The 288,358-nt window shown below is 49.0% G+C and overlaps 2 protein-coding genes and 1 pseudogene across 8 annotated transcripts; 1 reads left to right on the forward strand and 2 right to left on the reverse strand.

Moving 5' to 3' along the window:
* The first annotated feature begins 23,342 nt into the window (after window positions 1–23,342).
* RHOG (ras homolog family member G) lies at window positions 23,343–169,086 on the forward strand. 7 transcript variants are annotated; one of them, XM_073661107.1, is made up of 2 exons: window positions 23,343–23,361; window positions 166,851–169,086. In XM_073661107.1, exon 2 carries the CDS (start codon window positions 166,879–166,881, stop codon window positions 167,452–167,454), a length of 576 nt encoding a protein of 191 aa, XP_073517208.1. In that variant the 5' UTR covers window positions 23,343–23,361; window positions 166,851–166,878; the 3' UTR covers window positions 167,455–169,086. The 7 variants fall into 7 exon arrangements, with proteins under 7 accessions (XP_073517208.1, XP_073517202.1, XP_073517205.1 ...); XM_073661101.1 differs by having other exon boundaries at window positions 23,353–23,372; XM_073661104.1 differs by lacking the exon at window positions 23,343–23,361 and adding an exon at window positions 23,917–24,001.
* A 73,220-nt stretch (window positions 169,087–242,306) lies between these two features.
* On the reverse strand, window positions 242,307–266,581 carry LOC141243537 (uncharacterized; annotated as a pseudogene).
* Window positions 266,582–284,241: 17,660 nt separating this feature from the next.
* LOC141243553 (uncharacterized) lies at window positions 284,242–287,159 on the reverse strand. Its single transcript, XM_073668933.1, has 2 exons — window positions 285,855–287,159; window positions 284,242–284,247 (listed from the first exon to the last, which is right to left on the reverse strand). Exons 1-2 carry the CDS (start codon window positions 287,157–287,159, stop codon window positions 284,242–284,244), a joined length of 1,311 nt encoding a protein of 436 aa, XP_073525034.1.
* Between the last annotated feature and the right edge of the window lie 1,199 nt (window positions 287,160–288,358).

The following is a 288,358-nucleotide window of genomic DNA, read 5'->3' on the forward strand; positions in this document are numbered from 1 at the left end:
ACACCTTGTGCTTCTGTGTCTTGCTCAGTGGTGGTCGGGCTCAGCCTCCTCACCTCAGCCGTGTCTCTGAGCACTGATCACCTTGTACTTCTGTGTCTTGCTCAGTGGTGGTCGGGCTCAGCCTCCTCACCTCAGCCGTGTCTCTGAGCACTGAACACCTTGAGCTTCTGTGTCTTGCTCAGTGGTGGTCGGGCTCAGCCTCCTCACCTCAGCCGTGTCTCTGAGCACTGATCACCTTGTGCTTCTGTGTCTTGCTCAGTGGTGGTCGGGCTCGGCCTCCTCACCTCGGCCATGTCTCTGAGCACTGAACACCTTGTACTTCTGTGTCTTGCTCAGTGGTGGTCGGGCTCAGCCTCCTCACCTCGGCCATGTCTCTGAGCACTGAACACCTTGTATTTCTGTGTCTTGCTCAGTGGTGGTCGGGCTCAGCCTCCTCACCTCGGCCATGTCTTGAGCACTGAACACCTTGTACTTCTGTGTCTTGCTCAGTGGTGGTCGGGCTCAGCCCCCTCACCTCGGCCATGTCTTTGAGCACTGAGCACCTTGTTCTTCTGTGTCTTGCTCAGTGGTGGTCGGGCTCAGCCACCTCACCTCGGCCATGTCTTTGAGCACTGAGCACCTTGTCCTTCTGTGTCTTGCTCAGTGGTGGTCGGGCTCAGCCTCCTCACCTCGGCCATGTCTCTGAGCACTGAACACCTTGTATTTCTGTTTCTTGCTCAGTGGTGGTCGGGCTCAGCCTCCTCACCTCGGCCATGTCTTGAGCACTAAACACCTTGTATTTCTGTGTCTTGCTCAGTGGTGGTCGGGCTCAGCCTCCTCACCTCGGCCATGTCTTGAGCACTGAACACCTTGTACTTCTGTGTCTTGCTCAGTGGTGGTCGGGCTCAGCCTCCTCACCTCGGCCGTGTCTCTGAGCACTGAACACCTTGTACTTCTGTGTCTTGCTCAGTGGTGGTCGGGCTCAGCCTCCTCACCTCGGCCATGTCTCTGAGCACTGAACACCTTGTATTTCTGTGTCTTGCTCAGTGGTGGTCGGGCTCAGCCTCCTCACCTCGGCCGTGTCTTTGAGCACTGAACAACTTGTACTTCTGTGTCTTGCTCAGTGGTGGTCGGGCTCAGCCTCCTCACCTCGGCCGTGTCTCTGAGCACTGAACACCTTGTACTTCTGTGTCTTGCTCAGTGGTGGTCGGGCTCAGCCTCCTCACCTCGGACGTGTCTCTGAGCACTGAGCACCTTGTGCTTCTGTGTCTTGCTCAGTGGTGGTCGGGCTCAGCCTCCTCACCTCGGACGTGTCTCTGAGCACTGAGCACCTTGTACTTCTGTGTCTTGCTCAGTGGTGGTCGGGCTCAGCCTCCTCACCTCGGCCGTGTCTCTGAGCACTGATCACCTTGTGCTTCTGTGTCTTGCTCAGTGGTGGTCGGGCTCAGCCTCCACACCTCGGCCGTGTCTCTGAGCACTGAACACCTTGTACTTCTGTGTCTTGCTCAGTGGTGGTCGGGCTCAGCCTCCTCACCTCGGACGAGTCTCTGAGCACTGAACACCTTGTACTTCTGTGTCTTGCTCAGTGGTGGTCGGGCTCAGCCTCCTCACCTCGGACGTGTCTCTGAGCACTGAGCACCTTGTCCTTCTGTGTCTTGCTCAGTGGTGGTCGGGCTCAGCCTCCACACCTCGGCCGTGTCTCTGAGCACTGAACACCTTGTACTTCTGTGTCTTGCTCAGTGGTGGTCGGGCTCAGCCACCTCACCTCGGCCATGTCTTTGAGCACTGAGCACCTTGTCCTTCTGTGTCTTGCTCAGTGGTGGTCGGGCTCAGCCTCCTCACCTCGGCCGTGTCTCTGAGCACTGAACACCTTGTACTTCTGTGTCTTGCTCAGTGGTGGTCGGGCTCATCCTCCTCACCTCGACCGTGTCTCTGAGCACTGAACACCTTGTGCTTCTGTGTCTTGCTCAGTGGTGGTCGGGCTCAGCCTCCTCACCTCAGCCGTGTCTCTGAGCACTGATCACCTTTTGCTTCTGTGTCTTGCTCAGTGGTGGTCGGGCTCGGCCTCCTCATCTCGGCCATGTCTCTGAGCACTGAACACCTTGTATTTCTGTGTCTTGCTCAGTGGTGGTCGGGCTCAGCCTCCTCACCTCGGCCATGTCTTGAGCACTGAACACCTTGTATTTCTGTGTCTTGCTCAGTGGTGGTCGGGCTCAGCCTCCTCACCTCGGCCATGTCTTGAGCACTGAACACCTTGTACTTCTGTGTCTTGCTCAGTGGTGGTCGGGCTCAGGCTCCTCACCTCGGCTGTGTCTGAGCACTGAACACCTTGTACTTCTGTGTCTTGCTCAGTGTGGGTCGGGCTAAGCCTCCTCACCTCGGCCATGTCTCTGAGCACTGAACACCTTGTACTTCTGTGTCTTGCTCAGTGGTGGTCGGGCTCAGCCTCCTCACCTCGGCTGTGTCTCTGAACACCTTGTACTTCTGTGTCTTGCTCAGTGGTGGTCGGGCTCAGCCTCCTCACCTCGGCCGTGTCTCTGAGCACTGATCACCTTGTGCTTCTGTGTCTTTCTCAGTGGTGGTCGGGCTCAGCCTCCTCACCTCGGCCGTGTCTCTGAGCACTGAACACTTTAGAGTCCTAGAAGGCTATAGTTGGAGGGGACCTCCAGGGTCCTCGTGTCCACCCCCTGCTGAATTCAGGATCCTCTAAACCATCTCGGACATTTGTCTGTCCAGCCTCTGAAGACGTCCATTGAAAGAGAACTCACCACTAGTGGTGATCGAGTATGCCTCATTAACTCTTTCAGCTAGCATGCTCGGGTGCTCGCCGAGTATTTTGGCGTGCTCGGGGTTTCATTCATTGTCGCTGCGCCTGCTATTTGACAGCTGTGACACATGTGTGCTCGCCGAAAGAGTCCATGAGGCATACTCGCTCATCAGTACTCACCACCTCTCGTGGCAGCCTGTTCCACTCATTAATCACCCTAACTGTCAAAAAGTTTTTTCTAATATCTAATCTGTGTCTCCTCCCATTTAGTTTCATCCCATTGCTTCTAGTCTTTCCTTGTGCAAATGAGAATAAAGATGATCCTTCTACAATGTGACAGCCCTTGACATATTTGTAGACAGCTATTAAGTCTCCTCTCAGTCTTATTTTTTGGAAGCTAAACATTCCCAGATCCTCTAAGGCTCAGTGCCCACGATGCAGAAATGCTGCAGATTTTTTCCGCATCTCCCTGATAGGAAAAACACATGCGGATTGTGCGTGCGGATTGTGCGTGCGGATTGTACGTGCGGATTGTGCGTGTGGATTGTACGTGCGGATTGTACGTGTGGATTGTACGTGCGGATTGTACGTGCGGATTGTGCGTGCGGATTGTGCGTGTGGATTGTACGTGCGGATTGTACATGCGGATTGTGCGTGCGGATTGTACGTGCGGATTGTACGTGTGGATTGTACGTGCGGATTGTACGCGCGGATTGTGCGTGCGGATTGTGCGTGCGGATTGTACGTGCGGATTGTGCGTGCGGATTGTACGTGCGGATTGTGCGTGCGGATTGTACGTGCGGATTGTGCGTGCGGATTGTGCGTGCGGATTGTACGTGCGGATTGTACGTGCGGATTGTACGCGCGGATTGTGCGTGCGGATTGTACGTGCGGATTGTGCGTGCGGATTGTACGTGTGGATTGTGCGTGCGGATTGTGCGTGCGGATTGTGCGTGCGGATTGTGCGTGCGGATTGTACGTGCGGATTGTGCGTGCGGATTGTACGTGCGGATTGTGCGTGCGGATTGTACGTGCGGATTGTGCGTGCGGATTGTGCGTGCGGATTGTGCGTGCGGATTGTACGTGCGGATTGTGCGTGCGGATTGTGCGTGCGGATTGTACGTGCGGATTGTACGTGCGGATTGTACGTGCGGATTGTACGTGCGGATTGTGCGTGCGAATTGTGCGTGCGGATTGTGCGTGCGGATTGTACGTGCGGATTGTACGTGCGGATTGTACGTGCGGATTGTACGTGTGGATTGTACGTGCGGATTGTACGTGTGGATTGTACGTGCGGATTGTACGTGTGGATTGTGTGTGCGGATTGTACGTGTGGATTGTACGTGCGGATTGTACGTGCGGATTGTACGTGTGGATTGTGCGTGCGGATTGTGCGTGCGGATTGTACGTGCGGATTGTGCGTGCGGATTGTGCGTGCGGATTGTACATGCGGATTGTACATGCGTTTATCCTGCCAGGGACATGGGGATGTGACGCGGTCTTCACTTGCATTTCCGCATGCGGGTTGTGATTTTAGCATCACCTGGAAAGTGCTTGTCAACTTGGTCTCACTATATAAATCCATGCAACCGGCAACCGGCATATACAGTGTGACCAAGTTAATCTAATATATATAGACTAGATGGTGGCCCGATTCTAATGCATCGGGTATTCTAGAATATGTATGCGGCCGACCGGGCGCAATCAGCAAAACGGTGTTTAAATTTGGCGGCAATATCAGTGATTGGTCACGGGTGGCGGCCGCGACCAATCAGCGAACTGTGTTAGTGAGGACCGGAGAGCTTGTTTAAATTTGGCGATAAAATCGACCAATCAGCAGAGCGTTGTTTAAATTTGGCGCCAAAATCGCTGATTGGTAGCGGTCGCTGGCGGCCGCGACTAATCAGCACAGCGGTGTTTACATTTGGCGCCAATCTCACTGATTGGTCGCTGTCGGCCGGCGGCCGCGACCAATGAGCAGAGCGGCGTTTAAATTTGCAGTCTATATCGCTGATTGGTTGCGGCCGGCCACCGTGACCAATCAGCAGAGCGGCGTTTAAATTTGCAGTCTATATCGCTGATTGGTTGCGGCCGGCCACCGTGACCAATCAGCAGAGCGGCGTTTAAATTTGCAGTCTATATCGCTGATTGGTTGCGGCCGGCCACCGTGACCAATCAGCAGAGCGGCGTTTAAATTTGCAGTCTATATCGCTGATTGGTCGTGGTAGCCAGCCGCGACCAATCAGCAGAGCGGCATTTAAATTTGCCGCCCATCTCGTTCATTGGTCGCGGCCGGCCACCGCGACCAATCAGCAGAGCGTTGTTTAAATTTGGCGCCAATCTCGCAGATTGGACACGTCTGGCGTCCGCGACCAATCAGCAGAGCGTTGTTTAAATTTGGCGCCAAGCTCGCTGATTGGTCGCGGCTGGCGTCCGCGACCAATTAGCACAGCAGTGTTTAAATGTGGCGTCAAAATTGGTGATTGGTCGCGGCCGCTATTTAAATGTGGCGCCCAAATCAGTGATTGGTCGCGGGCAGCGGCCGCAACCAATCAGCAGAGCGGTGTTTAACTTTAGCGCCAAGATCACTGATTGGTCGGGTGTGGAGAGCGCGACCAATCAGCGAATCGTATTGGTGAGGAGCGGGGAGCGGAATCGTATTAGTGAGGACCGGGGAGCGGCACTGCCTGTGCGGATACTTCCGCTGCGAGAAGCCGGGACATGAGCGACTGCTCGCAGCAGAAGTATCCCGACCCGCAGCGCCGCTCCCCGGTCCTCCCTTCACACCCTAGCCGCTGATGTCCCCACAGTAGCCGCACGGTGTTACTAAGGTCCGGACATTTGTGTTAAAAATCGCTGATTAGTCGCTGGCGCTGCCCGGGACCAATCACCGATTTGGGCACCAAATTTAAATATCGGCCGCGACCAATCACCGATCTTGGCTCCACATTTAAACACCGCTGTGCTGATTGGTCGCGGCCGATATTTAAATGTGGCGCCAAAATCGGTGATTGGTCGCGGGCAGCGTCGGCGACCAATCAGCACAGCGGTGTTTAACTTTTGCGCTAAGATCAGTGATTGGTCGGGTCCGAAGACTGCGACCAATCATCTAATCGTCTTGGTGAGCACCGGGGAGCGGCGCTGCCTGTGCGGGTACTTCCGCTGCGAGAACCCGAGACATGAGTGGGCACTCGCTGCAGAAGTATCCCGACCGGCAGCGGCGCTCCCCGGTCCTCTCTTCCGCATGGAGGTCAGCGACGCCGGCGGTCCTTCCGCTGCTACCAGCCGGGAGATGAGCGCCTCGCAGCGCTCATCTCCCGGCTGCATCTCCGTCCGGCAGATGGGTTCGGCGGTCGAGGTCCTTCTGCTGGTACCGGCCGGGAGATGAGTGCCTCACGGCGCTCATCTCCCGGCTGCATCGTTGCTGAGCTCCGTCCCGCAGATGAGCCGCCATCTTTTTTCAGAAATCCCGCGGCGCTGATTGGAAGCTGCCGGACCAATCAGCGACGCGGGATTTCCTGGACAGACAGACAGACAGACGGGATAAGACGATTATATAGATAGATGTCTGTCTGTCTGTCCAGGAAATCCCACGTCGCTGATTGGTCAGGCCGCGGCCAATCAGCGACACGGGATTTCAGAACAAGATGGCGGCCGTTAGCAGCTCACCCTCACCCGCTCACCCGCACACGCTCACCCTCAGACGCTCACTCGCACACGCTCACCCTCAGACGCTCACGCTCTGACGCTCACGCTCGGACGCTCACGCTCACGCACTGATGCTCACGCTCTGACGCTCACGCTCGGACGCTCACGCTCTGACGCTCACGCTCGGACGCTCACGCTCTGACACTCACGCTCTGACACTCACCCTCAGACGCTCACGCTCTGACGCTCAGGCTCACGCTCTGACGCTCACGCTAAGACGCTGACACTCACGCTCTGACGCTCACGCTCTGACTCTCACGCTCTGACTCTCACGCTCGGACGCTCACGCTCGGACGCTCACGCTCGGACACTCACCCTCAGACGCTCACGCTTTGACGCTAACGCTCGGACGCTCACGCTCACGCTTTGACGCTCACGCTCAGACGCTCACGCTCAGACGCTCACGCTCTCGCTCACACGCTCACACTCACGCTCTGACGCTCACGCTCGGACGCTCACGCTCTGACGCTCACGCTCTGACGCTCACGCTCGGACGCTCACGCTCTCGCTCACACGCTCACACTCACACGCTCACACTCACACGCTCACATTCTCACACTCTGACGCTCACGCTCGGACGTTCTGACGCTCACCCTCAGACGCTCACGCTCGGACGCTCTCGCTCACACTCACGCTCTGACGCTCACGCTCGGACGCTCACGCTCACGCTTTGACGCTCACGCTCAGACGCTCACGCTCGGACGCTCACGATCTCGCTCACATGCTCACATTCACGCTCTGACGCTCACCCTCAGACGCTCACGCTCGGACGCTCACGCTTTGACGCTCACGCTCTCGCTCACACGCTCACACTCACGCTCGGACGCTCTGTTGCTCACGCACTGACGCTCACGCACTGACGCTCACGCTCACGCACTGACGCTCACGCTCTGACGCTCATGCTCGGACGCTCATGCTCGGACGCTCACGCTCAGCAGCTCACGCTCAGCAGCTCACGCTCTGACACTCACCCTCAGACGCTCACGCTCTGACGCTCGCGCTCTGACGCTCAGGCTCACACTCTGACGCTCACGCTAAGACGCTGACACTCACGCTCTGATGCTCACGCTCACGCTCTGACTCTCACGCTCGGACGCTCACGCTCTGATGCTCACGCTCGGACGCGCACGCTCGGACGCTCACGCTCACGCTCTGACGCTCTGACGCTCACACTCTGACGCTCACGCTCTGACGCTCACACTCTGACGCTCACGCTCTGACGCTCACGCTCACGCACTGACGCTCACGCTGACGCTCACGCACTGACACTCACCCTCAGACGCTCACACATTCAGACGCTCACGCTCAGACGCTCACGCTCTGACGCTCACCCTCTGACGCTCACACATTCAGACGCTCACCCTCAGACGCTCAACCTCAGACGCTCACCCTCAGACGCTCACCCTCAGATGCTCATGCTCAGACGCTCACGCTCTGACGCTCAGGCTCACGCTCTGACGCTGACACTCACGCTCTGACGCTCACGCTCTGACTCTCACGCTCTGACTCTCACGCTCTGACTCTCACGCTCGGACGCTCACCCTCGGACGCTCACGCTCTGACGCTCACGCTCACGCACTGACGCTCACGCTCTGACGCTCACGCACTGACGCTCACGCTCACACTCTGACGCTCACACTCTGACGCTCACGCTCTGACGCTCAGGCTCACGCTCTGACGCTGACACTCACGCTCTGACGCTCACGCTCTGACTCTCACGCTCTGACTCTCACGCTCTGACTCTCACGCTCGGACGCTCACGCTCAGACGCTCACGCTCTGACGCTCACGCTCACGCACTGACGCTCACGCTCTGACACTCACGCTCACGCACTGACGCTCACGCTAAGACGCTGACACTCACGCTCTGACGCTCACGCTCTGACTCTCAAGCTCGGACGCTCATGCTCTGACGCTCATGCTCGGACGCTCACACTCACGCTCTGATGCTCACGCTCGGACGCTCACGCTCTGACGCTCACGCTCTGAAGCTCACGCTCACGCACTGACGCTCACGCTCGGACGCTCACGCTCTGACGCTCACGCTCTCGCTCACACGCTCACACTCACACGCTCACACTCACGCTCTGACGCGCACACTCGGACGCTGACACTCACGCTCTGACGCTCACGCTCTGACTCTCACGCTCGGACGCTCATGCTCTGACGCTCACGCTCTGACGCTCACACTCAGACACTCACGCTCTGACGCTCACGCTCTGACGCTCACACTCAGACGCTCACTCAGACGCTCACACTCAGACGCTCACACTCAGACGCTCACACTCAGACGCTCACACTCACGCTCTGACGTTCACGCTCTGACGCTCACGCTCATGCTCGGACGCTCACGCTCAGACGCTCTGACACTCACCCTCAGATGCTCACGCTCTGACGCTCATGCTCGGACGCTCACGCTCACGCTTTGACGCTCGCGCTCTGACGCTCGGACGCTCACGCTCTGACGCTCACGCTCGCACGCTCACGCTCTGACGCTCACGCTCAGACGCTCACTCACACGCTCACACTCACGCTCTGACGCTCATGCTCTTACGCTCTCGCTCACACGCTCACACTCACGCTCTGACGCTCACGCTCGGACGCTCACGCTCACGCACTGATGCTCACGCTCTGACGCTAACGCTCGGACGCTCACGCTCTGACGCTCACGCTCGGACGCTCACGCTCTGACACTCACCCTCAGACGCTCACGCTCTGACGCTCAGGCTCACGCTCTGACGCTCACGCTAAGACGCTGACACTCACGCTCTGACGCTCACGCTCTGACTCTCACGCTCTGACTCTCACGCTCGGACGCTCACGCTCGGACGCTCACGCTCTGACACTCACCCTCAGACGCTCACGCTTTGACGCTAACGCTCGGACGCTCACGCTCACGCTTTGACGCTCACACGCTCACGCTCAGACGCTCACGCTCGGACGCTCACGCTCTCGCTCACACGCTCACACTCACGCTCTGACGCTCACGCTCGGACGCTCACGCTCTGACGCTCACGCTCGGACGCTCACGCTCTGACGCTCACGCTCGGACGCTCGGACGCTCACGCTCTCGCTCACACGCTCACACTCACACGCTCACACTCACACGCTCACACTCACACTCTGACGCTCACGCTCGGACGTTCTGACGCTCACCCTCAGACGCTCACGCTCGGACGCTCTCGCTCACACTCACGCTCTGACGCTCACGCTCGGACGCTCACGCTCACGCTTTGACGCTCACGCTCAGACGCTCACGCTCGGACGCTCACGATCTCGCTCACACGCTCACATTCACGCTCTGGCGCTCACCCTCAGACGCTCACGCTCGGACGCTCACGCTTTGACGCTCACGCTCACGCTCTCGCTCACACGCTCACACTCACGCTCGGACGCTCTGTCGCTCACGCACTGATGCTCACGCACTGACGCTCACGCTCACGCACTGACGCTCACGCTCTGACGCTCATGCTCGGACGCTCATGCTCGGACGCTCACGCTCAGCAGCTCACGCTCAGCAGCTCACGCTCTGACACTCACCCTCAGACGCTCACGCTCTGACGCTCGCGCTCTGACGCTCAGGCTCACACTCTGACGCTCACGCTAAGACGCTGACACTCACGCTCTGATGCTCACGCTCACGCTCTGACTCTCACGCTCGGACGCTCACGCTCTGATGCTCACGCTCGGACGCGGACGCTCACGCTCACGCTCTGACGCTCACGCTCTGACGCTCACGCTAAGACGCTGACACTCACGCTCTGATGCTCACGCTCACGCTCTGACTCTCACGCTCGGACGCTCACGCTCTGATGCTCACGCTCGGACGCTCACGCTTGGACGCTCACGCTCACGCTCTGACGCTCACGCTCGGACGCTCACGCTCGGACGCTCACACTCACGCTCTGACGCTCACGCTCTGACGCTCACGCTCATGCTCGGACGCTCACGCTCAGACGCTCTGACACTCACCCTCAGACGCTCACGCTCTGACGCTCGGACGCTGACGCTCGGACGCTCACGCTCACGCACTGACGCTCACGCTCACGCTTTGACGCTCACGCTCTGACGCTCGGACGCTCACGCTCACGCACTGACGCTCACGCTTTGATGCTCGCGCTCTGACGCTGACGCTCGGACGCTCACGCTCGGACGCTCACGCTCTGACGCTCACACGCTCACGCTCGGACGCTCACGCTCACACACTGACGCTCACGCTCACACACTGACGCTCACGCTCAGCAGCTCACGCTCTGACACTCACCCTCAGACGCTCACGCTCTGACGCTCACCCTCAGACGCTCACGCTCACGCTCTGACTCTCACGCTCGGACGCTCACGCTCGGACACTCACGCTCGAACACTCACGCTCGGACGCTCACGCTCTGACGCTCACGCTCACGCTCTGACTCTCACGCTCGGACGCTCACGCTCTGACTCTCACGCTCGGACGCTCACGCTCGGACACTCACGCTCGGACACTCACCCTCAGACGCTCACGCTCTGACGCTCACGCTCGGACGCTCACGCTCACGCTTTGACGCTCACGCTCTGACGCTCGGACGCTCACGCTCTCGCTCACACTCACGCTCTGACGCTCACGCTCGGACGCTCACGCTCGGATGCTCACGCTCAGAAGCTCTGACACTCACCCTCAGACGCTCACGCTCTGACGCTCGGACGCTCACGCTCTTGCTCACACTCACGCTGACGTTCACGATCGGACGCTCACGCACTGACGCTCACGCACTGACGCTCACGCTCTGACGCTCATGCTCGGACGCTCACGCTCAGCAGCTCACGCTCTGACACGCTCTGACACTCACGCTCTGACGCTCAGGCTCACGCTCTGACACTCAGGCTAAGACGCTGACACTCACGCTCTGACGCTCACGCTCGGACGCTCACGCTCTGACGCTCACGCTCATGCTCGGACGCTCACGCTCAGACGCTCTGACACTCACCCTCAGACGCTCACGCTCTGATGCTCACGCTCGGACGCTCACGCTCTGACGCTCACGCTCATGCTCGGACGCTCACGCTCAGACGCTCTGACACTCACCCTCAGACGCTCACGCTCGGACGCTCACGCTCTGACGCTCGGACGCTCACGCTCACGCACTGACGCTCACGCTCACGCTTTGACGCTCACGCTCTGACGCTCGGACGCTCACGCTCTCGCTCACACTCACGCTCTGACGCTCACGCTCTGACGCTCACGCTCGGACGCTCACGCTCGGATGCTCACGCTCAGAAGCTCTGACACTCACCCTCAGACGCTCACGCTCTGACGCTCGGACGCTCACGCACTGACGCTCACGCACTGACGCTCACGCTCTGACGCTCACGCTCGGACGCTCACGCTCAGCAGCTCACGCTCTGACACTCACCCTCAGACGCTCACGCTCTGACGCTCACACTCACGTTCTGACGCTCACGCTCAGCAGCTCACGCTCTGACACTCACCCTCAGACGCTCACGCTCTGACGCTCACACTCACGTTCTGACGCTCACGCTCTGATGCTCACGCTCATGCTCGGACGCTCACGCTCAGATGCTCTGACACTCACCCTCAGACGCTCACGCTCTGACGCTCACGCTCTGACGCTCATGCTCGGACGCTCACGCTCACACACTGACACTCACGCACTGACGCTCACGCTCTGACGCTCACGCTCAGCAGCTCACGCTCTGACACTCACCCTCAGATGCTCACGCTCTGACGCTCAGGCTCACGCTCTGACGCTGACGCTCACGCTCTGACTCTCACGCTCGGACGCTCACACTCGGACGCTCACGCTCGGACGCTCACGCTCAGACGCTCACGCTCTGACGCTCACGTTCGGACGCTCACGCTCACGCACTGACGCTCACGCTCGGACGCTCACGCTCAGACACTCACACTCTGATGCTCACGCTCGGACGCTCACGCTCATGCTCGGACGCTCACGCTCAGACGCTCTGACACTCACCCTCAGACGCTCACGCTCTGATGCTCACGCTCGGACGCTCACGCTCTGACGCTCACACTCGGACGCTCACGCTCACGCACTGACGCTCACGCTCACGCTTTGACGCTCACGCTCTGACGCTGACGCTCGGACGCTCTGACGCTCGGACGCTCACGCTCACACACTGACGCTCACGCTCACGCACTGACGCTCACGCTCAGCAGCTCACGCTCTGACACTCACCCTCAGACGCTCACGCTCTGACGCTCACACTCACGTTCTGACGCGCACGCTCAGCAGCTCACGCTCTGACACTCACCCTCAGACGCTCACGCTCTGACGCTCATGTGGCACCCCAGGGGTCTGGTTTCCACAGTAATAGCAATATTATGTCTGAGAGCAGGTGGGAGGTCTCTTGGTCAGGAATCCTATGCATGCCACACCTCCTGCCCAGTCCTGGGAGGGGAAGAACTTCCCCTATATAAAACTGGGGCTGAGGCAGGGTTAGGGAGTTAAAAAGAGGAGAGTTAAGAAGAGGAGCAGCTATAGGAAAGAAAGATCAGGAGCTCAGTGGGAGCAGTGCTACAAGGAGTCAGGGGCTGGCAGCTGTAGAGCTCGCCCTGATTGAAGAATTACCACCGGACCCGGAGTCCGAGGCTGTGGGGACTAATCCTTACCCAGCAGCAGAAACCGACCGGCAGGGGATTTCAGGTCCTCTGGCCAAGAAACCCGAAGGCACGGTCACACGCGTGGGACCAGCACCGCCGTCGTGGAGCGGAAGCCACTAGAAGGCCCCGAGTCACCGGCCATACGGGTGAGCACCACACGGTACACTCAGGGACGTGGGCTACTTATACCCGCCTCTAGCAAGGTAGCCAGAAGAGTACAGTTAGTTTGGGAGGCCTACAACTCCGCCTGGCCAGGGGAGATCCCATCTGCTCAAGGACTGACCAGGCCCCGACCGCTAGCCAGTACTCCGGGAGGGTCTATCTTTGTCACCAGTAAAGACCCTGAACTACACCGCATCGTCTCTGAGTGGTTCCTGCTACCCCCATCATCCACGTCGGCTGCCCTGAGGCCATACCCCTCCCGTTGGGGGTTATACCATCCACGCTGCACAATCCTATCACCGGCCTCAGCGGTCTGTCCTGCAGCGGCAGCTCCATAGCTGCATTCAACGGGTGGCGTAGTCGTCCAACATCTACTGCTAATACTCAGCCACACAGTTTGACTCCCTGGGCACGAACCGGGTCACCGCCACGAGACTATTACCCCCAACAGGCCCGGCTCCGGGTATTCCCCGCGTGCGCAACGCTACACCAAGTAGGCCCAGGGGCGCGTCACTCACACTCACGTTCTGACGCTCACGCTCTGATGCTCACGCTCATGCTCGGACGCTCACGCTCAGACGCTCTGACACTCACCCTCAGACGCTCACGCTCTGACGCTCATGCTCGGACGCTCACGCTCACGCACTGACGCTCACGCTCACGCTTTGACGCTCACGCTCTGACGCTGACGCTCGGACGCTCACGCTCGGTCGCTCACCCTCACACACTGACGCTCACGCTCACGCACTGACGCTCACGCTCTGACGCTCACGCTCAGCAGCTCACGCTCTGACACTCACCCTCAGACGCTCACGCTCTGACGCTCAGGCTCATGCTCTGACGCTGACGCTCACGCTCTGACTCTCACGCTCGGACGCTCACACTCGGACGCTCACACTCGGACGCTCACACTCGGACACTCACGCTCAGACGCTCTGACGCTCACGTTCGGACGCTCACGCTCGGACGCTCACGCTCAGACGCTCTGACACTCACCCTCAGACGCTCACGCTCTGACGCTCACGCTCTGACGCTCATGCTCGGACGCACACGCTCACGCACTGACGCTCACGCTTTGACGCTCACGCTCTGACGCTGACGCTCGGACGCTCACGCTCGGTCGCTCACGCTCACACACTGACGCTCACGCTCACGCACTGACGCTCACGCTCTGACGCTCACGCTCAGCAGCTCACGCTCTGACACTCACCCTCAGACGCTCACGCTCTGACACTCAGGCTCACGCTCTGATGCTGACGCTGACGCTCACGCTCTGACTCTCACGCTCGGACGCTCACACTCGGACGCTCACACTCGGATGCTCACGCTCAGACGCTCACACTCACGTTTGGACGCTCACGCACTGACGCTCACGCACTGACGCTCACGCTCTGACGCTCACACTCAGACGCTCACACTCAGATGCTCACACTCACGCTCTGACGCTCACGTTCGGACGCTCACGCACTGACGCTCACGCACTGACGCTCACGCTCGGACTTTCACGCTCTGACGCTCACGCTCGGACGCTCACGCTCGGACGCTCACGCTCAGACGCTCTGACACTCACCCTCAGACGCTCACGCTCGGACGCTCACGCTTTGACGCTCACGCTCTGACGCTCACGCTCGGACGCTCACGCTCTCGCTCACACGCTCACACTCACGCTCGGACTTTCACGCTCTGACGCTCACGCTCGGACGCTCACGCTCAGACGCTCTGACACTCACCCTCAGACGCTCACGCTCTGACGCTCACGCTCACGCACTGACACTCACGCTCGGACTTTCACGCTCTGACGCTCACACTCGGACGCTCACGCTCTGACGCTCACGCTCTGACGCTCACGTTCGGACGCTCACGCACTGACGCTCACGCTCGGACTTTCACGTTCTGACGCTCACGCTCGGACGCTCACACTCACGCTCTGACGCTCACGCACTGACGCTCACGCACTGACGCTCACGCTCGGACTTTCACGCTCTGACGCTCACGCTCAGACGCTCTGACACTCACCCTCAGACGCTCACGCTCTGACGCTCACGCTCGGACGCTCACGCTCGGACGCTCAAGCTCACGCTCTCGCTCACACACTCACACTCACGCTCTGATGCTCACGCTCGGACGCTCACGCTCTGACGCTCACGCTCGGACGCTCACGCACTGACGCTCACGCTCACGCACTGACACTCACCCTCAGACGCTCACGCTCTGACGCTCACGCTCGGACGCTCACGCTCTCGCTCACACGCTCACACTCACACGCTCACGCTCTGACGCTCACGCACTGACGCTCACGAAATGACGCTCACGCTCACGCACTGACGCTCACGCTTTGACGCTCACGCTCTGACGCTCTCGCTCTGACTCTCACGCTCGGACGCTCATGCTCTGACGCTCACGCTCAGACGCTCACGCTCAGACGCTCACGCTCTGACGCTCACGCTCGGACGCTCACGCTCATGCTCGGACGCTCACGCTCAGACACTCTGACACTCACCCTCAGACGTTCACGCTCTGACGCTCATGCTCGGACGCTCACGCTCTGACGCTCACGCTCGGACGCTCACGCTCGGACGCTCACGCACTGACGCTCACGCTTTGACGCTCACGCTCTGACGCTCACGCTCGGACGCTCACGCTCTGACGCTCACACTCACGCTCTGATGCTTACGCTCTGACGCTCACACTCGGACGCTCACGCTCACACAATGACGCTCACGCTCACGCACTGACGCTCACGCTCAGCAGCTCACGCTCTGACACTCACCCTCAGACGCTCACGCTCTGACGCTCACGCTCTGACGCTCAGGCTCACGCTCTGACGCTGACACTCACTCTCTGACGCTCACGCTCACGCTCTGACGCTCACGCTCGGACGCTCACGCTCGGACGCTCACGCACTGACGCTCACGCTCGGACTTTCACGCTCTGACGCTCACGCTCAGACGCTCTGCCACTCACCCTCAGACGCTCACGCTCTGACGCTCACGCACTGACACTCACGCTCGGACTTTCACGCTCGGACGCTCACGCTGTGACGCTCACGCTCTGACGCTCACGCTCAGACGCTCTGACACTCACCCTCAGATGCTCACGCTCTGACGCTCATGCTCGGACGCTCACGCTCTGACGCTCACGCTCGGACGCTCACGCTCGGACGCTCATGCTCACGCACTGACGCTCACGCTCACGCACTGACGCTCATGCTCACGTTTTGACGCTCACGCTCTGACGCTCACGCTTGGACGCTCACGCTCGGACACTCACGCTCACGCACTGACGCTCACGCTCATGCTCTGACGCTCACGCACTCATGCTCACGCTCTGACGCTCACATGCTCACGCTCGGACGCTCGCGCTCGGACGCTCACGCTCTGATGCTCACGCACTGACGCTCACGCTCGGACGCTCACGCTCTGACGCTCAAGCACTGACGCTCACGCTCGGACGCTCACGCTCTGACGCTCTCGCTCGGACGCTCTCGCTCGGACGCTCACGCTCGGATGCTCACGCTCTGACGCTCGCGCTCGGACGCTCACGCTCGGACGCTCACGCTCACACGCTCGGACGCTAACGCTCTGACGCTCACGCTTTGACGCTCACCCTCGGACGCTCACCCTCGGACGCTCACCCTCACACGCTCACCCTCACACACTCTCATTCTCACGCTCACATTCTCAAGCTCCCACGCTCACCCTCACACGCTCACCCTCACACCCGCTCCCACGCTCACCTGCTCCCATTTTCACCCTCACATTCTTACCCTCCCACGCTCACCCGCTCCCACGCTCACCCTCACACGCTCCCACGCTCATCCTCACAATGTGCTAGCCGGTCATCTCCCTCACACGCTCACCCTGTGCTAGCCGGTCATCTCCCGGCTGCTCGCAGCAGAAGTACCCCGACTGGCGGCCTCGCTCCCCGGTCCTCCAAAATTCATTAGGGGCCCCGGGGGGATACATTGGGGGGTTAATTTACAGTAGTGCACAACCCACTTAAACACTGCTTCGCTGATTAGTCGCGCCCGGTCGGACGCATACATATTCTAGAATACCCGATGCGTTAGAATCGGGCCACCATCTAGTAGTTAAAAAAATAATAAAAATGGTAAAAAATAAACATATACTCACCTTCTGATGTCCCCCGGTCTTTTCTCCGCTGCGTCCGGTCTCTTGTACGGCTCGCGATGGTCTAAAAGGACCTTTCATGATGTCATTTAGTCATGTGGCAGGTCACGCGACCACCGACGTCAGCGATAGCATGACCTGTCACATGACTAAATGATGTCATGGAAGGTCCTTTTAGACCATCGCGAGCCATACAAGAGACCGGACTCATCGCTGAGGAGGCCGGGGGACATCAGAAGGTGAGTATAATGTATATTTTTTAATTTAATTCTTTTTTTTTTACAGGTTCTATGGTACCCGGGTCTGGAGGATAGTCTCCTGTCCTCCACACCCGGGAATCATCCGCACATTGAACCGTGTGATATCCGCATGTGCACATGTAGTCATGCGGATATTATGCGAATCAATGCAAGTCAATGGTGCGTGTCCGCAAAAATAATGGACATGCTGCGTATTTTTCCGCAATGATAATCCGCAGCGGAAATTTCAGCAGCATGTGCACAGCACATGCGGATTATCATTTGGGACCATGGGGCACGGATTACCAAGCGTTTTTTAAGCGTTTTCACTGCGGAAATTCCGCGGCAAAACGCTTGTAAAACGCATAGTGGGCACGCAGCCTAACCGTTTCTTGTAGGACATAGTTTGCAGTCTGCCCACCATCCTGGTCGCTCTTCTCTGAACTTGCTCAAGTTTTTCGATGTCTTTTTTAAGATGTGGTGCCCAGAACTGGACACAGTATCCAGATAAGGTCTGACCAAGGAGGAGTAGAGGGGGATAATGACTTCACGTGATCTAGACTGTATGCTTCTGTTAATACATCCCAGAATTGTATTTGCCTTTTAGCTGCTGCATCACACTGTTGACTCATGTGCAGTCTGTGATCTATTAGTATACACAAGTCTTTTTCACACGTGCTGTTGCTTAGTTCTATTCCTCCCATTCTGTTGATGTCATTTTTATGTTTCTTGCCCAGATGTAGAATCTTCCATTTCTCCCTGCTAAATACAATTCTAATAGTCGCTGCCCATTGTTGAAGCTTATCTAGATCCTTCTGAATCCTCTCTCTCTTCTCTAGTGTTAGCTATCCCTCCTAGCTTTGCATCATATGATTAGTTTACCTTCAGTTCCCTTATCTAGATCATTTATAAAAATGTTGAACAACACTGGGGCCAGGACAGAGCCTTGTGGTCCCCACTTGAAACACTCTGCCAATTGGATGTGCAACCATTTATGACCACTCTTTGAGAATGATCACTGAGCCAGTTATGAATCCACCTAACCGTAGCCTTGTCAATCCCATACTTGGTCAATTTTTCAATAAGGATATTATGAGATACTTTATCAAATTCTTTGCTGAAGTCGAGATATACTATATCTACTGCTTTTCCCTGATCCACCCAGTCAGTGATTCCATCATAGAAGGAAATTAGATTAAGTCTCAGATGACTTGTTTGCTACAAATAAAGTTACACTCTAGTGCTAAAGCATGTATATATGAAATATATGAAATTTCAATAGCATTACTGCTCTGGATTATAAGAAAAAAAGGGAGATGCTTAGCACATAACTTGGCCAATTCATGCATGCCCAGCAGGCAACGACAGGGTGATCTCCTGTTGCTGGGAATCTATCTAGTGTGAACACTCTCCTAGGCCAAAGCCTGCATTTATAGGTAGGTAGGATCCTGCTGCAATTAAAACCACCAAAGGCTGGAGGGTGGAGTGCTCGGTCAAGAGAGTCAATATACAAATAGCAAAAGGACTGACAGAAAACTGGTATGTACAGGTGTGAACTAAGAGGAGCCATCTCTGTACATAACAAACAAATAAAGTTGCACTAAACCATGCAAATATGAAATATATGAAATTTGAATCCCAATTCTTCCTTCTTTTCAGGATTGTTACTGATTGTGCAGTGTGGATTTCATTCCGCCAAATCTCCCCGTCCTTGGACATTTCTGTCCTTGAGGTCATCCGGCCAATGGATCCTTCCTATTTCTTTCTGCATCCATTAAAATTTGCTCTTTTTGCAGTCCAACCTTGAAGTCTGAGTACTCGCAGGTCTTCCTCCTCTTGTAATCCTAAATTCGAGGATACACGATCGCTGGCTCCTATATTCCCAGCCACCTTTACCTCCTCAACCATTTCCTCCATGTTTGTGAGGATTAGATCCAAGATGGCAGATCCTCTTGTTCTCTCTTCTACCTTTTGAAAGATAAAGTTGTCAGTGAGAGAAGATAAGAATTTTCTGGACCGGTTACTTTTGCCTGAGAGAGATTCCCAACAATTATCTGGATAGTTAACATCTCCCATCATCACTATGTCGTACTTTTTTGAGACCAAAGACATGTGATGCATAAAGAGGTCATCCGTATCTTCATTCTGTCCAGGTGGCCTATAGTAATCGCCTACAGTGGTGTCCTTTCTGTTCTTCTCTCTTTATATTCTTAGCCAAACAGTCTCTGCAGAGCTACCATTCTCTGCAGCTTGGATCTCTGTGGAGATATACGTTTTCCTAACATACAATGTAACACATCCTCCTCTCTTGTTAATCTTGTTTCTAATAAATAGGTTGTATCCTTCTAGCCTTGTATTTCCATCATGTGTCAGTGATGCCTATGCCATCATATCATTCTTCCTGTGTTAGCAGCTCCATCTCTCCTTGCTTGTTTCCCGGTCTCTGTGCATTTATATGGACACATTTTAGTTTGTAGCCGGTTTCTCTATTTTCATTCAGAATTTGTTGTCTTTGTTCTTTATTTCCACTTCTAATATGAGGTTCTCACAGAATTCATTAGCTGCATTCTTTTCTCATCCCATATTGCTATAGATTAAAGCTCTCCTGGTGAGTTTAGCAAGGCGTCTACCAAATGTGTGTTTTACTGTTTTTGTGGTGGCCTCCTCACCTCCACCGTGTCTCTGAGTGCTATTTTCCCTGAGGAGAACAAGCTGCTAATAATTCAGTACACCCTGCTAAAGGGTGGAGCATCCTGAAGCCACACCCACTCATTACACGTATACCTGTCTCCTGATCTGTTCCATCCAATCAGCATTCAGGATTATACAGGTGGAGGAGGAGAATCTGCAGAGAATGATGTTCTGGTGAAATCTGCACTGCTGAGAATTCTGCACAGTGTGTCAGACAAGGTGTGTGACCTCCTAACATAAAGCAGCATAAAATGTAAAACTTTTGCACAACTCATAGTTACGGAAAAATGTTGCAACTTTTGATGCGTTACGCCAGTGTCGCCAAGTATTCATTATAATTCAGGCCAGGAGGGGGCGTGGTGGAGCTCAGACGACGGCTTCATCATTTCGGTGCATCGGCCTCTCCCTGCAGTGACGTTTTTGGCAGAGGATCTCGTCATCCTCGGCTCGTGTCTCCTTCTAGATCCCGTCACACACACAATGCCGTTCTCAATGAATCCGTGATGTCACAATGACGGTTTCCATCCCCAGCCGCTTTACTTATTGATGCTCAGTAGTAGGAGTCACATTCAGAGCTGCATTCCTAATTCTGCTGTATTCTATCGGAAACCGTCAGCAAGCTGGTGGACTGACACACCTCGAGATGCTGAGTGCATCGTCTATGAAAAATAACAGATGGGGAAAATATCAGTGTGGAAGAAGGCAGAAGTCTGGGGAAGTTTGGAGATAACCCCGACGGGAGAGATATTGACAGCCATACGTTTACCAGGAGACTCATCCCCCTTTCCAGAAAGTGGCGGAGACCTGCAGAATACAATATATGTGAGTGCTGTGACCGCGAGCCGCCGGTGTGCTGCCCTGCAGCAGCCTCCTATAGGAAGGCAATGCAACTGCTAGAGGGTAAACCGACTCTGGAAGACCACAAGAGGGCAGCGCGAGATCAAGAACCAAGTATGGAGCGCTGCGGAGGTCACTGCATGCTGAGCTCCGGGTACTGAAATATGCACTATATGAAACTGCAGAGGATAAGTGCGTCACAGAGGGAGCGTCACCGAGAGCAGATACCCCGCATACAGGACAGGAGGAGTGGTACTGTGCAGTGTATACATACAGGACAGAAGGAGTGGTACTGTGCAGTGTATATACAGGACAGGAGGAGTGGTACTGTGCAGTGTATATATACAGGACAGGAGGAGTGGTACTGTGCAGTGTATATATACAGGACAGGAGGAGTGGTACTGTGCAGTGTATATATACAGGACAGGAGGAGTGGTACTGTGCAGTGTATATATACAGGACAGGAGGAGTGGTACTGTGCAGTGTATATACAGGACAGGAGGAGTGGTACTGTGCAGTGTATATATACAGGACAGGAGGAGTGGTACTGTGCAGTGTATATATACAGGACAGGAGAAGTGGTACTGTGCAGTGTATATATACAGCACAGGAGGAGTGGTACTGTGCAGTGTATATATACAGGGCTGGAGAACTGGTACTGTGCAGTGTATATATACAGGACAGGAGGAGTGGTACTGTGCAGTGTATATATACAGGACAGGAGGAGTGGTACTGTGCAGTGTATATATACAGGACAGGAGGAGCGGTACTGTGCAGTGTATATATACAGGACAGGAGGAGTGGTACTGTGCAGTGCATATATACAGGACAGGAGGAGTGGTACTGTGCAGTGTATATATACAGCACAGGAGGAGTGGTACTGTGCAGTGTATATATACAGGACAGGAGGAGTGGTACTGTGCAGTGTATATATACAGGACAGGAGGAGTGGTACTGTGCAGTGTATATATACAGGGCAGGAGGAGCGGTACTGTGCAGTGTATATATACAGGACAGGAGGAGTGGTACTGTGCAGTGTATATATACAGGAGGAGTGGTACTGTGCAGTGTATATATACAGGACAGGAGGAGTGGTACTGTGCAGTGTATATATACAGGACAGGAGGAGAGGTACTGTGCATTGTATATATACAGGACAGGAGGAGAGGTACTGTGCATTGTATATATACAGGACAGGAGGAGTAGTACTGTGCAGTATATATACAGGACAGGAGGAGCGGTACTGTGCAGGGTATATATACAGGACAGGAGGAGTGGTACTGTGCAGTGTATATATACAGGACAGGAGGAGTGGTGCTGAGAGTAGCACCTGCCTCCTGAGCCCAAGCACTTCCAGGAGGAGGGTCGTCGTCTGCCTCTCTTCTCCCCAGGGAGAGGCAGGCCTACTGGGAGGCCGGCATGGCTTCCCAGCCTCCTATCCCCCGGTCTATGCCGGCGGGGGAGAAGGAGCCTCAACAACCGGCCCAGGAGGGAGTGAGGAGATCGGGAAGGGTGAGGAAGAGTACATCCACCTGCTCCAACCCCGAGACTGTTCACCGCCAGCCCAGAGAGGGAGACCGGGGCACCCCAGGCTCCAGGAACAAGAGCCCAGCAAGATCCTGGGGGGAGATGAGCTCCAGCGAGTCCACAAGTTCCTTCTCCTCCCGAGTGGTCGCCACATTGCGAGAGTACGAGGACGCCGGCAAAGCACTAACCCAGCTGAAAGAGGAGCTGAGGGAGGCCCGGGTCCTGAACACCCGGGCGTCCAACAAGGAAAGAGCCGCGACCTCCCAGAGGTTTAAAGCCCTCAGAGACGAGGTGGTCAGGTTAGTGCTCCTCCGGGAGGGGATTGAGAAAAGCGCAGGTCCCTTCCTGGAGAGGTTTAAGAACCAGCGGCTGGTTCTCAGAAATGAAGGGGTTAAACACCTCAGGAGAACCGCCAGCCGGCGTCCTTAGTGAAGAGGAGGGGGAGGATGAAGAGGTGACTGGAGTCTCAGTTGCTGGAGCCAGTGAGGGGCAGAGCCGGAGCTCCAGTGGTCTCCCTGCAGGGCAAAGGACTCAGACAGCAGAGGCTGAAGTGTCGGGGGAGGAGGAGGAAGGAGGACTGCTGAGGGAGATCCGACTGCTGGAGTCTCCAGTGGACCTGACACGGTTTTCTTTCGGTGAGGACAAACCAGTGGAGGAGACCAAGAGGAGGAAGAGGAAGACCGGAGGAGCCGCACAGGAGGTGGTGAGTTACAAGTATGTACCAATGTCTGATGTTGCGCCTGCCACCTTCTGTTTAAACCCCACCAAACCTAAAGGCACGGGCTCTGCAGTGGGCTCGAGCCAGAGGCAAGGTGGGGAGAGGAGAAGGACGTCCGGCGATGCTGCCATCTGTGCGGGGAACAGTGCAGGGGGCGAGGCTGTGGAGATACTCACAGCGCCGGACATAGGAAGTTCTGTGGAGTTTCCCTCCCTGCCCTCTGCGGCTAAGCCGGTTATCACCGGGGCCGGGGGGGCAGGGAAGGATGTGAAAAACACCTCTGCGAGGAACACTGGGCACACTGCTGCGACAGGGGGGCAGTGTGCCCCAGCGCCCAAAAAGGACACTAAGACCCCAAAGTCTGTGGGTGCAGGGCGGGCAGAGGTGCCGAGAAAACAGTCTGCCCAGCACAAGGAACAAAATGCTGCAGTAGGGGGGCGGGGCGCTCCAGGAGACGACCTGCAGAAAGCCAGCAGCAACCAAAAGAAAACGGGTGTGGTGCTGCAGGGAAAGGAGTCTCTGGGAGTGCTCCCCTCCCCCGGCCCAGCAGGTGTGAGTGCAGAGACACCAGACACAAGGGAGGAAGGAATGGAGGTGACTGTGGAAGGTGCAGAGAACAGCAGAGGTAATGGGGTGACAAGTAAAGGGAATGGAAGTAGTGGTGCAGTGAATGATGGGAGTAATGGTGGAGCAGATGGTGAGAGTAATGGTGGAGCAAATGATGAGAGTAGTAGGAATGGTGGAATTAGTGGTACAGTGAATGATGATGCAGCAAATGGTGGGGGTAGTGGTGCAGTGAATGATGATGTAGCAAATGGTGGGGGTAGTGGTGCAGTGAATGATGATGTAGCAAATGGTGGGGGTAGTGGTGGAATGAATGCTGGGAATTGTGGGAATGGTGGGAGTTGTGGTGTAGCAAATGTTGGGGGTAGTGGTGTAATGAATGGTGGGAGTAATGGTCCTGCGAATGGTGTGAGTAGTAGTGGAGTGAACGATGGGAGTATTGGTCCTGCGAATGGTGTGAATAGTACTGGAGTGAATGGTGGGAGCAGCACTGGTGTTGGTGGGGGGAAGTAGGCGCTGGTCCCGCTGCCCCCCCAGCATTGGCGGGGGCTTCAGCCCAAAGCTATTCAGGAGCTGTCAGTGCTGGGGGTAGTAGTGCGCCCTCGTCTGGTGGCCCTGGGGATGGTGACTTGCAACAGCAGCTCCTGCACGCCCTGAGGAGAGGGGAGAGCTCCATCACTGTAGAGGGGAGGGAGGTTGATCTGTCTTTCTGGATAGAGAGACATGGTCTTTCAGCCTTCCGAGATAGAGGGGCAGAGACTGTCTGGTCTCTGCCGACAACGGGGCAGAGGAGTAACCGTAGGAACGTGGTCCGTCTCCAGTGGGTAAGCAAGGATGCCTGTCCTGATAGGTCGAAGGTGGTTGAGCTCCTGCTGGGGATGGGCTTTGCGGCATATGACATCTTTGCCTTGATCCATCCCTACGGGACCTCCTACTTCGATGTCAGCTTCGTGAGACCGGAGGGCCTTGAGCTTTTCTGGTCTCGCCATGAGCTGGCTCGGAGTCGCCCCGAATGGCATGGTCTCTTTCCCCTGGCAATAACCCGCCAAGATTCAGTCAGAAAAGTGACCGTTTTGACTAGTAACGAGTCGCTTTCCTGTATGGACATTACCACCTGGGTGAGTCGATACGGAGAGGTCACCAATATTCCCGAAAAGAATCTGGATGACCATGGTATCTGGTCAGGGGCCTGGACTTTCATGGTGAGATTGAAGGTTTCGGGAAACACTGTTACCCATATCCCCTCCTCAACCTTTTTGGGGAGGGATAGGATCTTGATTTTCTACCGGGGGCAGCCTAAGGTCTGTCACAGGTGCGGTAGCCCCACACACTTCAGTGCGCAGTGTACCACCCAGAAATGCGCACTGTGTGGGGACCTCGGTCATCTTGCTGCTGCCTGTCGCAGGATTAGGTGTAACTTGTGTGGTGACCTCGGTCACCCGTTCAGTCGCTGTCCGCGTTCCTTCGCCAATGCGGTCCTGAAAGCGGCGAGTGTGGGACAGGCGCAAGCCGGGACTAATCTTGCCGGTGAAGGGACCAGTAGGGGCGGGGGAGGCAGGGATCCGGTGAGGAGCAAGCTGCCGCCATCCACCATCAGGCGGCAGGAGAAGCGCCGTGGGGACAGGGGGCAGGGAGTAATGTCCCTAAACTCTGACCCAGGTACTTCACTTGCAGCTGAGGATCCTAAAGACAGTGAATTGAGCGAGGAAGTCAAGAGACTTGAAAGGGAAGAGCGAGAGGACGCCACGTCTTCCCAGGAACCCTCTTCTGGTGACAGTCTAGATGAGGGAGAGGGGGAGTGGTCACAGAAAAAGAAAAAGGGTAACAGGAAAACGGCCAGAGGTAGGAGGGGGACCAGGTCTCGAGCTGCCTCTTTGGAGTGCGACCCCTCTGACTCTCTGGCCGTGATCCAAGCGCCATTGGAGGGTTCAGCCGCCCCCCCTCTGGTGGATCTCTCCAACCGGTTCGGGGCTCTCCAGGACCTCCCTCTGGAGGGGGGAAGTGGGGACCCGGGGCCGGAGGTTGCGGACAAGGTGGTTGGGGCTCAGGAGATGGCTGGGTCTTCCTCTCGGGGGGCAAATACAAAGCCCTCTGGGGGGATGACTAACCCAGGACCACCAGACGAGGGCAAGAATCTATGTAAGGAGAGAATGGATGAATCTGTTTGTCTTAAGCGCACTAAAAACCCGTCATTATCGGAGGAAGAGGTTGGGACTGTCAGTGGTGGGAAGAAAAAGGCTATCTAATTCAATCAATCATGATGGCGGCACCCACCCCGTTGACGCTGGCAACTATTAATGTTTGCAGCATAAAGTCAGATGCGGCAAGGTACACGGCCTTTCATTTTCTCGGCCAACTTGACGCCGACATTTTGTTTTTGCAGGATACCAGGTTGACCGATATATCAACCTTGCATAAAGCAAGGCGGGAGTGGAGGCATGGGCCCTCCTACTGGTCTCTTGCGGCCGAGCCGTATAGCGGGGTGGCGGTCCTTTTTAAGACCGCAGCGGTTGAATGCAGACGAGTGATCGAATTAGAAATGGGGAGATGCTTGATCCTAGATGTCTCCATGGGGGGACAAGAGCTTCGGCTCATTAACACCTATGGTTCCCAGTCCAAGTGGGACCGCAAATGTCTCTTCCTGAAGATCAAACCTTTTTTATTTTCGAGTCGGCAGGTGGTCTTCGGAGGGGATTTCAACAATGTCACGAGATCCTGTAATAGAGGAGGTTCCGGAGACCGGCTGGCTTATGACTGCGTCGCGTTAAACAGGATAGTGAGTGAGGCTCGCCTGGTGGATGTCCACATCCGGCACAACCTGGGCGACACGGGATTCACCTTTTTTAGAGGTATTCAGTGCAGGTCTAGGCTAGACAGGTTTTATTTGAAGGAGGAGGCCGTCTCTTCACCGTTGTCGGTGGAGTTCTCCGATCACTGTTTGATTATGTTTTCTCTGAACGTTACAGAGACTCCTCGGATGGGAAGAGGCTATTGGAAGCTGAATTCGTCACTCCTTGAGGAAGAAGCTGTAAGACGGTCTTTTGAGGAATTCTTTCAGAGCCAGGTACCATTGCTGGGCCTAAGTAACACTAAGTCGGAGTGGTGGGAGATGTTCAAACATCGGGTGGCGAGATTCTTCCGGCAGCTCTCGAACCTCAGAAGCCTGAACAGGGATCGCCTGTATCAGAGCCTGAGGAGGAAACTCGAGCATCTTGTCTCGACTGGAGGTAGCCGCGAGGAGATCTCCAGAGTGAAGTCCTTGCTGAAGAGGTGTCAGTACGATAGGCACGCATCTTTGGTTTTCGAGAGGGACTACGGGAAGTACTGCTCGCCCGACCCTTACAGAAACTGTAAGATGTCAGTGAATAGTAAGATAGTGACGGGGCTGGTGGACAGTACGGGGTCCCTGAGAAGGTCCAGATCAGGGATCTTGGAGGTTGTCAGTTCCTACTACTCGCACCTCTTGGGAAGGAGGGAGCTTGATCGTGACGGGATGTCGGCTTTCCTGGCTGAATCTGTTCCTGAGCCAGGGGCTGACCTCTCGCTGGGCGATTTGGCAGAAGCGATCAAAGAAGAGGAAGTGAGACTGGCGATCGATGGGCTTAGGCCCAAAAAGTCGCCAGGTCCGGATGGCTTAACATCCGAGTTCTTTAGGACCTTTAGGGACTCTTTGGTCCCCCTCTTGACTCAGGTGTTTAACGAGTGTCTCTCCTCGGGCACTCTGCCGAGATCATTAAGGAGGTCAGCTTTGATCATTTTGTCAAAGGGTAAGGATCCGTCACGCATTGAGAACTGGCGTCCCATAGCACTTCTCAATGTGGACAGGAAGATTTTGGCTAAGATACTTTTCAACAGGCTGGTGAAGTTTGCACCCCGGCTCCTTTCGGAGGTTCAGCACTGTTGCGTTCCTGGCCGTAGCACTTTTAGTGCTGTTCTAGGTGTCCGAGAGGCCGTGGAGCAAGGCAGGGCGGGCCTCTGGAAGGGGTTCTTGCTGACCCTGGATCAGGCAAAAGCCTTTGATCGGGTTAACCACGAGTACCTCTGGTCCACTCTTTTGAGGTATGGTCTGCCTGGAGGGTTTGTGGACTGGCTTAAGACCTTGTATGCAGGGGCTGAGACTTTCCCTCTGGTGAATGGGTGGATTGGACGACCTTTTGGGGTAGGATCCGGTGTCCGTCAGGGCTGTCCTCTTAGCCCTTTGCTTTACGCGTTTGCGATCGATCCCTTCCTCAGAAGGATCGATTGTAGACCGTTGGCGGGGGTGCGGATGGGCGGGGCGGCGCCGGAGACTATCCTGAGGGTGGTGGCCTACGCGGACGATGTCACCGTCTTTGTTTCTTCGCAAGAGGAGGCAGCAGCGGTGATGTCAGAAGTGGAGCGCTACTCAGAGGCATCCGGGTCCAAGGTCAGCCAGGATAAGTGTGAGAGTCTCTGGCTGGGAGGCGGAGATCCCGGGTTTGATCTTCCGGACACCCTCCCCGAACCCCAAGAACATGCCAAAGTCCTGGGCATCGAATTCGGCCAGGGTGATTACCCCACGAAAAACTGGGAAGGCAGAATCAAAGGTGTCGCCCAAAGAGTGGACCAATGGAGGGGTTGGTCTTTGACCCTGAGGGAAAGGGTTGGCCTGTGCAAAGCTTTCCTGCTCCCCTTGCTAATCTACCTGGGCAGCGTCTGTGTCTTGCCAGAGCCTCTCTGGACACGGGTCTACAGTCTGTTCTTCCAGATGTTATGGGGGAACAGACTGAACCTAGTCAAGCGGGAGGTCACTTACCGCACGAGGAGACTAGGGGGTTTGAATATGGTGAACCCCGTGGTGTTCCTAGTGAACACTTTCTTGAAGGTGAACGTGGCAAACCTCTGGAAAGAGAGGGCTCCTCCGTGGGTATTCTCCTGCAAGGGATGGTTTCAGCCTTTCTTCCAGGAATGGGAGACAGGGGGAAGATTGAAGGATCTTCGCACACCACACGGGCATCTCCCGGCTTATGTTACCCCGGTTCTGAAAATGATCCGCCGGTGGGGTCTGGGAATGTGGGAGGTGAGGTCCCTCCCGAGGAAACTCCTCGATATGAGGGTCTTGCTTTCTCATTTTCAGAGTCCATTGGCCCTCAAAGACTGCCCAAGTCGGGATCTGGAGGTTGGGTTGAGTTTGTTAAATTCTACCAGGATCCCCGAGAAGTACTGGGACTTGACTTGGCGCTGCTTCCATGGTAAGCTGTATGTGAGGGACAATTTGAAGTACAGGAGCTCCGAGGACAGGAATTGCCCCCGTGAGGCTTGTGCTAACGTGCTGGAAAGCATGGAGCACTTCCTGCTTCATTGTCCCTTTAATACAGAGGTGTACAACAGGGTGGGGGCTTCCATTGGTTGGCCGCGGCTGGCTACTCTGTCCTACGCCGGGTGGGCCTATGGAGCGTTCGGAGACCTTGGGAGAAGGGACCGAGACACTTTATTCATAGTCAGCGCAGTGGTGAGGTATTTCACGTGGAACGCACGAGTTTTAGTCTCGACGCAGAGTAAAATCCTCCATGTAGATGAAGTCTGTAGGAACATCCTAGGTGACCTGGTGAAGGTACGTTCTCTGGAGTATGAAGGACTGGGTGCCCGGAGGGCGGCCCGTCTCTGGAGGGGCTTTTCCTTCAGGGTGCCTTAGTCCGGTAGTACTCCTATATCCTGGTGGTGGGCCGATGTCTTTTCACCCTAGATTTTTGTTTTGTATTTCTGTCTCCTGAATAGAAGGTTTGCCGGCATCGAACTTGAGCCTTGGATGGTGAGTGTGTAGGTTGTGTTCTGTATATATTGTATATAATGTATAATAGGGGGTTTTAGTTAGGTTGGGTGGGGGATTTGGGGGGGTTCTTCATCAGCGGTGATAAGAGGACTGATCTGGCCTGGTCCAGGCCCCGCCTGGGGAAAAACTTTGGGGCCTGATCCTAGCTCGGAGTAATCCTGAACTTTGTGGCCAGAGCTGGATCAGGGGTGGTGGGATAGTTAGTGTAGGTCTGTGTTTTATGTATATATATTAAAAATTACAAAAAAAATATAAAATATAAAAAAAAAAAAAAAAAATTGTTCATGTCACTATTGTATATATTGTTGTTTTTGTTTTTCTGTGGTGTGAATGAGGTGCGGTAAGGGGGTGACTAAGGTCAGGCAGTGGGACCAGTAGGTTAGTGTTAGTTCCCGGTTGTATATACGTTATATTAGGTTTAGTGTTTTATTGTATATAATCTTGTATATAGGACGGTGTTTTATGTGTATATAGGACGGTGTGAGTGTTGTGTGGGATTGTATATAGTAGTATGAATGAAGCTGGGCCGGGGGTCTTATAGGTTTTATAATATTTATTTCCTGTATATATATATATATTCCTGCGGTGATTTATTTTGTTTCTATTTTCTGTGATTTGTCGTCTTGTTTTGTTCTTATGTTCGGTGTCCTGTAATGTATTATTGTTCTGTCATGTACTGTATATATACAGGAGGAGTGGTACTGTGCAGTGTATATATACAGGAGGAGAGGTACTGTGCAGTGTATATATACAGGGCAGGAGGAGCGGTACTGTGCAGTGTATATATACAGGACAGGAGGAGCGGTACTGTGCAGTGTATATATATACAGGACAGGAGGAGTGGTACTGTGCAGTGTATATATATACAGGACAGGAGGAGTGGTACTGTGCAGTGTATATATACAGGACAGGAGGAGCGGTACTGTGCAGTGTATATATACAGGACAGGAGGAGTGGTACTGTGCAGTGTATATATACAGGACAGGAGGAGCGGTACTGTGCAGTGTATATATATACAGGACAGGAGGAGTGGTACTGTGCAGTGTATATATACAGGACAGGAGGAGGGGTACCGTGCAGTGTATATATACAGGACAGGAGGAATGGTACTGTGCAGTGTATATATACAGGAGGAGTGGTACTGTGCAGTGTATATATACAGGAGGAGTGGTACTGTGCAGTGTATATATACAGGGCAGGAGGAGCGGTACTGTGCAGTGTATATATATACAGGACAGGAGGAGTGGTACTGTGCAGTGTATATATACAGGACAGGAGGAGCGGTACTGTGCAGTGTATATATACAGGACAGGAGGAGTGGTACTGTGCAGTGTATATATACAGGACAGGAGGAGCGGTACTGTGCAGTGTATATATACAGGACAGGAGGAGTGGTACTGTGCAGTGTATATATACAGGACAGGAGGAGTGGTACTGTGCAGTGTATATATACAGGACAGGAGGAGTGGTACTGTGCAGTGTATATATACAGGACAGGAGGAGTGGTACTGTGCAGTGTATATATACAGGGCAGGAGGAGCGGTACTGTGCAGTGTATATATACAGGGCAGGAGGAGCGGTACTGTGCAGTGTATATATACAGGGCAGGAGGAGCGGTACTGTGCAGTGTATATATACAGGACAGGAGGAGCGGTACTGTGCAGTGTATATATACAGGACAGGAGGATTGGTACTGTGCAGTGTATATATACAGGACAGGAGGAGTGGTACTGTGTAGTGTATATATACAGGACAGGAGGAGTGGTACTGTGCAGTGTATATATACAGGACAGGAGGAGTGGTACTGTGCAGTGTATATATACAGGAGGAGTGGTACTGTGCAGTGTATATATACAGGAGGAGTGGTACTGTGCAGTGTATATATACAGGACAGGAGGAGTGGTACTGTGCAGTGTATATATACAGGACAGGAGGAGTGGTACTGTGCAGTGTATATATACAGGACAGGAGGAGTGGTACTGTGCAGTGTATATATACAGGACAGGAGGAGTGGTACTGTGCAGTGTATATATACAGGGGAGGAGCGGTACTGTGCAGTGTATATATACAGGACAGGAGGAGTGGTACTGTGCAGTGTATATATACAGGACAGGAGGAGTGGTACTGTGCAGTGTATATATACAGGACAGGAGGAGTGGTACTGTGCAGTGTATATATATATAGGGCAGGAGAAGTGGTACTGTGCAGTATGTATATACAGGGCAGGAGGAGCGGTACTGTGCAGTATGTACTGTATATACCGGACAGGAGGAGCGGTACTGTGCAGTGTATATATACAGGACAGGAGAAGCGGTACTGTGCAGTGTATATATACAGGACAGGAGAAGCGGTACTGTGCAGTGTATATATACAGGACAGGAGGAGCGGTACTGTGCAGTATGTATATACAGGACAGGAGGAGTGGTAATGTGCAGTGTATATATACAGGACAGGAGGAGTGGTACTGTGCAGTGTATATATACAGGGCAGGAGGAGCGGTACTGTGCAGTGTATATATACAGGAGGAGCTGTACTGTGCAGGGTATATATACAGGAGGAGTGGTAATGTGCAGTGTATATATACAGGAGGAGTGGTAATGTGCAGTGTATATGTACATGACAGGAGGAGCGGTACTGTGCAGTGTATATATACAGGACAGGAGAAGCGGTACTGTGCAGTGTATATATACAGGACAGGAGGAGTGGTACTGTGCAGTGTATGTATACAGGACAGGAGGAGTAGTACTGTGCAGTGTATATATACAGGGCAGGAGAAGTGGTACTGTGCAGTATGTATATACAGGACAGGAGGAGCGGTACTGTGCAGTGTATATATACAGGACAGGAGGAGTAGTACTGTGCAGTGTATATATACAGGGCAGGAGGAGCGGTACAGTACAGTGTATATATACAGGAGGAGTGGTACTGTGCAGTGTATGTATACAGGACAGGAGGAGTAGTACTGTGCAGTGTATATATACAGGGCAGGAGGAGCGGTACTGTGCAGTATGTATATAGGTTTATGTTGGACTTGTTTAGGTGTGTGTGTGACTGCAATGCACTCCAATGGATTTAATAGGTCTCTGTACACATTCTGGGGGATATATAACGTCCCTCGTATACGATCCCGGTCACTGCCTCACATATCCCCCCCCTCTGTTCAGACTTGTGGGGTTGAACATTTGCCGCCATACAGGGTGCCCGGGACAGGGCATCCGCGTTTCCCTGTGACTTCCCAGGGCGATGTTCTACAGAGAAACTGAAATTTTGCAGTGACAGGAACCACCTGGTGACTCGCGCATTCCTCTCCTTGGCGTTCCTCATCCATACCAAGGGTGAGAGGTCCGTCACCAAGCGGAACTGACGCCCGAGTAAATAATAACGTAGTGATTCCAAGGCCCACTTAATAGCCAAACACTCCTTCTCTACCACGCTATAGTTTTTCTCTGCCGGGATAAGTTTTCTACTCAAGTAGGTGACCGGGTTCTCTTCACCATTCACTTTTTGTGACAATACCGCTCCTAGGCCTACCTCTGAGGCATCTGTCTGTACAATGAAGGCTTCCTTGAAGTTGGGGCTGATGAGGACCCCCTGTCCACACAGGGCCAACTTCATGGACTGAAAAGCTTCCTCTGCCTGAGGGTTCCACTGAACCATTACCGATTTTTTCCCTTTCAAGAGATCGGTCAGGGCCGCCGTTCGCCCAGCAAAATTAGGTATAAATCGGCGGTAATACCCAAGGATGCCAAGGAACGCCCTCACCTGCTTTGTACTTGACGGTTTAGGCCAGTTTTTTATGGCCTTAACTTTATTGATTTGGGGCTTGATAGCTCCTCGGCCAATCACATACCCCAAATATCGGGCTTCCTCTAGCCCTATCACACATTTTGTTGGGTTTGCCGTTAACCCCGCGGCTCGGAGAGAATCCAGCACCGCTTGTACCTGTGATAGGTGCGTATGCCAGTCAGTGCTAAAGATGATAATATCATCTAGATACGCGGATGCGTACTCCTGATGAGGCTTGAGCACTATGTCCATCAACCTCTGGAATGTAGCCGGGGCTCCATGTAACCCAAAAGGTAAGACCACATAGTGGTATAGACCCTCCGGAGATAAGAAGGCGGTCTTTTCCTTCGCCGAATCTGTGAGAGGTAGCTGCCAGTAGCCCTTGGTGAGATCGAGCGTGGTAAAGTACTGGGCCTGCCCCAGTCTCTCAATCAGCTCGTCCACCCGGGGCATTGGATAAAGGTCGAACTTTGACACTTCATTCAATTTCTGGAAATCGTTACAGAAGCGTAACGATCCGTCTGGTTTTGGAATCAGTATGATGGGGCTAGCCCACTCACTCCGGGATTCCTCTATGACGCCTAACTGAAGCATTTGTTTTACCTCAGCCGTGATGGCTTGCCTCCGGGCCTCGGGTACCCGGTACGGTCAGGTTCGGTGACAATGTCATGTTGGATCACCGTAGTCCTACCCGGAAGCTCTGAGAACACGTCGGTATTGTGCTGCACCAGCGAGCGAGCCTCCCGTCGCTGCTGTTTAGTGAGAGCATCACTTATCCTGACCTCCCCCTCGGATGCTTCCCTGGCTGAAGGTAGAGAACTCTCTGGTGATATGCGCGGGGTGACGTCTGTAACTAAACACTCTCGATCTTTCCAAGGTTTTAACAGGTTTACATGGTAAAGCTGCTCAGGTTTCCTCCTTCCGGCTGATACACCCGGTAATTTACCTCCCCCACCTTTTCTCGAACCTTGTAAGGCCCTTGCCACTTGGCCATGAGCTTACTCTCGGCTGTGGGTACCAGAACTAACACCCGATCGCCCTTGTTAAAAGACCTGACTCTGGCTCTTTTATTATATGTGCGCCTCTGGGCTGCCTGGGCATCTAACAGATGTTCTTTCACGATGGGCATGACCGCCGCGATCCGGTCCTGCATACTAGACACGTGTTCAATTATACTCCTATGCGGAGTCGGCTCTTGTTCCCATGTCTCTTTGGCTACGTCCAACAGACCCCTAGGGTGTCTGCCGTACAATAACTCAAAGGGAGAGAACCCTGTGGAAGCCCGGGGTACCTCACGGACAGCAAACATCAAATAGGGTAGCAACATGTCCCAATCCCTTCCATCCTTAGAAACCACCATTTTTAACATGGACTTGAGGGTTTTATTGAACCGTTCTACTAGCCCGTCGGTTTGAGGGTGGTACACCAAGGTGCGCAATTGTTTAATTTTTAGCAATTTGCACAGTTCCCTTGTCACTTTGGGCATAAAGGGGGTCCCCTGATCCGTCAGGATCTCCTTGGGTATTCCAAGGCGACAGAACATGGCAAACAGCTCCCGTGCAATCAGTTTCGCTGAGGTGTGGCGTAGCGGTATAGCCTCCGGGTACCGGGTGGCATAGTCGACGACCACCAGTATATGTTGGTGGCCACGGGCGGATTTTACAATGGGTCCTACCAAGTCCATTGCAATCCGTTCAAAAGGTACCCCTATCACTGGCAGGGGAACCAATGGGCTACGGAAACTTGCAGTGGGTGTGGTCAACTGACATTCGGTGCAGGATTCGCAGTACCTTTTGACCTCCGCGTAAACCCCAGGCCAAAAGAACCGCTGTAAGATACGTTATAGCGTCTTTTTTACCCCTAAGTGTCCACCCAGCAGGTGTGAGTGTGCCATCTCCAGAACCGCCCGACGGTACGATTGAGGTGCCACTAACTGTTCCACAACCTCGTCCCTGATCTTATCTATCCTATAGCGCAACACACCGTTGACTACCATGCGTGGAAATACAGTATCGGCACCGGGCTGTTGAGCTATGCCATTTACCTCTAACACCCTTTCTCGCGCCTGAGTCAGGGTGGGATCCTGTAGCTGAGCCGTCCCAAACGTGGCCCGGGACACTTCCAGCTAGGGGATCGATGGGATCTACTCGACCTCTCCTGCCAGCACCTCTAAGGGAAACCTATCGGGGTCACACTCTGTCCCTAGGTTGGACACCCCTACAGCAGGTTCCCCTGACTCAGGTTCGTTGGGTACAACGCCTGTAATATGGATTTTGTTTTTCCACAGAGTCCAGAACAGGGGCAAGTCTCTTCCCAACACGGTCCCATAGGGAAGAGTTTTTACCACCTCTACCACATGTTTTATTTCTCCACACGGCGTGGACAAGACTACCTCCGCAGTTGGGTACTCTCGGAGGTCCCCATGGATACACACAACCCCAACGGGCCGTCCACTGGGGTTGTCTCCTGCCACCAGCGACCCATGTACCAAAGTCACAAGGCTCCCTGAGTCCAGGAGGGCCTCCGTGGGGTACCCATTAGCCAGTACCTGGCATAGTTGGAGTTCACTGTCCCGGGGGTCGGCGCTCGCCGTGCAGACGGTCTGGGCATACATTGAAACCCGGCGGCTATATCCACAGTCCATGGGTTCCGTAGTCAGGGGGCAATTAGCAACCACATGTCCCGGCCCCTGACACCTCCAGCACCTAAGGGTGGAGGTACTGTTAGGTCTTATGACAGTTTGGGAGGGAACCGGTCTCCTGCCACTCTCACTCCGGGGTTCCCATTCAGCACGGTTACGGTGCTGACTGTCCCCAGCAGAGGGACGCGACCCCTTTCCCGACTCCTGGGTGGGCAGGGATCGGCGTGACAGCCGCAAGGGGGCAGATTCCCGGATAGAGTCCTGAGTGGCTGAGTCACGCTCGATCAAGCTGACCACCTGGTCGAGTGTGCCGGGGTCCCCTTGACCCACCCAACGTTGGATAGCGACTGGCAGAGTCCTCACCAGCCGGTCAATCACCACCCTCTTCACCATCTGGGCTGGAGTCAAAGTCTCAGGCTGGAGCCACCTCTTTACCAGCTGCAGGAGGTCATAAGCCTGAAACCGGGCGGGTCGGGTCTCCACATAGGCCCACGAAAACACACGCTGAGCCCTCACGTATGTATTGACCCCCAGCCGGGCAAGGATCTCACCTTTGAGTCTCTGGTAGTCCTGGGCGTCCTGTCGACTGAGGTCGAGGCAGGCCTTTTGGGCATCGCTGACCAAAAATGGAGCCACCACTTCTGCCCACTGGCCGGCTGGTAGGTTTTCCCGCTCTTCCGTGCGCTCATAAATGGTCAGGAAGGCTTCCACGTCGTCCTCCGGTCCCATCTTCCTTAACGCTGAGTGAACCTTGTCCCGGGCCTCGCGACGTTCTGGGGCTGGTGCCGTCTGTGTCTCCCGCAGGGCAGCAATCTGTTGCAGCAGCAGCTCGTTTGTTTTTTGTTGCTGCTGGTACAGGAGCTGCTGCTGTTGATTACGCTGCTGTTCCCGCTCCTGCTGTTGCCGCTGAGACTGCAGCTGCTGCTGCTGGGCGAGTGTCAGCTGCTTTAACAGCTCCTCCATTTTGTCCACTGGATGAGGCTGAAAGGTGGCAGGCCGGATTGTGGTCATGCAGCGGCCGGTGGGGTATGCCTCAGTCACTATGCCCGCATTCTCCACCAAACTGTAAGGCGGCGGTGTTCACACCGTGCAGTAACTGAGGCAGTGACCCAAGCAAGTCCAACATAAACAGCTTTTATTTCAGCAACTCACGGGTTAACAGAAAGTCCTCCAGTTCGCAGCCGGGTTAACAGAAAGCCCATACACAATGGTTGCCGAGGGCAATGGCCACGCCGGCCGCTCAGAGCCTGACAGGTGCAGAGGCTTCCCAGGCGGTGGTTCAGCCACCCTCCATCCTGCTGAGGTTTCCTGCTCTGCTCCTAGCAGATACCAACATAGAACAACACTAAACCTTAGTGCAGGGTGTTAAAGGAGCTGTGGTAAGAGCCACTGGAATCCCGGGTTGGAGGGAGGAGGCCGCCCCACTGCCTCCTGTGACCTCCTCCCAGAAATGAAGGCCCTGCCAGGTTTTACTTAATCTGCCTTAGCCAGGTAGTCTGACCAGGTGATTGCTCACCTTCATTCCTGCATTGCAGCCGCAGCTGTGTCTGTGACCTCAGTGCACTCCAATGGGTTTAATAGGTCTCTGTACACATTCTGGGGGAGATATAACGTCCCTCGTATACGATCCCGGTCACTGCCTCGCACCTTGTAACCCCTCTACTACACATCTTATTAAAGGTTACATGGAAACGTATTATTTTGTGATCACTATTACCCAAGTGCCCCCCAACTCGTATATTTGATATGCGGTCTGGCCTATTGGTTAATATTAGGTCTAGCAGTGCCCCCCTTCTTGTTGGGTCCTGAACCAGTTGTGAAAGGTAATTGTCTCTCATAGTTGTCAGTAACCTATTACCTTTGCTTGAACTACAGGTTTCTGTCCCCCAATGTATTTCGGGGTAGTTGAAGTTCCCCATAATAATGACTTCTCCTTGAGTCGCTGCTTCATCTATTTGCTTTACGAGGATATTCTCCGCTACTTCCATTATTTTTGGAGACTGATAACAAACCCCTATCAGTAATTTATTATTTTCCCCCCTATTTTCCAACAAAATTCATTCTAATTCCTCCATGTTGTTGGAGAAGCTTCTGGCATTAGTGTACATGCACTTTATGGCATTGTGCCGCTATATTGTGTCCCCGGCGATCTACACCTGCAGGTGGGCACAGGATTCACGGCACTGGACAATCCCAGTACAGGACACTGTACCTCCTTCCACGGTTGGATTTGTTGCATATTGTAATTCTATATAACAGTCTCCTCTCTTCTGGGAATTACAGATTTTCAGGAGCAAACGGGAGACTCTGGTTTAGGGCTGCTTCATTGTCCGCCATTGGCACAGTGCAGTCGGGGGGTGACGTCCTCCTGAAATCACCAGACTCCTCCATCAGACGCAGATAGAGAAGTAGCGATCCGTCACTGCACAGGACACGTCTCCTCCAGGGTCCAGTGGTGGCGGCTTTACACCACTCCATCCAACGCTCGGCATTGTGCTTGGTGATGTACGGCTGCATGCAAAACTATGAATTATCTAATCAGTTGTTTTTTTTTTGTCGTTTCGATTAAGGATGTCTGACATTCAGTGTTCTGCTGCACATCAAAAGGTCGTTCAATAAAATATTAAGATAAGAAGAACCATCATTTCTGTCCAGGCCGATTTCATGAGATAATTTTTTTTTTTTTAATTCTGTGGAAGCAGAAAAGCAATGTCTGACCTTCATTTCTTCATTTTCATAGATTTTTAATTTATTATTACTTTTGTCAGATTCAAGTTATTTCTGTGACCATTGTGGGTTTTTCATTAAACGAGGGGTACCAACAATTTTGACCACGTGTGTATAAGCAATTTAGGAAATTGTTCAACCTCTTGGTATCTGATACTAGTTCAGTTCTGAAGGAGTTAACAGAAATGGCTGCTGGGGAGCAGCTGACTGCGTGACCTCTGCAGATCCATTCCAGATGTGACCTGGCTGCAGGGCCCCTGGAATGTCAGCCATGGAAGGGGTTAATCTCTGCAGCCTGGACCCTTCCAGATGTAATGGGCAGAGGAGGAGGAAGGGGCTCTGCAGCAGCTGAGGCTGGTGGCCGCTCTCTGCTACTTCTCTTTCTTAACTTCCTCCTCTCGCTCACTTCCTTCTGCTCTACAGAATATTACACACTCACTTCCCAGCCTGTAACGCCCTGGACGCTTATTACCGGCATCTCCGCAGACTAGCCCAGCAAACACTGCCCAGTGACACCCACAGCAGCTCCTGACACCAGAGAACAGTAGCTCCCAATACCAGGGAACATCTCCGGATACCAGAGAAAAGCTCCTGCCACCAGAGAGCAACAGCTCCCAATACCAGGGAACATCTCTGACCACCAGGGAACCGCTGCTGACCCCTGAGAAGAACAGCTCCCAATACCAGGGAACATCTCTGACCACCAGGGAACCGCTGCTGACCCCTGAGAAGAACAGGTCCCAATATCAAGAAATATCTCTGACCACCAGGGAACAGCTGCTGACACCAGAGGACAACAGCTCCCAATACCAGAGAACATCTCTAACCACCAGGGAACCGCTGCTGACCCCTGAGAAGAACAGGTCTCAATACCAGAGAACATCTCTGACCACCAGGGAACAGCTGCTGACACCAGAGGACAACAGCTCCCAATACCAGGGAACATCTCTGACCACCAGGAAACAGCTGCTGACCCCTGAGAAGAACAGGTCCCAATACCAGGGAACATCTCTGACCACCAGGAAACAGCTGCTGACCCCTGAGAAGAACAGCTCCCAATACCAGAGAACATCTCTGACCACCAGGGAACCGCTGCTGACCCCTGAGAAAAACAGGTCCCAATATCAAGAAATATCTCTGACCACCAGGGAACAGCTGCTGACACCAGAGGACAACAGCTCCCAATACCAGAGAACATCTCTAACCACCAGGGAACCGCTGCTGACCCCTGAGAAGAACAGCTCCCAATACCAGGGAACATCTCTGACCACCAGGAAACAGCTGCTGACCCCTGAGAAGAACAGCTCCCAATACCAGGGAACATCTCTGACCACCAGGGAACCGCTGCTGACCCCTGAGAAGAACAGGTCCCAATATCAAGAAATATCTCTGACCACCAGGGAACAGCTGCTGACACCAGAGGACAACAGCTCCCAATACCAGAGAACATCTCTAACCACCAGGGAACCGCTGCTGACCCCTGAGAAGAACAGCTCCCAATACCAGGGAACATCTCTGACCACCAGGGAACCGCTGCTGACCCCTGAGAAGAACAGGTCCCAATATCAAGAAATATCTCTGACCACCAGGGAACAGCTGCTGACACCAGAGGACAACAGCTCCCAATACCAGAGAACATCTCTGACCACCAGGGAACAGCTGCTGACACCAGAGGACAACAGCTCCCAATACCAGGGAACATCTCTGACCACCAGGAAACAGCTGCTGACCCCTGAGAAGAACAGGTCCCAATATCAAGGAACATCTCTGACCACCAGGGAACCGCTGCTGACCCCTGAGAAGAACAGCTCCCAATACCAGGGAACATCTCTGACCACCAGGGAACCGCTGCTGACCCCTGAGAAGAACAGCTCCCAATACCAGAGAACATCTCTGACCACCAGGGAACCGCTGCTGACACCAGAGGACAACAGCTCCCAATACCAGAGAACGGCATTTGACACCAGAAAATAGCTCCTGCCTAGAAGAGGGGATATCACCAGACACCGGAGAACCGCTTCTGACTCCAGAGAACAGCTTCTGCCCCATCCCCTAAGTGGCTCATACCCCCAAAGACCATCTCTTGCCCCTTGAATCCATCTCCAGTCGCGAGATCCACCTCCGACATCCCTGAAACCACATTCTTCTACAATAAGCTAAGTGTGAGATCCAAAAGTCTCTTTCTCGGCATCCAAGACCATTTTCTCTCTCCAAAATCCAAGTCCTTCCAGCCAGATCCATCTTTTCCAAGTAGAGTCTATTTCTGAGAGCCAAAGCATCTCCTACCAGCCAAGACCACCCAGTGCCACCAGAGACCATTTCTGACATACAGAAGGCTCCTTGAGTCAACTGACCCAAGAACCAGATCCTGAAATCCTCATCACTGAAGATCTACCTCCCTCCTGAAACCTATACAAACCCTTTGGTTCTTATTAAGGACATCTTAAGTAATCCAGAAGACATCTGCCGTCCTGTCCAGAGATATGAGAGGTAAGTGCATGTATGATGCTTCTAGCTAAGCAAATATTCATGTTGGAGACGATCAATATGAGTTAACCCAAGGACGCCCTACAACCTTTCTAGATCAGCATTGACCTATTGGGTGAAAAATGTAGTGGAGCCTATCCAACTAATTTAAACTACAACTCCCAGCATGTCCTGATAGTCATAGGCTGGAGTCACCAATAAGTTGAAAATTAGATTGGAAGTCTCCTAAACCTACTTTACATTCTTCATCCAAGAGAACTTGCCCTAAAAGCTCACAATCTAATCCTAGCTCTGCTGTGAGACTATGCCAATAAAATAATGAAAATGGTGGATGTGAAATAGTGTGACCACTGTCATATGGCACCATTGAGGAGAATGATGTTTGGTTTTATAAGGTAGTATTCTGGCCATTACGTGTGCCCAACGAGGGGTCATGGGGGTTGTTGGGAGCCTGTGCTTGAAAACGAAAGTACGGGCTAGTCCAGGTTGCCCAGTAGACCCTTATGTAAAGTGATTTGAAAGGGAACTATTAGGAGGTAGAGTCGCGGCATGCTGAAATGTGAGAAGTATCGCGGGGAGCACCATTGAGAAGATGGAGGGATTGCTTCGGCCATTAGGATATTTTGGGACTAGGAGGAAGAAAAGCTCTAAGTGGGGTCAGACGATCGCAGCATCTGGTGACACATACACCTGCGGTAGTTAGAACGGCTTCACCGTCCTATAAGCAGTTCCGTCTTTCTTTGCTCTGGTGCTTCAGGGGTTAAGTGGCTTAGTTGGACTCCTGGAGGTCTCTGTCTTGGGTGGTATCAGCTGTACTGAGCTCCTTACTCCCTGCAGGTATAATAACCCTCCTCCTTGCTGCTTTCCTTGCCAGTGATAGATCACCACTTCCTGGTTTGAGTGTGAAGGAGAAGTTCAGTGTGTGGAGCTGGCGGTTGGAGAGTTTTTCTGGAGATTGCTGCGTGGAGTTGTTTGCGGGTTTTTCCTTATCCTCGCACATTTGGTGTCCTTTTCCTATAACTCCGTTGTTTCCCACTGTGTTGTTTTGTGAGTGTATTTGTATGATTGTAGTTTTCTTTTAACCCTGTCTGTTAACCCCTGTCTGTCTAGATAGTATTTGCTTATACACTTCGGCTTCATACCTCCCTGGTTGGGGGAGGGATTAGATAAGGGTAAGATAGGAGGATAGCAAGGTACAAGATCCCAGCGTCTTCACCATCAGAAGTAATCCGGCAACATAGGTAGCCTAGGGCGCACCTAGTTCAAGAGATCCGCTAGGTGCCCAAAGTCCCTAGCCACTATGTGACAATGAAACCCCGAAATTAAAGGAGGGCAATGGTGAGAGTTTTGCTGACACAGTTCACACGTATAGAAAAGAGAACCAGCTGGGCTGCCCTGCTATCTCATATACCGGATCCACAGCAAACAGGAAGCTACTCAAAAAGAAAGCCTCATTCTTCAGCGAGAATGGCCCCTCCTGTCATCTCTATCTATTACACTGTATCCTCCTGTCATCTCTATCTATTACACCGTATCCTCCTGTCATCTCTATCTATTACACTGTATCCTCCTGTCATTTCTATCTATTAAATTGTATCCTCCTGTCATCTATATATATTACACTGTATCCTCCTGTCACCTCTATCTATTACACTGTATCCTCCTGTCATCTCTATCTATTACATTGTATCCTCCTGTCATCTCTATATATTACACCGTATCCTCCTGTCATCTCTATCTATTACACTGTATCCTCCTGTCATGTCTATCTATTACATTGTATCCTCCTGTCATCTATATATATTACACTGTATCCTCCTGTCACCTCTATCTATTACATTGTATCCTCCTGTCACCTCTATCTATTACATTGTATCCTCCTGTCATCTCTATCTATTACACTGTATCCTCCTGTCATCTCTATCTATTACACTGTATCCTCCTGTCATCTCTATCTATTACACTGTATCCTCCTGTCATCTCTATCTATTACACTGTATCCTCCTGTCATCTCTATCTATTACACTGTATCCTCCTGTCATCTCTATCTATTACACTGTATCCTCCTGTCATCTCTATCTATTACATTGTATCCTCCTGTCATCTCTATTACACTGTATCCTCTTATCATCTCTATCTATTACACTGTATCCTCCTGTCATTTCTATCTATTACACTGTACCCTCCTGTCATCTCTATCTATTACACTGTATCCTCCTGTCATCTCTATCTATTACACTGTATCCTCCTGTCATTTCTATCTATTACATTGTATCCTCCTGTCATCTATATATATTACACTGTATCCTCCTGTCACCTCTATCTATTACACTGTATCCTCCTGTCATCTCTATCTATTACATTGTATCCTCCTGTCATCTCTATCTATTACATTGTATCCTCCTGTCATCTCTATCTATTACATTGTATCCTCCTGTCATCTCTATCTATTACACTGTATCCTCCTGTCATGTCTATCTATTACATTGTATCCTCCTGTCATCTATATATATTACACTGTATCCTCCTGTCATCTGTATCTATTACACTGTATCCTCCTGTCATCTCTATCTATTACACTGTATCCTCCTGTCATCTCTATCTATTACATTGTATCCTCCTGTCATCTCTATTACATTGTATCCTCCTGTCATCTCTATCTATTACACTGTATCCTCTTATCATCTCTATCTATTACACTGTATCCTCTTATCATCTCTATCTATTACACTGTATCCTCCTATCATCTCTATCTATTACACTGTATCCTCCTGTCATCTCTATCTATTACACTGTATCCTCTTATCATCTCTATCTATTACACTGTATCCTCCTGTCATCTCTATCTATTACATTGTATCCTCCTGTCATCTCTATCTATTACACTGTATCCTCCTGTCATCTCTATCTATTACACTGTATCCTCCTGTCATCTCTATTACACTGTAACCTCCTGTCATCTCTATCTATTACACTGTATCCTCCTGTCATCTCTATCTATTACACTGTATCCTCCTGTCATCTCTATCTATTACACTGTATCCTCCTGTCATCTCTATCTATTACATTGTATCCTCCTGTCATCTCTATTACACTGTAACCTCCTGTCATCTCTATCTATTACACTGTATCCTCCTGTCATCTCTATTACACTGTATCCTCCTGTCATCTCTATCTATTACACCGTATCCTCCTGTCATCTCTATCTATTACACTGTGTAACGGGTCCGGGAGGCGGAACCTCAGAGCTACTATACAAGGGGGCGGCCCTTGTAAGGGAGCGGGTGGCAGTCTCTGGGTGAACGGACAGGGAGTTACGGCAAGTGATCAGGGCAGTCTCTGGGTAAGGGGTAGGTACGACCTGTGATGGCAGAGCCTCCGGGTAGGCTAGCAGGCAGGTGGTAGATGGGTGCTCCCAGGTGAGCAAGCGAGAGTCTCTGGAATAGCAGGTGGTCACGGCACGTGACGGCGGAACCTCCGGGCTGGCAGGCAGGCAGGTAACGGAGATGCGCTCCCAGGTGAGCGGGCAAGAGTCTCTGGAATAGCTGGTGGTCACTGCACGTGACAACGGGACCTCCGGGCTGGCAAGCAGGCAGGTAACGGAGATGCGCTCCCAGGTGAGCGGGCAAGAGTCTCTGAGATAGCTGGTGGTCACAGCACGTGACAACGGAGCCTCCGGGCTGGCAAGCAGGCAGATAACGGAGAAGCGCTCCCAGGTGAGCGGGCAAGCTGGTCCATAGACAGACTGACCGGAGTAGTAAGGCAGACCGTCGGACCTCAGGCAAGCAGGCAGGTAGCTGATATGCGCTCCCAGGTGAGCGGGCAGGCTGGTCCTTTAGACAGACTGACAGGAGTAGTAAGGCAGACCGTCGGACCTCAGGCAAGCAGGCAGGTAGCTGATATGCGCTCCCAGGTGAGCGGGCAGGCTGGTCCTTTAGACAGACTGACAGGAGTAGTAAGGCAGACCGTCGGACCTCAGACTGGCAGACAGGTAACAAGTATTCAGGCAGGAATCAGGCAGGTAACTGGCAGGTAACTGGCAACGGGACCTGAGGGCTGAAGCACAGGTGAGACACAGGTGCAAACAACATTGCTCGGGCACCTCCATTTTGGAGGAGGTGCCTTATATATGATGAAGTCCTCCGGCCATTGGCCGGGGACTCTTTAGGGCGGCGCGCGCGGCCCCTTTAAGAGGAGGGAAGCGCGCGCGCGCCCTAAGCACAGGGGCCGGGAAGGAGCGCGCGCTGAGAGCAGAGCAGGAGGAGGACGCCGGGACGGAGCGCGCGCTGACAGCAGAGCGGTGAGGGGAGCAGCGTCCCTGCCTAGCAGAGGGCAGGGACGCCAGTGCTACAGTACCCCCCCCTTTAGGCCCCCCCTTTTTTAGGCCAGACAGAAATTTAGCTAGGATGAGAGGGGCATGGATATTCTCCCGGGGCTCCCACGTTCTCTCCTCAGGACCAAACCCCCTCCAATCTACCAAGAAAAAGGTCTTTCCTCTTACCCTTTTGGTGGCAAGAATGTTCTCTACCTCAAACTCGTCCTCAGCAGAAACCGGAGCAAGAGGCGTACCTGTAGACTTAGAAAAAGAGTTAAGTACCACAGGTTTGAGGAGAGATACATGGAAGGAGTTAGGGATCCGTAAGTTGGCCGGGAGTTTCAATTTATAGGCCACCGGGTTGATCTGACTGATAACCTCCAGTGGGCCGATGAACCGAGGCCCCAACTTATAGGAAGGGATCTTGAGCCGGACATATTTGGACGAGAGCCAGACTTTATCCCCAGGACGGAATTGAGGAGGATCCAGACGTCCTTTGTCAGCGTGCCTTTTCATACGCTCGGATGACAGAAGGAGTGCGGACCGGGTACTCTCCCATATGGAGGAAGACTCGCTCTCGTGATTGTTGTACGAGAATTCGGCCCATGGCAGGAGATCCACCCAGTCAGAATGGTGAGCATTAACGAAGTGCCGGAGGTAACTGGTCAGGTTCTGATTGATCCGCTCCACTTGACCATTAGACTGTGGGTGGTAAGCGGAGGAGAAGTCCAGAGTGACGTCTAGCAATTTACAAGTGGCTCTCCAGAAACGAGAAGTGAACTGTACTCCTCGATCCGACACGATGTGACGGGGCAGGCCATGAAGACGGAAGATGTGGCGGATAAAGACTCTAGCCAGCTCGGGTGCAGACGGAAGACCTGGCAGGGGAATGAAGTGAGCCATCTTGGAAAAGCGGTCAGCGACCACCCAAATGACCGTACAACCGGCAGAGACGGGCAGATCAGTTACGAAGTCCATCGCTATATGCTGCCAGGGGGCAGCAGGTGCTGGCAGAGGAAGAAGGCGGCCGGCCGACAGGTGTCTCGGAACCTTGTTGCGGGCGCAGGACACACAGGCAGAAACAAAGTCCATAACATCCTTGTGCAGGTTAGGCCACCAGTAGTGCCGGGTAATAAGCTGGAGGGTCTTTTTCTGACCGGCGTGGCCAGCTAGTTTAGACGAATGACCCCAGTGTAGGATCCTCTCCCGATCAGGTACCGATACGAACGTCTTACCAGGAGGGAGACAATTTAGACTCACGGGGGCCACCTGCATTACTCTGGCGGGATCGATGGGGCAGTCACATGGTCTATGAGGTGGTAATGTCTCTGCCTCCTCCATATCAAAGACATCAGCACAAGACCAATAAGGAATCGGAAGTCCAGGTAGATTAGCTGGGATAGGAGAGGGACGGACGGAATGGACGGGAACCAGACAGGTTTTATGACAGTCTTGTCCCCAGCGAAGGACTTCTCCGGTTTGCCAGTCAAGCACGGGTGCATGTCTCTGGAGCCAAGGCAGACCTAGCAAGAGGGCGTGAGAGAGTCCAGGCAGAACGTGAAGGGAGATACTCTCTGAATGCAGCATACCCACTTGCAGAGTAATGGATTCGGTGATGAATTGGATGGGGCGAGATAAGAGGCCCCCATCCACGGCAACAACAGACAAGGGTACAGCCAGAGGTTTGGTGGGGATGCGGTATTTCTCCACCAGGGACAGTGAAATAAGATTTCCGGCTGCTCCAGAGTCAAGTTGGGCTAGTTCGGAATAACGATTCTCCCCGCAGATGATTGAGACAGACAGCAGCAGGGATGGAGAGGATTTATTTTTGTCTAGATCAAGTCCTCTGAGCGAACCTAGACACAGGCGTTCTCCCGACCTCTCCGGGCAGGCACGGATCCGATGCTCCTTACTGCCACAGTAGAAGCAGCTCCCCTCGGCACGGCGAAAGTCCTGACGGGATTTGACCATCTTGGTCTGGTCGACCTGCATAGGCTCAGGAGAGTGTACCTGGGGAGAAACGGAAGGAGTGACGGGTTTCAGAAAAGTAGGAACCAGACGTGGAAGCCCCTTTTCACGGGTGACCTCTTTGGCACGTTCCTGGAACCGTAGGTCAATCCGGGTGGCAAGAGTTATTAGGTCATCGAGAGTGGTAGGAATGTCCCGACCAGCAAGTTCATCTTTAATACGGCCGGACAGACCCTCCCAGAAGACGGATACCAGAGCTTCGTTATCCCAGGCCAGCTCCGAGGCAAGGGTACGGAACCGTATGGCATATTGACCCACGGTGAGGCTTCCCTGACGGAGGCGTAGCAGAGATGATGCGGATGAGGTCCTCCGTCCGGGTTCGTCGAAGGCTTTCCGGAAAGCCGTGAGAAAGGCAGGCAAGTCGGACACCAGGGGGTCTCCTCTCTCCCATAGAGGATTTAGCCAGGCCAGAGCCTCCCCGGTGAGATGGGACATGATGAATGCAATTTTGGCTCGGTCGGAGTTAAACTGGTGGGACAATAGTTCAAAATGCAGGGTGCACTGATTTATGAAGCCCCGAGCCAGGACGGAGTCGCCTCCGAAGCGAGGAGGTGCAGAGAGCCGGGGTCCGGAAAAGGATACCATGGTACTGGCCGTAGTTGCAGGATCAGACAGGGTGTTCAGGCGAGTATTAACATTCCGCAGATGACCCAGGATGGCCTCCTGTTGGGACTTCTGACGGGACAGTTCAAGACAGAGGTCCGAGAGCGAGGGAGCTTGGGTGCCACCGGGTTCCATGGCCCGAGCAAACTGTAACGGGTCCGGGAGGCGGAACCTCAGAGCTACTATACAAGGGGGCGGCCCTTGTAAGGGAGCGGGTGGCAGTCTCTGGGTGAACGGACAGGGAGTTACGGCAAGTGATCAGGGCAGTCTCTGGGTAAGGGGTAGGTACGACCTGTGATGGCAGAGCCTCCGGGTAGGCTAGCAGGCAGATGGTAGATGTGTGCTCCCAGGTGAGCAAGCGAGAGTCTCTGGAATAGCAGGTGGTCACGGCACGTGACGGCGGAACCTCCGGGCTGGCAGGCAGGTAGGTAACGGAGATGCGCTCCCAGGTGAGCGGGCAAGAGTCTCTGGAATAGCTGGTGGTCACTGCACGTGACAACGGGACCTCCGGGCTGGCAAGCAGGCAGGTAACGGAGATGCGCTCCCAGGTGAGCGGGCAAGAGTCTCTGAGATAGCTGGTGGTCACAGCACGTGACAACGGAGCCTCCGGGCTGGCAAGCAGGCAGATAACGGAGAAGCGCTCCCAGGTGAGCGGGCAAGCTGGTCCATAGACAGACTGACCGGAGTAGTAAGGCAGACCGTCGGACCTCAGGCAAGCAGGCAGGTAGCTGATATGCGCTCCCAGGTGAGCGGGCAGGCTGGTCCTTTAGACAGACTGACAGGAGTAGTAAGGCAGACCGTCGGACCTCAGACTGGCAGACAGGTAACAAGTATTCAGGCAGGAATCAGGCATGTAACTAGCAGGAAACTGGCAACGGGACCTGAGGGCTGAAGCACAGGTGAGACACAGGTGCAAACAACATTGCTCGGGCACCTCCATTTTGGAGGAGGTGCCTTATATATGATGAAGTCCTCCGGCCATTGGCCGGGGACTCTTTAGGGCGGCGCGCGCGGCCCCTTTAAGAGGAGGGAAGCGCGCGCGCGCCCTAAGCACAGGGGCCGGGAAGGAGCGCGCGCTGAGAGCAGAGCAGGAGGAGGACGCCGGGACGGAGCGCGCGCTGAGAGCAGAGCAGGAGGAGGACGCCGGGACGGAGCGCGCGCTGACAGCAGAGCAGGAGGAGGACGCCGGGACGGAGCGCGCGCTGACAGCAGAGCAGGAGGAGGACGCCGGGACGGAGCGCGCGCTGACAGCAGAGCGGGGAGAGGACGCCGGGACGGAGCGCGCGCTGACAGCAGAGCGGGGAGAGGACGCCGGGACGGAGCGCGCGCTGACAGCAGAGCGGTGAGGGGAGCAGCGTCCCTGCCTAGCAGAGGGCAGGGACGCCAGTGCTACACACTGTATCCTCCTGTCATCTCTATCTATTACATTGTATCCTCCTGTCATCTCTATCTATTACATTGTATCCTCCTGTCATCTCTATTACACTGTAACCTCCTGTCATCTCTATCTATTACATTGTATCCTCCTGTCATCTCTATCTATTACACTGTATCCTCCTGTCATCTCTATCTATTACATTGTATCCTCCTGTCATCTCTATCTATTACATTGTATCCTCCTGTCATCTCTATTACACTGTAACCTCCTGTCATCTCTATCTATTACATTGTATCCTCCTGTCATCTCTATCTATTACACTGTATCCTCCTGTCATCTCTATTACACTGTATCCTCCTGTCATCTCTATCTATTACACTGTATCCTCCTGTCATCTCTATTACACTGTATCCTCCTGTCATCTCTATCTATTACATCGTATCCTCCTGTCATCTCTATCTATTACACTGTATCCTCCTGTCATCTCTATCTATTACACTGTATCCTCCTGTCATTTCTATCTATTACATTGTATCCTCCTGTCATCTCTATATATTACACTGTATCCTCCTGTCACCTCTATCTATTACACTGTATCCTCCTGTCATCTCTATTACACTGTAACCTCCTGTCATCTCTATCTATTACACTGTATCCTCCTGTCATCTCTATCTATTACACTGTATCCTCCTGTCATCTCTATCTATTACACTGTATCCTCCTGTCATCTCTATCTATTACACCGTATCCTCCTGTCATCTCTATTTATTACATTGTATCATCCTGTCATCTCTATCTATTACACTGTATCCTCCTGTCATCTCTATCTATTACACTGTATCCTCCTGTCATCTCTATCTATTACACTGTATCCTCCTGTCATCTCTATCTATTACACCGTATCCTCCTGTCATCTCTATTTATTACATTGTATCCTCCTGTCATCTCTATCTATTACACTGTATCCTCCTGTCATCTCTATCTATTACACTGTATCCTCCTGTCATCTCTATCTATTACACCGTATCCTCCTGTCATCTCTATTTATTACATTGTATCATCCTGTCATCTCTATTACACTGTATCCTCCTGTCATCTCTATCTATTACACCGTATCCTCCTGTCATCTCTATCTATTACACTGTATCCTCCTGTCATCTCTATCTATTACATTGTATCCTCCTGTCATCTCTATCTATTACATTGTATCCTCCTGTCATCTCTATTACACTGTAACCTCCTGTCATCTCTATCTATTACACTGTATCCTCCTGTCATCTCTATCTATTACACTGTATCCTCCTGTCATCTCTATCTATTACACTGTATCCTCCTGTCATCTCTATTACACTGTATCCTCCTGTCATCTCTATCTATTACACCGTATCCTCCTGTCATCTCTATCTATTACACTGTATCCTCCTGTCATCTCTATCTATTACACTGTATCCTCCTGTCATTTCTATCTATTACATTGTATCCTCCTGTCATCTCTATATATTACACTGTATCCTCCTGTCACCTCTATCTATTACACTGTATCCTCCTGTCATCTCTATTACACTGTAACCTCCTGTCATCTCTATCTATTACACTGTATCCTCCTGTCATCTTTATCTATTACACTGTATCCTCCTGTCATCTCTATTTATTACATTGTATCCTCCTGTCATCTCTATTACACTGTAACCTCCTGTCATCTTTATCTATTACACTGTATCCTCCTGTCATCTCTATCTATTACACTGTATCCTCCTGTCATCTTTATCTATTACACTGTACCCTCCTGTCATCTCTATCTATTACACTGTATCCTCCTGTCATCTCTATTACACTGTATCCTCCTGTCATCTCTATCTATTACACTGTATCCTCCTGTCATCTCTATCTATTACACTGTATCCTCCTGTCATCTCTATCTATTACACTGTATCCTCCTGTCATCTCTATTACACTGTATCCTCCTGTCATCTCTATCTATTACACTGTATCCTCCTGTCATCTCTATCTATTACACTGTATCCTCCTGTCATCTCTATCTATTACACCGTATCCTCCTGTCATCTCTATCTATTACACTGTATCCTCCTGTCATCTCTATCTATTACATTGTATCCTCCTGTCATCTCTATCTATTACATTGTATCCTCCTGTCATCTCTATTACACTGTAACCTCCTGTCATCTCTATCTATTACACTGTATCCTCCTGTCATCTCTATCTATTACACTGTATCCTCCTGTCATCTCTATCTATTACACTGTATCCTCCTGTCATCTCTATTACACTGTATCCTCCTGTCATCTCTATCTATTACATTGTATCCTCCTGTCATCTCTATTACACTGTAACCTCCTGTCATCTCTATCTATTACACTGTATCCTCCTGTCATCTCTATCTATTACACTGTATCCTCCTGTCATCTCTATCTATTACACTGTATCCTCCTGTCATCTCTATTACACTGTATCCTCCTGTCATCTCTATCTATTACACCGTATCCTCCTGTCATCTCTATCTATTACACTGTATCCTCCTGTCATCTCTATCTATTACACTGTATCCTCCTGTCATTTCTATCTATTACATTGTATCCTCCTGTCATCTCTATATATTACACTGTATCCTCCTGTCACCTCTATCTATTACACTGTATCCTCCTGTCATCTCTATTACACTGTAACCTCCTGTCATCTCTATCTATTACACTGTATCCTCCTGTCATCTTTATCTATTACACTGTATCCTCCTGTCATCTCTATTTATTACATTGTATCCTCCTGTCATCTCTATTACACTGTATCCTCCTGTCATCTTTATCTATTACACTGTATCCTCCTGTCATCTCTATCTATTACACTGTATCCTCCTGTCATCTTTATCTATTACACTGTACCCTCCTGTCATCTCTATCTATTACACTGTATCCTCCTGTCATCTCTATTACACTGTATCCTCCTGTCATCTCTATCTATTACACTGTATCCTCCTGTCATCTCTATCTATTACACTGTAACCTCCTGTCATCTCTATTACACTGTACCCTCCTGTCATCTCTATCTATTACACTGTATCCTCCTGTCATCTCTATTACACTGTATCCTCCTGTCATCTCTATCTATTACACCGTATCCTCCTGTCATCTCTATTTATTACATTGTATCATCCTGTCATCTCTATTACACTGTATCCTCCTGTCATCTCTATTACACTGTATCCTCCTATCATCTCTATTATACTGTATCCTCCTGTCATCTCTATCTATTACACTGTATCCTCCTGTCATCTCTATCTACTACACTGTATCCTCCTGTCATCTCTATCTATTACACTGTATCCTCCTGTCATCTCTATTTATTACACTGTATCCTCCTGTCATCTCTATCTATTACACTGTATCCTCCTGTCATCTCTATTACACCGTATCCTCCTGTCATCTCTATTTATTGCATTGTATCATCCTGTCATCTCTATTACACTGTACCCTCCTGTCATCTCTATCTATTACACTGTATCCTCCTATCATCTCTATTACACTGTATCCTCCTGTCATCTCTATCTATTACACCGTATCCTCCTCTCATCTCTATCTATTATACTGTATCTGACGCGCCCCCTGGGCCTGTGCTGTGCGGGGGATACCCGGAGCCGGGCCTTCTGTAAGATGCTGGGGGTTGTAGTCTCCGTGTGGCGGTGACCCGGTCCGTGCCCAGGGTGGTCAAACCAGTGGCAGTCTATTTGTATTGTAATAAGTGTCCGACTACGCCACCCGTGGATTGCGGTTAGTGGGGACCGGCGCTGCGCTGCCGACCGCTGAGGCTGATGTTGTTTGCGCAGCAGAGTATGGGATAACTCCCCACGGGAGAAGTTTTGCCTCAGGGCAGCTAATGTGGATGATGGTGGTGATGGTGTGAGTGTCCCAGTACTGATGGTGCTGGTGCGGCGAGGAACCACAGAGACGTGCAGTTGCAGTTTTCAATGCTTTACTCACAGTTCTTTATCAGGTCACTTGTGCGCAGTTAGGACCGCCCGAGTCATGCTGCGTCCACCAGGTGAGGGACTCGGTCAACTCGAAGGCAATTCCGGAGTGTGGTTCAGAGCTCCCTTCTCTTTCCTTTCTCTGGCCGTCCCCACCAGTGACCCACCTTTGTCCAGGTTCCTCGGGCCTTCTGTTGGCGAAACCTCTCTCCGGTTTCCCTGACCCTATATGGTATGCTTTCCTGGTGGATGTAGTGAGGGGTCGCACCAAGATGTGGTAACAACCTCCGGTCCTTGGCTGAGGATTAGTCGCCTCCACCAATTTGGGTTCCGGTACCCTGCTCTGCCAACCCTTCACCCGTTATCTCGTGGGTTATTAGGGTTCCTACTTCACTCGTGTCTCTGGGCCTTTCTCTGTGTTCCTGTTCCTTGCTTCCTTTCTTACTTTCCTTTCTGTTCCATCTTCTCTCTCTCCCTCTCAGGCTCCAGCCTCCTGACAAGGCCTGCCTGCGGAGCAGAGCCCATGCAGGGGCTCTGCTTCCCGTCTTCTCCTCAGACTGTCTCCACTGAACTGAACTCTGTCCTAAGATGGTGCCCACCTTATATACCTCCTTCTGACACCCAAGCCCAGGTGACTAGCAACCAATGGGCTCCTACCTATGCCCAGAGACCCACCCCTATCTGCTCCTACACCACTGGGTTTTCCTCCCCCTCCCCACTCCAGCCAGGAACAGATGCTGTCGTGCCTGCACTTCTGTCTAGTGGGAGCACCGTTGAGCTGTCCCTCGGAAATGGGGTGTGTGTGGTGCATGCAGCTTACTGAGTCCCGGTCCACACTCCATCCTTACCCGGGAGTGGAATATCACACCTCTGGTTTTAGGTGCAATACCCCTGTAGCAGCCGAGCCCTCGGGGTGCTACATATCCTCCTATCATCTCTATCTATTACACTGTATCCTCCTGTCATCTCTATCTATTACACTGTATCCTCCTGTCAACTCTATCTATTACACTGTATCCTCCTGTCATCTCTATCTATTACACTGTATCCTCCTGTCATCTCTATCTATTACACTGTATCCTCCTGTCATCTCTATCTATTACATTGTATCCTCCTGTCATCTCTATCTATTACACTGTATCCTCCTGTCATCTCTATCTATTACACTGTATCCTCCTGTCATCTCTATCTATTACACTGTATCCTCCTGTCATCTCTATCTATTACATTGTATCCTCCTGTCATCCCTATCTATTACATTGTATCCTCCTGTCATCTCTATCTATTACACTGTATCCTCCTGTCATCTCTATCTATTACATTGTATCCTCCTGTCATCTATATCTATTACACTGTGTCCTCCTGTCATCTCTATTACACTGTATCCTCCTGTCATCTCTATTACACTGTATCCTCCTGTCATCTCTATCTATTACACTGTATCCTCCTGTCATCTCTATCTATTACACTGTATCCTCCTGTCATCTCTATCTATTACACTGTATCCTCCTGTCATCTCTATCTATTACACTGTATCCTCCTGTCATCTCTATCTATTACACTGTATCCTCCTGTCATCTCTATCTATTACACTGTATCCTCCTGTCATCTCTATTACACTGTATCCTCCTGTCATCTCTATTACACTGTATCCTCCTGTCATCTCTATCTACTACACTGTATCCTCCTGTCATCTCTATCTATTACACTGTATCCTCCTGTCATCTCTATCTATTACACTGTATCCTCCTGTCATCTCTATCTATTACACTGTATCCTCCTGTCATCTCTATCTATTACATTGTATCCTCCTGTCATCTCTATCTATTACATTGTATCCTCCTGTCATCTCTATCTATTACACTGTATCCTCCTGTCATCTCTATCTATTACATTGTATCCTCCTGTCATCTATCTCTATTACACTGTATCCTCCTGTCATCTCTATTACACTGTATCCTCCTGTCATCTCTATTACACTGTATCCTCCTGTCATCTCTATTACACTGTATCCTCCTGTCATCTCTATCTACTACACTGTATCCTCCTGTCATCTCTATCTATTACACTGTATCCTCCTGTCATCTCTATTACACTGTATCCTCCTGTCATCTCTATCTACTACACTGTATCCTCCTGTCATCTCTATCTATTACACTGTATCCTCCTGTCATCTCTATTACACTGTATCCTCCTGTCATCTCTATCTACTACACTGTATCCTCCTGTCATCTCTATCTATTACACTGTATCCTCCTGTCATCTCTATCTATTACATTGTATCCTCCTGTCATCTCTATCTATTACACTGTATCCTCCTGTCATCTCTATCTATTACACTGTATCCTCCTGTCATCTCTATCTATTACACTGTATCCTTCTGTCATCTCTATCTATTACACTGTATCCTTCTGTCATCTCTATCTATTACACTGTATCATCCTGTCATCTCTATCTATTACACTGTATCCTCCTATCATCTCTATCTATTACATTGTATCCTCCTGTCATCTCTATCTATTACACTGTATCCTCCTGTCATCTCTATTACACTGTAACCTCCTGTCATCTCTATCTATTACATTGTATCCTCCTGTCATTTCTATCTATTACACTGTATCCTCCTGTCATCTCTATCTATTACACTGTATCCTCCTGTCATCTCTATCTATTACACTGTATCCTGTCATCTCTATCTATTACACTGTATCATCCTATCATCTCTATTACACTGTATCCTCCTGTCATCTCTATCTATTACACTGTATCCTCCTGTCATCTCTATCTATTACACTGTATCATCCTATCATCTCTATTACACTGTATCCTCCTGTCATCTCTATCTATTACACTGTATCCTCCTGTCATCTGTATCTATTACACTGTATCCTCCTGTCATCTCTATCTATTACACTGTATTCTCCTGTCATCTCTATCTATGACACTGTATCCTCCTGTCATCTGTATCTATTACACTGTATCCTCCTGTCATCTCTATCTATTACACTGTATTCTCCTGTCATCTCTATCTATTACACTGTATCCTCCTGTCATCTCTATCTATTACACTGTATCCTCCTGTCATCTGTATCTATTACACTGTATCCTCCTGTCATCTCTATCTATTACATTGTATCATCCTGTCATCTCTATCTATTACACTGTATCCTCCTATCATCTCTATCTATTACATTGTATCCTCCTGTCATCTCTATCTATTACATTGTATCCTCCTGTCATTTCTATCTATTACACTGTATCCTCCTGTCATCTGTATCTATTACACTGTATCCTCCTGTCATCTGTATCTATTACACTGTATCCTCCTGTCATCTCTATCTATTACACTGTATTCTCCTGTCATCTCTATCTATTACACTGTATCCTCCTGTCATCTCTATCTATTACACTGTATCCTTCTGTCATCTCTATCTATTACACAGTATCCTCCTGTCATCTATCTATTACACTGTATCCTCCTGTCATCTCTATCTATTACACTGTATCCTGTCATCTCTATCTATTACACTGTATCATCCTATCATCTCTATTACACTGTATCCTCCTATCATCTCTATCTATTACATTGTATCCTCCTGTCATCTCTATCTATTACATTGTATCCTCCTGTCATCTCTATCTATTACACTAACTCTTCTCTGTTGGGTCTGTGGCAGGGGCAAGTCCTCTGTGTGGGGTCTGTTGCGGGGGGCGAGTCCTTTCTGTGGGCTCTGAGGCGGGGGCGAGTCCTCTGTGTGGGGTGAGTAGCTGGGGGCAAGTCCTCTGTATGGGGTCTGTGTGCAGGGGACGAGTCGTCTGTGTGGGGGGCAAGTCCTCTCTGTCTGGTCTGTGGCAGGGGGCGAGTCCTCTCTCTGTGGGGTCTGTAGCGGGGGTGAGTCCTCTGTGTGGGGTCAGTGGCGGGAGGCGAGTCCTCGGTATGGGGTCTGTGACGGGGGGGGGCGAGTCCTCTCTCTGTGGGGTCTGTGGCGGGGGACGAGTCCTTTGTGTGGGGTCTGTGCCAGAGGCGAGTCCTCTGCGTGGGGTCAGTGGCGGGGGCGAGGGGTCAGTGGCGGGGGCGAGTCCTCTCTGTGGGGTCAGTGGCGGGAGGCGAGTCCTCTGTGTGAGGTCAGTGTCGGGGGGGCGAGTCCTCTCTGTGGGGTCAGTGGGGGGAGGCTGAGTCCTCTCTGTGGGGTCAGTGGCGGGGGGCGAGTCGTCTGTGTGGGGTCAGTGCCGGAGGGCGAGTCCTCTGTGTAGGGTCAGTGCCGGGGGTCGAGTCCTCTATGTGGGGTCAGTGGCGGGAGGCAAGTCCTCTGTATGGGGTCTGTGTGCAGGGAACGAGTTGTCTGTGTGGGGGGCAAGTCCTCTCTGTCTGGTCTGTGGCAGGGGGCGAGTCCTCTTTCTGTGGGGTCTGTAGCGGGGGTGAGTCCTCTGTGTGGGGTCAGTGGCGGGAGGCGAGTCCTCGGTATGGGGTCTGTGACGGGGGGGGGCGAGTCCTCTCTCTGTGGGGTCTGTGGCGGGGGACAAGTCCTTTGTGTGTGGTCTGTGCCAGAGGCGAGTCCTCTGCGTGGGGTCAGTGGTGGGGGCGAGGGGTCAGTGGCGGGGGCGAGTCCTCTCTGTGGGGTCAGTGGCGGGAGGCGAGTCCTCTGTGAGAGGTCAGTGGCGGGGGGGCGAGTCCTCTCTGTGGGGTCAGTGGCGGGGGGCGAGTCGTCTGTGTGGGATCAGTGCCGGAGGGCGAGTCCTCTGTGTAGGGTCAGTGCCGGGGGTCGAGTCCTCTATGCGGGGTCAGTGACGGGAGGAGAGTCCTCTGTGTGGGGTTAGTGGCGGGGGCAAGTCCTCTCTGTGGGGTCTTTAGTGGTGGGGCGAGTCCTCTCTGTGGGGTCAGTGGGGGGGTGTGAGTCTTCTCTGTGGGGTCAGTGCCGGAGGGCGAGTCCTCTATGTAGGGTTAGTGCCGGAGGGCGAGTCCTCTGTGTGGGGTCAGTGGGGGGGGTGAGTCCTCTCTGTGGGGTCAGTGGGGGGGGGGGGTGAGTCCTCTCTGTGGGGTCAGTGGCGGTGATGAGTCTTCTATGTGGGGTCAGTGGCGGGGGGGCGAGTCCTCTATGTGGGGTCTGTGGCGGGGGGTGAGTCCTTTCTGTGGGCTCTGAGGCGGGGGCGAGTCCTCTGTGTGGGGTGAGTAGCTGGGGGCAAGTCTTCTGTATGGGGTCTGTGCGCAGGGGACGAGTCGTCTGTGTGGGGGGCAAGTCCTCTCTGTCTGGTCTGTGGCAGGGGGCGAGTCCTCTCTCTGTGGGGTCTGTAGCGGGGGTGAGTCCTCTGTGTGGGGTCAGTGGCGGGAGGCGAGTCCTCGGTATGGGGTCTGTGACGGGGGGGGCGAGTCCTCTCTCTGTGGGGTCTGTGGCGGGGGACGAGTCCTTTGTGTGGGGTCTGTGCCAGAGGCGAGTCCTCTGCGTGGGGTCAGTGGCGGGGGCGAGGGGTCAGTGGCGGGGGCGAGTCCTCTCTGTGGGGTCAGTGGCGGGAGGCGAGTCCTCTGTGTGAGGTCAGTGGCGGGGGGGCGAGTCCTCTCTGTGGGGTCAGTGGGGGGAGGGTGAGTCCTCTCTGTGGGGTCAGTGGCGGGGGGCGAGTCGTCTGTGTGGGGTCAGTGCCGGAGGGCGAGTCCTCTGTGTAGGGTCAGTGCCGGGGGTCGAGTCCTCTATGCGGGGTCAGTGACGGGAGGAGAGTCCTCTGTGTGGGGTCAGTGGCGGTGATGAGTCTTCTATGTGGGGTCAGTGGCGGGGGGGCGAGTCCTCTATGTGGGATCTGTGGCGGGGGGTGAGTCCTTTCTGTGGGCTCTGAGGCGGGGGCGAGTCCTCTGTGTGGGGTGAGTAGCTGGGGGCAAGTCCTCTGTATGGGGTCTGTGTGCAGGGGACGAGTCGTCTGTGTGGGGGGCAAGTCCTCTCTGTCTGGTCTGTGGCAGGGGGCGAGTCCTCTCTCTGTGGGGTCTGTAGCGGGGGTGAGTCCTCTGTGTGGGGTCAGTGGCGGGAGGCGAGTCCTCGGTATGGGGTCTGTGACGGGGGGGCGAGTCCTCTCTCTGTTGGGTCTGTGGCGGGGGAGGAGTCCTTTGTGTGGGGTCTGTGCCAGAGGCGAGTCCTCTGCGTGGGGTCAGTGGCGGGGGCGAGGGGTCAGTGGCGGGGGCGAGTCCTCTCTGTGGGGTCAGTGGCGGGAGGCAAGTCCTCTGTGTGAGGTCAGTGTCGGGGGGGCGAGTCCTCTCTGTGGGGTCAGTGGGGGGGGGTGAGTCCTCTCTGTGGGGTCAGTGGCGGGGGGCGAGTCGTCTGTGTGGGGTCAGTGCCGGAGGGCGAGTCCTCTGTGTAGGGTCAGTGCCGGGGGTCGAGTCCTCTATGTGGGGTCAGTGGCAGGAGGCAAGTCCTCTGTATGGGGTCTGTGTGCAGGGGACGAGTTGTCTGTGTGGGGGGCAAGTCCTCTCTGTCTGGTCTGTGGCAGGGGGCGAGTCCTCTCTCTGTGGGGTCTGTAGCGGGGGTGAGTCCTCTGTGTGGGGTCAGTGGCGGGAGGCGAGTCCTCTCTATGGGGTCTGTGACGGGGGGGCGAGTCCTCTCTCTGTGGGGTCTGTGGCGGGGGACAAGTCCTTTGTGTGTGGTCTGTGCCAGAGGCGAGTCCTCTGCGTGGGGTCAGTGGTGGGGGCGAGGGGTCAGTGGCGGGGGCGAGTCCTCTCTGTGGGGTCAGTGGCGGGAGGCGAGTCCTCTGTGTGAGGTCAGTGGCGGGTGGGCGAGTCCTCTCTGTGGGGTCAGTGGGGGGGGTGAGTCCTCTCTGTGGGGTCAGTGGCGGGGGGCGAGTCGTCTGTGTGGGGTCAGTGCCGGAGGGTGAGTCCTCTGTGTAGGGTCAGTGCCGGGGGTCGAGTCCTCTATGTGGGGTCAGTGACGGGAGGCGAGTCCTCTGTGTGGCTGTGTGGGGTTAGTGGTGGGGGCAAGTCCTCTCTGTGGGGTCTTTAGTGGGGGGGCGAGTCCTCTCTGTGGGGTCAGTGGGGGGGTGAGTCCTCTCTGTGGGTTCAGTGCCGGAGGGCGAGTCCTCTGTGTAGGGTCAGTGCTGGGGGTCGAGTCCTCTATGTGGGGTCAGTGGGGGGGGGGTGAGTCCTCTATGTGGGGTCAGTGGGGGGGGTGAGTCCTCTCTGTGGGATCTGTGGCGGGGTGCGAGTCCTCTATGTGGGGTCAGTGGCGGTGATGAGTCTTCTATGTGGGGTCAGTGGCGGGGGGGCGAGTCCTCTATGTGGGGTCTGTGGCGGGAGGCGAGTTCTCTGTGTGGGGTCATTGGCGGGGGCGAGTCCTCTGTGTGGGGTCAGTGGCGGTGATGAGTCTTCTATGTGGGGTCAGTGGCGGGGGGGCGAGTCCTCTATGTGGGGTCTGTGGCGGGAGGCGAGTTCTCTGTGTGGGGTCATTGGCGGGGGCGAGTCCTCTGTGTGGGGTCAGTGGCGGGAGGTGAGTCCTCTGTGTGGGGTCTTTGGCAGGGGCGAGTCCTCCCTGTGGGGTCTGTGGCAGGGGCGAGTCCTTTCTCTGTGCGGCCTGTGGCAGGGGCGAGTCCTCTCTGTAGGGTCTGTGGCTGGGGGTGAGTTCCCTCTCTGTGGGGTCAGTGGTGGGGGGCGAATCCTATCTGTGGGGTCTGTGGTGGGGGGGGGCGAGTCCTCTGTGTGTGGTCAGTGGTGGGGGATGAGTCCTTTCTGTGGGGTCAGTGGTGGGGTCGAGTCCTCTCTGTGGAGTCTGTGGCGGGGGGGGCGAGTCCTCTGTGTGGGGTCTCTGGCGGGGGGGCCAGTCCTCTGTGTGGGGTCTGTGGCGGAGGACGAGTCCTCTGTGTGGGGTCTGTGGCGGAGGACGAGTCCTCTGTGTGGGGTCTGTGGCGGAGGACGAGTCCTCTGTGTGGGGTCTGTGGCGGAGGACGAGTCCTCTGTGTGGGGTCTGTGGCGGAGGACGAGTCCTCTGTGTGGGGTCTGTGGCGGAGGACGAGTCCTCTGTGTGGGGTCTGTGGTGGAGGACGAGTCCTCTGTGTGGGGTCTGTGGCGGAGGACGAGTCCTCTGTGTGGGGTCTGTGGCGGAGGACGAGTCCTCTTTGTGGGGTCTGTGGCGGAGGACGAGTCCTCTGTGTGGGGTCTGTGGCGGAGGACGAGTCCTCTGTGTGGGGTCTGTGGCGGAGGACGAGTCCTCTGTGTGGGGTCTGTGGCGGAGGACGAGTCCTCTGTGTGGGGTCTGTGGTGGGGGACCAGTCCTCTTTGTGGGGTCTGTGGTGGGGGACCAGTCCTCTTTGTGGGGTCTGTGGCGGAGGGCGAGTCCCCTTTCTGTGGGGTCTGTGGCGGGGGGTGAGTCCTGTGTGTGGGATCTGTGGCGGGGTGCGAGTCCTCTGTGTGGGGTCATTGGCGGGGGCGAGTCCTCTGTGTGGGGTCAGTGGCGGGAGGTGAGTCCTCTGTGTGGGGTCTTTGGCAGGGGCGAGTCCTCCCTGTGGGGTCTGTGGCAGGGGCGAGTCCTTTCTCTGTGCGGTCTGTGGCAGGGGCGAGTCCTCTCTGTAGGGTCTGTGGCTGGGGTGAGTTCCCTCTCTGTGGGGTCAGTGGTGGGGGGGCGAATCCTATCTGTGGGGTCTGTGGTGGGGGGACGAGTCCTCTGTGTGTGGTCAGTGGTGGGGGATGAGTCCTTTCTGTGGGGTCAGTGGTGGGGTCGAGTCCTCTCTGTGGAGTCTGTGGCGGAGGACGAGTCCTCTGTGTGGGGTCTGTGGTGGGGGACCAGTCCTCTTTGTGGGGTCTGTGGCGGAGGGCGAGTCCCCTTTCTGTGGGGTCTGTGGCGGGGGGTGAGTCCTGTGTGTGGGATCTATGGCGGGGGGCGAGTCCTCTGTGTGGGGTCACTGGCGGGGGGCGAGTCCTCTCAGTGGGGTCTGTGGTAGGGGGTGAGTCCTTTCTGTGGGGTCAGTGGCGGGGGGCGAGTCCTCTGTGTGGGGTCTGTGGCGGGGGGCAAGTCTTCTGTGTGGGGTCACTGGCGGGGGGCGAGTCCTCTGTGTGGGGTCTGTGGTAGGGGGTGAGTCCTCTCTGTGGGGTCAGTGGCGGGGGGCGAGTCCTCTGTGTGGGGTCTGTGGCGGGGGGCGAGTCTTCTGTGTGGGGTCACTAGCGGGGGACGAGTCCTCTGTGTGGGGTCGGTGGCGGGGGGCGAGTCCTCTGTGTGGGGTCTGTGGCGGGGGGCGAGTCCTCTGTGTGGGGTCTGTGGCGGGGGACGAGTCCTCTGTGTGGGGTCTGTGGCGGGGGACGAGTCCTCTGTGTGGGGTCTGTGGCGGGGGGCGAGTCCTCTGTGTGGGGTCTGTGGCGGGGGGCGAGTCCTCTGTGTGGGGTCTGTGGCGGGGGGCGAGTCCTCTGTGTGGGGTCTGTGGCGGGGGGCGAGTCTTCTGAGTGGGGTCACTGGCGGGGGACGAGTCCTCTGTGTGGGGTCTGTGGCGGGGGGCGAGTCCTCTGTGTGGGGTCTGTGGCGGGGGGGCGAGTCTTCTGAGTGGGGTCACTGGCGGGGGACGAGTCCTCTGTGTGGGGTCTGTGGTAGGGGGTGAGTCCTCTGTGTGGGGTCTGTGGTAGGGGGTGAGTCCTCTGTGTGGGGTCTGTGGTAGGGGGTGAGTCCTCTCTGTGGGGTCAGTGGCGGGGGGGCGAGTCCTCTGTGTGGGGTCTGTGGCGGGGGGCGAGTCTTCTGAGTGGGGTCACTGGCGGGGGACGAGTCCTCTGTGTGGGGTCTGTGGTAGGGGGTGAGTCCTCTCTGTGGGGTCAGTGGCGGGGGGGCGAGTCCTCTGTGTGGGGTCAGTGGCGGGGGGCGAGTCCTCTGTGTGGGGTCTGTAGTAGGGGGTGAGTCTTCTCTGTGGGGTCAGTGGCGGGGGGTGAGTCCTCTGTGTGGGGTCTGTGGCGGGGGGCGAGTCCTCTGTGTGGGGTCACTAGCGGGGGACGAGTCCTCTGTGTGGGGTCGGTGGCGGGGGGCGAGTCCTCTCTGTGGGGTCAGTGGCGGGGGGCGAGTCCTCTGTGTGGGGTCTGTAGTAGGGGGTGAGTCTTCTCTGTGGGGTCTGTGGCGGGGGGTGAGTCCTGTGTGTGGGATCTGTGGCGAGGTGCGAGTCCTCTCTGTGGGGTCTGTGGCGGGGGGCGAGTCCTCTGTGTGGGGTCTGTGGCGGGGGACGAGTCCTCTCTGTGGGGTCACTGGCGGGGGACGAGTCCTCTGTGTGGGGTCTGTGGCGGGGGGCGAGTCTTCTGTGTGGGGTCACTAGCGGGGGACGAGTCCTCTGTGTGGGGTCTGTGGCAGTGGGCGAGTCCTCTGTGTGGGGTCTGTGGCGGGGGACGAGTCCTCTCTGTGGGGTCAGTGGCGGGGGGCGAGTCCTCTGTGTGGGGTCTGTAGTAGGGGGTGAGTCTTCTCTGTGGGGTCTGTGGCGGGGGGTGAGTCCTGTGTGTGGGATCTGTGGCGGGGTGCGAGTCCTCTCTGTGGGGTCACTAGCGGGGGACGAGTCCTCTGTGTGGGGTCGGTGGCGGGGGGCGAGTCCTCTGTGTGGGGTCTGTGGCGGGGGACGAGTCCTCTCTGTGGGGTCACTGGCGGGGGACGAGTCCTTTGTGTGGGGTCTGTGGCGGGGGGCGAGTCCTCTGTGTGGGGTCTGTGGCGGGGGGCGAGTGTTCTGAGTGGGGTCACTGGCGGGGGACAAGTCCTCTGTGTGGGGTCTGTGGTAGGGGGTGAGTCCTCTCTGTGGGGTCAGTGGCGGGGGGGCGAGTCCTCTGTGTGGGGTCTGTGGCGGGGGGCGAGTCTTCTGAGTGGGGTCACTGGCGGGGGACGAGTCCTCTGTGTGGGGTCTGTGGTAGGGGGTGAGTCCTCTCTGTGGGGTCAGTGGCGGGGGACGAGTCCTCTGTGTGGGGTCTGTGGTAGGGGGTGAGTCCTCTCTGTGGGGTCAGTGGCGGGGGGCGAGTCCTCTGTGTGGGGTCTGTGGCGGGGGGGCGAGTCCTCTGTGTGGGGTCAGTGGCGGGGGGCGAGTCCTCTGTGTGGGGTCAGTGGCGGGGGCGAGTCTTCTGAGTGGGGTCACTGGCGGGGGAACAGTCCTCTGTGTGGGGTCTGTGGTAGGGGGTGAGTCCTCTCCCATCGGGGGCCACACTTCCATGTGATATGTATACAGGGAGAGGTCCTTCCTAACCTATGAGGGTCTCACCTGTTACAGGAGACCCTGGGGGTCCACATGGCGCCCACTCTCCGCCGCACGCTGCTGTGGATCCTGCCCTTTTAACCCTTGCACTGTACTGGGATCTTCTCTGACTTCTTCAGTCTCCCCATCGTCTGCACCACGACCGGGGGCCGGACACACTGCGGGGGGATATTATTTAGTCCTGTGTGACGTCACTTCTGCACCAAACCGTTTACACAGTTTATTACTGGATCGGAGAAAGCAGCCGCCTGTAACTGTGCGCACCGCCTCCGCCAGCACACACCAGGGTGCGCCACAGAGCACCACTGCCGAGAGCTGCTGAGGGAAAAGGAAAGCTGAGCGCTGATTGGCAGCTGAGGTAAAATACACTGCTCAGGTGATATGAAAGCTGAGCTCTGATTGGCAGCTGAGGTAAAATACACTGCTCAGGTGATATGAAAGCTGAGCTCTGATTGGCTGCTCTGGTAATATGAAAGCTGAGCTCTGATTGGCTGTTCTGGTAATATGAAAGCTGAGCACTGATTGGTTGCTCTTGTAATATGAAAGCTGAGCACTGATTGGCTGCTCTGGTAAAATGCACTGCTCTGGTGATATGAAAGCTGAGCTCTGGCTGGCTGCTCTGGTAATATGAATGCTGAGCACTGATTGGCAGCTGAGCTAAAATGCACTGCTCTGGTGATATGAAAGCTGAGCACTGATTGGCTGCTCTGGTAAAATACACTGCACTGGTGATATGAAAGCTGAGCTCGGATTGGCTGCTCTAGTAATATGAAAGCTTTGCTCTGACTGGTTGCTATGGTAAAATACCCCCTCATTCCACTGGTGATGTGGACCCTCCCTGCCGTCATGTTCTTGGTGCTATATGCACAGTACATAGTGAGCTCCATATGCTGAATAGAAGCTTCCGCACAGCCGCGGCCTCTACTACATGATCGCTGGTCTCTGCCTGACACAGAGCTGTGGCCCCAGCTGCCCCCATCAGCTCCACCAGGGACGTCTCACCTGATGTTTCCCTGTAACTGGGGCTGCTAGACATGCACCAAGTACAGGGGAGATGTGCGAAGAGAAAAGACATATGTGGCCCCAGAGATCAACTATCTATTATCCATCTATTATCTATCATCTATTATCTATCTGTTATCTATCTATCATCTATCTATTATCTATCATCTATTATCTATCTATTATCTATCATCTATCTATTATCTATTATCTATCTATCATCTATCTATTATCTATCATCTATTATCTATCTATTATCTATCATCTATTATCTATCTATTATCTATCTATCTATTATCTATCTGTTATCTATCTATCATCTATCTATTATCTATCATCTATTATCTATCTATCATCTATCTATTATCTATCTATTATCTATGATCTATCTATTATCTATCATCTATCTATCATCTATTATCTATCATCTATTATCTATCATCCATCTATTATCTATCTATCATCTATCTATTATCTATCTATTATCTATCATCCATCTATTATCTATTATCTATCTATCATCTATCTATCATCTATCTATTATCTATCATCGATCTATTATCTATCTATTATCTATCTATTATCTATCATCTATCTATTATCTATCTATTATCTATCTATTATCATCTATTATCTATTATCCATCTATTATCTATTATCTATCTATCATCTATCTATCATCTATCTATTATCTATCTATTATCTATCTATCTATTATCTATCTATTATCTATCTATCATCTATCTATTATCTATCTATTATCTATCATCGATCTATTATCAATTATCTATCTATTATCTATCTATTATCTATTATCTATCTATTATCTATCTATTATCTATCTATTATCATCTATTATCTATTATCCATCTATTATCTATCATCTATCTATCATCTATTATCTATCTATTATCTATCTATCATATATCTATCATCTATCTATTATCTATCATCTATTATCTATCTGTTATCTATCTATCATCTATCTATTATCTATCATCTATTATCTATCTATTATCTATCATCTATTATCTATCTATTATCTATCATCTATTATCTATCTGTTATCTATCTATCATCTATCTATTATCTATCATCTATTATCTATCATCCATCTATTATCTATCATCCATCTATTATCTATCTATCATCTATCTATTATCTATCTATTATCTATCATCCATCTATTATCTATTATCTATCTATCATCTATTATCTATCTATTATCTATCTATTATCTATCTATCATCTATCTATTATCTATCATCGATCTATTATCTATCTATTATCTATCTATTATCTATCATCTATCTATTATCTATCTATTATCTATCTATTATCATCTATTATCTATTATCCATCTATTATCTATTATCTATCTATCATCTATCTATCATCTATCTATTATCTATCTATTATCTATCATCTATCTATTATCTATCTATCTATTATCTATCTATTATCTATCTATCATCTATCTATTATCTATCTATTATCTATCATCGATCTATTATCTATCTATTATCTATCTATTATCTATCATCTATCTATTATCTATCTATTATCTATCTATTATCATCTATTATCTATTATCCATCTATTACCTATCATCTATCTATCATCTATTATCTATCTATTATCTATCTATCATATATCTATCATCTATCTATTATCTATCATCTATCTATTATCTATCTATCATCTATCTATTATCCATCTATTATCTATCATCTATCTATTATCTATCTATTATCTATCTATTATCTATCATCTATCTATTATCTATTATCTATCTATCATCTATCTATTATCTATCTATCTATTATCTATCTATTATCTATCTATTATCTATCATCTATCTATTATCTATCTATTATCTATCATCTATCTATTATCTATCTATTATCTATCTATTATCTATCATCTATCTATCATCTATCTATCATCTATCTATTATCTATCTATTATCCATCTATTATCTATCATCTATCTATCATCTATCTATTATCTATCATCTATCTATCATCTATTATCTATCTATTATCTATCATCTATCTATTATCTATCTATTATCCATCTATTATCTATCATCTATCTATTATCTATCATCTATCTATTATCTATTATCCATCTATTATCTATCTATTATCCATCTATCATCTATCTATTATCCATCTATTATCTATCATCTATCTATTATCTATCTATTATCTATCATCTATCTATTATCTATCATCTATCTATTATCTATTATCCATCTATTATCCATCTATTATCTATCATCTATCTATTATCTATCTATTATCTATCATCTATCTATTATCTATCATCTATCTATTATCCATCTATTATCTATCATCTATCTATTATCTATCTATTATCTATCATCTATCTATTATCTATCATCTATCTATTATCCATCTATTATCTCTCATCTATCTATTATCTATTATCCATCTATCATCTATCTATTATCCATCTATTATCTATCATCTATCTATTATCCATCTATTATCTATCATCTATCTATTATCTGTCTATTATCTATCATCTATCTATTATCCATCTATTATCCATCTATTATCTATCATCTATCTATTATCTATCTATTATCTATCATCTATCTATTATCTATCATCCATCTATTATCTATCTATTATCTATCATCTATCTATCATGTATTATCTATCATCTATCTATCTATTATCTATCTATTATCTATCTATTATCTATCATCTATCTATTATCTATCATCTATCTATTATCCATCTATTATCTATCATCTATCTATTATCTATCATCTATCTATTATCTATTATCCATCTATTATCTATCATCTATCTATTATCTATCATCTATCTATTATCTATTATCCATCTATTATCTATTATCTATCTATTATCTATTATCCAGCTATTATCTATCATCTATCTATTATCTATCATCTATCTATTATCTATCTATTATCTATCATCTATCTATTATCTATTATCCATCTATTATCTATCTATTATCTATTATCCATCTATTATCTATCATCTATCTATTATCTATCTATTATCTATCAACTATCTATTATCCATCTATTATCTATCATCTATCTATTATCCATCTATTATCTATCATCTATCTATTATCCATCTATTATCTATCATCTATCTATTATCTATCTATTATCTATCATCTATCTATTATCTATCATCTATCTATTATCTATTATCCATCTATTATCTATCATCTATCTATTATCTATCTATTATCTATTATCCATCTATTATCTATCATCTATCTATTATCTATCTATTATCTATCATCTATCTATTATCTATTATCTATCTATTATCTATCATCTATTATCTATCTATTATCTATTATCTATAATCTATTATCTATCATCTATCTATTATCTATCTATTATATATCATCTATCTATTATCCATCTATTATCTATCATCTATCTATTATCCATCTATTATCTATCATCTATCTATTATCCATCTATTATCTATCATCTATCTATTATCTATTATCCATCTATTATCTATCATCTATCTATTATCCATCTATTATCTATCATCTATCTATTATCTATCTATTATCTATCATCTATCTATTATCTATTATCTATCATCTATCTATTATCTATTATCCATCTATTATCTATCTATTATCTATCATCTATCTATTATCCATCTATTATCTATCATCTATCTATTATCTATCAACTATCTATTATCCATCTATTATCTATCATCTATCTATTATCCATCTATTATCTATCATCTATCTATTATCTATTATCCATCTATTATCTATCATCTATCTATTATCCATTATCCATCTATTATCTATCTATTATCCATCTATTATCTATCTATTATCTATCATCTATCTATTATCTATCTATTATCTATCATCGATCTATTATCTATCTATTATCTATCATCTATCTATTATCTATCATCTATCTATTATCTATCATCTATCATCTATCTATTATCTATTATCCATTATCCATCTATTATCTATCTATTATCCATCTATTATCTATCTATTATCTATCATCTATCTATTATCCATCTATTATCTATCATCTATCTATTATCTATCTATTATCTATCATCTATCTATTATCTATTATCTATCTATTATCCATTATCCATCTATTATCTATCTATTATCAATCTATTATCTATCATCTATCTATTATCTATCATCTATCTATTATCTATCTATCTATTATCTATTATCTATCTATTATCTATCATCTATCTATTATCTATTATCCATCTATCATCTATCTATTATCCATTATCCATCTATTATCTATCTATTATCCATCTATTATCTATCTATTATCTATCATCTATCTATCATCTATCTATTATCTATCATCTATCTATTATCTATCATCTATCTATTATCTATTATCCATCTATTATCTATCATCTATCTATTATCTATTATCCATCTATTATCTATCTATTATCAATCTATTATCTATCATCTATCTATTATCTATCATCTATCTATTATCTATCTATTATCTATCTATCTATTATCTATCTATTATCTATCATCTATCTATTATCTATTATCCATCTATCATCTATTTATTATCCATCTATCATCTATCTATCATCTATCTATCATCTATCTATTATCTATCATCTATCTATTATCTATCTATTATCTATCATTGATCTATTATCTATCTATTATCTATCATCTATCTATTATCTATCATCTATTATCTATTATCCATCTATTATCTATCATCTATCTATTATCTATCATCTATTATCTATTATCTATCTATTATCTATCTATTATCTATCTATTATCTATCATCTATTATCTATCATCTATCTATTATCTATCATCTATTATCTATCATCTATCTATTATCTATCTATTATATATCATCTATCTATTATCTATCTATTATCTATCATCTATCTATTATCTATCATCTATCTATTATCCATCTATTATCTATCATCTATCTATTATCTATCTATTATCTATCATCTATCTATTATCTATTATCCATCTATTATCTATCTATTATCTATTATCCATCTATTATCTATCATCTATCTATTATCTATCTATTATCTATCATCTATCTATTATCCATCTCTTATCTATCATCTATCTATTATCCATCTATTATCTATCATCTATCTATTATCTATCTATTATCTATCATCTATCTATTATCTATCATCTATCTATTATCTATTATCTATCATCTATCTATTATCTATCTATTATCTATTATCCATCTATTATCTATCATCTATCTATTATCTATCATCTATCTATTATCTATCTATTATCTATCATCTATCTATTATCTATTATCTATCTATTATCTATCTATTATCTATCATCTATTATCTATCTATTATCTATCTATTATCTAACATCTATTATCTATCATCTATCTATTATCTATCTATTATATATCATCTATCTATTATCCATCTATTATCTATCATGTATCTATTATCTATTATCCATCTATTATCTATCATCTATCTATTATCCATCTATTATCTATCATCTATCTATTATCTATTATCCATCTATTATCTATCATCTATCTATTATCCATCTATTATCTATCATCTATCTATTATCTATCTATTATCTATCATCTATCTATTATCTATTATCTATCTATTATCTATTATCCATCTATTATCTATCTATTATCTATCATCTATCTATTATCCATCTATTATCTATCATCTATCTATTATCTATCAACTATCTATTATCCATCTATTATCTATCATCTATCTATTATCCATCTATTATCTATCATCTATCTATTATCCATCTATTATCTATCATCTATCTATTATCTATTATCCATCTATTATCTATCATCTATCTATTATCTATTATCCATTATCCATCTATTATCTATCTATTATCTATCTATTATCTATCTATTATCTATTATCCATCTATTATCTATCTATTATCTATCATCTATCTATTATCTATCATCGATCTATTATCTATCTATTATCTATCATCTATCTATTATCTATCATCTATCATCTATCTATTATCTATTATCCATTATCCATCTATTATCTATCTATTATCCATCTATTATCTATCTATTATCTATCATCTATCTATTATCCATCTATTATCTATCATCTATCTATTATCTATCTATTATCTATCATCTATCTATTATCTATTATCCATCTATTATCTATCTATTATCTATTATCTATCTATTATCCATTATCCATCTATTATCTATCTATTATCAATCTATTATCTATCATCTATCTATTATCTATCATCTATCTATTATCTATCTATCTATTATCTATTATCTATCTATTATCTATCATCTATCTATTATCCATCTATCATCTATCTATTATCCATTATCCATCTATTATCTATCTATTATCCATCTATTATCTATCTATTATCTATCATCTATCTATTATCCATCTATTATCTATCATCTATCTATTATCTATCATCTATCTATTATCTATTATCCATCTATTATCTATCATCTATCTATTATCCATCTATTATCTATCTATTATCAATCTATTATCTATCATCTATCTATTATCTATCATCTATCTATTATCTATCTATTATCTATCTATCTATTATCTATCTATTATCTATCATCTATCTATTATCTATTATCCATCTATCATCTATCTATTATCTATTATCCATCTATCATCTATCTATCATCTATCTATCATCTATCTATTATCTATCATCTATCTATTATCTATCTATTATCTATCATTGATCTATTATCTATCTATTATCTATCATCTATCTATTATCTATCATCTATCTATTATCTATCATCTATCATCTATCTATTATCCATCTATTATCTATCATCTATCTATTATCTATCATCTATCTATTATCTATTATCTATCTATTATCTATCTATTATCTATCTATTATCTATCATCTATTATCTATCTATTATCTATCATCTATTATCTATCATCTATCTATTATCTATCTATTATATATCATCTATCTATTATCTATCTATTATCTATTATCCATCTATTATCTATCTATTATCTATCATCTATCTATTATCTATCATCTATCTATTATCTATCTATCATCTATCTATTATCTATCTATTATCTATATCTATCTATTATCTATCTATCTATTATCTATCTATCATCTATCTATTATCTATCATCTATCTATTATCTATCTATCATCTATCTATTATCTATCTATCATCTATCTATTATCTATCTATCATCTATATCTATCTATTATCTATCTATTATCTATCTATCATCTATCTATTATCTATCATCTATCTATTATCTATCTATTATCTATCTATCATCTATCTATTATCTATCATCTATCTATCATCTATCTATTATCTATTATCCATCTATTATCTATCTATTATCTATTATCTATCTATTATCCATTATCCATCTATTATCTATCTATTATCAATCTATTATCTATCATCTATCTATTATCTATCATCTATCTATTATCTATTATCTATCTATCTATTATCTATATATTATCTATCATCTATCTATTATCCATCTATCATCTATCTATTATCCATTATCCATCTATTATCTATCTATTATCCATCTATTATCTATCTATTATCTATCATCTATCTATTATCCATCTATTATCTATCATCTATCTATTATCTATCATCTATCTATTATCTATTATCCATCTATTATCTATCATCTATCTATTATCCATCTATTATCTATCTATTATCAATCTATTATCTATCATCTATCTATTATCTATCATCTATCTATTATCTATCTATCTATTATCTATCTATTATCTATCATCTATCTATTATCTATTATCCATCTATCATCTATCTATTATCTATTATCCATCTATCATCTATCTATCATCTATCTATTATCTATCATCTATCTATTATCTATCTATTATCTATCATCGATCTATTATCTATCTATTATCTATCATCTATCTATTATCTATCATCTATCTATTATCTATCATCTATCTATTATCTATTATCCATCTATTATCTATCATCTATCTATTATCTATCATCTATCTATTATCTATTATCTATCTATTATCTATCTATTATCTATCTATTATCTATCATCTATCTATTATCTATCATCTATTATCTATCATCTATCTATTATCTATCTATTATATATCATCTATCTATTATCTATCTATTATCTATTATCCATCTATTATCTATCTATTATCTATCATCTATCTATTATCTATCTATCATCTATCTATTATCTATCTATTATCTATATCTATCTATTATCTATCTATCTATTATCTATCTATCATCTATCTATTATCTATCATCTATCTATTATCTATCTATCATCTATCTATTATCTATCTATCATCTATATCTATCTATTATCTATCTATTATCTATCTATCATCTATCTATTATCTATCATCTATCTATTATCTATCTATTATCTATCTATCATCTATCTATTATCTATCATCTATCTATTATCTATCTATTATCTATCTATTATCTATTATCCATCTATTATCTATCATCTATCTATTATCTATCTATTATCTATTATCCATCTATTATCTATCATCTATCTATCATCTATCTATTATCTATCTATTATCTATCATCTATCTATTATCCATCTATTATCTATCATCTATCTATTATCTATTATCTATCTATTATCTATCTATCATCTATTATCCATCTATTATCTATCATCTATCTATTATCTATCTATTTTCTATCATCTATCTATTATCTATCTATTATCTATCATCTATTATCCATCTATTATCTATCATCTATCTATCATCTATTATCTATCATCTATCTATTATCTATCTATTATCTATCATCTATCTATTATCTATCTATCTATTATCTATCATCTATCTATTATCTATCACCTATCTATTATCTATCATCTATTATCCATCTATTATCTATCATCTATATATTATCTATCTATTATCTATCATCTATCTATTATCTATCTATTATCTATCATCTATTATCCATCTATTATCTATCATCTATCTATTATCTATAATCTATTATCTATCATCTATCTATTATCTATCATCTATTATCTATCATCTATCTATTATCTATCTATTATATATTATCTATCTATTATCTATTATCCATCTATTATCTATCATCTATCTATTATCTATCTATTATCTATCTATTATCTATTATCTATCTATTATCTATCTATTATCTATCATCTATCTATTATCTATCACCTATCTATTATCTATCATCTATTATCCATCTATTATCTATCATCTATATATTATCTATCTATTATCTATCATCTATCTATTATCTATCTATTATCTATCATCTATTATCCATCTATTATCTATCATCTATCTATTATCTATCATCTATTATCTATTATCTATCTATTATCTATCATCTATTATCTATCATCTATCTATTATCTATCTATTATCTATTATCTATCTATTATCTATCTATTATCTATTATCTATCTATTATCTATCTATTATCTATCTATTATCTATCATCTATCTATTATCTATCTATTATCTATCATCTATTATCTATTATCTATCTATTATCTATCATCTATTATCTATCTATTATCTATCTATTATCTATCTATTATCTATCATCTATCTATCATCTATCTATCATCTATTATCTATCTATTATCTATCTATTATCTATTATCTATCTATTATCTATCATCTATCTATTATCTATCTATTATCTATCATCTATCTATTATCTATCATCTATTGTCATGAAAACAACACCCACTCTTGGTTCAGACCTTGCAGCTCTCTGGCGCCCCCTTATCCTGCTGGTCAAACACGGTATTGACAGAGGATAAGCACGGGTGCAGCTGCTCTAATTTATGTCGACTATTGCGGCACGTGATGTGACAGGACGTATATATACCACCAGTTCCTTCCAGGAACGTATATATACCTCCGACCAGCCACCCTCAAACCACAATATCACATAAATACTGGTATACTGCCACCACCGATCGCTTAACAGGTGGATCGGGTACCTGGTAGGTAACGTGAATTAGCGAGTGAGGAACGTGTTTGCTCGACATAGGACAAGAAGAAAGAAACTGGTAAATAATTAATGATTTACTCCCAAAAGGGGGGCAGTGTTTACAAAGTATATACAAGATATTATAAAGGAGACAATTTACATGTATGCATAAACAGTTATTAAAATAAAAGGGATAAGTAATAGCAAAACCTGCTTCACAAGGTGATGGTCTCAGATTCTGTGGGGGGGACGGCTCCCCGGAAATTAGAGGTGATTCTTCTTACGCCGCGTGATGTGCGTGCGTTCGACGTCCCTAAGAAGAATGACCTGAAAATGGCCGATTTGCTTTTTAGTAACAGGGCCAAATTATTAGGAACCGCCCATTTTGTCTACCTCACACGGGGGCTCGGTTTTGTGAAACCGCCCAGCTGCATAGAACATAGAAACCTTCAGATTTCATATCTTGGTGTGGGGGGGTCCCACATCCAAGATGGAGACATCATGTTGGCCGTCACTAATTTTCATGCAGATGGATATTAAACAGGACCTCTCTATGATGCTCAGAAGCTAAGAAACCAATTCCTCGATTTCTGGGGGTATCTCAGTTATGAAAAATATATCATTGTAACCAGGCAGATGTGAACATTCCAAAAATGTGTTCCCTGGATTAGTAACCGTCATGTGCGTTTTTTAAATTCTACATTAACTGTACAAGCTTTTAAACAATGGCAATTTTGGAGGGAATAATCTAGTTTGAGCTAGAAGCTGTGCTACACTGAGAGTTTACGACGCTAATAAAAATTCTTAGGGTGGGGGTCAGCACTGCAGTTCTCTATGTCTTCATACAAATGGATAGGGGGTGGGGGGTTTTTCTTTTTTAAAAACATCTCTCATTTTTTAAAACTCGGGCAAAAATACCTTTTGCCTGACACCTCCCCCTTTTAGACTGCGCTATGGAGGTAGGACCTTCTGGTACTCCTCCAAGCGTATGTCTGGAGGCTCCCCTCGCCGGGACAACCCATCGGCATTGCCATGCTCGCTGCCCTTGCGGTGTTGAACGGTAAAGTCGTACTGCTGGAGGGTGAGGCTCCAGCGTAACAACCTTCCGTTGGCACCTGACATGGTGTGCAGCCAACTCAGGGGGTTGTGGTCAGTCACGACAGTGAAGGGGCGCCCGTACAAGTAAGGCTGTAAGCGGTTGAGGGCTCATACAATGGCCAGGCACTCCTTCTCTATGGTGGAATAGGCCACTTCCCTCGGCAGCAGTTTCCGGCTTAGGTACAACACGGGGTGTTCTTGGTTCCCCGAGTCGACCTGGCTGAGTACAGCACCGAGGCCAAACTCACTGGCGTCGGTCTGTACTAAGAGTGGCCGTGTGCCGTCGACCGCCTTTAGTACAGGAGAGCTGCTCAGGGCAGTCTTCAAAGCCCTAAAGGCCACCTCGCATTCATCCGTCCATTTGACGGAGTGGGGTAGGCTCTTCCTGGTGAGGTCTGTCAAGGGCTTCGCAAGGCTACTATAGTCCTGCACGAAGCGTCTATAGTACCCTGCGGTGCCCAAGAAGGACTGCACCTGCTTCTTGGTCCTGGGGGTGGGCCAGGACACGATAGCGTCCACCTTCCCAGGCTCTGGCTTCAGAGTACCCCCACCTACCCGGTGCCCCAGGTAGTGGACCTCGTTCATGCCCATCTGGCACTTTCCCGGATTGATGGTCAAGCCCGCCTGGTGAATGCGCCTGAGCACCTGCTGCAGATGCTCGAGGTGATCCTCCCAGGTGGGACTGAAGATGGCAATGTCATCCAGGTACGCCACTGCGTACCTCTCCAGTCCCTGGAGCAGGTGGTTGACCATTCGCTGGAACGTGGCACGGGCATTTTTCATGCCGAAGGGCATGACCGTGGATTCATACAATCCGAAGGGGGTGATAAAGGCGGACTTCTCCTGGGCCCCGGGGCTCAAGGGAATCTGCCAATATCCCCGACTCAAATCCATAATGGAGAGATAGCTCGCGCTGGCTAACCGCTCCAGCAGCTCCTCAATGCGTGGCATTGGTTGTGCGTCAGAGGCGGTGATAGCGTTGAGCCCCCTGTAGTCCACACAGAACCGGGTGGTCCGGTCCTTCTTAGGCACCAGGACTACAGGTGAGGCCCACGCGCTCTTGGACCGCTTAATCACCCCCAACTGCAGCATCTCCTCGACCTCCTGGCGCATGACATGCTGCACCTCGTCGGAGATTCGATAGGCTGTCCGCCGGAGTGGGGCATGATTCCCGGTGTCCACTTCATGGACCGCCACTTCAGTCCTGCCAGGCAGGTTGGTGAACACTGCTTGGAAGGGTTTCAGCACTGCTTGCATCTGAGACCTCTGGTCTGCGGATAGCAAGTCGCTTAGCTCTACATCCTCTAGGGACCCGCTGGCCTTCGCTTGGGCGAGCATGTCCAAGAGGGGGTCATCCTCCCCATCCTCGGGCAGGTTGCAGACCGGTAGGACGCAGGTTCCACGTTCTTGATGAGCCTTCATCATATTAACGTGAAACGCCTTCCGCCTACCCCGCTCGTGGTCCAGTGTGATCACGTAGGTGACCGGGTTGAGCTGTTGGTGAATGACGTACGGGCCTTCCCAAGCCGCCTGAAGCTTGTCCTTTGGTACGGGGACCAGCACCCACACCTTCTGACCCACCTGGTAGGTCCGTTCTCGGGCGTTCTGGTCGTACCAATGCTTCTGGTCAGCCTGGGCTTGCGCCATGTTGTTATGCACCAACTGCGTCAAGGTCTGCATCTTGTCACGGAAGCGCATGACATACTCCACGATGGACACTCCTGGGGAGCTCGGCTCTTCTTCCCAGAATTCCCTTATCAACCCAAGGGGTCCTCGGACACGCCTGCCATACAGGAGCTCAAAGGGGGAGAACCCCGTCGAGGCCTGTGGAACCTCTCTGTAAGCAAATAGCAGGTGTGGGAGGTAACGCTCCCAGTCGCGACCCTGGGTCTCAACCAGCATTTTTAACATCTGTTTGAGGGTACTGTTGAATCGCTCACACAAACCATTGGTCTGTGGGTGATACGCACTCGATACCAAATGCTGCACCTGCATTTTCTTACATAGGGCCTCCATTAAGCGTGACATGAACTGAGTCCCCTGGTCGGTAAGCATCTCCCTGGGAAATCCTACTCGCGAAAAGATGGCCAAGAGGGCGTCCGCCACCTTATCCGCCCTAATTGAGGACAGGGCTACTGCCTCCGGATACCGGGTAGCATAGTCTACCACGGTAAGGATGAATCGTTTTCCAGAGCTGCTGGGTATGGCCAGTGGTCCCACAATGTCCACAGCAATCCTCTGGAAAGGCTCCTCTATCACTGGCAAAGAGATCAGGGGGGCTTTGGGGGCCGGCCCTGACTTTCCCACTCTTTGACACGTGGTACAGGATCGACAGTAGTTCACCACATCTGTCCTCATTTTGGGCCAATAAAAGTGATGAGACAGCCGGGCCTTGGTTTTGCTGACCCCCAAGTGTCCAGCGAGTGGAATTTCATGGGCGATCCGCAACAACTCATCCCTGAATTGGTAGGGGACGACCAGCTGTCTTTCCCTCAGCCACTCCTGTTGGGGTGTACAGGGAACTGTCTCCCGGTACAACCTCCCTTGGTCCCAGAATACCCTCTCCTTATCCGACTCGGAGGTGGGTTTCTCCGCGAGGCTCCTTAACGTCTCCAGGCTAGCATCTGAGTGCAGAGCTGCCTGAAACTCCTGGCTGGAGGAAGCCAGAAGTGAGGTTAAGGCCACGTCCTCACTGGGACCCTCTGGGACCGGCTCTGGGTCCATACCTGATTCAGTTATTCCTCTGTTCGAGGAGGGTCCAGAAGGCAGGGCGTTACTTGCGTTCTGGGCACTCTGACTGCGGGTAACAGCGGCTATATAGGCCGTCTCCCCGGGGAATAACCCCGTCTCATTAGCCTGCGAGGCCATGAGAACTACTTCTCCATCATCCTCCATTACCTCAGGCACAGTGCTACGTATGGGGCAGCGACTATCAGCCAGGTCACCTTCTGTTGTGACACTGGTCACTGGCACAGCACCACCTGCTTCATGGTCCTCGTGCCTCTCCCCATTACCCTTGGCACTGACATTTGCTCCGGCTAGGGGATCCTCAGCAACAACACCCCGCAGAGTGACATGGCTGAGTTCTCCTGTACCTTCCAAGACAACAACATCATCATCATCATCATCATCCTCATCATCATCATCATCAGGTAAAGCATTGACATTCATAGTATCAGTATTAACCTTACCAACCGCATCAGATCGGGGAGGGGTGTCAGGGACATAATAAGCAAACATCCTCCCCAAATCAGTTCCCAACAAAACATTTGCAGGTAGGTTTTTGGATACTCCCACTTCCTTCACCCCACTCCCCGCACCCCAATCAATAAAAACCCGGGCCATGGGCAAGGGGCATCGGACGCCCCCATTCCCAGTGACAGTCAGGGTCTTTCCTGGAATAAGCGCTTCAGGGGACACCAGTTCGGGTCGGATGAGGGTTCGTTCGGCCCCCGTGTCCTTGAGGCCTACAGTGAGAGTGTTCCCCACCCTGACAGACTGAAAGTTTTCACAGGCCCTCCCAACCGGCCCACCCACCAAAAGAACTGAGGCATTAGGCCCTGGGGCCTTGGATGGGGGGTTCTTCCTCTGCTTCTCTGGGCAAGTGGCGCTGAGATGACCAGTCTGGTTGCAGGAATAACACCTGCGGGCATCGGATGCAGGCAGGGCCTTGGCAATGGGAAAAAGGCCTCCGGAAGGTCGGCTGGCAGGGGCAGGGATGGTGGTTGATGGCTTACCCCCTTTCCAGCTGGCGACGACCGGCTTCCGCACCTCTGGTCTCCGGTTAGCCTCGTAGGTGTCTGCGATCTGCGCTGCTTTATTGGCATCAGGTGGCTCCCGATCCATCACGAACTGCCGTACCTCAGTCGGACACAGATGCAGGAACTGGTCTTTCACCATCAGGTCCTTTAGCTGCTCAAAGGTGGTCGCTGACAGTCCTTGGATCCACTGCTCAAAGTTGGTTCTGAGCCCGTCTACCACATCACGGTAGGTGTCCTGTGGTCCACGTTGGAGGGTTCTGAATTTTTTCCGGTAAACCTCCGGAGTCAGCTGGTACTTTTTTATCAGGGCCTGCTTGACGGCCTCATAGTCTCCATCCTGCTCTCGAGGGAGGGAAGCAAACACCTCCAAAGCTTTTCCTCGGAGCCCTGGAGTCAAATATCTTGCCCATTGGTCGATGGGCAGCTGATACTGCCTGCAGGCCTTTTCAAAGCCTCGCAGAAATGTGTCCAAGTCCCCATCCTTTTCCATCACAGGGAAGTGCTCAGGACGAGGTTTAAAGCAGCTGGCACTGTTGGACTCACGGGTCTGCGTAGAGGGCGACTCCTTCTGAATCCGGGCTAGCTCCAGCTGGTGTTGTCGGTCAGCTTGGGCTCGTCGCTCAGCAGCCTCTCGGTCAGCTTGGGCTTGTCGCTCAGCCCGCTCCTGGAATTTCAGGATCAGCTGCAGTCGTCCATCATGATCGTCTGTGGCGAGCTCCTCCAAGGCCATCTGCAGGTGGGGGTCCACACTACCCTGGTTGCGGGTATGGCTGGCAATCACCGGTTGGACCCCGGCAGCAGCGCCATCCGGGCCTTGGCTGGCCGCCCCCTCATCAGGGCTCTGCTGTCGGACGGGCTCTGCAGCATCTTGTAACAGTTCAGAAATCATTTGTTCTTTGCTTTTGCCGTGGGGGTCAATGCCTTTGATTATACATATTCCAATAAGAGTGTCCTTTTTCTGCTGGTGATACCAGGACTCCCCAACTACGACCATGATCACCAAAATAAAAATAGAAAAGAAAAATCGAAGAAGGGTAGGGGTAACTGCTACACATACAGTATTGTCTCAGATCTAATAAACACTGAGTTCGATCTTCAAAACTTTTGTGCAAGTTTTTAGTGAGAGGAATGATTGCTCAAACCCGATCACTAATGTCCTATGATCCCACCGCTTGCCACCAATTTGTCATGAAAACAACACCCACTCTTGGGTCAGACCTTGCAGCTCTCTGGCGCCCCCTTATCCTGCTGGTCAAACACGGTATTGACAAAGGATAAGCACGGGTGCAGCTGCTCTAATTTATGTCGACTATTGCGGCACGTGATGTGACAGGACGTATATATACCACCAGTTCCTTCCAGGAACGTATATATACCTCCGACCAGCCACCCTCAAACCACAATATCACATAAATACTGGTATACTGCCACCACCGATCGCTTAACAGGTGGATCGGGTACCTGGTAGGTAACGTGAATTAGCGAGTGAGGAACGTGTTTGCTCGACATAGGACAAGAAGAAAGAAACTGGTAAATAATTAATGATTTACTCCCAAAAGGGGGGCAGTGTTTACAAAGTATATACAAGATATTATAAAGGAGACAATTTACATGTATGCATCAACAGTTATTAAAATAAAAGGGATAAGTAATAGCAAAACCTGCTTCACAAGGTGATGGTCTCAGATTCTGTGGGGGGGACGGCTCCCCGTAAATTAGAGGTGATTCTTCTTACGCCGCGTGATGTGCGTGCGTTCGACGTCCCTAAGAAGAATGACCTGAAAATGGCCGATTTGCTTTTTAGTAACAGGGCCAAATTATTAGGAACCGCCCATTTTGTCTACCTCACACGGGGGCTCGGTTTTGTGAAACCGCCCAGCTGCATAGAACATAGAAACCTTCAGATTTCATATCTTGGTGTGAGGGGGTCCCACATCCAAGATGGAGACATCATGTTGGCCGTCACTAATTTTCATGCAGATGGATATTAAACAGGACCTCTCTATGATGCTCAGAAGCTAAGAAACCAATTCCTCGATTTCTGGGGGTATCTCAGTTATGAAAAATATATCATTGTAACCAGGCAGATGTGAACATTCCAAAAATGTGTTCCCTGGATTAGTAACCGTCATGTGCGTTTTTTAAATTCTACATTAACTGTACAAGCTTTTAAACAATGGCAATTTTGGAGGGAATAATCTAGTTTGAGCTAGAAGCTGTGCTACACTGAGAGTTTACGACGCTAATAAAAATTCTTAGGGTGGGGGTCAGCACTGCAGTTCTCTATGTCTTCTTACAAACGGATAGGGGGTGGGGGGGTTTTCTTTTTTAAAAACATCTCTCATTTTTTAAAACTCGGGCAAAAATACCTTTTGCCTGACATCTATCTATTATCTATCTATCATCTATTATCTATCTATTATCTATCATCTATCTATTATCTATCATCTATCTATTATCTATTATCTATCTATCATCTATCTATTATCTATCATCTATCTATTATCTATCTATCATCTATCTATTATCTATCATCTATCTATTATCTATCTATTATCTATCATCTATCTATTATCTATCTATTATCTATCTATCTATTATCTATCTATCATCTATCATCTATCTATTATCTATCTATCATCTATTATCTATCTATTATCTATCATCTATCTATTATCTATCTATTATCTATCATCTATCTATTATCTATTATCCATCTATTATCTATCATCTATCTATTATCTATCTATTATCTATTATCTATCATCTATCTATTATCCATCTATTATCTATCATCTATCTATTATCTATCTATTATCTATCTATCATCTATTATCCATCTATTATCTATCATCTATCTATTATCTATCTATTTTCTATCATCTATCTATTATCTATCATCTATCTATTATCTATCATCTATTATCCATTATCTATCATCTATCTATTATCTATCTATTATCTATTATCCATCTATTATCTATCATCTATCTATTATCTATCTATTATCTATCATCTATCTATTATCTATTATCTATCTATTATCTATTATCTATCTATTATCTATCATCTATTATCTATCTATTATCTATCTATTATCTATCATCTATTATCTATCATCTATCTATTATCTATCTATTATATATCATCTATCTATTATCTATCTATTATCTATCATCTATCTATTATCTATCTATTATCTATTATCCATCTATTATCTATCATCTATCTATTATCTATCTATTATCTATCATCTATCTATTATCTATTATCTATCTATTATCTATTATCTATCTATTATCTATCATCTATTATCTATCTATTATCTATCTATTATCTATCATCTATTATCTATAATCTATCTATTATCTATCTATTATATATCATCTATCTATTATCTATCTATTATCTATTATCCATCTATTATCTATCTATTATCTATTATTTATCTATTATCTATCTATTATCTATTATCTATCTATTATCTATCTATTATCTATCATCTATCTATCATCTATCTATTATCTATCTATTATCTATCTATTATCTATCATCTATCTATTATCTATCTATCATCTATCTATTATCTATCTATTATCTATCATCTATCTATTATCTATCTATCATCTATCTATTATCTATCTATTATCTATCATCTATCTATTATCTATCATCTATCTATTATCTATTATCCATCTATTATCTATCATCTATCTATTATCTATCTATTATCTATCATCTATCTATTATCTATCTATTATCTATCTATTATCTATTATCTATCTATTATCTATCTATTATCTATCTATTATCTATTATCCATCTATTATCTATCTATCATCTATTATCTATCTATTATCTATCATCTATTATCTATCATCTATCTATTATCTATCTATTATATATCATCTATCTATTATCTATCTATTATCTATTATCCATCTATTATCTATCATCTATCTATTATCTATTATCCATCTATTATCTATCATCTATCTATTATCTATCATCTATCTATTATCTATTATCTATCTATTATCTATCATCTATTATCTATTTATCTATTATCTATTATCTATCTATTATCTATCTATTATATATCATCTATCTATTATCTATCTATTATCTATTATCCATCTATTATCTATCATCTATCTATTATCTATCTATTATCTATCATCTATCTATTATCTATCTATTATCTATATATTATCTATATCTATCTATTGTCTATCATCTATCTACTATCTATTATCTATCTATTATCTATCATCTATCTATTATCTATCATCTATCTATTATCTATCTATTATCTATTATCTTTCTATTATTTATCATCTATCTATTATCTATCTATTATCTATCTATCATCTATCTATCATCTATCTATTATCTATCATCTATCTATTATCTATCTATTATCTATATCTATCTATTATCTATCTATCATCTATCTATTATCTATTATCTATCTATCATCTATCTATTATCTATCATCTATCTATTATCTATCTATTATCTATTATCTATCTATTATCTATCTATTATCTATATCTATCTATTATCTATCTGTCATCTATCTATTATCTATCTATCATCTATCTATTATCTATTATCTATCTATTATCTATCATCTATCTATTATCTATCTATTATCTATGTATTATCTATATCTATCTATTATCTATCTATCATCTATCTATTATCTATTATCTATCATCTATCTATCATCTATCTATTATCTATCTATCTATTATCTATCTATTATCTATTATCTGTCTGTTATCTATCATCTATTATCTATCTATTATCTATCTATCATCTATTATCTATTATCTATCTATCATCTATGTATTATCTATCATCTATCTATTATCTATCATCTATCTATCATCTATCTATCATCTATCTATTATTTATCTATCATTTACTGTATTATCTATCTATTATCCATCTATTATCTATTATCTATCTATTATCTATCTATCATCTATTATCTATCTATTATCTATCTATCATCTATTATCTATCTATTATCTATCTATTATCTATTATCTATCTATCATCTATCTATCATCTATCATCTATCTATTTTCTATCTATCATCTATCTATTATTTATCTATCTATTATCTATCTATTATCTATCATCTATCTATTATCTATTATCTATCTATTATCTATTATCCATCTATTATCTATCATCTATCTATCATCTATCATCTATCTAATATCTATCTATTATCTATCATCTATCTATCATCTATCTATTATCTATTATCCATCTATTATCTATCATCTATCTATCATCTATCTATTATCTATCATCTATCTATTATCTATCTATTATCTATCATCTATCTATTATCTATCATCTATCTATTATCTATTATCCATCTATTATCTATCATCTATCATCTATCTATTATCTATCTATTATCTATCTATTATCTATTATCTATCTATTATCTATCATCTATTATCTATTATCTATCTATTATCTATCTATTATCTATTATCTATCTATTATCTATCTATTATATATCATCTATCTATTATCTATCTATCATCTATCATCTATCTATTATCTATCTATTATCTATCATCTGTCTATTATCTATCTATTATCTATCTATTATCTATATCTATCTATTATCTATCATCTATCTACTATCTATTATCTATCTATCATCTATCTATTATCTATCATCTATCTATTATCTATCTATTATCTATCATCTATCTATCAGCTATCTATCATGTATCTATTATCTATCTATTATCTATTATCTTTCTATTATTTATCATCTATCTATTATCTATCTATTATCTATCTATCATCTATCTATCATCTATCTATCATCTATCTATTATCTATCTATTTATCTATTATCTATATCTATCTATTATCTATCTATCATCTATCTATTATCTATTATCTATCTATCATCTATCTATTATCTATCATCTATCTATTATCTATCTATTATCTATCTATTATCTATTATCTATCTATTATCTATATCTATCTATTATCTATCTGTCATCTATCTATTATCTATTATCTATCTATTATCTATCATCTATCTATTATCTATCTATTATCTATCTATTATCTATGTATTATCTATATCTATCTATTATCTATCTATCAACTATCTATTATCTATCTATTATCTATCATCTATCTATCATCTATCTATTATCTATCTATTATCTATCATCTGTCTATTATCTATCATCTATTATCTATCTATTATCTATCTATCATCTATTATCTATTATCTATCTATCATCTATGTATTATCTATCATCTATCTATTATCTATCATCTATCTATCATCTATCATCTATCTATTATTTATCTATCATCTACTGTATTATCTATCTATTATCCATCTATTATCTATTATCTATCTATTATCTATCTATTATCTATCTATCATCTATTATCTATCTATTATCTATCTATTATCTATTATCTATCTATCATCTATTATCTATATATTATCTATCATCTATCTATTATCTATCTATCATCTATTATCTATCTATTATCTATCTATTATCTATTATCTATCATCTATCTATCATCTATCATCTATCTATTATCTATCTGTCATCTATCTATTATTTATCTATCCATTATCTATCTATTATCTATCATCTATCTATTATCTATTATCCATCTATTATCTATCATCTATCTATCATCTATCATCTATCTATTATCTATCTATTATCTATCATCTATCTATTATCCATCTATTATCTATCATCTATTATCTATCTATCATCTATCTATTATCTATTATCCATCTAGTATCTATCATCTATCTATCTATCATCTATCTATCATCTATCTATTATCTATCATCTATCTATTATCTATCTATTATCTATCATCTATCTATTATCTATCTATTATCTATCATCTATCTATTATCTATCATCTATCTATTATCTATTATCCATCTATTATCTATCATCTATCTATTATCTATTATCTATCTATTATCTATCTATTATCTATCATCTATTATCTATTATCTATCTATTATCTATCTATTATCTATTATCTATCTATTATCTATCTATTATATATCATCTATCTATTATCTATCTATTATCTATTATCCATCTATTATCTATCATCTATCTATTATCTATCTATTATCTATCATCTATCTATTATCTATCTATTATCTATATCTATCTATTATCTATCATCTATCTACTATCTATTATCTATCTATCATCTATCTATTATCTATCATCTATCTATTATCTATCTATTATCTATCTATCATCTATCTATTATCTATCATCTATCTATCAGCTATCTATCATGTATCTATTATCTATCTATTATCTATTATCTTTCTATTATTTATCATCTATCTATTATCTATCTATTATCTATCTATCATCTATCTATCATCTATCTATCATCTATCTATTATCTATTATCTATCTTATCTATCTATTATCTATATCTATCTATTATCTATCTATCATCTATCTATTATCTATTATCTATCTATCATCTATCTATTATCTATCATCTATCTATTATCTATCTATTATCTATTATCTATCTATTATCTATTATCTATCTATTATCTATCTGTCATCTATCTATTATCTATCTATCATCTATCTATTATCTATCTATTATCTATCATCTATCTATTATCTATCTATTATCTATCTATTATCTATGTATTATCTATCTATCATCTATCTATTATCTATCTATTATCTATCATCTATCTATTATCTATCATCTATCTATTATCTATTATCCATCTATTATCTATCATCTATCATCTATCTATTATCTATCTATTATCTATCTATTATCTATCTATTATCTATTATCTATCTATTATCTATCATCTATTATCTATTATCTATCTATTATCTATCTATTATCTATCTATTATCTATTATCTATCTATTATCTATCTATTATATATCATCTATCTATTATCTATCTATCATCTATCATCTATCTATTATCTATCTATTATCTATCATCTATCTATTATCTATCTATTATCTATCTATTATCTATATCTATCTATTATCTATCATCTATCTACTATCTATTATCTATCTATCATCTATCTATTATCTATCATCTATCTATTATCTATCTATTATCTATCTATCATGTATCTATTATCTATCTATTATCTATTATCTTTCTATTATTTATCATCTATCTATTATCTATCTATTATCTATCTATCATCTATCTGTCATCTATCTATCATCTATCTATTATCTATTATCTATCTATTATCTATCTATTATCTATATCTATCTATTATCTATCTATCATCTATCTATTATCTATTATCTATCTATCATCTATCTATTATCTATCATCTATCTATTATCTATCTATTATCTATCTATTATCTATCTATTATCTATTATCTATCTATTATCTATATCTATCTATTATCTATCTGTCATCTATCTATTATCTATTATCTATCTATTATCTATCATCTATCTATTATCTATCTATTATCTATCTATTATCTATGTATTATCTATATCTATCTATTATCTATCTATCAACTATCTATTATCTATCTATTATCTATCATCTATCTATCATCTATCTATTATCTATCTATTATCTATCTATTATCTATCATCTGTCTATTATCTATCATCTATTATCTATCTATTATCTATCTATCATCTATTATCTATTATCTATCTATCATCTATGTATTATCTATCATCTATCTATTATCTATCATCTATCTATCATCTATCATCTATCTATTATTTATCTATCATCTACTGTATTATCTATCTATTATCCATCTATTATCTATTATCTATCTATTATCTATCTATTATCTATCTATCATCTATTATCTATCTATTATCTATCTATTATCTATTATCTATCTATCATCTATTATCTATATATTATCTATCATCTATCTATTATCTATCTATCATCTATTATCTATCTATTATCTATCTATTATCTATTATCTATCATCTATCTATCATCTATCATCTATCTATTATCTATCTGTCATCTATCTATTATTTATCTATCCATTATCTATCTATTATCTATCATCTATCTATTATCTATTATCTATTATCCATCTATTATCTATCATCTATCTATCATCTATCATCTATCTATTATCTATCTATTATCTATCATCTATCTATTATCCATCTATTATCTATCATCTATTATCTATCATCTATCATCTATCTATCATCTATCTATTATCTATTATCCATCTAGTATCTATCATCTATCTATCATCTATCTATCATCTATCTATTATCTATCATCTATCTATTATCTATCTATTATCTATCATCTATCTATTATCTATCTATTATCTATCATCTATCTATTATCTATCATCTATCTATTATCTATTATCCATCTATTATCTATCATCTATCTATTATCTATTATCTATCTATTATCTATCTATTATCTATCATCTATTATCTATTATCTATCTATTATCTATCTATTATCTATTATCTATCTATTATCTATCTATTATATATCATCTATCTATTATCTATCTATTATCTATTATCCATCTATTATCTATAATCTATCTATTATCTATCTATTATCTATCATCTATCTACTATCTATTATCTATCATCTATCTATTATCTATCATCTATCTATCATCTATCTATTATCTATCATCTATCTATCAGCTATCTATCATGTATCTATTATCTATCTATTATCTATTATCTTTCTATTATTTATCATCTATCTATTATCTATCTATTATCTATCTATCATCTATCTATCATCTATCTATCATCTATCTATTATCTTTTATCTATCTTATCTATCTATTATCTATATCTATCTATTATCTATCTATCATCTATCTATTATCTATTATCTATCTATCATCTATCTATTATCTATCATCTATCTATTATCTATCTATTATCTATTATCTATCTATTATCTATTATCTATCTATTATCTATCTGTCATCTATCTATTATCTATCATCTATCTATTATCTATCTATTATCTATCATCTATCTATTATCTATCTATTATCTATCTATTATCTATGTATTATCTATATCTATCTATTATCTATCAACTATCTATTATCTATCTATTATCTATCATCTATCTATCATCTATCTATTATCTATCTATTATCTATCTATTATCTATCATCTGTCTATTATCTATCATCTATTATCTATCTATTATCTATCTATCATCTATTATCTATTATCTTTCCATCATCTATGTATTATCTATCATCTATCTATTATCTATCATCTATCTATCATCTATCATCTATCTATTATTTATCTATCATCTACTGTATTATCTATCTATTATCTATTATCTATCTATTATCTATCTATCATCTATTATCTATCTATTATCTATTTATCTATTATCTATCTATTATCTATCTATTATCTATCTATTATTTATCTATCTATTATCTATCTATTATCTATTATCTATCTATTATCTATTATTTATCTATTATCTATCATCTATCTATTATCTATCTATTATAATCTATCTATTATCTATCATCTATCTATTATCTATTATTTATCTATTATCTATCTATTATCTATCTATCTAAAAGATAATGGAGCAGCGCAGAAGAATGTACAATTAAGGGTGCAAAGCTAAAATATAAAGAAAACAGTGGACTTTTAATTGGCCCATGTTGTAACGTTCACAGAACCTTGAGAAAAGTTGCCACATGGGTTAACTAAAAGCCCACTTTTTTCTTTATATTTGTTGGAGTGCTGCCTTTCTTTATTATTATATAATATGTATCTATCTTCATACTGTATCTATCTATCTAATAAGATATAAAAAATAATGAGCCCCCCCCCACCACAAAAAAAAAAGAAATAATATAATAGCACATGTTACCGAGGTTGTTCACGGTTCGGCCAACCTCGTTTCAATCACTATGTTTCCCCCTTGTAAAATAATAACACACTCCCCTCCGGTTCCAGTGCCGCTCCAGTGATGTCAGCACTGGCTCTCCCGGGGCTGTGTGACATTATGTCACACGATCCCTGTGGCCAATCAGTGGCCACTTCACTTTCCCTGCCGTCAGATGTAACTGACATCTGGAGTAAATGAGACCTTGTCCGAAGGTGGAGAGAGTGGAGGGCCCCGATGCAAGATTTCAACCCCCCATATATATGGACTTTATAGTTGACGTCGCCAACCTTTTCAACTATTTCATAGGGGCCCTGCCACTTGGCCAGGAATTGGTCTCCACTCTAGGTACCAGCAGCAGTAATCGATCCCCAGCGTTGAAGTGTCTCACTCTCGCCCAGGGCCGCCATCATGGCATTACTACCCAGAGGGGCCCAGACTGAGGTCCCCCTCTTCTGCTCACTGGGCCCCAGCGACAGTATTTTACTGATTTATTGCTGTGCGGGAAGCTTCCTGCACAGCAATAGTTAACAGCCGCCAGCCAATCACAGGCCGGCAGCTGATGTCAGCACGCACATTGCCTGCGTATGACGTCACTCATGTGCCAGTGACGGCGCCTCGGATGATGGGACAGCCGAGCGCCAATGGACCGTGGCAAGGTAAGGAGAAACTTTTTTTTACTCTTTTGGTAAAGCCGCATCATGGGGGCAGGATGGAGACAAATGGGGGCAGAATGGAGACAAATGGGGGCAGGATGGAGACACGGGGGCAGGATGGAGACAAATGGGGGCAGGATAGAGACATTGGGGCAGGATGGAGACAAATGGGGGCAGTATGAAGACAAATGGGGGCAGGATGAAGACCAATGGGGGCAGGATGAAGACCAATGGGGGCAGGATGGAGACATTGGGGCAGGATGGAGACAAATGGGGGCAGGATGGAGACATGGAGGCAGGATTGAGACATGGGGGCAGAATGGAGACAAATGGGGGCAGGATGGAGACAAATGGGGCAGGATGGGAGACAAATGGGGGCATGATTGAGACATGGTGGCAGGATGGAGACAAATGGGGGCAGGATGGAGACATGGGGACAGGATGGAGACAAATGGGGGCAGGATGGAGACAAATGGCATGATTGAGACATGGTGGCGGGATTGAGACATGAGGAAAAAAATGGGGACATGGGGGCAGGATGGAGACAAATGGGGGCAGGATGAAGACAAATGGGGGCAGGATGGAGACATGGGGGCAAGATGGATACATGGGGGCAGGATGGACAAATGGGGGCAGGATGGAGACAAATGGGGGCAGGATGGAGACAAATGGGGGCAGGATGGAGACATGGAGGCAGGATGGAGACAAATGGGGCAGGATGGAGACAAATGGTGGCATGATTGAGACATGGTGGCCGGATGGAGACATGGGGGCAGGATGGAGACAAATGGGGGCAGGATGGAGACAAATGGGGGCAGGATGGAGAAATGGGGGCAGGATGGAGACAAATGGGGGCAGGATGAAGACATGGGGTAGGATGGAGACATGGGGGCAGGATGGAGACAAATGGGGGCAGGATGGAGACAAATGGGGAAAGGATGGAGACATGGGGGCAGGATGGAGACATGGGGGCAGGATGGAGACAAATGGGGGCAGGATGGAGACAAATGGGGGCATGATTGAGACATGGGGGCAGGATTGAGACATGGGGGCAGGATTGAGACATGAGGACAAAATTTAGACATGGGGGCAGGATGGAGACAAAAGGGGGCAGAATGGACTCATCAGGGCAGGATGTGGGACATTATTACTGTAATTATGGATATTATTACTGCTGTGATGTATTTTATTTTTGAGGATACTGTTTTCAGTGAGGGGGGTCCTGTTACTGTTCAGGGCGACACTATGTCGCTTTTATTCTTAATCTGATGTAGTGTAGAAGTTGGGGGAAAAATGGGGAATGTGCTCTGAAAGCGATGCTCTAGATCAGTGGTCCCCAACCTTTTTGCACCGGGACCGGCTTCAAGTAAGATGATTTTTCAATGGCCCGGCAGGGCGGGGCAGGGCTTCGGTCATAAGGCGGCGGGGTAATGGAGGAGGCTCCCTTTAACACAGTGTAGTGGCTACAGTGTCGTGGCTCCTGGCATAGCTCCTGGCGGGGACCTGGACTACAATGTAGACCAGGTCCCCGACAGGAGTTATGCCAGGAGCCACAACACTGTGGCCAGATCACCAACCCACTAAACCCTACATAATGTGCTGTGCCGAGAGCTGAGTCACTGAGGCCAGCCCACTTCCCCGCCCCGTCACGCCCTGCAGCAGCGGGCAGCATTCACCCCACACAGTATGCTCTGAGCCGCCGCAGAGCACACTGTCAGTGATTAGTGATGGTCTGCAGCGGTGCTGCGGACCGGTAAAAAAAAAAACAAAGGCCCTGTCCTGTTCCGCGGACCGGTGGTTGGGGATCCCTGCTCTAGATAACTGTTATTTCATGCAGAGACTAGTCCTGGCTGGAAGAAGTGATGGCGGTCTGCACTGGCTGGAAGAAGTGATGAAAAGCGAAGATGAAGGACTTCAACTAGAGACGTCACCGGTAATCCCTGTATTACCTGTACACTGACACTACACACAGTACACTATGTGCAGAGTTCAAGTGTATAATGTCACTTATGGAAATATTAGTATTGTGTTTTTTATTAATGATCAGTATTGTAGTATTCGGTCACTATGTGGTAGTAATATGTGGTCTGGTCACATGGTGTGGTGGTATTTATCCCTTGCATATGGTATTATTCGATCACTATGTGGTCTGGTCATGGTGTGCCGGTATTTGTTCCTCGTATGTGGTACTATTCAGTAACTATGTGGTGGTAATATGTGGTCTGGTCATGGTGTGGTGGTATTTATCCCTTGTATGTGGTATTATTCAGTCACTATGTAGTGGTAATATGTGGCCTGGTCATGGTGTGACGGTATTTGTTCCTTGTATGTGGTATTATTCGGTCACTATGTGGTGGTAATATGTGGTCTGGCCATGGTGTGGCGGTATTTGTCCCTTGTATGTGGTATTATTCGGTCACTATGTGGTGGTAATATGTGGTCTGATCATGGTGTGACGAATTTGTCCCTTGTGTGTGATATTATTGGTCATTTTAAAGCATTTATGTGAGACATTCCCTTAAAAAAAAATTAATAAAAAATATACCTTAAAGGGAATCTGTCACCACTTTGGAGTTATCAGTCCTCTACTATGGGCATACAGGGTATAGAAAAGTAAATCTATATATACCTGTATGGCCCATAGTAGAGGTCTGATTGCAGAGAAATCTGTTTTTAGAAACTCCACTTTTCACAGGCTTGGCGTCAGGGGGACGCCAAGAAATCCCCGCCTAAACACGTGGTCAAAATTGTTGTTACCCCTCGTTTAATGAAAGAAAAACCCACAATGGTCACAGAAATAACTTGAATCTGACAAAAGTAATAATAAATTAAAAATCTTTGAAAATGAGCAAATGAAAGTCAGACATTGCTTTTCTGCTTCCACGGAAGTTTTAAACAAATTAAACTCATGAAATCGGCCTGGACAGAAATGATGGGACCCCTGAAAATAATGTGACAAAAGGGACATGTTAAATCAAGTTGTGTCCACTAATTAGCATCACAGGTGTCTACAATCTTGTAATCAGTCAGTGGCCTGTATATAGGACTACAGATACTCACTGTGCTGTATATAGAGCTACAGATACTCACTGTGCCTGTATATAGGGCTCCAGATACTCACTGTGCTATTTGGTGACATGGTGTGTACCACACTCAACATGGACCAGAGGAAGCAAAGGAAAGAGTTGTCTCAGGAGATTAGAAAGAAAATTATAGACAAGCATGTTAAAGGTAAAGGTTATAAGACCATCTCCAAGCAGCTTGATGTTCCTGTGACTACAGTTGCACATATTATTCAGAAATTTATGATCCATGGGACTGTAGCCAACCTCCCTGGACGTGGCCGCAGGAGGAAAATTGATGACAAATCAAAGAGACGGATAATACGAATGGTAACAAAAGAGCCCAGGAAAACTTCTAAAGAGATTAAAGGTGAACTTCAAGCTCAAGGAACATCAGTGTCAGATCACACCATCTGTCGTTGTTTGATCCAAAGTGGACTTCATCTGAGACGAACAAGGAGAACACCATTGTTGAAAAAATATCATAAAAAAGCCAGACTGGAATTTGCCAAACTACATGTTGACAAGCCACAAAGCTTCTGGTAGAATGTGCTATGGACAGATGAGACAAAAATGGAAGTTTTTGGCAAGGCACATCAGCTCTATATTCACAGATGGAAAAATGAAGCATATCAAGAAAAGAACACTGTCCCTACTGTGAAACATGGTGGAGGCTCTGTTATGTTCTGGTTCTTCTTTGCTGCATCTGGCACAGGGTGTCTTGAATCTGTGCAGGGTACAATGAAATCTCAAGACTATCAAGGGATTCTAGAGAGAAATGTGCTGCCCAGTGTCAGAAAGCTTGGTCTCAGTCGCAGGTCATGGGTCTTGCAACAGGATAATGACCCAAAACACACAGCTGAAAACACCCAAGAATGGCTAAGAGGAAAACATTGGACTATTCTGAAGTGGCCTTCTATGAGCCCTGACCTAAATCCTATGGAGCATCTTTGGAAAGAGCTGAAACATTCTGGAAAAGGCAACCTTCAACCACGAGACAACTGGAGCAGTTTACTCATGAGGAGTCTCCAAAATACCTGTCGAGAGGCGCAGAAGCCTCATTGACAGTTACAGGAATCGTTTGATTGCAGTGATCGCCTCAAAAGGTTCAACAAAATATTAAGATAAGAAGAACCATCATTTCTGTCCAGGCCGATTTCATGAGTTTAACTTTTTTAAAAATTCAGTGGAAGCAGAAAAGCAATGTCTGACCTTCATCTCTTCATTTTCATAGATTTTTAATTTATTATTACTTTTGTCAGATTCAAGTTATTTCTGTGACCATTGTGGGTTTTTCTTTCATTAAACGAGGGGTACCAACAATTTTGACCACGTGTGTAGTAGATATATTCTTGTATATACAGTGCCTTGTGAAAGTATTTGTCCCCCTTGAACTTTTCTACCTTTTGCCACATTTCTGGCTTCAAACATAAAGATATAAAATTCTAATTTTTTTAGAAGAATCAACAACAAGTGGGACACAATCGTGAAGTGGAACGAAGTTTATTGGATATTTTAAACTTTTTTAACAAATTAAAAACTGAAAAGTGGGGCGTGCAATATTATTCGGCCCCCTTGAGTTAATACTTTGTAGCGCCACCTTTTGCTGCGATTACAGCTGCTTGGGGTATGTCTCTATCAGTTTTGCACATCGAGAGACTGAAATTCTTGCCCATTCTTCCTTGCAAAACAGCTGGAGCTCAGTGAGGTTGGATGGAGGGCGTTTGTGAACAGCAGTTTTCAGCTCTTTCCACAGATTCTCGATTGGATTCAGGTCTGGACTTTGACTTGGCCACTCTAACACCTGGATACGTTTATTTTTGAACCATTCATTGTAGATTTTGCTTTATGTTTGGGATCATTGTCTTGTTGGAAGATAAATCTCCGTCCCAGTCTCAGGTCTTTTGCAGACTCCAACAGGTTTTCTTCCAGAATGATCCTGTATTTGGCTTTGTCCATCTTCCCATCAATTTTAACCATCTTCCCTGTCCCTGCTGAAGAAAAGCAGGCCCAAACCATGATGCTGCCACCACCATGTTTGACAGTGGGGATGGTGTTTTGAGGGTGATGAGCTGTGTTGCTTTTACAAGAAACATATCGTTTTTTATTGTGGCCAAAAAGTTTGATTTTAGTTTCATCTGACCAGAGCACCTTATTCCACATGTTTGGTGTCTCCCAGGTGGCTTGTGGCAAACTTCAAACAAGACTTTTTATGGATATCTTTGAGAAATGGCTTTCTTCTTGCCACTCTTCCATAAAGACCAGATTTGTGCAGTGTACGACTGATTGTTGTCCTATGGACAGACTCTCCTACCTCAGCTGTAGATGTCTGCAGTTCATCCAGAGTGATCATGGGCCTTTTGGCTGCATCTATGATCAGTCTTCTCCTTGTTCGAGGTGAAAGTTTAGAGGGACGGCCGGATCTTGGTAGATTTGCAGTGGTCTGATACTCCTTCCATTTCAATGTGATCGCTTGCACAGTGCTCCTTGAGATGTTTAAGACTTTGGAAATCTTTTTGTATCCAAATCCAGCTTTAAACTTCTCCACAACAGTATCTCGGACCTGCCTGGTGTGTTCCTTGGTCTTCATGATGCTCTCTGCACTTAAAACAGAACCCTGAGACTATCACAGAGCAGAGACCCCTGAGACTATCACAGAGCAGAGACCCCTGAGACTATCACAGAGCAGGTGCATTTATACGGAGACTTGATTACACACAGGTGGATCCTATTTATCATTACCAGTCATTTAGGACAACATTGGATCCTTCAGAGATCCTCACTGAACTTCTGCACTGAAAGTAAAGGGGCCAAATAATATTGCACGCCCCACTTTACAGTTTCTAATTTGTTAAAAAAGTTAAAAATATCCAATAAATTTCGTTCCACTTCACGATTGTGTCCCACTTGTTGTTGATTCTTCCCCAAAAAATTAGAATTGTATATCTTTATGTTTGAAGCCAGAAATGTGACAAAAGGTAGAAAAGTTCAAGGGGGGCAAATACTTTCACAATGCACTGTAGGAGCAGTATTATAGTAGTTATATTCTTGTACATAGGGGGCAGTATTATAGTAGTTATATTCTTGGATATAGGGGGCAGTATTATAGTAGTTATATTCTTGCACATAGGGAGTAGTATTATAGTAGTTATATTCTTGTACATAGGGGCAGTATTATAGTAGTTATATTCTTGGATATAGGGGGCAGTATTATAGTAGTTATATTCTTGTACATAGGGGCAGTATTATAGTAGTTATATTCTTGTACATAGGGGGCAGTATTATAGTAGTTATATTCTTGTACATAAGAGCAGTATTATAGTAGTTATATTCTTATACATAGGAGCAGTATTATAGTAGTTATATTCTTGTATATAGGGGCAGTATTATAGTAGTTATATTCTTGTACATAGGAGCAGTATTATAGTAGTTATATTCTAGTATATAGGGGCAGTATTATAGTAGTTATATTCTTGTACATAAGGGGCAGTATTATAGTAGTTATATTCTTGTACATAGGGGCAGTATTATAGTAGTTATATTCTTGTACATAGGGGCAGTATTATAGTAATTATATTCTTGTACATAGGAGCAGTATTATAGTGGTTATATTCTTGTACATAGGGGGCAGTATTATAGTAGTTATATTCTTGTACATAGGAGCAGTATTATAGCAGTTATATTCTTGTACATAGGGGGCAGTATTATAGTAGTTATATTCTTGTACATAGGAGCAGTATTATAGTAGTTATATTCTTATACATAGGAGCAGTATTATAGTAGTTATATTCTTGTACATAGGAGCAGTATTATAGTAGTTATATTCTAGTATATAGGGGCAGTATTATAGTAGTTATATTCTTGTACATAGGGGGCAGTATTATAGTAGTTATATTCTTGTACATAGGGGCAGTATTATAGTAGTTATATTCTTGTACATAGGGGCAGTATTATAGTAATTATATTCTTGTACATAGGAGCAGTATTATAGTGGTTATATTCTTGTACATAGGGGGTAGTATTATAGTAGTTATATTCTTGTACATAGGAGCAGTATTATAGCAGTTATATTCTTGAACATAGGGGGCAGTATTGTAGTAGTTATATTCTTGTACATAGGGGCAGTATTATAGTAGTTATATTCTTGTACATAGGAGCAGTATTATAGTAGTTATATTCTGGTACATAGGAGCAGTATTATAGTAGTTATATTTTTGTACATAGGGGGCAGTATTATAATAGTTATATTCTTGTACATAGGAGCAGTATTATAGTAGTTATATTCTTGTACATAGGGGGCAGTATTATAGTAGTTATATTCTTATACATAGGAGCAGTATTATAGTAGTTATATTCTTGTATATAGGGGCAGTATTATAGTAGTTATATTCTTGTACATAGGAGCAGTATTATAGTAGTTATATTCTTGTATATAGGGGCAGTATTATAGTAGTTATATTCTTGTACATAGGGGGCAGTATTATAGTAGTTATATTCTAGTATATAGGGGCAGTATTATAGTAGTTATATTCTTGTACATAGGAGCAGTATTATAGTAGTTATATTCTTATACATAGGAGCAGTATTATAGTAGTTATATTCTTGTACATAGGAGCAGTATTATAGTAGTTATATTCTAGTATATAGGGGCAGTATTATAGTAGTTATATTCTTGTACATAGGGGGCAGTATTATAGTAGTTATATTCTTGTACATAGGGGCAGTATTATAGTAGTTATATTCTTGTACATAGGGGCAGTATTATAGTAATTATATTCTTGTACATAGGAGCAGTATTATAGTGGTTATATTCTTGTACATAGGGGGTAGTATTATAGTAGTTATATTCTTGTACATAGGAGCAGTATTATAGTAGTTATATTCTTATACATAGGAGCAGTATTATAGTAGTTATATTCTTGTACATAGGAGCAGTATTATAGTAGTTATATTCTAGTATATAGGGGCAGTATTATAGTAGTTATATTCTTGTACATAGGGGGCAGTATTATAGTAGTTATATTCTTGTACATAGGGGCAGTATTATAGTAGTTATATTCTTGTACATAGGGGCAGTATTATAGTAGTTATATTCTTGTACATAGGGGGCAGTATTATAGTAGTTATATTCTTGTACATAGGGGGTAGTATTATAGTAGTTATATTCTTGTACATAGGAGCAGTATTATAGCAGTTATATTCTTGAACATAGGGGGCAGTATTGTAGTAGTTATATTCTTGTACATAGGGGCAGTATTATAGTAGTTATATTCTTGTACATAGGAGCAGTATTATAGTAGTTATATTCTGGTACATAGGAGCAGTATTATAGTAGTTATATTTTTGTACATAGGGGGCAGTATTATAATAGTTATATTCTTGTACATAGGAGCAGTATTATAGTAGTTATATTCTTGTACATAGGGGGCAGTATTATAGTAGTTATATTCTTATACATAGGAGCAGTATTATAGTAGTTATATTCTTGTATATAGGGGCAGTATTATAGTAGTTATATTCTTGTACATAGGAGCAGTATTATAGTAGTTATATTCTTGTATATAGGGGCAGTATTATAGTAGTTATATTCTTGTACATAGGGGGCAGTATTATAGTAGTTATATTCTAGTATATAGGGGCAGTATTATAGTAGTTATATTCTTGTACATAGGAGCAGTATTATAGTAGTTATATTCTTATACATAGGAGCAGTATTATAGTAGTTATATTCTTGTACATAGGAGCAGTATTATAGTAGTTATATTCTAGTATATAGGGGCAGTATTATAGTAGTTATATTCTTGTACATAGGGGGCAGTATTATAGTAGTTATATTCTTGTACATAGGGGCAGTATTATAGTAGTTATATTCTTGTACATAGGGGCAGTATTATAGTAATTATATTCTTGTACATAGGAGCAGTATTATAGTGGTTATATTCTTGTACATAGGGGGTAGTATTATAGTAGTTATATTCTTGTACATAGGAGCAGTATTATAGCAGTTATATTCTTGAACATAGGGGGCAGTATTGTAGTAGTTATATTCTTGTACATAGGGGCAGTATTATAGTAGTTATATTCTTGTACATAGGAGCAGTATTATAGTAGTTATATTCTGGTACATAGGAGCAGTATTATAGTAGTTATATTTTTGTACATAGGGGGCAGTATTATAGTAGTTATATTCTTGTACATAGGAGCAGTATTATAGTAGTTATATTCTTGTACATAGGGGGCAGTATTATAGTAGTTATATTCTTATACATAGGAGCAGTATTATAGTAGTTATATTCTTGTATATAGGGGCAGTATTATAGTAGTTATATTCTTGTACATAGGAGCAGTATTATAGTAGTTATATTCTTGTATATAGGGGCAGTATTATAGTAGTTATATTCTTGTACATAGGGGGCAGTATTATAGTAGTTATATTCTTGTACATAGGGGCAGTATTATAGTAGTTATATTCTTGTACATAGGGGCAGTATTATAGTAGTTATATTCTTGTACATAGGAGCAGTATTATAGTGGTTATATTCTTGTACATAGGGGGCAGTATTATAGTAGTTATATTCTTGTACATAGAAGCAGTAGTATAGCAGTTATATTCTTGTACATAGGGGGCAGTATTGTAGTAGTTATATTCTTGTACATAGGGGCAGTATTATAGTAGTTATATTCTTGTACAAAGGAGCAGTATTATATTAGTTATATTCTTGTACATAGGGTGCAGTATTATAATAGATATATTCTTGTACATAGGAGCAGTATTATAGTAGCTATATTCTTGTACATAGGGGGCAGTATTATAGTAGTTATATTCTTGTACATAGAGAGCAGTATTATAGTAGCTATATTCTTGTACATAGGGGGCAGTATTATAGTAGTTATATTCTTGTACATAGAGAGCAGTATTATATTAGTTATATTCTTGTACATAGGGTGCGGTATTATAGTAGATATATTCTTGTACATAGGAGCAGTATTATAGTAGCTATATTCTTGTACATAGGGGGCAGTATTATATTAGTTATATTCTTGTACATAGGGTGCAGTATTATAGTAGATATATTCTTGTACATAGGAGCAATATTATAGTAGTTATATTCTTGTACATAGAGAGCAGTATTATAGTAGTTAAATTCTTGTATATAGGGGCAGTGTTATAGTAGTTATATTCTTGCATATAGGGGCAGTGTTATAGTAGTTATATTCTTGTATATAGGGGCAGTATTATAGTAGTTATATTCTTGTATATAGGGTCAATATTATAGTAGTTATATTCTTGTACATAGGGGCAGTATTATAGTAGTTATATTCTTGTACATAGGGGCAGTATTATAGTAGTTATATTCTTGTACATAGGGGCAGTATTATAGTAGTTATATTCTTGTACATAGGGGCAGTATTATAGTAGTTATATTCTTGTACATAGGAGCAGTATTATAGTGGTTATATTCTTGTACATAGGGGGCAGTATTATAGTAGATATATTCTTGTACATAGGGGGCAGTATTATAGTAGTTATATTCTTGTACATAGGGAGCAGTATTATAGTAGTTATATTCTTATACATAGGGGCAGTATTATAGTAGTTATATTCTGTACATAGGAGCAGTATTATAGTAGTTATATTCTTGTACATAGGAGCAGTATTATAGTAGTTATATTCTTGTACATAGGGGCAGTATTATAGTAGTTATATTCTTGTACATAGGAGCAGTATTATAGTAGTTATATTCTTGTACATAGAGAGCAGTATTATAGTAGTTATATTCTTGAACATAGGAGCAGTATTATAGTAGTTATATTCTTGTATATAGGGGCAGTATTATAGTAGTTATATTCTTGTATATAGGGGCAGTATTATAGTAGTTATATTCTTGTACATAGGGGGCAGTATTATAGTAGTTATATTCTTATATATAGAGGCAGTATTATAGTAGTTATATTCTTGTACATAGGGGCAGTATTATAGTAGTTATATTCTTGTACATAGGAGCAGTATTATAGTGGTTATATTCTTGTACATAGGGGGCAGTATTATAGTAGTTATATTCTTGTACATAGAAGCAGTAGTATAGCAGTTATATTCTTGTACATAGGGGGCAGTATTGTAGTAGTTATATTCTTGTACATAGGGGCAGTATTATAGTAGTTATATTCTTGTACAAAGGAGCAGTATTATATTAGTTATATTCTTGTACATAGGGTGCAGTATTATAATAGATATATTCTTGTACATAGGAGCAGTATTATAGTAGCTATATTCTTGTACATAGGGGGCAGTATTATAGTAGTTATATTCTTGTACATAGAGAGCAGTATTATAGTAGCTATATTCTTGTACATAGGGGGCAGTATTATAGTAGTTATATTCTTGTACATAGAGAGCAGTATTATATTAGTTATATTCTTGTACATAGGGTGCGGTATTATAGTAGATATATTCTTGTACATAGGAGCAGTATTATAGTAGCTATATTCTTGTACATAGGGGGCAGTATTATATTAGTTATATTCTTGTACATAGGGTGCAGTATTATAGTAGATATATTCTTGTACATAGGAGCAATATTATAGTAGTTATATTCTTGTACATAGAGAGCAGTATTATAGTAGTTAAATTCTTGTATATAGGGGCAGTGTTATAGTAGTTATATTCTTGCATATAGGGGCAGTGTTATAGTAGTTTTATTCTTGTATATAGGGGCAGTATTATAGTAGTTATATTCTTGTATATAGGGTCAATATTATAGTAGTTATATTCTTGTACATAGGGGCAGTATTATAGTAGTTATATTCTTGTACATAGGGGCAGTATTATAGTAGTTATATTCTTGTACATAGGGGCAGTATTATAGTAGTTATATTCTTGTACATAGGGGCAGTATTATAGTAGTTATATTCTTGTACATAGGAGCAGTATTATAGTGGTTATATTCTTGTACATAGGGGGCAGTATTATAGTAGATATATTCTTGTACATAGGGGGCAGTATTATAGTAGTTATATTCTTGTACATAGGGAGCAGTATTATAGTAGTTATATTCTTATACATAGGGGAAGTATTATAGTAGTTATATTCTGTACATAGGAGCAGTATTATAGTAGTTATATTCTTGTACATAGGAGCAGTATTATAGTAGTTATATTCTTGTACATAGGGGCAGTATTATAGTAGTTATATTCTTGTACATAGGAGCAGTATTATAGTAGTTATATTCTTGTACATAGAGAGCAGTATTATAGTAGTTATATTCTTGAACATAGGAGCAGTATTATAGTAGTTATATTCTTGTATATAGGGGGCAGTATTATAGTAGTTATATTCTTATATATAGAGGCAGTATTATAGTAGTTATATTCTTGTACATAGGGACAGTATTATAGTAGTTATATTCTTATATATAGAGGCAGTATTATAGTAGTTATATTCTTGTACATAGGGAGCAGTATTATAGTAGTTATACTCTAGTATATAGGGGCAGTATTATAGTAGTTATATTCTTGTACATAGGAGCAGTATTATAGTAGTTATATTCTTGTACATAGGGGCAGTATTATAGTAGTTATATTCTTGCACATAGGAACAGTATTATAGTAGTTATATTCTTGTATATAGGGGCTGTATTATAGTAGTTATATTCTTGTATATAGGGGCAGTATTATAGTAATTATATTCTTGTACATAGGGGCAGTATTATAGTAGTTATATTCTTGTACATAGGGGCAGTATTATAGTAGTTATATTCTTGTACACAGGGAGCAGTATTATAGTAGTTATACTCTTGTATATAGGGGCAGTATTATAGTAGTTATATTCTTGTACATAGGGGGCAGTATTATAGTAGTTATATTCTTGTATATAGGGGCAGTATTATAGTAGTTATATTCTTGTACATAGGGGGCAGTATTATAGTAGTTATATTCTTGTACAAAGGGAGCAGTATTATAGTAGTTATATTCCTGTACATAGGGGCAGTATTATAGTAGTTACATTCTTGTACATAGGAGGCAGTATTATAGTAGTTATACACTTGTACAAGGGGGGCAGTATTAAAGTAGTTATATTCTTGTATATAGGGGCAGTATTATAGTAGTTATATTCTTGTACATAGGGGCAGTATTATAGTAGTTATATTCCTGTACATAGGAGCAGTATTATAGTAGATATATTCTTGTACATAGGGGGCAGTATTATAGTAGTTATATTCTTCTACATAGGGGGCAGTATTATAGTAGTTATATTCTTGTACATAGGGGGCAGTATTATAGTAGCTATATTCTTGTATATAGGAGCAGTATTATAGTAGTTATATTCCTGTATATAGGGGCAGTATTATAGTAGTTATATTCTTGTACATAGGGGGCAGTATTATAGTAGTTATATTCTTGTACATAGGGGACAGTATTATAGTAGTTATATTCTTGTACATAGGGGCTGTATTATAGTAGTTATATTCTTGTACATAGGGGCAGTATTATAGTAGATATATTCTTGTACATAGGAGCAATATTATAGTAGATATATTCTTGTACGTAGGGGGCAGTATTATAGTAGTTATATTCTTCTACATAGGGGGCAGTATTATAGTAGTTATATTCTTGTACATAGGGAGCAGTATTATAGTAGTTATATTCCTGTACATAGGGGCAGTATTATAGTAGTTATATTCTTGTACATAGGAGGCAGTATTATAGTAGTTATATTCTTGTATATAGGGGCAGTATTAAAGTAGTTATATTGTTGTATATAGGGGCAGTATTATAGTAGTTATATCCTTGTACATAGGGGGCAGTATTATAGTAGCTATATTCTTATATATCGAGGCAGTATTATAGTAGTTATATTCTTGTACATAGGGAGCAGTATAATAGTAGTTATACTTTAGTATATAGGGGCAGTATTATAGTAGTTATATTCTTGTATATAGGAGCAGTATTATAGTAGTTATATTCTTGTACATAGGAGCAGTATTATAATAGTTATATTCTTGTACATAGAGAGCAGTATTATAGTAGTTATATTCTTGTACATAGAGAGCAGTATTATAGTAGTTATATTCTTGTATATAGGGGCAGTATTATAGTAGTTATATTCTTCTATATAGGGGCAGTATTATAGTAGTTATATTCTTGTATATAGGAGCAGTATTATAGTAGTTATATTCTTGTACATAGGAGCAGTATTATAATAGTTATATTCTTGTACATAGAGAGCAGTATTATAGTAGTTATATTCTTGTACATAGAGAGCAGTATTATAGTAGTTATATTCTTGTATATAGGGGCAGTATTATAGTAATTATATTCTTGTACATAGGGGCAGTATTATAGTAGGTATATTCTTGTACATAGGGGCAGTATTATAGTAGTTATATTCTTGTACATAGGGAGCAGTATTATAGTAGTTATACTCCTGTATATAGGGGCAGTATTATAGTAGTTATATTCTTGTACATAGGGGGCAGTATTATAGTAGTTATATTCTTGTATATAGGGGCAGTATTATAGTAGTTATATTCTTGTACATAGGGGGCAGTATTATAGTAGTTATATTCTTGTACAAAGGGAGCAGTATTATAGTAGTTATATTCCTGTACATAGGGGCAGTATTATAGTAGTTACATTCTTGTACATAGGAGGCAGTATTATAGTAGTTATACACTTATACATGGGGGGCAGTATTATAGTAGTTATATTCTTGTATATAGGGGCAGTATTATAGTAGTTATATTCTTGTACATAGGGGCAGTATTATAGTAGTTATATTCCTGTACATAGGAGCAGTATTATAGTAGATATATTCTTGTACATAGGGGGCAGTATTATAGTAGTTATATTCTTCTACATAGGGGGCAGTATTATAGTAGTTATATTCTTGTACATAGGGGGCAGTATTATAGTAGCTATATTCTTGTATATAGGGGCAGTATTATAGTAGTTATATTCCTGTATATAGGGGCAGTATTATAGTAGTTATATTCTTGTACATAGGGGGCAGTATTATAGTAGATATATTCTTGTACATAGGGGCTGTATTATAGTAGTTATATTCTTGTACATAGGGGCAGTATTATAGTTGATATATTCTTGTACATAGGAGCAGTATTATAGTAGATATATTCTTGTACGTAGGGGGCAGTATTATAGTAGTTATATTCTTCTACATAGGGGGCAGTATTATAGTAGTTATATTCTTGTACATAGGGAGCAGTATTATAGTAGTTATATTCCTGTACATAGGGGCAGTATTATAGTAGTTATATTCTTGTACATAGGAGGCAGTATTATAGTAGTTATATTCTTGTACATAGGGGCAGTATTATAGTAGTTATATTCTTGTATATAGGGGCAGTATTAAAGTAGTTATATTGTTGTATATAGGGGCAGTATTATAGTAGTTATATCCTTGCACATAGGGGGCAGTATTATAGTAGCTATATTCTTATATATCGAGGCAGTATTATAGTAGTTATACTCTTGTACATAGGGAGCAGTATAATAGTAGTTATACTCTAGTATATAGGGGCAGTATTATAGTAGTTATATTCTTGCATATAGGAGCAGTATTATAGTAGTTATATTCTTGTACATAGGAGCAGTATTATAATAGTTATATTCTTGTACATAGAGAGCAGTATTATAGTAGTTATATTCTTGTACATAGAGAGCAGTATTATAGTAGTTATATTCTTCTATATAGGGGCAGTATTATAGTAGTTATATTCTTGTACATAGGGGGCAGTAGTATAGTAGTTATATTCTTGTACATAGGGGCAGTATTATAGTAGTTATATTCTTGTACATAGGGAGCAGTATTATAGTAGTTATACTCTTGTATATAGGGGCAGTATTATAGTAGTTATATTCTTGTACATAGGGGGCAGTATTATAGTAGTTATATTCTTGTATATAGGGGCAGTATTATAGTAGTTATATTCTTGTACATAGGGGGCAGTATTATAGTAGTTATATTCTTGTACATAGGGAGCAGTATTATAGTAGTTATATTCCTGTACATAGGGGCAGTATGATAGTAGTTATATTCTTGTACATAGTAGGCAGTATTATAGTAGTTATACACTTGTACATAGGGTGCAGTATTATAGTAGTTATATTCTTGTATATAGGGGCAGTATTATAGTAGTTATATTCTTGTACATAGGGGCAGTATTATAGTAGTTATATTCCTGTACATAGGGGCAGTATTATAGTAGATATATTCTTGTACATAGGAGCAGTATTATAGTAGATATATTCTTGTACATAGGGGGCAGTATTATAGTAGTTATATTCTTCTACATAGGGGGCAGTATTATAGTAGTTATATTCTTGTACATAGGGTGCAGTATTATAGTAGTTATATTCTTGTATATAGGGGCAGTATTATAGTAGTTATATTCCTGTACATAGGGGCAGTATTATAGTAGATATATTCTTGTACATAGGAGCAGTATTATAGTAGATATATTCTTGTACATAGGGGGCAGTATTATAGTAGTTATATTCTTCTACACAGGGGGCAGTATTATAGTAGTTATATTCTTGTATATAGGGGCAGTATTATAGTAGTTATATTCTTGTACATAGGGGCAGTATAATAGTAGTTAAATTCTTGTACATAGGGAGCAGTATTATAGTAGTTATATTCCTGTACATAGGGGGCAGTATTATAGTAGTTATATTCTTGTACATAGGGGCAGTATTATAGTAGTTATATTCTTGTACATAGGAGCAGTATTATAGTAGTTATATTCTTGTACATAGGGGGCAGTATTATAGTAGTTATATTCTTGTATATAGGGGCAGTATTATAGTAGTTATATTCTTGTACATAGGGGGCAGTATTATAGTAGTTATATTCTTGTACATAGGGAGCAGTATTATAGTAGTTATATTCCTGTACATAGGGGAAGTATGATAGTAGTTATATTCTTGTACATAGGAGGCAGTATTATTGTAGTTATACACTTGTACATAGGTTGCAGTATTATAGTAGTTATATTCTTGTACATAGGGGCAGTATTATAGTAGTTATATTCCTGTACATAGGGGCAGTATTATAGTAGATATATTCTTGTACATAGGAGCAGTATTATAGTAGTTATATTCTTGTACATAGGGGGCAGTATTATAGTAGTTATATTCTTGTATATAGGGGCAGTATTATAGTAGTTATATTCTTGTACATAGGGGCAGTATTATAGTAGTTAAATTCTTGTACATAGGGAGCAGTATTATAGTAGTTATATTCCTGTACATAGGGGGCAGTATTATAGTAGTTATATTCTTGTACATAGGAGCAGTATTATAGTAGTTATATTCTTGTACATAGGGGCAGTATTATAGTAGTTATATTCTTGTATATAGGGAGCAGTATTATAGTAGTTATATTCTTGTACATAGGGGGCAGTATTATAGTAGTTATATTCTTGTATATAGGGGCAGTATTATAGTAGTTATATTCTTGTACATAGGAGCAGTATTATAGTAGTTATTCTCTTGTACATAGGGGGCAGTATTATAGTAGTTATATTATAGTATATAGGGGCAGTATTATAGTAGTTATATTCTTGTACATAGGAGCAGTATTATAGCAGGTATATTCTTGTACATAGGGGGCAGTATTAGAGTAGTTATATTCTTGTATATAGGGGCAGTATTATAGTAGTTATATTATTGTACATAGGGGGCAGTATTATAGTGGTTATATTCTTGTACAAAGGGAGAAGTATTATAGTAGTCATATTCTTGTATATAGGGGCAGTATTATAGTAGTTATATTCTTGTACATAGGGGGCAGTATTGTAGTAGTTATATTCCTGTACATAGGGGCAGTATTATAGTAGTTATATTCTTGTACATAGGAGGCAGTATCATAGTAGTTATATTACTGTACATATGGGCAGTATTATAGTAGTTATATTCTTGTATATAGGGAGCAGTATTATAGTAGTTATATTCTTGTACGTAGGAGCAGTATTATAGTAGTTATATTCCTGTACATAGGGGCAGTATGATAGTAGTTATATTCTTGTACATAGGAGGCAGTATTATAGTAGTTATATTCTTGTACATAGGGGGCAGTATTATAGTAGTTATATTCTTGTATATAGGGAGCAGTATTATAGTAGTTATATTCTTGTACATAGGGAGCAGTATTATAGTAGTTATATTCCTGTACATAGGGGCAGTATGATAGTAGTTATATTCTTGTACATAGGAGGCAGTATTATAGTAGTTATACACTTGTACATAGGGTGCAGTATTATAGTAGTTATATTCTTGTACTTAGGGGCAGTATTATAGTAGTTATACACTTGTACATAGGGTGCAGTATTATAGTAGTTACATTCTTGTATATAGGGGCAGTATTATAGTAGTTATATTCTTGTACATAGGGGCAGTATTATAGTAGTTATATTCCTGTACATAGGGGCAGTATTATAGTAGATATATTCTTGTACATAGGAGCAGTATTATAGTAGATATATTCTTGTACATAGGGGGCAGTATTATAGTAGTTATATTCTTCTACATAGGGGGCAGTATTATAGTAGTTATATTCTTGTACATAGGGTGCAGTATTATAGTAGTTATATTCTTGTATATAGGGGCAGTATTATAGTAGTTATATTCCTGTACATAGGGGCAGTATTATAGTAGATATATTCTTGTACATAGGAGCAGTATTATAGTAGATATATTCTTGTACATAGGGGGCAGTATTATAGTAGTTATATTCTTCTACATAGGGGGCAGTATTATAGTAGTTATATTCTTGTATATAGGGGCAGTATTATAGTAGTTATATTCTTGTACATAGGGGCAGTATTATAGTAGTTAAATTCTTGTACATAGGGAGCAGTATTATAGTAGTTATATTCCTGTACATAGGGGGCAGTATTATAGTAGTTATATTCTTGTATATAGGGGCAGTATTATAGTAGTTATATTCTTGTACATAGGAGCAGTATTATAGTAGTTATTCTCTTGTACATAGGGGGCAGTATTATAGTAGTTATATTATTGTATATAGGGGCAGTATTATAGTAGTTATATTCTTGTACTTAGGAGCAGTATTATAGCAGGTATATTCTTGTACATAGGGGGCAGTATTAGAGTAGTTATATTCTTGTATATAGGGGCAGTATTATAGTAGTTATATTCTTGTACATAGGGAGCAGTATTATAGTAGTTATATTCCTGTACATAGGGGCAGTATGATAGTAGTTATATTCTTGTACATAGGAGGCAGTATTATAGTAGTTATACACTTGTACATAGGGTGCAGTATTATAGTAGTTATATTCTTGTACTTAGGGGCAGTATTATAGTAGTTATACACTTGTACATAGGGTGCAGTATTATAGTAGTTACATTCTTGTATATAGGGGCAGTATTATAGTAGTTATATTCTTGTACATAGGGGAAGTATTATAGTAGTTATATTCCTGTACATAGGGGCAGTATTATAGTAGATATATTCTTGTACATAGGAGCAGTATTATAGTAGATATATTCTTGTACATAGGGGGCAGTATTATAGTAGTTATATTCTTCTACATAGGGGGCAGTATTATAGTAGTTATATTCTTGTACATAGGGTGCAGTATTATAGTAGTTATATTCTTGTATATAGGGGCAGTATTATAGTAGTTATATTCCTGTACATAGGGGCAGTATTATAGTAGATATATTCTTGTACATAGGAGCAGTATTATAGTAGATATATTCTTGTACATAGGGGGCAGTATTATAGTAGTTATATTCTTCTACATAGGGGGCAGTATTATAGTAGTTATATTCTTGTATATAGGGGCAGTATTATAGTAGTTATATTCTTGTACATAGGGGCAGTATTATAGTAGTTAAATTCTTGTACATAGGGAGCAGTATTATAGTAGTTATATTCCTGTACATAGGGGGCAGTATTATAGTAGTTATATTCTTGTATATAGGGGCAGTATTATAGTAGTTATATTCTTGTACATAGGAGCAGTATTATAGTAGTTATTCTCTTGTACATAGGGGGCAGTATTATAGTAGTTATATTATTGTATATAGGGGCAGTATTATAGTAGTTATATTCTTGTACTTAGGAGCAGTATTATAGCAGGTATATTCTTGTACATAGGGGGCAGTATTAGAGTAGTTATATTCTTGTATATAGGGGCAGTATTATAGTAGTTATATTCTTGTACATAGGAGGCAGTATTATAGTAGTTATATTCTCGTACAAAGGGAGCAGTATTATAGTAGTTATACTCTTGTATATAGAGGCAGTATTATAGTAGTTATATTCTTGTACATAGGGGGCAGTATTATAGTAGTTATATTCTTGTACATAGGAGGCAGTATCATAGTAGTTATATTACTGTACATAGGGGCAGTATTATAGTAGTTATATTCTTGTATATAGGGAGCAGTATTATAGTAGTTATATTCTTGTACAAAGGGGCAGTATTATAGTAGTTATATTCCTGTACATAGGGGAAGTATTATAGTAGATATATTCTTGTACATAGGAGCAGTATTATAGTAGATATATTCTTGTACATAGGGGACAGTATTATAGTAGTTATATTCTTCTACATAGGGGGCAGTATTATAGTAGTTATATTCTTGTACATAGGGTGCAGTATTATAGTAGTTATATTCTTGTATATAGGGGCAGTATTATAGTAGTTATATTCCTGTACATAGGGGCAGTATTATAGTAGATATATTCTTGTACATAGGAGCAGTATTATAGTAGATATATTCTTGTACATAGGGGGCAGTATTATAGTGGTTATATTCTTCTACATAGGGGGCAGTATTATAGTAGTTATATTCTTGTATATAGGGGCAGTATTATAGTAGTTATATTCTTGTACATAGGGGCAGTATTATAGTAGTTAAATTCTTGTACATAGGGAGCAGTATTATAGTAGTTATATTCCTGTACATAGGGGGCAGTATTATAGTAGTTATATTCTTGTATATAGGGGCAGTATTATAGTAGTTATATTCTTGTACATTAGAGCAGTATTATAGTAGTTATTCTCTTGTACATAGGGGGCAGTATTATAGTAATTATATTATTGTATATAGGGGCAGTATTATAGTAGTTATATTCTTCTACTTAGGAGCAGTATTATAGCATGTATATTCTTGTACATAGGGGGCAGTATTAGAGTAGTTATATTCTTGTATATAGGGGCAGTATTATAGTAGTTATATTCTTGTACATAGGGGGCAGTATTATAGTAGTTATATTCTTGTACAAAGGGAGCAGTATTATAGTAGTTATACTCTTGTATATAGAGGCAGTATTATAGTAGTTATATTCTTGTACATAGGGGGCAGTATTATAGTAGTTATATTCTTGTACATAGGAGCAGAATTATAGTAGTTATAATCTTGTAAATAGGGGCAGTATTATAGTAGTTATATTCTTGTACGTAGGAGCAGTATTATAGTAGTTATATTACTGTACATAGGGGCAGTATTAGAGTAGTTATATTCTTGTACATAGGGGGCAGTATTATAGTAGTTATATTCTTGTACATAGGGGGCAGTATTATAGTAGTTATATTCTTGTACATAGGGGCAGTATTATAGTAGTTATATTACTGTACATAGGGGCAGTATTATAGTAGTTATATTCTTGTACATAGGAGCAGTATTATAGTAGTTATATTCTTGTACATAGGGGCAGTATTATAGTAGTTATAATCTAGTACATAGGGGCAGTATTATAGTAGTTATATTCTTGTACATAGGAGCAGAATTATAGTAGTTATAATCTTGTAAATAGGGGCAGTATTAGAGTAGTTATATTCTTGTACATAGGGGGCAGTATTATAGTAGTTATATTCTTGTACATAGGGGGCAGTATAATAGTAGTTATATTCTTGTACATAGGGGGCAGTATTGTAGTAGTTATATTCCTGTACATAGGGGCAGTATTATAGTAGTTATATTCTTGTACATAGGAGGCAGTATCATAGTAGTTATATTACTGTACATAGGGGCAGTATTATAGTAGTTGTATTCTTGTATATAGGGAGCAGTATTATAGTAGTTATATTCTTGTACGTAGGAGCAGTATTATAGTAGTTATATTCCTGTACATAGGGGCAGTATTAGAGTAGTTATATTCTTGTACATAGGGGGCAGTATTATAGTAGTTATATTCTTGTACATAGGGGCAGTATTATAGTAGTTATATTACTGTACATAAAGGCAGTATTATAGTAGTTATATTCTTGTACATAGGAGCAGTATTATAGTAGTTATATTCTTGTACATAGGGGCAGTATTATAGTAGTTTTAATCTTGTACATAGGGGCAGTATTATAGTAGTTATATTCTTGTACATAGGAGCAGTATTATAGTAGTTATAATCTTGTAAATAGGGGCAGTATTATAGTAGTTATATTCTTGTACATAGGAGCGGTATTATAGTAGTTATATTACTGTCCATAGGGGCAGTATTATAGTAGTTATATTCTTGTACATAGGAGCAGTATTAAAGTAGTTATATTCTTGTACATAGGGGGCAGTACTATAGTAGTTATATTCTTGTACATAGGAGCAGTATTATAGTAGTTATATTCTTGTACATAGGGGCAGTATTATAGTAGTTATATTCTTGTACATAGGGGCAGTATTATAGTAGTTAAATTCTTGTACATAGGGGCAGTATTATAGTAGTTATATTCTTGTACTTAGGAGCAGTATTATAGTAGTTATATTCTTGTACACAGGAGGCAGTATTATAGTAGTTATATTCTTGTACATAGGGGCAGTATTATAGTAGTTATATTCTTGTACATAGGGAGCAGTATTATAGTAGTTATATTCTTAGACATAGGGGCAGTATTATAGTAGTTATATTCTGTACATAGGAGCAGTATTATAGTAGTTATATTCTTGTACATAGGAGCAGTATTATAGTAGTTATATTCTTGTACATAGGGGCAGTATTATAGTAGTTATATTCTTGTACATAGGAGCAGTATTATAGTAGTTATATTCTTGTACATAGAGAGCAGTATTATAGTAGTTATATTCTTGAACATAGGAGCAGTATTATAGTAGTTATATTCTTGTATATAGGGGCAGTATTATAGTAGTTATATTCTTGTATATAGGGGCAGTATTATAGTAGTTATATTCTTGTACATAGGGGGCAGTTTTATAGTAGTTATATTCTTATATATAGAGGCAGTATTATAGTAGTTATATTCTTGTACATAGGGACAGTATTATAGTAGTTATATTCTTATATATAGAGGCAGTATTATAGTAGTTATATTCTTGTACATAGGGAGCAGTATTATAGTAGTTATACTCTAGTATATAGGGGCAGTATTATAGTAGTTATATTCTTGTACATAGGAGCAGTATTATAGTAGTTATATTCTTGTACATAGGGGCAGTATTATAGTAGTTATATTCTTGCACATAGGAACAGTATTATAGTAGTTATATTCTTGTATATAGGGGCTGTATTATAGTAGTTATATTCTTGTATATAGGGGCAGTATTATAGTAATTATATTCTTGTACATAGGGGCAGTATTATAGTAGTTATATTCTTGTACATAGGGGCAGTATTATAGTAGTTATATTCTTGTACACAGGGAGCAGTATTATAGTAGTTATACTCTTGTATATAGGGGCAGTATTATAGTAGTTATATTCTTGTACATAGGGGGCAGTATTATAGTAGTTATATTCTTGTATATAGGGGCAGTATTATAGTAGTTATATTCTTGTACATAGGGGGCAGTATTATAGTAGTTATATTCTTGTACAAAGGGAGCAGTATTATAGTAGTTATATTCCTGTACATAGGGGCAGTATTATAGTAGTTACATTCTTGTACATAGGAGGCAGTATTATAGTAGTTATACACTTGTACATGGGGGGCAGTATTAAAGTAGTTATATTCTTGTATATAGGGGCAGTATTATAGTAGTTATATTCTTGTACATAGGGGCAGTATTATAGTAGTTATATTCCTGTACAAAGGAGCAGTATTATAGTAGATATATTCTTGTACATAGGGGGCAGTATTATAGTAGTTATATTCTTCTACATAGGGGGCAGTATTATAGTAGTTATATTCTTGTACATAGGGGGCAGTATTATAGTAGCTATATTCTTGTATATAGGAGCAGTATTATAGTAGTTATATTCCTGTATATAGGGGCAGTATTATAGTAGTTATATTCTTGTACATAGGGGGCAGTATTATAGTAGTTATATTCTTGTACATAGGGGACAGTATTATAGTAGTTATATTCTTGTACATAGGGGCTGTATTATAGTAGTTATATTCTTGTACATAGGGGCAGTATTATAGTAGATATATTCTTGTACATAGGAGCAGTATTATAGTAGATATATTCTTGTACGTAGGGGGCAGTATTATAGTAGTTATATTCTTCTACATAGGGGGCAGTATTATAGTAGTTATATTCTTGTACATAGGGAGCAGTATTATAGTAGTTATATTCCTGTACATAGGGGCAGTATTATAGTAGTTATATTCTTGTACATAGGAGGCAGTATTATAGTAGTTATATTCTTGTATATAGGGGCAGTATTAAAGTAGTTATATTGTTGTATATAGGGGCAGTATTATAGTAGTTATATCCTTGTATATAGGGGGCAGTATTATAGTAGCTATATTCTTATATATCGAGGCAGTATTATAGTAGTTATATTCTTGTACATAGGGAGCAGTATAATAGTAGTTATACTTTAGTATATAGGGGCAGTATTTTAGTAGTTATATTCTTGTATATAGGAGCAGTATTATAGTAGTTATATTCTTGTACATAGGAGCAGTATTATAATAGTTATATTCTTGTACATAGAGAGCAGTATTATAGTAGTTATATTCTTGTACATAGAGAGCAGTATTATAGTAGTTATATTCTTGTATATAGGGGCAGTATTATAGTAGTTATATTCTTCTATATAGGGGCAGTATTATAGTAGTTATATTCTTGTATATAGGAGCAGTATTATAGTAGTTATATTCTTGTACATAGGAGCAGTATTATAATAGTTATATTCTTGTACATAGAGAGCAGTATTATAGTAGTTATATTCTTGTACATAGAGAGCAGTATTATAGTAGTTATATTCTTGTATATAGGGGCAGTATTATAGTAATTATATTCTTGTACATAGGGGCAGTATTATAGTAGTTATATTCTTGTACATAGGGGCAGTATTATAGTAGTTATATTCTTGTACATAGGGAGCAGTATTATAGTAGTTATACTCCTGTATATAGGGGCAGTATTATAGTAGTTATATTCTTGTACATAGGGGGCAGTATTATAGTAGTTATATTCTTGTATATAGGGGCAGTATTATAGTAGTTATATTCTTGTACATAGGGGGCAGTATTATAGTAGTTATATTCTTGTACAAAGGGAGCAGTATTATAGTAGTTATATTCCTGTACATAGGGGCAGTATTATAGTAGTTACATTCTTGTACATAGGAGGCAGTATTATAGTAGTTATACACTTATACATGGGGGGCAGTATTATAGTAGTTATATTCTTGTATATAGGGGCAGTATTATAGTAGTTATATTCTTGTACATAGGGGCAGTATTATAGTAGTTATATTCCTGTACATAGGAGCAGTATTATAGTAGATATATTCTTGTACATAGGGGGCAGTATTATAGTAGTTATATTCTTCTACATAGGGGGCAGTATTATAGTAGTTATATTCTTGTACATAGGGGGCAGTATTATAGTAGCTATATTCTTGTACATAGGGCAGTATTATAGTACTTATACTCTTGTACATGGGGCCAGTATTATAGTAGTTATAATCTTGTACATAGGGGCAGTATTATAGTAGTTATATTACTGTACATAGGGGCAGTATTATAGTAGTTATGTTCTTGTACATAGGAGCAGTATTATAGTAGTTATATTCTTGTACATATGGGGCAGTATTATAGTAGTTATATTCTTGTACATAGGGGTAGTATTATAGTAGTTATATTACTGTACATAGGGGCAGTATTATAGTAGTTATGTTCTTGTACATAGGAGCAGTATTATAGTAGTTATATTCTTGTACATAGGGGGCAGTATTATAGTAGTTATATTCTTGTACATAGGAGCAGTATTATAGTAGTTATATTCTTGTACATAGGAGGCAGTATTATAGTAGTTCTATTCTTGTACATAGGGGCATTATTATAGTAGTTCTATTCTTGTACATAGGAGCAGTATTATAGTAGTTATAATCTTGTACATAGGGGCAGTATTATAGTAGTTATATTACTGTACATATGGGCAGTATTATAGTAGTTATATTCTTGTACATAGGAGCAGTATTATAGTAGTAAAATTCTTGTACATAGGAGCAGTATTATAGTAGTTATGTTCTTGTACATGGGGCAGTATTATAGTAGTTATATTCTTGTACATAGGAGCAGTATTATAGTAGTTATATTCTTGTACATGGGGCAGTATTATAGTAGTTATATTCTTGTACATGGGGCAGTATTATAGTAGTTATATTCTTGTACATGGGGCAGTATTATTGTAGTTATATTCGTCTATATAGGGGGTGTATTATAGTAGTTATAATCTTGTACATAGGAGCAGTATTATAGTAGTTATATTCTTATACATAGGAGCAGTATTATAGTAGTTATATCCTTGTACATAGGAGCAGTATTATAGTAGTTATATTCTTGTATATAGGAGTAGTATTATAGTAGTTATATTCTTGTACATAGGGGACAGTATTATAGTAGTTATATTCTTGTACATAGGGGCAGTAGTATAGTAGTTATACTCTTGCACATAGGGGGGCAGTATTATAGTAGTTATATTCTTGTACATAGAGGGCAGTATTATAGTAGTTATATTCTTATACGTAGGGGGAAAGTATTATAGTAGTTATATTCTTGTACATAGGGGCAGTATTATAGTAGTTATATTCCTGTACATAGGTGACAGTATTTTAGTAGTTATATTCTTATAAGTAGGGGGCAGTATTATAGTAGTTATATTATTGTACATAGGGGCAGTATTATAGTAGTTGTATTCTTGTACATAGGGGGCAGTATTATAGTAGTTATATTCTTGTACATAGGGGGCAGTATTATAGTAGCTACATTCTTGTACACAGGGGGCAGTATTATAGTAGCTATATTCTTGTTCATAGGGGGCAGTATTATAGTTATATTCTTGTACATAGGGGGCAGTATTACAGTAGTTATATTCTTGTACATAGGGGGCAGTATTATAGTAGTTATATTCTTGTACATAGGGGGCAGTACTGTAGTAGTTACATTATTGTACATAGGGGGCAGTATTATAGTAGTTATGTTCTTGTATATAGGGGCAGTATTATAGTAGTTATATTCTTGTACATAGGGGGCAGTATTATAGTAGTTATATTCTTGTACAAAGGGAGCAGTATTATAGTAGTTATACTGTTGTATATAGAGGCAGTATTATAGTAGTTATATTCTTGTACATAGGGTGCAGTATTATAGTAGTTATATTCTTGTATATAGGGGCAGTATTATACTAGATATATTCCTGTACATAGGGGCAGTATTATAGTAGATATATTCTTGTACATAGGAGCAGTATTATAGTAGATATATTCTTGTACATAGGGGGCAGTATTATAGTAGTTATATTCTTCTACATAGGGGGCAGTATTATAGTAGTTATATTCTTGTATATAGGGGCAGTATTATAGTAGTTATATTCTTGTACATAGGGGGCAGTATTATAGTAGTTATATTCTTGTACAAAGGGAGCAGTATTATAGTAGTTATATTCCTGTACATAGGGGCAGTATTATAGTAGTTACATTCTTGTACATAGGAGGCAGTATTATAGTAGTTATACACTTATACATGGGGGGCAGTATTATAGTAGTTATATTCTTGTATATAGGGGCAGTATTATAGTAGTTATATTCTTGTACATAGGGGCAGTATTATAGTAGTTATATTCCTGTACATAGGAGCAGTATTATAGTAGATATATTCTTGTACATAGGGGGCAGTATTATAGTAGTTATATTCTTCTACATAGGGGGCAGTATTATAGTAGTTATATTCTTGTACATAGGGGGCAGTATTATAGTAGCTATATTCTTGTACATAGGGAGCAGTATTATAGTAGTTATATTCTTGTACATAGGGGGCAGTATTATAGTAGTTATATTCTTGTACATAGGGGGCAGTATTATAGTAGTTATATTCTTGTACATAGGAGCAGTATTATAGTAGTTATATTCTTGTACATAGGAGGCAGTATTATAGTAGTTATATTCTTGTACATAGGGGGCAGTATTATAGTAGCTACATTCTTGTACACAGGGGGCAGTATTATAGTAGCTATATTCTTGTTCATAGGGGGCAGTATTATAGTTATATTCTTGTACATAGGGGGCAGTATTACAGTAGTTATATTCTTGTACATAGGGGGCAGTATTATAGTAGTTATATTCTTGTACATAGGGGGCAGTACTGTAGTAGTTACATTATTGTACATAGGGGGCAGTATTATAGTAGTTATGTTCTTGTATATAGGGGCAGTATTATAGTAGTTATATTCTTGTACATAGGGGGCAGTATTATAGTAGTTATATTCTTGTACAAAGGGAGCAGTATTATAGTAGTTATACTGTTGTATATAGAGGCAGTATTATAGTAGTTATATTCTTGTACATAGGGTGCAGTATTATAGTAGTTATATTCTTGTATATAGGGGCAGTATTATACTAGATATATTCCTGTACATAGGGGCAGTATTATAGTAGATATATTCTTGTACATAGGAGCAGTATTATAGTAGATATATTCTTGTACATAGGGGGCAGTATTATAGTAGTTATATTCTTCTACATAGGGGGCAGTATTATAGTAGTTATATTCTTGTATATAGGGGCAGTATTATAGTAGTTATATTCTTGTACATAGGGGGCAGTATTGTAGTAGTTATATTCCTGTACATAGGGGCAGTATTATAGTAGTTATATTCTTGTACATAGGAGGCAGTATCATAGTAGTTATATTACTGTACATAGGGGCAGTATTATAGTAGTTATATTCTTGTATATAGGGAGCAGTATTATAGTAGTTATATTCTTGTATGAAGGAGCAGTATTATAGTAGTTATATTCTTGTACATAGGGGGCAGTGTTATAGTAGTTATATTCTTGTACATAGGGGCAGTATTGTAGTAGTTATATTACTGTACATAGGGGCAGTATTATAGTAGTTATATTCTTGTACATAGGAGCAGTATTATAGTAGTTATATTCTTGTACATAGGGGCAGTATTATAGTAGTTATATTCTTGTACATAGGAGCAGTATTATAGTAGTTATAAACTTGTACATAGGAGCAGTATTATAGTAGTTATATTCTTGTACATAGGGGCCGTATTATAGTAGTTATATTCTTGTACATAGGGGCAGTATTATAGTAGTTATATTCTTGTACATAGGGAGCAGTTTTATAGTAGCTATATTCTTGTACATAGGGAGCAGTATTATAGTAGTTATATTCTTGTACATAGGGGGCAGTATTATAGTAGTTATATTCTTGTACATAGGGGGCAGTATTATAGTAGTTATATTCTTGTACATAGGAGCAGTATTATAGTAGTTATATTCTTGTACATAGGAGGCAGTATTATAGTAGTTATATTCTTGTACATAGGTGCAGTATTATAGTAGTTATATTCTTGTACGTAGGAGCAGTATTATAGTAGTTATATTCTTGTACATAGAAGGCAGTAGTATAGTAGTTATATTCATGTACATAGGGGCAGTATTATAGTACTTATATTCTTCTACATGGGGCCAGTATTATAGTAGTTATATTCTTGTACTTAGGAGCAGTATTATAGTAGTTATAATCTTGTACATAGGGGCAGTATTATAGTAGTTATATTACTGTACATAGGGGCAGTATTATAGTAGTTATGTTCTTGTACATAGGAGCAGTATTATAGTAGTTATATTCTTGTACATATGGGGCAGTATTATAGTAGTTATATTCTTGTACATAGGGGTAGTATTATAGTAGTTATATTACTGTACATAGGGGCAGTATTATAGTAGTTATGTTCTTGTACATAGGAGCAGTATTATAGTAGTTATATTCTTGTACATAGGGGGCAGTATTATAGTAGTTATATTCTTGTACATAGGAGCAGTATTATAGTAGTTATATTCTTGTACATAGGAGGCAGTATTATAGTAGTTCTATTCTTGTACATAGGGGCAGTATTATAGTAGTTCTATTCTTGTACATAGGAGCAGTATTATAGTAGTTATAATCTTGTACATAGGGGCAGTATTATAGTAGTTATATTACTGTACATATGGGCAGTATTATAGTAGTTATTTTCTTGTACATAGGAGCAGTATTATAGTAGTAAAATTCTTGTACATAGGAGCAGTATTATAGTAGTTATGTTCTTGTACATGGGGCAGTATTATAGTAGTTATATTCTTGTACATAGGAGCAGTATTATAGTAGTTATATTCTTGTACATGGGGCAGTATTATAGTAGTTATATTCTTGTACATGGGGCAGTATTATAGTAGTTATATTCTTGTACATGGGACAGTATTATAGTAGTTATATTCTTCTATATAGGGGGTGTATTATAGTAGTTATAATCTTGTACATAGGAGCAGTATTATAGTAGTTATATTCTTATACATAGGAGCAGTATTATAGTAGTTATATCCTTGTACATAGGAGCAGTATTATAGTAGTTATATTCTTGTATATAGGAGTAGTATTATAGTAGTTATATTCTTGTACATAGGGGACAGTATTATAGTAGTTATATTCTTGTACATAGGGACAGTAGTATAGTAGTTATATTCTTGCACATAGGGGGGCAGTATTATAGTAGTTATATTCTTGTACATAGAGGGCAGTATTATAGTAGTTATATTCTTATACGTAGGGGGAAAGTATTATAGTAGTTATATTCTTGTACATAGGGGCAGTATTATAGTAGTTATATTCCTGTACATAGGTGACAGTATTTTAGTAGTTATATTCTTATATGTAGAGGGCAGTATTATAGTAGTTATATTATTGTACATAGGGGCAGTATTATAGTAGTTGTATTCTTGTACATAGGGGGCAGTATTATAGTAGTTATATTCTTGTACATAGGGGGCAGTATTATAGTAGTTACATTCTTGTACACAGGGGGCAGTATTATAGTAGCTATATTCTTGTACATAGGGGGCAGTATTATAGTTATATTCTTGTACATAGGGGGCAGAATTATAGTAGTTATATTCTTGTACATAGGGGGCAGTATTATAGTAGTTATATTCTTGTACATAGGGGGCAGTACTATAGTAGTTATATTATTGTACATAGGGGGCAGTATTATAGTAGTTATATTATTGTACATAGGGGGCAGTATTATAGTAGTTATATTCTTGCACACAGGGGGCAGTATTATAGTAGCTATATTCTTGTACATAGGGGGCAGTATTATAGTAGTTATATTCTTGTACATAGGGGGCAGTATTATAGTAGTTATATTCTTGTACATAGGGAGCAGTATTATAGTAGTTATATTCTTGTACATAGGGGGCAGTATTATAGTAGTTATATTCTTGTACATAGGGGGCAGTATTATAGTAGTTATATTCTTGTACATAGGGGCAGTATTATAGTAGTTATATTCTTGTACATAGGGGCAGTATTATAGTAGTTATATTCTTGTACATAGGGGGACAGTATTATAGTAGTTATATTCTTGTACATTGGGGCAGTATTATTGTAGTTATATTCTTGTACATAGGGGGGCAGTATTATAGTAGTTATATTCTTGTACATCGGAGCAGTATTATAGTAGTTATATTCTTGTACATAGGAGCAGTATTATAGTAATTATATTCTTGTACAAAGGAGGCAGTATTATAGTATTTATATTCTTGTACATAGGGAGCAGTATTATAGTAGTTATATTCTTGTACATAGGGGGCAGTATTATAGTAGTTATATTCTTGTACATAGGGAGCAGTATTATAGTAGTTATATTCTTGTACATAGGGGGCAGTATTATAGTAGTTATATTCTTGTACATAGGGAGCAGTATTATAGTAGTTATATTCTTGTACATAGGGAGCAGTATTATAGTAGTTATATTCTTGTACATAGGGGCAGTATTATAGTAGTTTTATTCTTGTACATAGGGGCAGTATTATAGTAGTTATATTCTTGTACATAGGAGCAGTATTATAGTAGTTATATTCTTGTACATAGGAGCAGTATTATAGTAGTTATATTATTGTACATAGGAGCAGTATTATAGTAGTTATATTCTTGTACATAGAGAGCAGTATTATAGTAGTTCTATTCTTGTACATAGGAGCAGTATTATAGTAGTTATATTCTTGTACATAGGGGGCAGTATTATAGTAGTTATATTCTTGTACATAGGGAGCAGTATTATAGTAGTTATATTCTTGTACATAGGGGGCAGTATTATAGTAGTTATATTCTTGTACATAGGGGGCAGTATTATAGTAGTTATATTCTTGTACATAGGGGCAGTATTATAGTAGTTATATTCTTGTACATAGGGGCAGTATTATAGTAGTTATATTCTTGTACATAGGGGGACAGTATTATAGTAGTTATATTCTTGTACATTGGGGGCAGTATTATTGTAGTTATATTCTTGTACATAGGGGGGCAGTATTATAGTAGTTATATTCTTGTACATCGGAGCAGTATTATAGTAGTTATATTCTTGTACATAGGAGCAGTATTATAGTAATTATATTCTTGTACATAGGAGGCAGTATTATAGTATTTATATTCTTGTACATAGGGAGCAGTATTATAGTAGTTATATTCTTGTACATAGGGGGCAGTATTATAGTAGTTATATTCTTGTACATAGGGAGCAGTATTATAGTAGTTATATTCTTGTACATAGGGGGCAGTATTATAGTAGTTATATTCTTGTACATAGGGAGCAGTATTATAGTAGTTATATTCTTGTACATAGGGAGCAGTATTATAGTAGTTATATTCTTGTACATAGGGGCAGTATTATAGTAGTTTTATTCTTGTACATAGGGGCAGTATTATAGTAGTTATATTCTTGTACATAGGAGCAGTATTATAGTAGTTATATTCTTGTACATAGGAGCAGTATTATAGTAGTTATATTATTGTACATAGGAGCAGTATTATAGTAGTTATATTCTTGTACATAGAGAGCAGTATTATAGTAGTTCTATTCTTGTACATAGGAGCAGTATTATAGTAGTTATATTCTTGTACATAGGGGCAGTATTATAGTAGTTATATTCTTGTACATAGGGGGCAGTATTATAGTAGTAATATTCTTGTACATAGGGGGCAGTATTATAGTAGTTATATTCTTGTACATAGGAGCAGTATTATAGTAGTTATATTCTTGTATATAGGAGCAGTATTATAGTAGTTATATTCTTGTACATAGGGGCAGTATTATAGTAGTTATATTCTTGTACATAGGAGCAGTATTATAGTAGTTATATTCTTGTACATAGGAGCAGTATTATAGTAGTTATATTCTTGTATATAGGAGCAGTATTATAGTAGTTATATTCTTGTACATAGGGGGCATTATTATAGTAGTTATATTCTTGTACATAGGGGGCAGTATTATAGTAGTTATATTCTTGGACATAGGGGGCAGTATTATAGTAGTTATATTCTTGTACATAGGAGCAGTATTATAGTAGTTATATTCTTGTACATAGGGGGCAGTATTATAGTAGTTATATTCTTGTACATAGGGGGCAGTATTATAGTAGTTATATTCTTGTACATAGGAGCAGTATTATAGTAGTTATATTCTTGTACATAGGAGCAGTATTATAGTAGTTATATTCTTGTATATAGGAGCAGTATTATAGTAGTTATATTCTTGTACATAGGGGGCATTATTATAGTAGTTATATTCTTGCAGTGTGAGGACAGGAAGCATCTGGTCTTGTGCTGATGTTTGCAGACCCCTCTCCCTGCGGTACATTTCTCTGATTCCTGTGATATTGTTAGTCTGGGGTAATCTCCATTCGTGCCCTGGTTTCTATATTTGGCTGCTTGGGGAATTTCATTGTCCGTGTATATGAGAAGGTAGACAGACACAGAACAGGAGGTAAAGTCACATTCCCGTCCTTCCTGAGACCCCCGCTGTAGTTCCTTACTGTTCTCATAGATTTCCAGTCTTGGAATCTGTATGATGAGGATTAGGTCGGGATAAAGGCTTCGGGCTGGGCGACGTCTGCTGTGTCCGGCGTTATGTAATGCCATCACAGCTACATTTCCACAGTAGGCTCCATCTGAAGTCATGTAATACTTGGTCACGACAAGTCCTCAACGGTGAGAAGATTGTGGTTTAAAGGGATTATCTCTCCTTGGCTTACTTGATGGCTTGTGTCCACAGGGTTTCCTCCTTCTATAGTCTGTTTCCTATAGATTGCTTCTGTTTCTCCTTTTTACGTTCCTTCTCTGACATTAAGAGGACGTTTGTCACATAGCCAGCATGTGTAGAAAGCCTGGGGACAGTATAGGATGTAGAGGGTCATTGGTGGTAGTTGGGTCGGGATGAAGACCATACAGCACTGGAGCAAGGTGTAAGTAGAGCTGAAGACCAGGGTAGATCTAGGTGAGAGTCGGCTGGAGGGATAGTTTGGTATACTTGGCTTTTACTCGTATTTCAGAGCTACAGGGCCAGTTGGAGATGTCATGAATTATATTGAAGATGGACCATATTATAGAGCTACAGGTGGAGGGGGAAGAGGATGGTTAAAGGTTAAGAAGCAGAGAGGTTTGGTAGTGTTGGAGATGGCAGTGTATAAATCAGTATATTTGGATTTGGAAATGGTATGGTAGATTGGTTGGGTATCATTGGATTTGGAATGGCCAAGAGGGTGGATGCAGTTGGGGTTGGAGATGGCATGGTAAAAGAGTTGGTATGATTGGGGTTGGAAGTTCAGGATAAAGGAGTTAAGAATAGTTTTTGTTGAACATGGCAGGGTAGAGGGTTGAGTATAGCTTAGATTGTAGATGGCAGGCTTGACGGGTTGGATAAAATTGGGTAGGAAATGGCATATTAGAAGGGTTGGATATGAGATGGCATAGTAAAGGGGTTGGGTACAGTCTGGCAGGAAATGACATAGTAAATGGGTTGGGTACAGTTGGGTAGAAGATGCCATAGTAGAGGGGTTGGGTACAGTTGGGTTGCAGATGGCAGGGTAGAGGGGTTGGGTACAGTTGTTTAAAAAATGCCATAGTAGAGGGGTTGGGTACAGTTGTGTTGCAGATATAGTGGGGTAGAAGGGTTGTGTTGCAGATGGCAGGGTAGAGGGGTTGGGTACAGTTGCGTTGCAGATATAGTGGGTTGGAGGGGTTGGATATAGTTGGGTTGAAGATGGTAGGGTAGAGGGGAAGGGTACAGTTGCATTGCAGATATAGTGGGGTAGAGGGGTTGGGTATAGTTGGGTTGCAGATGGCAGGGTAGAGGGGTTGGGTATAGCTGGGTTGCAGATGGCAGGGTAGAGGGGTTGAATACAGTTGTGTTGCAGATATAGTGGGTTGCAGATGGTAGGGTAGAGGGGTTGGGTATAGTTGGGTTGCAGATGGCAGGGTAGAGGGGTTGGGTATAGTTGGGTTGCAGATATAGTGGGGTAGAGGGGTTGGGTATAGTTGGGTTGCAGATGGCAGGGTAGAGGGGTTGGGTATAGCTGGGTTGCAGATGGCAGGGTAGAGGGGTTGAATACAGTTGTGTTGCAGATATAGTGGGTTAGAGGGGTTGGGTATAGTTGGGTTGCAGATATAGTGGGGTAGAGGGATTGGGTATAGTTGGATTGCAGATGGCAGGGTAGAGGGGTTGGGTATAGTTGGGTTGCAGATGGTAGGGAAGAGGGGTTGGGTATATTTGTGTTGCAGATGGCAGGATAGAGGGGTTTGGTACAGTTGCATTGCAGATATAGTGGGGTAGAGGGGTTGGGTATAGCTGGGTTGCAAATGGCAGGGTAGAGGGGTTGGGTATATTTGGGTTGCAGATATAGTGGGGTAGAGGGGTTTGGTATATTTGGGTTGTAGATATAGTGTGGTAGAGGGGTTGGGTATAGTTGGGTTGCAGATGGCAGGGTAGAGGGGTTGGGTATATTTGTGTTGCAGATATAGTGGGGTAGAGGGGTTGGGTATAGTTGGGTTGCAGATGGCAGGGTAGAGGGGTTGGGTATATTTGTGTTGCAGATATAGTGGGGTAGAGGGGTTGGGTATACTTGGGTTGCAGATGGCAGGGTAGAGGGGTTGGATATAGTTGGGTTGCAGATATAGTGGGGTAGAGGGGTTGGGTATAGTTGGGTTGCAGATGGCATGGTAGAGGGGTTGGGTATAGTTGGGTTGTAGATATAGTGGGGTAGAGGGGTTGGGTACAGTTGAGTTGCAGATATAGTGGGGTAGAGGGGTTGGGTATAATTGCATTGCAGATATTGTGGGGTAGAGGGGTTGGGTATAGTTGGGTTGCAGATGGCAAGGTGGAGTGGTTGGGTACAGTTGGGTTGTAGATATAGTGGGGTAGAGTGGTTGGGTACAGTTGAGTTGCAGATATAGTGGGGTAGAGGGGTTGGGTTTAGTTGCATTGCAGATATGGTGGGGTAGAGGGGTTAGGTACAGGTGCGTTTCAGATATAGTGGGGTAGAGCGGTTGGGTATAGTTGGGTTGCAGATATAGTGGGGTAGAGGGGTTGGGTATAGTTACGTTGCAGATATAGTAAGGTAGAGGGGTTGGGTACAGTTGGGTTGCAGATGGCAGGGTAGAGGGGTTGGGTATAGTTGGGTTACAGATATAGTGGGGTAGAAGGGTTGGGTATAGTTGCGTTGCAGATGGCAGGGTAGAGGGGTTGGATATAGTTGGATTGCAGATATAGTGGGGTAGAGGGGTTGGGTATTGTTGGGTTGCAGATGGCAGGGTAGAGGGATTGGGTATAGTTGCGTTGCAGATATTGTGGGGTAGAGGGGTTGGGTATAGTTGGGTTGCACATAGCAGGGTAGAGGGATTGGGTACAGTTGCATTGCAGATATAGTGGGGTAGAGGGGTTGGGTATAGTTGGGTTGCAGGTGGCAGGGTAGAGGGGTTGGGTATAGTTGGGTTGCAAATATAATGGGGTACAAGGGTTGGGTACAGTTGCGTTGCAGATATAGTGGGGTAAAGAGGTTGGGTATAGTTGGGTTGCAGATATAGTGGGGTAGAGGGGTTGGGTATTGTTGCGTTGCAGATATTGTGGGGTAGAGGGGTTGGGTACAGTTGGGTTGCAGATGGCAGGGTAGAGGGGTTGGGTATAGTTAGGTTGTAGATATAGTGGGGTAGAGGGGTTGGGATAGTTGGGTTGCAGATATAGTGGGGAAGAGGGGTTGGGTATAGTTTTGCAGATGTAGTGAGGTAGAGGGGTTGGGTACAGTTGAGTTGCAGATATAGTGGGGTAGAGGGGTTGGGTATAGTTGCGTTGCAGATATGGTGGGGTAGAGGGGTTAGGTACAGGTGCTTTGCAGATATAGTGGGGTAGAGGGGTTGGGTATAGTTGGGTTGCAGAAATAGTGGCGTAGAGAGGTTGGGTACAGTTGAGTTGCAGATATAGTGGGGTAGAGGGGTTGGGTATAGTTGGGTTGCAGAAATAGTGTGGTAGAGAGGTTGGGTACAGTTGAGTTGCAGATATAGTGGGGTAGAGGGGTTGGGTATAGTTGCGCTGCAGATATAGTGAGGTAGAGGGTTTGGGTACAGTTGGGTTGCAGATGGCAGGGTAGAGGGGTTGGGTATAGTTGGGTTACAGATATAGTGGGGTAGAAGGGTTGGGTATATTTGTGTTGCAGATGGCAGGATAGAGGGGTTTGGTAAGGTTGCATTGCAGATATAGTGGGGTAGAGGGGTTGGGTATAGTTGGGTTGCAAATGGCAGGGTAGAGGGGTTGGGTATTTTTGTGTTGCAGATATAGTGGGGTAGAGGGGTTGGGTATATTTGGGTTGTAGATATAGTGTGGTAGAGGGGTTGGGTATAGTTGGGTTGCAGATGGCAGGGTAGAGGGATTGGGTGTATTTGTGTTGCAGATATAGTGGGGTAGAGGGGTTGGGTATAGTTGGGTTGCAGATGGCAGGGTAGAGGGGTTGGATATAGTTGGGTTGCAGATATAGTGGGGTAGAGGGGTTGGGTATAGTTGGGTTGCAGATGGCAGGGTAGAGGGGTTGGGTATAGTTGGGTTGTAGATATAGTGGGGTAGAGGGTTTGGGTACAGTTGAGTTGCAGATATAGTGGGGTAGAGGGGTTGGGTATAGTTGCATTGCAGATACTATGGGGTAGAGGGGTTGGGTACAGTTTGGTTGCAGATGGCAGGGTAGAGGGGTTGGGTATAGTTGGGTTGCAGATGGCAGGGTAGAGGGGTTGGGTATAGTTGTGTTGTAGATATAGTGGGGTAGAGGAGTTGGGTACAGTTGAGTTGCAGATATAGTGGGGTAGAGGGGTTGGGTTTAGTTGCGTTGCAGATATGGTGGGGTAGAGGGGTTAGGTACAGGTACGTTGCAGATATAGTGGGGTAGAGCGGTTGGGTATAGTTGGGTTGCAGATATAGTGGGGTAGAGGGGTTGGATACAGTTGCGTTGCAGATATAGTAAGGTAGAGGGGTTGGGTACAGTTGGGTTGCAGATGGCAGGGTAGAGGGGTTGGGTATAGTTGGGATACAGATATAGTGGGGTAGAGGGGTTGGGTATAGTTGCGTTGCAGATGGCAGGGTAGAGGGGATGGGTATAGTTGGATTGCAGATATAGTGGGGTAGAGGGGTTGGGTATAGTTGGGTTGCAGATGACAGGATAGAGGGGTTGGGTATAGTTGGGTTGCAGATGGCCCGGTAGAGGGGTTGGGGACAGTTGGGTTGCAGATATAGTGGGGTAGAGGTGTTGGGTATAGTTGGGTTGCAGATATAATGGGGTACAAGGGTTGGGTACAGTTGCGTTGCAGATATAGTGGGGTAGAGAGGTTGGGTATAGTTGGGTTGCTGATATAGTGGGGTAGAGGGGTTGGGTATTGTTGAGTTGCAGATATAGTGGGGTAGAGGGGTTGGGTATAGTTGGGTTGCAGATGGTAGGGTAGAGGGGTTGGGTATAGTTGGGTTTCAGATATAGTGTGGTAGAGGGGTTGGGTATAGTTGGGTTGCAGATGGCAGGGTAGAGGGGTTGGGTATAGTTGGGTTGCAGATATAGTGGGGTAGAAGGGTTGGGTATAGTTGGGTTGCAGATATAGTGGGGTAGAGGGATTGGGTATAGTTGGGTTGCAGATGGCAAGGTAGAGGGGTTGGGTATAGTTGGGTTGCAGATGACAGGGTAGAGGGGTTGGGTAAAGTTGCATTGCAGATATAGTGGGGTAGAGTGGTTGGGTATAGTTGCGTTGCAGATATGGTGGGGTAGAGGGGTTAGGTACAGGTGCGTTGCAGATATAGTGGGGTAGAGGGGTTGGGTATAGTTGGGTTGCAGATATAGTGGGGTAGAGGTGTTGGGTATAGTTGGGTTGCAGAAATAGTGGGGTAGAGAGGTTGGGTACAGTTGAGGTACAGATATAGTGGGGTAGAGGGGTTGGGTATAGTTGCGTTGCTGATATATGAGGTAGGGGGGTTGGGTACAGTTGGGTTGCAGATGGCAGGGTAGAGGGGTTGGGTATAGTTGGGTTACAGATATAGTGGGGTAGAGGGGTTAGGTATAGTTGTGTTGCAGATGGCAGGGTAGAGGGGTTGAGTATAGTTGGGTTGCAGATATAGTGGGGTAGAGGGGTTGGGTACAGTTGCATTGCAGATATTGTGGGGTAGAGGGGTTGGGTACAGTTGGGTTGCAGATGGCAGGGTAGAGGGATTGGGTACAGTTGCATTGCAGATATAGTGGGGTAGAGGGGTTGGGTATAGTTGGGTTGCAGATGACAAGGTAGAGGGGTTGGTTATAGTTGGGTTGCAGATAGCAGGGTAGAGGGGTTGGGGACAGTTGCGTTGCAGATATAGTGGGGTAGAGGGGTAGGGTATAGTTGGGTTGCAGATGGCTGGGTAGAGGGGTTGGGGACAGTTGGGTTGCAGATGGGAGGGTAGAGGGGTTGGGGACAGTTGGGTTGCAGATATACTGGGGTAGAGGGGTTGGGTATAGTTGGGTTGCTGATATAATGGGGTACAAGGGTTGGGTACAGTTGCGTTGCAGATATAGTGGGGTAGAGAGGTTGGGTATAGTTGGGTTGCAGATATAGTGGGGTAGAGGGGTTGGGTACAGTTGTGTTGCAGATATAGTGGGATAGAGGGGTTGGATATAGTTGCGTTGCAGATATAGTGGGGTACAGGGGTTGGGTACAGTTGGGTTGCAGATATAGTGGGGTAGAGGGGTTGGGTATAGTTGGGTTGCAGATATAGTGGGGTACAGAGGTTGGGTACAGTTGTGTTGCAAATATAGTGGGGTAGTGGGGTTGGGTATAGTTGCGCTGTAGATATTGTGGGGTAGAGCGGTTGGTTTTAGTATGGTTGCAGATGGCAGGGTAGAGGGGTTGGGTATAGTTGGGTTGCAGATGGCAGAGTAGAGGGGTTGGGTATAGTTGGGTTGCAGATATAGTGGGGTAGAGCGGTTGGGTGTAGTTGGGTTGATGATGGCAGTGTAGAGGGGTTGGGTATAGTTGGGTTGCAGATATAGTGGGGTAGAGGGGTTGGGTTTAGTTGGGTTGCAGATGGCAGGGTAGAGGTGTTGGGTACAGTTGGGTTGCAGATATAGTGGGGTAGAGGGGTTGGGTATAGTTGTGTTGCAGATGGCAGGATAAAAGGGTTGGGTACAGTTGCATTGCAGATATAGTGGGGTAGAGGGGTTGGGTATAGTTGGGTTGCATATGGCGGGGTAGAGGGGTTGGGTATAGTTGGGTTGCAGATGACAGGGTAGAGGGGTTGGGTACAGTTGCATTGTAAATATAATGGGGTAGAGGGGTTGGATATAGTTGCGTTGCAGATATAGTGGGGTACAGGGGTTGGGTACAGTTGCGTTGTAGATATTGTGGGGTATAGGGGTAGGGTACAGTTGGGTTGCAGATGGCAGGGTAGAGGGGTTGGGTATAGTTGGGTTGCAGATATAGTGGGGTAGAGTGGTTGGGTATAGTTGGGTTGCAGATGGCAGGGTAGAGGGGTTGGGTATAGTTGGGTTGCAGATATAGTGGGGTAGAGTGGTTGGGTATAGTTGGGTTGCAGATGGCAGGATAGAGGGGTCGGTGACAGTTGCGTTGCAGATATAGTGGGGTAGAGGGGTTGGGGACAGTTGCTTTGCAGATATAGTGCGGTAGAGGGGTTGGGTATAGTTGGGTTGCAGAAGGCAGGGTAGAGGGGTTGGGTACAGTTGCATTGCATATATAGAGCGGTAGAGGGTTGGGTATAGTTGGGTTGCTGATATAGTGGGGTAGAGGGGTTGGGTACAGTTGCGTTGTAGATATAGTGGGGTAGAGGGGTTGGGTATAGTTGGGTTGTAGATATAGTGGGGTAGAGGGGTTGGGTACAGTTACGTTGTAGATATAGTTGGGTAGAGGGGTTGGATATAGTTGGGTTGCAGATATAGTGGGGTTGAGGGGTTGGGTACAGTTGCATTGTAGATATAGTGGGGTAGAGGGGTTGGGTATAGTTGGGTTGTAGATATAGTGGGGTAGAGGGGTTGGGTACAGTTGCGTTGCAGATATAGTGGGGTAGAGAGGTTGGGTACAGTTGGCTTGCAGATATAGTGGGGTAGAGGGGTTGGGTACAGTTGCGTTGTAGATATAGTGGGGTAGAGGGGTTGGGTATAGTTGGGTTGTAGATATAGTGGGGTAGAGGTGTTGGGTATAGTTGTGTTGTAGATATAGTGGGGTAGAGGGTTTGGGTACAGTTGGGTTGCAGATATATTGGGGTAGAGGGATTGGGTATTGTTGCGTTGTAGATATAGTGGGGAAGAGGGGTTGGGTATAGTTGCGTTGTAGATATAGTGGGGTAGAGGGGTTGGGTATAGTTGGGTTGTAGATATAGTGGGGTAGAGGGGTTGGGTATAGTTGGGTTGTAGATATAGTGGGGTAGAGGGGTTGGGTACAGTAGCGTTGTAGATATAGTGGGGTAGAGGGTTTGGGTATAGTTGGGTTGTAGATATAGTGGGGTAGAGGGGTTGGGTACAGTTGGGTTGTAGATATAGTGGGGTAGAGGGGTTGGGTATAGTTGGGTTGTAAATATAGTGGGGTAGAGGGGTTGGGTACAGTTGCGTTGTAGATATAGTGTGGTAGAGGGGTTGGGTATAGTTGCGTTGTAGATATAGTGGGGTAGATGGGTTGGGTATAGTTTCGTTGTAGATATAGTGGGGTAGATGGGTTGGGTATAGTTGGGTTGTAGATATAGTGGGGTAGAGGGGTTGGGTATAGTTGGGTTGTAGATATAGTGGGTAGAGGGGTTGGGTATAGTTGGGTTGCCGATATAGTGGGGTAGAGGGGTTGGGTACAGTTGCATTGTAGATATAGTGGGGTAGAGGGGTTGGGTATAGTTGGGTTGCAGATAGCAGGGTAGAGGGTTTGGGTACAGTTGCATTGTAGATATAGTGGGGTAGAGGGGTTGGGTATAGTTGGGTTGCAGATATAGTGGGGTAGAGGGGTTGGGTATAGTTGGGTTGCAGATATAGTGGGGTAGAGGGGTTGGGTACAGTTGCGTTGTAGATATAGTGGGGTAGAGGGGTTGGGTATAGTTGGGTTGCAGATAGCAGGGTAGAGGGGTTGGGTACAGTTGCGTTGTAGATATAGTGGGGTAGAGGGGTTGGGTATATTTGGGTTGCAGATATAGTGGGGTAGAGGGTTTGGGTACAGTTGCGTTGTAGATATAGTGGGGTAGAGGGGTTGGGTATAGTTGGGTTGCAGATATAGTGGGGTAGAGGGGTTGGGTATAGTTGCGTTGTAGATATAGTGGGGTAGAGAGGTTGGGTACAGTTGCGTTGTAGATATAGTGGGGTAGAAGGGTTGGGTACAGTTGCGTTGTAGATATAGTGGGGTAGAGGGGTTGGGTATAGTTGGGTTGCAGATATAGTGGGGTACAGGGGTTGGGTACAGTTGCGTTGTAGATATAGTGGGGTAGAGGGGTTGGGTACAGTTTCGTTGTAGATATAGTGGGGTAGAGGGGTTGGGTATAGTTGGGTTGTAGATATAGTGGGGTAGAGGGGTTGGGTATAGTTGGGTTGCAGATATAGTTGGGTAGAGGGGTTGGGTACAGTTACGTTGTAGATATAGTGGGGTAGAGGGGTTGGGTACAGTTGCGTTGTAGATATAGTGGGGTAGAGGGGTTGGGTACAGTTGCGTTGTAGATATAGTGGGGTAGAGGGGTTGGGTACAGTTGCGTTGTAGATATAGTGGGGTAGAGGGGTTGGGTACAGTTGCATTGCAGATATAGTGGGGTAGAGGGGTTGGGTATAGTTGGGTTGCAGATATAGTGGGGTAGAGGGGTTGGGTATAGTTGGGTTGTAGATATAGTGGGGTAGAGTGGTTGGGTATAGTTGGGTTGCAGATATAGTGGGGTAGAGGGGTTGGGTACAGTTGCATTGCAGATATAGTGGGGTAGAGGGGTTGGGTATAGTTGGGTTGTAGATATAGTGGGGTAGAGGGGTTGGGTATAGTTGGGTTGCAGATATAGTGGGGTAGAGGGGTTGGGTATAGTTGGGTTGTAGATATAGTGGGGTAGAGGGGTTGGGTATAGTTGGGTTGTAGATATAGTGGGGGTAGAGGGGTTGGGTATAGTTGGGTTGTAGATATAGTGGGGTAGAGGGGTTGGGTATAGTTGGGTTGTAGATATAGTGGGGTAGAGGTGTTGGGTATAGTTGGGTTGCCGATATAGTGGGGTAGAGGGGTTGGGTATAGTTGCGTTGTAGATATAGTGGGGTAGAGGGGTTGGGTACAGTTGCCTTGTAGATATAGTGGGGTAGAAGGTTTGGGTACAGTTGCGTTGTAGATATAGTGGGGTAGAGGGGTTGGGTATAGTTGGGTTGCAAATATAGTGGGGTAGAGGGGTTGGGTACAGTTGCGTTGTAGATATAGTGGGGTAGAGGGGTTGGGTACAGTTGCGTTGTAGATATAGTGGGGTAGAGGGGTTGGGTATAGTTGGGTTGTAGATATAGTGGGGTAGAGGGGTTGGGTATAGTTGGGTTGCAGATATAGTTGGGTAGAGGGGTTGGGTACAGTGGCGTTGTAGATATAGTGGGGTAGAGGGGTTGGGTATAGTTGGGTTGCAGATATAGTGGGGTAGAGTGGTTGGGTATAGTTGGGTTGCAGATGGCAGGGTAGAGGGGTTGGGTATAGTTGGGTTGCAGATATAGTGGGGTAGAGTGGTTGGGTATAGTTGGGTTGCAGATGGCAGGATAGAGGGGTCGGTGACAGTTGCGTTGCAGATATAGTGGGGTAAAGGGGTTGGGGACAGTTGCTTTGCAGATATAGTGCGGTAGAGGGGTTGGGTATAGTTGGGTTGTATAAGGCAGGGTAGAGGGGTTGGGTACAGTTGCATTGCATATATAGAGCGGTAGAGGGTTGGGTATAGTTGGGTTGCTGATATAGTGGGGTAGAGGGGTTGGGTACAGTTGCGTTGTAGATATAGTGGGGTAGAGGGGTTGGGTATAGTTGTGTTGTAGATATAGTGGGGTAGAGGGGTTGGGTACAGTTGCGTTGTAGATATAGTTGGGTAGAAGGGTTGGATATAGTTGGGTTGCAGATATAGTGGGGTTGAGGGGTTGGGTACAGTTGCGTTGTAGATATAGTGGGGTAGAGGGGTTCGGTATAGTTGGGTTGTAGATGTAGTGGGGTAGAGGGGTTGGGTACAGTTGCGTTGCAGATATAGTGGGGTAGAGAGGTTGGGTACAGTTGGCTTGCAGATATAGTGGGGTAGAGGGGTTGGGTACAGTTGCGTTGTAGATATAGTGGGGTAGAGGGGTTGGGTATAGTTGGGTTGTAGATATAGTGGGGTAGAGGGGTTGGGTATAGTTGTGTTGTAGATATAGTGGGGTAGAGGGTTTGGGTACAGTTGGGTTGCAGATATATTGGGGTAGAGGGATTGGGTATTGTTGCGTTGTAGATATAGTGGGGAAGAGGGGTTGGGTACAGTTACGTTGTAGATATAGTGGGGTAGAGGGGTTGGGTACAGTTGCGTTGTAGATATAGTGGGGTAGAGGGGTTGGGTACAGTTGCGTTGTAGATATAGTGGGGTAGAGGGGTTGGGTACAGTTGCGTTGTAGATATAGTGGGGTAGAGGGGTTGGGTACAGTTGCATTGCAGATATAGTGGGGTAGAGGGGTTGGGTATAGTTGGGTTGCCGATATAGTGGGGTAGAGGGGTTGGGTATAGTTGCGTTGTAGATATAGTGGGGTAGAGGGGTTGGGTACAGTTGCCTTGTAGATATAGTGGGGTAGAAGGTTTGGGTACAGTTGCGTTGTAGATATAGTGGGGTAGAGGGGTTGGGTATAGTTGGGTTGCAAATATAGTGGGGTAGAGGGGTTGGGTACAGTTGCGTTGTAGATATAGTGGGGTAGAGGGGTTGGGTACAGTTGCGTTGTAGATATAGTGGGGTAGAGGGGTTGGGTATAGTTGGGTTGTAGATATAGTGGGGTAGAGGGGTTGGGTTGCAGATATAGTTGGGTAGAGGGGTTGGGTACAGTTGCGTTGTAGATATAGTGGGGTAGAGGGGTTGGGTATAGTTGGGTTGCAGATATAGTGGGGTAGAGTGGTTGGGTATAGTTGGGTTGCAGATGGCAGGGTAGAGGGGTTGGGTATAGTTGGGTTGCAGATGTAGTGGGGTAGAGTGGTTGGGTATAGTTGGGTTGCAGATGGCAGGATAGAGGGGTCGGTGACAGTTGCGTTGCAGATATAGTGGGGTAGAGGGGTTGGGGACAGTTGCTTTGCAGATATAGTGCGGTAGAGGGGTTGGGTATAGTTGGGTTGTATAAGGCAGGGTAGAGGGGTTGGGCACAGTTGCATTGCATATATAGAGCGGTAGAGGGTTGGGTATAGTTGGGTTGCTGATATAGTGGGGTAGAGGGGTTGGGTACAGTTGCGTTGTAGATATAGTGGGGTAGAGGGGTTGGGTATAGTTGGGTTGTAGATATAGTGGGGTAGAGGGGTTGGGTACAGTTGCGTTGTAGATATAGTTGGGTAGAAGGGTTGGATATAGTTGGGTTGCAGATATAGTGGGGTTGAGGGGTTGGGTACAGTTGCGTTGTAGATATAGTGGGGTAGAGGGGTTCGGTATAGTTGGGTTGTAGATGTAGTGGGGTAGAGGGGTTGGGTACAGTTGCGTTGCAGATATAGTGGGGTAGAGAGGTTGGGTACAGTTGGCTTGCAGATATAGTGGGGTAGAGGGGTTGGGTACAGTTGCGTTGTAGATATAGTGGGGTAGAGGGGTTGGGTATAGTTGGGTTGTAGATATAGTGGGGTAGAGGGGTTGGGTATAGTTGTGTTGTAGATATAGTGGGGTAGAGGGTTTGGGTACAGTTGGGTTGCAGATATATTGGGGTAGAGGGATTGGGTATTGTTGCGTTGTAGATATAGTGGGGAAGAGGGGTTGGGTATAGTTGCGTTGTAGATATAGTGGGGTAGAGGGGTTGGGTATAGTTGGGTTGTAGATATAGTGGGGTAGAGGGGTTGGGTATAGTTGGGTTGTAGATATAGTGGGGTAGAGGGGTTGGGTACAGTAGCGTTGTAGATATAGTGGGGTAGAGGGTTTGGGTATAGTTGGGTTGTAGATATAGTGGGGTAGAGGGGTTGGGTACAGTTGGGTTGTAGATATAGTGGGGTAGAGGGGTTGGGTATAGTTGGGTTGTAAATATAGTGGGGTAGAGGGGTTGGGTACAGTTGCGTTGTAGATATAGTGTGGTAGAGGGGTTGGGTATAGTTGGGTTGTAGATATAGTGGGGTAGATGGGTTGGGTATAGTTGCGTTGTAGATATAGTGGGGTAGATGGGTTGGGTATAGTTGGGTTGTAGATATAGTGGGGTAGAGGGGTTGGGTATAGTTGGGTTGTAGATATAGTGGGTAGAGGGGTTGGGTATAGTTGGGTTGCAGATATAGTGGGGTAGAGGGGTTGGGTACAGTTGCGTTGTAGATATAGTGGGGTAGAGGGGTTGGGTATAGTTGGGTTGCAGATAGCAGGGTAGAGGGTTTGGGTACAGTTGCGTTGTAGATATAGTGGGGTAGAGGGGTTGGGTATAGTTGGGTTGCAGATATAGTGTGGTAGAGGGGTTGGGTATAGTTGGGTTGCAGATATAGTGGGGTAGGGTACAGTTGCGTTGTAGATATAGTGGGGTAGAGGGGTTGGGTATAGTTGGGTTGCAGATAGCAGGGTAGAGGGGTTGGGTACAGTTGTGTTGTAGATATAGTGGGGTAGAGGGGTTGGGTATAGTTGGGTTGCAGATATAGTGGGGTAGAGGGTTTGGGTACAGCTGCGTTGTAGATATAGTGGGGTAGAGGGGTTGGGTATAGTTGGGTTGCAGATATAGTGGGGTAGAGGGGTTGGGTATAGTTGCGTTGTAGATATAGTGGGGTAGAGGGGTTGGGTACAGTTGCGTTGTAGATATAGTGGGGTAGAAGGTTTGGGTACAGTTGCGTTGTAGATATAGTGGGGTAGAGGGGTTGGGTATAGTTGGGTTGCAGATATAGTGGGGTACAGGGGTTGGGTACAGTTGCGTTGTAGATATAGTGGGGTAGAGGGGTTGGGTACAGTTTCGTTGTAGATATAGTGGGGTAGAGGGGTTGGGTATAGTTGGGTTGTAGATATAGTGGGGTAGAGGGGTTGGGTATAGTTGGGTTGCAGATATAGTTGGGTAGAGGGGTTGGGTACAGTTACGTTGTAGATATAGTGGGGTAGAGGGGTTGGGTACAGTTGCGTTGTAGATATAGTGGGGTAGAGGGGTTGGGTACAGTTGCGTTGTAGATATAGTGGGGTAGAGGGGTTGGGTACAGTTGCGTTGTAGATATAGTGGGGTAGAGGGGTTGGGTACAGTTGCATTGCAGATATAGTGGGGTAGAGGGGTTGGGTATAGTTGGGTTGCAGATATAGTGGGGTAGAGGGGTTGGGTATAGTTGGGTTGTAGATATAGTGGGGTAGAGTGGTTGGGTATAGTTGGGTTGCAGATATAGTGGGGTAGAGGGGTTGGGTACAGTTGCATTGCAGATATAGTGGGGTAGAGGGGTTGGGTATAGTTGGGTTGTAGATATAGTGGGGTAGAGGGTTTGGGTATAGTTGGGTTGCAGATATAGTGGGGTAGAGGGGTTGGGTATAGTTGGGTTGTAGATATAGTGGGGTAGAGGGGTTGGGTATAGTTGGGTTGTAGATATAGTGGGGGTAGAAGGGTTGGGTATAGTTGGGTTGTAGATATAGTGGGGTAGAGGGGTTGGGTATAGTTGGGTTGTAGATATAGTGGGGTAGAGGGGTTGGGTATAGTTGGGTTGCAAATATAGTGGGGTAGAGGGGTTGGGTACAGTTGCGTTGTAGATATAGTGGGGTAGAGGGGTTGGGTACAGTTGCGTTGTAGATATAGTGGGGTAGAGGGGTTGGGTATAGTTGGGTTGTAGATATAGTGGGGTAGAGGGGTTCGGTATAGTTGGGTTGCAGATATAGTTGGGTAGAGGGGTTGGGTACAGTTGCGTTGTAGATATAGTGGGGTAGAGGGGTTGGGTACAGTTGCGTTGTAGATATAGTGGGGTAGAGGGGTTGGGTACAGTTGCGTTGTAGATATAGTGGGGTAGAGGGGTTGGGTACAGTTGCGTTGTAGATATAGTGGGGTAGAGGGGTTGGGTACAGTTGCATTGCAGATATAGTGGGGTAGAGGGGTTGGGTATAGTTGGGTTGCAGATATAGTGGGGTAGAGGGGTTGGGTATAGTGGGGTTGTAGATATAGTGGGGTAGAGGGGTTGGGTATAGTTGGGTTGCAGATATAGTGGGGTAGAGGGGTTGGGTATAGTTGGGTTGTAGATATAGTGGGGGTAGAGGGGTTGGGTATAGTTGGGTTGTAGATATAGTGGGGTAGAGGGGTTGGGTATAGTGGGGTTGTAGATATAGTGGGGTAGAGGGGTTGGGTATAGTTGGGTTGTAGATATAGTGGGGTAGAGGGGTTGGGTATCGTTGGGTTGCAGATATAGTGGGGTAGAGGGGTTGGGTATAGTGGGGTTGTAGATATAGTGGGGTAGAGGGGTTGGGTATAGTTGGGTTGTAGATATAGTGGGGTAGAGGGGTTGGGTATAGTTGGGTTGTAGATATAGTGGGGGTAGAGGGGTTGGGTATAGTTGGGTTGTAGATATAGTGGGGTAGAGGGGTTGGGCTGGGATAAAGATGGATGTCTAGAGGGAAAGATTGTAGTAGAAGTAGAAGAATTGGGGTTTGGGGACAGTGTATGTTGTATGTAAGTGGGTTAGATATGTTTTTCTTTTATATACAATACCTCTTTGTAATCGCAAAGCTTCCGCTTCGTTGTGGCAGTGGAGGGGTTACTGCGTGGTGTCAGTGATGATGAGGAAGTTGTAGCAATGGGCGGTTTTGCACTTGTGAAATGAAACTTTTGTAATATAATAACTCTTCCACGAAGCTTCTCTGTTGGGGCCATCCATCGTACTCAGCTCTGAGGCGCAGACCCCAGTGTCCTGACACCTGGACCACATAATGCTACCGCTCACAGTGCCGAGATGCTGTCGTTAGGCCTGGGTGAGTGAGCTTACAATCTAACATCCCCAGGGCCAGAGAGACGTTGGGAGGCCCCCTCAGCTCACAGTGGTACGACTGGGGGTTACAACAGTTGTGGTAGAGGTGCAATGTTGTGATGAGACTTGTTTCACTGCATCCTGTTTAGTAACTTGTGTCATGTGGAGTAAGTATTGTACTGATCCCATATTATACTCCAGAGCTGCACTCACTATTCTGCTGGTGCAGTCACTGTGTACATACATTACATTACTGATCCTGAGTTACCTCCTGTATTATACTCCAGAGCTGCACTCACTATTCTGCTGGTGCAGTCACTGTGTACATACATTACATTACTGATCCTGAGTTACATCCTGTATTATACCCCAGAGCTGCACTCACTATTCTGCTGGTGCAGTCACTGTGTACATACATTACATTACTGATCCTGAGTTACCTCCTGTATTATACTCCAGAGCTGCACTCACTATTCTGCTGGTGCAGTCACTGTGTACATACATTACATTACTGATCCTGAGTTACATCCTGTATTATACCCCAGAGCTGCACTCACTATTCTGCTGGTGCAGTCACTGTGTACATACATTACATTACTGATCCTGAGTTACATCCTGTATTATACTCCAGAGCTGCACTCACTATTCTGCTGGTGCAGTCACTGTGTACATACATTACATTACTGATCCTGAGTTACATCCTGTATTATACTCCAGAGCTGCACTCACTATTCTGCTGGTGCAGTCACTGTGTACATACATTACATTACTGATCCTGAGTTACATCCTGTATTATACTCCAGAGCTGCACTCACTATTCTGCTGGTGCAGTCACTGTGTACATACATTACATTACTGATCCTGAGTTACCTCCTGTATTATACTCCAGAGCTGCACTCACTATTCTGCTGGTGCAGTCACTGTGTACATACATTACATTACTGATCCTGAGTTACATCCTGTATTATACCCCAGAGCTGCACTCACTATTCTGCTGGTGCAGTCACTGTGTACATACATTACATTACTGATCCTGAGTTACATCCTGTATTATACTCCAGAGCTGCACTCACTATTCTGCTGGTGCAGTCACTGTGTACATACATTACATTACTGATCCTGAGTTACATCCTGTATTATACTCCAGAGCTGCACTCACTATTCTGCTGGTGCAGTCACTGTGTACATACATTACATTACTGATCCTGAGTTACATCCTGTATTATACTCCAGAGCTGCACTCACTATTCTGCTGGTGCAGTCACTGTGTACATACATTACATTACTGATCCTGAGTTACATCCTGTATTATACTCCAGAGCTGCACTCACTATTCTGCTGGTGCAGTCACTGTGTACATACATTACATTACTGATCCTGAGTTACATCCTGTATTATACTCCAGAGCTGCACTCACTATTCTGCTGGTGCAGTCACTGTGTATATACATTACATTACATTACTGATCCTGAGTTACCTCCTGTATTATACTCCAGAGCTGCACTCACTATTCTGCTGGTGCAGTCACTGTGTACATACATTACATTACTGATCCTGAGTTACATCATGTATTATACTCCACAGCTGCACTCACTATTCTGCTGCTGCAGTCACTGTGTACATACATTACTGATCCTGTACTGATCCTTGAAATACAAGGTGTTCAGAGACACGGCTGAGGTGAGGAGGCTGAGCCCGACCACCACTGAGCAAGACACAGAAGTGGACATGTCAGGACTGGGCCAAGAAATCTGACACAGATTGTTCCCAGGTTTTATGGACTGAGGAGATGAGACGACTCTGGATAAGCAGATGGATGGGCCGGAGCTGCATCAGTACCGGGCACAGACCTCCACCTGTCCTGTCTGTATACTCTCATGTGATCCCGGCTGTCCTGTCTGTATACTCTCATGTGATCCCGCCTGTCCTGTCTGTATACTCTCATGTGATCCCGGCTGTCCTGTCTGTATACTCTCATGTGATCCCTGCTGTCCTGTCTGTATACTCTCATGTGATCCCGGCTGTCCTGTCTGTATACTCTCATGTGATCCCTGCTGTCCTGTCTGTATACTCTCATATGATCCCGGCTATCCTGTCTGTATACTCTCATGTGATCCCGGCTGTCCTGTCTGTATACTCTCATGTGATCCCGGCTGTCCTGTCTGTATACTCTCATGTGATCCCGGCTGTCCTGTCTGTATACTCTCATGTGATCCCGGCTGTCCTGTCTGTATACTCTCATGTGATCCCGGCTGTCCTGTCTGTATACTCTCATGTGATCCCGGCTGTCCTGTCTGTATACTCTCATGTGATCCCCCTGCTGTAATGTCTGTATACTCTCATGTGATCCCGGCTGTCCTGTCTGTATACTCTCATGTGATCCCGGCTGTCCTGTCTGTATACTCTCATGTGATCCCGGCTGTCCTGTCTGTATACTCTCATGTGATCCCGGCTGTCCTGTCTCTATACTCTCATGTGATCCCGGCTGTCCTGTCTGTATACTCTCATGTGATCCCGGCTGTCCTGTCTGTATACTCTCATGTGATCGCCTGCTGTCCTGTCTGTATACTCTCATGTGATCCCGGCTGTCCTGTCTGTATACTCTCATGTGATCCCGGCTGTCCTGTCTGTATACTCTCATGTGATCCCGGCTGTCCTGTCTGTATACTCTCATGTGATCCCGGCTGTCCAGTCTGTATACTCTCATGTGATCCCGGCTGTCCTGTCTGTATACTCTCATGTGATCCCGGCTGTCCAGTCTGTATACTCTCATGTGATCCCGGCTGTCCAGTCTGTATACTCTCATGTGATCCCGGCTGTCCTGTCTGTATACTCTCATGTGATCCTGGCTGTCCAGTCTGTATACTCTCATGTGATCCCGGCTGTCCTGTCTGTATACTCTCATGTGATCCCGGCTGTCCTGTCTGTATACTCTCATGTGATCCCGGCTGTCCAGTCTGTATACTCTCATGTGATCCCGGCTGTCCAGTCTGTATACTCTCATGTGATCCCGGCTGTCCTGTCTGTATACTCTCCTGCATCCTCCTCCACCCAGGAGCTGTGGTATGATCACACCATGTCCCTGCACGGTCAGACACGACCATTACACAGTACACAGCAGGGGAGCATTTATAAGATTATCTCAGCACAGGAACATTTTATTTAATCACATCCAATTGTGGAAATGATTATTAATCCAAGATCTGTTGATTAAAATCAACTTAGTAAAATCCTTTAACGATGGAGAATAAGGGGTACCCCCTCAGTATGGACTCAGTTCTGATGGACCCCAGCAGAGGGTCCCTTTTCCAGGCTTCTGGGCTTGCAGGGGCTGGCGTGATATTGACAGTGGTGCAGAGTCCTGTATGAAGTCCTGGGCGGCCACATAATGCTCAATCAGGCTAACCACCTGGTCTAGGTTGCCCGGGTCCCATTGCCCCACCCAACGCTGTATGGAGACTTGCAGAGTCCGCACCAACCGGTCGGCTATTACCCTCTCTTCCTTCTGGGCTGGGCTCAAGGTCTCAGGCTGGAGTCTTATTGCAATAAGTCATACGCCTGAGACCTAGCAGGTGGGATCTCCACAAAGGACCACTGGTGCACTCGTTGTGCCCGCACAAATGTATTAACCCCCAGTAAGACAAGGATCTCCCTTTTGCGCATCCTATAGTCCTGGGTATCGTCCCAGCTGAGGTTAGAGTACGCCTTCTGGGTGTCTCCCATCAGGAACAGGGCCACTACTTCAGCCCACTGGGAAATCGGCAAACTCTCTCGCTACGCTGTGCGTTCAAACACTGGGAGGAAAGTTTCCATGTCATTCTCTGGACTCATTTTTCTCCGTGGTGACCGGACTTTGTGGCAGGCCTCGGGGTGAACGGAGGTCGGCAGTAGGGGTGTCTCTCGCAGGGCAGCAATCTGTTGTAGAATTAGGTGGCAGGTCTGCTGCTGCTGCTCCTGCTGTTGCCACTGAAACTGCAGCTGCTGCTCATGCTTCCCCTGCCGTTGCCGCTGTAACTGCCGCTGCTGTTGCTGCTCCTGCTGTTGCCACTGAAAATTGCAGCTGTGGCTGGTGCTGCTCCTGCTATTGCCGCTGAAACTGCAGCTGCTTGGCGAGGATAAACTGCTTTAGTAGCTCCTCCATATTGTGCACGGGCCTGATTTGTAATTTTACAGGTTTAATTCTAGACATGCAGATTTTTTTCGGGGAATGCCTTAGTTCATACTGCCCGCATTCTCCACCATATGTGAGGCAGTGACTTTCGCGTCCGTGTGGCAATGATGCAGTGACCCAGGAAAGTTCAACTTAATCTTCTTTATTTTCCAATTTACAAACAAATCCAAAACTTTATCCTCCGGGTCGCAGCCAGAATGTCTGTCTCAGTCCGTATCAGTCAGTTGCCATGGATAACTGCACCTCCATATAATCCGTGGGTGCAGTAATGGCTCTGCACAAGTCTCTGGTCTGTGTTTAGTCTCACACAGAGAGGTCTGCACAGAGACTCCTGCTCTGCTGCTTGCAAAAGCTCAATAGACTCACCCAAACCTTAACTTAAAGTTTAAATGGGAATCGTGGACATGGGCCACTCCCAAGACCCTGAGTGGGGGAGAGATCCATCCCACTACCATCCTATAGATCTCTCCAAAAATAAAAGCCCATGTCAGTGTGACACCCCAGGGGTCTGGTTGCCACAGTGATAGAGATATTACGTCTGAGAGCAGGTGGGAGGTCTCTTGGTCAGGGATCCTGTGCATGCCACACCTCCTGCCCAGTCCTGGGAGGGGAAGAACTTCCCCTATATAAAACTGGGGCTGAGGCAGGGTTAGGGAAAAAGAGTACAGAGTTAAGAAGAGGAGCAGCTATAGGAAAGAGAGATCAGGAGCTCAGTGGGAGCAGTGCTACAAGGAATCAGGGGCTGGCAGCTGAAGAGCTCACCCTGATTGAAGAGTTACCACCGGACCCGGAGTCCGAGGCTGTGGGGACTAATCCTTACCCAGCAGCAGAAACCGACCGGCAGGGGATTTCAGGTCCTCTGGCCAAGAAACCCGAAGGCACGGTCACACGCGTGGGACCAGCACCGCCGTCGTGGAGCGGAAGCCACTAGAAGGCCCCGAGTCACCGGCCATACGGGTGAGCACCACACGGTACACTCAGGGACGTGGGCTACTTATATCCGCTTCTAGCAAGGTAGCCAGAAGAGTACAGTCAGTTTGGGAGGCCTACAACTCCGCCTGGCCAGGGGAAATCCCATCTGCTCAAGGACTGACCAGGCCCCGATCGCTAGCAAGTACTCCGGGAGGGTCTATCTTTATCACCAGTAAAGACCCTGAACTACACCGCATCGTCTCTGAGTGGTTCCTGCTACCCCCATCATCCACGTCGGCTGCCCTGAGGCCCTACCCCTCCCGTTGGGGGTTATACCATCCACGCTGCACAATCCTTCCACCGGCCTCAGCGGTCTGCCCTGCAGCGGCAGCTCAATAGCTGCATTCAATGGGTGGCGTAGTCGTCCAACATCTACTGCTAATACTCAGCCACACAGTTTGACTCCCTGGGCATGGACCGGGTCACCGCCACGAGACTACTACCCCCAACAGGCCGGGCTCCGGGTAGTCCCCGCGTGCGCAACGCTACACCAAGTAGGCCCAGGGGCGCGTCATCAGATTTTACTAAATCTGACTTGGTCAAATAGCTTCCCGAAGTCCACAGTCTCTTTTATTTTCCTCTGTGGCTGTGATTATAACGCTCTCCAGCGGGTTCAGTATGTCTCTGTGCACATCCTGGGGGGCACATACCGGCCCTTGTATATGGTCCTCCTCACAATATATATATACTATATACATAATCCCGCACACAGGGTATATACTATATACATAATTCTGCACACAGGGTATATACTATACACATAATCCTGCACACAGGGTATATACTATACACATAATCCTGCACACAGGGTATATACTATATACATAATCCTGCACACAAGGTATATACTATATATATAATCCCGCACACAGGGTACATACTATATACATAATCCCGCACACAGGGTATATACTATACACATAGTCCTGCACACAGGGTATATACTATATACATGATCCTGCACACAGGGTATATACTATATACATAATCCTGCACACAGGGTATATACTATATATATAATCCTGCACACAGGGTATATACTATACACATAGTCCTGCACACAGGGTATATACTATATACATGATCCTGCACACAGGGTATATACTATATACATAATCCTGCACACGGGGTATATACTATATACATGATCCTGCACACGGGGTATATACTATATACATAATCCTGCACACAAGGTATATACTATATATATAATCCTGCACACAGGGTATATACTATATACATAATCCCGCACACAGGGTATATACTATATACATAATCCTGCACACGGGGTATATACTATATACATAATCCTGCACACGGGGTATATACTATATACATAATCCTGCACACAAGGTATATACTATATATATAATCCCGCACACAGGGTACATACTATATACATAATCCCGCACACAGGGTATATACTATATACATAATCCTGCACACAGGGTATATACTATACACATAGTCCTGCACACAGGGTATATACTATATACATAATCCTGCACACGGGGTATATACTATATACATAATCCTGCACACAGGGTATATACTATATACATAATCCTGCACACAGGGTATATACTATACACATAGTCCTGCACACAGGGTATATACTATATACATAATCCTGCACACGGGGTATATACTATACACATAGTCCTGCACACAGGGTATATACTATATACATGATCCTGCACACAGGGTATATACTATACACATAGTCCTGTACACAGGGTATATACTATATACATAATCCTGCACACGGGGTATATACTATACACATAGTCCTGTACACAGGGTATATACTATATACATGATCCTGCACACAGGGTATATACTATACACATAGTCCTGCACACAGGGTATATACTATATACATAATCCTGCACACAGGGTATATACTATACACATAGTCCTGCACACAGGGTATATACTATATACATAATCCTGCACACAGGGTATATACTATACACATAGTCCTGCACACAGGGTATATACTATATACATAATCCTGCACACGGGGTATATACTATACACATAGTCCTGCACACAGGGTATATACTATATACATAATCCTGCACACAGGGTATATACTATACACATAGTCCTGCACACAGGGTATATACTATACACATAGTCCTGCACACAGGGTATATACTATATACATAATCCTGCACACGGGGTATATACTATACACATAGTCCTGCACACAGGGTATATACTATATACATGATCCTGCACACAGGGTATATACTATATACATAATCCTGCACACGGGGTATATACTATACACATAGTCCTGCACACAGGGTATATACTATATACATAATCCTGCACACGGGGTATATACTATATACATAATCATGCACACGGGGTATATACTATATACATAATCCTGCACACAGGGTATATACTATATACATAATCCTGCACACAGGGTATATACTATATACATAATCCTGCACACAGGCTATATACTATATACATAATCCTGCACACAGGATATATACTATATACATAATCCTGCACACAGGGTATATACTATATATATAATCCTGCACACAGGGTATATACTATACACATAGTCCTGCACACAGGGTATATACTATATACATAATCCTGCACACAGGGTATATACTATATACATAATCCTGCACACAGGGTATATACTATACACATAGTCCTGCACACAGGGTATATACTATATACATAATCCTGCACACAAGGTATATACTATATACATAATCCTGTACACAGGGTATATACTATACACATAGTCCTGCACACAGGGTATATACTATATACATGATCCCGCACACAGGATATATACTATATACATAATCCTGCACACAGGGTATATACTATATACATAATCCTGCACACAGGGTATATACTATATACATAATCCTGCACACAGGGTATATACTATATACATAATCCTGCACACAGGATATATACTATATACATGATCCCGCACACAGGGTATATACTATATACATAATCCTGCACACGGGGTATATACTATATACATAATCCTGCACACAGGATATATACTATATACATGATCCCGCACACAGGGTATATACTATATACATAATCCTGCACACGGGGTATATACTATATACATAATCCTGCACACAGGATATATACTATATACATGATCCCGCACACAGGGTATATACTATATACATAATCCTGCACACAGGGTATATACTATATACATAGTCCTGCACACAGGGTATATACTATATACATGATCCCGCACACAGGGTATATACTATATACATAATCCTGCACACGGGGTATATACTATATACATAATCCTGCACACAGGATATATACTATATACATAATCCTGCACACAGGATATATACTATATACATGATCCCGCACACAGGGTATATACTATATACATAATCCTGCACACAGGGTATATACTATATACATAATCCTGCACACAGGGTATATACTATATACATAATCCCGCACACAGGGTATATACTATATACATAGTCCTGCACACAGGGTATATACTATATACATGATCCTGCACACAGGGTATATACTATATACATAATCCCGCACACAGGGTATATACTATACACATAGTCCTGTACACAGGGTATATACTATACACATAATCCCGCACACAGGGTATATACTATATACATAATCCTGCACACAGAGTATATACTATATACATAATCCCGCACACAGGGTATATACTATATACATAATCCCGCACACAGGGTATATACTATATACATAGTCCTGCACACAGGGTATATACTATATACATGATCCTGCACACAGGGTATATACTATATACATAATCCCGCACACAGGGTATATACTATACACATAGTCCTGTACACAGGGTATATACTATACACATAATCCCGCACACAGGGTATATACTATATATATAATCCTGCACACGGGGTATATACTATATACATAATCCTGCACACAGGGTATATACTATACACATAGTCCTGTACACAGGGTATATACTATATACATGATCCTGCACACAGGGTATATACTATACACATAGTCCTGTACACAGGGTATATACTATATACATGATCCCGCACACAGGGTATATACTATATACATAATCCTGCACACAGGGTATATACTATATACATAATCCTGCACACAGGGTATATACTATATACATAATCCTGCACACAGGGTATATACTATATACATAATCCTGCACACAGGGTATATACTATATACATAGTCCTGCACACAGGGTATATACTATATACATAATCCCGCACACAGGGTATATACTATATACATAGTCCTGCACACAGGGTATATACTATATACATGATCCCGCACACAGGGTATATACTATATACATAATCCCGCACACAGGGTATATACTATATACATAGTCCTGCACACAGGGTATATACTATATACATGATCCTGCACACAGGGTATATACTATATACATAATCCCGCACACAGGGTATATACTATACACATAGTCCTGTACACAGGGTATATACTATACACATAGTCCCGCACACAGGGTATATACTATACACATAGTCCTGTACACAGGGTATATACTATACACATAATCCCGCACACAGGGTATATACTATATACATAATCCTGCACACAGGGTATATACTATATACATAATCCTGCACACAGGGTATATACTATATACATAATCCTGCACACAGAGTATATACTATATACATAATCCTGCACACAGGGTATATACTATATACATAATCCTGCACACAGGGTATATACTATATACATAATCCCGCACACAGGGTATATACTATATACATAATCCCGCACACAGGGTATATACTATATACATAGTCCTGCACACAGGGTATATACTATATACATGATCCTGCACACAGGGTATATACTATATACATAATCCCGCACACAGGGTATATACTATACACATAGTCCTGTACACAGGGTATATACTATACACATAATCCCGCACACAGGGTATATACTATATATATAATCCTGCACACAGGGTATATACTATATACATAATCCTGCACACAGGGTATATACTATACACATAGTCCTGTACACAGGGTATATACTATATACATGATCCTGCACACAGGGTATATACTATACACATAGTCCTGTACACAGGGTATATACTATATATATAATCCTGCACACAGGGTATATACTATATACATAATCCAGCACACAGGGTATATACTATATACATGATCCAGCACACAGGGTATATACTATATATATAATCCTGCACACAGGGTATATACTATATACATGATCCCGCACACAGGGTATATACTATACACATAATCCTGCACACAGGGTATATACTATACACATAATCCAGCACACAGGGTATATACTATATACATAATCCTGCACACAGGGTATATACTATATACATAATCCCGCACACAGGGTATATACTATATACATAATCCTGCACACAGGGTATATACTATACACATAGTCCTGCACACAGGGTATATACTATATACATAATCCTGCACACAGAGTATATACTATATACATAATCCCTCACACAGAGTATATACTATATACATAATCCTGTACACAGGGTATATACTATACACATAATCCAGCACACAGGGTATATACTATATATATAATCCTGCACACGGGGTATATACTATATACATAATCCTGCACACAGGGTATATACTATACACATAGTCCTGTACACAGGGTATATACTATACACATAATCCAGCACACAGGGTATATACTATACACATAGTCCTGCACACAGGGTATATACTATATACATAATCCAGCACACAGGGTATATACTATATACATAATCCTGCACACAGGGTATATACTATATACATAATCCCGCACACAGGGTATATACTATATACATAATCCTGCACACAGGGTATATACTATATACATAATCCTGCACACAGAGTATATACTATATACATAATCCAGCACACAGGGTATATACTATATACATGATCCCGCACACAGGGTATATACTATATACATGATCCTGCACACAGAGTATATACTATATATATAATCCTGCACACAGGGTATATACTATATATATAATCCTGCACACAGGGTATATACTATATACATAATCCTGCACGCAGGGTATATACTATATATATAATCCCGCACACAGGGTATATACTATATACATAATCCTGCACGCAGGGTATATACTATATACATGATCCCGCACACAGGGTATATACTATATACATGATCCTGCACACAGAGTATATACTATATATATAATCCTGCACACAGGGTATATACTATATATATAATCCTGCACACAGGGTATATACTATATATATAATCCTGCACACAGAGTATATACTATATATATAATCCTGCACACAGGGTATATACTATATATATAATCCTGCACACAGGGTATATACTATATATATAATCCTGCACACGGGGTATATACTATATATATAATCCCGCACACAGGGTATATACTATATACATAATCCTGCACGCAGGGTATATACTATATATATAATCCAGCACACAGGGTATATACTATATACATAATCCTGCACACAGAGTATATACTATATATATGATCCCGCACACAGGGTATATACTATATACATAATCCTGCACGCAGGGTATATACTATATATATAATCCAGCACACAGAGTATATACTATATACATAATCCTGCACACAGAGTATATACTATATATATAATCCTGCACGCAGGGTATATACTATATATATAATCCAGCACACAGAGTATATACTATATACATAATCCTGCACGCAGGGTATATACTATATATATAATCCAGCACACAGAGTATATACTATATACATAATCCTGCACACAGAGTATATACTATATATATAATCCTGCACGCAGGGTATATACTATATATATAATCCAGCACACAGAGTATATACTATATACATAATCCTGCACGCAGGGTATATACTATATATATAATCCTGCACACAGGGTATATACTATATACATAATCCTGCACGCAGGGTATATACTATATATATAATCCAGCACACAGAGTATATACTATATACATAATCCTGCACACAGGGTATATACTATATATATAATCCTGCACACAGGGTATATACTATATACATAATCCTGCACGCAGGGTATATACTATATATATAATCCCGCACACAGGGTATATACTATACACATAGTCCTGCACACAGGGTATATACTATATACATGATCCTGCACACAGGGTATATACTATATATATAATCCTGCACACAGGGTATATACTATATACATAATCCTGCACACAGGGTATATACTATATACATGATCCTGCACACAGGGTATATACTATATATATAATCCTGCACACAGGGTATATACTATATACATGATCCTGCACACAGGGTATATACTATATACATAATCCTGCACACAGGGTATATACTATACACATAGTCCTGCACACAGGGTATATACTATATATATAATCCTGCACACGGGGTATATACTATACACATAGTCCTGCACACAGGGTATATACTATACACATAGTCCTGCACACAGGGTATATACTATACACATAATCCTGCACACAGGGTATATACTATACACATAGTCCTGCACACAGGGTATATACTATATATATAATCCTGCACACGGGGTATATACTATACACATAGTCCTGCACACAGGGTATATACTATACACATAATCCTGCACACAGGGTATATACTATATACATGATCCTGCACACAGGGTATATACTATATACATAATCCTGTACACAGGGTATATACTATATACATAATCCTGCACACAGGGTATATACTATATACATGATCCTGCACACAGGGTATATACTATATACATGATCCTGCACACAGGGTATATACTATATACATAGTCCTGCACACAGGGTATATACTATATACATAATCCTGTACACAGGGTATATACTATATACATAATCCTGCACACAGGGTATATACTATATACATAATCCTGCACACAGGGTATATACTATATACATAATCCTGTACACAGGGTATATACTATATACATAATCCTGCACACAGGGTATATACTATACACATAATCCTGCACACAGGGTATATACTATATACATAGTCCTGCACACAGGGTATATACTATATACATGATCCTGCACACAGGATATATACTATATACATGATCCCGCACACAGGGTATATACTATATACATGATCCTGCACACAGGGTATATACTATACACATAATCCTGCACACAGGGTATATACTATATACATAATCCTGTACACAGGGTATATACTATATACATAATCCTGCACACAGGGTATATACTATATACATAATCCTGTACACAGGGTATATACTATATACATAATCCTGCACACAGGGTATATACTATATACATGATCCTGCACACAGGGTATATACTATATACATGATCCTGCACACAGGGTATATACTATACACATAATCCTGCACACAGGGTATATGCTATATACATAGTCCTGCACACAGGATATATACTATATACATGATCCCGCACACAGGGTATATACTATACACATAGTCCTGCACACAGGGTATATGCTATATACATAATCCCGCACACAGGGTATATACTATACACATAGTCCTGCACACAGGGTATATACTATATATATAATCCTGCACACAGGGTATATACTATGTACATGATCCTGCACACAGGGTATATGCTATATACATAATCCTGCACACAGGGTATATACTATACACATAATCCTGCACACAGGGTATATACTATATACATAATCCTGCACACAGGGTATATACTATACACATAATCCTGCACACAGGGTATATACTATATACATAATCCTGTACACAGGGTATATACTATACACATAATCCAGCACACAGGGTATATACTATATACATAATCCTGCACACAGGGTATATACTATACACATAATCCTGCACACAGGGTATATACTATATACATAATCCTGCACACAGGGTATATACTATACACATAATCCTGTACACAGGGTATATACTATATACATAATCCTGCACACAGGGTATATACTATATACATAATCCTGTACACAGGGTATATACTATACACATAGTCCTGTACACAGGGTATATACTATACACATAATCCTGCACACAGGGTATATACTATATACATAATCCTGCACACAGGGTATATACTATATATATAATCCTGCACACAGGGTATATACTATACACATAATCCTGCACACAGGGTATATACTATATCCATGATCCTGCACACAGGGTATATACTATACACATAATCCTGCACACAGGGTATATACTATACACATAATCCTGCACACAGGGTATATACTGTATACATAATCCTGTACACAGGGTATATACTATACACATAGTCCTGTACACAGGGTATATACTATACACATAATCCTGTACACAGGGTATATACTATACTGTATACATAATCCTTTACACAGGGTATATACTATATACATAATCCTGTACACAGGGTATATACTATACTGTATACATAATCCTGTACACAGGGTATATACTATACACATAGTCCTGTACACAGGGTATATACTATACACATAATCCTGTACACAGGGTATATACTATACTGTATACATAATCCTTTACACAGGGTATATACTATACACATAATCCTGTACACAGGGTATATACTATACTGTATACATAATCCTGCACACAGGATATATACTATATACATAATCCTGCACACAGGGTATATACTATACACATAATCCTGCACACAGGGTATATACTATATACATAATCCTGCACACAGGGTATATACTATACACATAATCCTGCACACAGGGTATATACTATATACATAATCCTGTACACAGGGTATATACTATACTGTATACATAATCCTTTACACAGGGTATATACTATACACATAGTCCTGCACACAGGGTATATACTATACACATAATCCTGCACACAGGGTATATACTATACACATAGTCCTGCACACAGGGTATATACTATACACATAATCCAGCACACAGGGTATATACTATATACATAATCTCGCACACAGGGTGTATACTATATACATAATCCCGCACACAGGGTATATACTATACACATAGTCCTGCACACAGGGTATATACTACAGTGGGGTAATAAGTATTTGACCCCTTGCTGTTTTTGTAAGTTTTCCCACTGAACAGTCTATAATTTTAAGGTCAGGTTAATTTTAACATTGAGAGATAGAATATCGAAAAAAAAATCAAGAAAATCACATTGTATAAATTAGATAAATGTATTTGCATTTTGCAGTGAGAAATAAGTATTTGATCCCTCTGGCAAACAACACTTAGTCTTTGGTGGTAAAACCCTTGTTGGCAGCTCAGCAGTCAGACGTTGTTTGTAGCTGATGATGAGGGTTGTGCACATGTCAGGAGGAGTTTTGGTCCACTCCTCTTTGCAGATCATCTCTAAATCATTAAGATTTTGAGGCTGTTTCTTGGCAACTCGGAGCTTCAACTCCCTCCATAAATTTTCTATGGGATTAAGGTCTGGAGACTGGCTAGGCCACTCCATGACCTTACTGTACTTCTTTTTGAGCCACTCCTTTGTTGCCTTGGCTGTATGTTTTGGTTTATTGTCTTGCTGGAAGACCCAGCCACGACCCATCTTCAATGCTCTTACTGAGGGAAGGAGGTTGTTGGCCAAAATCTCGCGATACATGACCCCATCCATCTTCCCTTCAGTACTGTGCAGTCATGTCTCCTTTGCAGAAAAGCACCCCCAAAGTATGATGTTTCCCCCACCATGCTTCACGCTTGGGACGATGTTCTTAGGGTTGTACTCCTTCTTCTTCCTCCAAACATGGCGAGTTGAGTTAATGCCAAAGAGCTCAATTTTTGTCTCATCTGACCACAGCACCTTCTCCCAATAACTCACAGAATCATCCAGGTGGTCATTGGCAAACTTCAGACGGGCCGGCACATGTGCCTTCTGGAGCCGGGGGACCTTGCGGGCACTGCAGGATTTTAAACCTTTAAGGCGTAATGTGTTACCAATGGTTTTCTTGGTGACTGTGGTCCCAGCTGCCTTGAGATCATTAACAAGTTCCCCCTATGGAGTTTTAGGCTGATCTCTCACCTTCCTCATGATCAAGGATACCCCACGAGGTGAGATTTTGCATGGTGCCCCAGATTGATATCGATTGACAGTCATTTTGTATTTCTTCCATTTTCTTACTATTGCACCAACAGTTGTCTCCTTCTCACCCAGCGTCTTACTTATGGTTTTGTATCCCATTCCAGCTTTGTGCAGGTCTATGATCTTGTCCCTGACATCCTTAGACAGCTCTTTGGTCTTGCCCATGTTGTAGAGGTTAGAGCCTGACTGATTAATGGAGTCTGTGGACAGGAGTCTTTTATACAGGTGACTATGTAAGACAGCTGTCTATAATGCAGGTAGTTGATTAGGAGCGTCTAACTGGTCTGTAGGAGCCAGAACTCATAATGGTTTGTAGGGGATCAAATACTTATTTCTCACTGCAAAATGCAAATAAATTTATCTAATTTATACAATGTGATTTTCTTGATTTTTTTTTGGATATTCTATCTCTCAATGTTAAAATTAACCCACCCTTAAAATTATAGACTGTTCCTGTCTTTGTCAGTGGGCAAACTTACAAAACCAGCAAGGAATCAAATACTTCTTTCCTTCACTGTATATACATAATCCTTCACCAAGACTTCTGAGCTTTATTCCTCACCATCGCTTGCTGTCAGCAGATCAGAACATTCTGAAATTCTGCCATAACCCAAAGCTTCAAGTTCTCACTATTACAGCTTTGTTACAATGTATTAGTGTAGAAAACTGTGAGATGAGCACAATTCTCCATAATGTGTTACAATGTATCAGTGCTGGACTCCAGGCTGTTCTCTCACAGATTGTCTGGACTGAGACTGTGTAACAAACCCTCAGCTGTGCGAGCAGGACTCCACATGATATAACCCGGCTCTGGGACAATGTCCGCCCTGATTTAACCCTCTGACACCCGGCGCTGGAGTTTCCGGTGTCGATGCTGCACACGTCTTGCTTCTTTAGGAAACTCGGATTTCCGGTGTTAAATATCTTGGGAAGTTTGTGTCCTTCCTGGAAGTCAAGAAATCTTCTTCTTCTCGGTCCAGGTCCTGTATAGAGGTCACTGTATATACGGGGGGACGCTGAGATGTTGTGTCTTGTGCCCATACAGGAAGATCAGGATCCGGCACAGGGGTCTGTACAATCACCCAGCGCAGGGGTCTGTACAATCACCCAGCACAGGGGTCTGTACAATCACCCAGCACAGGAGTCTGTACAATCACCCAGCACAGGGGTCTGTACAATCACCCAGCACAGGAGTCTGTACAATCACCCAGCACAGGGGTCTGTACAATCACCCAGCACAGGGGTCTGTACAATCACCCAGCACAGGGGTCTGTACAATCACCCAGCACAGGGGTCTGTACAATCACCCAGCGCAGGGGTCTGTACAATCACCCAGCGCAGGGGTCTGTACAATCACCCAGCACAGGGGTCTGTACAATCACCCAGCACAGGAGTCTGTACAATCACCCAGCACAGGGGTCTGTACAATCACCCAGCACAGGGGTCTGTACAATCACCCAGCGCAGGGGTCTGTACAATCACCCAGCGCAGGGGTCTGTACAATCACCCGGCACAGGGGTCTGTACAATCACCCAGCACAGGGGTCTGTACAATCACCCAGCGCAGGGGTCTGTACAATCACCCAGCACAGGGGTCTGTACAATCACCCAGCGCAGGGGTCTGTACAATCACCCAGCACAGGGGTCTGTACAATCACCCGGCACAGGGGTCTGTACAATCACCCAGCACAGGGGTCTGTACAATCACCCAGCGCAGGGGTCTGTACAATCACCCAGCACAGGGGTCTGTACAATCACCCGGCGCAGGGGTCTGTACAATCATCCGGCACAGGGATCTGTACAATCACCCAGCACAGGGGTCTGTACAATCATCCGGCACAGGGGTCTGTACAATCATCCGGCACAGGGGTCTGTACAATCAATCAGAGCAGGGGTCTGTACAATCACCCAGCGCAGGGGTCTGTACAATCACCCAGCGCAGGGGTCTGTACAATCACCCAGCACAGGGGTCTGTACAATCAGCCAGCTCAGGGGTCTATACAATCACCCAGAGCAGGGGTCTGTACAATCATCCAGCACAGGGGTCTGTACAATCACCCAGCGCAGGGGTCTGTACAATCACCCAGCGCAGGGGTCTGTACAATCACCCAGCACAGGGGTCTGTACAATCACCCAGCACAGGAGTCTGTACAATCACCCAGCACAGGGGTCTGTACAATCACCCAGCACAGGGGTCTGTACAATCACCCAGCACAGGAGTCTGTACAATCACCCAGCACAGGGGTCTGTACAATCACCCAGCACAGGGGTCTGTACAATCACCCAGCACAGGGGTCTGTACAATCACCCAGCGCAGGGGTCTGTACAATCACCCGGCACAGGGGTCTGTACAATCACCCAGCGCAGGGGTCTGTACAATCACCCAGCGCAGGGGTCTGTACAATCACCCAGCACAGGGGTCTGTACAATCACCCAGCGCAGGGGTCTGTACAATCACCCAGCACAGGGGTCTGTACAATCACCCGGCACAGGGGTCTGTACAATCACCCAGCACAGGGGTCTGTACAATCACCCAGCGCAGGGGTCTGTACAATCACCCAGCACAGGGGTCTGTACAATCACCCGGCGCAGGGGTCTGTACAATCATCCGGCACAGGGATCTGTACAATCACCCAGCACAGGGGTCTGTACAATCATCCGGCACAGGGGTCTGTACAATCATCCGGCACAGGGGTCTGTACAATCAATCAGAGCAGGGGTCTGTACAATCACCCAGCGCAGGGGTCTGTACAATCACCCAGCGCAGGGGTCTGTACAATCACCCAGCACAGGGGTCTGTACAATCAGCCAGCTCAGGGGTCTATACAATCACCCAGAGCAGGGGTCTGTACAATCATCCAGCGCAGGGGTCTGTACAATCACCCAGCACAGGGGTCTGTACAATCACCCTGATCACTGGTGTCCTCCAGTCACTCTCTAACCTGCCGCCCACTGTGCCAACTAAAGATGGCAGCCGAGATACCACATCACCAAAATTCACTACTGACCACCATCTCATCACAGTCACCATCATTTATCATCATTGCTCACAGCCAGTCACCGCCATTTCCATTCAGCATCATTTAGTACCAGTCACCACCAGTCACCATCATTCACCACCAGTCACCATTATTCACCACCAGTCACCATTATTCACCACCAGTCACCTCCATTCACCACCAGTCACTACCATTCACCACCAGTCACCATCATTCACCACCAGTCACCATAATTCACCACCAATCACCATTATTTACCACCAGTCACCATCATTCACCACCAGTCACCACTAGTCACCATCATTCACCACCAGTCACTGCCATTCACCACCAGTCACTACGATTCACCACCAGTCACCATTATTCACTACTAGTCACTACCATTAACCACCAGTTACCATCATTCACCACCAGTCACTACGATTTACCACCAGTCACCATCATTCACCACCAGTCACCATCATTCACCACCAGTCACCATCATTCACCACTAGTCACTCACTACCAGTCACAATAATTCACCACCAGTCACTATGATTCACCACCAGTCACCATCAGTCACTACGATTCACCACCAGTCACCGTCATTCACCACCATTCACCGTCATTCACCACCATTCACCTCCAGTCACCACCATTCACCACCAGTCACCACCAGTCACTACCAGTCACCATCATTGACCACCAGGCACCATTATTCACCACCAGTCACCGTCATTCACCACCATTCACCGTCATTCACCACCATTCACCGTCATTCACCACCATTCACCACCATTCACCACCAGTCACCATCATTCACCACCAGTCACCATTATTCACCACCAGTCACCTCCATTCACCACCAGTCACCTCCATTCACCACCAGTCACTACCATTCACCACCAGTCACCATTATTCACTACTAGTCACTACCATTAACCACCAGTTACCATCATTCACCACCAGTCACCATCATTCACCACTAGTCACTCACTACCAGTCACAATAATTCACCACCAGTCACTACGATTCACCACCAGTCACCGTCATTCACCACCATTCACCGTCATTCACCACCATTCACCTCCAGTCACCACCATTCACCACCAGTCACCATCATTCACCACCAGTCACTACCAGTCACCATCATTGACCACCAGTCACCATTATTCACCACCAGTCACCGTCATTCACCACCATTCACCGTCATTCACCACCATTCACCATCATTCACCGCCAGTCACCACCATTCACCGCCAGTCACCACCATTCACCACCAGTCACTACCAGTCACCATCATTCACCACCAGTCACTACCATTCACCACCAGTCACCATCATTCACCACCAGTCACCATCATGCACCACCAGTCACTACCATTCACCTCCAGTCACTACCCTTCACCACCAGTCACTACCAGTCACCATCATTCACCACCAGTCACTACCATTCACCACCAGTCACCATCATTCACCACCAGTCACCATCATTCACCACCAGTCACTGCCAATCACCACCAGTCACCATCATTCACCACCAGTCACTACCATTCACCACCAGTCACTACCATTCACCACCAGTCACCATTATTCACCACCATTCACCGTCATTCACCACCATTCACCGTCATTCACCACCAGTCACCACCATTCACCACCATTCACCACCAGTCACCATCATTCACCACCAGTTACTACCATTCACCACCAGTCACCATCATTCACCACCAGTCACCATCATGCACCACCAGTCACCATCATGCACCACCAGTCACTACAATTCACCTCCAGTCACCACCATTCACCACCAGTCACCATCATTCACCACCAGTCACCATCATTCACCACCAGTCACTACCAATCACCACCAGTCACAATCATTCACCACCAGTCACTGCCATTCACCACCAGTCAATACCATTCACCACCAGTCACCATCATTCACTACCAGTCACCAGCATTCACCACCAATCACCATCATTCACCACTAGTCACTCACTACCAGTCACCATCATTCACCACCAGTCACTACCAATCACAATCATTCACCACCAGTCACTGCCATTCACCACCAGTCACTACCATTCACCACCAGTCACCATCATTCACTACCAGTCACCAGCATTCACCACCAATCACCATTATTCACCACTAGTCACCATCATTCACCACTAGTCACTACCATTCACCACCAGTCACCATCATTCACCACCAATCACTACCATTCACTACCAGTCACCATCAGTCACTACCATTCATTACCATTTCTGTTCAGCATCATTGACTACCATTCATCATCAGTCACCATCATTCACCACCATTCACCACCAGTTACTATGATTCACCATCAATCACTACCATTAACTATAAATCTCCCACAGTTACTATCATTTATTATCATTGCTCACTGCCAGTCACCATTTCCATTCACCATCATTCACCACCAGTCACCATCATTCACCACCAGTCACTACCATTCACCACCAGTCACCATCATTCACCACCAGTCACTACCATTCACCATCATTCACCACCAGTCACCATCATTCACCACCAGTCACTACCATTCACCACCAGTCACCATCATTCACCACCAGTCACTACCATTCACCACCAGTCACCATCATCCACCACCAGTCACCATCATTCACCACCAGTCACCACCATTCACCACCAGTCACTACCATTTACCACCAGTCACCACCAGTTACTACCATTCACCACCAGTCACTACCATTCACCACCAGTCCCCACCATTCACCACCAGTCACCACCATTCACCTCCAGTCACCATCATTCACCACCAGTCGCTACCCTTCACCATCAGTCACTACCATTCACCATCATTCACCACCAGTCACCATCATTCACCACCAGTCACTACCATTCACCACCAGTCACCATCATTCACCACCAGTCACTACCATTCACCACCAGTCACCAGCATCCACCACCAGTCACCATCATTCACCACCAGTCACCACCATTCACCACCAGTCACCACCAGTTACTACCATTCACCACCAGTCACTACCATTCACCACCAGTCCCCACCATTCACCACCAGTCACCACCATTCACCTCCAGTCACCATCATTCACCGCCAGTCGCTACCCTTCACCATCAGTCACTACCATTCACCATCAGTCACTACCATTCACCACCATTCACCACCAGTCACTACCATTCACCACCAGTCACTACCATTCACCACCATTCACCACCATTCACCTCCAGTCACCACCATTCACCACCAGTCACCACCATTCACCTCCAGTCACCACCATTCACCACCAGTCACTACCATTCACCACCAGTCACCATCATTCACCACCAGTCACTACCATTCACCACCAGTCACCACCATTCACCTCCAGTCACCACCATTCACCACCAGTCACCACCATTCACTACCATTCACCACCATTCACCACCATTCACCTCCAGTCACCATCATTCACCTCCAGTCACCACCATTCACCTTCAGTCACCACCATTCACCACCAGTCACCACCATTCACCACCAGTCACCACCAGTCACCACCATTCACCTTCAGTCACCTCCAGTCACCACCAGTCACCTCCAGTCACCACCAGTCACCTCCAGTCACCACCATTCACCTTCAGTCACCACCATTCACCTCCAGTCACCACCATTCACCTTCAGTCACACCCATTCACCACCAGTCACCACCATTCACCACCATTCACCTCCAGTCACCACCAGTCGCCACCAATCACCACCATTCACCACCAGTCACCACCATTCACCTCCAGTCACCACCATTCACCACCAGTCACTACCATTCACCACCAGTCACCATCATTCACCACCAGTCACTACCATTCACCACCAGTCACCACCATTCACCTCCAGTCACCACCATTCACCACCAGTCACCACCATTCACTACCATTCACCAACATTCACCACCATTCACCTCCAGTCACCATCATTCACCTCCAGTCACCACCATTCACCTTCAGTCACCACCATTCACCACCATTCACCACCAGTCACCACCATTCACCTTCAGTCACCTCCAGTCACCACCAGTCACCTCCAGTCACCACCAGTCACCTCCAGTCACCACCATTCACCTTCAGTCACCACCATTCACCTCCAGTCACCACCATTCACCTTCAGTCACACCCATTCACCACCAGTCACCACCATTCACCACCATTCACCTCCAGTCACCACCAGTCGCCACCAATCACCACCATTCACCTCCAGTCACCCCCATTCACCATCTTTAAGTACCAGTCACCATCATTCACCACCAGTCACCACCATTCACCATCATTAAGTACCATTCACCATCATTCAGTACCATTCACCACCATTCAGTACCATATACTGCCATTTCCACCAGGACTTGGAGGAGACCTTGCTAACTTGGCTGTGATTGTCCTGCTCTTGTTGAACCCTTGTAGGAGGAAGCAGCCATGTCAATGGAGAGTAGTAGAAAAGGAGAAGGATGAGGTCTGAGGATTTCAGATGAAGCCTCCCCTTCTGCGCTCTGCAGGGAACTCTACAGTGAATTTCCCCAATCTCTTTACTGATAAAGCATTACTGGAAGCTGAATGTGATGACACCAGAGAATATAGCGGCAGGAGCACTCTCACACTCAGCGACGCCACCCAGCACCCACACAATTGTGTAACACTATATAGTATTTCTGCATTCTCCACCAGCATTTCTTTTAGTCATCCACATGCGCCCAACCCCATATAAGAGGGTCTGATGTTTACACGCCCCCAGTTCATGTAGGACATGATCTCCGGACAGGTCATCTTTCCTTTATTGGCCGCTGGAAGTAAGGAGGGAGCATTCAGCGAGCCCAGGTGATGATGGAGCAGACCAGCGCAAAGGGGCGCACATCAGACTCTGCTGTGGACTATAGGGCACTTTGTTTTTATTCCCTTGAATCCCATTGTCCAAGCTCACCCCAATAATTCTCAATGTCCAGGGAACAATAACGAGCAGAGCGCACCAAGCATTACCTGGAATAGAGGTCCTGCCACCATCCGGGACAGTAACTTCTTAAAAGAGACCTTAGGTATGGTGCATGCTGCCACCCTCTGACTTGGACATGAAATAGAAAGTAAAGGGTTTAAGGATTTTAAGATGCATGTCCTGTAATCGGTGGATGATAGAGACTTCCCGCTGGTGCTGACATTGTCCACTTATGTTTTTCAGGTCGCTAACAGAGAACAAGACCTCCAGGATGCAGACCATTAAGTGCGTGGTAGTTGGCGATGGAGCTGTCGGGAAGACCTGCCTTCTCATCTGCTACACAACCAATGCCTTCCCCAAGGAGTACATCCCCACCGTCTTTGACAACTACAGCGCTCAATGTACCTTGGATGGAAGAACTGTTAGCCTAAATCTGTGGGACACGGCAGGGCAAGAGGAATATGACCGGCTAAGGACACTCTCCTACCCCCAGACTAACGTCTTCATCATCTGCTTCTCTATTGCTAGTCCCTCATCCTACGAGAATGTCAAACACAAATGGTATCCAGAAGTGGGCCACCACTGTCCCAATGTGCCGATCCTTCTGGTGGGAACCAAAAAAGATCTCAGGACCAACCAAGATGTCATCAAAAAGTTGAAGGAGCAGAACCAGGTGCCAATCACCTACCAACAAGGGGTCAGCTTGTCAAAGCATATTCATGCCGTGAAATACATGGAATGCTCAGCCCTTAACCAAGAAGGCATCAAAGAAGTTTTCGGTGAGTCTGTGAGAGCCGTCCTCAACCCAAACCCAATCAAGAAGAAGAGCCCGTGCTTCATACTGTGACTACACAGACTTTGGTTTACTGAGTGACTCCCTCTGAAGACCACTCATATGATGTCGCAATACTGTGAGTCTAAATGCACGTCTGTCATTGGAGACCACCATGAGGACCTCTGATGGTGCAGAACATAGGATTTTTGTGTCTTTGAATCTTTCCTCTGCTTGAGCGTCAGTTGAGCTTTTTTTATTTGCTTATTTTGAGTCCGTATGGCTACGAAGAACCAAAATAGTTCTGTCCTGGGACAAGCACAACAGTAATTCAACTTCATACTCATCATTTTGATGGTATGTCAGCAGAAACATAGGTCTCCTTTCAGATGAAGGGTCAACCTCTGTAGTCTACATGCTGAACCCTCAGGATCTACATGGCCTACCGCCTACTTGGATTTTGAAGGACCTATCAATATCCGTTCCTTCACCTTCCTAAGACCTTAAAATATGGTGGACTCATGTCTAAACAACAACCTGAGACCATTCAAGACGACAATGAGATTCTGCAAATGAAGATTTCATCCTCCTCCATCGTATAGCAGATTAGACCGGAGACAAACTCATTAATCGGTGGTCAACGGTGGACAGAAACTTAAAATTAGGTAAAGGAGGATGTTTCTAAGGGTTGCAGTACACATTAGTCTGAGTTGGATGAAAAAGGACAATATGAACCATCAAACATTTGCATGTGTTACCCTGTTCTCATCTGGAAAGAAGTCGGCCATGTTTGCAATTTTCACTTGATAATCTGAAATCCATGAGCGATCTTTCCATGTAAGAAGGTCCTCAGAAAGTTTATTCATCTTTCCTCCTGAGTCACTGAACACGACACGAATATCCAGGCTGTAGGACTCTAAGGGCCAATTTCAATATAATTGTGTATGGTTTTTATGGAAACAACCACGAGATAATCATTCGTAAGATAGTTGTGCAGCCATCAGGCCACTTCTATCCAATGTGTGTGACCATTCATGGTCAACGGCCACAGAAGAAGAAGGACGTCACCCTCCATGTATCTGAGATTTTTTCACACATTCGAGCCCTACGAGCGATGATCTCATGATCTGCAGTCAATCATCACACTGGATATCTACGGGGGTTGGTTGGGTTTCTAAGTACTAAGGACCTGCAAAGTGTGAGCACCCCCATTAGGCCAGATATTATATGTGAGGAGTGATATCAGAATGATTGATTGATATTTGTGCTCCCGAAATTGGTGTGGACTGTACGTGACCCAAAAAATTATAGTGGTCACCAGGCTGGAGTGAGAAGGTTATGGGTGACCTGTTGATGACATGATGTGGTCAGCGCTGTGGACATATCTTGTATCCACATGACCGTGATGTGACGTCCTAGAGATGTGAACGTCGTCAACATACCCTGAGTCCTTAGTACAGAAATCCCACCCTCCCCTTATTATATTATTAATGAACCCCTTTTATTGGCTGGTGGAGTGGTCAGAACTTCTGGAGCCCATGTTTCCCGTGCAGGTAACTGGTGGTGGGGGGTCCCTCCTGCCCATCAGCCCCCGCTCTGTATACATTACGCTGTGCACGGCTCATTATATTATTATATTTACTTCTCCGCTGAATTATCTGTTATTTCTACTGCTTTTTTTAATTGAATAAAGGTAAATGAAGCGTCGCGGCTCGTATGTCATTCACTGCTTCCCTCCTGGATCCTGATAGGCCAGATATAAACTGCAACCTCGTCTATTCCAGAACAGGAAGGGCGACTACGAGAACATCACCAGCTATGGATGCTCCGCGACCTGGCGACAGGAACCATTAATAATCCTCTCAGTGAAATCAGCGGCACTGCGGGGGCGGGGTGTTGTTAGACCTAATAATCCTCCAAGTGAAATCAGCGGCTCTGTGGGGGCGGGGTGGTGTTAGACCTAATAATCTTCTCAGTAAAATCAGCGGCTCTGCAGGGACGGGGTGTTGTTAGACCTAATAATCCTCCCAGTGAAATCAGCGGCTCTGTGGGGGCGGGGTGGTGTTAGACCTAATAATCCTCCCAGTGAAATCAGCGGCTCTGTGGGGGCGGGGTGGTGTTAGACCTAATAATCCTCCCAGTGAAATCAGCGGCTCTGTGGGGGCGGGGTGTTGTTAGACCTAATAATCCTCCCAGTGAAATCAGCGGCTCTGTGGGGGCGGGGTTGTGTTAGACCTAATAATCCTCCCAGTGAAATCAGCGGCTCTGCGGGGGCGGGGTGTTGTTAGACCTAATAATCCTCCAAGTGAAATCAGCGGCTCTGTGGGGGCGGGGTGTTGTTAGACCTAATAATCCTCCCAGTGAAATCAGCGGCTCTGTGGGGGCGGGGTGGTGTTAGACCTAATAATCCTCCCAGTGAAATCAGCGGCTCTGCGGGGGCGGGGTGTTGTTAGACCTAATAATCCTCTCAGTGAAATCAGCGGCTCTGCAGGGACGGGGTGTTGTTAGACCTAATAATCCTCCCAGTGAAATCAGCGGCTCTGCAGGGACGGGGTGTTGTTAGACCTAATAATCCTCCCAGTGAAATCAGCGGCTCTGTGGGGGCGGGGTGGTGTTAGACCTAATAATCCTCCCAGTGAAATCAGCGGCTCTGTGGGGGCGGGGTGTTGTTAGACCTAATAATCCTCTCAGTGAAATCAGCGGCTCTGCGGGGGCGGGGTGTTGTTAGACCTAATAATCCTCCCAGTGAAATCAGCGGTTCTGCGGGGGCGGGGTGGTGTTAGACCTAATAATCCTCCCAGTGGAATCAGCGGCTCTGTGGGGGCGGGGTGTTGTTAGACCTAATAATCCTCCCAGTGGAATCAGCGGCTCTGCGGGGGCGGGGTGTTGTTAGACCTAATAATCCTCCCAGTGGAATCAGCGGCTCTGTGGGGGCGGGGTGTTGTTAGACCTAATAATCCTCCCAGTGAAATCAGCGGTTCTGCGGGGGCGGGGTGTTGTTAGACCTCCCCTGAAGTGCTGCACATTAATAGAGGAAAGCTTAAAGGGGTTGTCCAGTCCAAACCGATAAGTCTGCAGTCCCTTTGTGTGACTGCAGACTTATGAATCCCCCCAGAGCAGGCACTGTGCGCAGTGGGATTCGCCGCTTTCAGACCCGGGAATGGAGGGTATGTATATGTGTTATACACACTGCCAGCCAGGGGGCGCAGCCTCGCTTTCTATACACTTTGATGGAGCGAGGCCACGCCCTCCAGTTGGCCACGCCCACTAGTCGACCACGCCCACTAGATGGCCGCATTACTGGACAGGGCGCGGCCTCTGCTCTATACAAGTGTATGGAACGAGGCAGCGCCGACTGGCCGGGAGAATGTATAACTCATACCGCTGAAACCAGAAGTTTCCATCCACTATATATAAAGACACATCTGGATGTTTTTCTCAATATCTGACATGAAATCAGAATAAACCTTTCCCGTTTTAGGACACTTAGGATTTTACCATAATGTTTAATATTTGCCAAATGCCGGAATAATGAGAGAGAGAGAATGGTTTCAGACATTTTTATTACTTACTCCAAAGTCAGAAGTTTCCATCCATCTCATTAGTATTTGGTACCATTGCCCTTACACTGAATGACTTGGGTCAAACGTTTGGGATCTCCGTCCACAGCTTCTCACAATAGTTGGTGGGAATTTGGGCCGATTCCTCCTGACAGAACTGGTGTCACTGATCCAGGTCTGTAGGTCGCTTTGCTCGGCGCTCGCAGCCTTTTCAGCTTTGTCCATAAATCTCCAATAGGATTGAGATCAGGGCTTTGTGATGGCCACTCCATAACATTGACTTTGTTATCCTTAAGCCACTTTGTTACCATTTTGACAGTATGCTTCGGATCATTGTCCATTTGGAAGACCCATTTCTGCCCAAGCTTTAACTTCTTGGCCGATGTCTTGAGATGTTGCTTCAGTATTGCCACATAATCTTCTTTTCTTATGATGCCATCTATTTTGTGAAGTGCACCAGTCCCTCCTGCAGCAAAACAACCCTCCCACAACATGATGCTGCCACCCCCGTGTTTCACAGTTGGGATGGTGTTCTTAGGCTTCCAAGCTTCTCCCTTTTTCCTCCAAACGTAACGATGGTCATTATGCCAAAAGTTCAATTTTAGTTTCATCAGACCACAGGACATGTCTCCAAAAATTAAGGTCTTTGTTCCTGTGTGCATTTGCAAACATGAATCTGGCTTTTTTATATTTCTTTTGGAGTAATGGCTTCTTCCTGGCACTGTGGCCTTTCGGCCCTTGTTGATACAGTGCTTGTTTCATTGTGGATATTGACACAATCTTACCAGCTTCCACCATCATCTTCACAAGATCTTTTGCTTTTGTCCTTGGGTTGATATGCACATGTCGGATCAAAGCACGTTCATCTCTGGGACACAGAACCCGTCTCCTTACTGAGCGGTATGATGGCTGGACATTCCCATCTTGTTTGTACTTGCGTATAATTGTTTGTATAGATGAATGAGGCACCTTCAGGTATCTTGAAATTGTACCCAAGGATGAGCCAGACTTGTGCAAGTCCACAATTCTCTTCCTGATATCTTGGCTGATTTCTTTAGACTTTCCTATGATGCTACACAAAGAAGCAGTGTGTTTCCGGTGTGCATCAAAATACATCCACAGGTGTGTCTCTAATTAACTCAGATGTTGCCAAAAAAACTATCGGAAGCTTCCAAACACATGACATCATCATATGGGCAGCCCAGAATTGTTTAAAGGCATAGTACTCTTATTGTATGTAAACGTTTAACTTTTTAAAAATGCCATAAAACCTTCTCTCTCTCTCATTATTCCGGCATTTGGCAAATATTAAACATTATGGTATAATCCTAATTGTCCTAAAACGGGAAAGGTTTATTCTGATTTCATGTCAGATATTGAGAAAACCTGCAGATGTGTCTTTATATACAGTGGATGGAAACTTCTGGTTTCAACTGTATATACCCTCCGTTCCCAGTGCAGACTTATCGGTTTGGACCGGACAACCCCTTAATTCCTCCAATAACTCCAGGGTGTGAACAGTGAATGGAATAAAGCTGAGCCTTTGTTTTCAAAAATAGCTTCTGCAGCGGCTGAGGTGTATTATGAGGTTCTGCAGCAGCTGAGGTGTATTATGAGGTTCTGCAGCAGTTGAGGTGTATTATGAGGTTCTGCAGCAGCTGAGGTGTATTATGAGGTTCTGTAGCAGCTGAGGTGTATTATGAGGTTCTGCAGCGGCTGAGGTGTATTATGAGGTTCTGCAGCAGCTGAGGTGTGTTATGAGGTTCTGCAGCAGTTGAGGTGTATTATGAGGTTCTGCAGCAGTTGAGGTGTATTATGAGGTTCTGCAGCAGTTGAGGTGTATTATGAGGTTCTGCAGCAGTTGAGGTGTATTATGAGGTTCTGCAGCAGCTGAGGTGTATTGTGAGGTTCTGCAGCGGCTGAGGTGTATTATGAGGTTCTGCAGCAGCTGAGGTGTATTATGAGGTTCTGCAGCAGCTGAGGTGTATTATGAGGTTCTGCAGCAGTTGAGTTGTATGATGAGGTTCTGCAGCGGCTGAGGTGTATTATGAGGTTCTGCAGCAGTTGAGGTGTATGTTGAGGTTCTGCAGCGGCTGAGGTGTATTATGAGGTTCTGCAGCGGCTGAGGTGTATGATGAGGTTCTGCAGCAGCTGAGGTGTATGATGAGGTTATGCAGCGGCTGAGGTGTATGATGAGGTTCTGCAGCAGCTGAGGTGTATTATGAGGTTCTGCAGCGGCTGAGGTGTATTATGAGGTTCTGCAGCGGCTGAGGTGTATTATGAGGTTCTGCAGCGGCTGAGGTGTATTGTGAGGTTCTGCAGCGGCTGAGGTGTATTATGAGGTTCTGCAGCGGCTGAGGTGTATTATGAGGTTCTGCAGCGGCTGAGGTGTATTATGAGGTTCTGCAGCAGCTGAGGTGTGTTATGAGGTTCTGCAGCAGTTGAGGTGTATTATGAGGTTCTGCAGCAGTTGAGGTGTATTATGAGGTTCTGCAGCAGTTGAGGTGTATTATGAGGTTCTGCAGCAGCTGAGGTGTATTGTGAGGTTCTGCAGCGGCTGAGGTGTATTATGAGGTTCTGCAGCAGCTGAGGTGTATTATGAGGTTCTGCAGCAGCTGAGGTGTATTATGAGGTTCTGCAGCAGTTGAGTTGTATGATGAGGTTCTGCAGCGGCTGAGGTGTATTATGAGGTTCTGCAGCAGTTGAGGTGTATGTTGAGGTTCTGCAGCGGCTGAGGTGTATTATGAGGTTCTGCAGCGGCTGAGGTGTATGATGAGGTTCTGCAGCAGCTGAGGTGTATGATGAGGTTATGCAGCGGCTGAGGTGTATGATGAGGTTCTGCAGCAGCTGAGGTGTATTATGAGGTTCTGCAGCGGCTGAGGTGTATTATGAGGTTCTGCAGCGGCTGAGGTGTATTATGAGGTTCTGCAGCGGCTGAGGTGTATTGTGAGGTTCTGCAGCGGCTGAGGTGTATTATGAGGTTCTGCAGCGGCTGAGGTGTATTGTGAGGTTCTGCAGCGGCTGGGGTGTATGATGAGGTTCTGCAGCGGCTGAGGTGTATGATGAGGTTCTGCAGCAGCTGAGGTGTATTATGAGGTTCTGCAGCAGCTGAGGTGTATGATGAGGTTCTGCAGCGGCTGGGGTGTATGATGAGGTTCTGCAGCGGCTGGGGTGTATGATGAGGTTCTGCAGCGGCTGAGGTGTATGATGAGGTTCTGCAGCGGCTGAGGTGTATGATGAGGTTCTGCAGCGGCTGAGGTGTATGATGAGGTTCAACAGCGGCTGAGGTGTATTAGGAGGTTCTGCAGCAGTTGAGGTGTATGATGAGGTTCTGCAGCGGCTGAGGTGTATGATGAGGTTCTGCAGCAGCTGAGGTGTATGATGAGGTTATGCAGCGGCTGAGGTGTATGATGAGGTTCTGCAGCAGCTGAGGTGTATTATGAGGTTCTGCAGCGGCTGAGGTGTATTATGAGGTTCTGCAGCGGCTGAGGTGTATTGTGAGGTTCTGCAGCGGCTGAGGTGTATTGTGAGGTTCTGCAGCGGCTGGGGTGTATGATGAGGTTCTGCAGCGGCTGAGGTGTATGATGAGGTTCTGCAGCAGCTGAGGTGTATTATGAGGTTCTGCAGCAGCTGAGGTGTATGATGAGGTTCTGCAGCGGCTGGGGTGTATTATGAGGTTCTGCAGCGGCTGGGGTGTATGATGAGGTTCTGCAGCGGCTGAGGTGTATGATGAGGTTCTGCAGCGGCTGAGGTGTATTATGAGGTTCTGCAGCGGCTGAGGTGTATTATGAGGTTCTGCAGCGGCTGAGGTGTATGATGAGGTTCTGCAGCGGCTGAGGTCTATGATGAGGTTCTGCAGCGGCTGAGGTGTATTATGAGGTTCTGCAGCAGTTGAGGTGTATGTTGAGGTTCTGCAGCGGCTGAGGTGTATTATGAGGTTCTGCAGCGGCTGAGGTGTATGATGAGGTTCTGCAGCAGCTGAGGTGTATGATGAGGTTATGCAGCGGCTGAGGTGTATGATGAGGTTCTGCAGCAGCTGAGGTGTATTATGAGGTTCTGCAGCGGCTGAGGTGTATTATGAGGTTCTGCAGCGGCTGAGGTGTATTATGAGGTTCTGCAGCGGCTGAGGTGTATTGTGAGGTTCTGCAGCGGCTGAGGTGTATTATGAGGTTCTGCAGCGGCTGAGGTGTATTGTGAGGTTCTGCAGCGGCTGGGGTGTATGATGAGGTTCTGCAGCGGCTGAGGTGTATGATGAGGTTCTGCAGCAGCTGAGGTGTATTATGAGGTTCTGCAGCAGCTGAGGTGTATGATGAGGTTCTGCAGCGGCTGGGGTGTATGATGAGGTTCTGCAGCGGCTGGGGTGTATGATGAGGTTCTGCAGCGGCTGAGGTGTATGATGAGGTTCTGCAGCGGCTGAGGTGTATGATGAGGTTCTGCAGCGGCTGAGGTGTATGATGAGGTTCAACAGCGGCTGAGGTGTATTAGGAGGTTCTGCAGCAGTTGAGGTGTATGATGAGGTTCTGCAGCGGCTGAGGTGTATGATGAGGTTCTGCAGCAGCTGAGGTGTATGATGAGGTTATGCAGCGGCTGAGGTGTATGATGAGGTTCTGCAGCAGCTGAGGTGTATTATGAGGTTCTGCAGCGGCTGAGGTGTATTATGAGGTTCTGCAGCGGCTGAGGTGTATTGTGAGGTTCTGCAGCGGCTGAGGTGTATTATGAGGTTCTGCAGTGGCTGAGGTGTATTGTGAGGTTCTGCAGCGGCTGGGGTGTATGATGAGGTTCTGCAGCGGCTGAGGTGTATGATGAGGTTCTGCAGCAGCTGAGGTGTATTATGAGGTTCTGCAGCAGCTGAGGTGTATGATGAGGTTCTGCAGCGGCTGGGGTGTATTATGAGGTTCTGCAGCGGCTGGGGTGTATGATGAGGTTCTGCAGCGGCTGAGGTGTATGATGAGGTTCTGCAGCGGCTGAGGTGTATTATGAGGTTCTGCAGCGGCTGAGGTGTATTATGAGGTTCTGCAGCGGCTGAGGTGTATGATGAGGTTCAACAGCGGCTGAGGTGTATTAGGAGGTTCTGCAGCAGCTGAGGTGTGTTATGAGGTTCTGCAGCAGCTGAGGTGTGTTATGAGGTTCTGCAGCAGCTGAGATGTATGGTGAGGTTCTGCAGCGGCTGAGGTGTATGGTGAGGTTCTGCAGCAGCTGAGGTGTATTAGGAGGTTCTGCAGCAGCTGAGGTGTATAAGGAGGTACTGCAGCAGCTGAGGTGTGTTATGAGGTTCTGCAGCAGCTGAGGTGTATGATGAGGTTCTGCAGCGCTGAGGTGTATGGTGAGGTTCTGCAGTGGCTGAGGTGTATTATGAGGTTCTGCAGCAGTTGAGGTGTATGATGAGGTTCTGCAGCAGTTGAGGTGTATGATGAGGTTCTGCAGCGGTTGAGGTGTATGATGAGGTTCTGCAGCGGCTGAGGTCTATGATGAGGTTCTGCAGAGGCTGAGGTGTATTATGAGGTTCTGCAGCGGCTGAGGTGTATTATGAGGTTCTGCAGCGGCTGAGGTGTATGATGAGGTTCTGCAGCGGCTGAGGTGTATGATGAGGTTCTGCAGCGGCTGAGGTGTATTATGAGGTTCTGCAGCGGCTGAGGTGTATGATGAGGTTCTGCAGCGGCTGAGGTGTATGATGAGGTTCTGCAGCGGCTGAGGTGTATGATGAGGTTCTGCAGCGGCTGAGGTGTATTATGAGGTTCTGCAGCAGTTGAGGTGTATGATGAGGTTCTGCAGCAGTTGAGGTGTATGATGAGGTTCTGCAGCGGCTGAGGTGTATGATGAGGTTCTGCAGCGGCTGAGGTGTATGATGAGGTTCTGCAGCGGCTGAGGTGTATTATGAGGTTCTGCAACAGTTGAGGTGTATGATGAGGTTCTGCAGCAGTTGAGGTGTATGATGAGGTTCTGCAGCGGCTGAGGTGTATTATGAGGTTCTGCAGCGGCTGAGGTGTATGATGAGGTTCTGCAGCGGCTGAGGTGTATGATGAGGTTCTGCAGCGGCTGAGGTGTATGATGAGGTTCTGCAGCAGCTGAGGTGTATTATGAGGTTCTGCAACGGCTGAGGTGTATTATGAGGTTCTGCAGCGGCTGAGGTGTATGGTGAGGTTCTGCAGCAGTTGAGGTGTATGATGAGGTTCTGCAGCAGTTGAGGTGTATGATGAGGTTCTGCAGCGGCTGAGGTGTATGATGAGGTTCTGCAGTGGCTGAGGTGTATTATGAGGTTCTGCAGCGGCTGAGGTGTATTATGAGGTTCTGCAGCAGTTGAGGTGTATGGTGAGGTTCTGCAGCAGTTGAGGTGTATGATGAGGTTCTGCAGCGGCTGAGGTGTATGATGAGGTTCTGCAGCGGCTGAGGTGTATGGTGAGGTTCTGCAGCGGCTGAGGTGTATGGTGAGGTTCTGCAGTGGCTGAGGTGTATGATGAGGTTCTGCAGCGGCTGAGGTGTATGATGAGGTTCTGCAGCAGTTGAGGTGTATGGTGAGGTTCTGCAGTGGCTGAGGTGTATGATGAGGTTCTGCAGCGGCTGAGGTGTATTATGAGGTTCTGCAGCAGCTGAGGTGTATTATGAGGTTCTGCAGCAGTTGAGGTGTATGGTGAGGTTCTGCAGTGGCTGAGGTGTATGATGAGGTTCTGCAGCGGCTGAGGTGTATGATGAGGTTCTGCAGCGGCTGAGGTGTATTGTGAGGTTCTGCAGCGGCTGAGGTGTATTGTGAGGTTCTGCAGCGGCTGAGGTGTATGGTGAGGTTCTGCAGCGGCTGAGGTGAATGGTGAGGTTCTGCAGCGGCTGAGGTGTATTATGAGGTTCTGCAGCGGCTGAGGTGTATGATGAGGTTCTGCAGCGGCTGAGGTGTATGATGAGGTTCTGCAGCGGTTGAGGTGTATGATGAGGTTCTGCAGCGGCTGAGGTGTATTATGAGGTTCTGCAGCGGCTGAGGTGTATTATGAGGTTCTGCAGCGGCTGAGGTGTATGATGAGGTTCTGCAGCGGCTGAGGTGTATGATGAGGTTCTGCAGCGGCTGAGGTGTATGATGAGGTTCTGCAGCAGCTGAGGTGTATTGTGAGGTTCTGCAGCGGCTGAGGTGTATGATGAGGTTCTGCAGCAGCTGAGGTGTATTGTGAGGTTCTGCAGCGGCTGAGGTGTATGATGAGGTTCTGCAGCAGCTGAGGTGTATTGTGAGGTTCTGCAGCGGCTGAGGTGTATGGTGAGGTTCTGCAGCGGCTGAGGTGAATGGTGAGGTTCTGCAGCAGCAGTGTTTGGGCTCATGTGTGCGTGCTATGATGGTGCCCAGAAGCTGACTGTGCCCTGTGACTGGTCCCCTTCTATCTCCGGTCACTGATGTCATAGTCACGACTCCTCTCCAGTATTTTCGCGGGCGGCGCGGGGTCGGCTCCCTGCACACGACGGGGTGGAGAGAATCTTCTCCCCGGCTCGCTGCCATCTGCACCCTCCCCCGCCCTCGTTATGTCATCAGGGTCCGTGATGTGATGCTTCTGTGCCCGTTGCTGACACTGGCGCCATTGTCTGCCTCCCGCCTCATCCGGCCTCACTAACAAGTGTACTATAGATGAGGCCGGTGCTGGTCCTGGTGTCAGGGACGCTGCCTAATTAACCCCTAAAGCACCGGAGGCCGGTGATGTCACGCTAACCCTTCCCAACCCCATCCACAAAGACACAAGCTGACGTCTGCCATGAATTGTGGGGAGGGTGAGATGTGTCGTTGGGTCATTGGGCACTGACAATCCATGGATCAGTATCGCACAGCGGTAACTGCGCTGTAATATCGGACTGCAGGGATTTTGGGCAAAGTAGTGAAGTGCTGCACGTTCAGTACAGCGTTGCGGGTCGCTTTACAAGGACCAGCTGGGGGCACTAAACTTTTACTGGTCAGCGGTTGTTTAGAAGCCTGTTCACACAGGCAGACTGCAGTAAGAGATCTGTAATCGGTCAGAGCACACAGGCCGCCATAGTTCTCGGCAGCGCGGCTCCTCTTCAGTGCACACAGGCCACCATGGTTCTCGGCAGCGCGGCTCCTCTTCAGTGCACACAGGCCGCCATGGTTCTCAGCAGCGTTGCTCCTCTTCAGTGCACACAGGCCGCCATGGTTCTTGGCAGCGCGGCTCCTCTTCAGTGCACACAGGTGTGAAGACAACACAGGGTGAGGGTAACACAGTGTGGCAATAACTTATTGAATCACCAACAGACAGCAACATATAGAACAGTCACAGAAAATACCCAAGATGGTGCACTTTGCAGAGTCTCACCCTTCTGCTGGCCTGCCGGGATTAGAGCAGCTGCAGAACAGCTGCAACTTCGAGGCTTCCAGGGAAAACTACCACAACTAGTGGCACCCCGCTTTGGGTGGGCACCCACAGACAGGAGGTAGCGGCAAGCTTAGGAAGCTGACAGTCCATGGGGGTACGTGGCCAGGTGACCTCATTGTCCCAACCTGGATTTCTTCAAGACGTCTCTGAGGGTTCAGCAATGGTAATTGGAGCAGATCTGGGCTCTTCTTGATGGAGACATGGTGTTCTGTAGAGCTGTCACGTAGAGTGTTCTTTGGCTGTGGCTTTGTAAAATATACCCTGATACAAATGCATATCCCTCTTATATAGCTCACAACTGTCCTTTCAAGCCAACATCCACAGGTGAAGGATCAGGGATGATGATATCAACTCATATTGCCTGAGTATCCGCAGCACAGTAACCAACCAAACAATGCAAGTCAACAAGCTGCAGGGACTTATACAATGGTAGTCAACATATTTAGCAAATATCCATTGTTCAATAACACTGAGTTCCTGTCTTGCAAAGCTAGCAGACAATAAATTGCAGTAAATATCAACTCAACTGTCAACATCCCGCCTTATAAAAATAATAGTTTCTTGACCAACCAAAGAAAAACAAATAAATTCAAAAGTGAACATAAAGATAATAGCGTATGCCTACTGAATTTATGTCTGGCATAATTAAGAAGAAATGCTGTGTTGTCACAACAGGTCGCCATGGTGCTCGCCAGCGCAGCTTTTCATCAGAGCATAAAGGCCGCCATGGTTCTCAACAGCGCAGCTCTTCTTCAGTGCACACAGGCCACCAGGATTCTCAACAGCGCAGCTCCTCTTCAATGCACACTGGCCGTCATGGTTGTCGGCAGCATGGCTCCTCTTCATTGCACACAGGCCACCATTGATCTCAGCAGTGAGGCTCCTCTTCAGTGCACACAGGCCGCTATGGGTCTCGGCAGTACAAGTCCTCTTCAGAGCACACAGGCCGCCATGATTCTCAACGGCAAAGCTCCTCTTCAGTGCACACAGGCGCCATGGTTCTCAGCAGCTCAGCTCCTCTTGAGTGCACACAGGCTGCCATTGTTCTCAGCATCTCGGCTCCTCTACAGTACACACAGGCTGCCATGATTCTCAACAGTCAGCTCCTCTTGAGTGCACACAGGCCGCCATGGTTCTTGGCAGCGCGGCTCCTCTTCAGTGCACACAGGCCGCCATGGTTCTCGGCAGCGCAGCTCCTCTTTAGTGCACACAGACCGCCATGGTTCTCTTCAGCGCAGCTCCTCTTCAGTGCACACAGGCCGCCATGGCTCATGGCAGCTCGGCTCCTCTACAGTACACACAGGCCGCCGTGATTCTCAACAGCGCAGCTCCTCTTGAGTGCACACAGGCCGCCATGGTTCTTGGCAGCGCAGCTCCTCTTGAGTGCACACAGGCCGCCATCGTTCTCGGCAGTGCAGCTCCTCTTGAGTGCACACAGGCCGCCATGGGTTTCGGCACCGTGGCTCCTCTTCAGTGCACCCAGACCGCCATGGTTTTCAGCAGCTTGGCTCCTCTACAGTACACACAGGCCGCCATGGTTCTCGGTAGCGCAGCTCCTCTTCAGTGCACACAGTCCACCATGGTTCTCGGTAGCGCAGCTCCTGTTCAGTGCACACAGTCCGCCATGATTCTCGGTAGCGCAGCTCCTCTTCAGTGCACACAGGCCGCCATGGCTCTTGGCACCGCGGCTCCTCTTCTGTGCACAGAGGCTGCCATGGTTCTCGCCAGCGTAGCTCCTCTTCAGTGCACACAGGCCGCCATGGCTCTCGGAACCGCGGCTCCTCTTCTGTGCACAGAGGCCGCCATGGTTCTCGCCAGCGTAGCTCCTCTTCAGTGCACACAGGCCGCCATGGCTCTCGGCACCACGGCTCCTCTTCATACAGGATGATGCTCCTCTGAGAACATTCTGCACCTTCATCGGGTGATCAGCCTCCTATGTGGGTGATTGGCCTCCTATGTGGGTGATTGGCCTCCTATGTGGGTGATCGGCCTCCTATATACACGGCAACATAATCATGGAACGAGCAGCCATAACAACGCACAGTCACAGTGATCAGTCAGTGTAAATGTAGCTCGAGATCTCTGCTGGTCCAGGGTAGTGAAAGAGTTAAGATCAAAAAGCAGGGCGGTTTAGGTAATAAAAGGGCGAATCTATCAGCAGATTTCACAATATAAACTGTTCACATTACTAAATAGATTCATTCGACCTGAGGAGGCTGATGTAGTTACTGTGAGAATTCGTGTCAGAGTAGAGGTATAATCCTATGTGAAAGTTTAACTCATGAACTGACGAGACCTACAACTCCTCACTGTCCCTCCTCCCTGCTTCTGCTGAAATCTCACACAGCTCAGTACAAGTTGCAGCTGTCAGTCGTTCTGGTTGGACAGTGGCTGAGCGCCTGTCATGGTGGGCAGGCAGAGATGGAACAGTCAGGCTCGGAGGCTGGAGAGGGACTACAGATGCATCACTTCACCCAACAGAGGGACTTACTTTAGTAATGTAGGATCCATTAGTCATGTCTGATCAGTACGGGACAACGCTACACTCCCTGCAGGATCCATTAGTCATGTCTGATCAGTACGGGACAATGCTACACTACCTGCGGGATCCATTAGTCATGTCTGATCTGTACAGGACGATGCTACACTCCATGCGGGATCCATTAGTCATGTCTGATCTGTACAGGACGATGCTACACTCCCTGCTGGATCCGTTAGTCATGTCTGATCTGTTTAGGATGACGCTACACTCCCTGCTGGATCCATTAGTCATGTCTGATCTGTACGGGACGACGCTACACTCCCGGCGGGATCCATTAGTCATGTCTGATCTGTACAGGACGATGCTACACTCCCTGCTGGATCCGTTAGTCATGTCTGATCTGTTTAGGATGACGCTACACTCCCTGCAGGATCCATTAGTCATGTCTGATCTGTACAGGACGACGCTAATTTCCCTGCTGGATCCATTAGTCATGTCTGATCTGTACGGGACAACGCTACACTCCGTGCTGGATCCATTAGTCATGTCTGATCTGTACAGGACGACGCTACACTCCCTACAGGATCCATTAGTCATGTCTGATCTGTACAGGATGACGCTACACTCCCTGCAGGATCCATTAGTCATGTCTGATCTGTACGGGACGACGCTACACTCCGTGCTGGATCCATTAGTCATGTCTGATCTGTACAGGACGACGCTACACTCCCTACAGGATCCATTAGTCATGTCTGATCTGTACAGGATGACGCTACACTCCCTGCAGGATCCATTAGTTATGTCTGATCTGTATAGGATGACGCTACACTCCCTGCGGGATTCATTAGTCATGTCTGATCTCTACAGGATGATGCTACACTCCCTGCAGGATCCATTAGTCATGTCTGATCTGTACGGGACAACGCTACACTCCCTGCAGGATCCATTAGTCATGTCTGATCTGTACAGGACGATGCTACACTCCCTGCTGGATCCATTAGTCATGTCTGATCTGTACGGGACAACGCTACACTACCTGCTGGATCCATTAGTCATGTCTGATCTGTACAGGACGACGCTACACTCCCTGCTGGATCCATTAGTCATGTCTGATCTGTACAGGATGATGCTACACTCCCTGCAGGATCCATTAGTCATGTCTGATCTGTACGGGACAACGCTACACGCCCTGCAGGATCCATTAGTCATGTCTGATCTGTACAGGACGACGCTACACTCCCTGCAGGATCCATTAGTCATGTCTGATCTGTACAGGACGACGCTACACTCCCTGCTGGATCCATTAGTCATGTCTGATCTGTACAGGATGATGCTACACTCCCTGCAGGATCCATTAGTCATATCTGATCTGTTTAGGAAGACGCTACACTCCCTGCAGGATCCATTAGTCATGTCTGATCTGTACAGGATGATGCTACACTCCCTGCAGGATCCATTAGTCATGTCTGATCTGTACAGGATGACGCTACACTCCCTGCAGGATCCATTAGTCATGTCTGATCTGTACAGGATGATGCTACACTCCCTGCAGGATCCATTAGTCATATCTGATCTGTTTAGGAAGACGCTACACTCCCTGCAGGATCCATTAGTCATGTCTGATCTGTACAGGATGACGCTACACTCCATGCAGGATCCATTAGTCATGTCTGATCTGTACAGGATGATGCTACACTCCCTGCGGGATCCATTAGTCATGTCTGATCTGTTTAGGAAGACGCTACACTCCCTGCAGGATCCATTAGTCATTTCTGATCTGTACAGGACAACACTCCCTGCAGGATCTATTATTCGTGTCTGATCTGTACAGGATGATGCTACACTCCCTGCAGGATCCATTAGTCATGTCTGATCTGTACGGGACAACAATACACTCCCTGCAGGATCCATTAGTCATGTCTGATCTGTGCAGGATGATGCTACACTCCCTGCAGGATCTGTTAGTCATGTCTGATCTGTTTAAGAAGACGCTACACTCCCTGCTGGATCCATTAGTCATTTCTGATCTGTACAAGACAACACTCCCTGCAGGATCTATTAGTCATGTCTGATCTGTACAGGACAACGCTACACTCCCTGCAGGATCCATTAATCATGTCTGATCTGTACGGGACAACGCTACACTCGCGGGATCCATTAGTCATGTCAAGGACTGTGAAGGATCCACACCTCGCCTCCCGCCTGATGTCACTATTACATGATACGGATCTGTACTTGCTCCAATGTAACATTCTGCACCTCTCGGGGACACATAAGGTCAGCTTGGCACAGTTTTACACAGACACCCCATATCCATATTGGCCCAGGAAGGCACGTAAGAGGATCTGGCCCACACACTCAGTGATGTGACGCCACACTTGCTCACACCTCCAACCAGCTGAGAGGCCCCTTTCACTAGCTCCAGTGAAACAGGACCTTATCAGCCCCCACCAGTTCCTGTTCGATATAAGCCCTGGTCCGTAACGGGAATTATATAGGGCCAGAAACCAGCCCCGGTGGCATGGAAAGTAAAAAAAAAAAATGGACGTGTGGATTCGTGGATATAGATAAAAGAGCACCTCAAGGTTAAATTATATATTTAATCGCCTTAAGGGCACACTAAACAGTACACTATATACACAATGGTTATACATATATAATGGTCAGAAATGTAAATACAAGAGTGGTAGGACAAAAGATATAAGCAGAATATAAGACAGTTTCCAGTCAGATGGAAAGCCTGCTTGTGGGGGAGGGGCTGCCACATGGGAGGCTTGAGGATCCCTCTGTTCCTGGACTTCTCCGGACACGATATGTCGTTGTGACCTCCCTGGAAAAAGCACTGGGTCATGCTTTACACGAACATTTAACCCCTTGTTGTCACTCCCCTCTTGCCCCCTGGGCTGGATCTAAATCTCAACCCTTTGCCTCTAACAGCTAGAAACTCCGAAACCTAAGATGGGTCATAACTCCTTAATTTATGGTCCTAGGAGGTGGTTTTGGTGCCATTGGATCCGGCCAGGCCCCTGTTACATATTGGCACCAAGCACAGCTCTGCTATCTGGTTGCTACTAGCTGTTCTACATATCTTCCTATCCATATTAGCTACAATGGGCCGAGACAAAGGCTGGCATTCGCCATGTTCTGGGGATCTCGGAAATATACACGATGTATGGCTAGGACTTACGATAAGTTCATATTCTCCTTATGAAATCATAGCTGTCTGAACAAAGGAGACCGCATGGTTTAGATCCACAGGGGGTCTTCCTGCAGGAGTTTGCATACTAGCTAGCTGGTGGTGGTGCAAATCCTGATTTTGCAGTGATGGAAAGGTGGGACCCCCTGCAGAGCCAGGTGTCTTGTTACAACTACACATGCTTACAGGGTGATTGTAAGCTGCAATTACATCCTCCCATCCTTCACAAAGACGATCCTACACTCCCTGCAGAATCCATTAGTCATGTCTGATCTTTACAGGAAGCTACACTCCCTGCAGGATCCATTAGTCATGCCTGATCTGTAGAGGATGAAGCTACACTCCCTGCAGAATCCATTAGTCATGTCTGATCTGTACGCCCGGATTTCTCTATAACGCTGCAAACGCCCGGATTGGTCTCTGTCTGTATATACACTGACGTTCCTCTCTCTGTCCATATTTCTATATGAGCAGTTAACCCAGGGTTTGGATTCAGGTTCTTGGTTGTCCCCTCTCTTTTCTGGCAGAGAACCAATTGTGTTTTGTAGCGTGCGCTTTGTTCTGGTGCCAGGACGGCATCCTGTGGATCACACAAAGTTTCCTATTTATGGTCGGCCATGTTCACTTATATAGCTGGAGGGTAATGTGACGAAGGTACGGGGTGGCTGGGACGATGGTGAGGGTTGGCAATGGGCACTGGGATGAGGGTGCATGACAGGTGGGGTGCACTGGGACAAGGATGCGCTATTGGAGGGGGTACTGTGACAAGTGTGCAGAATGGGCACTGAGATGAGGGTGCGGAGTGGGAGATGGGCACGAGTGGAATCAGAGAATAATTGGGTTGTTCCACAGAAAGGACCCCCGTGATGCCCATTGTACTGCATTTTGTTATTGTCTGTGGAAGATCCAAATCTTTCAATCAATGATGATTCCACTGAAGACCATGGTCCCGAGTTACCAAGCAAAACAGAAAATGGCACAAGTTGTGTTTCTTCTTCTGCCACTTGTCAGATTCACAAGGAGCGCGGTATTCACTACTCCATAAATCTTACTGTAGCAGGGACTGGAGCAGGGTTTTGTGACAAGGAGCACACAGAGGAGGCACACACAGAGGAGCACACAGAGGCGGCACACACAGAGGCGGCACACAGAGGAGCACACAGAGGCGGCACACACAGAGGCGGCACACAGAGGCGGCACACAGAGGAGCACACAGAGGCGCACACAGAGGAGCACACAGAGGCGGCACACAGAGGAGCACACAGAGGAGCACACAGAGGCGGCACACAGAGGAGCACACCGAGGAGCACACAGAGGAGCACACAGAGGCGGCACACACAGAGGCGGCACACAGAGGAGCACACAGAGGCGGCACACAGAGGAGCACACAGAGGCGGCACACAGAGGAGCACACACAGAGGCGGCACACAGAGGAGCACACAGGCGGCACACAGAGGAGCACACAGAGGCGGCACACAGAGGAGCACACAGAGGCGGCACACAGAGGAGCACACACAGAGGCGGCACACAGAGGCGGCACACAGAGGAGCACACAGAGGCGCACACAGAGGAGCACACAGAGGCGGCACACAGAGGAGCACACAGAGGAGCATACAGAGGCGGCACACACAGAGGCGGCACACAGAGGAGCACACAGAGGCGGCACACAGAGGAGCACACAGAGGAGCACACAGAGGAGCACACAGAGGCGGCACACACAGAGGCGGCACACAGAGGCGGCACACAGAGGAGCACACACAGAGGAGCACACAGAGGAGGCACACAGAGGAGCACACAGAGGCGCACACAGAGGAGCACACAGAGACGGCACACAGAGGAGCACACACAGAGGCGGCACACAGAGGCGGCACACAGAGGAGCACACACAGAGGAGCACACAGAGGAGCACACAGAGGCGGCACACAGAGGCGGCACACAGAGGAGCACACAGAGGCGCACACAGAGGAGCACACAGAGGCGGCACACAGAGGAGCACACAGAGGAGCACACAGAGGCGCACACAGAGGCGCACACAGAGGAGCACACAGAGGCGGCACAAACAGAGGCGGCACACAGAGGCGGCACACAGAGGCGGCACACACAGAGGCGGCACACACAGAGGAGCACACAGAGGCGGCACACACAGAGGCGGCACACACAGAGGCGGCACACAGAGGAGCACACAGAGGCGGCACACACAGAGGCGGCACACGGAGGCGGCACACAGAGGAGCACACAGAGGAGCACACAGAGGAGGCACACAGAGGAGCACACAGAGGCAGCACACACAGAAGAGCACACAGAGGCGGCACACAGAGGAGCACACAGAGGAGCACACAGAGGCGGCACACAGAGGCGCACACAGAGGCGCACACAGAGGCGGCACATAGAGGAGGCACACGGAGGCACACAGAGGAGGCACACAGAGGAGCACACAGAGGAGGCACACAGAGGAGCACACAGAGGAGGCACACAAGGAGCACACAGAGGCAGCACACACAGAGGCGGCATACAGAGGCGGCACACAGAGGAGCACACAGAGGAGCACACAGAGGAGGCACACAGAGGAGGCACACAGAGGCGGGACACACAGAGGCGGCACAAAGAGGAGCACACAGAGGCGGCACACACAGAGGCGGCACACACAGAGGCGGAACACGGAGGCGGCACACAGAGGAGCACACAGAGGAGCACGCAGAGGAGCACACAGAGGAGGCACACAGAGGAGCACACAGAGGCGGCACACACAGAGGCGGCACACAGAGGCGGCACACAGAGGAGCACACAGAGGAGCACACAGAGGCGGCACACAGAGGCGGCACACAGAGGAGCACACAGAGGAGGCACACAGAGGAGGCACACAGATGAGCACACAGAGGCGGCACACACAGAGGCGGCACACAGAGGAGCACACAGAGGCGGCACACACAGAGGCGGCACACACAGAGGCGGCACACGGAGGCGGCACACAGAGGAGCACACAGAGGAGCACACAGAGGAGCACACAGAGGAGGTACACAGAGGAGGCACACAGAGGAGCACACAGAGGCGGCACACACAGAGGCGGCACACAGAGGAGCACACAGAGGCGGCACACACAGAGGCGGCACACACAGAGGCGGCACACGGAGGCGGCACACAGAGGAGCACACAGAGGAGGCACACAGAGGAGGCACACAGAGGAGCACACAGAGGCGGCACACACAGAGGCGGCACACAGAGGCGGCACACACAGAGGCGGCACACACAGAGGCGGCACACAGAGGAGCACACAGAGGCGGCACACAGAGGAGCACACAGAGGCGGCACACACAGAGGCGGCACACACAGAGGCGGCACACACAGAGGCGGCACACGGAGGCGGCACACAGAGGAGCACACAGAGGCGGCACACAGAGGAGCACACAGAGGCGGCACACAGAGGAGCACACAGAGGCGGCACACACAGAGGCGGCACACAGAGGCGGCACACAGAGGAGCACACAGAGGCGGCACACACAGAGGCGGCACACAGAGGAGCACACAGAGGCGGCACACACAGAGGCGGCACACGCAGAGGCGGCACACGGAGGCGGCACACAGAGGTGCACACAGAGGCGCACACAGAGGAGCACACAGAGGCAGCACAGAGAGGAGGCACACAGAGGCGGCACACAGAGGCGGCACACAAGAGGCGCACACAGAGGAGCACGCAGAGGCGGCACAGAGGCGGCACAGAGGCGGCACACACAGAGGCGGCACACAGAGGTGCACACAGAGAAGCACAGAGAGGCGGCACACAGAGGCGCACACAGAGGCGCACAAAGAGGCGGCACAGAGAGGAGAACACAGAGGAGGCACACAGAGGCGGCACACAGAGGAGCACACAGAGGAGCACACAGAGGCGGCACACAGAGGAGGCACACAGAGGCGGCACACAGAGGAGTCACACAGAGGCGCACACAGAGGAGCACACAGAGGAGCACACAGAGGCGGCACACAGAGGAGGCACACAGAGGAGGCACACAGAGGCGGCACACAGAGGAGGCACACAGAGGAGGCACACAGAGGCGGCACACAGAGGAGCACATAGAGGCGGCACACAGAGGAGGCACAGGCGCACACAGAGGCGGCACACAGAGGAGGCACACAGAGGAGGCACACAGAGGAGGCGACACAGAAGCGGCACACAGAGGAGCACACAGGCGGCACACAGAGGCGGCACACAGAGGCGCACACAGAGGCGGCACACAGAGGAGGCACACAGAGGAGGCACAGAGAGGAGGCGACACAGAAGCGGCACACAGAGGAGCACACAGGCGGCACACAGAGGCGGCACACAGAGGCGGCACACAGAGGAGCACAAAGAGGCGGCATACAGAGGAGCACACAGAGGCGGCACACAGAGGCGCACACAGAGGCGGCACACAGAGGAGGCACACAGAGGAGGCACACAGAGGAGGCACACAGAAGCGGCACACAGAGGAGCACACAGGCGGCACACAGAGGCGGCACACAGAGGCGCACACAGAGGCGGCACACAGAGGAGGCACACAGAGGAGGCACAGAGAGGAGGCGACACAGAAGCGGCACACAGAGGAGCACACAGGCGGCACACAGAGGCGGCACACAGAGGCGGCACACAGAGGAGCACAAAGAGGCGGCATACAGAGGAGCACACAGAGGCGGCACACAGAGGCGCACACAGAGGCGGCACACAGAGGAGGCACACAGAGGAGGCACACAGAGGAGGCACACAGAAGCGGCACACAGAGGAGCACACAGGCGGCACACAGAGGCGGCACACAGAGGAGCACACAGAGGCGGCACACAGAGGAGGCACACAGAGGCGGCACACAGAGGAGCACACAGAGGCGGCACACAGAGGCGCACACAGAGGAGCACACAGAGGAGGCACACAGAGGAGGCACACAGAGGCGGCACACAGAGGAGTCACACAGAGGCGCACACAGAGGAGCACACAGAGGAGCACACAGGCGGCACACAGAGGAGGCACACAGAGGAGGCACACAGAGGCGGCACACAGAGGAGGCACACAGAGGAGGCACACAGAGGCGGCACACAGAGGAGCACACAGAGGCGGCACACAGAGGAGGCACAGGCGCACACAGGCGGCACACAGAGGAGCACACAGAGGCGGCACACAGAGGAGCACACAGAGGCGGCACACAGAGGAGCACACACAGAGGCGGCACACAGAGGCGGCACACAGAGGAGCACACAGAGGCGCACACAGAGGAGCACACAGAGGCGGCACACAGAGGAGCACACAGAGGAGCACACAGAGGCGGCACACACAGAGGCGGCACACAGAGGAGCACACAGAGGCGGCACACAGAGGAGCACACAGAGGAGCACACAGAGGAGCACACAGAGGCGGCACACACAGAGGCGGCACACAGAGGCGGCACACAGAGGAGCACACACAGAGGAGCACACAGAGGAGGCACACAGAGGAGCACACAGAGGCGCACACAGAGGAGCACACAGAGACGGCACACAGAGGAGCACACACAGAGGCGGCACACAGAGGCGGCACACAGAGGAGCACACACAGAGGAGCACACAGAGGAGCACACAGAGGCGGCACACAGAGGCGGCACACAGAGGAGCACACAGAGGCGCACACAGAGGAGCACACAGAGGAGCACACAGAGGCGGCACACAGAGGAGCACACAGAGGAGCACACAGAGGCGCACACAGAGGCGCACACAGAGGAGCACACAGAGGCGGCACACAGAGGAGCACACAGAGGCGGCACACAGAGGAGCACACAGAGGCGGCACAAACAGAGGCGGCACAGAGAGGCGGCACACAGAGGCGGCACACACAGAGGCGGCACACACAGAGGAGCACACAGAGGCGGCACACACAGAGGCGGCACACACGGAGGCGGCACACAGAGGAGCACACAGAGGCGGCACACACAGAGGCGGCACACGGAGGCGGCACACAGAGGACCACACAGAGGAGCACACAGAGGAGGCACACAGAGGAGGCACACAGAGGAGGCACACAGAGGAGCACACAGAGGCGGCACACACAGAAGAGCACACAGAGGCGGCACACAGAGGAGCACACAGAGGAGCACACAGAGGAGCACACAGAGGCGGCACACAGAGGCGCACACAGAGGCGCACACAGAGGCGGCACATAGAGGAGGCACACAGAGGCACACAGAGGAGGCACACAGAGGAGGCACACAGAGGAGCACACAGAGGAGGCACACAGAGGAGCACACAAGGAGCACACAGAGGCGGCACACACAGAGGCGGCATACAGAGGCGGCACACAGAGGAGCACACAGAGGAGCACACAGAGGAGGCACACAGAGGAGGCACACAGAGGCGGGACACACAGAGGCGGCACAAAGAGGAGCACACAGAGGCGGCACACACAGAGGCGGCACACACAGAGGCGGAACACGGAGGCGGCACACAGAGGAGCACACAGAGGAGCACGCAGAGGAGCACACAGAGGAGGCACATAGAAGAGCACACAGAGGCGGCACACAAAGAGGCGGCACACAGAGGCGGCACACAGAGGAGCACACAGAGGAGCACACAGAGGCGGCACACAGAGGCGGCACACAGAGGAGGCACACAGATGAGCACACAGAGGCGGCACACACAGAGGCGGCACACAGAGGAGCACACAGAGGCGGCACACACAGAGGCGGCACACACAGAGGCGGCACACGGAGGCGGCACACAGAGGAGCACACAGAGGAGCACACAGAGGAGGTACACAGAGGAGGCACACAGAGGAGCACACAGAGGCGGCACACACAGAGGCGGCACACAGAGGAGCACACAGAGGCGGCACACACAGAGGCGGCACACACAGAGGCGGCACACGGAGGCGGCACACAGAGGAGCACACAGAGGAGGCACACAGAGGAGGCACACAGAGGAGCACACAGAGGCGGCACACACAGAGGCGGCACACAGAGGCGGCACACACAGAGGCGGCACACACAGAGGCGGCACACAGAGGAGCGCACAGAGGCGGCACACAGAGGAGCACACAGAGGCGGCACACACAGAGGCGGCACACACAGAGGCGGCACACACAGAGGCGGCACACGGAGGCGGCACACAGAGGAGCACACAGAGGCGGCACACAGAGGAGCACACAGAGGCGGCACACAGAGGAGCACACAGAGGCGGCACACACAGAGGCGGCACACAGAGGCGGCACACAGAGGAGCACACAGAGGCGGCACACACAGAGGCGGCACACAGAGGAGCACACAGAGGCGGCACACACAGAGGCGGCACACGCAGAGGCGGCACACGGAGGCGGCACACAGAGGTGCACACAGAGGCGCACACAGAGGAGCACACAGAGGCAGCACAGAGAGGAGGCACACAGAGGCGGCACACAGAGGCGGCACACAAGAGGCGCACACAGAGGAGCACGCAGAGGAGCACGCAGAGGCGGCACAGAGGCGGCACAGAGGCGGCACACACAGAGGCGGCACACAGAGGTGCACACAGAGAAGCACAGAGAGGCGGCACACAGAGGCGCACACAGAGGCGCACAAAGAGGCAGCACAGAGAGGAGAACACAGAGGAGGCACACAGAGGCGGCACACAGAGGAGCACACAGAGGCGGCACACAGAGGAGCACACAGAGGAGCACACAGAGGCGGCACACAGAGGAGGCACACAGAGGCGGCACACAGAGGAGTCACACAGAGGCGCACACAGAGGAGCACACAGAGGAGCACACAGAGGCGGCACACAGAGGAGGCACACAGAGGAGGCACACAGAGGCGGCACACAGAGGAGGCACACAGAGGAGGCACACAGAGGCGGCACACAGAGGAGCACACAGAGGCGGCACACAGAGGAGGCACAGGCGCACACAGAGGCGGCACACAGAGGAGGCACACAGAGGAGGCACACAGAGGAGGCGACACAGAAGCGGCACACAGAGGAGCACACAGGCGGCACACAGAGGCGGCACACAGAGGCGCACACAGAGGCGGCACACAGAGGAGGTACACAGAGGAGGCACACAGAGGAGGCGACACAGAAGCGGCACACAGAGGAGCACACAGGCGGCACACAGAGGCGGCACACAGAGGCGGCACACAGAGGAGCACAAAGAGGCGGCATACAGAGGAGCACACAGAGGCGGCACACAGAGGCGGCACACAGAGGAGGCACACAGAGGAGGCACACAGAGGAGGCACACAGAAGCGGCACACAGAGGAGCACACAGGCGGCACACAGAGGCGGCACACAGAGGAGCACACAGAGGCGGCACACAGAGGAGGCACACAGAGGCGGCACACAGAGGAGCACACAGAGGCGGCACACAGAGGCGCACACAGAGGAGCACACAGAGGAGGCACACAGAGGAGGCACACAGAGGCGGCACACAGAGGAGTCACACAGAGGCGCACACAGAGGAGCACACAGAGGAGCACACAGAGGCGGCACACAGAGGAGGCACACAGAGGAGGCACACAGAGGCGGCACACAGAGGAGGCACACAGAGGAGGCACACAGAGGCGGCACACAGAGGAGCACACAGAGGCGGCACACAGAGGAGGCACACAGAGGAGGCACACAGAGGAGGCGACACAGAAGCGGCACACAGAGGAGCACACAGGCGGCACACAGAGGCGGCACACAGAGGTGCACACAGAGGCGGCACACAGAGTAGGCACACAGAGGAGGCACACAGAGGAGGCGACACAGAAGCGGCACACAGAGGAGCACACAGAGGCGGAACACAGAGGCGGCACACAGAGGCGGCACACAGAGGAGCACAAAGAGGCGGCATACAGAGGAGCACACAGAGGAGGCACACAGAGGAGGCACACAGAAGCGGCACACAGAGGAGCACACAGGCGGCACACAGAGGCGGCACACAGAGGAGCACACAGAGGCGGCACACAGAGGAGGCACACAGAGGCGGCACACAGAGGAGCACACAGAGGCGGCACATAGAGGCGCACACAGAGGCGCACACAGAGGAGCACACAGAGGAGGCACACAGAGGAGGCACACAGAGGCGGCACACAGAGGCGGCACACAGAGGCGGCACACAGAGGCGCACACAGAGGAGCACACAGAGGCGGCACACAAAGGAAGGACACAGAGGAGGGACACAGAGGAGCACACAGAGGAGCACACAGAGGAGGCACACAGAGGAGGCACACAGAGGCGGCACACAAAGGAAGGGCACAGAGGAGGGACACAGAGGAGCACACAGAGGAGCACACAGAGGCGGCACACAGAGGCACACACAGAGGCGGAACACAGAGGCGGCACACAGAGGAGCACACAGAGGTGGCACACAGAGGCGACACACAGAGGTGTCACACAGAGGAGCACACAGAGGCGGAACACAGAGGCGGCACACAGTGGCGCACAGAGGAGCACACGGAAGAGGCACACAGAGGCGGCACACAGAGGCGGCACACAGAGGAAGACACGGAAGAGGCACACGGAGGCAGCACGCGGAGGAGGCACGCAGAGGAGGCACGCAGAGGAGGCACGCAGAGGCGGCACGCAGAGGAGGCACACAGAGGCGGCACACAGAGGCGCACGCAGAAGATCACACAGAGGAGCACGCAGAGGAGCACGCAGAGGCAGCACACAGAGGCGGCACACAGAGGAGCACACAGAGGAGGCACACAGAGGCGGCACACAGAGGAGCACACAGAGGCGGCACACAGAGGCGCACACAGAGGCGGCACACAGAGGAGGCACACAGAGGAGCACACAGAGGCGGCACACAGAGGCGGCACACAGAGGCGCACACAGAGGCGGCACACAGAGGAGGCACACAGAGGAGACACACCGAAGAGGCACACAGAGGCGGCACACACAGGAGCACACAGGCGGCACACAGAGGAGCACACAGAGGAGGCACACAGAGGAGGCACACAGAGGCGCACACAGAGGCAGCACACAGAGGCGGCACACAGAGCCGGCACACAGAGGAGGGACACAAAGGAGAGACACAGAGGAGCACACAGAGGCGGCACACAGAGGCGCACACAGAGGCGGAACACAGAGGCGGCACACAGAGGCGGAACACAGAGGCGGCATACAGAGGAGCACACAGAGGCGGCACACACAGGAGCACACGGAAGAGGCACACGGAGGCGGCACGCGGAGGAGGCACACAGAGGAGGCACGCAGAGGAGGCACGCAGAGGCGGCACGCAGAGGAGGCACACAGAGGGGGCACACAGAGGCGGACGCAGAGGCGGCACGCAGAGGATCACACAGAGGAGCACGCAGATGAGCACGCAGAGGAGCACGCAGAGGCGGCACACAGAGGCGGCACACAGGCGGCACACACAGAGGCGGCACACAGAGGTGCACACAGAGGAGCACACAGAGGCAGCACAGAGAGGAGGCACACAGAGGCGGCACACAGAGACGGCACACAAGAGGCGCACACAGAGGAGCACGCAGAGGAGCACGCAGAGGCGGCACGCAGAGGATCACACAGAGGAGCACGCAGATGAGCACGCAGAGGAGCACGCAGAGGCGGCACAGCGAGGCGGCACACAGGCGGCACACACAGAGGCGGCACACAGAGGTGCACACAGAGGCGCACACAGAGGAGCACACAGAGGCAGCACAGAGAGGAGGCACACAGAGGCGGCACACAGAGGCGGCACACAAGAGGCGCACACAGAGGAGCACGCAGAGGAGCACGCAGAGGCGGCACAGAGGCGGCACACACAGAGGCGGCACACAGAGGTGCACACAGAGAAGCACAGAGAGGCGGCACACAGAGGCGCACACAGAGGCGCACAAAGAGGCGGCACACAGAGGAGAACACAGAGGAGGCACACAGAGGCGGCACACAGAGGAGCACACAGAGGCGGCACACAGAGGAGCACACAGAGGCGGCACACAGAGGAGGCACACAGAGGCGGCACACAGAGGAGTCACACAGAGGCGCACACAGAGGAGCACACAGAGGAGCACACAGAGGCGGCACACAGAGGAGGCACACAGAGGAGGCACACAGAGGCGGCACACAGAGGAGGCACACAGAGGCGGCACACAGAGGAGCACACAGAGGCGGCACACAGAGGAGGCACACAGAGGCGCACACAGAGGCGGCACACAGAGGAGGCACACAGTGGAGGCACACAGAGGAGGCGACACAGAAGCGGCACACAGAGGAGCACACAGGCGGCACACAGAGGCGGCACACAGAGGAGCACAAAGAGGCGGCATACAGAGGAGCACACAGAGGCGGCACACAGAGGCGCACACAGAGGCGGCACACAGAGGAGGCACACAGAGGAGGCACACAGAGGAGGCACACAGAAACGGCACACAGAGGAGCACACAGGCGGCACACAGAGGAGCACACAGAGGCGGCACACAGAGGAGGCACACAGAGGAAGGCACACAGAGGAGGCACACAGAGGCGCACAAAGAGGCGGCACACAGAGGAGCACACAGAGGCGGCACACAGAGGAGGCACACAGAGGAGGCACACAGAGGTGGCACACAGAGGAGCACACAGAGGAGGCACACAGAGGAGGCACACAGAGGCGGCACACAGAGGCGGCACACAGAGGAGCACACAGAGGCGGCACACAGAGGAGGCACACAGAGGCGCACACAGAGGCGACACACAGAGGAGGCACACAGAGGAGGCACACAGAGGAGGCGACACAGAAGCGGCACACAGAGGAGCACACAGGCGGCACACAGAGGCGGCACACAGAGGCGGCACACAGAGAAGCACAAAGAGGCGGCACACAGAGGAGCACACAGAGGCGGCACACAGAGGCGCACACAGAGGCGGCACACAGAGGAGGCACACAGAGGAGGCACACAGAGGAGGCACACAGAAGCGGCACACAGAGGAGCACACAGGCGGCACACAGAGGCGGCACACAGAGGAGCACAAAGAGGCGGCACACAGAGGAGCATACAGAGGCGGCACACAGAGGAGGCACACAGAGGAGGCACACAGAGGCGGCACACAGAGGAGGCACACAGAGGCGCACACAGAGGCGGCACACAGAGGAGGCACACAGAGGCGGCACACAGAGGCGGCACACAGAGGCGGCACACAGAGGAGCACACCGAGGCGGCACACAGAGGCGGCACACAGAGGCGGCACACAGAGGCGGCACACAGAGAAGGGACACAGAGGAGGCACACAGAGGAGCACACAGAGGCGGCACACAGAGGCGGCACACAGAGGCGCACACAGAGGCGGCACACAGAGGCGTCACACAGAGGCGGCACACAGAGGAGGCACACAGAGGCGGCACACAGAGGCGGCACACACAGAGGCAGCACACAGAAGAGCACACAGAGGCGGCACACAGAGGCGCACACAGAGGCGGGACACAGAGGAGGCACACAGAGGCGCAACACAGAGGAGCACACAGAGAAGCACACAGAGGAGGAACACAGAGGAGCACACAGAGGCGGCACACAGAGGCGGCACACAGAGGTGCACACAGAGGAGGCACACAGAGGCAGCACACAGAAGAGCACACAGAGGCGGCACACAGAGGCGCACACAGAGGCGGGACACAGAGGAGGCACACAGAGGCGCAACACAGAGGAGCACACAGAGAAGCACACAGAGGAGGAACACAGAGGAGCACACAGAGGCGGCACACAGAGGCGGCACACAGAGGTGCACACAGAGGAGGCACACAGAGGCAGCACACAGAGGAGGCACACAGAGGAGGCACACAGAAGCGGCACACAGAGGAGCACACAGGCGGCACACAGAGGCGGCACACAGAGGAGCACAAAGAGGCGGCACACAGAGGAGCATACAGAGGCGGCACACAGAGTAGGCACACAGAGGAGGCACACAGAGGCGGCACACAGAGGCGGCACACAGAGGTGCACACAGCGGCGGCACACAGACGAGGCACACAGAGGCGGCACACAGAGGCGCACACAGAGGCGGCACACAGAGGAGGCACACAGAAGCGGCACACAGAGGCAGCACACAGAGGAGCACACAGAGGCGGTACACAGAGGAGCACACAGAGGCGGCACACAGAGGCGCACACACAGGCGGCACACAGAGGCGGCACACAGAGGCGGCACACAGAGGAGCACATCGAGGCGGCACACAGAGGCGGCACACATAGGCGGCACACATAGGCGGCACACAGAGGCGGCACACAGAGGAGGGACACAGAGGAGGCACACTGAGGCGGCACACAGAGGAGCACACAGAGGCGGCACACAGAGGAGCACACAGAGGCGGCACACAGAGGCGGCACACAGAGGCGCACACAGAGGCGGCACACAGAGGCGTCACACAGAGGCGGCACACAGAGGAGGCACACAGAGGCGGCACACAGAGGCGGCGCACACAGAGGCAGCACACAGAAGAGCACACAGAGGCGGCACACAGAGGCGCACACAGAGGCGGGACACAGAGAAGGCACACAGAGGCGCAACACAGAGGAGCACACAGAGAAGCACACAGAGGAGGAACACAGAGGAGCACACAGAGGCGGCACACAGAGGCGGCACACAGAGGTGCACACAGAGGAGGCACACAGAGGCAGCACACAGAGGAGGCACACAGAGGAGGCACACAGAGGCGGCACACAGAGGAGCACACAGAGGCGGCACACAGAGGAGGCACACAGAGGCGCACACAGAGGCGGCACACAGAGGCGGCACACAGAGGAGGCACACAGAGGAGGCGACACAGAAGCGGCACACAGAGGAGCACACAGGCGGCACACAGAGGCGGCACACATAGGCGGCACACAGAGGAGCACAAAGAGGCGGCATACAGAGGAGCACACAGAGGCGGCACACAGAGGCGCACACAGAGGCGGCACACAGAGGAGGCACACAGAGGAGGCACACAGAGGAGGCACACAGAAGCGGCACACAGAGGAGCACACAGAGGCGGCACACAGAGGAGGCACACAGAGGCGGCACACAGAGGAGGCACACAGAGGCGCACAAAGAGGCGGCACACAGAGGAGCACACAGAGGCGGCACACAGAGGAGGCACACAGAGGAGGCACACAGAGGCGGCACACAGAGGAGCACACAGAGGAGGCACACAGAGGAGGCACACAGAGGAGCACACAGAGGCGGCACACAGAGGAGGCACACAGAGGCGCACACAGAGGCGACACACAGAGGAGGCACACAGAGGAGGCACACAGAGGAGGCGACACAGAAGCGGCACACAGAGGAGCACACAGGCGGCACACAGAGGCGGCACACAGAGGCGGCACACAGAGGCGGCACACAGAGGAGCACACAGAGGCGGCACACAGAGGCGCACACAGAGGCGGCACACAGAGGAGGTACACAGAGGAGGCACACAGAGGAGGCACACAGAAGCGGAACACAGAGGAGCACACAGGCGGCACACAGAGGCGGCACACAGAGGCGGCACACAGAGGCGGCACACAGAGGAGCACAAAGAGGCGGCACACAGAGGAGCATACAGAGGCGGCACACAGAGGAGGCACACAGAGGAGGCACACAGAGGCGGCACACAGAGGCGGCACACAGAGGCGCACACAGAGGCGGCACACAGAGGAGGCACACAGAGGCGGCACACAGGAGGCACACAGAGGCGCACACAGAGGCGGCACACAGAGGAGGCACACAGAGGTGGCACACAGAGGCAGCACACAGAGGAGCACACAGAGGCGGTACACAGAGGAGCACACAGAGGCGGCACACAGAGGCGCACACACAGGTGGCACACAGAGGCGGCACACACAGGTGGCACACAGAGGCGGCACACAGAGGCAGCACACAGAGGCGGCACACAGAAGCGGCACACAGAGGAGGGACACAGAGGAGGCACACAGAGGCGGCACACACAGGAGCACACAGAGGCGGCACACAGAGGAGCACACAGAGGCGGCACACAGAGGCGGCACACAGAGGCGCACACAGAGGCGGCACACAAGAGGCGCACACAGAGGAGCACGCAGAGGAGCACGCAGAGGCGGCACAAAGGCGGCACACACAGAGGCGGCACACAGAGGTGCACACAGAGAAGCACAGAGAGGCGGCACACAGAGACGGCACACAGAGGCGCACACAGAGGCGCACAAAGAGGCGGCACCCAGAGGAGAACACAGAGGAGGCACACAGAGGCGGCACACAGAGGAGCACACAGAGGCGGCACACAGAGGAGCACACAGAGGCGGCACACAGAGGAGGCACACAGAGGCGGCACACAGAGGAGGCACACAGAGGCGCACACAGAGGAGCACACAGAGGAGCACACAGAGGCGGCACACAGAGGAGGCACACAGAGGAGGCACACAGAGGCGGCACACAGAGGAGGCACACAGAGGAGGCACACAGAGGCGGCACACAGAGGCGCACACAGAGGCGCACAAAGAGGCGGCACACAGAGGAGAACACAGAGGAGGCACACAGAGGCGGCACACAGAGGAGCACACAGAGGCGGCACACAGAGGAGCACACAGAGGCGGCACACAGAGGAGGCACACAGAGGCGGCACACAGAGGAGTCACACAGAGGCGCACACAGAGGAGCACACAGAGGAGCACACAGAGGCGGCACACAGAGGAGGCACACAGAGGAGGCACACAGAGGAGGCACACAGAGGCGGCACACAGAGGCGGCACACAGAGGAGGCACACAGAGGAGGCACACAGAGGCGGCACACAGAGGAGCACACAGAGGCGGCACACAGAGGAGGCACACAGAGGCGCACACATAGGTGGCACACAGAGGAGGCACACAGAGGAGGCACACAGAGAAGGCGACACAGAAGCGGCACACAGAGGAGCACACAGGCGGCACACAGAGGCGGCACACAGAGGAGCACAAAGAGGCGGCATACAGAGGAGCACACAGAGGCGGCACACAGAGGCGCACACAGAGGCGGCACACAGAGGAGGCACACAGAGGAGGCACACAGAGGAGGCACACAGAAGCGGCACACAGAGGAGCACACAGGCAGCACACAGAGGAGCACACAGGCGGCACACAGAGGCGGCACACAGAGGAGGCACACAGAGGCGGCACACAGAGGAGGCACACAGAGGCGCACAAAGAGGCGGCACACAGAGGAGCACACAGAGGCGGCAGATGGAGGAGGCACACAGAGGAGGCACACAGAGGCGGCACACAGAGGAGCACACAGAGGAGGCACACAGAGGAGGCACACAGAGGCGGCACACAGAGGAGCACACAGAGGCGGCACACAGAGGAGGCACACAGAGGCGCACACAGAGGCGACACACAGAGGAGGCACACAGAGGAGGCAAACAGAGGAGGCACACAGAGGAGGCGACACAGAAGCGGCACACAGAGGAGCACACAGGCGGCACACAGAGGCGGTACACAGAGGCGGCACACAGAGGAGCACAAAGAGGCGGCACACAGAGGATCACACAGAGGCGGCACACAGAGGCGCACACAGAGGCGGCACACATAGGAGGCACACAGAGGAGGCACACAGAGGAGGCACACAGAAGCGGCATACAGAGGAGCACACAGGCGGCACACAGAGGCGGCACACAGAGGCGGCACACAGAGGAGCATACAGAGGCGGCACACAGAGGAGGCACACAGAGGAGGCACACAGAGGCGGCACACAGAGGCGGCACACAGAGGCGCACACAGAGGCGGCACACAGAGGAGGCACACAGAGGCGGCACACAGAGGCGGCACACAGAGGCGCACACAGAGGCGGCACACAGAGGAGGCACACAGAGGCGGCACACAGAGGCAGCACACAGAGGAGCACACAGAGGCGGTACACAGAGGAGCACACAGAGGCGGCACACAGAGGAGCACACACAGGCGGCACACAGAGGCGGCACACAGAGGCGGCACACAGAGGAGCACATCGAGGCGGAACACAGAGGCGGCACACAGAGGCGGCACACAGAGGCGGCACACAGAGGAGGGACACAGAGGAGGCACACAGAGGCGGCACACAGAGGAGCACACAGAGGCGGCACACAGAGGAGCACACAGAGGCGGCACACAGAGGCGGCACACAGAGGCGCACACAGAGGCGGCACACAGAGGCGTCACACAGAGGCGGCACACAGAGGAGGCACACAGAGGCGGCACACAGAGGTGGCGCACACAGAGGCAGCACACAGAAGAGCACACAGAGGCGGCACACAGAGGCGCACACAGAGGCGGGACACAGAGGAGGCACACAGAGGCGCGACACAGAGGAGCACACAGAGAAGCACACAGAGGAGGAACACAGAGGAGCACACAGAGGCGGCACACAGAGGCGGCACACAGAGGTGCACACAGAGGAGCACACAGAGGCGGCACACAGAGGAGGCACACAGAGGAGGCACACAGAGGCGGCACACAGAGGAGGCACACAGAGGCGGCACACAGAGGAGCACACAGAGGCGGCACACAGAGGAGGCACACAAGAGGCGCATACAGAGGAGCACGCAGAGGAGCACGCAGAGGCGGCACAAAGGCGGCACACACAGAGGCGGCACACAGAGGTGCACACAGAGAAGCACAGAGAGGCGGCACACAGAGACGGCACACAGAGGCGCACACAGAGGCGCACAAAGAGGCGGCACACAGAGGAGAACACAGAGGAGGCACACAGAGGCGGCACACAGAGGAGCACACAGAGGCGGCACACAGAGGAGCACACAGAGGCGGCACACAGAGGAGACACACAGAGGCGGCACACAGAGGAGGCACACAGAGGCGCACACAGAGGAGCACACAGAGGAGCACACAGAGGCGGCACACAGAGGAGGCACACAGAGGAGGCACACAGAGGCGGCACACAGAGGAGGCACACAGAGGCGGCACACAGAGGAGCATACAGAGGCGGCACACAGAGGAGGCACACAGAGGCGCACACAGAGGCGGCACACAGAGGAGGCACACAGAGGAGGCGACACAGAAGCGGCACACAGAGGAGCACACAGGCGGCACACAGAGGCGGCACACAGAGGCGGCACACAGAGGAGCACAAAGAGGCGGCATACAGAGGAGCACACAGAGGCGGCACCCAGAGGCGCACACAGAGGCGGCACACAGAGGAGGCACACAGAGGAGGCACACAGAGGAAGCACACAGAAGCGGCACACAGAGGAGCACACAGGCGGCACACAGAGGCGGCACACAGAGGAGCACACAGAGGCGGCACACAGAGGAGGCACACAGAGGCGGCACACAGAGGAGCACACAGAGGAGGCACACAGAGGCGGCACACAGAGGAGCACACAGAGGCGGCACACAGAGGCGCACACAGAGGCGGCACACAGAGGAGGCACACAGAGGAGGCACACAGAGGCGGCACACAGAGGAGCACACAGAGGCGGCACACAGAGGCGCACACAGAGGCGGCACACAGAGGAGGCACACAGAGGAGGCACACAGAGGAGGCACACAGAGGCGGCACATAGAGGAGCACACAGGCGGCACACAGAGGAGCACACAGAGGCGGCACACAGAGGAGGCACACAGAGTCGCACACAGAGGCAGCACACAGAGGCGGCACACAGAGGCGGCACACAGAGGCGGCACACAGAGGCGCACACAGAGGCGGCACACAGAGGAGGCACACAGAGGAGGCACACAGAGGAGGCACACAGAGGCGGCACATAGAGGAGCACACAGGCGGCACACAGAGGAGCACACAGAGGCGGCACACAGAGGCGGCACACAGAGGCGGCACACAGAGGCGGAACACAGAGGCGGCACACAGAGGCGGAACACAGAGGCGGCATACAGAGGAGCACACAGAGGCGGCACACACAGGAGCACACGGAAGAGGCACACGGAGGCGGCACGCGGAGGAGGCACGCAGAGGAGGCACGCAGAGGAGGCACGCAGAGGCGGCACGCAGAGGAGGCACACAAAGGGGGCACACAGAGGCGCACGCAGAGGCGGCACGCAGAGGATCACACAGAGGAGCACACAGATGAGCACGCATAGGAGCACGCAGAGGCGGCACACAGAGGCGGCACACAGGCGGCACACTCAGAGGCGGCACACAGAGGTGCACACAGAGGAGCACACAGAGGCAGCACACAGAGGCGGCACACAGAGACGGCACACAAGAGGCGCACACAGAGGAGCACGCAGAGGAGCACGCAGAGGCGGCACACAGGCGGCACACACAGAGGCGGCACACAGATTTGCACAGAGAGGCGGCACACAGAGGCGGCACACAGAGGCGCACACAGAGGCGGCACACAGGCGGCACACACAGAGGCGGCACACAGAGGTGCACACAGAGGCGCACACAGAGGAGCACACAGAGGCAGCACAGAGAGGAGGCACACAGAGGCGGCACACAGAGGCGGCACACAAGAGGCGCACACAGAGGAGCATGCAGAGGCGGCACAGAGGCGGCACAGAGGCGGCACACACAGAGGCGTAACACAGAGGTGCACACAGAGAAGCACAGAGAGGCGGCACACAGAGGTGCACACAGAGGCGCACAAAGAGGCGGCACACAGAGGAGAACACAGAGGAGGCACACAGAGGCGGCACACAGAGGAGCACACAGAGGCGGCACACAGAGGAGCACACAGAGGCGGCACACAGAGGAGTCACACAGAGGCGGCACACAGAGGAGTCACACAGAGGCGCACACAGAGGAGCACACAGAGGAGCACACAGAGGCGGCACACAGAGGAGGCACACAGAGGAGGCACACAGAGGCGGCACACAGAGGAGGCACACAGAGGAGGCACACAGAGGCGGCACACAGAGGCGGCACACAGAGGAGGCACACAGAGGCGCACACATAGGTGGCACACAGAGGAGGCACACAGAGAAGGCGACACAGAAGCGGCACACAGAGGAGCACACAGGCGGCACACAGAGGCGGCACACAGAGGAGCACAAAGAGGCGGCATACAGAGGAGCACACAGAGGCGGAACACAGAGGCACACACAGAGGCGGCACAAAGAGGAGGCACACAGAGGAGGCACACAGAGGAGGCACACAGAAGCGGCACACAGAGGAGCACACAGGCGGCACACAGAGGAGCACACAGGCGGCACACAGAGGCGGCACACAGAGGAGGCACACAGAGGCGGCACACAGAGGAGGCACACAGAGGCGCACAAAGAGGCGGCACACAGAGGAGCACACAGAGGCGGCACACGGAGTAGGCACACAGAGGAGGCACACAGAGGCGGCACACAGAGGAGCACACAGAGGAGGCACACAGAGGAGGCACACAGAGGCGGCACACAGAGGAGCACACAGAGGCGGCACCCAGAGGCGCACACAGAGGCGGCACACAGAGGAGGCACACAGAGGAGGCACACAGAGGAGGCACACAGAAGCGGCACACAGAGGAGCACACAGGCGGCACACAGAGGCGGCACACAGAGGAGCACACAGAGGCGGCACACAGAGGAGGCACACAGAGGCGGCACACAGAGGAGCACACAGAGGAGGCACACAGAGGCGGCACACAGAGGAGCACACAGAGGCGGCACACAGAGGCGCACACAGAGGCGGCACACAGAGGAGGCACACAGAGGAGGCACACAGAGGTGGCACACAGAGGAGCACACAGAGGCGGCACACAGAGGCGCACACAGAGGCGGCACACAGAGGAGGCACACAGAGGAGGCACACAGAGGAGGCACACAGAGGCGGCACACAGAGGAGGGACACAGAGGAGGCACACTGAGGCGGCACACAGAGGAGCACACAGAGGCGGCACACAGAGGAGCACACAGAGGCGGCACACAGAGGCGGCACACAGAGGCGCACACAGAGGCGGCACACAGAGGCGTCACACAGAGGCGGCACACAGAGGAGGCACACAGAGGCGGCACACAGAGGCGGCGTACACAGAGGCAGCACACAGAAGAGCACACAGAGGCGGCACACAGAGGCGCACACAGAGGCGGGACACAGAGAAGGCACACAGAGGCGCAACACAGAGGAGCACACAGAGAAGCACACAGAGGAGGAACACAGAGGAGCACACAGAGGCGGCACACAGAGGCGGCACACAGAGGTGCACACAGAGGAGGCACACAGAGGCAGCACACAGAGGAGGCACACAGAGGAGGCACACAGAGGCGGCACACAGAGGAGCACACAGAGGCGGCACACAGAGGAGGCACACAGAGGCGCACACAGAGGCGGCACACAGAGGCGGCACACAGAGGAGGCACACAGAGGAGGCGACACAGAAGCGGCACACAGAGGAGCACACAGGCGGCACACAGAGGCGGCACACAGAGGCGGCACACAGAGGAGCACAAAGAGGCGGCATACAGAGGAGCACACAGAGGCGGCACACAGAGGCGCACACAGAGGCGGCACACAGAGGAGGCACACAGAGGAGGCACACAGAGGAGGCACACAGAAGCGGCACACAGAGGAGCACACAGAGGCGGCACACAGAGGAGGCACACAGAGGCGGCACACAGAGGAGGCACACAGAGGCGCACAAAGAGGCGGCACACAGTGGAGCACACAGAGGCGGCACACAGAGGAGGCACACAGAGGAGGCACACAGAGGCGGCACACAGAGGAGCACACAGAGGAGGCACACAGAAGAGGCACACAGAGGCGGCACACAGAGGAGCACACAGAGGCGGCACACAGAGGAGGCACACAGAGGCGCACACAGAGGCGACACACAGAGGAGGCACACAGAGGAGGCACACAGAGGAGGCGACACAGAAGCGGCACACAGAGGAGCACACAGGCGGCACACAGAGGCGGCACACAGAGGCGGCACACAGAGGAGCACAAAGAGGCGGCACACAGAGGAGCACACAGAGGCGGCACACAGAGGCGCACACAGAGGCGGCACACAGAGGAGGTACACAGTGGAGGCACACAGAGGAGGCACACAGAAGCGGAACACAGAGGAGCACACAGGCGGCACACAGAGGCGGCACACAGAGGCGGCACACAGAGGCGGCACACAGAGGAGCACAAAGAGGCGGCACACAGAGGAGCATACAGAGGCGGCACACAGAGTGGCACACAGAGGAGGCACACAGAGGCGGCACACAGAGGCGGCACACAGAGGCGGCACACAGAGGAGGCACACAGAGGAGGCACACAGAGGCGGCACACAGAGGCGGCACACAGAGGCGCACACAGAGGCGGCACACAGAGGTGGCACACAGAGGCAGCACACAGAGGAGCACACAGAGGCGGTACACAGAGGAGCACACAGAGGCGGCACACAGAGGCGCACACACAGGTGGCACACAGAGGCGGCACACAGAGGCAGCACACAGAGGAGCACATCGAGGCGGCACACAGAGGCGGCACACAGAAGCGGCACACAGAGGAGGGACACAAAGGAGGCACACAGAGGCGGCACACAGAGGAGCACACAGAGGCGGCACACATAGGAGCACACAGAGGCGGCACACAGAGGCGGCACACAGAGGCGCACACAGAGGCGGCACACAAGAGGCGCACACAGAGGAGCACGCAGAGGAGCACGCAGAGGCGGCACAAAGGCGGCACACACAGAGGCGGCACACAGAGGTGCACACAGAGAAGCACAGAGAGGCGGCACACAGAGACGGCACACAGAGGCGCACACAGAGGCGCACAAAGAGGCGGCACACAGAGGAGAACACAGAGGAGGCACACAGAGGCGGCACACAGAGGAGCACACAGAGGCGGCACACAGAGGAGCACACAGAGGCGGCACACAGAGGAGGCACACAGAGGCGGCACACAGAGGAAGCACACAGAGGCGCACACAGAGGAGCACACAGAGGAGCACACAGAGGTGGCACACAGAGGAGGCACACAGAGGAGGCACACAGAGGCGGCACACAGAGGAGGCACACAGAGGAGGCACACAGAGGCGGCACACAGAGGAGCATACAGAGGCGGCACACAGAGGAGGCACACAGAGGCGCACACAGAGGCGGCACACAGAGGAGGCACACAGAGGAGGCGACACAGAAGCGGCACACAGAGGAGCACACAGGCGGCACACAGAGGCGGCACACAGAGGCGGCACACAGAGGAGCACAAAGAGGCGGCATACAGAGGAGCACACAGAGGCGGCACCCAGAGGCACACACAGAGGCGGCACACAGAGGAGGCACACAGAGGAGGAACACAGAGGAGGCACACAGAAGCGGCACACAGAGGAGCACACAGGCGGCACACAGAGGCGGCACACAGAGGAGCACACAGAGGCGGCACACAGAGGAGGCACACAGAGGCGGCACACAGAGGAGCACACAGAGGAGGCACACAGAGGCGGCACACAGAGGAGCACACAGAGGCGGCACACAGAGGCGCACACAGAGGCGGCACACAGAGGAGGCACACAGAGGAGGCACACAGAGGCGGCACACAGAGGAGCACACAGAGGCGGCACACAGAGGCGGCACACAGAGGCGCACACAGAGGCGGCACACAGAGGAGGCACACAGAGGAGGCACACAGAGGAGGCACACAGAGGCGGCACATAGAAGAGCACACAGGCGGCACACAGAGGAGCACACAGAGGCGGCACACAGAGGAGGCACACAGAGTCGCACACAGAGGCAGCACACAGAGGCGGCACACAGAGGCGGCACACAGAGGCGGCACACAGAGGCGCACACAGAGGCGGCACACAGAGGAGGCACACAGAGGAGGCACACAGAGGAGGCACACAGAGGCGGCACATAGAGGAGCACACAGGCGGCACACAGAGGAGCACACAGAGGCGGCACACAGAGGCGGCACACAGAGGCGGCACACAGAGGCGGAACACAGAGGCGGCACACAGAGGCGGAACACAGAGGCGGCATACAGAGGAGCACACAGAGGCGGCACACACAGGAGCACACGGAAGAGGCACACGGAGTCGGCACGCGGAGGAGGCACACAGAGGAGGCACGCAGAGGAGGCACGCAGAGGCGGCACGCAGAGGAGGCACACAGAGGGGGCACACAGAGGCGCACGCAGAGGCGGCACGCAGAGGATCACACAGAGGAGCACGCAGATGAGCACGCAGAGGAGCACGCAGAGGCGGCACACAGAGGCGGCACACAGGCGGCACACACAGAGGCGGCACACAGAGGTGCACACAGAGGAGCACACAGAGGCAGCACAGAGAGGAGGCACACAGAGGCGGCACACAGAGACGGCACACAAGAGGCGCACACAGAGGAGCACGAAGAGGAGCACGCAGAGGCGGCACACAGAGGCGGCACACAGGCGGCACACACAAAGGCGGCACACAGATTTGCACACAGAGGAGCACAGAGAGGCGGCACACAGAGGCGGCACAGAGGCGCACACAGAGGCGGCACACAGGCGGCACACACAGAGGCGGCACACAGAGGTGCACACAGAGGCGCACACAGAGGAGCACATAGAGGCAGCACAGAGAGGAGGCACACAGAGGCGGCACACAGAGGCGGCACACAAGAGGCGCACACAGAGGAGCATGCAGAGGCGGCACAGAGGCGGCACACACAGAGGCGGCACACAGAGGTGCACACAGAGAAGCACAGAGAGGCGGCACACAGAGGCGCACACAGAGGCGCACAAAGAGGCGGCACACAGAGGAGAACACAGAGGAGGCACACAGAGGCGGCACACAGAGGAGCACACAGAGGCGGCACACAGAGGAGCACACAGAGGCGGCACACAGAGGAGGCACACAGAGGCGGCACACAGAGGAGTCACACAGAGGCGCACACAGAGGAGCACACAGAGGAGCACACAGAGGCGGCACACAGAGGAGGCACACAGAGGAGGCACACAGAGGCGGCACACAGAGGAGGCACACAGAGGAGGCACACAGAGGCGGCACACAGAGGAGCACACAGAGGCGGCACACAGAGGAGGCACACAGAGGCGCACACATAGGTGGCACACAGAGGAGGCACACAGAGGAGGCACACAGAGAAGGCGACACAGAAGCGGCACACAGAGGAGCACACAGGCGGCACACAGAGGAGCACAAAGAGGCGGCACACAGAGGAGCACAAAGAGGCGGCATACAGAGGAGCACACAGAGGCGGCACACAGAGGCGCACACAGAGGCGGCACACAGAGGAGGCACACAGAGGAGGCACACAGAGGAGGCACACAGAAGCGGCACACAGAGGAGCACACAGGCCGCACACAGAGGAGCACACAGGCGGCACACAGAGGCGGCACACAGAGGAGGCACACAGAGGCGGCACACAGAGGAGGCACACAGAGGCGCACAAAGAGGCGGCACACAGAGGAGCACACAGAGGCGGCACACGGAGGAGGCACACAGAGGAGGCACACAGAGGCGGCACACAGAGGAGCACACAGAGGAGGCACACAGAGGCGGCACACAGAGGAGCACACAGAGGCGGCACACAGAGGAGGCACACAGAGGCGCACACAGAGGCGACACACAGAGGAGGCACACAGAGGAGGCACACAGAGGAGGCGACACAGAAGCGGCACACAGAGGAGCACACAGGCGGCACACAGAGGCGGTACACAGAGGCGGCACACAGAGGAGCACAAAGAGGCGGCACACAGAGGATCACACAGAGGCGGCACACAGAGGCGCACACAGAGGCGGCACACATAGGAGGCACACAGAGGAGGCACACAGAGGAGGCACACAGAAGCGGCATACAGAGGAGCACACAGGCGGCACACAGAGGCGGCACACAGAGGCGGCACACAGAGGAGCATACAGAGGCGGCACACAGAGGAGGCACACAGAGGAGGCACACAGAGGCGGCACACAGAGGCGGCACACAGAGGAGGCACACAGAGGCGGCACACAGAGGCGGCACACAGAGGCGCACACAGAGGCGGCACACAGAGGAGGCACACAGAGGCGGCACACAGAGGCAGCACACAGAGGAGCACACAGAGGCGGTACACAGAGGAGCACACAGAGGCGGCACACAGAGGAGCACACAGAGGCGGCACACAGAGGCGGCACACAGAGGCGCACACAGAGGCGGCACACAGAGGCGTCACAGAGAGGCGGCACACAGAGGAGGCACACAGAGGCGGCACACAGAGGTGGCGCACACAGAGGCAGCACACAGAAGAGCACACAGAGGCGGCACACAGAGGCGCACACAGAGGCGGGACACAGAGGAGGCACACAGAGGCGCGACACAGAGGAGCACACAGAGAAGCACACAGAGGAGGAACACAGAGGAGCACACAGAGGCGGCACACAGAGGCGGCACACAGAGGTGCACACAGAGGAGCACACAGAGGCGGCACACAGAGGAGGCACACAGAGGAGTCACACAGAGGAGGCACACAGAGGCGGCACACAGAGGAGGCACACAGAGGAGGCACACAGAGGCGGCACACAGAGGAGGCACACAAGAGGCGCACACAGAGGAGCACGCAGAGGAGCACGCAGAGGCGGCACAAAGGCGGCACACACAGAGGCGGCACACAGAGGTGCACACAGAGAAGCACAGAGAGGCGGCACACAGAGACGGCACACAGAGGCGCACACAGAGGCGCACAAAGAGGCGGCACACAGAGGAGAACACAGAGGAGGCACACAGAGGCGGCACACAGAGGAGCACACAGAGGCGGCACACAGAGGAGCACACAGAGGCGGCACACAGAGGAGGCACACAGAGGCGGCACACAGAGGAGGCACACAGAGGCGCACACAGAGGAGCACACAGAGGAGCACACAGAGGCGGCACACAGAGGAGGCACACAGAGGAGGCACACAGAGGCGGCACACAGAGGAGGCACACAGAGGAGGCACACAGAGGCGGCACACAGAGGAGCATACAGAGGCGGCACACAGAGGAGGCACACAGAGGCGCACACAGAGGCGGCACACAGAGGAGGCACACAGAGGAGGCACACAGAGGAGGCGACACAGAAGCGGCACACAGAGGAGCACACAGGCGGCACACAGAGGCGGCACACAGAGGCGGCACACAGAGGAGCACAAAGAGGCGGCATACAGAGGAGCACACAGAGGCGGCACCCAGAGGCGCACACAGAGGCGGCACACAGAGGAGGCACACAGAGGAGGCACACAGAGGAGGCACACAGAAGCGGCACACAGAGGAGCACACAGGCGGCACACAGAGGCGGCACACAGAGGAGCACACAGAGGCGGCACACAGAGGAGGCACACAGAGGCGGCACACAGAGGAGCACACAGAGGAGGCACACAGAGGCGGCACACAGAGGAGCACACAGAGGCGGCACACAGAGGCGCACACAGAGGCGGCACACAGAGGAGGCACACAGAGGAGGCACACAGAGGCGGCACACAGAGGAGCACACAGAGGCGGCACACAGAGGCGTACACAGAGGCGGCACACAGAGGAGGCACACAGAGGAGGCACACAGAGGAGGCACACAGAGGCGGCACATAGAGGAGCACACAGGCGGCACACAGAGGAGCACACAGAGGCGGCACACAGAGGAGGCACACAGAGTCGCACACAGAGGCAGCACACAGAGGCGGCACACAGAGGCGGCACACAGAGGCGCACACAGAGGCAGCACACAGAGGAGGCACACAGAGGAGGCACACAGAGGAGGCACACAGAGGCGGCACATAGAGGAGCACACAGGCGGCACACAGAGGAGCACACAGAGGCGGCACACAGAGGCGGCACACAGAGGCGGCACACAGAGGCGGAACACAGAGGCGGCACACAGAGGCGGAACACAGAGGCAGCATACAGAGGAGCACACAGAGGCGGCACACAGAGGCGGCACACACAGGAGCACACGGAAGAGGCACACGGAGGCGGCACGCGGAGGAGGCACACAGAGGAGGCACGCAGAGGAGGCACGAAGAGGCGGCACGCAGAGGAGGCACACAGAGGGGGCACACAGAGGCGCACGCAGAGGCGGCACGCAGAGGATCACACAGAGGAGCACGCAGATGAGCACGCATAGGAGCACGCAGAGGCGGCACACAGAGGCGGCACACAGGCGGCACACTCAGAGGCGGCACACAGAGGTGCACACAGAGGAGCACACAGAGGCAGCACAGAGAGGAGGCACACAGAGGCGGCACACAGAGACGGCACACAAGAGGCGCACACAGAGGAGCACGCAGAGGAGCACGCAGAGGCGGCACACAGAGGCGGCACACAGGCGGCACACACAGAGGCGGCACACAGATTTGCACAGAGAGGCGGCACACAGAGGCGGCACACAGAGGCGCACACAGAGGCGGCACACAGGCGGCACACACAGAGGCGGCACACAGAGGTGCACACAGAGGCGCACACAGAGGAGCACACAGAGGCAGCACAGAGAGGAGGCACACAGAGGCGGCACACAGAGGCGGCACACAAGAGGCGCACACAGAGGAGCATGCAGAGGCGGCACAGAGGCGGCACAGAGGCGGCACACACAGAGGCGGCACACAGAGGTGCACACAGAGAAGCTCAGAGAGGCGGCACACAGAGGCGCACACAGAGGCGCACAAAGAGGCGGCACACAGAGGAGAACACAGAGGAGGCACACAGAGGCGGCACACAGAGGAGCACACAGAGGCGGCACACAGAGGAGCACACAGAGGCGGCACACAGAGGAGTCACACAGAGGCGGCACACAGAGGAGTCACACAGAGGCGCACACAGAGGAGCACACAGAGGAGCACACAGAGGCGGCACACAGAGGAGGCACACAGAGGAGGCACACAGAGGCGGCACACAGAGGAGGCACACAGAGGAGGCACACAGAGGCGGCACACAGAGGCGGCACACAGAGGAGGCACACAGAGGCGCACACATAGGTGGCACACAGAGGAGGCACACAGAGGAGGCACACAGAGAAGGCGACACAGAAGCGGCACACAGAGGAGCACACAGGCGGCACACAGAGGCGGCACACAGAGGAGCACAAAGAGGCGGCATACAGAGGAGCACACAGAGGCGGAACACAGAGGCGCACACAGAGGCGGCACAAAGAGGAGGCACACAGAGGAGGCACACAGAGGAGGCACACAGAAGCGGCACACAGAGGAGCACACAGGCGGCACACAGAGGAGCACACAGGCGGCACACAGAGGCGGCACACAGAGGCGGCACACAGAGGAGGCACACAGAGGCGCACAAAGAGGCGGCACACAGAGGAGCACACAGAGGCGGCACACGGAGGAGGCACACAGAGGAGGCACACAGAGGCGGCACACAGAGGAGCACACAGAGGAGGCACACAGAGGAGGCACACAGAGGCGGCACACAGAGGAGCACACAGAGGAGGCACACAGAGGAGGCACACAGAGGCGGCACACAGAGGAGCACACAGAGGAGGCACACAGAGGAGCACACAGAGGCGGCACACAGAGGAGGCACACAGAGGCGCACACAGAGGCGACACACAGAGGAGGCACACAGAGGAGGCACACAGAGGAGGCACACAGAGGCGGCACACAGAGGAGCACACAGAGGCGGCACCCAGAGGCGCACACAGAGGCGGCACACAGAGGAGGCACACAGAGGAGGCACACAGAAGCGGCACACAGAGGAGCACACAGGCGGCACACAGAGGCGGCACACAGAGGAGCACACAGAGGCGGCACACAGAGGAGGCACACAGAGGCGGCACACAGAGGAGCACACAGAGGAGGCACACAGAGGCGGCACACAGAGGAGCACACAGAGGCGGCACACAGAGGCGCACACAGAGGCGGCACACAGAGGAGGCACACAGAGGAGGCACACAGAGGAGGCACACAGAGGAGGCACACAGAGGTGGCACACAGAGGAGCACACAGAGGCGGCACACAGAGGCGCACACAGAGGCGGCACACAGAGGAGGCACACAGAGGAGGCACACAGAGGAGGCACACAGAGGCGGCACATAGAGGAGCACACAGGCGGCACACAGAGGAGCACACAGAGGCAGCACACAGAGGAGGCACACAGAGTCGCACACAGAGGCAGCACACAGAGGCGGCACACAGAGGCGGCACACAGAGGCGGCACACAGAGGCGCACACAGAGGCGGTACACAGAGGAGGCACACAGAGGAGGCACACAGAGGAGGCACACAGAGGCGGCACATAGAGGAGCACACAGGCGGCACACAGAGGAGCACACAGAGGCGGCACACAGAGGCGGCACACAGAGGCGGCACACAGAGGCGGAACACAGAGGCGGCACACAGAGGCGGAACACAGAGGCGGCATACAGAGGAGCACACAGAGGCGGCACACAGAGGCGGCACACACAGGAGCACACGGAAGAGGCACACGGAGGCGGCACGCGGAGGAGGCACACAGAGGAGGCACGCAGAGGCGGCACGCAGAGGAGGCACACAGAGGGGGCACACAGAGGCGCACGCAGAGGCGGCACGCAGAGGATCACACAGAGGAGCACGCAGATGAGCACGCAAAGGAGCACGCAGAGGCGGCACACAGAGGCGGCACACAGGCGGCACACTCAGAGGCGGCACACAGAGGTGCACACAGAGGAGCACACAGAGGCAGCACAGAGAGGAGGCACACAGAGGCGGCACACAGAGACGGCACACAAGAGGCGCACACAGAGGAGCACGCAGAGGCGGCACACAGAGGCGGCACACAGGCGGCACACACAGAGGCGGCACACAGATTTGCACAGAGAGGCGGCACACAGAGGCGCACACAGAGGCGGCACACAGGCGGCACACACAGAGGCGGCACACAGAGGTGCACACAGAGGCGCACACAGAGGAGCACACAGAGGCAGCACAGAGAGGAGGCACACAGAGGCGGCACACAGAGGCGGCACACAAGAGGCGCACACAGAGGAGCATGCAGCGGCGGCACAGAGGCGGCACAGAGGCGGCACACACAGAGGCGGCACACAGAGGTGCACACAGAGAAGCACAGAGAGGCGGCACACAGAGGCGCACACAGAGGCGCACAAAGAGGCGGCACACAGAGGAGAACACAGAGGAGGCACACAGAGGCGGCACACAGAGGAGCACACAGAGGCGGCACACAGAGGAGCACACAGAGGCGGCACACAGAGGAGTCACACAGAGGCGGCACACAGAGGAGTCACACAGAGGCGCACACAGAGGCGGCACACAGAGGAGGCACACAGAGGAGGCACACAGAGGCGGCACACAGAGGAGGCACACAGAGGCGGCACACAGAGGCGGCACACAGAGGCGGCACACAGAGGAGGCACACAGAGGCGCACACATAGGTGGCACACAGAGGAGGCACACAGAGGAGGCACACAGAGAAGGCGACACAGAAGCGGCACACAGAGGAGCACACAGGCGGCACACAGAGGCGGCACACAGAGGAGCACAAAGAGGCGGCATACAGAGGAGCACACAGAGGCGGAACACAGAGGCGCACACAGAGGCGGCACAAAGAGGAGGCACACAGAGGAGGCACACAGAGGAGGCACACAGAGGAGGCACACAGAAGCGGCACACAGAGGAGCACACAGGCGGCACACAGAGGAGCACACAGGCGGCACACAGAGGAGGCACACAGAGGAGGCACACAGAGGCGCACAAAGAGGCGGCACACAGAGGAGCACACAGAGGCGGCACACGCAGGAGGCACACAGAGGAGGCACACAGAGGCGGCACACAGAGGAGCACACAGAGGAGGCACACAGAGGAGGCACACAGAGGCGGCACACAGAGGAGCACACAGAGGCGGCACACAGAGGAGGCACACAGAGGCGCACACAGAGGCGACACACAGAGGAGGCACACAGAGGAGGCACACAGAGGAGGCGACACAGAAGCGGCACACAGAGGAGCACACAGGCGGCACACAGAGGCGGTACACAGAGGCGGCACACAGAGGAGCACAAAGAGGCGGCACACAGAGGAGCACACAGAGGCGGCACACAGAGGCGCACACAGAGGCGGCACACATAGGAGGCACACAGAGGAGGCACACAGAGGAGGCACACAGAAGCGGCATACAGAGGAGCACACAGGCGGCACACAGAGGCGGCACACAGAGGCGGCACACAGAGGAGCATACAGAGGCGGCACACAGAGGAGGCACACAGAGGAGGCACACAGAGGCGGCACACAGAGGCGGCACACAGAGGCGCACACAGAGGCGGCACACAGAGGAGGCACACAGAGGCGGCACACAGAGGCGGCACACAGAGGCGCACACAGAGGCGGCACACAGAGGAGGCACACAGAGGCGGCACACAGAGGAGCACACAGAGGCGGTACACAGAGGAGCACACAGAGGCGGCACACAGAGGAGCACACACAGGCGGCACACAGAGGCGGCACACAGAGGCGGCACACAGAGGAGCACATCGAGGCGGAACACAGAGGCGGCACACAGAGGCGGCACACAGAGGAGGGACACAGAGGAGGCACACAGAGGCGGTACACAGAGGAGCACACAGAGGCGGCACACATAGGAGCACACAGAGGCGGCACACAGAGGCGGCACACAGAGGCGCACACAGAGGCGGCACACAGAGGCGTCACACAGAGGCGGCACACAGAGGAGGCACACAGAGGCGGCACACAGAGGCAGCACACAGAGGCAGCACACAGAAGAGCACACAGAGGCGGCACACAGAGGCGCACACAGAGGCGGGACACAGAGGAGGCACACAGAGGCGCGACACAGAGGAGCACACAGAGAAGCACACAGAGGAGGAACACAGAGGAGCACACAGAGGCGGCACACAGAGGTGCACACAGAGGAGCACACAGAGGCGGCACACAGAGGAGGCACACAGAGGCGGCACACAGAGGAGGCACACAGAGGCGGCACACAGAGGAGCACACAGAGGCGGCACACAGAGGAGGCACACAGAGGAGGCACACAGAGGAGGCGACACAGAAGCGGCACACAGAGGAGCACACAGGCGGCACACAGAGGCGGCACACAGAGGCGGCACACAGAGGAGCACAAAGAGGCGGCATAGAGAGGAGCACACAGAGGCGGCACACAGAGGCGCACACAGAGGCGGCACACAGAGGAGGCACACAGAGGAGGAACACAGAGGAGGCACACAGAAGCTGCACACAGAGGAGCACACAGGCGGCACACAGAGGCGGCACACAGAGGCGGCACACAGAGGAGGCACACAGAGGCGGCACACAGAGGAGGCACACAGAGGCGCACAAAGAGGCGGCACACAGAGGAGCACACAGAGGCGGCACACGGAGGAGGCACACAGAGGAGGCACACAGAGGCGGCACACAGAGGAGCACACAGAGGAGGCACACAGAGGAGGCACACAGAGGCGGCACACAGAGGAGCACACAGAGGCGGCACACAGAGGAGGCACACAGAGGCGCACACAGAGGCGGCACACAAGAGGCGCACATAGAGGAGCATGCAGAGGCGGCACAGAGGCGGCACAGAGGCGGCACACACAGAGGCGGCACACAGAGGTGCACACAGAGAAGCACAGAGAGGCGGCACACAGAGGCGCACACAGAGGCGCACAAAGAGGCGGCACACAGAGGAGAACACAGAGGAGGCACACAGAGGCGGCACACAGAGGAGCACACAGAGGCGGCACACAGAGGAGCACACAGAGGCGGCACACAGAGGAGTCACACAGAGGCGGCACACAGAGGAGTCACACAGAGGCGCACACAGAGGCGGCACACAGAGGAGGCACACAGAGGAGGCACACAGAGGCGGCACACAGAGGAGGCACACAGAGGCGGCACACAGAGGCGGCACACAGAGGCGGCACACAGAGGAGGCACACAGAGGCGCACACATAGGTGGCACACAGAGGAGGCACACAGAGGAGGCACACAGAGAAGGCGACACAGAAGCGGCACACAGAGGAGCACACAGGCGGCACACAGAGGCGGCACACAGAGGAGCACAAAGAGGCGGCATACAGAGGAGCACACAGAGGCGGAACACAGAGGCGCACACAGAGGCGGCACAAAGAGGAGGCACACAGAGGAGGCACACAGAGGAGGCACACAGGCGGCACTCAGAGGAGCACACAGGCGGCACACAGAGGCGGCACACAGAGGAGGCACACAGAGGCGGCACACAGAGGAGGCACACAGAGGCGCACAAAGAGGCGGCACACAGAGGAGCACACAGAGGCGGCACACGGAGGAGGCACACAGAGGAGGCACACAGAGGAGGCACACAGAGGCGGCACACAGAGGAGCACACAGAGGAGGCACACAGAGGAGGCACACAGAGGCGGCACACAGAGGAGCACACAGAGGCGGCACACAGAGGAGGCACACAGAGGCGCACACAGAGGCGACACACAGAGGAGGCACACAGAGGAGGCACACAGAGGAGGCGACACAGAAGCGGCACACAGAGGAGCACACAGGCGGCACACAGAGGCGGTACACAGAGGCGGCACACAGAGGAGCACAAAGAGGCGGCACACAGAGGAGCACACAGAGGCGGCACACAGAGGCGCACACAGAGGCGGCACACATAGGAGGCACACAGAGGAGGCACACAGAGGAGGCACACAGAAGCGGCATACAGAGGAGCACACAGGCGGCACACAGAGGCGGCACACAGAGGCGGCACACAGAGGAGCATACAGAGGCGGCACACAGAGGAGGCACACAGAGGAGGCACACAGAGGCGGCACACAGAGGCGGCACACAGAGGCGCACACAGAGGCGGCACACAGAGGAGGCACACAGAGGCGGCACACAGAGGCGGCACACAGAGGCGCACACAGAGGCGGCACACAGAGGAGGCACACAGAGGCGGCACACAGAGGAGCACACAGAGGCGGTACACAGAGGAGCACACAGAGGCGGCACACAGAGGAGCACACACAGGCGGCACACAGAGGCGGCACACAGAGGCGGCACACAGAGGAGCACATCGAGGCGGAACACAGAGGCGGCACACAGAGGCGGTACACAGAGGAGGGACACAGAGGAGGCACACGGAGGCGGTACACAGAGGAGCACACAGAGGCGGCACACATAGGAGCACACAGAGGCGGCACACAGAGGCGGCACACAGAGGCGCACACAGAGGCGGCTCACAGAGGCGTCACACAGAGGCGGCACACAGAGGAGGCACACAGAGGCGGCACACAGAGGCAGCACACAGAGGCAGCACACAGAAGAGCACACAGAGGCGGCACACAGAGGCGCACACAGAGGCGGGACACAGAGGAGGCACACAGAGGCGCGACACAGAGGAGCACACAGAGAAGCACACAGAGGAGGAACACAGAGGAGCACACAGAGGCGGCACACAGAGGAGGCACACAGAGGCGCGACACAGAGGAGCACACAGAGAAGCACACAGAGGAGGAACACAGAGGAGCACACAGAGGAGCACACAGAGGCGGCACACAGAGGAAGCACACAGAGGCGGCACACAGAGGAGGCACACAGAGGCGGCACACAGAGGAGCACACAGAGGCGGCACACAGAGGAGGCACACAGAGGAGGCACACAGAGGAGGCGACACAGAAGCGGCACACAGAGGAGCACACAGGCGGCACACAGAGGCGGCACACAGAGGCGGCACACAGAGGAGCACAAAGAGGCGGCATAGAGAGGAGCACACAGAGGCGGCACACAGAGGCGCACACAGAGGCGGCACACAGAGGAGGCACACAGAGGAGGAACACAGAGGAGGCACACAGAAGCTGCACACAGAGGAGCACACAGGCGGCACACAGAGGCGGCACACAGAGGAGCACACAGAGGCGGCACACAGAGGAGGCACACAGAGGCGGCACACAGAGGAGGCACACAGAGGCGCACAAAGAGGCGGCACACAGAGGAGCACACAGAGGAGGCACACAGAGGAAGCACACAGAGGAGGCACACAGAGGAGGCACACAGAGGAGGCACACAGAGGCGGCACACAGAGGAGCACACAGAGGCGGCACACAGAGGAGGCACACAGAGGCGCACACAGAGGCGACACACAGAGGAGGCACACAGAGGAGACACACAGAGGAGGCGACACAGAAGCGGCACACAGAGGAGCACACAGGCGGCACACAGAGGCGGCACACAGAGGTGGCACACAGAGGAGCACAAAGAGGCGGCACACAGAGGCGCACACAGAGGCGGCACACAGAGGAGGCACACAGAGGAGGCACACAGAGGAGGCACACAGAAGCGGCACACAGAGGAGCACACAGGCGGCACACAGAGGTGGCACAGAGAGGAGCACAAAGAGGCGGCACACAGAGGCGGCACACAGAGGCGGCACACAGAGGAGGCACACAGAGGAGGCACACAGAGGCGGCACACAGAGGCGGCACACAGAGACGCTCACAGAGGCGGCACACAGAGGAGGCACACAGAGGCGGCACACAGAGGCGGCACACAGAGGCGCACACAGAGGCGGCACACAGAGGAGTCACACAGAGGCGGCACACAGAGGCAGCACACAGAGGAGCACACAGAGGCGGTACACAGAGGAGCACACAGAGGCAGCACACAGAGGCGCACACACAGGTGGCACACAGAGGCGGCACACAGAGGCAGCACACAGAGGAGAACATCGAGGCGGCACACAGAGGCGGCACACAGAAGCGGCACACAGAGGAGGGACACAGAGGAGGCACACAGAGGCGGCACACAGAGGAGCACACAGAGGCGGCACACAGAGGAGCACACAGAGGCGGCACACAGAGGCGGGACACAGAGGCGCACACAGAGGCGGCACACAAGAGGCGCACACAGAGGAGCACGCAGAGGAGCACGCAGAGGCGGCACTGAGGCGGTACACACAGAGGCGGCACACAGAGGTGCACACAGAGAAGCACAGAGAGGCGGCACACAGAGCCGGCACACAGAGGCGCACACAGAGGCGCACAAAGAGGCGGCACACAGAGGAGAACACAGAGGAGGCACACAGAGGCGGCACACAGAGGAGCACACAGAGGCGGCACACAGAGGAGCACACAGAGGCGGCACACAGAGGAGGCACACAGAGGCGGCACACAGAGGAGGCACACAGAGGCGGCACACAGAGGAGGCACACAGAGGCGCACACAGAGGCGCACACAGAGGAGCACACAGAGGCGGCACACAGAGGAGGCACACAGAGGAGGCACACAGAGGCGGCACACAGAGGAGGCACACAGAGGAGGCACACAGAGGCGGCACACAGAGGAGGCACACAGAGGCACACACAGAGGCGGCACACAGAGGAGGCACACAGAGGAGGCACACAGAGGAGGCGACACAGAAGCGGCACACAGAGGAGCACACAGGCGGCACACAGAGGCGGCACACAGAGGCGGCACACAGAGGAGCACAAAGAGGCGGCATACAGAGGAGCACACAGAGGCGGCACACAGAGGCACACACAGAGGCGGCACACAGAGGAGGCACACAGAGGAAGCACACAGAGGAGGCACACAGAAGCGGCACACAGAGGAGCACACAGGCGGCACACAGATGCGGCACACAGAGGAGCACACAGAGGCGGCACACAGAGGAGGCACACAGAGGCGGCACACAGAGGAGGCACACAGAGGCGCACAAAGAGGCGGCACACAGAGGCGGCACACAGAGGAGGCACACAGAGGAGGCACACAGAGGCGGCACACAGAGGAGGCACACAGAGGAGGCGACACAGAAGCGGCACACAGAGGAGCACACAGAAGCGGCACACAGAGGAGGGACACAGAGGAGGCACACAGAGGCGGCACACAGAGGAGCACACAGAGGCGGCACACAGAGGAGCACACAGAGGCGGCACACAGAGGCGGGACACAGAGGCGCACACAGAGGCGGCACACAAGAGGCGCACACAGAGGAGCACGCAGAGGAGCACGCAGAGGCGGCACTGAGGCGGTACACACAGAGGCGGCACACAGAGGTGCACACAGAGAAGCACAGAGAGGCGGCACACAGAGCCGGCACACAGAGGCGCACACAGAGGCGCACAAAGAGGCGGCACACAGAGGAGAACACAGAGGAGGCACACAGAGGCGGCACACAGAGGAGCACACAGAGGCGGCACACAGAGGAGCACACAGAGGCGGCACACAGAGGAGTCACACAGAGGCGGCACACAGAGGAGGCACACAGAGGCGGCACACAGAGGAGGCACACAGAGGCGCACACAGAGGCGCACACAGAGGAGCACACAGAGGCGGCACACAGAGGAGGCACACAGAGGAGGCACACAGAGGCGGCACACAGAGGAGGCACACAGAGGAGGCACACAGAGGCGGCACACAGAGGAGGCACACAGAGGCACACACAGAGGCGGCACACAGAGGAGGCACACAGAGGAGGCACACAGAGGAGGCGACACAGAAGCGGCACACAGAGGAGCACACAGGCGGCACACAGAGGCGGCACACAGAGGCGGCACACAGAGGAGCACAAAGAGGCGGCATACAGAGGAGCACACAGAGGCGGCACACAGAGGCACACACAGAGGCGGCACACAGAGGAGGCACACAGAGGAAGCACACAGAGGAGGCACACAGAAGCGGCACACAGAGGAGCACACAGGCGGCACACAGATGCGGCACACAGAGGAGCACACAGAGGCGGCACACAGAGGAGGCACACAGAGGCGGCACACAGAGGAGGCACACAGAGGCGCACAAAGAGGCGGCACACAGAGGCGGCACACAGAGGAGGCACACAGAGGAGGCACACAGAGGCGGCACACAGAGGAGCACACAGAGGAGGCACACAGAGGCGGCACACAGAGGAGCACACAGAGGCGGCACACAGAGGAGGCACACAGAGGCGCACACAGAGGCGACACACAGAGGAGGCACACAGAGGAGGCACACAGAGGAGGCGACACAGAAGCGGCACACAGAGGAGCACACAGGCGGCACACAGAGGCGGCACACAGAGGCGGCACACAGAGGAGCACAAAGAGGCGGCACACAGAGGAGCACACAGAGGCGGCACACAGAGGCGCACACAGAGGCGGCACACAGAGGAGGCACACAGAGGAGGCACACAGAGGAGGCACACAGAAGCGGCACACAGAGGAGCACACAGGCGGCACACAGAGGCGGCACACAGAGGCGGCACACAGAGGAGCACAAAGAGGCGGCACACAGAGGAGCATACAGAGGCGGCACACAGAGGAGGCACACAGAGGCGGCACACAGAGGCGCACACAGAGGCGGCACACAGAGGAGGCACACAGAGGAGGCACACAGAGGAGGCACACAAAAGCGGCACACAGAGGAGCACACAGGCGGCACACAGAGGCGGCACAGAGAGGAGCACAAAGAGGCGGCACACAGAGGAGCATACAGAGGCGGCACACAGAGGAGGCACACAGAGGAGGCACACAGAGGCGGCACACAGAGGCGGCACACAGAGGCGCACACAGAGGCGGCACACAGAGGAGGCACACAGAGGCGGCACACAGAGGCGCACACAGAGGCGGCACACAGAGGAGGCACACAGAGGCAGCACACAGAGGCAGCACACAGAGGAGCACACAGAGGCGGTACACAGAGGAGCACACAGAGGCGGCACACAGAGGCGCACACACAGGTGGCACACAGAGGCGGCACACAGAGGCAGCACACAGAGGAGCACATCGAGGCGGCACACAGAGGCGGCACACAGAAGCGGCACACAGAGGAGGGACACAGAGGCGGCACACAGAGGAGCACACAGAGGCAGCAAACAGAGGAGCACACAGAGGCGGCACACAGAGGCGGCACACAGAGGCGCACACAGAGGCGGCACACAAGAGGCGCACACAGAGGAGCACGCAGAGGAGCACGCAGAGGCGGCACAGAGGCGGCACACACAGAGGCGGCACACAGAGGTGCACACAGAGAAGTACAGAGAGGCGGCACACAGAGCCGGCACACAGAGGCGCACACAGAGGCGCACAAAGAGGCGGCACACAGAGGAGAACACAGAGGAGGCACACAGAGGCGGCACACAGAGGAGCACACAGAGGCGGCACACAGAGGAGCACACAGAGGCGGCACACAGAGGAGGCACACAGAGGCGGCACACAGAGGAGGCACACAGAGGCGCACACAGAGGAGCAATCAGAGGAGCACACAGAGGCGGCACACAGAGGAGGCACACAGAGGAGGCACACAGAGGCGGCACACAGAGGAGGCACACAGAGGAGGCACACAGACGCGGCACACAGAGGAGCACACAGAGGCGGCACACAGAGGAGGCACACAGAGGCGCACACAGAGGCGGCACACAGAGGAGGCACACAGAGGAGGCACACAGAGGAGGCGACAGAAGCGGCACACAGAGGAGCACACAGGCGGCACACAGAGGCGGCACACAGAGGCGGCACACAGAGGAGCACAAAGAGGCGGCATACAGAGGAGCACACAGAGCCGGCACACAGAGGCGCACACAGAGGCGGCACACAGAGGAGGCACACAGAGGAAGCACACAGAGGAGGCACACAGAAGCGGCACACAGAGGAGCACACAGGCGGCACACAGATGCGGCACACAGAGGAGCACACAGAGGCGGCACACAGAGGCGGCACACAGAGGAGGCACACAGAGGCGCACAAAGAGGCGGCACACAGAGGCGGCACACAGAGGAGGCACACAGAGGAGGCACACAGAGGCGGCACACAGAGGAGCACACAGAGGAGGCACACAGAGGAGGCACACAGAGGCGGCACACAGAGGAGCACACAGAGGCGGCACACAGAGGAGGCACACAGAGGCGCACACAGAGGCGACACACAGAGGAGGCACACAGAGGAGGCACACAGAGGAGGCGACACAGAAGCGGCACACAGAGGAGCACACAGGCGGCACACAGAGGCGGCACACAGAGGCGGCACACAGAGGAGCACACAGAGGCGGCACACAGAGGCGCACACAGAGGCGGCACACAGAGGAGGCACACAGAGGAGGCACACAGAGGAGGCACACAGAAGCGGCACACAGAGGAGCACACAGGCGGCACACGGAGGCGGCACACAGAGGCGGCACACAGAGGAGCACAAAGAGGCGGCACACAGAGGAGCATACAGAGGCGGCACACAGAGGAGGCACACAGAGGAGGCACACAGAGGCGGCACACAGAGGCGCACACAGAGGCGGCACACAGAGGAGGCACACAGAGGCGGCACACAGAGGCGGCACACAGAGGCGCTCACAGAGGCGGCACACAGAGGAGGCACACAGAGGTGGAACACAGAGGCAGCACACAGAGGAGCACACAGAGGCGGTACACAGAGGAGAACACAGAGGCGGCACACAGAGGCGGCACACAGAGGCGGCACACAGAGGAGCACATCGAGGCGGCACACAGAGGCGGCACACAGAGGCGGCACACAGAGGCGGCACACAGAGGAGGGACACAGAGGAGGCACATAGAGGCGGCACACAGAGGAGCACACAGAGGAGCACACAGAGGCGGCACACAGAGGCGGCACACAGAGGCGTCACACAGAGGCGGCACACAGAGGAGCACACAGAGGAGGCACAAAGAGGCGGCACACAGAGGAGGCACACAGAGGCGCACAAAGAGGCGGCACACAGAGGAGCACACAGAGGCGGCACACAGAGGAGGCACACAGAGGAGGCACACAGAGGCGGCACACAGAGGAGCACACAGAGGAGGCACACAGAGGAGGCACACAGAGGCGGCACACAGAGGAGCACACAGAGGCGGCACACAGAGGAGGCACACAGAGGCGCACACAGAGGCGACACACAGAGGAGGCACACAGAGGAGGCACACAGAGGAGGCGACACAGAAGCGGCACACAGAGGAGCACACAGGCGGCACACAGAGGCGGCACACAGAAGCGGCACACAGAGGAGCACAAAGAGGCGGCACACAGAGGAGCACACAGAGGCGGCACACAGAGGCGCACACAGAGGCAGAACACAGAGGAGCATACAGAGGAGGCACACAGAGGAGGCACACAGAAGCGTCACACAGAGGAGCACACAGGCGGCACACAGAGGCGGCACACAGAGGCGGCACACAGAGGAGCACAAAGAGGCGGCACACAGAGGAGTATACAGAGGCGGCACACAGAGGAGGCACACAGAGGAGGCACACAGAGGCGGCACACAGAGGCGCACACAGAGGCGGCACACAGAGGAGGCACACAGAGGCAGCACACAGAGGCGGCACACAGAGGCGGCACACAGAGGCAGCACACAGAGGAGCACACAGAGGCGGAACACAGAGGCGCACACAGAGGCGGCACACAGAGGAGGCACACAGAGGAGGCACACAGAGGAGGCACACAAAAGCGGCACACAGAGGAGCACACAGGCGGCACACAGAGGCGGCACAGAGAGGAGCACAAAGAGGCGGCACACAGAGGAGCATACAGAGGCGGCACACAGAGGAGGCACACAGAGGAGGCACACAGAGGCGGCACACAGAGGCGGCACACAGAGGCGCACACAGAGGCGGCACACAGAGGAGGCACACAGAGGCGGCACACAGAGGCGCACACAGAGGCGGCACACAGAGGAGGCACACAGAGGCAGCACACAGAGGCAGCACACAGAGGAGCACACAGAGGCGGTACACAGAGGAGCACACAGAGGCGGCACACAGAGGCGCACACACAGGTGGCACACAGAGGCGGCACACAGAGGCAGCACACAGAGGAGCACATCGAGGCGGCACACAGAAGCGGCACACAGAGGAGGGACACAGAGGCGGCACACAGAGGAGCACACAGAGGCAGCACACAGAGGAGCACACAGAGGCGGCACACAGAGGCGCACACAGAGGCGGCACACAAGAGGCGCACACAGAGGAGCACGCAGAGGAGCACGCAGAGGCGGCACAGAGGCGGCACACACAGAGGCGGCACACAGAGGTGCACACAGAGAAGTACAGAGAGGCGGCACACAGAGCCGGCACACAGAGGCGCACACAGAGGCGCACAAAGAGGCGGCAAACAGAGGAGAACACAGAGGAGGCACACAGAGGCGGCACACAGAGGAGCACACAGAGGCGGCACACAGAGGAGCACACAGAGGCGGCACACAGAGGAGGCACACAGAGGCGGCACACAGAGGAGGCACACAGAGGCGCACACAGAGGAGCACTCAGAGGAGCACACAGAGGCGGCACACAGAGGAGGCACACAGAGGAGGCACACAGAGGCGGCACACAGAGGAGGCACACAGAGGAGGCACACAGACGCGGCACACAGAGGAGCACACAGAGGCGGCACACAGAGGAGGCACACAGAGGCGCACACAGAGGCGGCACACAGAGGAGGCACACAGAGGAGGCACACAGAGGAGGCGACACAGAAGCGGCACACAGAGGAGCACACAGGCGGCACACAGAGGCGGCACACAGAGGCGGCACACAGAGGAGCACAAAGAGGCGGCATACAGAGGAGCACACAGAGCCGGCACACAGAGGCGCACACAGAGGCGGCACACAGAGGAGGCACACAGAGGAAGCACACAGAGGAGGCACACAGAAGCGGCACACAGAGGAGCACACAGGCGGCACACAGATGCGGCACACAGAGGAGCACACAGAGGCGGCACACAGAGGCGGCACACAGAGGAGGCACACAGAGGCGCACAAAGAGGCGGCACACAGAGGCGGCACACAGAGGAGGCACACAAAGGAGGCACACAGAGGCGGCACACAGAGGAGCACACAGAGGAGGCACACAGAGGAGGCACACAGAGGCGGCACACAGAGGAGCACACAGAGGCGGCACACAGAGGAGGCACACAGAGGCGCACACAGAGGCGACACACAGAGGAGGCACACAGAGGAGGCACACAGAGGAGGCGACACAGAAGCGGCACACAGAGGAGCACACAGGCGGCACACAGAGGTGGCACACAGAGGCGGCACACAGAGGAGCACACAGAGGCGGCACACAGAGGCGCACACAGAGGCGGCACACAGAGGAGGCACACAGAGGAGGCACACAGAGGAGGCACACAGAAGCGGCACACAGAGGAGCACACAGGCGGCACACGGAGGCGGCACACAGAGGCGGAGCACAAAGAGGCGGCACACAGAGGAGCATACAGAGGCGGCACACAGAGGAGGCACACAGAGGAGGCACACAGAGGCGGCACACAGAGGCGCACACAGAGGCGGCACACAGAGGAGGCACACAGAGGCGGCACACAGAGGCGGCACACAGAGGCGCTCACAGAGGCGGCACACAGAGGAGGCACACAGAGGTGGAACACAGAGGCAGCACACAGAGGAGCACACAGAGGCGGTACACAGAGGAGAACACAGAGGCGGCACACAGAGGCGGCACACAGAGGCGGCACACAGAGGAGCACATCGAGGCGGCACACAGAGGCGGCACACAGAGGCGGCACACAGAGGCGGCACACAGAGGAGGGACACAGAGGAGGCACACAGAGGCGGCACACAGAGGAGCACACAGAGGAGCACACAGAGGCGGCACACAGAGGCGGCACACAGAGGCGTCACACAGAGGCGGCACACAGAGGAGCACACAGAGGAGGCACAAAGAGGCGGCACACAGAGGAGGCACACAGAGGCGCACAAAGAGGCGGCACACAGAGGAGCACACAGAGGCGGCACACAGAGGAGGCACACAGAGGAGGCACACAGAGGCGGCACACAGAGGAGCACACAGAGGAGGCACACAGAGGAGGCACACAGAGGCGGCACACAGAGGAGCACACAGAGGCGGCACACAGAGGAGGCGACACAGAAGCGGCACACAGAGGAGGCACACAGAGGAGGCACACAGAGGAGGCACACAGAGGAGGCGACACAGAAGCGGCACACAGAGGAGCACACAGGCGGCACACAGAGGCGGCACACAGAAGCGGCACACAGAGGAGCACAAAGAGGCGGCACACAGAGGAGCACACAGAGGCGGCACACAGAGGCGCACACAGAGGCGACACACAGAGGAGGCACACAGAGGAGGCACACAGAGGAGGCGACACAGAAGCGGCACACAGAGGAGCACACAGGCGGCACACAGAGGCGGCACACAGAAGCGGCACACAGAGGAGCACAAAGAGGCGGCACACAGAGGAGCACACAGAGGCGGCACACAGAGGCGCACACAGAGGCAGAACACAGAGGAGCATACAGAGGAGGCACACAGAGGAGGCACACAGAAGCGTCACACAGAGGAGCACACAGGCGGCACACAGAGGCGGCACACAGAGGCGGCACACAGAGGAGCACAAAGAGGCGGCACACAGAGGAGTATACAGAGGCGGCACACAGAGGAGGCACACAGAGGAGGCACACAGAGGCGGCACACAGAGGCGCACACAGAGGCGGCACACAGAGGAGGCACACAGAGGCAGCACACAGAGGCGGCACACAGAGGCGGCACACAGAGGCAGCACACAGAGGAGCACACAGAGGCGGAACACAGAGGAGCACACAGAGGCGGCACACAGAGGCGCACACACAGGTGCGCACACAGAGGCTGCACACAGAGGCGGCACACAGAGGCGGCACACAGAGGAGCACACAGAGGCGGCACACAGAGGAGCAAACAGAGGCGGCACACAGAGGCGGCACACAGAGGCGCACACAGAGGCGGCACACAGAGGAGCACACAGGCGGCACACAGAGGCGGCACACAGAGGAGTCACACAGAGGAGCACACAGAGGCGGCACACAGAGGCGGCACACAGAGGCGCACACAGAGGCGGCACACAGAGGAGCACACAGAGGCGGCACACAGAGGCGGCACACAGAGGAGCACACAGGCGGCACAGAGAGGCGGCACACAGAGGCTGCACACAGAGGAGCACACAGAGGCGGAACACAGAGGCGGCACACAGAGGCGCACACAGAGGCGGCACACAGAGGAGCACACAGGCGGCACACAGAGGCGGCACACAGAGGAGGCACACAGAGGAGCACACAGAGTCGGCACACAGAGGCGGCACACAGAGGCGCACACAGAGGCGGCACACAGAGACGCACACAGAGGCGCACACAGAGGCGGAACACAGGCAGCACACAGAGGCGACACACAGAGGCGGCACACAGAGGAGCACACAGAGGCGGCACACAGAGGAGCACACAGAGGCGGCACACAGCGGCGGCCCACAGAGGAGGCACACAGAGGCGGCACACAGAGGAGGCACACAGAGGAGGCACACAGAGGAGCACACAGAGGAGCACACAGAGGCGGCACACAGAGGAGCACACAGAGGCGGCACACAGAGGCGCACACAGAGGCGGCACACAGAGGCGTCACACAGAGGAGGCACACAGAGGCGGCACACAGAGGCGGCGCACACAGAGGCAGCACACAGAGGAGCACACAGAGGCGGCACACAGAGGCGCACACAGAGGCGGGACACAGAGGAGGCACACAGAGGCGCAACACAGAGGAGCACACAGAGGAGCACACAGAGGAGCACACAGAGGAGGCACACAGAGGCGCACAAAGAGGCGGCACACAGAGGAGCACACAGAGGCGGCACACAGAGGCGGCACACAGAGGAGGCACACAGAGGAGGCACACAGAGGCGCACAAAGAAGCGGCACACAGAGGAGCACACAGAGGCGGCACACAGAGGAGGCACACAGAGGAGGCACACAGAGGCGGCACACAGAGGAGCACACAGAGGAGGCACACAGAGGAGGCACACAGAGGCGGCACACAGAGGAGCACACAGAGGCGGCACACAGAGGAGGCACACAGAGGCGCACACAGAGGCGACACACAGAGGAGGCACACAGAGGAGGCACACAGAGGAGGCGACACAGAAGCGGCACACAGAGGAGCACACAGGCGGCACACAGAGGCGGCACACAGAAGCGGCACACAGAGGAGCACAAAGAGGCGGCACACAGAGGAGCACACAGAGGCGGCACACAGAGGCGCACACAGAGGCAGCACACAGAGGAGCATACAGAGGAGGCACACAGAGGAGCACACAGGCGGCACACAGAGGCGGCACACAGAGGCGGCACACAGAGGAGCACAAAGAGGCGGCACACAGAGGAGTATACAGAGGCGGCACACAGAGGAGGCACACAGAGGAGGCACACAGAGGCGGCACACAGAGGCGGCACACAGAGGAGGCACACAGAGGCAGCACACAGAGGCGGCACACAGAGGCGGCACACAGAGGCAGCACACAGAGGAGCACACAGAGGCGGAACACAGAGGAGCACACAGAGGCGGCACACAGAGGCGCACACACAGAGGAGCACACAGAGGAGCACACAGAGGCGGCACACAGAGGAGCAAACAGAGGCGGCACACAGAGGCGGCACACAGAGGCGCACACAGAGGAGGCACACAGAGGAGCACACAGGCGGCACACAGAGGCGGCACACAGAGGAGTCACACAGAGGAGCACACAGAGGCGGCACACAGAGGCGGCACACAGAGGCGCACACAGAGGCGGCACAAAGAGGAGCACACAGAGGCGGCACACAGAGGCGGCACACAGAGGAGCACACAGGCGGCACAGAGAGGCGGCACACAGAGGCTGCACACAGAGGAGCACACAGAGGCGGAACACAGAGGCGGCACACAGAGGCGCACACAGAGGAGCACACAGGCGGCACACAGAGGCGGCACACAGAGGAGGCACACAGAGGAGCACACAGAGGCGGCACACAGAGGCGGCACACAGAGGCGCACACAGAGGCGGCACACAGAGGCGGCACACAGAGGAGGCACACAGAGGAGGCACACAGAGGAGCACACAGAGGCGGCACACAGAGGAGCACACAGAGGCGGCACACAGAGGCGGCACACAGAGGAGCACACAGGCGGCACAGAGAGGCGGCACACAGAGGCTGCACACAGAGGAGCACACAGAGGCGGAACACAGAGGCGGCACACAGAGGCGGAACACAGGCAGCACACAGAGGCGACACACAGAGGCGGCACACAGAGGAGCACACAGAGGAGCACACAGAGGCGGCACACAGAGGCGGCACACAGAGGCGCACACAGAGGCGGCACACAGAGGCGGCACACAGAGGAGGCACACAGAGGCGGCACACAGAGGAGGCACACAGAGGAGGCACACAGAGGAGGCACACAGAGGAGCACACAGAGGCGGCACACAGAGGAGCACACAGAGGCAGCACACAAAGGCGGCACACAGAGGCGCACACAGAGGCGGCACACAGAGGAGCACACAGAGGCGGCACACAGAGGCGGCACACAGAGGAGCACACAGGCGGCACAGAGAGGCGGCACACAGAGGCTGCACACAGAGGAGCACACAGAGGCGGAACACAGAGGCGGCACACAGAGGCGGAACACAGGCAGCACACAGAGGCGACACACAGAGGCGGCACACAGAGGAGCACACAGAGGCGGCACACAGAGGAGCACACAGAGGCGGCACACAGCGGCGGCCCACAGAGGAGGCACACAGAGGCGGCACACAGAGGAGGCACACAGAGGAGGCACACAGAGGAGGCACACAGAGGAGCACACAGAGGCGGCACACAGAGGAGCACACAGAGGCGGCACACAGAGGCGGCACACAGAGGAGCACACAGGCGGCACAGAGAGGCGGCACACAGAGGCTGCACACAGAGGAGCACACAGAGGCGGAACACAGAGGCGGCACACAGAGGCGGAACACAGGCAGCACACAGAGGCGACACACAGAGGCGGCACACAGAGGAGCACACAGAGGCGGCACACAGAGGAGCACACAGAGGCGGCACACAGCGGCGGCCCACAGAGGAGGCACACAGAGGCGGCACACAGAGGAGGCACACAGAGGAGGCACACAGAGGAGGCACACAGAGGAGCACACAGAGGCGGCACACAGAGGAGCACACAGAGGCGGCACACAAAGGCGGCACACAGAGGCGCACACAGAGGCGGCACACAGAGGCGTCACACAGAGGCGGCACACAGAGGAGGCACACAGAGGCGGCACACAGAGGCGGCGCACACAGAGGCAGCACACAGAGGAGCACACAGAGGCGGCACACAGAGGCGCACACAGAGGCGGGACACAGAGGAGGCACACAGAGGCGCAACACAGAGGAGCACACAGAGGAGCACACAGAGGAGCACACAGAGGAGGCACACAGAGGCGCACAAAGAGGCGGCACACAGAGGAGCACACAGAGGCGGCACACAGAGGCGGCACACAGAGGAGGCACACAGAGGAGGCACACAGAGGCGGCACACAGAGGCGGCACACAGAGGAGCACAGAGAGGAGGCACACAGAGGAGGCACACAGAGGCGGCACACAGAGGAGCACACAGAGGCGGCACACAGAGGAGGTACACAGAGGCGCACACAGAGGCGACACACAGAGGAGGCACACAGAGGAGGCACACAGAGGAGGCGACACAGAAGCGGCACACAGAGGAGCACACAGGCGGCACACAGAGGCGGCACACAGAGGAGCACAAAGAGGCGGCACACAGAGGAGCACAGAGAGGCGGCACACAGAGGCGGCACACAGAGGAGCATACAGAGGAGGCACACAGAGGAGGCACACAGAAGCGGCACACAGAGGAGCACACAGGCGGCACACAGAGGCGGCACACAGAGGCGGCACACAGAGGAGCACAAAGAGGCGGCACACAGAGGAGCATACAGAGGCGGCACACAGAGGAGGCACACAGAGGAGACACACAGAGGCGGCACACAGAGGCGGCACACAGAGGCGCACACAGAGGCGGCACACAGAGGAGGCACACAGAGGCGGCACACAGAGGCGGCACACAGAGGCGCACACAGAGGCGGCACACAGAGGCAGCACACAGAGGAGCACACAGAGGCGGTACACAGAGGAGCACACAGAGGCGGCACACAGAGGCGCACACACAGGTGGCACACAGAGGCGGCACACAGAGGTGCAAACAGAGGAGCACACAGAGGCGGCACACAGAGGCGGCACACAGAGGAGCACATAGAGGCGGCAAACAGAGGCGCACACAGAGGAGGCACACAGAGGAGCACACAGAGGCGGCACACAGAGGCGGCACACAGAGGCGCACACAGAGGCTGCACACAGAGGAGCACACAGAGGCAGCACACAGAGGCGGCACACAGAGGCGGCACACAGAGGAGCACACAGAGGAGGCACACAGAGGAAGCACACAGAGGAGGCACACAGAAGCGGCACACAGAGGAGCACACAGGCGGCACACAGATGCGGCACACAGAGGAACACACAGAGGCGGCACACAGAGGAGGCACACAGAGGCGGCACACAGAGGAGGCACACAGAGGCACACAAAGAGGCGGCACACAGAGGAGGCACACAGAGGCAGCACACAGAGGCGGCACACAGAGGCGCACACAGAGGCGGCACACAGAGGCAGCACACAGGAGCACACAGAGGCGGAACACAGAGGAGCACACAGAGGCGCACACACAGGTGCGCACACAGAGGCTGAACACAGAGGCGGCACACAGAGGCGGCACACAGAGGAGCACACAGAGGCGGCACACAGAGGAGCAAACAGAGGCGGCACACAGAGGCGGCACACAGAGGCGCACACAGAGGCGGCACACAGAGGAGCACACAGGCGGCACACAGAGGCGGCACACAGAGGAGTCACACAGAGGAGCACACAGAGGCGGCACACAGAGGCGGCACACAGAGGCGCACACAGAGGCGGCACACAGAGGAGCACACAGAGGCGGCACACAGAGGCGGCACACAGGCAGCACACAGAGGCGACACACAGAGGCTGCACACAGAGGAGCACACAGAGGCGGCACACAGAGGCGCACACAGAGGCGGCACACAGAGGAGCATACAGGCGGCACACAGAGGCGGCACACAGAGGAGGCACACAGAGGAGCACACAGAGGGGGCACACAGAGGCGGCACACAGAGGCGCACACAGAGGCGGCACACAGAGACGCACACAGAGGCGGCACACAGAGGCGGAACACAGGCAGCACACAGAGGCGACACACAGAGGCGGCACACAGAGGAGCACACAGAGGCGGCACACAGAGGAGCACACAGAGGCGGCACACAGCGGCGGCCCACAGAGGAGCACACAGAGGCGGCACACAGAGGAGGCACACAGAGGAGGCACACAGAGGCGGCACACAGAGGAGCACACAGAGGCGGCACACAGAGGAGCACACAGAGGAGCACACAGAGGCGGCACACAAAGGCGGCACACAGAGGCGCACACAGAGGCGGCACACAGAGGCGTCACACAGAGGCGGCACACAGAGGCGGCACACAGAGGTGGCGCACACAGAGGCAGCACACAGAGGTGGCGCACACAGAGGCAGCACACAGAGGAGCACACAGAGGCGGCACACAGAGGCGCACACAGAGGCGGGACACAGAGGAGGCACACAGAGGCGCAACACAGAGGAGCACACAGAGGAGCACACAGAGGAGCACACAGAGGAGGCACACAGAGGCGCACAAAGAGGCGGCACACAGAGGAGCACACAGAGGCGGCACACAGAGGAGGCACACAGAGGAGGCACACAGAGGAGCACACAGAGGAGGCACACAGAGGAGGCACACAGAGGCGGCACACAGAGGAGCACACAGAGGCGGCACACAGAGGAGGCACACAGAGGCGCACACAGAGGCGACACAAAGAGGAGGCACACAGAGGAGGCACACAGAGGAGGCGACACAGAAGCGGCACACAGAGGAGCACACAGGCGGCACACAGAGGCAGCACACAGAGGCGGCACACAGAGGAGCACAAAGAGGCGGCACACAGAGGAGCACAGAGAGGCGGCACACAGAGGTGCACACAGAGGCGGCACACAGAGGAGCATACAGAGGAGACACACAGAGGAGGCACACAGAAGCGGCACACAGAGGAGCACACAGGCGGCACACAGAGGCGGCACACAGAGGAGCACAAAGAGGCGGCACACAGAGGAGCATACAGGCGGCACACAGAGGCGGCACACAGAGGAGGCACACAGAGGAGCACACAGAGGGGGCACACAGAGGCGGCACACAGAGGCGCACACAGAGGCGGCACACAGAGACGCACACAGAGGCGGCACACAGAGGCGGAACACAGGCAGCACACAGAGGCGACACACAGAGGCGGCACACAGAGGAGCACACAGAGGCGGCACACAGAGGAGCACACAGAGGCGGCACACAGCGGCGGCCCACAGAGGAGCACACAGAGGAGGCACACAGAGGCGGCACACAGAGGAGCACACAGAGGCGGCACACAGAGGAGCACACAGAGGAGCACACAGAGGCGGCACACAAAGGCGGCACACAGAGGCGCACATAGAGGCGGCACACAGAGGCGTCACACAGAGGCGGCACACAGAGGAGGCACACAGAGGCGGCACACAGAGGTGGCGCACACAGAGGCAGCACACAGAGGTGGCGCACACAGAGGCAGCACACAGAGGAGCACACAGAGGCGGCACACAGAGGCGCACACAGAGGCGGGACACAGAGGAGGCACACAGAGGCGCGACACAGAGGAGCACACAGAGGAGCACACAGAGGAGCACACAGAGGAGGCACACAGAGGCGCACAAAGAGGCGGCACACAGAGGAGCACACAGAGGCGGCACACAGAGGAGGCACACAGAGGAGGCACACAGAGGAGCACACAGAGGAGGCACACAGAGGAGGCACACAGAGGCGGCACACAGAGGAGCACACAGAGGCGGCACACAGAGGAGGCACACAGAGGCGCACACAGAGGCGACACAAAGAGGAGGCACACAGAGGAGGCACACAGAGGAGGCGACACAGAAGCGGCACACAGAGGAGCACACAGGCGGCACACAGAGGCGGCACACAGAGGCGGCACACAGAGGAGCACAAAGAGGCGGCACACAGAGGAGCACAGAGAGGCGGCACACAGAGGTGCACACAGAGGCGGCACACAGAGGAGCATACAGAGGAGGCACACAGAGGAGGCACACAGAAGCGGCACACAGAGGAGCACACAGGCGGCACACAGAGGCGGCACACAGAGGAGCACAAAGAGGCGGCACACAGAGGAGCATACAGAGGCGGCACACAGAGGAGGCACACAGAGGAGGCACACAGAGGCGGCACACAGAGGCGGCACACAGAGGCGCACACAGAGGCGGCACACAGAGGAGGCACACAGAGGCGGCACACAGAGGCGGCACACAGAGGCGCACACAGAGGCGGCACACAGAGGCAGCACACAGAGGAGCACACAGAGGCGGTACACAGAGGAGCACACAGAGGCGGCACACAGAGGCGCACACACAGGTGGCACACAGAGGCGGCACACAGAGGCGGCACACAGAGGTGCAAACAGAGGAGCACACAGAGGCGGCACACAGAGGCGGCACACAGAGGAGCACATAGAGGCGGCAAACAGAGGCGCACACAGAGGAGGCACACAGAGGAGCACACAGAGGCGGCACACAGAGGCGGCACACAGAGGCGCACACAGAGGCGGCACACAGAGGCGCACACAGAGGCGGCACACAGAGGAGCACACAGAGGCGGCACACAGAGGCGGCACACAGAGGAGCACATAGAGGCGGCAAACAGAGGCGCACACAGAGGCTGCACACAGAGGCGGCACACAGAGGCGGCACACAGAGGAGCACACAGAGGCGGCACACAGAGGAGCAAACAGAGGCGGCACACAGAGGCGGCACACAGAGGCGCACACAGAGGCGGCACACAGAGGAGCACACAGGCTGCACACAGAGGCGGCACACAGAGGAGTCACACAGAGGAGCACACAGAGGCGGCACACAGAGGTGGCACACAGAGGCGCACACAGAGGCGGCACACAGAGGAGCACACAGAGGCGGCACACAGAGGCGGCACACAGGCAGCACACAGAGGCGACACACAGAGGCGGCACACAGAGGAGCACACAGAGGCGGCACACAGAGGCGGCACACAGAGGCGCACACAGAGGCGGCACACAGAGGAGCACACAGGCGGCACACAGGCGGCACACAGAGGCGGCACACAGAGGAGGCACACAGAGGAGGCACACAGAGGCGGCACACAGAGGCGGCACACAGAGGCGCACACAGAGGCGGCACGCAGAGATGCACACAGAGGCGGCACACAGAGGCAGCACACAGGCAGCACACAGAGGCGACACACAGAGGCGGCACACAGAGGAGCACACAGAGGCGGCACACAGAGGAGCACACAGAGGCGGCACACAGCGGCGGCCCACGGAGGAGGCACACAGAGGCGGCACACAGAGGAGGCACACAGAGGAGGCACACAGAGGAGGCACACAGAGGCGGCACACAGAGGAGCACACAGAGGCGGCACACAGAGGAGCACACAGAGGCGGCACACAAAGGCGGCACACAGAGGCGCACACAGAGGCGGCACACAGAGGCGTCACACAGAGGCGGCACACAGAGGAGGCACACAGAGGCGGCACACAGAGGCGGCGCACACAGAGGCAGCACACAGAGGAGCACACAGAGGCGGCACACAGAGGCGCACACAGAGGCGGGACACAGAGGAGGCACACAGAGGCGCAACACAGAGGAGCACACAGAGGAGCACACAGAGGAGGAAAACAGAGGAGCAAACAGAGGTGGCACACAGAGGCGGCACACAGAGGTGCACACAGAGGCGGCACACAGAGGAGCACACAGGCGGCACACAGAGCTGGCACACAGAGGAGTCACACAGAGGAGCACACAGAGGCGGCACACAGAGGCGGCACACAGAGGCGCACACAGAGGCGGCACACAGAGGAGCACACAGAGGCGGCACACAGAGGCGGCACACAGGCAGCACACAGAGGCGACACACAGAGGCGACACACAGAGGCGGCACACAGAGGCGCACACAGAGGCGGCACACAGAGGAGCACACAGGCGGCACACAGAGGCGGCACACAGAGGAGGCACAGAGAGGAGCACACAGAGGAGGCACACAGAGGCGGCACACAGAGGCGCACACAGAGGCGGCACACAGAGGCGCACACAGAGGCGCAACACACAGAGGCGAACACAGAGGCGGTACACAGAGGCGGCACACAGGCAGCACACAGAGGCGACACACAGAGGCGGCACACAGAGGAGCACACAGAGGCGGCCCACAGAGGAGGCACACAGAGGCGGCACACAGCGGCGGCCCACAGAGGAGGCACACAGAGGCGGCACACAGAGGAGGCACACAGAGGAGGCACACAGAGGAGGCACACAGAGGCGGCACACAGAGGAGCACACAGAGGCGGCACACAGAGGAGCACACAGAGGCGGCACACAGAGGTGGCACACAGAGGCGCACACAGAGGCGGCACACAGAGGCGTCACACAGAGGCGGCACACAGAGGAGGCACACAGAGGCGACAAACAAAGGCGACACACAGAGGAGGCACACAGAGGAGGCACACAGAGGAGCACACAGAGGCGGCACACAGAGGCGGTACACAGAGGAGCACACAGAGGAGGCACACAGAGGAGGCACACAGAGGCGGCACACAGAGGAGGCACACAGAGGAGCACACAGAGGCGGCACACAGAGGCGGCACACAGAGGAGGCACACAGAGGAGCACACAGAGGCGGCACACAGAGGAGGCACACAGAGGCGGCACACAGAGGAGCACACAGAGGGGGCACACAGAGGAGCACACAGAGGCGGCACACAGAGGAGGCACACAGAGGCGGCACACAGAGAGGCACACAGAGGCGGCACACAGCGACCGACGCTACTGATTCATGTAGAGACGTATGATACAAAAAGATTACAAAAAACACATCAACAATAACAGAAATAAACACGTGAGATAGATCCCTCTGCCTGTAATGACTCTATATAATAGATCCCTCTGTGTGTAATGACTCTATATAATAGATCCCTTTGCGTGTAAAGACTCTATATAATAGATCCCTCTGTGTGTAATGACTCTATATAATAGATCCCTCTGTGTGTAATGACTCTATATAATAGATCCCTTTGCGTGTAATGACTCTATATAATAGATCCCTTTGCGTGTAATGACTCTATATAATAGATCCCTCTGTGTGTAATGACTCTATATAATAGATCCCTCTGTGTGTAATGACTCTATATAATAGATCACTCTGTGTGTAATGACTCTATATAATAGATCCCTCTGCATGTAATGACTCTATATAATAGATCGCTCTGTGTGTAATGACTCTATAATAGATCCCTCTGCGTGTAATGACTTTATATAATAGATCGCTCTGTGTGTAATGACTCTATAATAGATCCCTCTGCTTGTAATGGCTCTATATAATAGATCGCTCTGCGTGTAATGACTCTATATAATAGATCCCTCTGTGTGTAATGACTCTATATAATAGATCCCTCTGCGTGTAATGACTCTATATAATAGATCCCTCTGTGTGTAATGACTCTATATAATAGATCTCTCTGTGTGTAATGACTCTATATAATAGATCCCTCTGCGTGTAATAACTCTATATAATAGATCGCTCTGTGTGTAATGACTCTATAATAGATCCCTCTGTGTGTAATGACTCTATATAATAGATCGCTCTGTGTGTAATGACTCTATAATAGATCCCTCTGCGTGTAATGACTCTATATAATAGATCGCTCTGCGTGTAATGACTCTATATAATAGATCCCTCTGTGTGTAATGACTCTATATAATAGATCCCTCTGTGTGTAATGACTCTATATAACAGATCCCTCTGTGTGTAATGACCCTATGTAATAGATCCCTCTGTGTGTAATGACTCTATATAACAGATCACTCTGTGTGTAATGACTCTATATAATAGATCGCTCTGTGTGTAATGACTCTATATAATAGATCACTCTGAGTGTAATGACTCTATATAATAGATCCCTCTGTGTGTAATGACTCTATATAATAGATCCCTCTGTGTGTAATGACTCTATATAACAGATCCCTCTGTGTGTAATGACTCTATATAATAGATCCCTCTGTGTGTAATGACTCTATATAACAGATCACTCTGTGTGTAATAACTCTATATAACAGATGCCTCTGCGTGTAATGACTCTATATAATAGATTCCTCTGTGTGTAATGACTCTATATAACCGATCACTCTGTGTGTAATGACTCTATATAACAGATCCCTCTGCGTTTAATGACTCTATATAATAGATCCCTCTGTGTGTAATGACTCTATATAATAGATCCCTCTGTGTGTAATGACTCTATACAATAGATCCCTCTGTGTGTAATGACTCTATATAATAGATCCCTCTGTGTGTAATGACTCTATATAATAGATCCCTCTGTGTGTAATGATTCTATATAATAGATCGCTCTGCGTGTAATGACTCTATATAATAGATCCCTCTGTGTGTAATGACTCTATACAATAGATCCCCCTGTGTGTAATGATTCTATATAATAGATCACTCTGCGTGTAATAACTCTATATAATAGATCCCTCTGTGTGTAATGACTCTATATAATAGATCCCTCTGTGTGTAATGATGCTATATAATAGATCCCTCTGCGTGTAATGACTCTATAGAATAGATCCCTCTGTGTGTAATGACTCTATATAATAGATCCCTCTGTGTGTAATGACTCTATAGAATAGATCCCTCTGTGTGTAATGTCTCTATATAACAGATCCCTCTGTATGTAATTGTCACGATAACAACACCCACTCTTGGGTCAGACCTTGCAGCTCTCTGGCGCCCCCTTATCCTGCTGGTCAAACACGGTATTGACAGAGGATAAGCACGGGTGCCGCTGCTCTCATTTATGTCGACTATTGCGGCACGTGATGTGACAGGACGTATATATACCACCAGTTCCTTCCAGGAACGTATATATACCTCTGACCAGCCACCCTCAAACCACAATATCACATAAATACTGGTATACTGCCACCACCGATCGCTTAACAGGTGGATCGGGTACCTGGTAGGTAACGTGAATTAGCGGGTGAGGAACGTGTTTGCTCGACATAGGACAAGAAGAACGAAACTGGTAAATAATAATGATTTACTCCCAAAAGGGGGGCAGTGTTTACAAAATATATACAAGATATTATAAAGGAGACAATTTACATGTATGCATCAACAGTTATTAAAATAAAAGGGATAAGTAATAGCAAAACCTGCTTCACAAGGTGATGGTCTCAGATTCTGTGGGAGGGACGGCTCCCCGGAAATTAGAGGTGATTCTTCTTACTCCGCGTGATGTGCGTGCGTTCGACGTCCCTGAGAAGAATGACCTGAAAATGGCCGATTTGCTTTTTAGTAAGCAGCCAAAACTCTGGGGAACACCCCTTATTTACCTTACAAGGGGGGCTCGGCTTTGCGAGCCCACCCAGCTGCAGAAGACCTAAAAGATCCTTCAGATTCCATATCTTGGTGTGGGGGGGTCCCACATCCAAGAGGGAGACATCATCTTGACCGTCACCAATATACATGAAGATAGATATTAAATATGAAACCTCTATGACGCTCAGAAGCTCAGAATCCATTATCTCAGTTCCCGGTCATTCCTCAGTTATGCAAGTGATACTATTGTAATGGGAAAAAGGTAAGCATTCAAAAAACGTGGTTCCGATGTTTCTGTCAGACCTGTGCGTGATTAAAATTGGCATAAAACGTTTGTTCAATTAAACAATGGGATTTTTTGGAGGGATTTTCCGGTTTGTACCAGCGCTTGCCCTGGACTGAGGTTTTATGGCGGGTCATAAAAATTCCTGGTTTGGGGAAAAGCAAAAGTGAGTTCTATGTCTTCACTTACAAACAGATAGGGGGTGGGTTTTTTTTTCTTTTTTAAAACATCTCTCATTTTTTAAAACTCGGGCAAAAATACCTTTTGCCTGACACCTCCCCCTTTTTGACTGCGCTATGGAGGTAGGACCTTCTGGTACTCCTCCAAGCGTATGTCTGGAGGCTCCCCTCGCCGGGACAACCCATCGGCATTGCCATGCTCGCTGCCCCTGCGGTGTTGAACGGTAAAGTCGTACTGCTGGAGGGTGAGGCTCCAGCGTAACAACCTTCCGTTGGCACCTGACATGGTGTGCAGCCAACTCAGGGGGTTGTGGTCAGTCACGACAGTGAAGGGGCGCCCGTACAAGTAAGGCTGTAAGCGGTTGAGGGCCCATACAATGGCCAGGCACTCCTTCTCTATGGTGGAATAGGCCACTTCCCTCGGCAGCAGTTTCCGGCTTAGGTACAACACGGGGTGTTCTTGGTTCCCCGAGTCGACCTGGCTGAGTACAGCACCGAGGCCAAACTCACTGGCGTCGGTCTGTACTAAGAGTGGCCGTGTGCCGTCGACCGCCTTTAGTACAGGAGAGCTGCTCAGGGCAGTCTTCAAAGCCCTAAAGGCCACCTCGCATTCATCCGTCCATTTGACGGAATGGGGTAGGCTCTTCCTGGTGAGGTCTGTCAAGGGCTTCGCAAGGCTACTATAGTCCTGCACAAAGCGTCTATAGTACCCTGCGGTGCCCAAGAAGGACTGCACCTGCTTCTTGGTCCTGGGGGTGGGCCAGGACACGATAGCGTCCACCTTCCCAGGCTCTGGCTTCAGAGTACCCCCACCTACCCGGTGCCCCAGGTAGTGGACCTCGTTCATGCCCATCTGGCACTTTCCCAGCTTGATGGTCAAGCCCGCCTGGTGAATGCGCCCGAGCCCCTCCTGCAGATGCTCGAGGTGATCCTCCCAGGTGGGACTGAAGATGGCAATGTCATCCAGGTACGCCACTGCGTACCTCTCCAGTCCCTGGAGCAGGTGGTTGACCATTCGCTGGAACGTGGCAGGGGCATTCTTCATGCCGAAGGGCATGACCGTGGATTCATACAATCCGAAGGGGGTGATAAAGGCGGACTTCTCCTGGGCCCCGGGTGTCACGAAAACAACACCCACTCTTGGGTCAGACCTTGCAGCTCTCTGGCGCCCCCTTATCCTGCTGGTCAAACACGGTATTGACAGAGGATAAGCACGGGTGCAGCTGCTCTAATTTATGTCGACTATTGTGGCACGTGATGTGACAGGACGTATATATACCACCAGTTCCTTCCAGGAACGTATATATACCTCCGACCAGCCACCCTCAAACCACAATATCACATAAATACTGGTATACTGCCACCACCGATCGCTTAACAGGTGGATCGGGTACCTGGTAGGTAACGTGAATTAGTGAGTGAGGAACGTGTTTGCTCGACATAGGACAAGAAGAACGAAACTGGTAAATAATAATGATTTACTCCCAAAAGGGGGGCAGTGTTTACAAAATATATACAAGATATTATAAAGGAGACAATTTACATGTATGCATAAACAGTTATTAAAATAAAAGGGATAAGTAATAGCAAAACCTGCTTCACAAGGTGATGGTCTCAGATTCTGTGGGGGGGACGGCTCCCCGGAAATTAGAGGTGATTCTTCTTACGCCGCGTGATGTGCGTGCGTTCGACGTCCCTGAGAAGAATGACCTGAAAATGGCCGATTTGCTTTTTAGTAAGCAGCCAAAACTCTGGGGAACACCCCTTATTTACCTTACAAGGGGGGCTCGGCTTTGCGAGCCCACCCAGCTGCAGAAGACCTAAAAGATCCTTCAGATTCCATATCTTGGTGTGGGGGGGTCCCACATCCAAGAGGGAGACATCATCTGGACCGTCACCAATATTCATGAAGATAGATATTAAATATGAAACCTCTATGACGCTCAGAAGCTCAGAATCCATTATCTCAGTTCCCGGTCATTCCTCAGTTATGCAAGTTATACTATTGTAATGGGAAAAAGGTAAGCATTCAAAAAACGTGGTTCCGATGTTTCTGTCAGACCTGTGCGTGATTAAAATTGGCATAAAACGTTTGTACAATTAAACAATGGGATTTTTTTGGAGGGATTTTCCGGTTTGTACCAGCGCTTGCCCTGGACTGAGGTTTTATGGCGGGTCATAAAAATTCCTGGTTTGGGGAAAAGCAAAAGTGAGTTCTATGTCTTCACTTACAAACAGATAGGGGGTGGGTTTTTTTTTCTTTTTTAAAACATCTCTCATTTTTTAAAACTCGGGCAAAAATACCTTTTGCCTGACACCTCCCCCTTTTTGACTGCGCTATGGAGGTAGGACCTTCTGGTACTCCTCCAAGCGTATGTCTGGAGGCTCCCCTCGCCGGGACAACCCATCGGCATTGCCATGCTCGCTGCCCCTGCGGTGTTGAACGGTAAAGTCGTACTGCTGGAGGGTGAGGCTCCAGCGTAACAACCTTCCGTTGGCACCTGACATGGTGTGCAGCCAACTCAGGGGGTTGTGGTCAGTCACGACAGTGAAGGGGCGCCCGTACAAGTAAGGCTGTAAGCGGTTGAGGGCCCATACTATGGCCAGGGACTCCTTCTCTATGGTGGAATAGGCCACTTCCCTCGGCAGCAGTTTCCGGCTTAGGTACAACACGGGGTGTTCTTGGTTCCCCGAGTCGACCTGGCTGAGTACAGCACCAAGGCCAAATTCACTGGCGTCGGTCTGTACTAAGAGTGGCCGTGTGCCGTCGACCGCCTTTAGTACAGGAGAGCTGCTCAGGGCAGTCTTCAAAGCCCTAAAGGCCACCTCGCATTCATCTGTCCATTTGACGGAATGGGGTAGGCTCTTCCTGGTGAGGTCTGTCAAGGGCTTCGCAAGGCTACTATAGTCCTGCACAAAGCGTCTATAGTACCCTGCGGTGCCCAAGAAGGACTGCACCTGCTTCTTGGTCCTGGGGGTGGGCCAGGACACGATAGCGTCCACCTTCCCAGGCTCTGGCTTCAGAGTACCCCCACCTACCCGGTGCCCCAGGTAGTGGACCTCGTTCATGCCCATCTGGCACTTTCCCGGCTTGATGGTCAAGCCCGCCTGGTGAATGCGCCCGAGCACCTGCTGCAGATGCTCGAGGTGATCCTCCCAGGTGGGACTGAAGATGGCAATGTCATCCAGGTACGCTACTGCGTACCTCTCCAGTCCCTGGAGCAGGTGGTTGACCATTCGCTGGAACGTGGCAGGGGCATTTTTCATGCCGAAGGGCATGACCGTGGATTCATACAATCCGAAGGGGGTGATAAAGGCGGACTTCTCCTGGGCCCCGGGGCTCAAGGGAATCTGCCAATATCCCCGACTCAAATCCATAATGGAGAGATAGCTCGCACTGGCTAACCGCTCCAGCAGCTCCTCAATGCGTGGCATTGGTTGTGCGTCAGAGGCGGTGATAGCGTTGAGCCCCCTGTAGTCCACACAGAACCGGTTGGTCCAGTCCTTCTTAGGCACCAGGACTACAGGTGAGGCCCACGCGCTCTTGGACCGCTTAATCACCCCCAACTGCAGCATCTCCTCGACCTCCTGGCGCATGACATGCTGCACCTCGTCGGAGATTCGATAGGCCGTCCGCCGGAGTGGGGCATGATTCCCGGTGTCCACTTCATGGACCGCCACTTCAGTCCTGCCAGGCAGGTTGGTGAACACTGCTTGGAAGGGTTTCAGCACTGCTTGCATCTGAGACCTCTGGTCTGCGGATAGCAAGTCGCTTAGCTCTACATCCTCTAGGGACCCGCTGGCCTTCGCTTGGGCGAGCATGTCCAAGAGGGGGTCATCTTCCCCATCCTCGGGCAGGTTGCAGACCGGTAGGACGCAGGTTCCACGTTCTTGATGAGCCTTCATCATATTAACGTGAAACGCCTTCCGCCTACCCCGCTCGTGGTCAAGTGTGATCACGCAGGTGACCGGGTTGAGCTGTTGGTGAATGACGTACGGGCCTTCCCAGGCCGCCTGAAGCTTGTCCTTTGGTACGGGGACCAGCACCCACACCTTCTGACCCACCTGGTAGGTCCGTTCTCGGGCGTTCTGGTCGTACCAATGCTTCTGGTCAGCCTGGGCTTGCGCCATGTTGTCATGCACCAACTGCGTCAAGGTCTGCATCTTGTCACGGAAGCGCATGACATACTCCACGATGGACACTCCTGGGGAGCTCGGCTCTTCTTCCCAGAATTCCCTTATCAACCCAAGGGGTCCTCGGACACGCCTGCCATACAGGAGCTCAAAGGGGGAGAACCCCGTCGAGGCCTGTGGAACCTCTCTGTAAGCAAATAGCAGGTGGGGGAGGTAACGCTCCCAGTCGCGACCCTGGGTCTCAACCAGCATTTTTAACATCTGTTTGAGGGTACCGTTGAATCGCTCACACAAACCATTGGTCTGTGGGTGATACGCACTCGATACCAAATGCTGCACCTGCATTTTCTTACATAGGGCCTCCATTAAGCGTGACATGAACTGAGTCCCCTGGTCGGTAAGCATCTCCCTGGGAAATCCTACTCGCGAAAAGATGGCCAAGAGGGCGTCCGCCACCTTATCCGCCCTAATTGAGGACAGGGCTACTGCCTCCGGATACCGGGTAGCATAGTCTACCACGGTAAGGATGAATCGTTTTCCAGAGCTGCTGGGTATGGCCAGTGGTCCCACAATGTCCACAGCAATCCTCTGGAAAGGCTCCTCTATCACTGGCAAAGAGATCAGGGGGGCTTTGGGGGCCGGCCCTGACTTTCCCACTCTTTGACACGTGGTACAGGAGCGACAGTAGTTCACCACATCTGTCCTCATTTTGGGCCAATAAAAGTGATGAGACAGCCGGGCCTTGGTTTTGCTAACCCCCAAGTGTACAGCGAGTGGAATTTCATGGGCGATCCGCAACAACTCGTCCCTGAATTGGTAGGGGACGACCAGCTGTCTTTCCCTCAGCCACTCCTGTTGGGGTGTACAGGGAACTGTCTCCCGGTACAACCTCCCTTGGTCCCAGAATACCCTCTCCTTATCAGACTCGGAGGTGGGCTTCTCAGCGAGGCTCCTTAACGTCTCCAGGCTAGCATCTGAGTGCAGAGCTGCCTGAAACTCCTGGCTGGAGGAAGCCAGAAGTGAGGTTAAGGCCACGTCCTCACTAGGACCCTCTGGGACCGGCTCTGGGTCCATACCTGATGTAACATACCTGGCGGCGTCCTTGCATGGTGGTCCATCTCCCACTGTGCAAGAGGGCGCACTTGATCTCCTGTCCAGAATGTCTCTCTGGCTTCCCTCCATGCTGTCTGTTTGTGTCTGTTTCTGCTGCTTAAGGGTGGCGCCCGATCACTTCCTGCCTTTTGTACCTGCTTTGGGTCACACCCCTTGTGCGTCCTCAGCCTATTGCTGTCTGTCACTTGGTATATAGCTCAGCAGCTCCCTTCTATCCCTGCCTGAGCATAGTGTTTCCTTCAGTGTGTGCTTGCACTCTGAAGGTGCCAGGTCCCGTCTCTTGTCTCCTGCTTTTTGTATCAGTTCCCGTGTCTGAACTGAGTCCTGTATGTCTCCTGCTTTGCGGTATCAGCTCCCGTGTCTGAACTGAGTCCTGTATGTCTCCTGCTTTGCGGTATCAGCTCCCGTGTCTGAACTGACTCCTTTCTGTGTTCTCTTGTCTGTCCTGTCTGAACACGCTCCTAGCCTGTTCCTCTCGCCTTCTAGTGGCCGATTTCCTAGACCCGCTCCTGTGTCTGGTCTGTCCTGTCTGAACACGCTCCTTGCCTGTTCGTTCCGCCTCTCTGGGGGCCGTATTCCCAGACCCGCTCCTGTATCCCTCTGCAGTGTCGGTATCCTCCGTACACTCAGTTCCAGTCTGAACTCTCTCCTGTCCTTTACCTGTTTTGCCTCTATGTCCGTTCCCTTCCTTTTTCTGCAGAGTCTGAACTCGTACCTAACTCCTGCTTGTTGTCTCTGCAAGTACTGTGTGAGTATCTGGCTCTGTCTTTCCCTTCCTGTCTGTTCCGTGTGAACAGAGCCCTGTCCTCCCTGCTCAGCCTTGTCTGCACTCTAGCTGTGCTTGCCTGTAACCCTCTGCCTGTATTGTTCCTGGGTCCCGGTGTGTACTGGGTCCTATCCCGCCTGTGTTCCTACCTGCTAGTGCCTCCCTGTCTGCACTCTAGCTGTGCTTGCCTTTACCCCCCTGCCTGCATACCCGCCTGCCTGCATACCAGTCGTGCCTGCCTATACCCTCCAGTCTGTGTGCCAGCCTACCAGCCTGTTCCTGTATTTCCCTGTGTGGGTCAACAGCCGTGTCCGGGGTCTGTCCTGGAGTAGCACCTGGTCCCTCTGCTCGGTTCCTCCTTGGTGCACTGGCGTCGTATGCCGTCGTGCGACCCTGGTCGGATCGGGTGAATACTTAGTCACGCCCCTCCAGGCATTCACTCTCCGGCACGGTCCAGTGGAATCACTACCAATCACACGCACACGCCGCTTAGCCCGGGCGTGTGCATAACAGCATGCTCAGGCCATGGTTCCCGTTGAGCCCCACGGCCTTCGCTCTTTGAGAAGTTTTTCCAGCGAATACATGCATTAAAATAAATAAATAATTTTTTTTCCCCCTTTAGCTGAGTTCCAGGCGAATTACGCACCCGTCCAGATGGATCTATCAGCTCTCGTTCCTGCGGATCCGCCACGTTACTATGGGGATCCAAGACAGTGTCGTGCATTTGTGGAGCAATGCATGCTACACTTTAAGGCCTACCCTCTCTATTTTCCTTCCGATTGGGCTAAAGTGGCCTTTATGATTGACTACCTAGCGGGTGATGCCTTGAAATGGGTCACCCCCCTATGGGAAGCATGGGATCCTGTCATCCTTGACCTGCAGGCCTTCCTGGTGGCCTTTCGTATGGTCTTCGAGGACCCTAACTCTGAAGCCCCTGCTGAAGCTTCACTTCCCAATATCCCGGAGCAGCCCCGACGGGTAATGTGTGTGGGTAGCGCAATAGTCCTCCAGCCCAATGAGACTACTGCCCACCCAGAATCCTCACAGGGTGACTACGCTTTCCGGAATACTTCTCTCAACCTCAAGAGGCAGTCCAGACGTGCTAGACTTAGAGGCAAGCCGTCACGCCAGGGTCTGTCCTCCCTGAGACCTCCTGACCCCAACCTTGAAGTCCCTACTGAAGCTTCATCTCCCTGTATCCCGGAGAAACCCCAATGGGTAATGTGCGTGGGTAGTGCACCAGTTCTCCTGGCCGAAGAGACTTCTGCCCATCCAGACTCCACACAGGAGAACTTCCTGCACCCGGCATCAGATGCTTCTTTCTCTTTAACCGGTGTGCATGTCCAAGGATGCTCCAAAGCTGTGGTTACCTCAGAGTCTGTGCACCTCTACTACCTGGCGGAGGATCCCCTGTTGCCTCCTGAACCCTCCGGGATACCACTCGATGACAAATGGAGAGAGACTTCTCTACACCCGGTACTCAATACTTTGTCCGCTTCGTCCTGTGAGCCTGACAATGGGTACCCCAAAGTGGTAGTTACCTCCGAGTCTCTACACCCCTCTGACCAGGCGGAGGATCTCCAGTTGTCTCCTGAACCCTTCGGGGTGCTACCTGGTAGCGAAAGGACAGAGACTCTCTTATACTCTGTACCTGATACCTCGCTCGCTTCGTCCAGTGAGTCCAACCTAGTGTACTCCGAAGCAGAGGTTACTCCTGAGTCTCTACACCCCTCCGACCAGGCGGAGGACCTCCAGTTGTGTTCAGAATCCTTCGGGGTGCCACCTGGTGGTGAATGGACAGAGACTTTCCTATATCCTGGATCTGATACCTCGCTTGCTTCGTCCAGTGAGTCCGACCTAGTGTACTCTGAAGCAGAGGTTACCCGTGAGTCTCTACACCCCTCTGACCAGGCGGAGGACCGCCAGCTGTCTCCAGAACCCTTCGGGGTGCCACCTGGTGGTGAATGGACAGAGACTTTCCTATACTCGGTACCCGATACCTCGCCTGCTTCCTCCAGTGAGTCCGACCTAGTGTACTCTGAAGCAGAGGTTACCCGTGAGTCTCTACACCCCTCTGACCAGGCGGAGGACCGCCAGCTGTCTCCAGAACCCTTCGGGGTGCCACCTGGTGGTGAATGGACAGAGACTTTCCTATACTCGGTACCCGATACCTCGCCTGCTTCCTCCAGTGAGTCCAACCTAGTGTACTCTGAAGCAGTTGTTTTCTCTGAGCCTCTGCACTCTTCTGACCCGGCGGAGGACCTCCAGTTGTTTCCTGAATCCTCCGGGATACCACCAGATAACAAAGAGACAGTGACTTTTCCTCATTATGTACCTGATAACCCGTCTATTTCTTCCTGTGAGCTTGACAAGATGTACCTCGAAGCAGAGATTACCCTTAAGTCTCTGTCCCCCTCCAACCCAGTGAACGACTGGCCCTCGAATTCCCTGCGGAAGATTCTGGCAGGCCTGAAGAAGAGGGGGCGTAAGGGGGGAGGTACTGTAACATACCTGGCGGCGTCCTTGCATGGTGGTCCATCTCCCACTGTGCAAGAGGGCGCACTTGATCTCCTGTCCAGAATGTCTCTCTGGCTTCCCTCCATGCTGTCTGTTTGTGTCTGTTTCTGCTGCTTAAGGGCGGCGCCCGATCACTTCCTGCCTTTTGTACCTGCTGTGGGTCACACCCCTTGTGCGTCCTCAGCCTATTGCTGTCTGTCACTTGGTATATAGCTCAGCAGCTCCCTTCTATCCCTGCCTGAGCATAGTGTTTCCTTCAGTGTGTGCTTGCACTCTGAAGGTGCCAGGTCCCGTCTCTTGTCTCCTGCTTTTTGTATCAGTTCCCGTGTCTGAACTGAGTCCTGTATGTCTCCTGCTTTGCGGTATCAGCTCCCGTGTCTGAACTGAGTCCTGTATGTCTCCTGCTTTGCGGTATCAGCTCCCGTGTCTGAACTGACTCCTTTCTGTGTTCTCTTGTCTGTCCTGTCTGAACACGCTCCTAGCCTGTTCCTCTCGCCTTCTAGTGGCCGATTTCCTAGACCCGCTCCTGTGTCTGGTCTGTCCTGTCTGAACACGCTCCTTGCCTGTTCGTTCCGCCTCTCTGGGGGCCGTATTCCCAGACCCGCTCCTGTATCCCTCTGCAGTGTCGGTCTCCTCCGTACACTCAGTTCCAGTCTGAACTCTCTCCTGTCCTTTACCTGTTTTGCCTCTATGTCCGTTCCCTTCCTTTTTCTGCAGAGTCTGAACTCGTACCTAACTCCTGCTTGTTGTCTCTGCAAGTACTGTGTGAGTATCTGGCTCTGTCTTTCCCTTCCTGTCTGTTCCGTGTGAACAGAGCCCTGTCCTCCCTGCTCAGCCTTGTCTGCACTCTAGCTGTGCTTGCCTGTAACCCTCTGCCTGTATTGTTCCTGAGTCCCGGTGTGTACTGGGTCCTATCCCGCCTGTGTTCCTACCTGCTAGTGCCTCCCTGTCTGCACTCTAGCTGTGCTTGCCTTTACCCCCCTGCCTGCATACCCGCCTGCCTGCCTATACCCTCCAGTCTGTGTGCCAGCCTACCAGCCTGTTCCTGTATTTCCCTGTGTGGGTCAACAGCCGTGTCCGGGGTCTGTCCTGGAGTAGCACCTGGTCCCTCTGCTCGGTTCCTCCTTGGTGCACTGGCGTCGTATGCCGTCGTGCGACCCTGGTCGGATCGGGTGAATACTTAGTCACGCCCCTCCAGGCATTCACTCTCCGGCACGGTCCAGTGGAATCACTACCAATCACACGCACACGCCGCTTAGCCCGGGCGTGTGCATAACACCTGATCCTGTTATTCCTCTGTCCGAGGAGGGTCCAGAAGGCAGGGCGTTACTTGCATTCTGGGCACTCTGACTGCGGGTAACAGCGGCTATATAGGCCGTCTCCCCGGGGAATAACACCGTCTCATTAGCCTGAGAGGCCATGAGAACTACTTCTCCATCATCCTCCATTACCTCAGGCACAGTGCTACGTATGCGGCAGCTACCATCAGCCAGGTCACCTTCTGTTGTGACACTGGTCACTGGCACAGCACCACCTGCTTCATGGTCCTCGTGCCTCTCCCCATTACTCTTGGCACTGACATTTGCTCCTGCTAGGGGATCCTCAGCAACATCACCCCGCAGAGTGACATGGCTGAGTTCTCCTGCACCTTCCAATACAACAACATCATCATCATCATCATCATCATCACCATCATCATGTAATGCATTGACATTCACATTATTAGCATTAACCTTACCAACCGTATCAGATCGGGGAGGGGTGTCAGGGACATAATAAGCAAACATCCTCCCCAAATCAGTTCCCAACAAAACATTTGCAGGTAGGTTTTTGGATACTCCCACTTCCTTCACCCCACTCCCCGCACCCCAATCAATAAAAACCCGGGCCATGGGCAAGGGGCATCGGACGCCCCCAATCCCAGTGACAGTCAGGGTCTTTCCTGGAATAAGCGCTTCAGGGGACACCAGTTCGGGTCGAATGAGGGTTCGTTCGGCCCCAGTGTCCTTGAGGCCTACAGTGAGAGTGTTCCCCACCCTGACATACTGAAAGTTTTCACAGGCCCTCCCAACCGGCCCACCCACGAAAAGAACTGAAGCATTAGGCCCTGGGGCCTTGGATGGGGGGTTCTTCCTCTGCTTCTCTGGGCAAGTGGCGCTGAGATGACCAGTCTGGTTGCAGGAATAACACCTGCGGGCATCGGATGCAGGCAGGGCCTTGGCAACGGGAAAAAGGCCTCCGGAAGGTCGGCTGGCAGGGGCAGGGATGGTGGTTGATGGCTTACCCCCTTTCCAGCTGGCGACGACCGGCTTCCGCACCTCTGGTCTCCGGTTGGCCTCGTAGGTGTCGGCGATCTGCGCTGCTTTATTGGCATCAGGTGGCTCCCGATCCATCACGAACTGCCGTACCTCAGTCGGACACAGATGCAGGAACTGGTCTTTCACCATCAGGTCCTTTAGCTGCTCAAAGGTGGTCGCTGACAGTCCTTGGATCCACTGCTCAAAGTTGATTCTGAGCCCGTCTACCACATCACGGTAGGTGTCCTGTGGTCCACGTTGGAGGGTTCTGAATTTTTTCCGGTAAACCTCCGGAGTCAGCTGGTACTTTTTTATCAGGGCCTGCTTGACGGCCTCATAGTCTCCATCCTGCTCTCGAGGGAGGGAAGCAAACACCTCCAAAGCTTTTCCTCGGAGCCCTGGAGTCAAATATCTTGCCCATTGGTCCATGGGCAGCTGATAATGCCTGCAGGCCTTTTCAAAGCCTCGCAGAAATGTGTCCAAGTCCCCATCCTTTTCCATCACAGGGAAGTGCTCAGGACGAGGTTTAAAGCAGCTGGCACTGTTGGACTCATGGGTCTGCGTAGAGGGCGACTCCTTCTGAATCCGGGCTAGCTCCAGCTGGTGTTGTCGGTCAGCTTGTCGCTCAGCAGCCTCTCGGTCAGCTTGTCGCTCAGCAGCCTCTCGGTCAGCTTGTCGCTCAGCCCGCTCCTGGAATTTCAGGATCAGCTCCAGTCGTCCATCATGATTGTCTGTGGCGAGCTCCTCCAAGGCCATCTGCAGGTGGGGGTCCACACTACCCTGGTTGCGGGTATGGCTGACAATCACAGGTTGGACCCCTGCAGCAGCGCCATCCGGGCCTTGGCTGGCCGCCCCCTCATCAGGGCTCTGCTGTCAGACGGGCTCTGCAGCATCTTGTAACAGTTCAGAAATCATTTGTTCTTTGCTTTTGCCGTGGGGGTCAATGCCTTTGGTTATACATATTCCAGTAAGAGTGTCCTTTTTCTGCTGGTGATACCAGGATTCCCCAACTACGACCATGATCACCAAAATAAGAATAGAAAAGAAAAAGCGAAGAAGGGTAGGGGTAACTGCTACACATACAGTATTGTCTCAGATCTAATAAACACTGAGTTCGATCTTCAAAACTTTTGTGCAAGTTTTTAGTGAGAGGAATGATTGCTCAAACCAGATCACTAATGTCCTATGATCCCACCGCTTGCCACCAATTTGTCACGAAAACAACACCCACTCTTGGGTCAGACCTTGCAGCTCTCTGGCGCCCCCTTATCCTGCTGGTCAAACACGGTATTGACAGAGGATAAGCACGGGTGCAGCTGCTCTAATTTATGTCGACTATTGTGGCACGTGATGTGACAGGACGTATATATACCACCAGTTCCTTCCAGGAACGTATATATACCTCCGACCAGCCACCCTCAAACCACAATATCACATAAATACTGGTATACTGCCACCACCGATCGCTTAACAGGTGGATCGGGTACCTGGTAGGTAACGTGAATTAGCAAGTGAGGAACGTGTTTGCTCGACATAGGACAAGAAGAACGAAACTGGTAAATAATAATGATTTACTCCCAAAAGTGGGGCAGTGTTTACAAAATATATACAAGATATTATAAAGGAGACAATTTACATGTATGCATAAACAGTTATTAAAATAAAAGGGATAAGTAATAGCAAAACCTGCTTCACAAGGTGATGGTCTCAGATTCTGTGGGGGGGACGGCTCCCCGGAAATTAGACTTGATTCCTTCACGCAGCGTGTAGTGCATGCGTCTGCGTCCCTGGTTGGAATGGCTTGAAAAATGGCCGATCTGGTTTTTAGCAAGCAGCCAAAACTCTGGGGAACACCCCTTATTTACCTTACAAGGGGGCTCGGCTTTGCGAGCCCACCCAGCTGCAGAAGACCTAAAAAATCCTTCAGATTCCATATCTTGGTGTGGGGGGGTCCCACATCCAAGAGGGAGACATCATCTTGACCGTCACCAATATTCATGAAGATAGATATTAAATATGAAACCTCTATGACGCTCAGAATCTCAGAATCCATTATCTCAGTTCCCGGTCATTCCTCAGTTATGCAAGTTATACTATTGTAATGGGAAAAAGGTGAGCATTCAAAAAACGTGGTTCCGATGTTTCTGTCAGACCTGTGCGTGATTAAAATTGGCATAAAACGTTTGTACAATTAAACAATGGGATTTTTTGGAGGGATTTTCCGGTTTGTACCAGCGCTTGCCCTGGACTGAGGTTTTATGGCGGGTCATAAAAATTCCTGGTTTGGGGAAAAGCAAAAGTGAGTTCTATGTCTTCACTTACAAACAGATAGGGGGTGGGTTTTTTTTTTCCTTTTTTAAAACATCTCTCATTTTTAAAAACTCGGGCAAAAATACCTTTTGCCTGACACCTCCCCCTTTTTGACTGCGCTATGGAGGTAGGACCTTCTGGTACTCCTCCAAGCGTATGTCTGGAGGCTCCCCTCGCCGGGACAACCCATCGGCATTGCTATGCTCGCTGCCCTGGCGGTGTTGAACGGTAAAGTCGTACTGCTGGAGGGTGAGGCTCCAGCGTAACAACCTTCCGTTGGCACCTGACATGGTGTGCAGCCAACTCAGGGGGTTGTGGTCAGTCACGACAGTGAAGGGGCGCCCGTAAAAGTAAGGCTGTAAGCGGTTGAGGGCCCATACAATGGCCAGGCACTCCTTCTCTATGGTGGAATAGGCCACTTCCCTCGGCAGCAGTTTCCGGCTTAGGTACAACACGGGGTGTTCTTGGTTCCCCGAGTCGACCTGGCTGAGTACAGCACCGAGGCCAAACTCACTGGCGTCGGTCTGTACTAAGAGTGGCCGTGTGCCGTCGACCGCCTTTAGTACAGGAGAGCTGCTCAGGGCAGTCTTCAAAGCCCTAAAGGCCACCTCGCATTCATCCGTCCATTTGACGGAATGGGGTAGGCTCTTCCTGGTGAGGTCTGTCAAGGGCTTCGCAAGGCTACTATAGTCCTGCACAAAGCGTCTATAGTACCCTGCGGTGCCCAAGAAGGACTGCACCTGCTTCTTGGTCCTGGGGGTGGGCCAGGACACGATAGCGTCCACCTTCCCAGGCTCTGGCTTCAGAGTACCCCCACCTACCCGGTGCCCCAGGTAGTGGACCTCGTTCATGCCCATCTGGCACTTTCCCGGCTTGATGGTCAAGCCCGCCTGGTGAATGCGCCCGAGCACCTGCTGCAGATGCTCGAGGTGATCCTCCCAGGTGGGACTGAAGATGGCAATGTCATCCAGGTACGCTACTGCGTACCTCTCCAGTCCCTGGAGCAGGTGGTTGACCATTCGCTGGAACGTGGCAAGGGCATTTTCCATGCCGAAGGGCATGACCGTGGATTCATACAATCCAAAGGGGGTGATAAAGGCGGACTTCTCCTGGGCCCCGGGGCTCAAGGGAATCTGCCAATATCCCCGACTCAAATCCATAATGGAGAGATAGCTCGCGCTGGCTAACCGCTCCAGCATCTCCTCAATGCGTGGCATTGGTTGTGCGTCAGAGGCGGTGATAGCGTTGAGCCCCCTGTAGTCCACACAGAACCGGGTGGTCCGGTCCTTCTTAGGCACCAGGACTACAGGTGAGGCCCACGCGCTCTTGGACCACTTAATCACCCCCAACTGCAGCATCTCCTCGACCTCCTGGCGCATGACATGCTGCACCTCGTCAGAGATTCGATAGGCTGTCCGCCGGAGTGGGGCATGATTCCCGGTGTCCACTTCATGGACCGCCACTTCAGTCCTGCCAGGCAGGTTGGTGAACACTGCTTGGAAGGGTTTCAGCACTGCTTGCATCTGAGACCTCTGGTCTGCGGATAGCAAGTCGCTTAGCTCTACATCCTCTAGGGACCCGCTGGCCTTCGCTTGGGCGAGCATGTCCAAGAGGGGGTCATCCTCCCCATCCTCGGGCAGGTTGCAGACCGGTAGGACGCAGGTTCCACGTTCTTGATGAGCCTTCATCATATTAACGTGAAACGTCTTCCACCTACCCCGCTCGTGGTCAAGTGTGATCACGTAGGTGACCGGGTTGAGCTGTTGGTGAATGACGTACGGGCCTTCCCAGGCCGCCTGAAGCTTGTCCTTTGGTACGGGGACCAGCACCCACACCTTCTGACCCACCTGGTAGGTCCGTTCTCGGGCGTTCTGGTCGTACCAATGCTTCTGGTCAGCCTGGGCTTGCGCCATGTTGTCATGCACCAACTGCGTCGAGGTCTGCATCTTGTCACGGAAGCGCATGACATACTCCACGATGGACACTCCTGGGGAGCTCGGCTCTTCTTCCCAGAATTCCCTTATCAACCCAAGGGGTCCTCGGACACGCCTGCCATACAGGAGCTCAAAGGGGGAAAACCCCGTCGAGGCCTGTGGGACCTCTCTGTAAGCAAATAGCAGGTGTGGGAGGTAACGCTCCCAGTCGCGACCCTGGGTCTCAACGAGCATTTTTAACATCTGTTTGAGGGTACCGTTGAATCGCTCACACAAACCATTGGTCTGTGGGTGATACGCACTCGATACCAGATGCTGCACCTGCATTTTCTTACATAGGGCCTCCATTAAGCGTGACATGAACTGAGTCCCCTGGTCGGTAAGCATCTCCCTGGGAAATCCTACTCGCGAAAAGATGGCCAAGAGGGCATCCGCCACCTTATCCGCCCTAATTGAGGACAGGGCTACTGCCTCCGGATACCGGGTAGCATAGTCTACCACGGTAAGGATGAATCGTTTTCCAGAGCTGCTGGGTATGGCCAGTGGTCCCACAATGTCCACAGCAATCCTCTGGAAAGGCTCCTCTATCACTGGCAAAGAGATCAGGGGGGCTTTGGGGGCCGGCCCTGACTTTCCCACTCTTTGACACGTGGTACAGGATCGACAGTAGTTCACCACATCTGTCCTCATTTTGGGCCAATAAAAGTGATGAGACAGCCGGGCCTTGGTTTTGCTGACCCCCAAGTGTCCAGCGAGTGGAATTTCATGGGCGATCCGCAACAACTCATCCCTGAATTGGTAGGGGACAACCAGCTGTCTTTCCCTCAGCCACTCCTGTTGGGGCGTACAGGGAACTGTCTCCCGGTACAACCTCCCTTGGTCCCAGAATTCCCTCTCCTTATCCGACTCGGAGGTGGGTTTCTCCGCGAGGCTCCTTAACGTCTCCAGGCTAGCATCTGAGTGCAGAGCTGCCTGAAACTCCTGGCTGGAGGAAGCCAGAAGTGAGGTTAAGGCCACGTCCTCACTGGGACCCTCTGGGACCGGCTCTGGGTCCATACCTGATTCAGTTATTCCTCTGTTCGAGGAGGGTCCAGAAGGCAGGGCGTTACTTGCGTTCTGGGCACTCTGACTGCGGGTAACAGCGGCTATATAGGCCGTCTCCCCGGGGAATAACCCCGTCTCATTAGCCTGCGAGGCCATGAGAACTACTTCTCCATCATCCTCAATTACCTCAGGCACAGTGCTACGTATGGGGCAGCGACTATCAGCCAGGTCACCATCTGTTGTGACACTGGTCACTGGCACAGCACCACCTGCGCCATGGTCCTCGTGCCTCTCCCCATTACCCTTGGCACTGACCTTTGCTCCTGCTAGGGGATCCTCAGCAACATCACCCCGCAGAGTGACATGGCTGAGTTCTCCTGCACCTTCCAATACAACAACATCATCATCATCATCATCATCAGGTAAAGCATTGACATTCACATTATCAGCATTAACCTTACCAACCGTATCAGATCGGGGAGGGGTGTTAGGGACATAATAAGCAAGCATCCTCCCCAAATCAGTTCCCAACAAAACATTTGCAGGTAGGTTTTTGGATACTCCCACTTCCTTCACCCCACTCCCCGCACCCCAATCAATAAAAACCCGGGCCATGGGCAAGGGGCATCGGACGCCCCCAATCCCAGTGACAGTCAGGGTCTTTCCTGGAATAAGCGCTTCAGGGGACACCAGTTCGGGTCGGATGAGGGTTCGTTTGGCCCCAGTGTCCTTGAGGCCTACAGTGAGAGTGTCCCCCACCCTGACAGACCGAAAGTTTTCACAGGCCCTCCCAACCGGCCCACCCACCAAAAGAACTGAGGCATTAGGCCCTGGGGCCTTGGATGGGGGGTTCTTCCTCTGCTTCTCTGGGCAAGTGGCGCTGAGATGACCAGTCTGGTTGCAGGAATAACACCTGGGGGTATCGGATGCAGGCAGGGCCTTGGCAATGGGAAAAAGGCCTCCGGAAGGTCGGTGTTAGAACCTTGCTCTTAGGTTTTTTCCTTTGCTGGTCACATGACCTTGTTGCCTATTTAATCCTGCTCCGCCCTTCTGGCTTTGCTGGACTTCATTGTATAACTACTTTCTTGCTAGCCTGTGCTCTGTATCTAACTCTGTTAGTTTGCTTGGTCTACGGACCTCAGTGTTCTATATATTTTGTTTGTTTGTCTGTCTGCTACTATTTCTGTTAGGAGGTGTCCCATTTTCCTCCCAGTCCTTAGTACTTGTAGGGATTCCTTCCCCACATCTATAGGTCTCCGTACAGACTAGCTTAGGACTTTAGCAGGTCTGATCGCAGGATCAGGTTCCCTGTTACATCGTAGGGATTCAGCTGAGTCCTATAGTAGGGACAGATCTCCTCTCTTTCCTTAGCTCTGGTAGCAGAACATAACAGTAAGTCCAGCCTGCAAATTCTCTAAGGAAAGATTTTTCTGTTCCATCATGGTGTCGGTTCAGGATTTGGCTCATCGCCTGCAGGGACTCTCTCTGGAGGTGGCCGAGCTCCGTCAGCATGTGAGTAACTGTCCTGGAGCACATTTCTTGGAGCCTAAGGTATGTTTGCCGGATTTATTTTTTGGTGAACACCGAGAATTTTTTTCATTTAAAAATGCTTGCTTATTGTATTTTCGTTTGAGACCCAAGTCCTCTGGGGATGAATCCCAGCGCATAGGGTTCATAATGTCACTTTTGCGCAAAGAGCCTCAGGAGTGGGCCTTTTCTTTGCAACCTAGTGATACATGCTTCAGATCAGTGGATAGTTTTTTTTCTGCTTTGGGACTATTATATGATGATCCTGACCGTGTCGCATCAGCTGAGACTGAGTTAAGACGTTTGAGACAGGGATCAGGTAATGTGGAAAAATATTGTACTCATTTCCGTCGTTGGTCTACTCAAACAGGGTGGAACGATTCTGCTCTGAAAAGTCTATTTCTTGCTGGGCTCAATGAAAGGGTTAAAGACCTGCTAATTGCTTATCCTACACCTGAAGATTTGCAACAGGCTATGCAATTAGCTATACGGGTGGATAGGAGACTGCGTGCAAGGGTTAATGAGAGCAAATCCTCTGCTATGTCAGTTTCTGGTTATGAGAATGTGTGTACTAACAGTGGTGAATCGATGGAGATTGGATCGGTGGCACCTCGCTCTCAAGAAAAAGACCGTCGATTTTCTGAAGGCTTGTGTTTCTATTGCGGAAAATCTGGTCATTTGATTAAAGGCTGTGAGCTTCGTATGACGAAAGAAAAAAAAATGGTCAGTCATGCCCGTATTGCCTGTTTAAATTCCAAGGGTGTATTTTTAGCTGCTTCCACGATTGCTCAGGAAAAATTAATGGAATTTCGGGTGTTTGTTGATTGTGGGTCTACTCTGAATGTTATTGATGGGGGATTCTTGGAAAGACTCAATTTAAAACCCGAACCTTTATCATCCCCCATTGCTGTGGTTTCTGTGGATGGTTCCCCTTTGAAGAATATTACTCTCAAGGTCTGTGAATTTCCTCTCACTATTAATGGTGTTCACCATGAGAAATTGGATTTGGTAGTTTTGAATAACTTGCCTTCTCCAGTAATATTGGGATTGCCCTGGTTAAAATTTCACAATCCTGTACTGGATTGCCCTGGTTAAAATTTCACAATCCTGTACTGGATTGGTCTACCAATGAAATTAAATCCTGGAGCCATAAATGTTATGACAAGTGTTGTAACGGGCGTATTGCAGCTTTGGATAGGGGAGAATTGCCTGTTCCTATTCAGGATTTTTGGAGAGTTTTTTCTGAGAAGGAATCGCAGGTTTTGCCTCCCCATAGAGACTATGATTGTTCTATTGAATTTGTCCCTGGAGCGACTCTTCCTAAAAGTCGTTTATTTAACCTTACTATTCCTGAGAGGAGGGCTTTGGAGGAATACATACAGACAAGCTTGGCCGCCGGTCACATTTGGCCCTCTAAGTCTCCTGTGGCGGTTGGATTTTTTTTGTAAAAAAAAAGATGGCGGTTTACGTCCTTGTCTGGATTTTCGTGAGATTAACAAAATTACGGTACGCAATCCTTACCCACTGCCATTGATTCCTGATCTGTTTAACCAGTTAATGGGGGCCAAGTGGTTCTCTAAAATTGACCTTAAGGGGGCATACAATCTGTTGCGCATGAAGGAGGGTGATGAATGGAAGACTGCTTTTAACACTCCTGTGGGTCATTTTGAGAATCTGGTTATGCCTTTTGGTCTTACTAATGCTCCTGCATTTTTTCAGAATCTGATTAATGACATCCTTAGACCTTTGATCGGTAAAAATGTGGTTGTGTATTTGGATGACATTTTGATTTATTCGCCAGATCTGGAGTCTCATTGGCGGAGCGTGCGTGAGGTATTACAGTTATTAATGGACAATTCGCTTTTTGCTAAGCTGGAGAAATGTGAGTTCGCTGTACAGAGAATTAGTTTTTTGGGCTACATTATCTCCAGCAAAGGTTTTGAAATGGATCCGGTTAAGGTTCAGGCTGTGCAGGAATGGCCTAGGCCTATTGGTTTGAAATCGATACAGAGGTTTTTAGGTTTCGCCAATTATTACAGAAAATTCATAAAAAATTTTTCTAGTATTGTCAAACCTCTGACCGATCTCACCAGGAAAGGTGCTGATGCGGTTCAGTGGTCTTCTGAGGCCATTGAAGCTTTTGTGTATCTCAAGGAGAGGTTCACCTCTGCTCCCATCCTTATGCAGCCTGATGTGACTAAGCCGTTTTTGGTTGAGGTTGATGCTTCCTCTGTGGGGGTTGGCGCAGTATTGTCTCAGGATAACGGGGATGGATTACATCCCTGTGCCTTTTTTTTCAAAAAAATTTTCGGAGACTGAACTGAATTACGATATTGGTAATCGGGAATTATTGGCTATTAAACTCGCATTTGAACACTGGCGCCACTTCTTGGAAGGTGCGGAATTTCCCGTTCAGGTTCTTACGGATCATAAAAATCTGATATATCTTGATGCTGCCAAGCGCCTGAATGCCCGTCAGGCTAGGTGGGCACTGTTTTTCTCGCGGTTTAATTTCTCCGTTACTTACATCCCTGGTACTAAGAATGTTAAGGCGGATGCCTTGTCTCGCAGTTTTTCTCCCATAGTCGGTGCTGAGAAAGAGGAGAACATTTTACAAGAAGGTGTTGTGATAGCTGCTTTAGACTCCGTTTTGGAAGACGAGATTCTTAAAGCACAGGAGAATGCCCCATCTAACACTCCTCATGGGAGGTTGTTTGTGCCTGGGACCTTTAGGAGAGATTTGTTTATTGAGTGTCACGAATCTCGGTTGGCAGGTCATCCCGGAATCTCTGAGACCAAGAGACTGGTGGGTCGCAGTTTTTGGTGGCCTGGATGGCAGAAGGAAGTCATTAAGTGGGTGCGTCAATGTACTATATGTGCTAGATCTAAGTCCTCACATACTCCTGCTGCGGGGTTGCTTTGTCCTTTGGAGGTTCCTAGTGCTCCTTGGACACATTTGGCTATGGACTTTATAACTGACCTTCCCCCCTCTGAGGGTTTTACTGTCATCTGGGTGGTCGTGGACCGTTTTAGCAAGATGTGTCACTTGGTTCCCTTCGTCAAACTGCCCTGCGCTAAAACTCTCGCTAAGGCCTTTGTCAAGGAAATTGTCAGACTTCATGGCGTTCCTACTGACATTGTTTCTGATAGGGGTCCTCAGTTCGTGGCTTGTTTTTGGCGTGCCTTTTGTGACAGGTTGGGAGTTCATCTGTCGTTCTCGTCCGGATATCATCCTGAATCTAATGGCCAGACAGAAAGGAAAAACCAGGATGTTGAGCAGTTCTTGCGTTGTTTTGTGGCAGACAATCAAGAGGGGTGGTCTGAGTTTCTGCCAGTTGCTGAATTTGCTCTGAACAATCATACATCTTCTTCTGCTGGTTGTTCGCCTTTTTTTTGTTGTTCTGGGAGACATCCGTCGTTTGGGTCGTTCTCCAAGTTGGGATCTGCTGTGCCTGAGGAGGAGAATTTTTCCGGTGATTTGGAGAGAGTTTGGACGGATGTGCGTGGTAATCTTCAGGAGGCCAACAGAAAATCTAAAGACTACTTTGATAGGAAACGACAGGAGGTTTTGTTCGCTGTTGGTGACATGGTCTGGTTGTCCTCTAGGAATCTGCGGTTGAGGATTCCTTCTAAGAAATTGGGTCCCAAGTTTGTAGGGCCCTTTAAGGTGCTTCAGGTTGTCAACCAATCTGCTGTTAGGTTGGAGGTTCCTACCTCCTGGAGAATTAATCCGGTATTTCATGTCTCTCTGTTAAAAAAAGCTGTTGTGTCGGATGGTGACGCCTCTGCCTCTGTTCCTCCGGTGGTGGAGGACGGGGAATATGAAATTTCTCGCATCCTTAACTCTAGACTGTATAGAGGTAGTTTGCAGTATCTTGTGGCCTGGAAAGGTTTCGGACCCGAGGATAACTCTTGGGTGAGGTCAGATGATGTTTCCGCGTCCAGACTTATCAGAGCGTTTCACAGGAGATTTCCTGATAAGCCTGGTCCTAGGGGATCCGGAGGATCCTCTTAGAAGGGGGGGTACTGTTAGAGCCTTGCTCTTAGGTTTTTTCCTTTGCTGGTCACATGACCTTGTTGGCCTATTTAATCCTGCTCCGCCCTTCTGGCTTTGCTGGACTTCATTGTATAACTACTTTCTTGCTAGCCTGTGCTCTGTATCTAACTCTGTTAGTTTGCTTGGTCTACGGACCTCTATGTTCTATATATTTTGTTTGTTCGTCTGTCTGCTACTAATTCTGTTAGGAGGTGTCCCATTTTCCTCCCAGTCCTTAGTACTTGTAGGGATTCCTTCCCCACATCTATAGGTCTCCGTACAGACTAGCTTAGGACTTTAGCAGGTCTGATCGCAGGATCAGGTTCCCTGTTACATCGTAGGGATTCAGCTGAGTTCTATCGTAGGGACAGATTTCCTCTCTTTCCTTAGCTCTGGTAGCAGAACATAACAGTCGGCTGGCAGGGGCAGGGATGGTGGTTGATGGCTTACCCCCTTTCCAGCTGGCGACGACCGGCTTCCGCACCTCTGGTCTCCGGTTGGCCTCGTAGGTGTCTGCGATCTGCGCTGCTTTATTGGCATCAGGTGGCTCCCGATCCATCACGAACTGCCGTACCTCAGTCGGACACAGATGCAGGAACTGGTCTTTCACCATCAGGTCCTTTAGCTGCTCAAAGGTGGTCGCTGACAGTCCTTGGATCCACTGCTCAAAGTTGGTTCTGAGCCCGTCTACCACATCACGGTAGGTGTCCTGTGGTCGACGTTGGAGGGTTCTGAATTTTTTCCGGTAAACCTCCGGAGTCAGCTGGTACTTTTTTATCAGGGCCTGCTTGACGGCCTCATAGTCTCCATCCTGCTCTCGAGGGAGGGAAGCAAACACCTCCAAAGCTTTTCCTCGGAGCCCTGGAGTCAAATATCTTGCCCATTGGTCGATGGGCAGCTGATACTGCCTGCAGGCCTTTTCAAAGCCTCGCAGAAATGTGTCCAAGTCCCCATCCTTTTCCATCACAGGGAAGTGCTCAGGACGAGGTTTAAAGCAGCTGGCACTGTTGGACTCACGGGTCTGCGTAGAGTGCGACTCCTTCTGAATCCGGGCTAGCTCCAGCTGGTGTTGTCGGTCAGCTTGTCGCTCAGCAACCTCTCGGTCAGCTTGGGCTTGTCGCTCAGCAGCCTCTCGGTCAGCTTGGGCTTGTCGCTCAGCCCGCTCCTGGAATTTCAGGATCAGCTCCAGTCGTCCATCATGATTGTCTGTGGCGAGCTCCTCCAAGGCCATCTGCAGGTGGGGGTCCACACTACCCTGGTTGCGGGTATGGCTGGCAATCACCGGTTGGACCCCGGCAGCAGCGCCATCCGGGCCTTGGCTGGCCGCCCCCTCATCAGGGCTCTGCTGTCGGACGGGCTCTGCAGCATCTTGTAACAGTTCAGAAATCATTTGTTCTTTGCTTTTGCCGTGGGGGTCAATGCCTTTGATTATACATATTCCAGTAAGAGTGTCATTTTTCTGCTGGTGATACCAGGACTCCCCAACTACGACCATGATCACCAAAATAAAAATAGAAAAGAAAAAACGAAGAAGGGTAGGGGTAACTGCTACACACACAGTATTGTCTCAGATCTAATAAACACTGAGTTCGATCTTCAAAACTTTTGTGCAAGTTTTTAGTGAGAGGAATGATTGCTCAAACCAGATCACTAATGTCCTATGATCCCACCGCTTGCCACCAATTTGTCATGAAAACAACACCCACTCTTGGGTCAGACCTTGCAGCTCTCTGGCGCCCCCTTATCCTGCTGGTCAAACACGGTATTGACAGAGGATAAGCACGGGTGCCGCTGCTCTAATTTATGTCGACTATTGCGGCACGTGATGTAACAGGACGTATATATACCACCAGTTCCTTCCAGGAACGTATATATACCTCCGACCAGCCACCCTCAAACCACAATATCACATAAATACTGGTATACTGCCACCACCGATCGCTTAACAGGTGGATCGGGTACCTGGTAGGTAACGTGAATTAGCGAGTGAGGAACGTGTTTGCTCGACATAGGACAAGAAGAAAGAAACTGGTAAATAATTAATGATTTACTCCCAAAAGGTGGGCAGTGTTTACAAAAAATATACAAGATATTATAAAGGAGACAATTTACATGTATGCATAAACAGTTATTAAAATAAAAGGGATAAGTAATAGCAAAACCTGCTTCACAAGGTGATGGTCTCAGATTCTGTGGGGGGGATGGCTCCCCGGAAATTAGACTTGATTCCTTCACGCAGCGTGTAGTGCATGCGTCTGCGTCCCTGGTTGGAATGGCTTGAAAAATGGCCGATCTGGTTTTTAGCAAGCAGCCAAAACTCTGGGGAACACCCCTTATTTACCTTACAAGGGGGCTCGGCTTTGCGAGCCCACCCAGCTGCAGAAGACCTAAAAAATCCTTCAGATTCCATATCTTGGTGTGGGGGGGTCCCACATCCAAGAGGGAGACATCATCTTGACCGTCAGCAATATGTCGAGCAAACACGTTCCTCACTCGCTAATTCACGTTACCTACCAGGTACCCGATCCACCTGTTATGCGATCGGTGGTGGCAGTATAGCAGTATTTATGTGATATTGTGGTTTGAGGGTGGCTGGTCGGAGGTATATATACGTTCCTGGAAGGAACTGGTGGTATATATACGTCCTGTCACATCACGTGCCGCAATAGTCGACATAAATTAGAGCAGCTGCACCCGTGCTTATCCTCTGTCAATACCGTGTTTGACCAGCAGGATAAGGGGGCGCCAGAGAGCTGCAAGGTCTGACCCAAGAGTGGGTGTTGTTTTCATGACAACCAGATCGGCCATTTTTCAAGCCATTCCAACCAGGGACGCAGACGCATGCACTACACGCTGCGTGAAGAAATCAAGTCTAATTTCCGGGGAGCCGTCCCCCCCACAGAATCTGAGACCATCACCTTGTGAGGCAGGTTTTGCTATTACTTATCACTTTTATTTTAATAACTGTTTATGCATACATGCAAATTGTCTCCTTTATAATATCTTGTATATATTTTGTAAACACTGCCCCCCTTTTGGGAGTAAATCATTAATTATTTACCAGTTTCGTCCTTCTTGTCCTATGTCGAGCAAACACGTTCCTCACCCGCTAATTCACGTTACCTACCAGGTACCCGATCCACCTGTTAAGCGATCGGTGGTGGCAGTATACCAGTATTTATGTGATATTGTGGTTTGAGGGTGGCTGGTCGGAGGTATATATACGTTCCTGGAAGGAACTGGTGGTATATATACGTCCTGTCACATCACGTGCCACAATAGTCGACATAAATTAGAGCAGCTGCACCCGTGCTTATCCTCGGTCAATACCCTGTTTGACCAGCAGGATAAGGGGGCGCCAGAGAGCTGCAAGGTCTGACCCAAGTGGGTGTCGTTTTCATGACAGTAATGACTCTACATAATAGATCCCTCTGCGTGTAATGACTCTATATAATAGATCCCTCTGTGTGTAATGACTCTATAGAATAGATACCTCTGCGTGTAATGACTCTATATAATAGATCCCTCTGCGTGTCATGACTCTATAGAATAGATCCCTCTGTGTGTAATGACTCTAGAACCACTCTCCATAATCTTTGAAAATTCTTGGAGAACAGGAGAAGTCCCAGAAGACTGGAGAAGAGCAAATGTTGTTCCTATCTTCAAAAAGGGGAAGAAGGTGGACCCAGGGAACTATAGGCCGGTGAGTCTGACTTCTATACCAGGAAAGATCTTTGAACAAATTATTAAACAACATGTATGTAAGTACCTGGATAAGAATGAAGTGATTAACCAGAGTCAGCATGGGTTTGTAACTAACAAGTCATGTCAGACTAATTTCCTTCTATGACAGAATCACTGACTGGGTGGATCAGGGAAATGCTGTAGATATAGTATATCTTGACTTCAGCAAAGCATTTGACAAAGTATCTCACACCATCCTTATTGAAAAAATGACCAAGTATGCAATGGACCAGGCAACTGTTAGGTGGATTCATAACTGGCTTAGTGATCGGACTCAAAGGGTGGTTGTAAATGGCTTCACATCCAGCTGGATGAATGTCTCAAGTGGGGTACCACAGGGCTCCGTCCTGGGACCTGTATTGTTCAACATCTTTATCAATGATTTAGATGAAGGAATTGAGGGTAAACTGATTAAATTTGCTGATGACACAAAGCTAGGAGGGATAGCTAATACTAGAGAAGAGAGAGAGAGGATTCAAAAAGACCTAAATAAACTGGAGCAGTGGGCAGCAACCAACAGAATGGTTTTTAACAGGGAAAAATGCAAAGTACTACATCTGGGCAATAAAAATGAAAAAAGCATATACAGAATGGGAGGAATAGAGCTAAGCAACAGTACATGTGAAAAAGACTTAGGTATGCTAATAGATCATAGACTGAACATGAGTCAACAGTGTGATGCAGCAGCAAAAAAGGCAAATACAATTCTGGGATGTATTAACAGAAGCATACAGTCTAGATCACGTGAAGTCATTATCGGTCTTTACTCCTCTTTGGTCAGACCTCATCTGGAATACTGTGTACAGTTTTGGGCACCACATTTTAAAAAAGACATAGACAAACTGGAGCAAGTTCAGAGAAGAGCGACCAGAATGGTGACTGGTCTGCAAACCATGTCCTATGAGGAACGGTTGCAGGATTTGGGAATGTTTAGCTTGCAAAAAAGAAGACTGAGAGGAGACTTAATAGCTGTCTACAAATATGTCAAGGGCTGTCACATTGTAGAAGGATCATCTTTATTCTCATTTGCACAAGGAAAGACTAGAAGCAATGGGATGAAACTAAATGGGAGGAGACACAGATTAGATATTAGAAAAAACTTTTTGACAGTTAGGGTGATTAATGAGTGGAACAGGCTGCCACGAGAGGTGGTGAGTTCCCCTTCAATGGACGTCTTCAAACAGAGGCTGGACAGACATCTGTCTGAGATGATCTAGTGAATCCTGCTTTGAGCAGGGGGTTGGACCAGATGACCCAGGAGGTCCCCTCCAACTCTACCATTCTATGATTCTATGATTCTATATAATAGATCCCTCTGCGTGTCATGACTCTATATAATAGATCCCTCTGCGTGTAATGACTCTATATAATAGATCGCTCTGCGTGTCATGACTCTATATAATAGATCCCTCTGCGTGTAATGACTCCATATAATAGATCGCTCTGTGTGTAATGACTCTATATAATAGATCCCTCTGTGTGTAATGACTCTATATAATAGATCCCTCTGTGTGTAATGACTCTACATAATAGATCCCTCTGTGTGTAATGACTCTATATAATAGATCCCTCTGTGTGTAATGACTCTATATAATAGATCGCTCTGTGTGTAATGACTCTATAATAATAGATCCCTCTGTGTGTAATGACTCTATATAATAGATCCCTCTGCGTGTAATGACTCTATATAATAGATCCCTCTGTGTGTAATGACTCTATAGATTAGATCCCTCTGCTTGTAATGACTCTATAAAATAGATCCCTCTGTGTGTAATGACTCTATATAATAGATCACTCTGTGTGTAATGACTCTATATAATAGATCCATCTGTGTGTAATGACTCTATATAATAGATCCCTCTGTGTGTAATGACTCTATATAACAGATCCCTCTGTGTGTAATGACTCTATATAATAGATCCCTCTGTGTGTAATGACTCTATATAACAGATCACTCTGTGTGTAATGACTCTATATAATAGATCCTTCTGCGTGTAATGACTCTATAGAATAGATCCCTCTGTGTGTAATGACTCTATATAATAGATCCCTCTGCGTGAAATGACTCTATAGAATAGATCCCTCTGTGTGTAATGACTCTATAAAATAGATCCCTCTGCGTGTCATGACTCTATATAATAGATCCCTCTGCGTGTAATGACTCTATATAATAGATCCCTCTGCGTGTCATGACTCTATATAATAGATCCCTCTGCGTGTAATGACTCCATATAATAGATCCCTCTGTGTGTAATGACTCTATATAATAGATCCCTCTGTGTGTAATGACTCTATATAATAGATCCCTCTGCGTGTCATGACTCTATATAATAGATCCCTCTGCGTGTCATGACTCTATATAATAGATCCCTCTGCGTGTAATGACTCTATATAATAGATCGCTCTGCGTGTCATGACTCTATATAATAGATCCCTCTGCGTGTAATGACTCCATATAATAGATCGCTCTGTGTGTAATGACTCTATATAATAGATCCCTCTGTGTGTAATGACTCTATATAATAGATCCCTCTGTGTGTAATGACTCTACATAATAGATCCCTCTGTGTGTAATGACTCTATATAATAGATCCCTCTGTGTGTAATGACTCTATATAATAGATCGCTCTGTGTGTAATGACTCTATAATAATAGATCCCTCTGTGTGTAATGACTCTATATAATAGATCCCTCTGCGTGTAATGACTCTATATAATAGATCCCTCTGTGTGTAATGACTCTATAGATTAGATCCCTCTGCTTGTAATGACTCTATAAAATAGATCCCTCTGTGTGTAATGACTCTATATAATAGATCACTCTGTGTGTAATGACTCTATATAATAGATCCATCTGTGTGTAATGACTCTATATAATAGATCCCTCTGTGTGTAATGACTCTATATAACAGATCCCTCTGTGTGTAATGACTCTATATAATAGATCCCTCTGTGTGTAATGACTCTATATAACAGATCACTCTGTGTGTAATGACTCTATATAATAGATCCTTCTGCGTGTAATGACTCTATAGAATAGATCCCTCTGTGTGTAATGACTCTATATAATAGATCCCTCTGCGTGTAATGACTCTATAGAATAGATCCCTCTGTGTGTAATGACTCTATAAAATAGATCCCTCTGCGTGTCATGACTCTATATAATAGATCCCTCTGCGTCTAATGACTCTATATAATAGATCCCTCTGCGTGTCATGACTCTATATAATAGATCCCTCTGCGTGTAATGACTCCATATAATAGATCCCTCTGTGTGTAATGACTCTATATAATAGATCCCTCTGTGTGTAATGACTCTATATAATAGATACCTCTGTGTGTAATGACTCTACATAATAGATCCCTCTGTGTGTAATGACTCTATATAATAGATCCCTCTGTGTGTAATGACTCTATATAATAGATCGCTCTGTGTGTATTGACTCTATAATAATAGATCCCTCTGTGTGTAATGACTCTATATAATAGATCCCTCTGCGTGTAATGACTCTATATAATAGATCCCTCTGTGTGTAATGACTCTATAGATTAGATCCCTCTGCTTGTAATGACTCTATAAAAATAGATCCCTCTGTGTGTAATGACTCTATATAATAGATCACTCTGTGTGTAATGACTCTATATAATAGATCCATCTGTGTGTAATGACTCTATATAATAGATCCCTCTGTGTGTAAAAACTCTATATAACAGATCCCTCTGTGTGTAATGACTCTATATAATAGATCCCTCTGTGTGTAATGACTCTATATAACAGATCACTCTGTGTGTAATGACTCTATATAATAGATCCCTCTGCGTGTAATGACTCTATAGAATAGATCCTTCTGTGTGTAATGACTCTATATAATAGATCCCTCTGCGTGTAATGACTCTATAGAATAGATCCCTCTGTGTGTAATGACTCTATATAATAGATCCCTCTGTGTGTAATGACTCTATATAATAGATCCCTCTGTGTGTAATGACTCTATATAATAGATCCCTCTGAGTGTAATGACTCTATATAATAGATCCCTCTGTGTGTAATGACTCTATATAATAGATCCCTCTGTGTGTAATGACTCTATATAACAGATCCCTCTGTGTGTAATGACTCTATATAATAGATCCCTCTGTGTGCAATGACTCTATATAACAGATCACTCTGTGTGTAATGACTCTATATAACAGATCCCTCTGCGTGTAATGACTCTATATAATAGATCCCTCTGTGTGTAATGACTCTACAGAATAGATCCCTCTGTGTGTAATGACTCTATATAATAGATCCCTCTGTGTGTAATGACTCTATATAATAGATCCCTCTGTGTGTAATGACTCTACACCCACTCTTGGGTCAGACCTTGCAGCTCTCTGGCGCCCCCTTATCCTGCTGGTCAAACACGGTATTGACAGAGGATAAGCACGGGTGCAGCTGCTCTAATTTATGTCGACTATTGCGGCACGTGATGTGACAGGACGTATATATACCACCAGTTCCTTCCAGGAACGTATATATACCTCCGACCAGCCACCCTCAAACCACAATATCACATAAATACTGGTATACTGCCACCACCGATCGCTTAACAGGTGGATCGGGTACCTGGTAGGTAACGTGAATTAGCGAGTGAGGAACGTGTTTGCTCGACATAGGACAAGAAGAAAGAAACTGGTAAATAATTAATGATTTACTCCCAAAAGGTGGGCAGTGTTTACAAAATATATACAAGATATTATAAAGGAGACAATTTACATGTATGCATAAACAGTTATTAAAATAAAAGGGATAAGTAATAGCAAAACCTGCTTCACAAGGTGATGGTCTCAGATTCTGTGGGGGGGATGGCTCCCCGGAAATTAGACTTGATTCCTTCACGCAGCGTGTAGTGCATGCGTCTGCGTCCCTGGTTGGAATGGCTTGAAAAATGGCCGATCTGGTTTTTAGCAAGCAGCCAAAACTCTGGGGAACACCCCTTATTTACCTTACAAGGGGGCTCGGCTTTGCGAGCCCACCCAGCTGCAGAAGACCTAAAAAATCCTTCAGATTCCATATCTTGGTGTGGGGGGGTCCCACATCCAAGAGGGAGACATCATCTTGACCGTCACCAATATTCATGAAGATAGATATTAAATATGAAACCTCTATGACGCTCAGAATCTCTGAATCCATTATCTCAGTTCCCGGTCATTCCTCAGTTGTGCAAGTTATACTATTGTAATGGGAAAAAGGTGAGCATTCAAAAAACGTGGTTCCGATGTTTCTGTCAGACCTGTGCGTGATTAAAATTGGCATAAAACGTTTGTACAATTAAACAATGGGATTTTTTTGGAGGGATTTTCCGGTTTGTACCAGCGCTTGCCTTGGACTGAGGTTTTATGGCGGGTCATAAAAATTCCTGGTTTGGGGAAAAGCAAAAGTGAGTTCTATGTCTTCACTTACAAACAGATAGGGGGTGGGTTTTTTTTTCCTTTTTTAAAACATCTCTCATTTTTAAAAACTCGGGCAAAAATACCTTTTGCCTGACACCTCCCCCTTTTTGACTGCGCTATGGAGGTAGGACCTTCTGGTACTCCTCCAAGCGTATGTCTGGAGGCTCCCCTCGCCGGGACAACCCATCGGCATTGCCATGCTCGCTGCCCTTTCGGTGTTGAACGGTAAAGTCGTACTGCTGGAGGGTGAGGCTCCAGCGTAACAACCTTCCGTTGGCACCTGACATGGTGTGCAGCCAACTCAGGGGGTTGTGGTCAGTCACGACAGTGAAGGGGCGCCCGTACAAGTAAGGCTGTAAGCGGTTGAGGGCCCATACAATGGCCAGGCACTCCTTCTCTATGGTGGAATAGGCCACTTCCCTCGGCAGCAGTTTCCGGCTTAGGTACAACACGGGGTGTTCTTGGTTCCCCGAGTCGACCTGGCTGAGTACAGCACCGAGGCCAAACTCACTGGCGTCGGTCTGTACTAAGAGTGGCCGTGTGCCGTCGACCGCCTTTAGTACAGGAGAGCTGCTCAGGGCAGTCTTCAAAGCCCTAAAGGCCACCTCGCATTCATCCGTCCATTTGACGGAATGGGGTAGGCTCTTCCTGGTGAGGTCTGTCAAGGGCTTCGCAAGGCTACTATAGTCCTGCACAAAGCGTCTATAGTACCCTGCGGTGCCCAAGAAGGACTGCACCTGCTTCTTGGTCCTGGGGGTGGGCCAGGACACGATAGCGTCCACCTTCCCAGGCTCTGGCTTCAGAGTACCCCCACCTACCCGGTGCCCCAGGTAGTGGACCTCGTTCATGCCCATCTGGCACTTTCCCGGCTTGATGGTCAAGCCCGCCTGGTGAATGCGCCCGAGCACCTGCTGCAGATGCTCGAGGTGATCCTCCCAGGTGGGACTGAAGATGGCAATGTCATCCAGGTACGCTACTGCGTACCTCTCCAGTCCCTGGAGCAGGTGGTTGACCATTCGCTGGAACGTGGCAGGGGCATTTTTCATGCCGAAGGGCATGACCGTGGATTCATACAATCCGAAGGGGGTGATAAAGGCGGACTTCTCCTGGGCCCCGGGGCTCAAGGGAATCTGCCAATATCCCCGACTCAAATCCATAATGGAGAGATAGCTCGCGCTGGCTAACCGCTCCAGCAGCTCCTCAATGCGTGGCATTGGTTGTGCGTCAGAGGCGGTGATAGCGTTGAGCCCCCTGTAGTCCACACAGAACCGGGTGGTCCGGTCCTTCTTAGGCACCAGGACTACAGGTGAGGCCCACACGCTCTTGGACCGCTTAATCACCCCCAACTGCAGCATCTCCTCGACCTCCTGGCGCATGACATGCTGCACCTCGTCGGAGATTCGATAGGCTGTCCGCCGGAGTGGGGCATGATTCCCGGTGTCCACTTCATGGACCGCCACTTCAGTCCTGCCAGGCAGGTTGGTGAACACTGCTTGGAAGGGTTTCAGCACTGCTTGCATCTGAGACCTCTGGTCTGCGGATAGCAAGTCGCTTAGCTCTACATCCTCTAGGGACCCGCTGGCCTTCGCTTGGGCGAGCATGTCCAAGAGGGGGTCATCCTCCCCATCCTCGGGCAGGTTGCAGACCGGTAGGACGCAGGTTCCACGTTCTTGATGAGCCTTCATCATATTAACGTGAAACGCCTTCCGCCTACCCCGCTCGTGGTCAAGTGTGATCACGTAGGTGACCGGGTTGAGCTGTTGGTGAATGACGTACGGGCCTTCCCAGGCCGCCTGAAGCTTGTTCTTTGGTACGGGGACCAGCACCCACACCTTCTGACCCACCTGGTAGGTCCGTTCTCGGGCGTTCTGGTCGTACCAATGCGTCTGGTCAGCCTGGGCTTGCGCCATGTTGTCATGCACCAACTGCGTCAAGGTCTGCATCTTGTCACGGAAGCGCATGACATACTCCACGATGGACACTCCTGGGGAGCTCGGCTCTTCTTCCCAGAATTCCCTTATCAACCCAAGGGGTCCTCGGACACGCCTGCCATACAGGAGCTCAAAGGGGGAAAACCCCGTCGAGGCCTGTGGAACCTCTCTGTAAGCAAATAGCAGGTGTGGGAGGTAACGCTGACATGTCGCGACCCTGGGTCTCAACCAGCATTTTTAACATCTGTTTGAGGGTACCGTTGAATCGCTCACACAAACCATTGGTCTGTGGGTGATACGCACTCGATACCAGATGCTGCACCTGCATTTTCTTACATAGGGCCTCCATTAAGCGTGACATGAACTGAGTCCCCTGGTTGGTAAGCATCTCCCTGGGAAATCCTACTCGCGAAAAGATGGCCAAGAGGGCGTCCGCCACCTTATCCGCCCTAATTGAGGACAGGGCTACTGCCTCCGGATACCGGGTAGCATAGTCTACCACGGTAAGGATGAATCGTTTTCCAGAGCTGCTGGGTATGGCCAGTGGTCCCACAATGTCCACAGCAATCCTCTGGAAAGGCTCCTCTATCACTGGCAAAGAGATCAGGGGGGCTTTGGGGGCCGGCCCTGACTTTCCCACTCTTTGACACGTGGTACAGGATCGACAGTAGTTCACCACATCTGTCCTCATTTTGGGCCAATAAAAGTGATGAGACAGCCGGGCCTTGGTTTTGCTGACCCCCAAGTGTCCAGCGAGTGGAATTTCATGGGCGATCCGCAACAACTCATCCCTGAATTGGTAGGGGACGACCAGCTGTCTTTCCCTCAGCCACTCCTGTTGGGGCGTACAGGGAACTGTCTCCCGGTACAACCTCCCTTGGTCCCAGAATACCCTCTCCTTATCCGACTCGGAGGTGGGTTTCTCCGCGAGGCTCCTTAACGTCTCCAGGCTAGCATCTGAGTGCAGAGCTGCCTGAAACTCCTGGCTGGAGGAAGCCAGAAGTGAGGTTAAGGCCACGTCCTCACTGGGACCCTCTGGGCCCGGCTCTGGGTCCATACCTGATTCAGTTATTCCTCTGTTCGAGGAGGGTCCAGAAGGCAGGGCGTTACTTGCATTCTGGGCACTCTGACTGCGGGTAACAGCGGCTATATAGGCCGTCTCCCCGGGGAATAACCCCGTCTCATTAGCCGGCGAGGCCATGAGAACTACTTCTCCATCATCCTCCATTACCTCAGGCACAGTGCTACGTATGGGGCAGCGACTATCAGCCAGGTCACAATCTGTTGTGACACTGGTCACTGGCACAGCCCCACCTGCGCCATGGTCCTCGTGCCTCTCCCCATTACCCTTGGCACTGACCTTTGCTCCTGCTAGGGGATCCTCAGCAACATCACCCCGCAGAGTGACATGGCTGAGTTCTCCTGCACCTTCCAATACAACAACATCATCATCATCATCATCATCATCATCAGGTAAAGCATTGACATTCACATTATCAGCATTAACCTTACCAACCGTATCAGATCGGGGAGGGGTGTCAGGGACATAATAAGCAAGCATCCTCCCCAAATCAGTTCCCAACAAAACATTTGCAGGTAGGTTTTTGGATACTCCCACTTCCTTCACCCCACTTCCTGCACCCCAATCAATAAAAACCCGGGCCATGGGCAAGGGGCATCGGACGCCCCCAATCCCAGTGACAGTCAGGGTCTTTCCTGGAATAAGCGCTTCAGGGGACACCAGTTCGGGTCGGATGAGGGTTCGTTCGGCCCCAGTGTCCTTGAGGCCTACAGTGAGAGTGTCCCCCACCCTGACAGACCGAAAGTTTTCACAGGGCCTCCAAACCGGCCCACCCACCAAAAGAACTGAGGCATTAGGCCCTGGGGCCTTGGATGGGGGGTTCATCCTCTGCTTCTCTGGGCAAGTGGCGCTGAGATGACCAGTCTGGTTGCAGGAATAACACCCTCGGGCATCGGATGCAGGCAGGGCCTTGGCAATGGGAAAAAGGCCTCCGGAAGGTCGACTGGCAGGGGCAGGGATGGTGGTTGATGGCTTACCCCCTTTCCAGCTGGCGACGACCGGCTTCCGCACCTCTGGTCTCCGGTTGGCCTCGTAGGTGTCTGCGATCTGCGCTGCTTTATTGGCATCAGGTGGCTCCCGATCCATCACGAACTGCCGTACCTCAGTCGGACACAGATGCAGGAACTGGTCTTTCACCATCAGGTCCTTTAGCTGCTCAAAGGTGGTCGCTGACAGTCCTTGGATCCACTGCTCAAAGTTGGTTCTGAGCCCGTCTACCACATCACGGTAGGTGTCCTGTGGTCCACGTTGGAGGGTTCTGAATTTTTTCCGGTAAACCTCCGGAGTCAGCTGGTACTTTTTTATCAGGGCCTGCTTGACGGCCTCATAGTCTCCATCCTGCTCTCGAGGGAGGGAAGCAAACACCTCCAAAGCTTTTCCTCAGAGCCCTGGAGTCAAATATCTTGCCCATTGGTCGATGGGCAGCTGATACTGCCTGCAGGCCTTTTCAAGGCCTCGCAGAAATGTGTCCAAGTCCCCATCCTTTTCCATCACAGGGAAGTGCTCAGGACGAGGTTTAAAGCAGCTGGCACTGTTGGACTCACGGGTCTGCGTAGAGGGCGACTCCTTCTGAATCCGGGCTAGCTCCAGCTGGTGTTGTCGGTCAGCTTGTCGCTCAGCAGCCTCTCGGTCAGCTTGGGCTTGTCGCTCAGCCCGCTCCTGGAATTTCAGGATCAGCTCCAGTCGTCCATCATGATTGTCTGTGGCGAGCTCCTCCAAGGCCATCTGCAGGTGGGGGTCCACACTACCCTGGTTGCGGGTATGGCTGGCAATCACCGGTTGGACCCCGGCAGCAGCGCCATCCGGGCCTTGGCTGGCCGCCCCCTCATCAGGGCTCTGCTGTCGGACGGGCTCTGCAGCATCTTGTAACAGTTCAGAAATCATTTGTTCTTTGCTTTTGCCGTGGGGGTCAATGCCTTTGATTATACATATTCCAGTAAGAGTGTCCTTTTTCTGCTGGTGATACCAGGACTCCCCAACTACGACCATGATCACCAAAATAAAAATAGAAAAGAAAAATCGAAGAAGGGTAGGGGTAACTGCTACACACACAGTATTGTCTCAGATCTAATAAACACTGAGTTCGATCTTCAAAACTTTTGTGCAAGTTTTTAGTGAGAGGAATGATTGCTCAAACCAGATCACTAATGTCCTATGATCCCACCGCTGCCACCAATTTGTCATGAAAACAACACCCACTCTTGGGTCAGACCTTGCAGCTCTCTGGCGCTCCCTTATCCTGCTGGTCAAACACGGTATTGACAGAGGATAAGCACGGGTGCAGCTGCTCTAATTTATGTCGACTATTGCGGCACGTGATGTGACAGGACGTATATATACCACCAGTTCCTTCCAGGAACGTATATATACCTCCGACCAGCCACCCTCAAACCACAATATCACATAAATACTGGTATACTGCCACCACCGATCGCTTAACAGGTGGATCGGGTACCTGGTAGGTAACGTGAATTAGCGAGTGAGGAACGTGTTTGCTCGACATAGGACAAGAAGAACGAAACTGGTAAATAATAATGATTTACTCCCAAAAGGGGGGCAGTGTTTACAAAATATATACAAGATATTATAAAGGAGACAATTTACATGTATGCATCAACAGTTATTAAAATAAAAGGGATAAGTAATAGCAAAACCTGCTTCACAAGGTGATGGTCTCAGATTCTGTGGGGGGGACGGCTCCCCGGAAATTAGACTTGATTCCTTCACGCAGCGTGTAGTGCATGCGTCTGCGTCCCTGGTTGGAATGGCTTGAAAAATGGCCGATCTGGTTTTTAGCAAGCAGCCAAAACTCTGGGGAACACCCCTTATTTACCTTACAAGGGGGCTCGGCTTTGCGAGCCCACCCAGCTGCAGAAGACCTAAAAAATCCTTCAGATTCCATATCTTGGTGTGGGGGGGTCCCACATCCAAGAGGGAGACATCATCTTGACCGTCACCAATATTCATGAAGATAGATATTAAATATGAAACCTCTATGACGCTCAGAATCTCAGAATCCATTATCTCAGTTCCCGGTCATTCCTCAGTTATGCAAGTTATACTATTGTAATGGGAAAAAGGTGAGCATTCAAAAAACGTGGTTCCGATGTTTCTGTCAGACCTGTGCGTGATTAAAATTGGCATAAAACGTTTGTACAATTAAACAATGGGATTTTTTGGAGGGATTTTCCGGTTTGTTCCAGTGCTTGCCCTGGACTGAGGTTTTATGGCGGGTCATAAAAATTCCTGGTTTGGGGAAAAGCAAAAGTGAGTTCTATGTCTTCTCTTACAAACAGATAGGGGGTGGGTTTTTTTTTCCTTTTTTAAAACATCTCTCATTTTTAAAAACTCGGGCAAAAATACCTTTTGCCTGACAACTCTATATAATAGATCCCTTTGTGTGTAATGACTCTATATAATAGATCGCTCTGCATGTAATGACTCTATATAATAGATCCCTCTGTGTGTAATCACTCTATATAATAGATCCCTCTGTGTGTAATGACTCTATATAATAGATCCCTCTGTGTGTAATGACTCTATATAATAGATCCCTCTGTGTGTAATCACTCTATATAATAGATCCCTCTGTGTGTAATCACTCTATATAATAGATCCCTCTGTGTGTAATGACTCTATATAATAGATCCCTCTGTGTGTAATGACTCTATATAATAGATCCCTCTGTGTGTAATCACTCTATATAATAGATCCCTCTGTGTGTAATGACTCTATATAATAGATCCCTCTGTGTGTAATCACTCTATATAATAGATCCCTCTGCGTGTAATCACTCTATATAATAGATCCCTCTGTGTGTAATGACTCTATATAATAGATCCCTCTGTGTGTAATGACTCTATATAATAGATCCCTCTTTGTGTAATGACTCTATATAATAGATCGCTGTGTGCAATAACTCTATATAATAGATCCCTCTGTGTGTAATGACTCTATATACAGTGCCTACAAGTAGTATTCAACCCCCTGCAGATTTAGCTGGTTTGATAAGATGCAACTAAGTTAGAGCCTTCAAACTGCAAACGAGAGTAGGTTTTATGAACAGAAGCATAAATCTTACAAACCAAAAAGTTATGTTGCTCAGTTGAATTTTATTAAATTTTAAACATAAAAGTGTGGGTCAATTATTATACAACCCCTATGTTTAATATTTTGTGGAATAACCCTTGTTTGCAATTACAGCTAATAATCGTCTTCTATAAGACCTGATCAGGCCAGCACAGGTCTGTGGAGTTATCTTGGCCCACTCCTCCATGCAGATCTTCTCCAAGTTATCTAGGTTCTTTGGGTGTCTCATGTGGACTTTATTCTTGAGCTCCTTCCACAAGTTTTCAATTGGGTTAAGGTCAGGAGACTGACTAGGCCACTCCAACACCTTGACTTTTTCCCTCTTGAACCAGGCCTTGGTTTTCTTGGCTGTGTGCTTTGGGCCGTTGTCTTGTTGGAAGATGAAATTACGACCCATCTTAAGATCCTTGATGGAGGAGCGGAGGTTCTTGGCCAAAATCTCCAGGTAGGCCGTGCTATCCATCTTCCCATGGATGCGGACCAGATGGCCAGGCCCCTTGGCAGAGAAACAGCCCCACAGCATGATGCTGCCACCACCATGCTTGACTGTAGGGATGGTATTCTTGGGGTCGTATGCAGTGCCATCCAGTCTCCAAACGTCACGTGTGTGGTTGGCACCAAAAATCTCGATCTTGGTCTCATCAGACCATAGAACCTTGAACCAGTCTGTCTCAGAGTCCTCCAAGTGATCATCAGCAAACTGTAGACGAGCCTTGACATGACGCTTTGAAAGTAAAGGTACCTTACGGGCTCGTCTGGAACGGAGACCATTGCGGTGGAGTACGTTACTTATGGTATTGACTGAAACCAATGTCCCCACTGCCATGAGATCTTCCCGGAGCTCCTTCCTTGTTGTCCTTGGGTTAGCCTTGACTCTTCGGACAAGCCTGGCCTCGGCACGGGAGGACACTTTCAAAGGCTGTCCTGGCCGTGGAAGGCTAACAGTAGTTCCATAAGCCTTCCACTTACGGATGATGCTCCCAACAGTGGAGACAGGTAGGCCCAACTCCTTGGAAAGGGTTTTGTACCCCTTGCCAGCCTTGTGACCCTCCACGATCTTGTCTCTGATGGCCTTGGAATGCTCCTTTGTCTTTCCCATGTTGACCATGTCTGAGTGCTGTTCACAAGTTTGGGGAGGGTCTTAAATAGTCAGAAAAGGCTGGCAAAAGAGATCTTTAATCCACACATGTGAAGCTCATTATTCTTGGTGCCTGAACTACTTCTTAATACTTTAGGGGGACCAAACAGAATTCTTGTGGTTTGAGGAGTTGAATAATAAATGACACTCTGAATTAACTTTTAACGTTTTAAAAAAAAACAAAAAAAAAAAACAAAAACAAAATTTGCTGCAGTGCATTTCCCACTTCCAGGCTGATCTACAGTACAAATGTCACAATGCCAAGTTAATTCCGCATGTGTCAACCAGCTAAATCTGCAGGGGGTTGAATACTACTTGTAGGCACTGTAATAGATCCCTCTGCGTGTAATGACTCTATAGAATAGATCCCTCTGTGTGTAATGACTCTATATAATAGATCCCTCTGTGTAATGACTCTATATAATAGATCCCTCTGTGTGTAATGACTCTATATAATAGATCCCTCTGTGTGTAATGACTCTATAGAATAGATCCCTCTGTGTGTAATGACTCTATATAATAGATCCCTCTGTGCGTAATGACTCTATTTAATAGATACCTCTGTGCGTAATGACTCTATTTAATAGATACCTCTGTGCGTAATGACTCTATATAATAGATCCCTCTGTGCGTAATGACTCTATATAATAGATCCCTCTGTGTGTAATGACTATATAATAGATCACTCTGTGTGTAATGACTCTATATAATAGATCCCTCTGTGTGTAATGACTCTATATAATAGATCACTCTGTGTGTAATGACTCTATGGAATAGATCCCTCTGTGTGTAATGACTCTATAGAATAGATCCCTCTGTGTGTAATGACTCTATATAATAGATCACTCTGTGTGTAATGACTCTATAGAATAGATCCCTCTGTGGGTAATAACTCTATAGATTAGATCCCTGTGTGTAATGACTCTATAGAATAGATCCCTCTGCGTGTTATGACTGTATAGAATAGATCCCTCTGCGTGTAATGACTCTATAGAATAGATCCCTCTGCGTGTAATCACTCTATATAATAGATCGCTCTGTGTGTAATGACTCTATATAATAGATCGCTCTGTGTGTAATGACTCTATATAATAGATCGCTCTGCGTGTAATGACTCTATATAATAGATCCCTCTGCGTATAATGACTCTATATAATAGATTCCTGTGTGTAATGACTCTATATAATAGATCCCTCTGCGTGTAATGACTCTATATAATAGATCCCGTCAGGAACGGCACCGGCAGGATCACACAGTATCCCACCGCTGCCACCAATTTGTCTGGAAAAAGCCGGCCGGTGGGTGCAGCTCTCTGGCGCCCCCTTGCCTCTCAGGTCAGTCAAGGTACTGCACCTAGAGTAAGTAGTGCCAGGAAGCTGCTACCAGCGGGGGAAAACACGGTGGTGTGTTGTCCCTTACACGTCACCAATCCGTGACGCCACAATACAGGCACAACTCTCTGGCGCCCCCTCACCTCTCAGATTAGTCAAGGTACTGCACCTAGAACGAGTGGTCGCCGGAGAGGCCGTCCTGTAGCCCACTGGGTATTTTAGGCCCTCTGCAGTGAGGGCAGTATATATAGATTTCCCTAGCTGCGCCAGTAATATATATTCACACCTCCGACCGTCACTGCCAGCCTTCCTCAAATCCCCCAGATGGTATGCTGCCACCAGTTCTGGTTTGATACAGCCCGGTATTAATGGACTTGTATCGGGTCAGGAACCAACCCGGTAGCGTTTATGGCTTCAGGGAGGAAAACGATTACAGAACAAAAGAAACAGAACTATTAAATTTTATATTTAATCCAAAAGGGAGGCAGTGTTTAGGAAAAATATATACAAGGATGTTACAAAGGGGACATTAAAATACATAAACAGTTACATAAAATAAACAGGGTAAAGAGTGAAAATTACTTACACTACACAATCGCAGAGACGATTCAATATAGTGGGAGGGGGGTTCTCCAGATTATGCTGTTATTGAACAGGACCCTTTGCGTATAATTCGTATTCCCCCTAGCAATGAGTGCCCCTGTCTTCTCCATAGACTCTTTTATTCCTAAGGGAGATCTGGCCACACGCCCCTTGTGGTGACATCATGTGGGCCGGTCTCCAGCCTGTACATTTTTATTAGAAAATGCTAGCTTCTGCGATAACTCATCGCTCGTTGATCGCAGAAGCTCGCAAACTACGCCATATTTTCCCTCACGATTTTATCTTTCTTTTGATATCACGCATCCCACAGCTGCAGTCTACTATTCGGGTGTTTTTGCGCTGCAGCTCCCTGATTGTGGTTAAAGCCGTGGAAAAATACCTGCATATTCTGGGGCTGATTTGGTCACTACCCATTTGGGTCTCGTTATTGTCGGACCTATGGAACTCATATTATTTCATAACTAATATCGGAGTCAGTGAGTCTGCAAATTCCCCTTTGAAGCTCGGGGAAGACCCTTCACAGTTACACACAAATTAGGGAAGCCTGCATTTTAAGTACCTCCTGCGTCTTTCAGGGACAAGAGGCCTGCTTCCTAACGAAGTTTTCACACTTCTTCCCTGGCCGTGTGTGAATAACTATTTATCAGTCGTGCGTTAATTGGGGCTTTTGTGCTGAGCAGAAAGGGAATAAGGGAGGGGGGTGAACATCTGTGTCACGCAGGTGGAAGGACATTTCCCTGATATTAATATTTTCTAATTTTCCTGACATCTCCCCCTCTTTGAGGTGGCATAAGGGGTGATTTACAGATCACCCGTTGAGCCCACCTCCTGGCCCACCCTTCCTGCTGATCCGACAAGCTGCGGATCCACTTGCTCACCAACCTGAGGGTCCAGCTTTCCGATCACCCTGACCGGTTTGGGATACATTTTCCCACACCTCTGACAGGCTATGGGTACCTTCCTCCCATACTCCTGACAGACAGGGGAACACACTATCCTGTTACCTCGCCTGGTTATGTGGCCTACCTTTTTACCTGTCATCTTCTTTACCTTGGGAGCTGTGCTCTCTAAGGGGGAGCTATGACCGATCATGTCACAGTCCGTCGTGACACTGGTCGTCGGCACGGGACCACTTTCCCTATGATCCCCGTGTTTCTCCCCATCCTTCCACATCACCTCTGGAGACATGCTAGTCATGGGGCAGCTACCACCGACCATGTTACCATCTGGTGTGACACTGGTCACCTGCACGGGACCACCTGCTTCCTGGTGTCCGTGCCTGCTCCCCTTGCCACTAGCACTTATGCTGGCTCGTTTTAGGGGATCCTCAGCAGCATCACCCCGCGGGGTGAGGTGGCTGAGTTCCCCTTTATCACAACACACACTTTTATTAGACATCACATTGACATTACTGACAGTTGTATTACATGACATATCAGAACTGGGAGGGTTGTCAGGGATGTATCGGGCAACCAGCCGTCCCAGATCAGTTCCCAATAGCACATTAGTGGGGAGATTCTCCGACACCCCCACTTCCCTTAACCCCCTCCCCGCACCCCAGTCCAGGAAAACTCGGGCCATCGGTATGGGACGGCGGACACCCCCAAACCCGGTGACAGTCAGGGTCTTCCCAGCAATGAGTTCCTCTGGTAACACAAACTCAGGGCGGATCAGGGTGCGTTCTGCGCCAGTGTCCTTAAGGCCGACAGTGACTGTGTTTCCCACGGTAACGGGTTGTAAGTTCTCCTGGGCCCGGCCAACCGCCCCACCCACAAAAAGATTGGCTGCAGTAGGCCCTGGGGCCTCAGGTGTGGGGTTCATCTTCTGCCTCTCCGGGCAGAAAAGGCTGATGTGACCCGTTTGGTCACAAGTATAGCACTTACGGGAGTCAAATGCAGTCCAGGTGCTGGAAGATGGGGCAGGACCTGCTGAGGGCCGGCTGGCTGGAACACTGGGGGCAGTTGTAGGCTTAACCCCTTTCCAGCTGGCAGTGGCTGACTTCCGCACCTCTGGTGTACTGTTGGCCTCATAGGTATCCGCTATCTGGGCTGCTTTGGCGGCTTCTTTCGGCTCCCGGTCAAGCACAAATTGTCTCACTTCCACTGGGCAAAGACGGAAAAACTGGTCCTTCACCATCAGATCCTTCAGGTCCTCGAAGGTGGTGACTGCCAGTCCTCGGATCCACTGCTCAAAGTTGGTTCTGAGCCCGTCTACCACATCGCTATAGGTGTCATGTGGTCCACGTTGGAGGGCTCTGAACTTTTTCCGGTAAACCTCCGGAGTCAGCTGGTACTTTTTTATCAGGGCCTGCTTGACGGCCTCATAGTCTCCATCTTGCTCTCGAGGGAGGGAAGCGAACACCTCCAAGGCTTTTCCTCGGAGCCCTGGAGTTAAATATTTTGCCCACTGGTCGGTGGGCAGCTGATACTGCCTGCAGGCCTTTTCAAAGCCTCGCAGAAATGTGTCCAAGTCCCCATCCTTTTCCATCACAGGGAAGTGCTCAGGACGGGGTTTAAAGCAGCTGGCACCGTTGGACTCAGGGGTCTGCGTAGAGGGCGACTCCTTCTGAATCCGGGCTAGCTCCAGCTGGAGTTTTCGGTCAGCTTGGGCCTGGCGCTCCTCTCGGTCAGCTTGGGCCTGTTGCTCTGCTCGCTCCTGGAATTTCAGGATCAGCTGCAGTCGTCCGTCACGATCGTCTGCGGCGAGCTGCTCCAAGGCCATCTGCAGGTGGGGGTCCACACTACCCTGGTTGCGGGTATGGCTGGCAATCACAGGTGGGGCCCCTGCAGCAGCGCCATCCGGGCCTTGGCTGGCCGCCCCCTCATCAGGGCTCTGCTGCCGGACGGGCTCTGCAGCACCTTGTAACAGTTCAGCAATCATTTGGGCCTTGTTTTTGCCCGTGGGGTCAATCTGCCTCAGCTCACAGAGGGCGATGAGAGTGGGCTTCATCTGCTGGTGATACCAGGGCTCTCCACGTGTAGCCATTATTGCCAAATAAAAGATAGGATAGAAAAACAAGAGAAGGGAGGGGATGCAACTGCTACATGTATAGTAATGTCCCAGATAAAAAATATTAAAACACTGAGTCTGATTTCTTAAAACGCTGCACAGAATTCTCGCAAGAATCGTGCAAGTTTTCAGTGACAGGAATGATTGCTCAATCCAACCACTGGTGTTCTGTAATATCCCACCGCTTGCCACCAATTTGTCAGGAACGGCACCCTAAGGATCACACAGTATCCCACCGCTGCCACCAATTTGTCAGGAAAATGCCGGCCGGTGGGTGCAGCTCCCTGGCGCCCCCTTGCCTCTCAGGTCAGTCAAGGTACTGCACCTAGAGTAAGTACTGCCAGGAAGCTGCTACCAGCGGGGGAAAACACGGTGGTGTGTTGTCCCTTACACGTCACCAATCTGTGACGCCACAATACGGGCACAACTCTCTGGCGTCCCCTCGCCTCTCAGGTCAGTCAAGGTACTGCACCTAGAGCGAGTGGTCGCCGGAGAGGCCGTCCTGTAGCCCACTGGGTATTTGAGGTCCTCTGCAGTGAGGGCAGTATATATACAGTTATATGAAAAAGTTTGGGCACCCCTATTAATCTTAAGCTTAATGTTTTATAAAAATTGGTGTTTTTGCAACAGCTATTTCAGTTTGATATATGTAATAACTGTTGGACACAGTAATGTTTCTGCCTTGAAATGAGGTTTATTGTACTAACAGAAAATGTGCAATCTGCATTCAAACAAAATTTGACAGGTGCATAAGTATGGGCACCCTTATAATTTTCTTGTTTTAAATATTCCTACTTACTTTTTACTGACTTACTAAAGCAATTTTTTGGGTTTTGTAACCTCATTGACCTTTGAACTTCATAGCCAGGTGTATGCAATCATGAGAAAAGCTACTTAAAGGGGCCACTTGC

The sequence above is a fragment of the Phyllobates terribilis genome, unplaced genomic scaffold, assembly GCF_046119375.1.
Source record: "Phyllobates terribilis strain yellow unplaced genomic scaffold, ASM4611937v1 Scaffold_2__4_contigs__length_985480577, whole genome shotgun sequence".
Taxonomy (NCBI): Eukaryota; Metazoa; Chordata; class Amphibia; order Anura; family Dendrobatidae; genus Phyllobates; species Phyllobates terribilis.

Coding starts and splice junctions, on each gene's coding strand:
- RHOG (XM_073661107.1), top strand. CDS start 166,879: ATGCAGACCATTAAGTGCGTGGTAGTTGGCGATGGAGCTGTCGGGAAG.
- LOC141243553 (XM_073668933.1), bottom strand. CDS start 287,159: ATGGCCTTGGAGCAGCTCGCCGCAGACGATCGTGACGGACGACTGCAG.